Source organism: Plectropomus leopardus, chromosome 2 (assembly GCF_008729295.1).
Source record: "Plectropomus leopardus isolate mb chromosome 2, YSFRI_Pleo_2.0, whole genome shotgun sequence".
NCBI classification, from domain to species: Eukaryota; Metazoa; Chordata; class Actinopteri; order Perciformes; family Serranidae; genus Plectropomus; species Plectropomus leopardus.
The window spans coordinates 34,924,347-35,212,704 of NC_056464.1; the positions used below are offsets into that span (position 1 = coordinate 34,924,347).

The 288,358-nt window shown below is 39.2% G+C and overlaps 12 protein-coding genes across 16 annotated transcripts; 4 read left to right on the top strand and 8 right to left on the bottom strand.

The window, feature by feature from the left end:
- Nucleotides 1-38,161: 38,161 nt before the first annotated feature.
- On the bottom strand, nt 38,162-46,849 carry gpr37l1a (G protein-coupled receptor 37 like 1a). Its single transcript, XM_042509685.1, has 2 exons — nt 46,054-46,849; nt 38,162-40,681 (listed from the first exon to the last, which is right to left on the bottom strand). Exons 1-2 carry the CDS (start codon nt 46,723-46,725, stop codon nt 39,656-39,658), a joined length of 1,698 nt encoding a protein of 565 aa, XP_042365619.1. The 5' UTR covers nt 46,726-46,849; the 3' UTR covers nt 38,162-39,655.
- Nucleotides 46,850-48,916: 2,067 nt separating this feature from the next.
- Nucleotides 48,917-61,780, bottom strand: nol8 (nucleolar protein 8). Of its 2 annotated transcripts, none has more exons than XM_042509666.1 (18): nt 61,723-61,780; nt 60,565-60,712; nt 60,082-60,144; nt 59,711-59,789; nt 59,321-59,477; nt 58,384-58,676; nt 57,359-57,627; nt 55,121-56,538; nt 54,154-54,348; nt 53,945-54,070; nt 53,739-53,829; nt 52,912-53,050; nt 52,708-52,791; nt 51,060-51,370; nt 50,839-50,980; nt 49,916-49,977; nt 49,543-49,625; nt 48,917-49,369 (listed from the first exon to the last, which is right to left on the bottom strand). In XM_042509666.1, the coding sequence occupies exons 2-18, from the start codon at nt 60,683-60,685 to the stop codon at nt 49,310-49,312; spliced, it is 3,693 nt and encodes a 1,230-aa protein (XP_042365600.1). In that variant the 5' UTR covers nt 60,686-60,712; nt 61,723-61,780; the 3' UTR covers nt 48,917-49,309. The 2 variants fall into 2 exon arrangements, with proteins under 2 accessions (XP_042365600.1, XP_042365608.1); XM_042509674.1 differs by lacking the exon at nt 61,723-61,780 and adding an exon at nt 61,478-61,515.
- A 249-nt stretch (nt 61,781-62,029) lies between these two features.
- LOC121960118 (centromere protein P) lies at nt 62,030-167,816 on the top strand. 2 transcript variants are annotated; one of them, XM_042509730.1, is made up of 9 exons: nt 62,030-62,278; nt 63,448-63,619; nt 63,810-63,964; nt 64,164-64,252; nt 67,333-67,421; nt 75,462-75,558; nt 165,553-165,632; nt 165,716-165,807; nt 167,344-167,816. In XM_042509730.1, exons 2-9 carry the CDS (start codon nt 63,462-63,464, stop codon nt 167,472-167,474), a joined length of 891 nt encoding a protein of 296 aa, XP_042365664.1. In that variant the 5' UTR covers nt 62,030-62,278; nt 63,448-63,461; the 3' UTR covers nt 167,475-167,816. The 2 variants fall into 2 exon arrangements, with proteins under 2 accessions (XP_042365664.1, XP_042365657.1); XM_042509723.1 differs by lacking the exon at nt 62,030-62,278 and adding an exon at nt 62,362-62,497.
- ogna (osteoglycin, paralog a) lies at nt 77,170-86,841 on the bottom strand. The gene is made up of 6 exons (XM_042509740.1): nt 86,603-86,841; nt 83,797-83,860; nt 82,638-82,802; nt 80,813-81,015; nt 79,893-79,985; nt 77,170-79,708 (listed from the first exon to the last, which is right to left on the bottom strand). The coding sequence occupies exons 1-6, from the start codon at nt 86,756-86,758 to the stop codon at nt 79,538-79,540; spliced, it is 852 nt and encodes a 283-aa protein (XP_042365674.1). The 5' UTR covers nt 86,759-86,841; the 3' UTR covers nt 77,170-79,537.
- Nucleotides 115,172-128,144, bottom strand: aspn (asporin (LRR class 1)). Its single transcript, XM_042509713.1, has 8 exons — nt 127,934-128,144; nt 123,062-123,309; nt 122,308-122,420; nt 119,472-119,685; nt 119,119-119,229; nt 118,777-118,870; nt 118,215-118,353; nt 115,172-116,526 (listed from the first exon to the last, which is right to left on the bottom strand). The coding sequence occupies exons 2-8, from the start codon at nt 123,276-123,278 to the stop codon at nt 116,326-116,328; spliced, it is 1,089 nt and encodes a 362-aa protein (XP_042365647.1). The 5' UTR covers nt 123,279-123,309; nt 127,934-128,144; the 3' UTR covers nt 115,172-116,325.
- On the bottom strand, nt 136,715-162,125 carry ecm2 (extracellular matrix protein 2, female organ and adipocyte specific). 2 transcript variants are annotated; one of them, XM_042509695.1, is made up of 12 exons: nt 161,711-162,122; nt 155,251-155,385; nt 154,385-154,546; nt 150,212-150,400; nt 146,461-147,267; nt 145,645-145,760; nt 144,142-144,277; nt 143,888-144,045; nt 142,371-142,510; nt 142,132-142,244; nt 141,552-141,765; nt 136,715-139,127 (listed from the first exon to the last, which is right to left on the bottom strand). In XM_042509695.1, exons 2-12 carry the CDS (start codon nt 155,381-155,383, stop codon nt 138,959-138,961), a joined length of 2,337 nt encoding a protein of 778 aa, XP_042365629.1. In that variant the 5' UTR covers nt 155,384-155,385; nt 161,711-162,122; the 3' UTR covers nt 136,715-138,958. The 2 variants fall into 2 exon arrangements, with proteins under 2 accessions (XP_042365629.1, XP_042365636.1); XM_042509702.1 differs by lacking the exon at nt 150,212-150,400 and having other exon boundaries at nt 161,711-162,125.
- Nucleotides 167,817-168,592: 776 nt separating the features above from the next.
- On the bottom strand, nt 168,593-188,084 carry ippk (inositol 1,3,4,5,6-pentakisphosphate 2-kinase). The gene is made up of 14 exons (XM_042509752.1): nt 187,850-188,084; nt 185,837-185,896; nt 181,391-181,486; nt 180,410-180,476; nt 180,118-180,236; nt 179,356-179,445; nt 178,240-178,298; nt 177,935-178,007; nt 177,022-177,174; nt 176,426-176,546; nt 175,382-175,517; nt 175,172-175,274; nt 174,703-174,794; nt 168,593-174,040 (listed from the first exon to the last, which is right to left on the bottom strand). The coding sequence occupies exons 1-14, from the start codon at nt 187,928-187,930 to the stop codon at nt 173,788-173,790; spliced, it is 1,503 nt and encodes a 500-aa protein (XP_042365686.1). The 5' UTR covers nt 187,931-188,084; the 3' UTR covers nt 168,593-173,787.
- A 2,223-nt stretch (nt 188,085-190,307) lies between these two features.
- Nucleotides 190,308-200,899, bottom strand: rbbp5 (retinoblastoma binding protein 5). Of its 2 annotated transcripts, none has more exons than XM_042509763.1 (14): nt 200,701-200,899; nt 199,547-199,572; nt 199,175-199,347; nt 198,818-198,958; nt 198,487-198,649; nt 197,586-197,695; nt 197,012-197,131; nt 196,656-196,809; nt 196,432-196,503; nt 196,096-196,213; nt 195,209-195,278; nt 194,808-195,043; nt 193,857-194,081; nt 190,308-190,793 (listed from the first exon to the last, which is right to left on the bottom strand). In XM_042509763.1, exons 1-14 carry the CDS (start codon nt 200,717-200,719, stop codon nt 190,741-190,743), a joined length of 1,680 nt encoding a protein of 559 aa, XP_042365697.1. In that variant the 5' UTR covers nt 200,720-200,899; the 3' UTR covers nt 190,308-190,740. The 2 variants fall into 2 exon arrangements, with proteins under 2 accessions (XP_042365697.1, XP_042365705.1); XM_042509771.1 differs by having other exon boundaries at nt 190,310-190,793; nt 194,004-194,081; nt 200,701-200,897.
- A 3,237-nt stretch (nt 200,900-204,136) lies between these two features.
- On the top strand, nt 204,137-211,481 carry zgc:153675 (uncharacterized protein LOC768179 homolog). The gene is made up of 3 exons (XM_042495781.1): nt 204,137-204,416; nt 207,613-207,700; nt 210,126-211,481. The coding sequence occupies exons 1-3, from the start codon at nt 204,408-204,410 to the stop codon at nt 210,410-210,412; spliced, it is 384 nt and encodes a 127-aa protein (XP_042351715.1). The 5' UTR covers nt 204,137-204,407; the 3' UTR covers nt 210,413-211,481.
- Nucleotides 211,482-213,462: 1,981 nt separating this feature from the next.
- On the top strand, nt 213,463-221,418 carry hgh1 (HGH1 homolog (S. cerevisiae)). The gene is given in 11 exon segments (XM_042497125.1): nt 213,463-213,580; nt 214,661-214,784; nt 215,827-215,965; nt 216,139-216,276; nt 216,489-216,640; nt 216,902-217,002; nt 217,532-217,630; nt 218,112-218,203; nt 219,202-219,324; nt 221,026-221,202; nt 221,204-221,418. Coding segments are annotated over 10 exon segments (1,170 nt in total). The 5' UTR covers nt 213,463-213,580; nt 214,661-214,674; the 3' UTR covers nt 221,243-221,418.
- Nucleotides 221,419-240,658: 19,240 nt separating this feature from the next.
- Nucleotides 240,659-243,064, bottom strand: wu:fb55g09. The gene has a single exon (XM_042495821.1). The coding sequence runs from the start codon at nt 242,624-242,626 to the stop codon at nt 241,949-241,951; it is 678 nt and encodes a 225-aa protein (XP_042351755.1). The 5' UTR covers nt 242,627-243,064; the 3' UTR covers nt 240,659-241,948.
- A 4,754-nt stretch (nt 243,065-247,818) lies between these two features.
- Nucleotides 247,819-278,868, top strand: nisch (nischarin). The gene is given in 29 exon segments (XM_042509783.1): nt 247,819-248,032; nt 248,512-248,595; nt 249,771-249,953; nt 252,279-252,327; nt 252,959-253,122; nt 253,225-253,320; nt 253,578-253,673; nt 253,777-253,929; nt 254,798-254,866; nt 255,083-255,268; nt 255,689-255,817; nt 256,344-256,457; nt 258,273-258,441; nt 261,195-261,313; nt 261,584-261,610; nt 261,612-261,679; nt 262,866-263,141; nt 263,797-264,110; nt 265,433-265,644; nt 266,395-266,846; nt 268,296-268,480; nt 268,860-268,923; nt 270,834-270,972; nt 271,392-271,542; nt 271,710-271,829; nt 271,940-272,101; nt 272,819-272,991; nt 274,295-274,485; nt 276,865-278,868. Coding segments are annotated over 29 exon segments (4,554 nt in total). The 5' UTR covers nt 247,819-247,951; the 3' UTR covers nt 277,193-278,868.
- The last annotated feature ends 9,490 nt before the right edge of the window (nt 278,869-288,358 follow it).

Here is a 288,358-nt window from a genome sequence, read left to right on the forward strand (position 1 = left end):
TCTCTTTCTCTGATGTTTGGCTTCACAGCTGACATATCTAAATATCAAACTATTCATTTACTGTATTATTTTTTATTTCTGACTCACATTTACCACCCAAAATATGTAAAAACAAAATTAACAAAATAAGCAAAATAACAACAATAATAATAAAAATTATTTTTGTTATTATTATTATTAATAATATTAATATCATCATTGTCATCATTTAATTTAATCATTTATTTATTTTCTCCCTTAAACAAACACAATCATACAAATGACGACTGTGTCAATTTAACAAATTTCCCTAAATTTAATTGGTACTGCAACTTGTTATTATTATGAATATTATTATGAATATTATTTGGTCCTTTTACCTGTTGTTTGTCATGTTCTATAAATGTACAGTATTAACTTCACTTATTTTTCTTTGTCTGTCCTTGGCTATTTTCCGAATTTCGAACTGTTCTTACTCCCAACTTCTCAAAAACCAACGCTTGGTTGGCGGCCTGCAGACACCAACACACCGAGGCATCCTTTGGCAGCGGATTGAGACACACTCTGTGGTAACATTTCAGTAAAGAGAGTATGAAAGTCCACATGGGGGGGCTGGGTGGTCAAGTGGATGGGTCAAACAAACAACGGATTTTAACCCGGGAGCCCGCTGTTCGTGTTCTTGTGCTTGAAAAGGGAAAGCTAAAGTCGAGTCATTTTAAAATCAACGTAAAATGCTAGTATGTGTGGCACAGTATGTTAGTGACGGATGTCACATTACGTTACATTACATTAGCAATAAATGAACTCATTTTTAAGCCATTTAAGTCATTTTTTCAAACCCAACTATGTGCTTTTGCTGCCTAAATCTAAGGATGTAAACCTCCCAAAATACTGAATGTGTATTTTTGTTGTATTTCCTGTGAAATAGAAGTTTATTTTGAAAAGACACAATGCATGTAATGAGTGTAAATTGACACGTCGTCCCCGTGCGTCCAAGACTGACACTGGAGGTGTACCTATCACGTCACAGTTTGACATTTAGGCTCACTGATCAAGCGTCGGTATTTGGCGAGTTGAGAGTGAGAATGTGTTACCTATTCCTGTTATTGTACTTGTAAAGTCCGCAACAGTTTTAAACTTTTTGTTTCGTTTTTTGTACTGATGAAAGACGATCTAGAGAGGGGCTCACTCCAGCCGCAACAAAGAAATCAACAAACTTAGAGCAAATGTGATGGTTGCAATGCTATCGCGTTGACAAAAATCTTTCCGCAGACAGACCAACAAAACACACGAATCGGTTTCTATAGTAACTTCTACTACAAAAGTGTCATTTGGACAACATTTTGCCACGATGGCACACACACACACACACACACACACACACACAGAATCACAAGGTGAAAGTAATACCAGCTATAGTATGAAAAACCTAGCAAAAGGAATGAGTGAGAGTGATTATGAAGGATTTTTGACACATCGTACATTTAAAAATAAAATATTTCTGTAATAACGGAGAGACCTCTCAGATTGGGTGGATCGAAGAGACAGTTTCAACGTAAAAACAGGTTATTATGGGAAATATGTGTGAATGAGAGTTTCTAAAGTTTTTGCATTAAAACTGTGCAGTCTAACAAGTTGTGAAGATTATTGTATCACTCACAATTTTCGGAGAATGCACTTGAAATGCCCTCTCATATAAAATGAGTTAGACGGAGTGCAAAATATTTTCAAACCTTTCCACACTGAAATATTCAGTTCTCCACCCGACCAGTAGAAAGAACAAAACATCAGTATCAAAGCTGTGAAAATTAATGCAGTTCTTCATGTTGGATTATAAAGATTGTCCAGGGTTTTTGTTTAAATTCGTCGACCTGCACGCCCGCTGTGCAGAGAGTGAACCGGGACGGTGCAGAGGCAGAGCGAGCTGATGGAGGATGAAGTGGGAATGTAAATGTCAAATGTTGATGAGATTAGAAAGGGAGAGGAAGAGTTGAAAAGAGGAGGTGAAGCAGCAGAACGTGGGGGTACATCTTCCCTCTGATGTATCCCAACTATCATATCTGAGCTTTAATGATTCTCTCTGGATGAAGGAAGGAGAGACTAAAGGGAGATCAAGGGAGCTGAGGGGGTGAGGAGGAGGGAGGAGTGCAGAAGAAGCAGTGAAACAGCATAAGAAAAGACACGAGAGCCCTTCCAGACATACTTATTCTGTATGCTGTCATTTCTCTTAAGGCTGCAAACGTATTAAAGTTTAAATTTTATGTAAAACTCTTCACATGGCCCTGAATCATGAAGTTTGCATCAGGGAAAAGCATCTCATGGCCACTAATGAAGCTCAGTTAAAACCTGGTTGGGTGGTTGGTTAATAAATAGAGATATTAGATGAAATTAAACTCTAAATCACACTTTTAAGCAATCAAACTGTTTAAATTCTTGTAAAATACGGCAAAATTATTAATTTAACTCAAGTGCGCAGAGTAGCACGCTTTTATTTCTAGTGGTGGAATGTAACTAATTACATTTACTCAAGTACTTATATTTTAGGCACATTAGTTTTTTTCCATTTTGTGCTACGCTCTACATCCATACCACATTTTGGAAGCTTTTTCTCCTCTACATCTAGTGGCATTAGCTACCAGCTACTTTTTACAATTAATTATCATTGAAGTTTTTAATACATAATATAAATCAACTATTAAATTATGATTTATTATGTTCTGTAAGAAATATTCAGATCATTAGTATAGATAGATAGATAGATAGATAGATAGATAGACAGATCTAGACTGGCCTCCAAACTAAACACACTTGGACTAAACCAAAGCCAAGAGGCAAGGAATCTGGGGGTCATATTTGTTTCTGATTTTAATTTTAAACCACGTATACGCTATATCACAAAAACAGCATTTTATTGTTAAAAGAATATTTTAAGACTAATGCACGCTTTTGTAACTAGCAGGCTGGACTACTGTAACACACTCCTTTCTGGTCAACCAAAGAAAACAATTCATCAGCTGCAACTAATTCTCCAATTCTCTTAATTGATAGAGAGCACACTTTACGCCTGTTTTAAAAACTTTACACTGGCTGCCTGTTGGTTTCATTTAGATTTTTAGGCAAGGCAAGGCAGCTTTGTTTGTATAGTACACTTCATACAACAGGGCTATTCAGAGTGCTTTACAGAGTAATGAAATATAAAAACATAATAAAAGATACAGATTTACAAGAAAAGACATACAAGGTAAAATCAATTACTAAATGATTTTTTTAAAATCACCTTTAAAAATATCAAAAGTGCAGACAAGAGGTGCAAAGATAAAAAGATAATTTAAAATTATTTAAAATCAATTTAAATCATGTTACATTTTACTACTTACACTTACAAGGGACAAGGCTGATTTATTGGTCATTTTTAAACAAAGTTTTAAAAAATGAAATTCAAATTTGTCCTTGATCCTGCTGCATGTTTGGAGTTGAAGGATGAGTTGATTAAAATTAGCAGCTATGAAAATTCGTCACGGCTGCTTGGACACGTCGCTGCTGATGGCACACTTAAAGCTACTTTTATAAAACTTTTATAAAAAAAATAACCTTTTGTCATGTTTGCTAAAACTGCCACTACATCCACACAGTCGTAGATGAGATTGTCTGTGAAAAAAATCATGTTCCTGTCCCCCCCTTTATGCTTAAAATGGCTTTTGCTAAAATCAGACCATGGCTGAACAAAAACAACCAGTCACAGTCAAGCTGTGTCAGTCACTTGGTGAACTTCAGTCAAACAGGCAGAGCTGATCAATTATGAATCATGATTCTATCACTGCATTGCCTATTTCTCACCTACAAGGTTTTCCGAAACATATTTTAGAGTACTGTTTAGCTGTAAAATCAGAATATTTGTGTACATTTGTGCAGCCATGTTGGAAACAGTCCCAGCACCATGCACCTGCCGGGGCAGCTTTCTTGCAAACGCCATCAGAAGTACTATGAGGAGGAGGATTTTTTTCTCATAACACTGTCAGGATACAGTGATTCAGCAAATATGACAAAAAGTTATTTACATTAAAGTTACCAACTGTAGCTTTAAGTAAAAGAGCTGAGTATTTTCTCCACTGCTGTTTATTTCAAATTTCCAGGTCGTTATATTTTCTCACCAGTCTAACTTTTGTCTGAGATGGTGACATTATGACAGCATAACTTTCAGAAGTTTCACATCTTTCTACTGTCAAAATAGTGACAGCAATTCCCAGAATGTGATGCTGAAAATGCAGATTTGAATCTCTGAAAGGTGCTTTTGCAATTCCCAATTCGACCAAATCATCTCATATTTAAAGCAGAAAGTACCTTGAACTCGTCACCCTAACACACTCTAAAACATCTTAACTTCTCTTTATCATATATTATAAACTACTCAAAATAAAGATATAAACAGACTGTCTTTAATTCGCTCTGTCTGGATGGGCGGGCACACAGTTTGTCCAACAGGAAAACGAAGTTAGCCAGTGGGAATATGCTGTGTGAGAGGGGATTCATTAGCACTCTCAAAGGGACGCAGTCATTTATAATTAAATCATGAGGCTGCTCCATAATAGATGACCAGCAAGAATGTTTTCCCGTGACAGAGCTCAAGACAAAATACAGAGAGGAAGAGAGAAGCTGAGGAAAGAGGATACATGAAGCGAACAACCCTCAAGATGTCTTAAACTAATCGCGCATGAAAAATGTTATTTTTACCATTTTAAGAATCAAGTCAGCAGCTGTTATTTCAGACTGTAACCTCAGAACCACAACTTCAGCTATTTATCTTCAGATAAAAAAAAATGTGCGCACTGTTTTTTAGCCTGCAATCTTAAAATATCTCATTTACAGGAACATCCCCTCTCTTGCTGCCCCCTGAACTGAAACATCACAACCTCATGCATAAAAGCTTCATTACGCTTTATCTGAAGATCTGGATGATGGTTAAACATCATCTGACCCCTTTTTTTGTTGTTGTTTTCATGTGTGTCATGATTAATTTGCTGAGTCTGTTGCCATTGAACTTTGATGCACCAACTTTTCTTCCGTAAAAACTTTTATATAATATTAAGACCTTTTTTTTCAACTTTCTGGCATTTCCACTCAGTTTTTTTTTTTTTTTAAATAAACAAACTAATGATGCAACATGCAAAAAAAAAAAAAAAAAAAAGCGAGAGGAGGAGAAAGATGAAGAGAAGACAGAGACAAAGACGGGTTATTTCAGCCAAATGCACAAGAAAAACAAGTGTGACGGCGACAGTAAGGTGGAGGAGGCTGCTTGTAGTTCAGCCCAGGTTGAACAACAGTAAATCCCTCTTTCTCCAACCCTCCACCCTCCATCCCCTCTTCCATACACCTCCAGCCCGTTCTTGTTACGAAGTTGTCAAATACCCCAGCTTTGACGGTGCTTACCGCGTACAATCCCGATGCCAAAAGCCACCTTTCGCGTCTGCATTATACATCCCTGGACGGCATCAGCTGAGAACAGAATTGGTTTCTGATTTACTGAATGCGACCAGATGCCTGCACCTGATCACGTGCCTCCTTCCTATAATCCATCCACACCCCTGTTGCCTAATCCTTACCATCTGTGGCAGCATGTGCGTTTGTTTACATCCCGGTGTTGGTTGCCATGTGCTTCTGTTGCAGCATACCACCATGTATTTGTGTTTACATCACGGCATCCAAGAATGTAAACAGCAGATGCAGACGGATACCTCGAGCATTATGTGGACGCGGGGGTCCACTGCAAAGTGGCGATATGTGACAACTTGGGATGAGATTGTGTTGCTACCTCAGCTCCTCCTATCCACCCTCCCCCTTCTACCTCCTCACCCTTTCTCCCTCAGCCTCACTCATACCACCCTGTATCTTTCTCAACATCAAGGGCAGCACAGTGGCTCAGTGATTAGCACTGCAGCCTCACAGAGACACCTTCACCTGTCCTGCCGTGCGGAGTTTGTATATTCTCCCTGTGTCTGCGTGGGTTTTCTCCTGGTGCTCAGGTTTTCTCCCACAATCCCAAAAATATGCCCTTCAGGTCTTTTGGAAACTCTGAATTATCCACATACAATCATATTTATGGGAGGGTTTTTTCCTGGTGCTCAGGTTCGCACGATATAAACTAATAATAAAAAAAATTAGATAAAAAAACAAAATCAAATATATGCTCAATGTTTCTGCCTCTCTGAGTTAAAATACACAGTATGAATACATTTCTATGACATAGTGGTGGCTAAAAAAGTAGAAGTGCTGGTATTAAGTTATGGTTTAAAAAACACTAAAGCTGATCAATAAAACGATCAGTGTTATGTGATAAAAGATGCTCAAAATGGTATTTTTGGTGTTGGTAAAGTAAAGGTGATTTACCGTGTTGGATTGACTCAGCTAAGAGTTTATATAAAAAAATCAGACACTCACAGGTGACGCCGACATTATAGAGAAGCGTCGTGTCTGAGGACATTAACTGAAAGAAGAAGTCATTATCTTCATGTCTAATTTGACCACAGTGAGACGAATGAGCTCCGGATCTTCTTTACAGCCACCAGGGGAGGAGTATTATGGAGCAGATGCAAGGTCATCGGCTAAATTGGTAACGCTCCGGTAGCCGTGATGATATTGGTGCTGTCAGAAACCATAGGGGAGCAATAATGCAAACAAAGCTTAATTCTGCAGAAACATTTCCAAACTGTCTGATGAAACTGTTGCGTAAAAGATGAGGAGGCTGACCTCCAAACACAGTCTGAGGGAGGAAGTTCATTCCCTTATTTTTCATTTCTTGGAAATGTATGTGTATGTACAGTATGTGTGTGTTAAAATGTTTTTTTCTCTCTGAGCTTATTGACTACAGCCTGCGATGAAATGCTGACTGGCAGCCATAACTCTTCCAGCAGCAGGGCACATTTCATCCGTCCCTCCCCCTCATGTCACCTCTCTCTGGTTCCATTTCTCTCTCTTTCCATCACCCCCTCTCCTCTCACTTCCCTCCCGCCCTCCTCTCTCTCTCATGACAAATTCATATCGACATCGGTGGAAACATCAGAGGTTTAAATGTGTCGAGGATTTTGTTGCTCCTTTCTTGTTGGTGCCTAAGTGATGGTAGATTGTGGACCACACAGGACAAAATCAAGCTGCTCGGGGCGGTTGGCCACGTTAGTCTGCGATCATTTGATTACACAAAGATTTATTAAAAAGCCACTTCAAGGGAAACTCAGATATTTTTTTCAATCTTGACCCTATTTTCTCATGTATTTGTGTCTAACAGCAATTTTAGAAATCGGCCCTGTATTTAGAGAGAGTGATGCAGCTGGCAGCCACTCAATTTACGTCCATTAAAGGCGCTTGTTTACGCTACTAACAGGCTCTGATAGAAAAACTAAAAAACTAAACTACTAAAAGTACACTTCTACTGAATTTTTACCAAAGATGGTGTCTGTCACTGAAGGCAGTTCTCATCACCCTGATGTTTGTTCCAGTGTTTGTTTTCTTGATAAATTCGGTTTTAATAACTTATTCAATTATTCAAAAATGGCATGTGTGACAGCCAATCCGTGTCCTCGCATTGAATGGAGCTGTGGAAACTCCCCGACCATGGATATCCCTACTGCGCAGACTCCAGCTCTGAATGACTTCAAATCAGTGCAAGATGTCAGCACCTGTATCCTGGATATTTTAGCCTCACTTACGCACAGCGGGTGTAATCTTTATATACAGTCTATGATTACAACATTAAGGAGGACCTACGAAGCAGCCTGTTTTCATTCTAAACTCATCAGTTGCAGAACTTGATATCAGTGTCAGACACTGACGCAAAAAGGCACCTTGACGGCAGTATAATCCGGTAACAGCCTCATATAATGAGCTGTAAAGTCCCTATAGGGTGGGTGGCAGGACTGATGGACGGGTCAAACAAACTCTAAACTTTTACTGTTCGCTTCAGTGCTACAGTTTAAAAACAATCTGTTACAAGTAAAAGTCTTGCACTCAAAATCTGAATTAATTATTGATGAAAAACATACTTTTAATACCAGAAAGTGCTCATTATGCACAATGGCCCATTTCAGAGCAATTTATAATTGATTCTGCATTAATGTCTTCATCACTTTAGCACTGCAGGTGGCAAAGCTTGGAGCTTATTCTAGTTACTTCAATAGTGTAATCTATGATAAAATCAAATGAAATCACAATTCATTGATCATTTAAATTTGCAAAGTAACTAGTCACTGGTTGAATGTCAAATAAATGTAGTGAAGTAGGACAGCAACAAGAGCTGAAATGATTAGTCACTTCATCGGTGAGTCAACCAGTGGAAAATTAATTGTTTCAGTCTATCAACAATTTAGCACTGTCAATCCCAATCTATTAATACTTAAAATCTGCAAAGTACCTTGTAGCTGCTGTTAAATGTCTAATGAATGTTTTGGAGTATAAGTATAAAATAGCATAAAAAAGGAAATGCTGATATAGAAGTATCTTAAATTTGTGTTGAAGCACAGAAATGGACTCTTTTTAATATTTTTTTTGTGACATTTTAAGTTTTTTTTCTGAGAAATGTCATCAGTGAGTTGCACACGGAGTAAAAAACAAACCTGACTGACTGACAGCACTTAGGGTTTCAGTGTGCGACTTGCTGACAGCTGTGCAAATTGGCTTTGAATGGAAAATGCATCATGTTGTTGCACAGTGTGCAGAGTCTGTTCATGTTCCTGTGTGGCTGATAAACATTACTTTTTAAAACGCGTATTGACATGACTTTCTTGAGAGCTGTTGTACAGTATTTTATAGCAGAGGCCGGAGGCAGCTGTCTTGCCTGACATAGACCAACCTCCAGCTGAAATACTACAACATCATACATCATAACCAGTGGAGCACTCAGATCTTTCACTCAAGTAGATGTAGCAATATCACAGTGAAGAAATACTCTGTTACAAGTTAAATTCATGCAAATCTTAATAAACATATTGGAACGAAAACATGCCTAACCCTTTGAAACCTGGATCAAATGGTCGAATCAGATGGTGCAATTTCTTTCAAAAACATGGAAAAATGCAAATTGCAAGAAATTCTGTGGATTTTGATTTTGATTTTTTAAAAAGCTACAGAAAAAATGTCTCCCGGTGGGGGTACAATTTCTTTCAAAAACAAGGGATTAAAGGCACTGATCCACAAACTGCAGAGAGAAATTTGTAGATTTGGATTTTGAATTTACAAAAAATAGGGAAAAAAATTGAAAATGAACTTGTTTTTTTTTTGCTGTTTGTTTTGATTTTTTTGTTTTGACAAATTTTGAGGTAATTTTCTTGCACTTTTTTACTAAAATCTTGCAAATTTTGGGGTATTTTCTTCCAATGTTTTTGATTTTACATTAAGCCAATTTGCAGGTTTCAAATGGTAAAATAAAGGTAGTGGTTTCAGCTTTACAATATCCTTTAATTAAAAGTACTTGTTATACAGACTGGCTCATTTCAGTATGTATCATATGATGTGTTCATGTCACAAATGCTGCAGCTGGTAAAGGTGGAGCGAGTTCAACCTTCTTCATACACTGTTGGGCGGAGCTGGAGGCGGAGGGAGCTTTTGGGGGGTTCAGGCCTGAGAGTCCTAAATAGCTTCGATTTTTAAAATACCTTCAACTTTGTGCCATTCAGAAAATAACATATGACCATGCTATTATTCCTACTATGATATTTCCTAAAGAAAATAAATAGAATTGAGTAAATGTTCTTCTGTTGGCCTAGTATTTACTTCAGAGTATTGAAGACCACATTTTCTTGGTATTGTTGGGTATTCTTGATTTGCAATAAGAACAGCCAGATTATTATGGTATGGATTAAAATGTAGCAGATTTGTCAACAAATAAACTCTGTGAGAAGAACAAAAATAGGTATCAAGATTAGTAAAGCTGTTAACTCTAAATTCCCAAACTACCTATGTTATGTAACTTTATAAATAGTGACATCAGACAATTTTGGCTTCTTTTTAGGTTGCCGGAGTAAAAATGAGTCATCCTCAACATTTGTTGTGTTACTGTTTTACGGTTGAATGATTAAGACAATTGGCAACAATTAGATCCAAAGTAAGATGTCAGCTCACAGCAGTGACTTTTTTTTCCCTTTCCCACTATGATGTTTTTTCTAAATGATGTGCAGATTTTTAAGCTTAAGCTTTATCATCTCAAATGACTTGAAAAATAATACAGATCTCAAAACATGGTCTTAGCCCGAGTTGTTGCTTTGTAGTGGACTTCCACGTCTACATATTACACTCTAGGTATCCTTCTGAGTCTGCTGTTGACGCAAGCACATAGATTACGCTGGCAACACAAAAACATGGAAACCAATGCCAGGAGGTCAACTAATGCAATAGCAAGTTATAGACAAAAAAACATCATATTCAGATGGGAAGCTCCTGCATGAAAGTCTGGGATTTGTTGGGTCACCTGCCTGCCCTATATGGACCTTTGTGCTCTTTCTATTACATTGTTGCCGCCAGCGTTTCAAGCTGATACCATCCAGTGGCGTCTCATGCTCCTGTGGCATGTGGTGTCCAGCTATCCACTGGCATATAATAACACCACAAACAGCTCTGTCTGGACGCGTTCTTAGCTGACAAAGTCCAGCAGAATATCATGCAAGCACAAAAGGTGGGTTACGGCATTAGGATCTTAAACCAAATTCACTGCAAAAGCAGAGAAATTTGACGAGTTCAGACTGAGAACGGGCTGACAGTACTTAAGTCAGTCTCATTCAATTACTATGTTCAGCTCTGTGCATCAGGCATGAGGCCAGTATTAAATCCTTACTGGGGCCAATGGTAGATAAGTGGTTAGAGTTCACACACTTCACTGCATCCTTCCTTCCTTCATCCAGATGATGCTTCAGTTCTCCGTTGTTGACTCTCAGCTGTTTCCAGGTCAGAGAGTCAAAGAGAAGAACTGCTGACTTTGCTTTTAAATGGATCAGGGCAGGGCTTTCCCAGGGTTTTCACTAAGAGTGTGTGTGTGTGTGTGTGTGTGTGTGTGTGTGTCTGCACACACTCAGTTAGTATATACATGTTCCTTTTTTTACGCACAACTGCTGCAAAGATTATGTGTGAGATTGTTTCCTTCAGTAATCCTTCACACCTGCTGCGAACAGCCAGATCCAATCTGAAGGTTCCTGAGAAAACGTGTGGTGAAAGTGGGTGAATTGGGTAAACATGGTGCATCATTTATATGCTGAAATTGTTTGTATTCCCCCAGTGATAAGAAAAGCATCTTGTAAATTGCTATACGTGCTGGCAACAACAAAATGCATTGAAAAATGGGTGGTTTTTTAATGGAATCTGGTGAGTGGGTCTGTGTGTGTTGACTCGGCTCCACGGGACAAACACATCACTCTGTTGGTGCATTTTCTTCTCCTCCACCTCCTCCTCCTTCTCGCCTCGTCTTCATCACCTGAACTGCTTTCTGTTCTGTCATGAATTTGATTTAAAGTCCCACTCCAGCCAGGGTTGCTTCCTGTTTTTCACTTAATGTTTGCTCTCAAATAGAAAATAGGAGTGTGATCAATAGTCGGACATAATCCGTCATCATGGCAACCAGATTGCATTTCCAGCGTGCGTGTCAAAAGTACAGCACGTATGTTAGCATGGATGGCGGTAGCGGTCATTGTCACATAAGTTGTGAGGCGGAGTATGTTTCTCCTCCTCCCTCACCCAAAGGAAATACGAATAAATACAAATCTGACATCAGCTGAAATTCAGTTATTTCCGAATGACGACTGCTGCACTAACTATTTAACCAACAGTTATTATGATGGTATTGTTCGTTTCTGCAAACCACTGATTTGTTGGATTTGCATGCTATTACATGTCAGTCCCTTTTAAAGCTATTACAAATGCTCTGGTTAACGTGTTGTTAGGTTAAGGCACAAAAACCACATGGTAATGATTCAGAGAGATCATATTTTGGCTTAAACACCTATTTTGGGGGGCACAAGCAGCGATACCTCAGCAAAAAGAAACACCTGCTTTTCATGCCACTATCCCAACTGGAAAATCACAGATGTGTCCTTACAAAACACCCACGTTTGAAGCCTAAAAAGCCGCTGGGAACACTGACAGTTTCTTATAATAAACCCACGTTTGGTGCTGAAAAAGCTGCTGGAAACATACTGACGATTCAAAACAAAACACTCACATTTAGAGCCTGAACAGTCACTGAAAAATCACAGATGGGTCGCTTCAAAGCACCCATGTTAGAGCCTAAAAAGCTACTGCAGAAACACAGGTCACAACAAAACACTTATGCTTGGAGCTTGAAAAGCCACTGGTAAAACAAAGACAAGATGTTAAAAAATAGCCATGTTTGGAGCCTAAAAAGACGCTGGAAACACACCAACAGGTCTATACAAAACACCCACATTTGGAGCCTAAAAAGCAACTAGAAAAACACAGACGTGTCACTACAAAACACCCACATTTGGTCCCTAGAAGCTGCTGGGAACACTGCAACGACTCTGAAAGACAAGTGTTGTCGTTTGCTGCCTCGAACACTGGTCTGCCGCTTTGATGACAAAGTAAGCTCATATGTCATTTTAGACGTTGGTGTTGTATATATGAAAGATAAAATAATGTAACATATTTATTGTTCGCAGAAACGTACAACGACAACATTTTCTTCTGACAACTGAGCTGTAGTCATAGTGTCATCGGCTACTTTGTATCAGCAGTTCTTCCACTCTGGGGTCTTAATCATCCTAATAGCATTTATTTTCCAGCACCAGCAAATTCGAACTTCTAGCTCAAACATGGAGAAAAAAATTAAATGTTAAATCTCTTGATTAATCTTTGAATTTAAAATTCACGGTGTAAGTGCCAGGCTTTACTCAAGTGGGGAATTAGTGAGAATAAGACAGAAACCTGATACACATCACCTTGTGCAGACTTTTGCAGTCAACTGGGCATGGGTGTATGTTTGGTTTCAGAAGTATAGTTATGTAAAAAACTGCACAGTGTATATTTTATGTTCATGGTAGTATAAGAAAAAACAGAACTGCTGCCTCTGAACCTCTGCATTGTTAATGCCTACTGACAGATAACATTGTCTTTGCATCTTAACTACAAGTGCACTGAGCCTCTGACTAATGTTCAATTCTAGCATATTTTAGGGGAAAATATAATAATCATGTTATGCGAAAAAAAATGTCACTCCCAGCCCTGAGTACTTTCTGCAGGTCCCCTTCTCAGGCTGCATACAGGCCCAAAAGCCTTCACCAATGAGGTAGAGCAGCCTGCCAGGAAACTCAGGGCAGAGAAAAAACACAAAAACAAAAGCAAAGCAGTCACTGCAGCACTCGCTCCTGCTTGATAAGCTTATTGCTCTGAGCAAACAGTAATAACTGAAGGCTGAATAACTCAGATGAAAATATTTTTATCAGATCTTCTCTCATTAGGATTTTGGTGGCAGAGTGAAAACACAACAATGTTCAGAGAGACTTAAGTAAAAAAATCAACCTGAAACAATAAAAGTGAAGGAGACAAAAATAAGAAATAATGCCATTGCAACTGAGTCGGTGCTCTAATTCTGTTATTATAACAGTATGTTAGTTGTATATAATTTAATTTTGAGATTCTGAGAGGAGAATATTTGGAGTAGAAGCAGCTTTTATATTGTTTTTCATTGAGAGATTCAAGTTAGAAGTCTGTCATCTGTTTTGATTTCTGTATTCTGTCAGGAAAGTGTAGAGTTTTACATTATAAAAGTTTTCTTTTTAACTTTTCACCTTTGTCCTATCTGTAACCTTTGCGATTGTTGTTTTCTTTGTAGCAAGTCGATCTGAATATATAACCACAACACCAAGCCATGCAACACGTTCTCTTCCCAAGTCTTCACACATTGTCTCTTTGTCAGTAGACTTGTGTGTCTGCATATTACACTCTAGGTATCCTTCTGCGTCTGCTGTTGATGTTCTGAGATGCCGCTACCAATGCCGGGACAACAAACGGACATGCTGGCATGGACGGTTAGGATTAGACAAAATAGGCACATGGTGAGGCATACAAAAAAGCAAAACAAAACAAAACTCCCGCATGAAAGTCCGGGGTTTGTTGAATCAATCCACCCTAATGAGACGTTACTGTTACCGGCAACATTTCAACCCGTCACCATTCAGTGGTGTCATAAGGACATGTCAGGTTCTGCCCAGACGAGTTTTTAACTGACGACGCCTGTATGCGTATCATGCTGCCACAGCAGGTGCCACCCAGCTGTTCAGTAGCATATGATACAATCGTAAACAGTTCTGTCCGGCAGCGTTCTCAGCTGACAGTCCAACGGCAAATCATGTGCACTGAAAAGGTGCCCTTTGGTGTCACAAACTTACCCCTGAAGCATTGTCAAAGCGGCACTATTTTACACAAATTAACGCAATAACGTCAAGTAAGCCTCCTCAGGCTGCACAAAAAAACCACAAACACTAACATTTGGCTTTTGTTTGTAATGGGAAAAGGTTACAATCAGCATTCACACCTGTGTCAAATGACTCTGCAGTAATCATGGGTATTTAACTCAGGGGTATTTAACTCACTGGTATTTAACTCAGGGGTATTTATTGGCTCCCAACAGCAATGAAGGAAATACAACAAAGAGCTAATTTTAGCTTCTTTACCGGTAAGATGCAGTGACGAACAGACTCAAAACACCATCTGTCTCCAATGGATCAGCACTCAAACAACTTTTCCAAATTAGTCTACACCAAGTTTTAAGGAGAGACTGAATAGGTAAGACGTTTTAACTTGCCTCCATGCTGCTTTCAACTGTTTATTAACCGGTTTTTTGGCCTATGTTGAATGTGACACACCAGTAAAAAAACAAAAAAAAACCAGACTTATCAGCTGCAGAGTTGCACAGAGCTCTGGTCTACTGGCAATGGGAAAGGAGTCTGTTGCCTTTTTTATTGTGGATTTTCTCATGTTTAAAAAAACCTGTGTACATACATACATTATGGTGGAAAATGGGTTTAGTTTTAACAAACTTTAGGATAAGGACACACAGGCATTCAAAGTTAATCAAATGTCAGGTTTTTTTTTTTAAATGAAGCCGCCATCAAGGGCACGTTCGCCATTGTTCTAGCTGTTAACGCACTGAGAGATTGTTTATCAAGCAACATTCAACCTTTACATCGCCACCAAAACATCAACATGTAAAACTGAAACTGAAGCTCACGGCTTAATTCAAATGTGCTACAGAGTGTGGACGTGTTGCACAGGGGGATTCCTGCCTCTGTGTGTGTCTGTGTGCGCGTGTGTGTGAATGGTGCAGTACTTATTTATGTGTCCATTGCGGTATCTAGCTTCGGTTAAGTGCTGCAGTCACTTTTTACCACCACCCTCCCCCCAAACACACACACACAATCACACTCACGCACACAGTCCCTTGTTAGAGCACACGGTCATGCGATCAGTGCAGCATGCGGCTGCATGTGTCAGGGCTCAGCTCCTATAATCCACATTGATTCATGGTGCAGAGAGGAAAAAGCTCCCTGGAGAGAAACACTCAGGGCTGCTGTGTCCATCAGCTGCTGTTTGTGTGTGTGTGTGTGTGTGTGTGTGTGTGTGTGTGTGAGAGAGAGAGAGAGTTCAGACTTAGTGTCTTTCTGACTGATAATTTGTTTTCTAAAAGTGTGTGATCAGTCTGAAATCATCAGCAGAGAGATGCAAGAGGTTTGGAGGTTTTGGGGCGCTGTAACCAAATAAGGGAGTGTCTCTTTAAGAGCATCAGGGTTTGTGTTGGGGGAGTTTAGTTCAGCTGAACCTCCGTGGTGATAGAGTTTATAATCGATGCGTAGTTAAGTGAATGGACGACGTATTGATGGATACATTAATGAATAGCTGGATGAACAAATGAATAAATGGATGAATGGAGGCCAAATGAACACAAAAATGGGTGGCCGGGTAGTTGGTTGGATTGGCATATAAATAGATACTTGATAGGCAAAGGGTTAACTAAGTGAATGGAGGGACAGGCAGGGGACAAAGCTAAGGGAGGCAGAAATATAGAAAAGGAAAAAAAATCCTAAAATACCTCTCCCTCAGTTTTACCATCTCTGTCCTAAGTCTCGCCTACCTGACAACCACAGACACGTGCACACTTCATACCGTGACCCAGTGTTTCTGATACACTGATGTATTTAATCTTCTTACGTTGTAGAGTTTCCTGCCGTGAATTTAGCTCCTCCTTGTTTATCAGACAACAAATGACAAGACATTGCTAGCTAGCCACCCATAGTCCCTTTGTCCCACTCCCCAGCACTATGAACTGCTTCCTTGTGAGGAGAGCACTCAGCAACTCAAGAGACAGACTTTCGGTCAGCGTCTACAGCAGCTTGAAACAGGGATGTCACAGCGGGCTGGTGGTCAGCAGCAGTGCCGGGTCTGACCTATGTAATGGCATCAAAAGAAAATTTGCGGACCTGGTGAGGAGTTGGGGGTGTCCACTCACCTGGAGCTGGAGTCTGCACTGGCTGGATTCAAGTTTCTGCGGCCTCTGACTGGGGGTCCATTTACGAAGCTGCTGCTGCTCTCTTTCAGGCCAGGTGGTTGCTAACGGTAGAGGGTGAGACAGAGGACACACTGTGAGTCAAGGCTGTAGCAGATCTGGTGTTTTTTTCCAGCGCCTGTATTTACAAGTTAGAGCAGCCACTCTGCCTGCATGAGCAGCGCTGGTCAGGCTCGTCTTAGCTGCCTGTCAGCCGTGGCACATCTAGCAATGGCTCTGATTTTTTCCACGTGCCTCACGCGGTTGTCAGCAGAAATAGACAGTAAAAATGGTGTTGTGGTAATTATATTGACTCTATACCTCTTCAGTTGAAAAGTCTCTCTGTCACAGAGATGAGGAAATACAATGATGTCTACTTTACTCACACTCACAAAATAAAAGTCCTCTGAAAACAGAAATATTGTTGAAATGGTTGTTGACACAAGGCATTGTATTGTGAAAAATTTGCAGGACCATGTTGTTGACAAAGCAGGAGTGTGCACGACTTCACAAAATGAGCAGAATTTGTGCTTATGAATGTGGAAATAAAGAGCTCAGAGCCGCAGGCAGCCCTGCAGAAGCGTCGCAGCAACAGCGCTGCCAGTGTGAACACCGCGAGCGTGAAACACACTTCAGTTGTGCAAGGTTGTTGTCACGCTCTGCTTACGCAGCCAGTGTGTTTGTGGCGTTACGACAAAAGCTGCAAAAGCGGCAGTATTGGACAGCTTCAGAATGTGAACAGGCAGGGTACTGAGTTACTTTGGATGATACCTAGGTATTGAGTATTGATATACTTCATGTTCCTAAAATGTATCACCCATCTATATTGCGTACATATATGTATATATGCAAATGTATGGATGTGTGGATTCATGTTTATATGAATAAAGATGCTGGATGGATGTATAGATTAATAAATGGGTGAATAATGGGACAGATATATGAGTTGAGAGGATGGATGGGTCTGTATACTGTATATATATAGATGGATGGATGGGCAGATAGATGGGTGGATTGCTGGTTGGATGAATAAATGGATGGATGGATTGATTGGTGAATAAACAGGTGGGTGTGTTTGACAGCAGCCCCGTCGAGAAAAGATAAAAAAGGATTAAAAATATATATTTTCTCCATTTTCTGACACCTTGTTCAGTTGGTTTGTTGAGACTCTAAAGGCTGCCGTAAATATTCACCCAGCTCCCGACGCCTATTCACACAGTGACAGCGAGAGGGGAGGAAGGAGGAGGAGGAGGCTGTAAATCCAGAGTTTATGGTCTGTCCAGTAAGACCAGTAAAGCACACAGTGCTGCAATATCAGTCAGCAGGTCAGCGAGAGAGAGAGAGAGGGGGAGAGAGAAACGGGTCACCAGGGAGAGAGTGAGGACGAGAGAGAGAGATGGAGATGAAAGAAGAGAAAGGAGGTCAAACTGATGGAAAAGAGGGGGAGGAGGAGCTTTGTGGTAATATCCCTGTCTTCTTAGAGCTCTTCCTGTGTGTTTGAGTGCTCCTGTATTTCTGTCTTTGTAAAGACCAATCTCAGTTTTATTACACCTCAGGAGAGAGGACATTTTTCCAAAGTGCACAAAATAATGAAATATCTTTCTGGACTTTCTCAAATTCTCAAATTTAAAGTTCATTCTCGCCCTCGGAAATAGTTCACAAAACAGTCTCACTTCAGCGTCCGCTGAGTCTGCCCAGTTTGACATTTGGAATTTTGGATGTTCAAATTTCTACTTTTCTACTTAACTTTATTTTTTTGGTTTCAGACCTTTAAAACTGAGCTCTCAACCCAGCTGTCTGATAATGAAACAACAGCTCCTCGGTTGACAAACCATTGATCCAATCAGCGCCACATGTGGGAATATACCCAGTGTCAAGCTGTTGTCAAGCTGTGCGGCCCGACCAATCAAGCGGCAACCTCGGGGTCTGAAACCAGCTTTACAGCAGAAATAAACCAGGTACAATTTCAACATTCATGACAATTGTACAGGAGCAGATTTTTTTTTATATAACTCACCTGTTTACATGTTTTAAAGGCTGCTTTTCATGACAGTCTGCCGGTAGTATCCTGGATTTCTCAGTCAGATCAAACCTTCGCTCCTCTACGGCTTCACCCTTTCTTCCAGATATGGTCACTTCAGGCTCCAAAAAAACAAGACAGCAATGGACGATATGCTGAACTTGAGGCTTCAAAACAAGAGCACAAACCAATGGGTTATGTCAAGGTTGCTACATGCTTTACTTTTAGTCTGTTTCGTAGGTAATTACACGCTGGCAGCTCTCAGTATAACCCCAGAGCGTGGATTTGATAGCATGCACATATATTACCCCCAAGACTCAAAATAATGATTTTATCAGGGTCGATATTAGGCATTTTCCCAATTATCTGTATCAGCGTTTTATTTTAATGATCCCTGATAAAACCAATTCATTAAAAAGTGCAAATAGTGTCAGTATAGTAGGAGCTTTTACTCCATGAAACCTCAGGGACACTTCTCTCATAACCTAAAACATGTTATTTCTTATGTTAGAGCCTGAAAATATGGAACAGAAATAAATTCTTCGAGCTGCTTGTTCAACACAGTTATTGAAGCTAAACATTTAGCTTAGCCTAGCTGTTAGCATCGTCACAAACACAAACAGATAAACACCATACCAGAGCTCTGTAGGGACATTTTGGAACATAATAATATTAACATAAGTTAATTATGTGTATTAAAAAAAACTAAGCTGTACTTGCTTACTTCAAGGCGCCTTACTTTATTAAAGAACTGCCATTGTTGGTTACCCACCAGGATTAGCATCCATAGAAAGTGGATGCAGTGAACTAGCTCACTGTAACTTCCACTATTCAACAGGAAGTTGAATCCATAATAATTTCTACAGTAACACCCTCGGGAATAAAATATATGATATATGTCTATGATATGAATCATTGGCAACAATTTAAGTAACAGAATGAAATGAACTGATGACATGTATGTTAATTATAAACCAAACGGGACGCTCGTGGTGCCATTAAAAGGACACATTTTTACTGCTTTTTTATTTGCACCGGCTTTCCATACAAACACTATACCAAACAATGACTAACAACGTATGTTACATAACGTCTCGACTTACTTCTGTCTGGATGCAGACAGCAGATGAACTCAAAAAACACACAATTTTAAAGTTATCCAGCTGAGTCATGCTGCTCTACTTCTCCCCTTTAAAACTGACGGTAAACTGTTCAGCTGAGTCTGCAGCAGCGCCCCCTGGAGGCTCACCCCCAAATTCCTCCTGCTGGATAATCCCCAGAACATAATTTAACTGATAGTGAGTAATAATAAAAACAACAATAATAATAACAGTGATCGTATTGAGAATGTGAGGGTGCACTATGTCTTGTGGGACAGGCTCACTATCTTATGAGTATTATGCTTCATTATCTTTATTACCAAAGTGTATGCACTCAGTCAAAAATCAGTACCAGGTGGATGGTACTACTTGATACTGTCATTATATGTGAACATACAACAAAAATAGTTGATAGATAAAAATAGTTTCTTTTAGTTTAATAGTTTAGTTTCTGCTGCAGCCGTCGGCTGGCAGTCTTAACTTCTGGAAAAAAAAAGAGAAAATTGGAGTGTTATTAAAAAGTTTTTGTTCTGCTGCTGTTCAACCTCACAGTAAAGACGAGTCACAGTATGTGAAGGAAGAAGGTCGGACATCTTTAGACTCCTCTTGGCTTCTGTGAGGAACTGATGTCACCGTGTGAATAATGCATAAGTCCTATAAGGTTTTGCTCTTATAGCTATGCATATTTGACCGAATCTGCCGTTTCTGCGGCAAAGAGCGCACGCAGCACTCAACATACAGTATGTACCATATGTTTACATGCAAGCACGCACGCACACACGCGCACACAGACACACACACACACACACACTGTCATGTATGCACTTTTAACCATCACAACTACAACCTCAACCCCCACACTGACCCTAATGCTTACTGTGAAGTCTGGTTATGTTCTATAGTTTGTTATTGTCAACAAATCCTGTTAAAAAAACAAACCCAACAATGAATCCTTGAGGTTTCACAAACACACTGAATGCATTTTCCTCACCTAACATTTGCAAAGCTGATATTTTACCAAAAAAAGGGGGGAAAGAAAGAGCCAAAGCCGCTGAGGGAGCTGAGTCAAAGAACTAACTGTGCAAAGCTCTGCTGCAGACTCATCACCAGTTAACCCAACAGCACAAAGCACATCTGAGCACAAGAACAAGCAAGTTGCTGTGCAGTGACAGATTCTCGTTAGCAGCTAACACTGACACAAAGCACACACCCACAGCAGTGGGCTGTAAGTGTGCTTTATGTAAATTTTTATAAAGTAAGGGAGGGATTATGGATTATGGACGTAATGGATGAATTCAGTTCTTCGTAGTCTTTATACATCCTGCTGAAAAAAAGAACAGCTAAAAAGTTTATGCTGGTAGCTGTTTTTAGTTGGTTTTAGCTGGTTGAAGATGGTCTTAGATGGTCCTGACTCAGTTCTTGCTGGTCTTTGAGGATTTAGCTGAGTGGGCCACCACTCTGTCAAACTGCAGCATTTATCTTTAGACATATCCCATGACTGCAGACTGAACTGATATATGCCCTTTGCTTTTTATACTTCCTCCTCATGACACCATTATAACATACGTAACCATCTTAACCATTGTAAACTGGTCAAACGGGGGGGGGGGGGCTGAACATGTTTTATGCAAGGTCTTCAAACATCTATAATACGTTGAGAGAGATATCTCTGATTTTACTTTACCCGGCTTTGAAGGTGATGGCGAGAATGGATTTGATCTGTGGAGCCAGAGGCAGCGAGGCTGGATCCATAATGGGACTGCAGTGGTGTGCAGCGGCCATGGCGTGCTACTGCACTCCACTCCCAAAGGACTGATCCCAGTATGGGCGACAGACTGCTGCACCAACTCAGTGGCATATTATGCATTCCCATCCTGAAGATAAGAACATAAGGAGGACATGAGAAAGAGAGATAAGACGGCAACTAATTTTAGATGATATGATGCTGTGGTTACTCTTTGGCAGTATCACAGTCTAATGGTATACCAGGGTATTTAAAAATCCAAAAGGTATGTTTTTAAATACCGTCACAAATACAGGTGCTCCTCTCTCTATTACACTCAATGCATGTAGTGCACAGCACGCACTAGCAGAGCTCAGCTTCCTGTCTCTACAAGTGGAACAGGCAGCTGAGCTGAAAGACAACAGGACAGCGAGTGATGGAGAGATAAGTTACAGAACTGTAAACAGCCGGCGGCCAGAGAGCGACAGAAAGAGACCGTGGGAAATGACGGCTGGTGAATACAGGACTTTTTTTGGTAAATATTATTTGGGGGCTTTTTGCCTTTACTTGATAGGACAGTCAAAGCATGAAAGGGGGAGAGAAAGAATGAGATGCAGCAAAGCAGCCACAGGTTGGAATCGAACCCACAGCCACTGCAGCCTAAACACAGCCTTCGTATACGGAAACCCCACTGTACCAGATGAGCTACTGGGCATCCTACGGTTTGTATGAGTCTTATATCGTTTCTGTCGAGTTTGAATGAAGTGTGTTTTATGATGACTCAATTAAGGCAATTAAGCCTCATCAGTCTCTCATGACCGAGAGAAGTTGTATTCAAAATACGTACAGTTGTATTTCTCTATTTAATAAGGAAAATAATACATTTTCATTTCTGAAAAATAAAGTAGAAAAAAATAATTCTGAAAAAAGTAGGAAAATAATAATAATGATAATAATAAAGAAAATATGTGTGGCAATATTACTCAAAAAAATGTATGGGTTTATATTGTGTATTTACTCATCTGAAAGGCTTAAAGTAAATAACACACTCACGCTTTGGGGACGGGGGTTAGCGCTGCACACTCATACCATCATATACATATACCCCAGTGAAATTTAAGGAAGGTATGACAAATTACATACCAGCCAAGCCCACATGCGGGTTGGGTTTTGTCCTGTCCTCTCCATTTTTTAAGTCACCAGCCTCCACTGGAGAACACGTAACCATGGAAGTGGACTTGTAATCTTGAGGAACCTCCTGACTGTGTTTAAAATGACCTCACTGTCACTGTGCGGTCTGTGGATTATCCCGACCTACAGGACATTCATTCAATTTCCTAAACGCAATATTTCAGTGCTGTGCTCTCAGATTCAATAGAGACAGGCAGCAGAGTATGGATGTAAGTTGCATACAGAGGAGGGATCCCCCCTGTTAAGATGCTGCCTGTAATTATTGGATTATTGAAGAGTGGAAAAGCTGGTGGCCAACCTGAGCCTTCACACTCATGATCACAATCTCAAACATCAATACCCTCCTCCCTCTGCTGCCATCCATTCTGCAGCCCCCCTCCTCTCCTAAGACTGCTGAGTGGAGGAGGCAGAGCTGCTGGGAATCCCACAGTCATACATTATATAACCAGCTCTGTGCTGCAGTCATGGTGCTCAAGCTGTGACACTGATTAACTGGTGGCTGTTCTTCTAAATCTAGCAGATCAACCTCCACATGGAAAAATTAATCATTTTTCCATCTACTTAAAGGTACACTCTCTGAATTTCTTAGAGCACCCAATTAAGTTGAAATGTCCCCGGAGCTAAGTGTTGAGACATCAGTCAATATTTGTAACTCTCTGAAACATTAAATCAGGCCAATTTACACAGTGAATGACCAGGTGTGGGGAGGTGTGAAAATAGGAAAGTTGGGCACTTCTCTGTCAGTTTCACACCATGAATGTGAAAACCTTTATCCCCATTTGTACGATTCACTGCATCTTCTCTTTCTGCACAAAGGCCTGTTACGGTGGACATCCTGAAACAGGTGGAAACACTTTGACCTGAAGCATACTACTACATCCCCTACATGGACTCAGGCGGAGGTTTCTGAATGTGGTGAGGGGGAGGGAGAGTAGAAATAGGAAGGAGAACCAACAACGCCAATTACACCCCAGGAAACACTTTCTTAATATCCTGAAATTATGTTGAAAATTAGTATCAAGGGCACACAGGCTCGTAACTGAAACAAGGACAGAGACGTGATAGCAAAATAAATCAATGCAATTAATGAAAACAAAGAAATGTGCAGGGACTGCAGCTGCTGAGGAGGGAAGAAAAAAGTTAAAAGACAAATTAACCCTAATGAGGGTGATTAAAAATATTTATTACAATTTATCTAAAAAGGCCTGAATATGAAATATAAACACACAAATTTAATACAATGCAGTCCAACTAACTCCAATATCGCTCCTTTCCTTCCATCCAGTGATCCATGATGAAGCTGCAACCCAACATTGCTACTGTTAATGCACTTTTGTCCTCTGTATGAACTGTTTTTTTCTCTTTTCTTTTTCCTTCTTTACTTGTTTATATTATCTGTTACCTGCCAACGGACTACGGATGTAAATAAGCAGTCCCGCTAATACCGGCATATATACATTTGTATTTTATACTCATTTTTATTAATATATGAGATGTACCTTTTAAATAAACATTAAACAAATAATAAAAAAAACATTAAGTAAAGTGAGCAGAGACCATGTGCAGAGAGGCAGGGGTGTTACCACCTACTCGCCTCACGTGTGATACAGCAATTCTTACAGCGAAAATGGTGCAATCTACACTCGTGTCCCGCTGCTTTTACTTTCACGTATACAGTGAAGGGACCTCACCATGAGTGCCCAGCCTCCCAGTAAGATGATACTCCGCTTCACTGAAAGAAAAAGGACAAATACAAAAGAATTGGTTTAATACTAACAAAAAGTACAATCCAAACAAAACTATAAGCTTATTCAACATTAAAAGCTGAACAAAGGGCAAAAAAGTGTCAAAGTAAAATTGTAAATGGACAAAAAAAACCAAAAAAAACCAGCAGCTGGTTAAGATAAAAAAGAAGAAAACCAATATTTAAAGGGTTAACCATGCCGTTTGTTAAAATGTGCTTTGTCCATATGAAGGTTAATCACTTACACATACCTGTTGCAGCACATCCACCAGCCAGAGCCAGGGGCCAAAAGACAGATCTGCTAACAGGGGGGTTACATAATCAAAACTTGATTAGGGGAGTGGTTGGGGAGGAGTGAGGATGCGTTCAACAGCACTACATGAATACATAAACAAACTGGTAAAGAGGAGCACCTCACCACACAAACATTTACCGATACGCTCCCCCTTGAAAGCTGAAAGGATATCATTCCTCCCTCACTTCTGAAATGTATTTAACCCGATTCCTGCATCTTTACATGCCAGGTCTATTTGTGCCGGAGCAGCTCATGTCGCTGAAGCATGAAATTAACTTGTGAATGTATATAGCCTAAGTGCCCATATTTAGTGACACTTGACTCAAGATTAATTTTTTATGATGCATTTCTTTTCATAGCTGTGGCTAGGGAGGGAGGGAGAGAGAGAGTGTGTGTGAAGAAGGAGAAAAGCGAGGGAGGAAGACAGCCCACTATCAACACTGTTTAATTGCACCTTAATTTCCACAAGATAGTTGTTCTCATTTACATATTTTACAGTTTCAGTTGTCAGACAACTGACTCAGACTAAAAAATGTGGAGGATGTAGCTGGAGAAACAATTCAGTCAATCCAACTTAAAAATCTGAGATCACAGTCTTTTCCAGTTACAAACGGTGCTCCTCAGGGTTCTGTTTTAGGCCCCCTTCTATTTACTATTTACCTTCTTCCATAACATTCAATTTTCTCTGTTACATGGATGACACCCAGCTTTATGTATCCACCCAGTCATCAAAACACAATATCACATCATGTACACTGATATTTATACCAAGCATAGACCCACAAAAAAGACTCCAGTCAGAATAAAATTTCAGGGTCTTTATCGAGCACAGGTCGGTACACAGGCAATCGGTCCAATAAGCAAAGGCATCCAAATCAACAGGCAAAGGGTTGGTAATGAAGAGGAACAAAGGTCTAAACACACACAAGGAACACGGAGACAAAATGCTGGAACTCTCATACAAAGTCAAAGAGGGTCTGGCACACAACAAAGGGAAGACACAAGCCCTTTGATGATGGCGTAACAAAACGGGTTGTTTGCATTGGGTTACCAGGTACCACCACACATATTCCACAGTCTGGACATATCAGAGAAACTGTTAAACACCCATTTGAGTCATATCACTGTTAAATTGGGAGATTAGCGAGAGAAATTTCCAATCAGAAGCAGGACAGGGTAAAGGGTTTAAAAAAAAAATACTCCTGCGTAATTGGGAGTGGTAGCAAGTATGCCAAATCAGGACATCAGCCTCGTCACAGTTTCAGGTTTTACATCATCAGGAGCCAGTCAAGGTGTCGGGAAACAACCGCAGATCAATAGCAAGGAGTTCCAGCTGATCACTCGATTGGATCAGTTAAGCTGATTATGTCAGAGGCCCTGACTTTATGTGAGACTGATTACCTACAAATATCAACACCCACTGCAGGTTTGTTTAAAAGCCATTGTGAACGCCAAACAAACCAGAAATAAAAAGCAATAATTGATTATTTTTTATTTGTCAGAACAAAATGAATCAAAAATGACATCCAATATTGACTACTGCAGTTCTATCTACGTCGTGACTCCGGCTCCGCACTTAAAACACAAACATCGTCATCTCTCTCTCAGAAATAAAGTGAAAACCCAAAGAGTTGATCTATTCGTTTATGGTCAGGTATGTGGGAGAGAGAGGTCAGACCTGACGTACTCCTCATAATTTCCACTGATATCCAGAAAGCATCACAACACTTTATCACCACGTTCAGTCACGGAGGTGGTGGTGTTTATATTTTCTGAAGCACTGGCTGAGTGCCGAGGCTCAGCGAGAAGCTAGCAGCAGAAGTGACAGAGAGAGGAGGGAAAGGGTTAATGTATAGGAGGCTGAGCTCTGTGGGTGTGAGGTCACAGCTATAATCAATACGAAACAGTTGGAGAAAGTTAGAAAGTAGAGGCAGACACGGAGGGGGCAGGTGGAGAGGGGGTGGGAGACAGTAAAGCTCAACTGATTTGAATTCTATTCATAATTCTCTGCTGGGAGGCTGGTTAGCTGAAGGCGGCGGATGATGAGAGATGGAATGAAAGAGGGGGAGAAGGTGTAGGAGGAAGAGAGAGAAACAAAGGGAAGGACAGGATGGGATGGAGTGTTGAGTCTCTGAGGGGGAGGGAAACTGGGAATTAAATACAGCTCGGCTTCAAACAGAAAGGTGGAGGGACAGACAGAATGAATGAAAGACAGACAGACACAGAGAGAGAGAGAGAGAAAGAGAGAAAGAGAGGGAGCTGGTGACTCTGCTGTGTGGAGGTTTGGACACTGATTTACAGCAGCTGCTCAGTTTGATTCCCGCAAATCAAAAACATGAACCATTATCCTCCACATTTACACACACAAAGACGCATCTATCTTTAGCATCAATTACAGAATTGTGATGACTGTTGTCAGCAAATTTAAAATGCAAATATAAAATACGTCTAATGGAAACAAGCCAGTTTTGTAAAAACTCCCATTTATCACCAAAAAGTTTTTAGGCTTGCATGAGGTGGCATTTCAAAAAAGCCATATTTGCCATGCCACAATTGTCCAGTACCACACCTGCATTACTGCTGACATCCACCTGTTGACATCACGAGACATTTTACTGTCACAAACTGGCTCAGGCTGTGTGACAAGGAGGGAGATATCATCCAAACAGACACAATTCATTAAAACTAAATTTATCTTAAATAAACAATGCGGATCAACAATTAAAGGAGAGTATTGATGCTTGCTGTGCAGGTGATGCAGGGTGGATGTGTCATCGGAAAAGAAGCACTTTGTTGATTTAGTTAACATCATGGAAACAGGCCGCGTCACCTGACATCGCAGCCACACGAAACCGGTCTCGTGCACCTAAAAAGCTGACAGACAGCGTCAGGTAATAAACGCTGCCAGTAACTGCGTAAAATAAGGAGAGTGACTGAGCTCATTGGGTGGGCGGTTGGGTCCCACGAACTTTTGTGCGGGACATCAGAGTTTGCCTCCCGTATCGATATGTTTGTGTGGATGGCGTGGGGGTTTCCACACCTAACCATCTGCCTCTTTGGCCTAAACCTTACCATATGTGAGTTTGGTGCCTAATCCAAACCATAGTGACAGTCCAAGCTGTTGTGTAAACATAGTGACCGTGTTGTTGCATCTCACCACACATGCACTTGCTGACATCACGGTAACGGGCTGCGCCATCCCACCATGATGTCATTCCACTACGTACAAGGATACCTGAAACGTCATAGGTTGGCACAGAAGGTCTTGACAAAGTGGCACCATGTGACGAATTCGGAGTGAGAATACGTTGGGACTTTCCTCACCCTGTCTACTCTTGGGATCCTGTAAATGAAGATCACAAACAGAATCAGAGAAAAGGGACAACCCTGGTGGAGCAAATGAAAAAGTGTTGGACTTCTTGCAGAGGATTGGGACGCTGCTCTCACTCCTGTCGTGTAAGGAACAAATGTACCCAGTGTACCATTGCCCTCCAAGTCTATAAAATACATGTAAACTGGAAGGGCACACTTCCCGTGACCACTCCAGTAACCTGTAAAGGTGAATAGCTGAGCCATTGTTCCAAGATTGTGTTCACTTTAGGAAATGTCCCCACTTCGAAAAACTCCAACTGGTCCTCACAAAGATGGAAGTGAAAGACCATAACTCTAAGAACCTTGTGAAAACTTGTATAGTCCCCACAATGGGATTGTGTCAAAGCACACACACACACACACACACACACACACACACAGATCCCATATGCGGGTATAAAATGCTGGGTTGTGTCTCGCTGTCATAAACATGCCGAGCTGTTGGACCTGGTAATAGTCTAAATATGGAGGTTGTGAGCTGGTCTGTTAGGAAGCTGCAGGCCTCCAGGATAAACATCCAGCCTTCAGGCCCAACACACACACAGACAGACACACACACACAGACACACACACACACACACAACACACTGAGGAACACATTTACTGCTGATGGAAAATCCTCTGCAGAAATATCCGGCTATAAAAATGTATTGTAGCCTCCTAACAGTTATCAGACAGCAAACTGCACATGTCTTAGGCTCAGGTTAATTTATTTTTATCCGCTGGTAGATGTGGTTTGCAGCTGATGATGCATTCATCTTGACACACATTTTCCAAACAACGCAGACAATAAAAAGACATGATAGAAATTACTCTTGCCCCCAGAACATTTACATTTTGTCGCCCTGACAGAGTAATGTCATAATAAAACATCTTTCTTCAATTTTGGAGAAGAGCTGTTTGAGGTGCTGCTGAACTGAATTGCATTTTGCAGAGAGGTATTTCTATTATTTAGCTTTTCATTAAACAGAAGACAAAAACTGAACAAAGTTTATGAAGAGAGGATTTGGTGCAGGACTGCTGTATTAGACTGCGTCACTTTTTGCACTTTTAACAACTAAGTTTGTAGATATGATATTAGATATTGTTATAATTCATGAATATTTCAATAAAACTTTTTCCATTTTTCCAAGTCTTATATTACATTTTCTTTAACCGTATGAAAAACAAAAAGAATTAAAACCTCTTGCAAGATTATTTCCAGCTGTTTCAGATGTTATTTTTAAGGACATAAACTAAAACAGCAATGTCAAACAAAACAGAATAAAGTAAATCACTGCACCATTTCAAGACAAAAATTCTTGAGACATCCTGACTTTTATTTAAAATATTGTCAAACTAGCAGCTCACATCAACATTTGATCAACAGTGATCCCAGCGTGTGTGACCGGCGTCCACACTCTCTGAGCGCCATCACGCCCTCTGATGTGGAGCTACGCCGCCTCCATGTGGCCAAATAAAAACACACAGCACTTTAAATCCCCACACATACTGATGTTGACCATGAACTTTTCATCATCCCATTAAAACATTTCAAGATTTATCGTTATTGCGCTGATATTTTATGTCCTTTCATCTTTACAAATCTTATTTATCCAACCTTTTGTCCATTTGGGATCATAGCAAACATTAACAGCAATAAAGTGGTTGTCAGTGTCAGTACGCCTCTTTAAGGGCCATACCATGTTATCATCTGTAATACTTACATTATGTATAAATATCTGTAAACCCATGTAAGTTGAAATCTTATTGGTGGGGAGAGTAATACCTAAAACATTAATACTGGAATATAGGTCTATATAAGTCTAAAATGCTGCTTACAAAAATTCATCATAATGTTTTCCAGTATTATAGAAGTTGTAGAACAATTTAAGTTGGGTCTTTTTGCATGAGGAATAATTTCTCTTTTGATACTTTAAGTACATATTACTGCTGACTCTGTATTTACTTGAGAAAGGACTTTTAATGGAATTAAATCTCTCTCTCTCTCAATTTTATACTGCAATATGACTACTTTTACTTGAGTAAAATATCTCAGAACCTCTTCTACTTCTTAAGCAATTAATAGTAAAGAGCAAAACTTGTGTTTGGGAAAGAGCAGGGAAATGGCAAACCGAATATTACATGAGAAAAACCAACGATCCAACCAATATTGAACTGAAAAGCGCACAATTTTCTCCCTCTCTTTTCTTTTTCAGGTAGTTTAACTTGACACCTTTTACTAATTTCTAGCAATTTCCAATACATTTCTTGCCAAGTAGCTCCTTACTTCTTCTATGGTTTTGAAATAAAGCAGAAAAAAATTTGTGCATTTCAAAGGTTTAAATGCTTGTAAAAGGCGTCTCAACACAACACAAGAAAACTGATGTCGATCCAGGTTTCAAGGGGTTAACAAGTGACTAAATCAAATTGTTATTTCGGTTTCAAAAACTATAATTCAACCAATAAAGCTTCTTACTTACACTGTAGGCGAAAACAAAAGACACACGGTAAACATCACCTCTCCATCTGTATGTGACATCAGGCCTCTGCAGATTGTAACAAAATGAGACAACAATGACAGACGAATTAATATCAGCAACTTAAACGAGTCCATTACAGATACTCAGTCCAGTCTTCCCAAAAACATTTTATTTGGGTTGTTTTCCTGTTTGAGCGTTGCCAAGTTAATGAAAGCTGTGTTTGCTCAGGGTTGACGGGGCCCCCAGAGTTCACTGCGGTTTCTCATGTCCTCTTAAAGAGCTCAGTGGAAGTGGTTCAGCAGCCCACCCGTCTCCAGCCTGCTGGTGGGGCTTCAGTCGGCTTTCACCGCCTGCCGTCTCACACTGACATGACCACAGGACAAACTGGACCTCCTCTGTGTTCTGGTGACGGCGGACATGGAGGCATCCGGAGCCTCTGGTCTTGATGGGACACTTAGAGCCCAAAAATCTCTGCAGGACTTCAGCATCAAGCAGGGATGTACTGAGCCTTTTGTGTGCAGCCATAGAGGAAGTACACGAGAAAAACTAATAAAAATACTCTCTGGATTTAAAGGCTCATAAGCGTTTTCCACAAGATGCACTTTAACTATCACATGTAGACGTGCAGAGAAGCCTCTTTCAGAGTTATTTATCATTTCACTGGATTGTTATGGGTGCAGTCAAACAGCAGTTTCAAGTTGTTTATCTATTAAGATAAATCTTGAAAATGTAAAGTGAAATTTACTACTCAAAATAATTTCCACCCCAAAATTGCTGGCCTTTGCACACCAGCTCCACCAGGTGAACTAAAGGGCAACTACTAGCCTGGCTTTCTGAAAAACACACCACCAACACTTTTAAGGCTGACAAATTTAAGTATTGCATCTGTAACAAAGAGCATCAAATGTTTGATATGACAGTTGTTAGTTTTAGAAACACAATATATACCAACTTGGAACCAGGTCCAAAATGTAACCAGCTACTGGAACATAACTCTCACGCCCACATATCCCAAAACGTCTTACGATTTACAACGATAAATATTGGGGGCACTTAAAGGCATGATAATAAAATCAATTTCTAGCTTTAATACTTAAAATATTAAGAAAAAAATTAACAGAAGGCCCCTGTTGTCCTCTGGGTCCTAAGCAACCAGTCAGTGTGCCGATGCCTCGTGCTGGCTCTGCATCGAGCCCACAGAGAGCTCCACATGTGGACAGGACACTGTTAGCATTGCTGATAAGCACTGAGCTGTCGTCCTGGTAATGGTCACTGCGAACACACATGGTGCTGTGTATTTCCTGATCCTGCTGAGGCTAAAGGCCGAACACGAAAAGTATTAAAAAAAACTGTCAGAGCGCACAGAGGAGAGTCCGGACGTCAATACAAAGAGGCACACATACATGAAGGTCAGGACTGTGAATATTACAAGTATTTTAAATAGTTGTCTGATATATAGTTTTCTTACACCACAATACAATCAAGAAGGCCTCCATACCACCTGTGGAGCTTTGACAACTCCTACTGGGAGTCGAGACCCCCAGGTTGAGTACCAGTTGGCAAAACCACACAAAAACAGTAGCATGGTCTTTTACTTAATGTTTTTTTTTAATGTATGATTGGGTTTTTGTGGTTTTATCCATCATGTCTATTAGCAATAACGTACCCCATCACACACACACGCACCCCTTTACTGCCACATACAAGACACATCATTTGCACTACTGCGTCAACACCAACACGAAAACTGATCTTAAACAACAGCAGCACCACTAGCAGCAATTGCAGCACCACCATCAGATCAACCTACATGTGTCTAAGCAACCAGATTGCACAAAAACACAACATGGATGAAAAAAGGCTCCATACAATAAATATTACCATAATATTATCACTGCATGGCCTTCAGTTCATTGAGAAAAATCAAATGCGTAAGTTACACCCCAAAATACACACACATCACATACAACCTTAACAATGCACAATGTTGTATTAACCACAACAATACAATAACTGAGAAAAAGTAGCACTCACCCATCCTTCAGTCCTTTCTGATGAAACGCTCTATGACCTCCTCATGAGGTTGTGCCTCCTGCTTTAGATGAATAAGGAGCTCCTTCTCTATGGAGATAGAAGCCAGTGCCGACAGTTAGTCCAGTTGTATTTCTTGCTTTGATGCATTTGAGAGCTGTGGACACTGATTGTTGCGAGCAAGCACGTGAGGGCATAAAGTTGTGACATACTGTCTGCAAGCCCCGTGCTCCTCAGAAATGTCAGTAGATCACTTGGGCTCTTCCCCTGAAAGTTTCTCGTGTTATACATCACTTTGAGTTCAGCTCTGAGTCTGGGAAGGTCAAACTGTGCTCTCATTCAGGCTCCTGACCTCTGACCCGAGAAATGTCTGCTTTAATTGTGGGAGCAGTTGTGAAACAAGCAATGCAACAAACAGCAGCCTCTTGAGATCTTCAAAACGATTCTTAATATGTGCAAGGATGCTGTCAATCACAGCTGTGTGCAGCTCTCTGCAGTGTGTGCAAGGGTCAAAGATGCCTTCAAATCACTGTACCCCAGAGACTCATGGCAGCCTTCTCTGCAAAATGTATCCAGTAATTTGATGCGTTTGGGTGAACGTGTAAAAAATGCAAACAATCCTCCCAGATTTACAAAAAAAATCTTGCAGTCTTTAATATTTGATGCTCCCTGGGGCATCACAAGATTTAATGTATGTGCATAACAATGCACAACAAGAGAGGAGGGATCGATTCTTTCACACCAGCCTGCACTCCATTCAGTCCCAATGCCAAACTTTGTTTTGCAACCATAGCTATCCAACACTTCAAGCACTAAAGCAGCCAAATCATGTGCTCGTTTTTTAACGTAACATCCTCGAACTTAAAAAAATCTCTTTTACACCTGTTTCAGACTTACCTGAGGACATATGACAGCTGGGCACCATTGCTGAAGTTGGCGGTCTCATAACTACCACAAACTTGATGTGGCTGATCTCTTTCTTGCATCATTGAGCACCTCAGCAGCAGCATTTAGGAGGTCATTTTGGGGTTTTTTTGATGTCCCAGTAAACACTGTGGTGGTGTGGCAAGTCAGCATCATAGTCTGACTCTCTCCTTGTGCAGGCTGGTCTCATGTCTCCGCTGCTCATTTGGCTGTAAAGAGGCCTGATGTTTGATAGTCGCCTTGGTGAAGCTGTTCAGGCAGCTAAAACCAGAGCTACAGTAAAGTAAACAGCAAACATGGCCAACAAAATAGCTTATTCCGCTCAGTGCTAGCTGTTAGCCAATAATGGCCATCATAGTGAAATGCGGCACAAAACATTTGTTTGCCTTTGTAAGTCCATCCAGTTTAGGTATGGGTAAAGGGAAGTTGAAGTAGGTCGGCAACAAGGTCGGTAGCATCTGTAAATGCAGCGGCCATTGTGTTTCCCCATCCATAGGTACGAAGCTCGTTTACAAACGTCAAAACCCGCCAAGTGAAGATCAAAGCTTATGACGACACCAAAGGCTCGCGGGGCGGTCTGTCATTACACTCCAAAATCTGATTGGTTAATAATACTGTCACTCAAAGTTGTAATCGATATGCAGGTCTGGGCTCCAGGCTAACACTCCCTCAAGAGCTGGTCTGAGGAGCTGTGATGCATTTAAGTGACATAGGAAATCCTAGCACAGGCCCATAAGTGAAAAAAAAAACGTTTTGGGGGTAAGTAGCACACTGCACAAGTAATTACATACAGACACATTTCTATTTAATTATGAAAAACAAATTATGATTTTGATAGGGCGAGCAAAGAAGGCCCTGATGGCCCATCACTGTCTCTTAGCAATAATACATTTTGCACTCATCAAATTCATATCTGAGATCTGGGATCAGGGTGACGTCACTAAAATAGAGTCTGATGGGTCAAGACACATCAGCAGCAGACGAAAAACAACCCTGTCTGACTCTTAATCTGTACAAGCTGACTTAAAAACTGATAAAAGTTATCACATCACTGTTGCTGTCAGAGGCAGACCTCCTTAAACCCAACAACATGTCTTTGTGGTGAGGAAACTGGTGGAGCACCTCAGGGAGCCCACATGATCACAGCAGGAAGTCCACACACAGGCCGCAGTCGGGTTAAAACCCAGGACTTTGTTGGTTTTAGACCATATTGCTAACTTGAGGCCACCATGCCGCTGTATCTTGGCTGGTTGTCAAGGCAACTAAGAAGAGAGAAGTTTTGGCTTATCTAGGCGGACCGCAGCGGTTCCTCCTCCCCTGCATCTCTGCCCTCTTTCTTCTCTTTCTCTTCAGTGACTGGGGCAGCTGGTGGGAGGCGGTGGGTGTTGTGTAGCTTAGCAACTCCCTTGGTGGATGGCGATTGATATGCAGCTTTGTTCAAGTGTCTCTCTCTGAGCCAGAGAGGGGGACGCCTGAACAAAGCTGGCCTTATTGAAGCTTCCCCTCCTCCCTCTCTTTGCCCAGGCACAGCGACGTGGGAGGACAAATTTTTCTGCTCAAAGGAAGCGAGACTCAAAAACTTTCAACAGCAGGTCCTGAGAGTGTAACTCAGGGGCCCGCTGACATCTGTGGAGGGGCCTCCAGGTGTCCCCTGGAAAATGAATATATTATACCCTAATAGTATCCCAAAAAGGAGTCATCTGTGTACTTCCCTCTTTAATTCACTCCAAACAATCAAACCAGTGAAAACAGGAAAAGTCTTTTTGTGATTAAATGTGTCTTCTGGTCAAATTAGTAAGTAATAAGTAACTTGGGTTTGCAGTTAATAGAACCTACAGACCCACGCCACTGTTCCTGAATGTTGGTGTATCTGATGACACCTGTTTTCTTCAGTTGTTGAAACCAGCGGTTGAGACAGAGCTTGAACCATTTGTGTATAAACCATAAAATTTAATACAATCAGTATCAAGCTCAAATCTACCCACAAGATGAATTTCCTGTCTTACATAAGCCCTCTTTTAAAAGAAAGATTATGAGAGATTTTTTTGCCCGTTTTCAGATGAGATGGATTTTAGTGTAAGAGGTTACTTCCACAAAGTTCTGTTCAGCTGGAGTTTGGTAATTCACATACACTCGCAAAAAAACATTAAAAATAAAGTAAAAGAGTGAAAAGTATAACGGGGTGTGGTAGGACTGAATTGCAGCACAACAGAGCAGGTGAGTACAAGTTGGTAATGACCTTTATTTAATCTTTTGGCAGGTTGAATAGACCAAAGGTGGGTGCAATCAGGTTGCAGATAAGTAGGGACAGTTATCACTTCATGCAAAGAGAATGAATTCGTAGAGAGGCTGGGGTGAGCTCAGGTTCACAGGTGATAGTTCAGAATTTGAGTGGGAAAATTGTGAACGTGGAGCAGAATGGCAGGTGAATGTACAATTCTACAATTCTGCAATTTCATTTAGCAGACGCTTTTATCCAAAGCGACGTACAAATGTATCAGGTAAGTTGCAGAAACACTTACAGCAGGGAGCTTGGGAGCGGGGACTCCAGAGAGGGTCAGGCAGGGCTCGTGGTCAAGGAGGAAACAGATGGCGTCAGGCAGACAGGCAGCAGAGCAGATGATTCCAGTAGGAGCAGGCAGCGGGATCAACAAGGACAGGTGGGGAAATGGGAGGGGGGGAGGGGGGTCCGGGGGCGCTTAATTAATGGCTTGACTGGAGATAAAGAGTGGCTGAGTGATGGGGCTGATGAGGAGCAGTGGCCGGGTGGGGAGAGAGGTGAGGGTGGAGTAAGTGGAAATAATTCCACAGCACCAGGAGAGAGACTGTGACAGATAAGCACCTTAGGTTAAGTTTAAGGTTTCCTTAAGGCTGAGTGTCCTTGGGTGGGTAGTAGCAGTAGCAGTAGTGGTGGTAGTAGTAGTAGTAGCAGCAGCAGTAGCAGTAGTAATTCTAGTAGTAGTAGTAGTAATAGCAGTAGTAGTCAGGAGCTCCATAGATCACAATTTGTAAAAAATACTTTGTTATTTTTACTTTTATGTGACTGTGTGTATTAGGTTTTTCAGTACTAAATGAACAAGGTGGCTTTCTGGATTCATATTACAAGTAATTATTCAAAGCTGTAGAAACTATTTGCTGGTAGAAATGAATAACATTTTTTTCATCAACTTATTAAAAAAAAAGAAAAGACAAAGCTGAGAAATAATCGGGTGAGCAAGGAATTCTTGTCTGCTCTCCCCAGCAACTGGTCACAGAGTGACTGTGTTTATTATGTCTGCAGAAACTCAAAGGCCAACTGTTATTGTGAAGCTGTGACCTTCAGTAATTGAATAATGACAAAAAGGAGCGTCACAGTCAGGCATGAACCGCTTTCTTCAGTGGGTGTTGAGAGCTCTGCTGCGTAGCATTCCTTCCATTGGAGATCAGAGTCAACATCCGCCACCTCGCTTTTTCCAAATAAAAAGAATCCACATAAGGATTTCCAAGTGTTCAGATGTTCAGTAAAACATTGCATTTGTTTAGGAACAAACTTTTCTTTGCCCCATCTGTCTCCTGTCTCTGTTTTTTTTTTTCTTTTTTGGAAAAACATAATTCTCCTCAGCCCTCCCCATTGTTTAGTTTCTTGCCTTTCCTCTTTTTTTTGTTTTCTCTCTGACTTTAAGTGCTCATGCTCGGCAGCTTAAGATTTTACTAAACTCTTAACTAGACCTGTATGTCTGCAGCTTTTAAATCGAATACTTAAAAAGAAAGGTTAATCTTTTACAGATAATTATAAATACATTTTAGACTTTTTTTTTTTAAAAAAAAACATACATAAAGCTTTAGTTTATCTGTTGGCACACTTTGAGGAAATTTCTGCTTTTTCCCCAGAACAGAAAATTCCCAGAAACACTGTAATTTTTACAAAAAATTACTTATTGTCCCCAGGTGCAGACCAAAACCAAAACTGTGTTACTTCTTATCTGAATTCTTTCTGACCTCTTTGGTCTGCCTATGGCACTCAGCTCAAAGATGTTGGTTGTTATTGAAGACATCAGTCTTTATTAAAGCCTCACATTCATTTTTTCTAAATAGGCTCAGTCACTGTAGCAAACATTACTCAAACAGGTGTAAAAAGTTCATTAAAGTCTTTTAAGATGTTATTCTCCAGCTACAAAAATGAAAAACTAAACTGGACAAAAAAAGGAAAACCAACCATAAAAAATATTTAAATGTAAAATATGAAAAATTTGAATTTAAGAGAGCACTTTTAGAGTTTAATCTGCTGACAGTTCTCCATTACATCCATTTCTATTTCAATTATTAGTAGAATAAAAGTCTTTGCAAACAAAGACAGAGATTTTATCAGCAACTCTGTTTTTATCAGTTTAAGTTCATACCAGACATAAAAAAAACAGTAAAAAAGAATCACTCACAGATCATGCAAAACCGTTTTTCTTGAAGAAAGTCCAAACTTTACTAAACCAGATGTAATAAAACAAGTCAAACTTCACACCGATTTGTTTCTCGTAGCTTCAAAATTTTGATTGATTGATCTCATTGCATTTTAACAGCAAAATCATGTAAAAAACAAACTTCAAAAGTTCACAGCAGTCTGTCAGTCTGCTGACCAAAGTCTCAGTGTGCCTATTTTTAGTCAAAATACCCCTAAACTCAAATTATCCAGTGTTTATATCTCATACAGTACTTAGAGCAAATAATACAAATATCCTGAATGAGCATTAGAGATTATTTATAACTAAAACATGAAAAAAACGAAAACGATGAGTCCTATGAAAAAACAGGATTAAATCCATCACATGTAAACAACACTAAACTCCTTAAAAAACAACAAAAAAACATACTCTATATTGTACATGATTATCTAACTCTAACTTTGCTCCTACAGTGGCTCTACACCCTCAGTTCATACACACTTAGATTTAAGGATTATTCAAATTTGTTACAATTTGGGTTTTATTTTGGTAGTTTTGTCCATTGTTTCTGTCAGTAATGATGTGTTAATAGTCTGAGAAAACAGTAATTTCACTAAAACAAAGTTTGACAGGTTAAGAAAGCTCGAGCACTCAAACATTCAGAAAAATCTGTAGTTTAAAAAAACTTCAGCTGGAATGGGAAACAAAGTCGACAATTTCAACATCACAGACTGTATAAAAGAAGCGGACACTGTGGCATCACACATTGGTTTAAGGACTCCTGCTTTGAAGCCTCAAGTGTGGCATTTCAGCCTTCACCATCTTGTGTTTTTGCAGCCAGAAGTGACCATATTTGGGTGAGAGGTTGGTGCTGTGAAGGAGCGAGGGGTGAATGCTACACTGCCATGTTGCTACAATGACTTGTCAATCACAAGGTAGCCACGCCCCAAAGCATACCCTGCTTTATCATCTTTTTTACCCTAAAAGGCACCAGAATGTACTAAATTAACACTATGCTGTATTGAAGAGAAACTAGTAATTGAACTCATTAGGAAAATGTTTACTTGGTTAATAAATCAAGTGAGACGTAGGGTCATTTTGTCAGACTTGACTTGAATTAAACTTCTTTTTGCAACCAATGGCCATTAGAAATAATGCAGGTTTAAGGCACTTCCACATTAGCTTCAATTTGGTCAACATCCATCAAAGTTTACTTATCTTTGACGTTGCTGTACTTGCTGTTTTACCTTGAATAAGGCTAGTTTTATCGCCAAATAAAGTGGTTGAGATACACTGCATGAGTAAAAGTGCATGAATAACCCAACAAATTGATATACAGTTACTTGAGCATTTGATTCCAAAATCACGAGGGCATTAATCGGCGGCTATAACAGCCTCCACTCTCCTGGTTTCAGTCCCTTCATCAGCAAACCTGCTGCAAAGATTTGCTCCCGTTCAACCACAAGAGCATCACTGAGGTCCAACACTTTGGTGAGAGTGTTCGATGAGGCTGAGGTCTTCCAAGTTTAGCGCAGTTACACTCTCCGACATTGATCTTACTAAACTTGGGTATGACATCAAGTTTGATGTATGCAGAGTGTTCAATGACATCACCTACAAAATCACAGGCTGTGACATCTGTCCATTGACGTCAATACGCGAGACCAAAATGTCCTCTGCATGCGTCATTAGAGCTATGACCAAATATATTGCCACGTTTCTTTGACGACTTTAGAGAAATTATCAGACCTCTGCGACTAACTTGGTAAACATGGACGAAATTAACAAAACTACCAAAATAAGACCCAAGTTGTAATAAACCTACATGATCCTTTTAAGTTTCATGTAGTTCAATGCAGTTCTGGACCTCAGCAGGGCGTCCCGATGGCTGCTAAGGACTCTTTCGCCCTGTCGTAGCAGACTGCTGGTTCTGTCGCTAACAGACTCTTCATCGTCTCATCTTTGCTGGAAGGAGACAGGGAGGTCGGAGAGGGAGATGTGGGTGAGGAGAGGTTGGAGGTGGCGGTGGTTGAGGCAGATGAGGAGGAAGAGGAGTTGCCGTCGGGGAGGCACTCTTCACAGCAGCAGCAGCAGCAGTCCATGAAGGCCTGGCCCAGCGAGCGACACAGGCACAGCAGCAACACTGGCGTCGCCGAGCAACGCACAAACAGCAGGAACTGTCCGATCAGGCTCAGCGCTGGCAGAGCCAGAGCCGGGAGTGCAGCGGACACGTGTACGGAGACATACGCCAGGGTGATGTTGCAAATGCTCTCTGGCAGGTTGCATATGACGTACAAGACTGTGAGTGCCATCACAGTGGAGCGCAGCCTCTGCTCTCTCGTGTGCTGCTTTTTCTTTGTCGAGGAGGAAGATGAGGAGGAGGAGGAGCATCTGCTGGTCAACTTGTCACTGGCAGGTTTCTGTGGGAGACGCTGGCCTAACACCTGCCTCGTCACCAAATCGCAGGCCAGAGTGAAGAGCAGTGGCAAACAGAGGTAGCACCCAAAGACCCACCACATGCGGGCCTCGTGGTAGGTCAGCACCAGAGAGTAGATGCTCTCTGGGAGCTCCACAGACGGCTCACGGACGCAGATGTCCACCTTAAACGCGTCTGTTCGGGCCCTGAAGGCAGCCATCAGTGAGGCCCCAGGCTGACTCTGCTGCTGGTCAGTGGGGAGCATCGGCAGGCTGACGGTCTCCTGAAGGAGCTGCCACAGCAGCAGCTCAGGGGCGGCCAGCACCATCGAGCCCACCCAGATGACGGACAGCTTGGACAGGATGGACTGACAGGGCTCGACCTTTGGGGTCTGAAGGGGCCCGGGGCCAGTGGCTGCATGGAAGCGATCAATACTCAAAGCACAGAGGCTGAATGTTGCCACACCAAGAGAGGTCACCTGACAGAGAAAAGACAGAAAGACGTGGAGATTAAGGTTAATGGCACATGGTCCTGGGGGAAGAAACTTGTATCTAGATCAGGTATGAGCCATTCATGCCATGTTCAGAAAAAATCCTCAGGTGATGATCCCTCTGGAGCATCCCAGCTAGCAATATTTGGTTGTAAAAACATTCTGAAAATGGCACAATACAACCAATGCAGTGTTTTAGTAATGTTTGCAGCGGCAAGTTTTCTTTTAGTTCCCAGAAAGTTCCTCTTAAAGTTAAGGTAACATTCTCCATAAACACTAAAAAGAATGTTAAAACAGGCTCTCAATACAAATTTAGAATCAAACTCCTTCACTGCTCCTTTTTGGTTTCCCTTCGACCGAAAAATTTGCCCATCACTGCACAGCGTGTCTTTGCTTTACTGCCCTGCTGGCCAGGCGTATTATCCTTTTCCTTGGAAACACATTTCTCCCCCGATTTTCAACAGGTGCATGCAGGAAATTTTACATTGCCTGCAGTTAGAGAAATTGCAGGCAATCAGTTTTAAATTGCTGTTTTGCTCTTAGTTTCTCCTCAACATATGAGCACTTATATAATAATGATTTAAGGATCGGATTTCAGTGCCATCAGATTTAATTATTTCATGTTTGTTTCAGAGAAAAAATGTCTTATTTACTGGGCCCCCAACAAACCTGCTCTGATTGATGTTTTGTGTTTCACACACAGCTGAACCTTGATTTTAAGAGGGGGGTTGTTAGCCACTGTCTCTGTCTTTGTTAATTTTGTCATCAGGCAGCTTGCTGACATGGGAGGCTCATTAGCTTAATGACGCTCACCTGGGCCTTCCCAGGCTGTAAAAGCTGGATGAGGTGCTGCCTCGTTCTCTCCCTTCCTCCAGCAGATATCCACCCTGCACTGTTGGTTTTGGTTTGGTTCGTTCATTTTTTTATTTTCTAGTTTGACAAATTATAAAAGTTTTTACTAAATATCTTATGTGGACTCCCTCCTTGTCAGATGTGACTCTCTGACTCCCTGTAGCAAGCTTTTTGGTGTCCGTATCTATATAAGAAGTGGTGTTTCTCCCAGTGATAGAGTTGAATTTCTTATTTTACATTTTTATGACCACAGGCTTGTGTCTTCGTTTTCTTATCAAAATGATTTTTTTCAAACACAGTTGTGTGAAAAAAAACCCCAACAAAAAACAACTTTGGTCTCTGGGCTTTCGAGCCCTTTTCCAGAGTGAAACTGGTCCAATTGCAAATTTGTCCTCAATGTTGTTCTTATTTATGCCAAATAACTGAAAACATTACCAAAGATAAGAGCATTAGTAACAACTTATAAACTAGGCATCGACTGATGTCAGTTTTTGAGGGCCGATACTGATTATTAGTAGTTAATGAGACCGATAACCAATATTTGGAACCCATTTGCATTTACAATAAAAAATCTTTCTGGTAACATTTTCAATTTGAAATATAACAAACTTTAACACAAAACTTTGTTTAAATGTCTTTAGTAAATGTTTAATAAAAACCAAGACTTTCAACATTATATACGGCAAGTTCTCAGCAACTTTGTTTTTTAAGTCAAGTGAAATTTAAACATAAAAAAATAATAATTAAGGAATAAAAAATAGCTCCCTGGGGTTTTACAAAGTAAAAGTTCCTCCCGTGCTCATTAAAATAAAATGTCAATACAGATAATCAGCAAAATGCCAAATATCGGCTCCTATTATAAACTCTTTATAAAATCTGCCTTCTTAAAAAGTGGTACTACAAAGAGGTAAAAATGCTTGGTATTGGTATTAAAACTCTGGTACTGTGTTGACATTTAAAAAAATCCATTGATAGCCAGCCCGACTTTAAACAGTACAACTACAATATAATTCAAACCACCTCATCTATAGTCCAATATTACTTTTTTTGTATTGCAGAGCTACTTCCAGGTTTGAACTGTATTCATTTACGCTGCTGCTCTGATTCCAGTCAGACGTGACTTGTGAGCACGACTGAGAACAAAACAAGACTGCACGCTTTAAACTGAGCACAGGAAGGAGTTTTGCTGCTTAAGGGACAAATTAAAGGCTTTCCTCTGCTTTGTTGTGCAGAATACAGAAACAGGGAAATAAAAGGAGTCACAGGGGGAATTGAGAGCCATTATGTTGCTCAGACTGGGGACAGCTATTGGTGCCTCGTGCGCATTAAAGTTGCCGGATTTGGCCAAAAATACAGACTATCATTACAGAGACTTGTCCTCCCTCTGTGAGTGCTTAATGGCCTCAAACAGTTAAGACAAAACTCAAGATAATTAACACAGAGCTCTAATTAGCATGAAAATAGTTTTAACCAACAGAGCACAGGGGCAGCTGGCAGCCTGACCCGCTTTAAACACTGCTCAATACAGCAAGTACAAACCGCTAAAGACCACTTTAAAAACGTTAATTAATTAGCAAGAGATGCATTCATTAGCATACAAATAGGTGAAGCAGAGAAGAATGGAGGCCAGCAGTCTGACCTTGTTAAACACTGCTTCGTACAAGCTGTTATTACAAATTAGTAAAACTCCACTTCAGTGATTTAAAGCTCTGCAGGCGTCTGGAGCAGGTCTAGAGACAAAAACAAGGCCTCCGCAGGCCGCCAGAGTCCATGTTGAAACAGATGAAGCCACTGAAAACCCAACAATGGAAAACCGAGAGGCCGCGAGAGCTCTGCATTAATACTCTGCGAGGCGCTCGCCAAACTGAGCTGCTGATTGGCTCGCCCTCTCACTCAATTATGTAGCTTTAAAAAACATCATCAGGACTTGCCGGCGTCCAGACCTTTGAATCCGCCCCCTCCACTAAAGTTGAGTTGACTGATTGAAGATGAAGACGGAAACTGAGTGAAACAAGTTACCAATTGTGTGTGATATCAGTTAACCTCTGGACTGTCAGGACAGGCTATAAGTCAATGTTTTATTTAGAGCTGGTTCAATTGGACAATTAATCGATTTGTAAATCACCAGAAAAATAACTAGCAATTATTTTGATCGCTACAAAAAATGAGGATAACCTGCCTTTTTATGTTTTATATTATTGTCAACTGAAAATTTGTTGGTTTTGACTTCTGGTCTGAAAAATTTAAAGACGTGACCTTTAACTTAGACAAACTAGGATAGATATTTTTTCGATATTTTCTCAAATTCTGTACATCAAATTAGACTATATTTTACCTTATTGTCATGGCTCAGAGTGCAGGTGCCAGTATTGTCAAAAATATCAATTTATTGATACTTATCGATTCTGAATATTTGAAACACTTTTCAGTACTCATTTGCCATGGTATTGATACACCTGTACCAGCTGCACTTTTTCACTCTTATTGTTAATATTTACTACAGTCATTCTGTTGCTCTCTACAAATAACCAAGAAACAAAAAGTAACTGTGGTCATGTTGTAGTCTGATTGTTTTTATCTTTTAATAAACATTTAAATTTCACGATCTTAATGTCAATCTCCCTGTGATATCAAAAATAGTTTCTGATATTGATATTTCCAAGGTATTGCATCTTAGTTAGAAACTCCATATTCCTGACCACATTATCAGGTACTGAGAAAATGAAATGCAGTTTAGTATCTAACCAGAAGTGAATAATGTAGGCATATGTATGTAGATAAACAGCAACACGTAGGCTAAATATGATTGGATATATATGGTATGAACAAGTGCAGCAGTTACAGTAAGCAGTTTAGGTGTAAGTATAAAATTTATATTTATTAGGGATGGACAGATTAGGAACTTTTACTTTGTAAAACCTCAGGGAGCTATTTTTCTTCTTTTTTTAATTTTCAGTTGATTTTATGAAAAAGTTGCTGGAAACTTTCTGTGTATGATGTTGAAAGTTTCAGTTTTTGATTAAACATTTGCTAAAGGCATTTAAACAAAGTTTTATGTCAGAGTTTATTATATTCCAAATTTTAAATATTGTCAGAAAGATTTCTTATTTTTTATTGTAAATGCATATCGGTTATCAGTCTAATGATAATCAGATTCAGCCCTGAAAAACCAATATCAGTTGACCCCTAATATTAATAGTCTAAACGACAAAATCAGTTAATCTTTAAAATAATAAACCAACAATATTTTTAATAAATTTTCAGCAGATATGACTACAGCTGAAAAAATAATGTGTTATTCATAACACAGTTAAAATGCCAAACATTCCCTTGCTCCAGCTTTTCAATAATGGACAATAATTATTTGAATTATGATATTGTAGATAAAATATTTTTGGTTTGGAGTAAATAAACACCCCAGTCCCTGATAACCAGCCTCAGTGTTTCTTTGTTCGGCTCTGTGAACCGGAGACGAAGAGCTGCTTCATGCAGAGCCCAGCCGGCCTTCACTCACGGTTCATAACAGACAACTGAAGAGGCCAACAGCCCATAACGGCGCGTTTGTTTAAAGCAAAGACTGCTCTGAGTCTGAAACTCATGAGCAACAAGAAACAAACAGGCCATTCATCACAGACCTGCGCGTCTCTTTATTAAACTGGAAAACATTTACAATGAGTTTAACTTTGGGGCTTAAAGACAGCACTGACAGTGTGGAGGCAGACTTAGTGAGTGATTGATTATCATCACATTAAGTTTTTTTGAATATCGAACTTGTTTGACATCTGTTTTCTTTACTTTGGCTGGATGATATCTGGGTTTTGGTTAATTTCAAGAACATTTGAAAACTTTTTAAGTCTCACCCTCAATTGCTTACGTTATTTTCCAGTTAAAAACATCAATGATTTTTTTGGTTAAGGTTCTCCAGTGTGAGGCTTTGTTGCTTTTCTCTCTCTGTTATACAGGATAGTTAATTATCTTTAAGTTTAGGATCATTTGTTGAACAAACAAGGCATTTGAAAGTTTGGATTTTTAGGAAATTGTGATGGATATATATTCTTCACTATTTACATCACGTTTTATCCTACAGACAGCACAATTAATCAAAAATAAATAATCAATAAACTCATCAATAGGACTAATTGGGATAAGATGGTTGCAGACCTTTGAAAGGTGTAAATTGTATACAACTATGTAAAACTTAAGGTTTAATGGTGCTGACCTAAGGAAAAACAAATAAATAAAAGTATATATATATCAATTCTTATATTTTTTGTAATAAATGTATTTTTCGGTCTTTTTTTTCATCCTATTTAAACGGACATGGGCAATTGTTTGTTGTATTTTCTTAATTACGGTATTAAATATATAATACATATAAAACATAATAATATAAAAGAATTGTGAATATAAAAACGTAGTAATTGTACACTGATAACTTTTCGTCATAGTAGTATTTCGGGAAATAAAGTTAACTAAATAAACTAGACCTAAAAAGTTCAACTCCTCACCTCCAGATAGGGCACGAGCCGACAGGACAGGTCTCCTAGCAACCTCTTCAAGGTGAGCTCGTGGAAGACCACCACGGGAAGGCAGAAGAACAGCACGAGGAAATCCCAGAACGCCAGCCCCGCCAGGATGCAGTTCCACGCGCTCTTCAGGTAAAAGCTGTGCCACACGATGCACATGAGCGCGAGGTTCCCTACGATGCCCGCCGCGAACAGCACGAGCGCGAGCAGCATAACTGCGTACGCCCAGTAGGAGCCGTCGGTGACCGGGAACAGCGGGTTGAGGAGCCCCAACCCGGACTCTTTCGAGGAGTTACCCGGCCGGGCGGACTCGGGTAACCGCGGTGTGGTGAAGTAACCGCTCGGGTCGTCGTACCGTCGCGGGGGGCCGTAACTGCTCGGTGAGTGCGGGTCTTTTTTCCTAAAATTCCCATCTTTGGCTCCTCGCGCGCTTCGCTTCAGGTCGGGAACCCGCGAACTTTCAACCCGGTGTAGAGTAGTCCAGCCCGGGGAGGGAGACTCCTGTGTTCCCGCAGCCGGCGGTCCAGCATCCTCCTCCCGCTGAGTCTCCAACCGGGACCCGGACTGAACCTCCAGGGCGGTGTGGGCTCTGTGGACGTGACGGAGCTCCGCGGTCCGCAGACAGACAAGCAAAACGAACAAAACCGGACTCATTTTAACCGCTGAAGTGAATGTAAAAGGTCCGTGTTACCGCTCTCTGTCATAGACATGTGATGCTACAAATATCAGACTCCTGGAGTAAAAAAAGTCCATAAATCTGATGGTGTCACAGTCCGACCTCCGTCCCGGTCCTGATGAAGTTTCCAGTCTGCTGCTCACTCCTGCACTTGTTGTTATTCATCAACATCAAGACGGACCGAGTACAACACGGCGCTTCCGGTTGTGCATTTCAAAGTAAGTAAAAAGTAAACATGAAAGAAAATTATACCTGTCCTTTTGTTTCTAGAGATGACACAGAAGTTCAGTTTAAATATACATATTTATTAAAAAAATATTTGGTGAAAGTGCTTTGTTTGCATCAAAACTTCACAGTATAAAACATGATATAAGTATATAATCATTGTCTTCATTTTGTAAACGGAAGTAGGTCGTGTATGTACATGTATGGCCATTAACCATTTCCTTCAACTTTATAAAAAACCTCTTCAACCTGTTCGGTCAATTTCTTATTCGCAAATCTAAATTTGCAAAATCATCCTCCCTCTTTAAAGGTTTTTATGATTTATATTTTAAGTTTAATGAGGTCTCTTGAACATGTAAACAACGAGAAAAGTATACATTATACCCTACATTATTTCAACTTAATATTTAGTAATTTATGTACATAATTTTAAAGTGTTTTTTCCCCTTTATTGTTCAATTTCAGTTTGTCACTTCTTTTTTGATAATTTGTGCTTTTTATGATGTCCCACTTTGTATTGCTCTGTCTTTTCAATTAAGTTGAATAAAAAAAAAAAAAAACAAGCAAATGATATTTCAGATACAGAGAAACCAGTAATATTAATGTTTTGTTTTAAGAATGAGACAAACAAGGCAGCTGCTTCAGACTGCATGGCAATTAGTTTGTGCCAGCTGAGGACACTGAGGCCATGATTCAGCTTTCTTTTAAAACAGTTTCAGTGACACAAAAAAAGCCCTTTACATTTTACACATTAAAGTTATAAATTGTGGCTTTTCATAATGATATGTCAAAGGTTTCAACTCCATGTCCTAGATTTGATAACAAAGAGAAAAAAACAATACAGTGAAATTTAATAGGTCAGTAACTTCTGGGATCGGGGTGACATTATTGCTTTGAAGATGCAGGATTTTCCTCAAAAGCAACAGAGATTCATACAGAGGTAATGTTTTTTAATCATCACTTTTAGCCCACTAGAAGCGTGTAACGCAAAAATTTTCTGAGACTGTAATCTGTGCCTGTATTTTCTGTGTTTGGGATGGTTCACTGCATGACAATTAGTTTGTGGCGACGATCAACAAGGACACTGAGGCCATTTTTTAAACACACGGAAGGCACTTTACATTTTACAAATTTAAGTTACAAATGATGGCCCTTTATAAGGCTGATACGTCATTCGTTTTTCACTCAATGTCCTAAAAAGAAATACAGTGAAATTTTAATAAGTCAGTGATTTCTGGGATTTGGGTATCTCTTGGGTATCTGGGTATTTATTGCTTTTAAATTACCAATACCACCAACAACAATTACATCAGAACATTAAAATAATAAAGTGAAATCAACGTAGATAAACTACAGCCTAAAAAAATGAACAATAAGTTGATTCAAATCCTCTTCAAAAAATGAACATTATAACGTTCTTGAAGGTAGGTTTTGTTGTATTTCGACTGCATTAGTTCTAGTCAGCTGGACAAAAGATATGTGGTCAAACCGTCCAACTCGGCAAATAATTTGAGTGATCAGATCAAAACACGTCTTCGGTTACTTCGTTTACTCTTGTATTTAACGCTGTACTCTTGTGATCACATCACCCAAAATACATCTTAATATCAGGTGAAAACGCCGCCTGAGTGTATTTCTATTACCACAAACTGAAAGCTTTTTCACATTCAAATGTCATCAATGTCATCTCATTTCACTTTATTTCACAGCACATAGTGACACTTGAACTTCTTATCAAATCAACTGGCATGAGGCAAAAACCAAACTCCACAATGAGACAAAAAGTTGTCAGATTAAACCAAAAACTTAATTAGTAGTTTGAGAAAGCAGATCTCAGCCAGCTGACACCAGAAGTGCCCCAAAAGTGATGTAGACACAGGTGATGTGGTGATGTGATGATGATGTATGGGAGACCAAAACTGAAAATGAATGACAAATGACTATATATTATATATATATATATATATATATATATATATATATATATATATATACAGGTTTTGTTCTCTTGAATCTGCGATCGGCTGCTGTTGCTAATTGGCAGCATTGTTTCCTTTGCAACTAACGAAGAAACCAAACCTCATGAACCAAAAGATCACAAAATATCTGAGTATTTACCAATATAAACATATAAATCTGATACTTTGATAATCTTTAACTTTCACTTGATGTCTTTGTCTTCAGCTGCCATTTGGTCTCCCTCCCGCTGACTTTTAAATCAGTCTGAGGCACAAAACGGCACCAAGACGGGAAAGATAATCTGTCAGCTCCTGCAGCTTCTGAAGTCCAGACCAGTGAGTATAAACTGAAACACAGAGACTTCACTTCCCATAATTCTCAACTCTTCAGGGAGGACCTCAGCTTCCTCCGGGCGTCCTTGTGTTTTTTGCGGTACTCCTAGGAAAGCAGAGGTGTGATTACATTCTCTGTGATCAAATTTTTATAAAGTTTTGTGCAGTGTGCAATAATGAACACAGTCACATATCATCCATATTGTTTTACAAATTATGCAGGTTTTGATACTCCAGAAGGAGAGTTAACTAACTAAGTTAGTGTAAAGTGACGTGCACCTGTTTGAGCTCGCTCCTCCTCTCCTCCCACTGCTCCCTCTGCTCCTCCAGGTGGGAGGAGCGACAGAACAACCTGGGGCCTTCTGATGGAGGAAAGACACACAGAAAAAGCTCATTAAATCTTAATGTAACAATACAAAATGTAAATGATTCATCTTGGTCTCTGTGACCTGTGTCTTTATAGATTGTGCGTATATATATATATATTGTAGGATTGACATTTTTAATCACGGCTGTATTTAATGTTTGCTACTACGGACTAATTCTTGCAGTGTTTTCACTATAGATTTACACTTCAGGTGTATTTTAAGTTTAACCTGATTGTTAACATATAAAATAGTGGTAAGACTTTTTATTATAAACTTCATCCTACCTTTCAGTCTGATGTCTTCAGAGAAGAAGAAGAACAGCTCTCTCTTTGAAGGAGTCTCCTCTCTGTGAACAGCAACACAATCACACACACAGATGACATTTGGTGTTAACTGAAATTGATTTTTAGAAACAGTCTGGTTTCATAATAATGAAGTCATATAGGTCTATGTGTAAGTATTAAGGCCTCAGTTTACTTCAAATATACCAACGTGTTTTGTAACTTTCTGAAACTGAAATCTGGAGTCAGAAAAGTCCGAATTTTTGAATTCTTTGTCATAGACGATATTTGAATCTATGTATTTCGCTTTTGGGCTTATTTTCAGATTTTTAAAAAAAGGACTTTGAAGCCATTTGTAACATTTTATGGACAAATTAATAATCGATTATCAAGAAAATACTTAGAGTAATCGATAATGAAGCATTAGTTGCAGCTCTCTTGGAAACTTTGACTGTGGATGTAGTTAAGACAACATGTCCTACGTGTGTTCCCACACATTTTCATCGACATATTTTCAAAGCTTTTTCATGAGTTTTTAATTATCATAATAATTTTTTAAACATATCATATTCAAATTTCAGTCAGAGGGTATACTTAAAGGGGAGGCAGAACGTGAGGGGAAAAAAATGAAGAATTGTACGTGATAGTAAACAAAACATCAGCTACAGAAAGTTAATTTGCCGTTATGTCACATTACATATTGTTCACCGAAGATAACTGTATTAGATTATTTCATTACACAAAACTAAATTCTATAACTTTTTTTCCAAAACTTTCAATGATTTTTACAGATTCAGAGTTTTTCAGTACTAGAAAATGTGAATTTCATGACTTTTCAAGGGTTTTCCATAACAGTGGGAACCCTCAATCTGCTTCATTTGAAGCAAACTGAAACTTTAAAACACACATAGAACAGTTTTCCTCACTCTGTGGTTGTAACGGCGATGTTACTTTGCTCCTCCTCTTCCTCCTGCTCTTCCTCATCCTCATCTGAGCTGCTGTCATGGAAACGTAGGTTTTGTTGCCATGATACCTTTGGCACCTGGATGCTCTCTACTTTGTACTCCTCTGACAGAAAGATGTGAGAATTAGAGAAACAAATCTTCCTCTGACAGTCTGAGATAAATATCTGAGACATTTTACCTACCTGTCTCTCCACCTCCTGTTTCCGCGTCGTCTCCAAAGAAGGAGAATTTAAATCCAGACGACTCCACTTTCTCTGCGCTTGGATCGGCTGAGAGCAGAGATGACAGCGGGGTTGATTGCTCGTCCTTCCCTCCTTCAGCCTCCTCTTCTTCCTCTTGGTCCCAGTTCCTCTTCTCGTCTTCTCCAGCGACGTCATCCTCCTTCGTCTGACCAAACACGGCCTTCAGGTCGCCAGACACGTCAAAGTAAATCTCCTTAGAAACCTCCGGGAGCTTCTGAGCCTCCTCCCTCTTCTTCCTCCGGGCCGCCTTGCTGTGATGACAACAGGTCACATAACAGTTTTACTGGAGAAAAGGTACAACTTATAATGTAGACATGATGCAGTATACTTTAGTGGTTATTCTATTTGAAGACTTTAAATTGAACTTATTCCGTTACAAGGTTAAAATACCCTTTAACTACATACAGTATCAGTGTTAAATGCATCACTTTAGTCTCATCTTTGCTGCATTTTACACCGTTGGTCACAGGATTTATGTTAATGTTTCAGGACTCCACAGAAAACTTCCGTCACAGTTGATAAGCATGTTTAGTCATCATGAACTTTTACATGCGGAGTGCCACAAGGCTCAGTCCTGGGTCCCATCCTGTTCTCTATATACAGCACTTGCAAAGCATTCAGACCCCTTCACTTCTTTTTTAAACACTTTATTGTGATATTGATTGCTCTGGAAAACTATTTTTCATCCATGGTCATGGTTTAGGTACTTTCTGAGGCCTCAGAGTCCTTTACTGTCTGCAGGCAGGCATGTTAAGAGGCTCCAGGGTGCCTGAAGGTTAAATTTTTGAATCCTGAGAAAATTGGTTTGATTTCTTTCAAAAAGATGGAAAAAGACATAAGGAGCAACTTGGCAAGAAATGTCCTGCTAATATCCTGCAAAAAATGAGTAATGGATTGTAAAATTAAATGGGGCAGATTTGGGGATATTATCCCCAAAAAAGGGAAAATTGTCCAGATAACTATGTTTTTAATTCTATTAGTGATATATATAAAATCAAGCTACAGAAAAAAATGTATTTGATTTTGTTTAACACCTTCTTGGGGTGTTTTTTGTGTTTTACTTTTGTCTCTCTGTTTTTGTTGCTGCTTATTTTGAGGTAATTATCTTATAACTTTGTATTTATTTGTTGCTGATTCTTGGGCCATTAAGCATTGCACTCTGAAATACTAAAACAAAAGAAGTATGAGAATTTCTGCAGGAGCTTCTGACTCCTACATTTGTCGGGTATCAAATGTGGATTAATCCAACGCTGAAAACAGTCTCCAACATATGAACTATTTCCTTCTGTTTAAGTAATGTTTGCAGTACAAACTGTGGTATCCATTGTTTTAGGAAATTGCTGAGCATTTCTTAAAAATCAAACTATATTCGCTGTTTTTAAAGATTCTGAATGATGAGTCTGAATGTCAGTAGGAACCTTTGAGTTTGGGGCTGAGCGCCACAGACAGGCTTCTTTTCATGGGATTTGTTAACAACAAAAACACAGAATCGTGGACTGGTCACGTCTGGCAGATATCTCATCTGGTTAATAAGATCAGCGTCAGTGCTGATACAGATTCGGTGCATTCATAGTTTCCATGTTCATACCTCTCCTTCTTGGTTTCATCAGTTTTGGTCTCAAACGCAGCGTGTTCCTCTCTGCTGGGGTCGTAATGCAGCGCTGTGACGTCTCTGCAAACACACACATTTTATTTTTAAATTCCTTTTTTGATGTATTCATTGAATATCAAATCTACTAGTTCAGAGGCCTCTGTGCTTTAGACTCTGAGTGTGTGAGTGTGTGTTGCTGACCTGAAGGTCTTGCCCTTGGTGGTCGTCTTGCTGCTGCAGGTTTGCTGATTGCTGCCGAGGACGCTCTGCAGGATGGACAGGTTCTTCTTCCTCTCCTCCTCCAGAGCCTCCTCTTCCTCTGTCACACTCTTCTTTTTCTCTAAATCATAACAATAAAGATTACTAAATTAAGATGAGAAATCTTGCAGCAGCGGCAAAACATTATTTAACTTAAAAGTTTTCTATCATGATAAATGAGTAAACATAATTTAACTTAAAAGTTTTCTATTATGATAAATGAGCATTTTCAGATCTGCTGGAAATGTTTGGGTTTTTTTTGCATGGTCAGAGAGGCATTTCCACTTCTATGGGAGAAGTTCCTAGACTTTAATATCCTCATTATCTTTCTTAGCGCCATCAAAACAATTTTTTATTGTGAGCTCTGCTACTGCAGAATTAATTTTCTATACAAAAACCATGTATCAAAAAGCATTCCCTTGTGAACTTTTTTGTGGCAAAAACAAGATAAAAAATGAAATAAAAATCACTTTAGTAAACTAAAACTGTGAAAAAATTAATAAAAATTGGTCTAGAATAGAACAAATCAATGTGAAAGACAGGTGAACGGACAAATAACCTGCTGACTGTTTTAAAATAAAGTCAACCTACATACATCCACCACCGAAAAAAAGGTTAGTTAACATTACTATGCTTGGAAAGGACAAATGTATGGGCTTAATTTACAGCCATTTTACACAATCAACATATCAGACCTCTGCTTCATTTTCAGAAAAAAACATCTTCTCTTTGTTTCTGTGTTGATCAGAGTGAATCACCACCATCCTCACCTGACTCCTCTCCGTCCTCGTCCTCCTCCAGGAAGCGAGAGTCCATTCGGAAACGCTCGTCTGTCCCGAAGCGAGATTGCAGCTCCATCAGCTGGTAAACATACAAACAAACAATTATAGATTTGCATTTGAAGGCTATTTATATGTGTACTTCAATATAAATATGTGAGTGTACGAAGCAGCACTGTGCGAACTCGGTTTCCCACCTTCTGTCCTGCTCGACCTTCAAACTGTGGCCTGATGTCAAACCTGCTGCTGTCCTCCTCTTCATCTGCACCTTCCTCATCCTCACTGCCGGCAAACAGCTGAGGACCTGATGGCTTCAGACGCACCTGACCACACACACACAAAATGAATAAATTCAGGCATTTCACAGGTAAACTAAACTAAAAACCACCTGTAACTCTTCACCAACCTTTTCTTTACTGGTGTCGTCCTCACTGACGGCTGCCTCATCATCTGTGGCCTCGTCCTCTGATTGGCTGTCCTGGAACAGCGTCTTCTTTGGCGTGGTGACCTCTGAGGTCGTCTGCTGCTCATCTTCATCATCCTCATCATCATCATCAGAACCAAAGACGATATGTTTTCCTGCTCCTGCTGTTGGAGCGTCCTATTGAAGGTAAATAATGTGTGTTAAACTTCAAATCAGTGCTAATGTTAGAATCAGCTGGATGTGAAAATACGCTACTGATTACTAACAAGTAGAAAATATTTGTCTTTAGAGGTGACACTTACATTTATGCTTTTTAAGAACTTTAAGATAATTTTCAAACACATTTAGGATTGATTTTTGGACAATTCATGTTTTTCTTATTCAAGCATTGCAGGTAAGTGTAGTGGTAAGTAATACATATGTAGTCCACTGAATAATTAGACCTTCTGCAGAAATCTGGTTATGAGAGTCAGTTAAGTTAATATACATTTTACCAACAGGTAAGTGCAAGTATACAGTAAAAAGACAGTATTAAGTTCAGTGTTTGGTTTAGAGATTTGTAACATCCGAATTGAGGACTTTCACGCAGAAGAGTTTTACTAGTTTTGACAAGAAATTCAAGTGTTTGTGCCAATAAAACCTCACAAAAATGTAAATTTAACACTATTACTATATGACCTAATAAAGGCCTAATGTTTCTATAATTGAGTTTAAGACTTTTTAAGGACTTACAGACAACCTGAACACAAACTGAATGAATCTGTTTTGTTTCTTAAACGTAACTATTCTGTTTCTGAGGTCAGGAGTTAATTAATTTGTTTATAATATGTTTCAACATTCATCTTTCAAACATTTCATCCAAGAGAGGACTGAACAAAATATCCTCTCTTTCAAAAAAATTGATTTTTTAAAAAATACGTTTTTAAATAGGTTTAATGAACACAATCACCAGGTTGGACAGAGCTCCCTGGATGAGCTTCTTGTGTTCTTCAGCCTCTTTCTGCCTCTGCTGGACGGCAGCCAGCCTCCTCAGGTTGGCCTTCCTCTGCCGCTCCTCTTCCTCCTTTGCTCCTAAAGGCACCCGAGGAGGAGCCTGCTTTTCTTCCTCCTCCTCCTCTTCCTCCTCGCTGGAAGAGGAATCACTGTGAGGAGCAGATGGAGGTGCTGCCTTCACAGCATCTCCAGATGTGATTGTCTCTTGCTCATCCTCTTCTTCCTCAGCGGAGGAGTTTGAGGATGAAGATGAAGAGGCTGCTGCAGCTTTAGCTGTAAGAACAGTCTGATTGGCCTTATTCATCTCCTCCTCATCATCATCACTGCTAGAGGAGGAACATGTCCCAGCTTTCTCAGCCTTGTTCTTCACCTCTGCTTTTTTCTCCTGTTCCCCCACTTCTTCCTCCTCCTCCTCTTCCTCTTCCTCCTCCTCCTCTTCCTCTTCTGCCTCCTCCTCCTCTTCCTCCTCACTGCTCTCTGAAGTCTCCTTCTCTGTTTCTGTGTGTTTCTGCCCGCTGGTTTTGCTGTCTGTTGCTCTGTGGTTCAGCTGAGGAGCTTTAGAGTCCAGCTTCTGTTTTTTAGCCTCACCTCCTCTTCCCTCCTCCTCCTCCTCCTCCTCCTCCTCCTTCTTCTGACTCCTCTGACACTCGTCTGTTTCCGATCCCTCGCTCAGCGCTCTCGTCCCCTGGAAGGCAGGCAGCGCCGGTGACACGACAGCTTTTCTTTTCTTCTTTTTCTTCACCTGCTCGTCCTCGCTGCTGTCCTCCTCCATGATGGCGGCGAGGATCTCCTCCGGCGTGGTGCCTTTTTTGGGAGCGGGACGTTCTGCAGTTTCTTGTACCGAGGAGGTTCCGGGGATGCTGGGAGCTGTAGTCTCAGAGGTCAGCTGGGATTCTTCAGCGAGCTTCTGTAGATCAGCCAGAGAGATCTCCAGACGGGTGACGTTAGAAAACATGGCTTCATAATCAGAGTCTGAACTGTTATCAGCTGATTCTAACTCCTCCTCATCTTCATCCTCCTCCTCCTCATCATCGTCTTCATCATCCCCATCACTATCTGATTCTGAGGAAGGTGGTTTTACTACAGGAAGGACTGTCGTCTTCTTACTTTGCTTCTGAGGACTTTGTTTATCCGCCTGCCCTCTCCGCTGCGTGGAGGTGATGTGTTCCTCTGCCGAATCATCCTCTTCCTCTCCAGCTTTACTTCTCTTCTTCTTCGTCTTCTTCTTCCTGTCTGTGTTGGTTCCTGAGAGGTGTTCTTCAGTGGGCAGCATCAGTCTCTCCAGCGGTGGAGGAGGAGGAGGTTTCCTGGAGGCGAAGAGTTCATCTGTGTCTGCAGAGTCGTAGCCATTCTCTTCTTCATCATCTTGACCTCCTTGAAACCCCAAAGAAAAAAAAGTTGTTCTTTCACATTTTGCCACATTTTTACAGCATGTTAAAAAGAGTTTTTGCTTTGTTATTGGACACATCCTGATCTTCACTTTCTAAATTTACAAACCCTCTGAGAGCTACTATTATCTAGTTATTTATCTATTATACTGAGTAGTTTTCTTATTCCATTTTCTTATTGTATACATTATATTATCTAATCTTCATTCTTTAAACATTATTCATATTGGTTATTACAGCTAAACCTAGATCTGCAACAATTAACCGATTAGTTGTCATCTATTAAAATAATTGCCAACTAATTTGATCATTTCAGATTTTCTTTTAGAAAAAAAAATGTCTAAATTCTCTGATTCCAGCTTCTGTATTTTACATAATTCTGGTTTCTTTACTCTTCTGTGAGAGTAAACTGAATTTCATGGGATTGTGGAGAAAATGAGACATTTTGGGACATCATCTCATCATCTGACATTTTATAGATCAAACAACTAATCGCTTAATCAAAAAAGTAATCAACGGAGTAATTAACATTGAAACTTATCTATTGTCGCAACCCCAGCTAGACCTATAAATTAATACTGTGTAATACATCATAGGAAAGGTGGACAAATTAGCAGTCCCACCAGGGAAAAAATTACAAATCTGTTTTGTAATTTGGGTGAAATGACCCTTAAACTAAGTGCTACCAAATGTTCAGCCTCACAGGCATCAGTAGATTCTCTTAAAAATTGTAACATACGATATCTCTTTAAAAGAAACACTGATGAGACAAATTCTAATTCTTAAAAAAATGTCTGGACTGTTACCTTTCTGCTGCTCACGAAGGCGCCCAGACTTCACCAAGTAGTCGAGTCCGACCACTTCCAGGTTGTCCTCCTCCTCTTCCTGCCGCAGTGCAGCATGGGAGGTGTTCTGAGCCGCCACCATTCTGCGTATTTCCTCGTCTGAATCGACATCACTGTCAGTGAAACGTGGCGGCCTCCGCTGAGCCGGTCTGTGGTCTGCCGTTGGTTCATATCCGTTGGTGAACTGATGAGCCTTGCTGTGATTGACAGGCTCAACAATCTGCTTTAATCTGAGGGGACAATAACAGGGAGGAGACGGGCTGATGAGTCCTTAACTTTAATTATGAGAACTAAAATATTCATTCTTGTTCTTCAACAAATTATAAAAACCAACAGAGTCACTGTGAATTAAGCTGACCTTAAATAATGAATATAAAAGTTTCCAAAGTCTAGAGACAAGTCCACACCTCTGGTAACTGTGCTGTATTTTTACAGTCGTGCACTAAATGTATCTAATATAGTTTCTGTGACATTGGAAATAAAATACATTAGTCAAAAACCAGAGAAAGATTTTGAATAAAAGAAAGTAATCAGTTTCTATGTTAAACGTAACCCTTTTTTCTAATAATGAGAACCATAAAAAAACCTATCATACCTAAGTGGGAATCAGGTGAGAATTACGGAAAACATGAGGAAGATTTAAGAATCCTGAAAAACAGCTTGGAAATGTGTAAAACCCAAAACCAGCAGGGATGATAGAGAAGCCAGCAGAAATCTGGGAAACATCTGGGAACATTTGGGGATTGAAGGAGCTAGGAGACTCTCAACAAGATTTTGGAAAATATTGAATGTCAGACACTATCAGAAATCAGCTGAAAATTTTGGGAACTGCTGGAGAACGTTTCAGAATCCCAAGAACTAACACAAATCTGGATATGACTGGAAAAATGTGAAAATCTCTGAGACCAGCAGGAAGGTTTAGGAGTTACAGAAACCAGCAGGAACCTCACTCCAGACTGTAAACAGCTTAAACATCAGACTGTTACCTGTTTCTGCCCACAGCATGCTGGGAGTCATCTGTACGACTCTTCTTGCGTCTCGGTGGCTCATACGGAGGAAACTCTCCCCGCCTCTTCTTGCTGATGTCATCATCGCCTCCCTGCACCTCCCAGGTGAGCTGGGTGACGGGTGTGGGCTGGTTTTCGGTGGACCGGTCCAGCTTGCGGATGTTGTGGCTGTATTTGGACGGGTCGTACTTCAGGGTTCGAGCTCTGCTGCCTTTCTGACACCTGAGCTGCAGGACGGGGAGGACTCGCCCGAATTTACTGACCACCCAGTCCTGAAAACAGAGGACAGTCAGCACCTCCACCCTCATGGAAAAACTCTGTTGTACTGGTGGAATTAGTGATGTACAGATGTACATTATACTGAATTTATCATGTAAATCAGTGTTGCTTACAACTTTTATTTCCTCCTCCTCAATGTTTTTTAATTTATTTTTTATAAATCCAGTCTGGATTAACAAGCAGCCTTGTTTTGTATTGTTTAGTTTATTTATACACAATTAAAAACGGCATAAAATCCAGTTGAATAAAAAACAAAAAAAAAAAATGTCAGGCAAAGTCAAAAAGTCAGAAGCTTATATAAACCCACCCCGCAAAAAACAAAAAACAAACAAACCCCCCTAAATTAGCTGTTTTAAAGACTGCCGTTATTTGACTACCTGCTTTTGTATGAGGAGTTTTGGAAAACAAAAACGTGGGGGCCTCAATATTTCTGAAACATCAGCACTGATACATTTCAAAACAGTGTCTCCTTTACATAGTTACTTTATTTACAATGTCAAAGTTGAAAAAAATTTAACAGTTCTATTTTTTATTAGATTGCTACTGATGTCGTTATCAACCTAAAAAGAAATCAAGTCCTGTTTGGGCTCTCCTGGATCTGATGTTGACACAAAAAGGAAGCAGCGGATAAATCTACCTTGTGTCCTGGTATTTCGGTCCCCGGCACCGCAGCCTTCATGGTGAAGTTGTCCACGCCGGCTTTGCTCATGGAGTCCAGCAGCTTCTGTCTGTTGTCCTCAGCTGCAGGCTGCTGGAGACGCTGCTCTGCTGCCGCCTGCCGCTCCTCAGCCAGTCTGAAGACACAAATACCACAAACTCAGCAGACACCGGGATCAGGAAGAATCAGTCATCCAAGACTATCAGTGTGTGGTTCAAAGCAGTGGATTTTTAAACACTTTATATTCTCTCTGCTGCTGTACGGAGCCACTTTTAACTTAAGAATCACCTGTAATCTGAATATTGAGAGTTTCCAGATTACTTTTTGTGTTATTTCTAGACTGTCTGACGTCTTTCATGGTGACTGTACCTGTGCAGGAAACTCTCTTTGGCTGTTTCAATCTGCAGAGTTCCTCCTTTCCATTTGGATTTGTTCAGTACCGTCAAACCTGCAGAGGAAACACACTGATCTCATACTGATGATACAACACAAGCTCTGATGTCAGCTATTGTTAATACAAGGTAAAGCAAACAAAAAAAACATTTTTTAACAATTCTCCAGAATCAGGATTGAGCAGCGATTTATCTGAGTCTGTTTTGTTTCAATACACAGAAAAGTGATCTACAAAGTTTATCACCTCCCCACATTCACAGTATTTTCTCCTGTTTTAGGTAAAATACAACTTGAAGGCTGAATGACACAAAATGACATGAGTCAGATGAATGGGTAAGTTCTCTTACATTTCTTCAGGTCGGTGTCTGAAATGTTGATGTTAATGTAGCCGAAGGTTTTATAAGGAACACCTGCGGGAGAGAAAAAGAGTCAGAATACACGCAAGTTTCTGAGACTGAAAACAAATACTAATAATGATTTATGTCTGATGGAAACACAACAGCAACAACAACTGAAGGGAACCCTAGAAGGTTTCTAGTCTCTAAAATGTTGATTATCCATTAACTACATAAACCACATACTTAAAAAACGTACATATCAGCTATGAGAGCTTACTTAAATGTAACAAGGGGATTTAATTCAACAATGTCACAAAATAATAACCATGCTGATTTTGGTGGTTTATGTACATATTTATCTCAAGCATGTTTAAGATATTAGAAAGTGTAAAAACATTAAATACAGCATAACAATTAATGGATTATATGGACGACATCATCATGGCTGAAGTATGACTCAGTGTGTATAATATGTACTGTAGAGCTCCTCACCCTCATCGTCCCTCCTGGTCCGGACCTCCACGTCCTCCACATCTCCAAACTTTCCAAATCGATCCTTCAGATCTTTCTGGGTGACTGAGTGGCTCAACCCGCCGATGTATAGCCGCCTCATCGCTCCGTTTCCACGACAACACCGTCACTGCACAGACAACAAACACCAGGATCAGCAAACAAACTGCCTATAGGTTCATCTTCTCATGCTGACTTTGACTTTACTCAAAAAGTTCAGTGAAAATTGTGCAACTGAGCAGTGCCAAAAGTCTGATTACTTAATGATTTCTTGATTGACCACCACATATTTACTTAGTGACAATTTTACAGCTTATTTGTTTCATAAAAGTGAACATTTTACATTCCTTAATCTATATCTTGTATCCTCTTCATTTTGAACACTATACAGCTTATTACATTTTAAAATAGATTTATTTACACATAATCATATAGCTTTCTATTGCATTTTTATGATTATTGACTTTTGCAGCACTTGTTTATCCCCTTTCCTCTCTCACACTATTGTTATTGAGACATCCATTCAACAAAACACCAAAGCAAATTCCTTGCATGTGAAAACTTACTTGTCAAACTAATAGTGTCTGATTCTCATTATACATTTTATGGACTGGTGGTTGAGCTAAGAGAGTCCAACAAAAGTCTATGAGTGGATTATTCATATATATTTTTGTATGATAGTGCTCTGAGATTTGTGACAGCTTTAGGAATCATCACTCAGACCTGTAAAGGAAAGTAGTTTGTCTCTCTTTGTCATCTAAAGGGGATCTGCACTACTAATATTTATTAAGCCCTTCTACGCGTTGATTAAACAACAAACTACAGCCTCCTAAATGAACATAAAGTTAAATAAACACCTCTCTAAAACAGTTCTGAAAAATCTGAAAATTATAACCTTCATGAAGATAGGCTTTATTGCAGAGCTGTAGTATTTGACTGCATCAGTTGTAGTTTCTAGTGGACTTTAACGTGTCCATCCAGCTCTACCTGAAGATCTTCACTGAATATTTAAAGGAACTAAAGCACACAGCTTGAAACTATTACTGTCTGTAATTAAATTAAGGTATAACTGGCCTGACAGAGTTATTACGATCGCACGATTTAATATATATCGACAGGAAAAAGTCAACGAATGTTTACCTCACATGTATCCAGCTGGTGTTACAGTTAATTCTGTCCGGGATTGCACTCCTGCCGACTTTCGCTTCCGTGCTTGTTTCCGCAGAACCGAAACGTTCCGCTGTGTGAGCTCCAACAACAGCTTTAAAAAAATCACTGAATAAAAATAAAATACAAAAAAAGGTGCCGTTTTTTAAAAAAATTAATTTGTTATATTATCATGGTCTTTCAATGCAGGAATAATTACTTTTCTCTTGGCTCAAACCATTTTAATCAACCTGGGTCACCAACAGCTGTGACAGATACGCACTCCAAGTTGAGGGGGACTCTCACAATTTACAGCTCGGCCATGTTTTTACTTAGTCCGTATTAGCAATAATAAATCATTAATGTAACCTAAAATAGATATCCGTAAACATTTGCGGTGTTTGTATCTACAGAGACGCGCACTAGTTTGACCCTCGGTCACAGAAATAGTTTCATCCAACCCTCCAATACGTGGAAAGTGGTAGAGTCCAGAGGGCGCGAGGCTCCGAACTGCTTTGGTTGTCAAGGAGAAGAAACGAGAATCGACCAGGTGAAAAATATTACGTTATTACTACATTATTTATGAAATTACAGCACTTTAAAGTTACTTTTGTTTAACAAATTCGACGTTATAACAGAGACGAAAGCAGTAGGTCGACTTTAGACGTGACAGTTTGTCTAACTTCACATAGAGTATTATTTTTTTGCGTTTAACGTCAAGCTAGCTAACGTTTGACTTTACTAATGTTAACGCTACTGCTGTGAAAAGGTAACTTCTACCCAAGTAACCCAGTTTGACTGCGTATTTCTTTTACAATTTAGTCTGTCAGTGACACATTGAAGGGATGAAATATGCATTCATAGCTCTACTAAACGTTACATACAGTGGAAAAAAATGCGTTTCACTTATAAGTTTAACCCTGTTTACCTGTGGCGAAATGTAACTTTGACTAACATTAAGATAAGTAACATAATGTCACTCAAGAAACGTTAATACCTTTATACGTAAGTACAGTGTGAGGTACCTGTAACGTTACTCGAGTATTCCCATTTTATGCTGCAATATTTCTGCTTCACTTTTTTAGGCAAATGTTATCTTGTATTCAGCTGTGTTTATGCTACATTTTTAACGACTTAACTTACTTTGCCTGTTTATAATATTAACACACACTATACATTTTTTGGGCATGCCAATGCTTGTAAATGGAATTTATTTATTTTTTGTTACATGCTTTTCACTTCATTCTGCTTATTTATTGGAACTAATTTAACTTTTTGTTTATTATTTTGTTTTCACACGTGTGAGCTAAATTTTCATTCATATATTGCATAAAATTAAGATACCCAATCTTAAGTCATAAAAATCAGTTGATATTCCCTCTGCCTTTACCAGCTGCAACATCTGTGATGCTTACATATGAATGCATTACTTAATATAAACCAGTAATATAACTTTTTACATTTTTCAAAGAAACTATTTTGCATAATGAGTAAGCTGCCTTTGCTTTTGATACTCTTAAGTATTGATGCTCATGCTTAGGTAATAATAAAAAAATCTGATACTTCTTCCACCCATGCACCAGACTAATATCGCAATCTTTTTAATACTTTATTAGCCTTTTTTTTAGGTTGTTTATATTGCATTTACTGTTTTCGCAGTCTTTGTATTCTGCCCTCTTCACCCACTGAAACTTGCTTTTGTTGAATTTTTAAATTTAGCCATTCAAGTCTGGATGATGGAGAAGATGAGTGAGGAGAACACTGAGGAGGTAAACGTGTTGGAGGCTCAGATCGAGCGCCTCCAGGCTGAAGTTGCAGCCTTGCAGCGCCAACAGCAGGACAACCAGAAGGACATAACTTTCCACTTCCGAGGACAAATGCAGGATGCCATGTGAGTTTCATTTTAACTATAAATATTTAAATCTATCTCACAATCTCTCTCACTTTTCAACCTGTAACATGTTTCCACTTAAAATAACATAAGTAACTTAAAATATGATTTTTCTGCGAAACTTACTTTTAAGTACAGGTTGAAAATGGTAACAGAACTGTAAACAAGCAGTCTTTATCTGTCTTCAAAGGTCATATATGTGTGGACAGAGACAAGAAGGAGACAATGTGATAATGTTGTCCAGGCTGAGGGACGAGGTGGAAGAGCTGGAGGAGGATCTGCAGCAGCAGACACAGATAAATGGCATCAACCTAAAGAGCTGCACTACAAAAACTCTGCAAAGCAGTAAGAGTGCAGAGCTGTCTGAATCCACAGCCTTCATTATTTTCTGACATTTTACAGACTAAATGATTTTTTCAATCAAAACCTAACTTTTGTTGATTTGCAAGAAAACTCCACAGATCACCTTTTAAATTGGGTTCTTCGTGATATAATAATGTACTTTACACTGGTGTTTGTTTGTGTGCATGTGCATGTGTGTTAGGTGGCAGAAAGATGGTCCAGCAGCTCTGTGTATCAGGTCGCTGCTCTGAATTGGCCTTCCAGGTGGAGTTCCAGCTCTCCGAGGTCAAGGTGAGTAATTTCATTGTTTAAACAATGTATTAAAGAGACGGAGGGTCTCTGGTCCACCTTTGCCACCCTTCCTCCCCTCACTGAGGCACCGGGTGAGTGGAGTTGATTGATTGGAGATTAGTCTTTCTGAATCACCATGTTTCAGCTAAAGTCACATTAGTCAAGTGTCTTTATAAAATGAAGTCTTTTTTAGTTTGCATATTTCATTAATCCTGTACCAAGCCGCATATCAGTGTTTGTGAACTTCATCCATGTTTCTCCTGTCTTGTTTTTGGACTGTTATCTGCTTTTTATTGTTTTCCAGACTGATAATTAGTTCATCCAGATTCTTCTTTAATTTCTGTGTGTCATTTTCAATCAACTGTATTTATGTGTCCACCATAGATCCAATACAATCTAAGCAAAGCATTCAATGCTATTAATATGCTCTGTCTGCAGGGCCAGTATATTAATGGTTAGAGCCCAGTAATATTGGATTATCATAGATATCAGTGCCAGATATCAGTGCCAGACCAATTTGGTATTGGTCTTGCTCTTCTCACGATAAACCCTAATCAAATGTACCTGATGTAAATGTTCAGATCCAGTTTGGTCATCGAACAGCACTCCAACCAAAACATCAGTCTCAAAAAATGAATATTTTTCACAGAATTAATTAAAAACTGTAGACTGATTGTCTGATGTCTTTATTTTGAACATATAATTAACAAAAAGACCCTAAATGCTATCTACAATTGCCCCAAATTACATGTCCGAAAAAGGGTAGGAAGAAGTATAACCTTATTTAATCCTACCCCATTAACATATGATTGCCGAATATGTTTTTGCATTTAGACCTGTGTGAATGAAAGAGATTGAGGTATTCACACACATTTGTCCACATTTGTACACAATTCTAAGCCTTTGAGCCAGCACATTCTGTGTTAGAGTGGTAAGACTATAAATCTGTAGATTTAAACAATACTAGATTGTCAAAAAAACAAATGCTGTGTTAAAAGTGGTTCAGAAAACACACTGAAACTTTGTTGACTGTTGACTAGCAGAGTGGATGATAGTGGTGTGTATGGCCAGCAGAGGGCGACAGAGGGCCACGCTCAGATGTTAACTGAAGAAGCATCAAGTGCACACTTCAGGCTGTAGTAGCTCCTCAGACCTCCGCAAGCAGCTGTCTGACATGAAAAACACTTGTGAACAAAGAGAAAAATCATTGTCAGATCTTAAGTGTCATCCAATCAGACATCAGACCAAAATGTGGAATAAGCAGTGTCAGGTGATATGAGGTAAAGTCATGATGCTGGCAACAATAACATTTCAAGTTTAGATGTCATCTCTTAATATTAAAGCATTCCTTTCAAAGTATTTTATATGTAATGGTTACTCCAACCAAGGGGAAAGTTCAGATTAGAGAACTGTTCAAGTTAAACATATAACTTGCCCCCTCTTATTCTTTGTGTGCAAGAAATATGTCAAAACTTTTCTTCCAGGTAGAGCTGAGTGTCCTCTGAAATATGATGACCAAGTTTCAGTAATGATACTAAAACAATCACTCATATGAAAATATCATACATGTCGTATTCATACCTCACTTTGAGGAAATATAAACACATTCATCCAAACATCCAAAAAAAAAAAAAACAAAGAAAAGAAGGAAAAAACTGTTTTGTTAAATGCTGTCTAAACAAAAAAAGCTGCACATGATCTCTAAAACCTGCAGTCAAAAACAAATGACAAAATCAGGATTTAAACCAGGGACTGTCGGATCAATCTGAATCTGTCCAAACATTTGATGGCACCTCTCAGTACTTGCCAGTTTTTGATAGTCTGACACATTTTGTTCTTTACATCAAAAAGCATCAAGGTTCAGTCCTCCCTCCAAGTCTGTTTGAACATTTTGGATTGTCAAAGTTGGTGACCTTCAACATCAGCCCTTAATATGTATGAAAAGTAGAAAGAAATTCTATTGTAGGGAAATTCAGTATTATCATGATCACAAACCTGCCTCATGTAGGTCCAACAGTCTTCTGGTTTTCATTTGAACTGGATTGACCAACAGAACAGCTGGTTTCACTGGATCACTCCTCCTGCCTGGCTCATGAAGTGTCATTAAAATTATAGTTTCTCTTCTTAAGTTTTGACTTGCTTTCATAAAGACATTAATTATTAAGCTGTGTAATTTGATAATGGATTCATTTTGTAAATACACACTCTCTTCCTACCCTTTGTGATAGTTTGTTTAATACATGTATTTTACATTGCGACATAATGTGAACAACTTCCAGTATCTTTAGAAGTGTTTTGTTAATGTTACACAGATGTACTGCAGATATGATTTATTGCTTTTTCCTTAACGGTGGAAATGAATTTGTGAAGGAATAGTTCAGCGTTTTGGGGAAACATGGTTATTGCCTTTCTTTCTGAAAATGAGACTACATGTTTAGATGGATATCGCTCCGAACTTACGAAAGATGAGAATCTTTCGTAAGTTCGGAGCTGGACGAGGTTAGCCTAGCTCGACATTAAGACTGAAAGCAGGGGAAAACAGCTGGCCCGGCTCTGTCCAGACACCTAAAAAATACACCTACCAACACCACAGATCACTAATTACCCTGTGTTTTGTTTCTTTAATCTGTACAGAAACAATGTAAAAACAACATTTGTGGTTTTAGATGCATACATATGTTGGAATTACACTAAGTTTAGGTGCACCAAGCTAAAACTAATGCAGTCTAATAAAACAGTCCTCCAGTAAATCTGCTTTCATGAAGGTTATATTGTTTAGGTTTGATTGAACTTCATAATCATTTTGGTGGATGTAGTTTTTCTTCCTGCTGAACTATTTTGTTTTAGTTTTACTTGGTTTATCCACATGCACTGATCAGTAACTTTGTATTTGGTGTGTCCTCTGCTCACTTTCCTCATTCTCAAATCATGCAAATGAACTCTGAAACTCTGAAAGCAAGATGTTCTCCAGAAAACAAAAGGCTTCATTTGATAACACGTTATAATTTATCACTGCATTGACGGAGTGACTCAGTATTTGTGTTTTTAACAAAGTAATTGATGGTGTGTTTGTCCTGCAGAAGGATCAGGGTTCTGAGAGGACGATCAGTGATCTGAATGTGGTGATGGATGCCAGCAACCTGCAGAACTTCAGCAGTTTCCTCTCTGGGTAAGGACCAAAAATGCAGATTTATGTCAAACTGGTCTAAAAGATATCTTACCCACTCTTCCTCGCTGTGAAGTTCTGCCACATCATCTCCAATGATCCCTCTGTCTGTGAGTTTTCATGTGTTCCTGGATTGACCTTTTCTTCAACAGAAAACCATTTTAGAATGATTAACCTCACACGATGGTCAGCAGGATTTTCGGATTTATCAGGAAAAAAAACTAAACATAATGGGGATTTTTTTACTCATTATAATCAATATTAATCAAATGAATGAACCAGTTTAATAACTGCATCTCAGCCTCCACCACACACAAAAGGTATGCTCACAATTGGTCTCACTTTGTCATTTTCATCTCACCAGGGGAGCAAAAAACAGTAAAGTGCAGAATGATGCACATAGTAATTGTTGAATAAACAGTAAGGGGTATGAATACACTAGATATACAGTACAGTATTAGCAGTGAGAATGAATGTGCTAAGATGTATGCAGCATGAACATAGTAGGCAGTGCAGGTATCATAAAACATGGGATCTACTCTCTGTGGCCAAAAGTATTTGGACAGTCCTGTTTACATATTATGGAGTGATGCTTGGTCTGTGTCTGTTTTTCCTGAGTTTTATGTTATATGTGTATATTATGTTTCCCCAACATAAAGAACTTCTGGATCCTAACTTGCATATGTTGGACAATTTGCATAATTTGCACATTATACGCATAATCACATATATAGACTACTTTAGACTACTTTACTCAGGATGCTGAATCCATTACTGGTATTTTAAAAAAAATCAAAATTGATTGATTTTTTTTTTTGCTGGCTAGTACACTACAAAGCCAGGTCCATAGAGAAATGTTTTATTCGGTTTGGTGTAGAAGAACTTGACTGATCTGCACAGAGCTCTAACCTCAACCCCATCAAACATCTTTTGGATGAACTGCTGTAGATTGCCCACCAGCGTTAGAAATTAAGTTTTTGGTCCACCTGCCAGTGAGGCTGGTGGATTCCAAAATCTACCAGCAACTCAATAGATTACTATTGCTTTTTGGGATGGTGAGTTCAGCAAGTATAGCAGCCACTTGCATATTTTACCAGCATTTGGCTGGTAAAAGGTGCTAATTCACAACCATGTCGCCCACTGTGAGTCAGGCCATACCACCCAAAATCAGTGAAGGACCTCATTAATTTCATTTGACTGAATGGGATCAGATCTGCAGCCATGTTCCAAATTCTGGTGAAAAGCCTGAAACTAGACGGCTGTTATGGCAGCAGATTACTGTCCATGGGTTTGGAATCACATGTTCAACTGCCACATAAGGCTGATATGTTCAGGTGTCTACATACTTTTGGCCATGTGGTGGGCCATTTTCACAGAGAAACTAAAGTTAATTACATGTGAGGTATCAGATTGGAGTTGACTAGAAAGACTAATTGGTGTGTTTGGACTGAACCCAGTGGCCAGTGAGTTTGTCATTTATTTACACTGTCTGCTCTGCTCAGTCCAACTCTACACATTTAATACTGGATCTTATTCCTGTCAGGATGAGGCTGTCTGTTTACTTTAACTCAAGTGTTTATTAAAGTAGAAGAAGATGTCAAACTGTGCAAACGGCTGTAGTCCAGCTGAACTGTCTCACTTACACATCCACTTGTTCTCGTTGTGTCTGCTCTTTATGCACAAACAAAAAGCCTTTCTCATGGCAAACATTTTGACTTGTCAAACACAGGTGTAACTCATTACATTCAGAGTGGCTGCATTCCATTTAGGTGTGCTGGTCTACTGGCACACCTACCTGTAAATGGCGCACAGCCATCATTAATATTACTTACACCTGTCCTGTTCCTGCTGTGACTGTAAAATATATGTGGGCTCAATCTGGTCTGTTGAGGTTTACTCAGTAAAATCTGGAGCTTTAGTCACTATTTCTTTTCTACCATGTGCTTCATACACTGCAGGGGAAAACATTTATTGTAATCAAAACCAGTGGATTACAAATGACATTTTAAACAGGCATGGAGTAATGTTTCACTCTCTCACCCTCTCACCCATCGGCAGCCCATCTTGACTGTGGTCTGGTGAGGCCACAGATTTTATTATTAGGTGTTTTTGTGTTTGTTTGTTTGTTTTTACCATAAACCACTAACTTAAATTTTCCAATTAGAATAATGCTGACTTGCCAGATTTTCTGAGGGAGTTTCTCCCTGTTTGGCATATAAATCTTATTTTCTCCAAATGTATAACATTTGCTAATTCCTTCAGCCAAATATCAAATATCAGGAGCTTCTTAGATTTCCAAAATTGTAGCAGTAATTTTCTCGCTAATAGTGTGGACAGAGAGATGATCTGAGCTTCATACTTATTCACTCTGCTTGACTCAACCACCCAAATAGTGCGGTAAGATGGGCAGGGGGAAACTCTTTCTTCAAAGCCTTCGAAAAAAAAGTCTAATAGACGATCCCCCAAAAAACTGCAACTTGTGGCACTGAAAGAATTGATGAGACAGAGTAGAGCGATATTTTGAACATTTCACACAGAGGGGTGGAGTATGTTCAAATATTTTTTGTACTCTAGTGAGGGAGAAATGCAATCTGTGTTCAACTTTCAATTGTTGCATGCTTAGCATTGTTTGAACTGCTGTGAACATTTTCAATACAAGTTTTCCATACTTCATCTGTAATTTCAATAACTAAAATTTCCTGAAATGATGTAGATGATGGGCTCTTAAATTTTTGAAGAATGTTAAAGTGAGACACACCACCTAGCATTAGTTATATTATATTACATTATATATGTGGGTTCTTCTTTAATGTTAGGTAATACCAACCCAAGGGACGGATTTAAAGTTTGCATTGTATGTTTCTACAGACCACAGATGTAACCTTTGCACATTTCATATGTTGCTGGTATGTTGAAAATTTACATTTCTTTATGTTTCAATTTTCAATTTTATGTTGTGACAATGCTGTGGTTAACATGTAGTTACATTTTGGTACAAAAACCACTTTGTCAGGGAAAACCTGTTTGGCTGAAAAAATACCCAATTTGGTCTCTACAAACACGGCTGGAAATGTCCCAACCTGATCTTAAAAATACCCCCTTTGTTGGTCTTTAACAGCGGTCTCCTGCTGTCTGCTTCTTGGCAACTGTCTCACCTAGTTGTCATACCATCCACCCTCCCCTCCTCCCTGTAATGAGAAACTCAGCTCATATACGGTACTTATGTTATACATTTGAAACGTACAAATGAAAGATACCTGTGGTTTGCAGAAATGTTTTATGCCAACATTTTGTTCAGGTGACCATGCTGGAGTACTAATCGTGAAGCTCTGAAACCATTTTCAGGGGCTTTTAAACTAAACCATCTCCAACAGAATTACACTTAATGTTATTTGTTCTATCTGTCTTGCAGAATTACATCTGCTCTTTGTGCTATCTCAAGAACCATTTAAAAAATGTTGTAATGGAAAATGGAGAATAATTACGCACTGAAGAATCTGTAAATTTTCTCATCATGCTGTCGCCTCCAGGATCCTGTGCTTGTGCCAGCTGCTCTGGTTATTGTAACATATCCACAGCAGCTTGCAGTAGACACTTATGTACATTTTAAGTGTTTTGGCATGCACCAAAGTAGTTTGCCTTGAATCTGCGGTCGTCAGTCTCACTCCTGCTGGCAGTATTCACCTGAGCTCCAGGTCACCTGCTTTGGTTGTGACTCCAGTTAGATCGAAGTTTTGCTCTCTCTTGGGGTTTATGTGCTTAGGTGCATTTTCTGTCATGATGACCACAGTCCCTCAGAAATCATCTGTTCTGTTTGTGGATCAGCACATTAGAGCATAAGTCTGAATTGCTCTATATCTAAGACCAAACCACATCTGGATTGTATGGTCCAGTCTGCAGAATCTGGCAAACAACAGATGGAAAAATACTGGAGATAATGATTCTGACACACTGCTGCCTTCTCCAAGTCCGAGAGAGAGAGAGTCATAGTATTACAGTCCAAATCACACTGATAATCTTTGTTAAATCAAGCTGCTCTGAAAGATAAACAGTGACACTCAGATTTTTATTGGTTGGTTTCATTCAGCAGACACATGTTTCCACATCTGTCCTCTTGCCTCTCTAAAGTGGTTTCTTAACTTTGTTAACACTGTGGTTGCGCAGGCTGTGCAGCAAAAGCAGCAGTTCAAGATTCAAAATGTATTTTATTGTCATTTCACTGAGTATTTGCACACACTGAGTAAAGCAAAATGCCATTTTTCACCAGCTTCTTACAGTTCATCTGAGCGACAGTTCTGTTCAATTAAAAAGGCAGAAATAAATATACTAAAAATAACTATCAATGACATTTCAGGCACACAATTGAGTAGCTGAGCCAACAAACATATAAAACATACAGCAACGCAAAAGTAAGTTCAGCAAGTTCAAAGCTGAGAAAAGTGCATTAGTGTGCTGTTTCAGTCCCATGTAAGGTTCACCTTGACAGGTGACTAGCCATCTAGCTGATTCTGTAATGATGGGTGGGGGTTGGATATGAGGATGTGTGTGTGAGTGGGGAGGGGACACAGACTGTTAACAATCCTTACAGCCTGTGGGAAAAACCTGTTCAGCATCCTGCTGGATCTGCAGCAGATGCTACTGAACCTCTTCCCAGACAGCGAGAGGGAGAACATGGCGTGAGAAGGGTGGTGAGGGTCCTTAATGCAGCGCTGCTGGTAGATCTCCATCAGGAAGGAGAGAGGGGCACCAGTGATCCTACTGGCTGTCTTCACTATCCTGTTTAGCTGCTGTTGCTCGTAGGCCTATCACACATAGCTGTTAACTCAATAACTCATTAAAACCGAACTTATCATAAAAACAAACACCTGAACAAACGTCAGGGTGATGACCACTACATCCAGTGTCAGAAACCATCTTTGGGGAAAATGTATTTTACTGTTAGTGTTCTTTTAGTCCTTAGGTTGGCCTATGTCCCAATCACGAACATGGAGGGGCGGGCTTTATGACCTGTATTGCAGCCAGACACCAGGAGGTGATTGAGATTGAAAAGCTACACTTGCTCGAGCCACACCACCACTGCGTGGGCTCCTGCATTTTGGCTGTCCTCAGAGTCCCATCTGGAATCACTGTATTTACAAGTGTAAGACTGAAGGAAATACACCTGTAGCCTAAATGTTGAGGTTGATTTTGTCAGACGACTTTGTCATTAGGGATGCATGATATTACTGGCATGTCATCAGTATTGTCAAATATTGGGTGTAGAATGAATGAAGGAATCGGCCAACATGCTGCTTTCAGGCCGATATGACAAACTAATATTCTGAAGTGAGGATATACAAAAATCAACCCTGAATTGAAGAATTTTTCTTATTTTGCATAATGAATGTAAATTACAAATACTGAAAAACGCTATTTTATGTCTCCATCTGCTGGTGGGCCTTCACAATAAGAGTATGCATAATATGATGTAAATTCCACTACAGAAGAAACTTGAAGATCACTAAAATAAGGTGGGGAAAAAAGTGGATATAGTGATATAGGTATCAGTTGTTAGACAAATGAGTTGTGATATAGCAGCAAAAAATCAAATATCTTGCTTGCTTCCCTAGTTGTGATAATAAAATAAGGACCACATAAGCACTGCAGTGCAGCAGCTGGGGAATGACTGCCTGGTTAACGGGTTTATGAGCTGCAGTTTAATCACTATTTCATGTTCTTCAATTGTCTGACATCTGAAACAGAAAAACGTGTGAATGAGAAGAACTAAATTGAGAATTTTGCTGTATGAACACACAGCAAAGGTGACCACAGAGAGTAGGCGGGGACTGGAAACACTGGTGTGGGCGTTTGTTTTCACATTAAAATGCCCTTTTAAAAATTTAATACCTTAGTGCAGATGTAGTCTCACTTTTATCCAACTTTTTATAAGCTGTACAGTTGAAAACGTGGTTAGCCCAAAATTCAGCAACTGACTGCACTGTGGAAACATTGTTGATGCAATGCATTGTGGGATAAACTTAAGAGGACTGGATTATCTCAAAGTTCCTTATGAACCTCTGCCACTAAAACACAATGCTGCTCTTGTCATGAGGGGATCTGAGCTGTCTGAGCCGTGAGCCGCCTTGCCCCCCAGACTGCAGTTGAAGAAACACTGATCCAGGTTGTTTGTGTTTCCTGGTCTGAGCCAGCCTGATAGTGTGAAGCCAAACAGGGCTGAGGTCAGGACAGCAGCAGGAGATATCATTCAGCTCTCAAGCTAAAAGGGAGGTTTATGTTCAAGACAGTTGTTACATGGCAACACTTACAGTACAGGCATGTATTTTGGACAGTGTAATTAAGCTAGTTTTGCTCTGTAGTCAAAAGAATGGATTTAAAGATGACAAATGTGACACTGAATATGTGATTTCTTTTTTGCAGCGGCACCTATTTATTATTCTAATCATTATATCATCTGGGGATCACGAATGTGATCAGTTAACTTGATGACAAACTACCTGTTGGATTCTGGTATTTAATATTCACGTTAAAGTGAACAGCTTCACCTGAAAGTGATACAGATCCAGGTTTACAGCTCACATCTGCTGTATATGTTGCATTTGAATGTATCCAACCAAACTATGCATTAGCTTTCATTCATTTGAAAACTATTATTATTACTTTTAAAAAGTATCGACTTCACTTTTTTTTTTTTTTATACCAACCAAAATATGTCTGTTGTACAGAGCATCCAAAACAGGTTCTAGTCCAGTTTGTTTAATTTGATCTTTTTTCCAGTCTTTGCTGAAAACAAACTTTACTGCTTCTTTGGGATGGTGAACTGAAGCCACTAAAACTTTCCAAGTCCACAGAACTCATTAGACTCACTACATGATAACTTTTCTGGAACCAGTATGGTTTAATTGGCTCTACACTAAAGATAAAATCAAATTGCATCTTTCGGAACCAGTAGGATCATATCAGTTCAGTGTAACAATATCAAACCAGGGATCAGTCAGTCTCTCCCTCTCTCTCTCTCTGTCTTTTTGGTGGTACTCCATTATATGGGAGCGTGCTGCCATGTTTCCATCAGCTCGGTGTGGAATAACAGTCGTCTGGAAACTTCACCCGGTTGCCGTCTAGCCCTGGGCCCCCATGGAAAACTCTGTAACAGAATGTCCCAGGCTCTCTCAGACAGAGCGAACTAGACCAAAACAAAGATTTTATTTGCTATTGGCTTGTGATATACATCATACTGTATAGAAGTGAGCCTCTTCTTGAAAATGACTTTTTAAAGTTTATGGATGAATACTTTAGGATATACTTGTTTGTATAAACGGCAGAGGCCTTGGAGATACAACAAAGTGATGTTTTTTAGCCATTTAGTATTGATTATAGGCCTAATGCATCATTAACGAAACTTTTATTTTGTTATTAATTTAAGTCACCACTTACAGAAGTCAAATTATTTAGACATATTTCTTAAACCTGTTTGTCTGTAGTGTTTGAATATTAAGAAAAATGTTAAATTGGACCTTCTTCAGTGAAGACTTGCTGCCTCTGTTAATTTTCGTTTACATTGACGTCTGGTATACTTCAGGTTGTTCAACAAGCATCCAAAGTAACAAAGTAGTTGTGTGAAATAATATGGTTTATGACTAAATTTCTGCAAAACTAATGGCATTTCAGCCAACTTCAACCATACTTTGTTTATATTGCAAATGAGCAAATGTTGGAAGATATATTTCTAATTTAATTAATCCAGTTGTATACACAGGCGGCATAACTGGTCTTGTGTTATTTGCACTATGTATGTTTTATATACAAGTATAAACTGGGCTCTACTAAAACGCTGCCAAAACTTGGAACACCTACACTCAATAACTGTACCTAAACCTGTCCGGTAGACACAGATGGAAAACTGAAGCTGCTGCTCCTCTGCTTACATGCTGCACGACTGTGCAAAATTTTTCGGCTGTCGTTGAGACCTTTGACGGCATATTGATGCATATAACTAATAAATTGCCTCATAAAATATTTTAATGTTGTGTGCTATGTCCTTTTAAGGGTGGAGGAGAGCAGGGATCTTCTGCTGTTCTTCAGGACTCTCAGGACTTACTCTGACAGATGTGACGACCGGCGCAGAACCTTCCAGCACTTCCAGGTAAGTCAAGACACGCCTACACCAAAATCGACTTTAAACTGGCAACTTCAACCTCCAGCACCTGTTTTCCATTAATTGTGTGTTGCGTTCACAAACTGTTTGCTCCTCACGATGAATATCAGGGATTGGTCCTTTTTTTCCATATAGTATGTTGAACACAACTGATCATAGTTTTCAAAACATGGCAGTATTTTGGCCCAATAAGAGTTTCACCTTTCCTTAGTTGTTTCTACTTGAGTCTGAAGACATTGGCTTGTTGGTCAGTGACATCTATTTGTAGGGGCACATAATGAATCCATCCTGAATTCTTTCAGTGAGGAGATGAGATAGTCCATCAGTCAGTATGAGGGCGGTCAGATCTTTAGATTCAAGCTTTAACCTCTGCTCGACCTCTGGTGGGTTTCCCCACATCCATCAGTGGAGGACTGTTGTCTTGTCCAGCGTAGAGGTCAGTGGGACACTTCAGACGGACAGGGTTTCTGTTTGTGGTCCAGAAGAGACTGGATTTAGATTTTATATTTCAAAACAGTTGTTAGCTTTTTGCCAACCATGAAGATACAACAACAACAACTTCAAAAGGGTCAGTGTTGTTTGTAAAGTGCTAAGATTCAGACTGACGAGAGAGAAGGAAACTGAAGTTAATGCAGTGGGTGTGAATTAGCGTGAGCATGGTAAGTATCAGGGTGGGACTTTATAGAAGAGGTAGCCGTAAAATGTCAAATAGTAAATCAAGCTGCAGAAGCAATATGGAACCTATTCTCCTGTTTACTTGGAGAATGTAAATTTCTGCCAAGTTGGAGGAGGATTAACCCACATTTTCCATACTGGCCTGTGTGCTCTAAACTCTTATTTTGCTTTCGTTGCATTTTCTTCGGTGTTATTATGGAAAGATGTAATTCCCATTGTAACTATTCTGCTGTAATGTGGGCAGTGCCTCATACGCTGATTTCCATGATTTAATGACACACAGACATCAACATGTATTAAGAGGAATAAACAAATAAAGATATAAAACACAAAGAATTCACTCACAATCCAGGAATCTTAACCAACATTAACCAGCCAGTCACTGAAGGTCTACAGGACTGCAGATTTCAGTTGGCTTCGAACCGGTTACAAACCACAGACATTTACAAGCATGTGGCCAATCACTGAATGGCATGTGGGCATATTATTGTTAACTGTCTGCGCACAAACACACAAACTCGTGCAGCCATGTGTTGTTAAGCACTTAGTGTTTTTGCTGTACTGGCGGTGTGGCTTAAAGATGGGAATATGAGTTTCTCATTTCAGACACAACTTATGAACAGACCCATTTGGATTCTGCAGATTTATGTATGTATTTATTTATTTAATTTATCTACTTTTTTTAATTACACTTCTAAGCAGTGATCCAGAATAAAAATCGACAGAAATGAACTGAATTTGGTTTTACTTGTTATGTGCTAGATAATATTAATTTAAGATAACTTTTCTTTTTAAATTTTCACACATTCATTCTGCTACCTTCACCTTCACCCATCACACCAAATTCCCTTATGTTCTCTTTTTTTGTAATCCACATGGACCACTGTTCACAGACTCCAATAATAATTCCAAAACAAACACATCTTAATTTAAAAAGTTTAACTTTATTAAAATATCTTAAAAACATCGCCATGTCACATACCCATCTTCGTGTACACCACTGTCTTATTCACATCAGTAATAATTTGTCTTTATTACTGGAAGGGAAGAGTTAGGGACATAAGCAAGACATTTTAAACGCAGACAAAATAAAATGGAGTAACTTTCACATTACTATAGTTCATAGATACATTGTTCCCCAGCTCACTCCAACTGAATTCTATAAATTAAGAGACAAAGTGAAGCTAAGTCACAAAATGCTTACAGAAGCTTGCAGTTGGACAAGTTTACATGGCTGTTGTCCTTTATAGAGAGGAAGTGTTAATGAAATAATTAAAAGTGAAATTAATTCACACAATGGCAGAGCAAAACCTAGAGAGCTGTGTTCATTTCTAGTCATTTTCTGAGAGAAAACTGTATGAGAAAAGTTAACAGACTATTACTGCTGGCGTGCCAAGACAATCTAATATGTATCAGCTGTCTGAGTCAGCTGGGATCAATAGTCTGACAAAAAAATCTCAAAGCAACATACAAATGACAAATGCTCATAGGCTGTTTTCCATTAGTGCCATTTCAGAAACGTTTCACTGTCATGTGACAATGTTCATTTGGAGAAAATAACACTTTAAATCAACATGAAAATATCAAGTATACGTTTAGTATGACTGAAATGACTAAAGTGTTGTTTTGAAGATACGGTAGTATCTTCTCTCCTGCTGTCATCAGGACTCTATAAAATATTAACTGCAGAAATACTGAGATTAAAATGCGGTTTGACAAAGAACACTTAAAACTGTGTATTTTGTAAACTACAGTAACATTTTCCATTGGTGGTGACAGTATGTCAGACAAAACTTCTATTTTCAAAATGCTGGACTATTTTGTAACATGATTGTGTTAGCCTCAAAGCCAGTCTGGAATTTTTAAAATGAAGCATGCAACATCATTAATACACATAATCATAAACTGCTCTTCAGTCATGTATTCTTGCAATGACTTCTAACCAAATGATATTCCTGATGACCCACAAGGAGTCTGCAAGACTATAAAAACATGTGGATCTGTTAAAAGCACCTGTTGGACATTTTACTTATTGTAGTTATTCTAAAACATTTTATTGTTTAGTTTAATGTAAAACCTTGGAATGAGAGGTTTTACTCAAATATAAGATAGTTATTTAGGTCAACAAAAGCTGAAAATGTATCTAAAAGTAATGTAATATCTCCAATTTGTTTTTCCTTTAGTACTTATAGTTTCATAAAATAACACATTTCTTTTATTTTGGAATTCATTTTACAAAGACTAAAATATTGGCCTGTTGTGTTTCAAAATAATAAGCTCAGGTAGTTGTAGACAAGCCTGTTGGATTGTGGCTGCAAATGTGTTCAAAGACACAAGCAGTTTGTGTCATTTCATTCATGTAGGTAGTACAGCGTCAGGTCAAAATGAAACAATAAATTGGACTGTTGTTGGAGAGGTGTTGACATTCTTCACTCATTAAAGGGATTATATCAGTTCTACTGGCATTAAGTCACCTGCAGAGAGGATACTCAGAGGGCACTTTTCCAGTGGCCTAAATGTGTTTACCTGGCTATCTGTCACTAACAGTCCCATTGTCAAGGCTTCAGTGTGCTTCAACCAAAATGCTTGTCCAGCATCTGAAGCCCCTTTTTGGTTTTCAGAATCAAAGGCTGTGGACAATTTTTGGCATCTGAAGCAGACTATCTGACAAACATATCCACTTTATGCAGTGATTGGCCAGGTGTGTGGAGGTGTGACAGTAGGCCAAGATTGATATTCTTCCTCTGGCTCTTTTATAACTTTTTGTGTAACATCATAAAAGCCTTTGAGGAGTGAGTGTCTGAGAGCGTGAGCTGTTATTCCTATTTGTACAATTCAGCATGTCAAAACTACATGATTCAAAAAACAGAGCTGTTGGAGCGACATCAGGACAGCAATGTGATGCAGCCACTTTTCTCCCTGCCTTTCAGTGAGGATATTAATAACTACAAAAAAACACTGATTTACGATGTAGTTCAACAAACTTGTTCATTTTAACTGTGTTTGGCATTGTGTTTAAGTGTCGGGTACTCCCCACAGCTCAGTAGAACTGAAAAAAGCCAGAGTAGAGAAACTCCTTGAATTCTACACCTTCAGTCCAATATGGTTTCATTTCGACCTGACAATGTCACACACTGTTTGTAGGTTTGCTGAAGTAAAAACATTGACACCTTTATCCCCACCATGGGACCAGCACCCCAAAATCCAGAACGTCACGGTATCCCCCCAGCACTCTGTTGTGGGAAAACTGCTCCATCAGCCATAAAGGGGCTACAGTAAGTTTTCTGCCTCCTCAGCGGTACTGTCCGATTGGCAGCACCTTCATACAGATAAAGCTGTCGGGGTTCTTGGACAGCAACACGGGGTTGCTGTCCATGTTGACCTCACTAAGGCTCGGCCGTAGGTAGTAGGTGTCATTGGACCTGCAGAAGGTGTTTATGTTGACTTCAGTGATGTTGTTGTTCTGGAGGAAATGGAGTGAAAAAAATGTTAGCTGGTGTATTAAAAATACTCAGGGTCAGATAAAAAGTTTTGTCCTATAATATTGATTCATATTTCACCAGATTCAAGCAAAAATGGTTTCAGTTCAGTGTCTAGTTTCTGGAGTCAATTTATTTGTGTATATTTTAGCAGTAAAAGATACAAACCTGTAGATGTAAGATCCGAACACTGTCTGGGATGAATGGAACAGCTTCCAACTGGTTGTTAGCCAGATAGAGGTTGACCAGTCTGGTCATTTTCTGTTGGAGAAACAAATTCACTCAATGGAGACTCAGATGATTCAGATGAATTATTTGTTACGCTACCACTGTGTGTAAGTGAAGGTGTACTTTCAAAAATGTGCACCATTTGGGCTATAGGAATATACATTGGCAGAAATGTAAAACAACAGTGTCTGGTTTTAAGGGGAGTTAGGAGCTGCATCTATCTGTTGTTGAACAACAGTCAAGTTTAGTGAGTATGTGTAAAGCTTTCCTAAGTCTTGTTGCCATACTGAGGTCACCACGTTTGGTTTTGGTGTCACAGTATAATTCCAGACGCTACACAAAAGGAGGACGCGGGCATATACTGTATATTCTTTCATTGAAGAGTTTCACAATGTAACTCAAAACATCAAACTTCTTATCTCACTCTTGGGAAAGAAAAAATGCAAATACCCCCAAATGATGAATTGTTGAAAAAAAAAAATGTTGGCAAAAATTACAATAAGAAAATTTAGACTTCATCCAAGTTGTCTTGTTTAGACCATTAGCTGACATTGCATTGCTAGGCAACATTTTAAGTCCATGTTTACTTGCTGTCACCTGATGTCAAAATATTCAAATAGTCCTATAGGAAATACAAAGGGACCCATTTACAGTGTTTATGTTGTCAAGTTTGAAATGGTCAATTGGTTTTCTGTAGTATTTTGTACAGCAAACCTTGCGTGTTGTTGCAAAGTATCCTGTAGTCTTATGAATCCTTTCTCTGCACAAATGTCATACAAAGTACAGGATTTAGACAGCCTGCCTTCATCTTCAGCATTACATTGCTGAGCAGCGCTTTTTGGAGAGGTAAGGGTGTGTACCTTGAAAGCATTAGCCCTGACACCCTTGGTTTTCAGGAGGTTGTGGTTGGCATTGAAGGAAATGAGTTTGGAAGGGAGCATAGGAAGTTTGACCAGTTGGTTCTCAGCTAGAGACAGCTCCTCCAGCAGGGTCAGCTTAGCAAAGGCCCCGTCTTCAATCTCCGTGATCATGTTCCCTGACAGGTCAATTCTCTTCAGAGTCACTGTTGATAGATCAGGAAAAAGAAAATGCTATTGTTGATGTTGAAGATGTAGCCATTTTGGCCATCTCACTTTCTTTTGTTGTCATACCATCATAGTAATGTCAGTTTTGCACTAACAAAACCGTTTGGTTACCAGTTAGAGTACTTGCAGGTTTCAGCATTTTGGGTCATCTGGTTCAATAAAGCTGTTACAGGCATCTGTCAAGTTGTCCCTTCAGTATTATTGTAGAACTCTGCAGACTATTACAATCCAGCAAAATGTAGTACTTAAATACAGAGACAAGTTGTTTGACCAAGATCCTGTTGAAAGTGGCATCCATAAAAGTCCTTTGTAGATGTATGTTTGTGTCTTTACTGGAAAGATTATTTTGGTTTATTAGTCCAGCTGACAAAATGCAGCCACATGAACCAGTTGCTTTATAAGACACCATGTGTCTGAACAGCAAACATTAAACGTGAACACTGGCATTTTTTTAAAAATCTGTTTTGGGAAATTAACAAGTCAGGGTTTCTTCTACGATATTTGTTAGCATTTATGGAGAGCTGATTAAGCTCCTTCTCCATAGTTTTTTTTCCCTTGAATGTTTTTTGTTTTTCCTGAAATTGTGACCAGCTGCTTTAATTACTGGTCAGTGACGTAATTGAAAATGAGGGGGGACTCTGTAGTCCAGGCAAGGTGGTGTACCTCTCTTGTAATATGCTGTAGGAAACCTTGACAACATCAAACAGTGAGGCGGCAATCTTTATGCCACCTCATTTGAGTTTTATGAATCAACAAACAGAGTCACTTACTGTAGTATAATCAATATAACAGTCTGAATCACATAATAATTTAGACTTTAGTCGACAGGACATCGAGGGAAAGACAGAATGTGTCCTGGATGTCACTGATCTTAAAGTCACAGTTCAGATTTTGATGCCATAAGTTGATATGGGTAGTAATGTGCATGCATTTCTGTTTTTGACGGTCTCTCAGCCAGTTGGTGTCTTGTTACTTAAAAAAGAACAGTAGCAAAGAGAGCTAAGCATATTATGAACCAGAACCCAAAATGAAAAAACTTATCAACAAAAGCCGATATTTGTGATGCATTTATTTCATTCTGCTGTCTTTATCCTGTTAACAACATCCCATACCAATTGCAAGTCTAAAACTATACCTAAAACGGTACTCAAGTGATTTACTTATGTACTTCCATTAAGTTTTGAGACTTGCGAGAGATGGACTGAAAAAATAATGGTTAACATCTGTGCGTCGGAAGCCAAGATATCCTAACTTTAAGTTCCATAAGTTCCAAGTTTAGTACATTTTCCATATAGTCTTTGAAAGTGTCTTTTGATTAGACCCTGCAGATGGTAAACACCTGCATCTTTCAAACACCTCCAGTTTGTAATAGAGGCTTTCTGTTATACATTGGTAGTTTCCCAGATCAAGCTGAGATAACCCTGGTGACAAATCCTACAAGGGCTTTCTGTAAATAATAAAATGCACTATGAAATTTTGGGAAATATCTAAAAACAATACAATAAATCTGACGCAGCATTTGCTGCCACCTTACAGTCTTTTACACAGCTGGACAAACTGAACAATCAACAGTTTGGGATGAGACGGTTTCCAGACTTACCAATGTCAGCAAAGTCTTTGGTGCTGATCTTTTTGATCTTGTTGAAGCGGGCGTACAGGTAGGCCGTCTCTTTTGGCAGGGTGGGAACGGAGGTCATGTCTGGGCTGACCTCCTCACAGTACACTGAACCAGTAAGGCACACACACAGCAGGCAGGTAGGCAGGTCTATAACACAGAGGCATTACAGAAACATCAAGCCACATCAGTGCACTTTTAACAACCAACCATTATTTCAGCTGGATGCAATTTAGACCATGAATACAACTAACAAGTACATTCTGGATAAATTGCTTAGTCTGTGAAATGTCAGAAAATACAATTTCGTGAAACCCACAGTAATGTAATCAAATGTTTTGTCTGAAGAACATACAAAATCTCCAATATACTCAGTTTATTACATTAGGACAAAGAAAGCAGAAAATCCTAAATTAAGTAGGGTGTAGTCAGTTTTGTGTTTTTGTTTGACATAGTTTAATCAGTCGAATATCAACACATTTGTCAATTAATTTTCTGTTTGTTTGATTTGTCTCCTTACCCATAATCATACCTGTTTTTATTTGAAACAGTGGAGTACCAAACATATCAGTAAAAGTCTTAGTTTTCTCTCCTTGTAGTTTGAGATAATTTCATGGTAAGAAGGCATCATGCATGCTTTTACTTCCTCTCATCTTCACTACTGTGACTTTCTTTATGTGGGAGTTAGTCATCCCTGTAGTTGCTCATCTGCAGCCAGTTCAAACATGAGACTCTGGTACAAGGAAGAGGGACTATTTCTCTCCTGTACTGGTCTCTCTTAACTGGTTGCAAATGAAATATAGAATTGCTTTTCAGATTGTTTATATTTGTTTCTAAAGGTCTGCATGGACTGGCAGCCATTTAAATCTCTAATCTCCTCAGTCCTTTAGGTTGTTGTGATTGATATTATGAACCAGACTTTAGGGGAAACCAACTCTGCTGTCATAATTTCTGTTTGCGAACTTGTGCTTCTGGATTCCAACCCAGCACAACTCTGATTAACTTGCTCTGAGACATCTGTAGTTTGTCTTTGAGTGTCTTTCCTCCACCATCAGACATTGAATAGATTGACTCAGTTGGCCAGCAGTTTAAACTACATGTTCTGGCGTGTACTGTACAAAAGGGAAACAGGTGTTTCTCTTACCAGAGGTGTCCCCTTCCTCTTTGACTGGGGTGTCATCAGGTTCATCAGCAGGAGGCAGTGCCCTCTGCAGGAGAAAACAAGGCCTGTTCAGATAACTCATTTGCTAAAAACGTGAACACTGCCAGGGTTAGGAGATAAGTTTGGAAGGATGCTAACATATTGCACCATGTCAAAATTTAGGTACAAACTTACTGAAGATGAAAATATCTGAACTGCATTGTGCCTGTTTACACACCAATGGTGATTGTGCTGATATGAAGTCTTTTTACAAACGAACTGTGAACTGTGAGGGCGATTATTAAACATGTGGTCTTTTTCACTGAAAAACAAGAACTTTAGTTTGTTGGAGACCCTGTGGGGTCTAATGAAGCAAGGCTAAGAGCATTCAGATTGTTAACCCCACTGTGTTGAAACAGACAATGGTGTGTTAGTGTTACTTCAAGTACAGCTGAGAAGATGAAATTGGATCCGGGAAGTCCAGTTTCAGTCACAGATCCATCACAGAATTTAAGGATTTATTAACACCAGAACACAGTATGGCTGATATTGCACTATGTGCCAGAATTCTTCAGCTGTGGTGATTGTTACAGCAGTAATCACTTTATCCTCCGTTTCCACAATTTCCAGATGATCTGTGGAATTACACAGTTCATGTTACAAATTCATCTACCAGGAATATGTGCTTGGATGCATTGGATTGGCTAGTGCACTGTGCTGTTGAATAATGTTTCTGCAAACAGAATTTAGTCAGGTTTGACCTTTTTGCTGCTTGGTTTTGGTTGGAGATGTTTTATCTGTCCCCATGCCGTGCTAACACAGTGGTCTGATCAACATGAATGTGTGATTTGTGCCACAGCTCTGCCATGGGTCTGAACACAGACTCCGTTCAGTGCCCTCATTACCAACTATCTCACGTTGGTATCCAGACTATATTGGCTTTTGGAGATTTCTGTAGCAGTCCACATTATAGTCTACAGCCACAGCTGCTGCAGTGTGTATGATTGTAGTTTTAGCGAGCAGCAATGTTGAAGGAACTGTGACTTTTTGATTTACATTGACACTCCCTGGTGTTCAGCTGTTGTAGATAAGTAAACATAGCTGATAAATACATCTTTTCAGGATTGTCTATATACTTGCAGTGACCCATAACCAGGTTGAGTAATATTTTAGTGCTGTCATGTAGGAGCCAATGAGAATCAGGTTGGTTTCAAGGTTTTGTGCATTCCTAGCCCCTGACCCCCAGGAGACTTGAGACATTTTGGAAATTGTGATCAATTTTAGCTTGAGGAATTTTGGGCTTGTGAACTACTCCAAGTCTTTTAATTGTGTCAGCTTAGCAGGGTAACTTATCACCAATAAACCATTCGCCACTTGAGCTCTTAAATCTGAGGACTTATCTGCAGGGTTATTACCAAAGAGTATCTTTGCAAACAATAAACCAGAGAAAGGGGAAGTAATCTGTAAACTAACTGCTAATGAAAGTTTAAATCCTGCATCATCACCGGCCTAATGGTTGGTTAGTTGATCCTCCATCATCAAAGTCTGGTTTCATTCCCCCTCTGTGTCTGTAACCAATCAAAGTATCCCCAAGCAAAATACCATCCCAGACCCTGCAGCTGGGTCTCTGAACAAACTGACTTGCCCCCAAACCAATCAAAGGGAGAACTTTTCCACGTTGTGGATTAAAAAGTTAGCCTGAATGAATCTTGTGGTTAACTGTAGCGGCAGGAGGGGGTATGAGATCTGTCTGTGAAGGTTCTGGCTCAGCCAGAGTCTTCTATGAAGAACAGCTGGTCCCAAATGAAGTTTTACTCATTAAAACTGAATTAAAGTTTAATAGCTTCATTCGGTCACACTTTATCTTTCCCTGTCGTTCTCTGGATGGTTTGTGGGTTTTTCACTTCCTGGAAGTGTTTCCCGAAGGATAAACCAGACCAGACTCTGGTTTTGGTTTGTCCAAATATTCCTTGAAGAGGTTAGTGTGGTTAGTCGATGGTTAGTGTGGTTGCTTCAGGCTGAGGTATGCCTGGTGGTAGAAGTTAGGCACGGGCACCAGGTGTGTGTGTGTGTGTGTGTGTGTGTGTGTGTGTGTGTGTGTGTGTGTGTGTGTGTGTGTGTGTGTGTGTGTGTGTGTTGAACTGTGAGCTGAATGAATTATTACCTCTTAGGAGGATGGTGCTGACAGTTTCTGGCATTAGCGAGTAGGAGAAGACAAATTAACTGACCAAACCATGAAGTGGATTATTAACTTTTGGAACGATGTGCCAGGCTGATTTATTTTTAATATTTCCAAATATTAAGCATGGCCTAATCATCCCTGGGGATTAGTGAAGTCTTATTTTATCTTTTTCCCCATCTTTTTATCATCTGTTTTAATTTTTATATAATAATCTTTTTTTTACTCAGATAACAGAAATCTCTCTAATAAGAGAAAACTTGCCTGGTCCAATCAAAATGTTAACAATGTGTCTGTCTGCTTGTTTTTACTGTTACAAGAGCAGAATGTTTTAATTGAATTACAAATACAAGAATGCATTTTTGTCTTTATCACCTCAGTAAATCACCTTCAGTTGTTATGTAACAAGGACAACCACAAGTATAAGGACTGTTCTCTAAAGTCATACAAGTGAATAGCAAAAACAAAAACAGCTTATTTACAGACATTTGACTACTTGAGAAAAAATGTGTTTTAGCAAATTAAAATACATTTTTTTCTGAAAGCATATTTTGAATAAATACTTCAGAGCTATTGAAGAAGAGAACATTTAATGCCAGAGAAGCTTAATGTAAAAAATACATTTCTTACCCTAGCCCTCCTTGATTTCAAATGATTACTGAAGTATCCGCTCAGCTCCCTGCCAGATAGAGATCCAGGTATCAGCTGTGAGTCCTGGTCAGACGTCCTGGCCGAGGCTGCCACCAGCCACGGCACCAGCAAACAGGTGAATAAGAGAGCCTTCATGCTGTCCAAAGCAGTGTGACGCTGACACACTAGCTCGCCTTAAAGCCTGAGTTTGGGTCAGCAGCTGCTCGATGCTACAAGCCCCTGTTGGGATGTGTCAAATGACTGTATTTAAAGGCTGAACCAGTAGCTTCCAGCAGACTCTTAAAGCAGAGTTTATGGAGCAGAGCACTTAACCCTTCCCTGACCACCCACCATCCATCTGTTGTGAGAAAGAGGGAGGCAGACACACAGCCACGATGTACAGAAAGAGGCAGACACCAAAAACAGTCACATATGGAAAAAGACAAAGATTCAAAGAGAGAATAAAGTGTCCATTTTTTAAGTGTCCCTTAAATGTGTACAGGAAAAAATGCAAAAACTGCAGAGACAGCAGAAAAATTGAAAGTTTACAACCACAGTGTGAGTGTGTTTTGTCGGGAGGAATGTCTGTGGTCTCTGCCCGGCCACTCAGTAATGACTCGTAATAACCAACCTATCTTTCATTAGTCTGTATGAGTGTTTTTTTCTTCCTCACTGGCTCTGTTTTTCTCTCAGCCGCTGGTCAGACAAACACATTTAGCAGCCGTTGGACAGACACTGATTATAGGCTAGATTTTATGTGATTACTTTGGACTGACCATCAGTTGAATCTGATTCATTTTCTGGACGACTCGCTCAGAGTGACTGGGGTTTCAGGTCAGGTTTGATGTTTTTCAGTTTGGCTGGGTATCAATACCCAAAACCTTTAAGGTGTTATTCATTGAAATAATTAGATACTAAGTAGTAATGAAATTTAACCAGTTGGATGATACATGCATCCAGATCTGTAAATATATATATATATTTGTGTGTGCATATATATATATATATATATATATATATATATAATTTTATTTTTAAATTATTTTTTTTTACAGCCAGTCACTGCAAGCATTCTTCAGTTTAATGTGGCATGTGATTGGTGCACTACTGTAGCAGCTACAACCCTCACCTCAATTAAATAGAAAAAAAGATGGTCCTCAGTTGGTATTGGTATTGGTATCTCTTTAGGCTACTGGTATTGGTACCGATATCGTGATTTTTTAAAAATGATATCCAGCCCCATTACTCAGTGCCGTCACTTCCTTTTTAATTATCAACCTATAAAGGTTGTTCCATAAAGCAGTGTTTTGTCAGCTAAAAAGAGGGCAGAACAATGAATGTAATGTTCATTCATACTTATTGAGTTACAAGGTTAAAGTTAAACAAAACTAAAGTGCAGAGTATGTACATGGCACAAGGTAGATTTATTAGTCATTTTTTAAACATAATTTAGAAAATCAAAAAGTGTCCTTGATCCTGCAACATCTTTGGAGTTGAAGGATGAGTTGATCCAAATAACCAGCTACTATGAAAGTTCCATCCGGCTGCTCGGGCATGTTGCTGCTGATGGCATCATTCAATTCCTGCAGTGCATTTTTTAGATTTGCATCAAAGTCTTGTGTCCTTTTGGCTCTGAACAAGGTCCACCTATCCAGTGCAACAGCCCAATCCAGGTTATTAGGGGTTAACCATGCCTCTTTGAAGATGTGCGCAGAGCAGTTTCTGATTTTCCGTTGCCAAGTGAGCATCAATCGCATCTCATCCACTTTATTTTGCTGCGACCGGACATTAGTCAGAAGAAGGCTTGGTAGAGGAATAGCTCTCAGTCTAAGTTTTCGTCAACATCACCCTGATCACGGCTCACCTCCCTCTCTTTGTCCGCCACTTTCAGTTTCATTTCTCCCCTCTGGTCTGACTAACCACCTAACATATGCTGTTGGTGGGGATCCTCTCGTGGTCTACTGCATTCAGTCCAAAACCCCACACAACTTTTCCCGATGTTGATAAGTGCTTCTCTATTGTAGAAAAGTCGTGCGTCAGCAGGAGGGGCCATGGAGTGAAAAAAAAAGAAAAGTAAACTATAGCAAAAAAGCAGCAAGGATTTAAGGAGCTACTGGCTGCTGGATCTACATGCTCTGCTGTCGTCTGTTTACATCGCTGTGTTGTATTGGGCAAGTTTTATCCAAATGAACAAATACACATGGTTCCCGTGGATTAGCGTAAATTCTTATAAATGTTTTCCAATTCAAGGTCTTAAAAGAGTTTTCAGAGCGTAGGCACTCAGTTTGAGCTCCAGCAGATCAGTTGAGCAGATTTCAATTTTGTTTTTGTTTTTTTTTTAATTTCTGCATTATGCATATAATAATGCATAATTATTATATTTTATATCTCTCAACAAATAGGTGTAGTCTAGGGGTCCTGTAAGAGGTTCTAGTTGAGATCAAGAAGATTAAGGTTTGGACATACTTTCTGCATTGAAAGTATGTGCGCATCTGCGGTCATTCGGTTGCACACGCGGTTCTATTCATAGTGAGATTGAGGGTCCGCGTCATCCCTCGGCAGTAAATGGGAGGGCTGGGAGGTGAGCTTAACGTCCTCCTACTGCAGACAACAGGCAAAACTGAAACAAACAAGATGCTGCTGGGTCTTGAGTGAATGTCTGTTGAATATCCAACTTTAAACTAAGGTTGCTCTGATGAGTGGGCTGAGAGAATGGATCGGAGCATAGGTAGATGATGATATTTATAAAATGCAGACCAAAGCAAACACTTTTGGCGGTTCAGATGGCCACTGAGGCAGGTCCAGTGTGCATCTAGGAGATTTGGGGGTTTCATTGGTGGTTGTACTCCTACGGGAGATTTTTGAGCTATGTTTAAAACACCATTTTCCCACCCCATCATCAAAACAACAAATGAAAATCTTTTGGAAAAATGATTTTTATCCCTCCACTTGATACCTTTTTATAAGGTTTTAATGGTTCTATTGTTCTAGTGGCCCTTGAGGATCTTGTGGTACCGTAGGAGATTCAAGCAGGCCTTTAGGAAACTGTAGTGGTCCTTTAGATGAACAGGTTTAGGTTCAACAGGTTTTGAAACTGAAGCTGGTGTGAGGCTCATAGTGGATCATTACCTTAATAACACACCTTGTGGTGGGTTTTACTTTCACGTGTCATCCATCCATCTGTGAAATTACAGCAGTAATATCCAGGAGAAAGTTTTTCATTGTGTTGATGAAGTAATGTGAACAGGTTCTATGTACAGATTAAGTGTGTCTTCATCCATTTGCAGTTTTATGTGTTTTCCATTGACATGTTTAGCTGTATAAGCTTTCAGGATTGTAGACATAAACACATATGTTTCACTGTACACGAAGCTTAGTTTTAAATGGGCCGTAATCTGTGTTTCTGAAAGAAGGTGCTCTATCTAAACCAACTGAAGACTGTTCGTGAGACTGAAGCCAGAACAGACCAGCAGTAGCATTTGGTCACTTTATTATTTCCTTCCTGATGTTGAGGTGTCTTGAATGAAAATGTTGTTCAAAAATTTGGATGTTTTCTGTTCTACTCTCTGATATGTAACATTTATTTAACCGTCTTATATAACTTCACAGGTAGAGCAAGAGTGTATTGGTTTGTCCAGTCCCTGTGTTGTTTTGATTAGTGGAATGGGTAATGAGCTGTAAAATAGTGACGCACTGACAGGTGGAATTTACCACTGTCATCATTTCCTCTTTTATATGAGTTTCATCTTCTCAGGCTCATCCAGGCTTAATGAGTCTTATTAAAATGTGATTTTTCTTCTTCGGTTATCTTTAATGTATGGGAATTGATTGGATCATGTACACTGAAGTTACCACAAAGTCTTTTACCATGCCAGATGTAGAAAGACATCATCTGGGTTCAGACTCCTCATCTGCATTGTTTTTAGCCACATTTAGTCTTCGGTCTTTATAGTTTTTGGCAAACATATGTGTGCAATAAGGCGTGCATCATCGTTATCAATGCCTTAAAGCAAAACAGATTAAAATTTTCCATGACATAACAGGAGACTGGATATTGACTGAATTAAAAGTTTAAGTTCTCATTCATCTAAATAGCTCAATACTTTCTAGTATGACACCAGTTTGCTGTATTTTCGTTCAAGTGATTCATATGAACCGCACAAATGACTTAAATCTCACACAAGTGGAACAGCAGATAGGCTTCTATGTTTTTTGGTGTATTTGGGGTTTTGCTGTATTTTTTTACGATTTCACCTGTTTTGAACAGCTAACAGTCATCTTGAGGTCCTATAAATTAGATATTTCTTTAAAATACTAGTTTGGCAACCAATAAAACATCAGGTGCAAAGTTCACTTAACTTGATGGGTTGATGAACAGAATGAAAATGCTCCTTAAGATGATAGAAAAGGTGAACAGGTTCTTAGTGGTCTGATTGAACCCTCAGTCATATCTCAGCCGTTCATCGCTTTAATCAACGCATCTGTATGGAATAATATGTATCAGTCCTCTGAAGCCTCACGCTTTGAAAGAGTTATGCTGTAGAGGCAATAACACATCAATAAATAACAGCTAATGTGATGAACATAAAAATTGCCAAAAATGAATTAGAAACAGAATTACTGGGAAATGGCAAAGTATACTGACAAAGTATGTTTCCAGAGTAGAAAGGCCAAACGATTCTCAGTAAGAAAATGAAGAGACTTTGTTCGCGCCGTCTATTCAACAGCTGTTGAGGTCCAGCTGTTCTTGGGTTGATTTCAACCTTGGTTGTCAAATCAGGGAGATGTTGGGCTTCCCTAGAGCGTTCTAAAGAATTTGCTGTTCTTTTTTTTTGGTGTCGTCCGCGGACATGGTGAAATGACAAGAGACAGTACTCCTCTATAAACAAGCAGAGCGAAAGAGCAAAGGCTGAAGTTTAACAGCAAAACAGTTTAAATAGAAAACATGTGACTATTCCAGCCTTCAAGAGGAGAGGAAAAAGAAGGGGGCCCAGATATAAACATCCAAGGAACATGAGCCCGGACTGTTACAGGTGTGTTAGCAATTATGAACACCTTTAAACTTTTACGACTCTGGGAAGAGGGCCAGCAACTGGAGAATGTTTTTACTAGGACTAATTTTCTATAGAGTTTGGACTGTCAGGGCGGTTTGACTGGTATTCTACTGCACAATAAAGCAAGTCGATGGGGGGAAACCCACCCACAACAACAAACAGAACACAGATTATTCCTGTTGTGACTCACTCAGTATGTTTGTGAACATGAGAAAGTGGGTTTTTTTTTCGAAGCTTGGAATTTTGCACCAAAAATAGAAATTGATATATGTTGAAAATAGCTTGCTCATTTATGCTGCAATATGTGCAGAGAAGACAAAGAAATGGATGAAAAGTGCATATTTGAATAGGAATATTTTGAAAAAGAATACAGATGGATACATGGGCAACAACCAGGACTGCAAGCTCTGTAAAATGAATATTCTTCAAAAATTTGATCTTTTGAATAGTTCCTGTTTCCAAATCCAAATCCTATTGTTTACAGGTTTGTTAACTAGCTTGCAGTCTTCTTAATCACTGCATTTTTAATGAATTACTAAATTTCTTTGTGGGTTATTGCCATTGTTTGTATTTAAAGATGGATGACTTAATAGCTCACAAAAGTAAAGCCAACACATCTTGATCACCCCTTGATGGCTGGCCGCAGTATGAGGTCATAAACCCCGCCATCTCTATGTCAGTGACTGGGACATAGGCCAAACTAAAAAGTCAATATACCACATACCAAATAATTTCCTAAAGATGGTTTTTGTCATTTTAGGTATTTCTTGTCACACTGATGTTTGTTCAAGTGTTCATTTTTTAATAAGTTTGGTCTTAATTAGTTATTTTGATGATATAAAAACGGGATTTGACTTAATGATGTGTGCTGATCGGCGTGCTCAAAATTGATAGTACTGCTCGTGATTGGTCGGACAGGTGTACAGTCAGAAACTCCACAACGCAGAGATTGCTTCTGTGCGGACACTGGCGCCAAATTTCATCATCCATGTTCATACAGTCTGATACTGTTGATCAGCCAAATCGCGCTGACATGTGTGTCTTTGTACATGTGCACAATACAAACAAAAAGGGGACCAAGTCATAAAAACTTGCTCCATAGTACTCCTAGTCGTCAAAAACTCCACAGGTTACCTTAAAAGTCCCAGTATGCACAGGTATGAAAGTAGTCGAGGTCTGAACTTCTCTCTCAAGTCCCCGTTTTTTAAATTTGTCACAAAGCTAATGTTACCTCTATTAATCTGAACAAAAAAGTGCAACACAAAGAATGCTGTCAAGGAGAGAGTTTTTGAAAGTGTGTGCTGTCATCCCCATCTCTGCAGCTATCACATCATGTCCCTCTCTAGTCAACAGCCATACATAACGACTGAAGCCTTTGGACGTGGCCTGATGACACTGTGTTAAAACTAGTTCATTTTGACACCTTTACAGCTGTAATCCTTAAGACTTCTGTCCGTGTTTTGTCAACATTCTTTGAGCAGCTGCTCAGAAGTACATCAGAAGAGCAACTGTTGCATCTCTGTACAGTACAGCTAAACAAACTCATGTTTTAATAAAGAATAATAGCAGCTGTGGTCTGTTCTCATGCTGCGCGTGGCTTAAGTGGTTATCCACACAATAGCAGGACACAGTAACAAGAGCTGGTTACCTTGCTGAGGCTTTGCAGATATTCAGCATGTTGCCTGTAACTCTTCATCCAACAGCTCATTGTGGCTGCTCCGTCTTGTCCCTTTACTCCATGCAATATTTAAAACTGATCTGCTGTCAAATATTACCAAGGCTTGTTTTGTAGACACGTTTGATGAATGATCACGGTCAGTGTTGAACATTGTGATGACTACATGTAGTTTTACATGACTGCTTCACAATAAAAGCCACACCATGTTTTGCCAGATGAATGCTTTTAATGTGAAGCAGGAGAAGTAGGAAATGTTCTGCCCACTTGCCCTAAATACTTCATGCTGTCGGAGAAGGTTTAAGTTGTAAAATGATAATTTTCAGCAAACCACTAACAGTTAACTTGTCCCGGAGTGTTGTAACACTTAATGTTACCTGCACTTCAAACCTGCAACTTTTCTCTCAGGTAAACACAAAAAGACTAAACATTTTTTCTGAGTTTTTTCTTTTGTCCGCTGCAATCGGCTGACGGTAAGCTGGCTTTTACGGTGACAAGTGTAAGCATGCGGTACATAACGGCACACTGAAGCCAGTCCAGACAAAACAACATAACGTCAGGGAATTTACTCCACACACAGACGCCCAATTGACTGCAGAGGAGCTTTCGACACGCTGGACCACCTGGCATTAAACAGCCTTGGTCTGCATGGGTCTGGCTGACAACTGACATGATGTATTGACCCACCACTGAGAGCTGTGTGTTTTGGTCGTGACATAGCCGCCCGCTAGCTCTGGGCTGACAATGGGGTTTTTTGTTGTTGCTCAGAGACTTGTTATGTAATCAGTGCTACATGTTTTTCAAATTAAATGGTTGAAACAAAACTACTACCTTCAATGCCCTTATTAGCCTCCATGTGAAACTAAACAGAGACGAGTCAAAGTGGCGTGCAGACAAGGATTACCGGGCCTGCACCTGTACAGAGGTGGTTACAGCTTATAGAGGCCTCTTACAGCTTATGGTTTACAGCTTATAGTCCTTCACAGTTTATTAGGCTCTTCCAGTTTATAGTTTTGGTTTTGCACATTTACAGTATGGTAGCGCTGCGCTCATATGAACCCTTTTTTACAACAGCATCAGCGGGCAGCTGGTTTTTTCAAAAAGGCTCTGATAAAGCCACTGTATGCTACCTGCCATCACCAAAATGACCAAGAGACAAAGGAAGAGACTAGCTGGTAAACAAAGTGGGAGAGCCAGATGTTTTACCCATAAGTTGACCAGGCAGGAGCTAGGAGAGTGAATATTGGACTTCAACGTAAAAGTTATAAAAATTGCATTTATTTAATACAAATTTGCAACAGCAAACCCATTTTCAAGGAAACTCAGTGGTTTTTTTTTTGTCAAGATAATGAGGAAACAGTTGCTCTGACAAGCCTTGTTACTTAAGGCGCTTGCAGTAATTGCAGTGTCTCAAGTTTTGAGTCATGCCAGGCCATTCCCCCTCTCTCTCTTCTCTCATTTTCTATCAACTTGAATTACTCTCTAATAAGGACATAAAATAAACAATACAAAGATTTTTTAAATTAACATTTATGCAAAGTCGTAGAATGTTCCCTGATTACATTTTTAATGGATTTTCCTACAATACCGGGTGTCAGCAGGTTCTTAAAATGTCTTAAAATGACTTTCATTGTATCCTTTGAGCCTTAAAAGTAATAATGAATAATCTTAAATTTGAATTTGTTAGGTTTTAATTGTTGCCTGATGTAATGTAATTTATTTTTCTTTTAATTTCTTCTTATCATAATGAGTTGAAATCATCTGAGTAAATGTGCACATCTTTGATGTAGCAAATCTTGAAACCTACCACTGAATATAATACGGCCTTTTTACTTAATACTTTCACTTGCTGGCAAAATGTAGATTAAACTAATTTAGTCTAATCATCATATTCCTACATAAAATCTACCTCTGCACGGACCATTTATACACTACTTGCCTTTATATGTACCTGCAATGCTTGAATAAGAAAGATGAATAAATCAGTTGGCCCCAAAATCTGTCATTTTCATGGTCCTGCTCAAGTAAATTAAAGCAGTTTAGGAAAAATTATTTTGGATTATTTGTTAAAAAGACACACACACACACACACACACACACACACACACACACACACACACACACACACACACCAGACTTGTTTACTTTTTTGATTTTTGACACCACAAACTTTCCCTGACCTAAGCCAAAATGTTTTTGTAGCCTAAAGCTAACCACATGTGAAGGTTGTGAACCCTCGTCTCAGGTGTCAAAGCTTTCAACACCCAAAAACCACCCTGACCACCTACCTTACCACTTCTGGACACACAAACATTTTGCCAGTAAGCAAAAACCAAACAGGCAAAAGGCAAAACCATTTGCTTACTAATAAATGTAAATTTTAGGAGAAAATAGGGTTGCATTTATCAGGTGGACGCAAGCGCGACTCCTATGGGGTGATAATGTTGCCGTTTGTCTACTTAATATGGAGGTATGCAGCTTATTTGCAAATATATTGGCCTGGAAAAAAAAACATTATAATGACGTACTTTCACCCCAGTGGCCTAAAATCAATTTGCTTTAATGGAAAGTTAAAGGGAGAGGGATGTCCATAATGAAAGAGATGCATCAGTGCACCAAAATATGACATTGACAGGGAAAGTAAATTTTATTTTTTATTTTATTAGCATTGGTTTATATTAAGTAGTCCTGGCTGGACGTCCAGATATGGAGCCTGTCCCGGACGTATTTATGACATGAAATAGACATTATCTGATCCATTTTAAATCACTAGCTTAGTGTTTGTATGACTCATCTCTTTTCTTTAGTTTTTATAGTTACATCACACTTTCTAAATATCAGTCATTCCCTCTAACGCTTCACAAGAGAAGTTGCACAATTTGTTCAGTGGAGCTGCCCGATTCATGTTAAATTGAATCTTCGGTCTGTATTACTGTAGGTATATTCTTTTTCCACCCGCTTCCTTTTGGAAGTAAATCTTTATGCAGGAGAAGTATTCTGTCCTCCTATTTACTGTAGAAGTGAGTCTTTTTCCTTATGCTGAGCTTTGGTTCAAATACTGGCATTCAGCCGTGGAATTCAGTCCCACAGGATCTGAGGAAGACCTGATGGTTAAAACAGAACCACTGCAGCCTCCACAAGGAGACCACCACTTTGGTTTTTAGAAGCAACAGGTTAGTTTTTAATTTCTACAACTTTTTCCTCCAGAGCTCAGGGATTAAAGACCAAGATTGTTTTGTGCTTTTGCACGTTTGAATGAACCAAAACTCCTGTTGGTAGGTGTAAGTTCAAGTTATAGTTGGTACCTTTTTATAAACACAACTTTTTTCAGAATTTCTGAATCTGTACTATTTCCATATAGCAGTATATGAGACAGAGAATCTGTGTGAAAAAAAATCTCTGCTTTCTCTATTGTCTCACAGCACCTCTAATGACTTTTTCAACTATTAACAGAAACAAACAATCAGAGCCGAGTAGTCTCTAATGCAGCTGTCAATCAGTGCTCTTGAATTACTGTCAAACTGTCAAACAGCGCTGATCAAATGTAAATCAAGATTCTGGCACTGCATTGCCTATGTCTTGCCTCAAATGTTTTAAGAAACATTTTCAGTGTACTTGTGTGAGATAGTTTGTGACCCAGCCACCATGTTGGAAACAGTCATGACACAAACTTTGTAGATTCGGTAGAACTCAGTAGATTCTAGCAAATGCCATTAGAAGCAGAGTTTCCTGAAGCTGTTTTTGTTTTTTTGATTTTTTTTTTTCATGTTTCTGTGATGTAGTGACAGTTTCAACAAATGCAACATTTTTTTTTTTATAAACGTTACCAATTGTAGCTTCAAGGCCCATTTCTACCTTAATTATAAACATAGCCATACTATATATGATATAAATGCAGTTTTTCATAGCTTGTTGCTTTGAAGGCCTGTTTTCTTATTGTGTACTGTATTACTGTGAAGCTGTATTGAATACTGCTGCAGAGCTGCTGCTTGAAAACTGCAGTATGCTTGCTGTATGGTTCCTGTTGTCTCAGACAGATGCAGAGCAGATGTTTGGGATGCATGGGGCGGAAGACCGGGACTTGAAGTTTGCTGTTGCACATACGACTCTGTCATGCTACACAAGTTGTTCTAAGTGAGACAGCTGATGAATTACTGAAACTAATGTAGATGCAAGATTGACTGATGTCAGGCCTGAACTGGAGCATGCTTTCAATTAGCTCCCAACGAGTTTGATATGACAGTGATCCCATGCCAGAATGCTGTCCTGGTTAGAGTTTTGAAGAAAATCCACACGCCAAGCTGAAAGTGCACTGTTTTGTTTTTTATTACATGCTCAGTTCTAGATACTGATTTGCCTTTGGGAGTTTTCGGCTTCTTAGTTTTCTTTTTGATTTTGTCCAGGCCAAAGGTAAGCCTGGCAGTCTCAGGGTAGAGATCAGGTTCTGTTCTCCTCTGGTTTATTCATGGTTTATTCTCCTCAGACTTAATCAAGAGCCATTGAATTCAGCTGTGGTGAATTTCAGGGGATCTTTGGTTCATGTCATGTTGTGGACATCTCAGGGTCTGCTGTGGTGTCTAGCTGCCGACTGTTTACTGTAAAAAGCACTTCATGCTTCACTTAGCCTGGAAGCTCTTATCCCAGCATGAGATTTTCTGTCAGCTTCGCTAGTCCAACAGAACACCTCAGAACCCAGAGAGGTCTGTTAGGTTCCACCGAGAGTGAGTAAGATGGGTGGCCAGGTCGCCTTTGTTATTGTTGTTGTTTAAAGTAGGGGCATTTGTTTCATAGACATAAAGACTTTGCATGTTTAGAAATTACAATCATAATTCCAAAGATTTAATGACATTTGGAAAGGGAAATTTGAAAGACTCAGTATTCCCTTGTGAAAGGAACACTGAATCAGAAGGTACCTGCAGGGTTAGAATAAGCTCTTATTGGCCATCAGCATCTTTAAAACTTCATGAATGGTTTTTTGAAATATTAATGTCATTTATCCACCTCTCACAACCTCAGGAAGTGTTTAAGCAGATCACCTGGGGTGATTATGTAGCATTTCACTTGGTAAAGAGGCTCTCTTGTAAAATGTAAGATCACTAAGTAATTGTCCTCCTCCAGGGTGTTGGTGTGTTCAACAGTCATTAACCACTTTCCCTCTGCACCAAAAAAACATTATCACCCGCTTACAAGTGGCTTTTGTATGTAATGGAAAAGGTAACAATCAGCATTCACACCTGGGTCAAGTGACTCTGCAGTAGTCACAGGTAATTATCAACTCCGTTACCGGTCAGGAGTGACAATAATACAAAAGCTGGGTGAACGTGCTAATTTTAGCACCGTTACTGGCCAAATGCAATGATGTGCCACCACAAAACACTGTCCTATTCCGCCCAAGCAGTACTACAATATCGTTCAAAATTAGTTTGCTCCAAATTTAAAAGAGAGCCTAAATAAGAGAAAACAAAAATAAGAAACCAAAACAAGCTTTTCACTGCCCCCCATAGCCTGTCCGTGATGACGAAAGTTACCCACCAGTAAAAGAAACAGAGAAGCATGCTTATCCTCTGCAGAACCATGTTCACATCTCTGGTATACTGTCAACGGGAAAGGACTCTATAGCCGATTTTGAGCGGGTTTTCCTGTGTGTGAAAAAAACACATACATCTGCTTATTATGGCGAAAAAGGGGTTATTTACTCCCACCACCTACTTGTGCTGTGCAGAGGTAACAACAATCTAACTTTCCCTCACCCTGAATTGGTCTCAATTGGTCTGTCTCAGGCAGCACCAAAGCTATTGTTATTTATATTTCAGAAAAGATCCTAACTCAAAACTGCTGTCACGAAAAAAAATGATAGGAAAGCTCGTATTACTACAACTCGTGTTGTCCAAAGGTTAGGTATTAAATCAGAAATTTTCAATATTTACATTCTGTTGAACCACAGTTTGAGCAGATCTACAAAAAACATCCAAAACACAGTCTAAAAGCTGTCGACTGGCCCACTGGCTTCGTCCTCCTGGCTCCTCAGACCTTAGATCATCACAATCAAAAACTAAGTAAGTGGACACTGGTGTGCTCCATCCACCACTGAGCAAAGATGACGGGGAGGGCGGCACCTGGAGAGACAAGAGAGAGCAGACACAGACAAAACCCCACAGCATGTAACAATACTACTTTTAGGAAAACATTTGATCAAGTTTCTTAACGAATTATATAAAATGACTGATAAAAAGGAAAACTCCAGGTGTATTCTGATAAGTTGATGGCTGAGATTAATGCAGCACTGCCCACAGGGCGCTGTAACATCGCTGTTTATTTTGCAATGCTTCACAATAAGACAGTGCAGGGCTCTTATAGTATAGTACTAAAATTAAAACATATTTTTTAGCTACACTTAAGAGTCTTCCCGCCATTTACTTAAAAAATCTTCTACAGATGTGTTATTGATAAATATCGTTAGATTCATGTTTTGTATTCATCATGGCACATTTGCACATATGCTGATGATATATTTGTATACGAGGTTAAAGTCTATATCATTCCTGCCTTTAGAATAATAAATGGACTGCATTTATATAGTGCTTTTCTAACAACAATGTTGCACAAAAATAGACCAAAACTAACACGCACAACTTGAAGCAAAGGGTTTTAATATAGTGACACACTCCTTTACATCGAGCAAAATAAAAAAAATTTGGCCCTGAAGTTGACTCTATAGCAATAATAAAAGACAAGGAGACAGAAAGTTGTAGGTCATTTTAACATATAACACCACTGAACTTAAGTTTCTTCACATTAACAACACAGACTTTAGTGTAACAACCATTGAGTGGTTGAGCTGTTTTTAACACAGGCGCAATTCACCCACACATACAATCCACCTGCTCATCAGAGAAAGATTCACACACACAATTTTCAGTTTGAGGTTTAGTTTCTTGCCCAACTTCCACATGTACCTTGATTTATCTCCCAGCCCTGGCTCAGGTATACCCATCTCCTAATTGGAGCTGTTAAGTAGCAGATTGATAACAAAGTCCCTCAGGAATAGAGATAGCATCTCCATCTGCTGAAACCTATTCATACATAAAAAAAAGTCAGATACAGTAGCACCCACCCTGAGATGCCTGTTCTTATTGGAGAACCAATGCTCATTTTTAGGTTAAAGAATGTATTTGATTAGACTGATCAACCGTCTGAGAGGCACTTAAGGAGGACATGGACATAATGGAATTTCAACTTTGGTAACTGGCACTGATTTGTTTAACAGAAAAGACAAGCAGAAGTTAAAGAATTGAAACGACAGATTTTTACAGCCTCAATGTTGAGATTCTGGCGTATAAAACAAACGCTTTTGTTCCTTCTAATCAAATCTTTTATTTTTTTTAATCTTGGCACTGTGTTGGGTCTGCAGTGTTGGTGTCTTGATGATGGTCTCTGTCTGTTGGTACTGGACAAGAGACCGGCTCTGATTAGACTGTCAACTGAGACATGACGATTTGGACTAAACCAGTAGAGACATATGGAGGGTATTACTGGCTGACTGGGTTCCAGTGTGCGGTGGTATTGGATAGTTGTTCTCTGTTCTCTGATGACTACTGGATTTGTTATCCCAGCATTCCTGACGTTTTCCTTCTCCCAGAACTGAGGGACAGTTAAGCGTTGAATCAAAAGTGATTCATGCTGACTTTGAATCTGTTTAAATACTAAATATCAGTAAATCTTGTTATTCTAGTGACCCCCTGGTGTCAGACGGTGATTAATTTGTCTTCATGTCATCTGTCCTAGCTGAACATTTACTGTCTGTATCAGTCAGATGATGAAGGCTAAGTTACAGCTTGACGGCACTTTGTTTGTTGCTGCTGAACAACATAAAAACAGAGCGACTCCAAGACAACATGTGTTTCCAGGTTACAATACCTCATTGTTGGACCTTAGACTGCTGAAAATTAAACTGGAGTGATTCAGAGTAAAACTATTTCTGTTGATAAGATCTCAGAAAAGCTGAATGATTTTACATTTTTGTTTTATGGACATCTTAACTTAATATGATGACAAGGTTGTTTTTGAAAAATAATTGGGTGTGATATCGAACAGCATAACTTTTTACATTTTTCAACATAATTTAAAGAAATATCAATTAATGACTGATTTGATATTGAATCTTTACACCAAAGTTTATTGTTCGTACCCCAATTTACATAGAAAATATATAGCCTGTGTCATTTGTCTCCAAGCTGTTAATGATTTCCGCCACCTGAACTACTGCAGAATGAAGGTTGTCTCATCTGTTCAGCTTGTTAACATTGTCAGTGCTTCTCATTAAAACTAATGAGTCCCGCTGTTGGCTGGCAAACAGTCATCAGTGACAAGTGCAGCATGATGTGACTAATTGAAGACTTGTGATCTGCACAAGTATGTTGAGTAAAACATAATGGGGCATATGGAGACTGTTATTTGTTGAGTGGGTTCCAGTGCTGTGTTGTTTTGGTTTGTTGTTCTCTAATGACAATTTGTAATCCAGACATTCCTTCAGTTTGATATCACCCAGAAATACGTGGAACTTCTGTAGCTGAAAAACTGGGTCATACTGGTTCTATGCCCTGGTAATTCGCCATTGGCTGCTTTTAGCTCACTGGCAAATGGGTTGATTCAAGTAGGGCTGCACAAATCTGAATGAGAAAAATGAGAATCAGATTTTTTTTTCATTAACATTTTTTTTGTCATTAAGAACTGAAATCAAGTTTGTTGAAATACAAACATACATATGTATATCAGTCCATACATCCATCTGGCCTATTCTTGTGAATGCGATATCTCAAGAAGGCCTCAAGTCAAATTTGACACAAACATTTACTTGAACTCAAAGATGAGCTGATTAGAATTTGGTTGTCAAAAGTCAAGGTCACACTGACCTTAATTTTGTCTCGTTCTTGTTAACGCAATGTCTGAAGATGACCTCAAGGGAGTTTCTTCAGTTTGGCCTAAACATCAACTTTGACTCAAGAATGAACTGATTAGTATCTGGTGGTCAAAGGTCAAGGTCACGGTGACCTCATTAAACTTGTTTTTGGCTATAACTTAAGAACCTTGCTTGCTCACCCTGAAACTGTGTTGGTTGTGTAGATCTTCTGTGCTGCTGGGGGAAAGATGTGTGTGAAGCGTTCATGTTTCACTGACATGGATGTAAACTGTAAGTGCAACTTGACTGGTGCGATGAGGCATACAACGATGTGGGGGTATATCTAGTTGGAGGTTGTTTTGTTTTTATAAAAAATCTGCTTTTTGCCATCAATATTTCCTTCATGTAAACAGTACAAGGAATATGATCACTCACGACTGGTGAAGGCCACAAACAGTTCATCTCATGCAACTGCATGAAATGCTGAATTTAAGAATACATCACAAAAGGTTTTTTGCACCAAGTCCGTATTTTTAAATGCATTTCTTTTAATCTGTCACGCGATAAAAATTGTAATACGCAGAAACCTTGTACACTAAGCCTGATATAATTGTTCCATTCATTGCAAAAATTCGCAGCGACCTGAGTTATGAAATTATTCTGTGAGCCTATTAAATTGTACTCTTCTGCTGTGAGCATTGTCATGGCTGTGGTGCATTTCTGGATGGGCTAATGTTACCTTCTTTTTGTTGTGTAAGATCTCAAAAAGGACATCGCTTTCATATGCCTCCACTTTTTGATGGCCCACTGTCAACTTCTGCCCTGTTCCTCTCTCTATATTTGCGGATGTATATGTCCAACAGGTAACGCCACATTTTTTTCCACAGCTTATCGGTCAAACAGCTCTCTGAAGGCTTTTGATGGATGCAAAAAAACACAGAAAATCAAGCCAGTTTAGAAACCTTTAATGACGGATGGAAATTTCAGAGTCTGTGTGTAAATTTGAATTGACAAAAAGTGAGGCTGCATTTTTTTTTTTTCAAATTTGGAAATTTTGGACAAAAAAAAGTACAGACTTTGTATACTAAAGGCCTTAAGTCTGTTGGCTTCTCTTGAGAACAAAAATGTTGTCTGTTGTGTTTTTAAAAAAAAAAGATAAAAATCACAACTAATACACAGCTCACCTGTACCCAAATATAGCGGCCTTGTTCAATTATGAGGTAGACAACACCATGTTAGATCTGTTGTTAGTAAACAACTTTTTCTACCTATAAACTCCAGCAGGTCAGCGCATGTTTTAGTCCTTAAGGATCCTAACGGTCTCTGAACTCAGTCTGTTCATGATAAAGTAATTATTGATAAAAAAACCCCCAAAACTGTCAGGCTCATGTCTGATTCCATATGTTATTGTTTTCAGTGTTGACCAGAGCCATATATTCGGCTCACTTAGGCAATAAGTCATCGCGTCTGTAGTCTTTTGAATGCTTTGCTGGATGTTTGAGAGATTTTCCACTGAAGTTTTCCTGGCCTTTTTTTTTTTTTTTTGACGTTTCAGGTGGCTGTACATTTGCAGTGTTGCTTTCACTTTTAATGCTCTTAACTGTAATCTTTGTCTTTGAATCTGGGAGATCATGATTGTACTTTGATTAATCCTGCAGCTATTTTGCGATTGTTCTCCTACACACTTGGCACATGAGAGAAGTTTCGGTTCTGCAACCTCACTGCTAGATGCCATTAAATCCTACACACTACATCGTAGACACTAGATAGGGGATATCAGATACCGTTTTCTGAAGATTTGGAGAGTTTTTTCGGATGGTGAATGGTACAACGCTGCTCCACTGGAGATCGAGATCAATATTCAAGATCTGAAAATGGGTATAATATGTCCCATTTAAATGTCTTCTTCTGTCTGACCAACAATCCAAAACCTAAAGATGTACAAATACTACCACAAAAAAAGGAAGGAAGCAAATCCTCACAATTGGGAAGCTGGAACTACAAAATGTTTGGCATGTTAGCTTGACAAATGAGGATTAAGGATTAATCAATTAACAAAATAGTTCCCTTTGTTTTTCCATCAAATGACTAGTAGATTAATCAAAATAAAATCTCTCCCGTGGTTGGAAACACCAGTTTATTTAATCTTTTTTAATTTTGCCTCAGCTCCTCAGGTTTTGAGGCAGACCGATGTGCAGTAAAAATGGTATGTAGTTGGTTTTTTTTTCCAGTTGATGAATCAGATTCGGAACAGTAGCATACTCTGTCTTCTCCCTACTGCAGTTACAGTTCATCTATATTATTGTTTGCGGTCAAGTCAATGCATTTTTCATGTGTTTGTGGAGGCAGGGGAATTCTGGGAAGTTCCCATGTTAATGTAATTATGTCTCTTTAATAGGACATTGTGGTCTTGAATGTTTCCCTGTGTGCTAATTGTGATGAGGAGAGCACGGCTGTCTCCTCAGCAGTCGTCTCCATCTGGATAAAATCTCTTTTTATTGGACTGCTCTTCAAAAGCTCTTGCTTTAAGATCGCTACTGGCTGAAATAACAGCGTCTGTGATTCTGGCTATGACCGTCTGTCTGTCTCTCTGATCCCTGCTCTCTTGTCTGTCTTTGTGCCTTTTATTAATACTACAGTATACCCTTGACACAAATTTCAATGCAGGTTTGTCCATTAATTTAATACCGGAAAGTTCAATTTTATGCAGTGCAGTTACTAGTACTTGGAGAAGATGAAAACACAAGTTAGATTTTATGCTTAGTTTACTTGAGATAGTAATTGTTTGGCACCACTTGGTTGCTTGTAACAGAAGCTTGTAACTGTTCAAGTGTTTATTTCTGCAGAATCTTTTAGACCTAGATGGTTTTCCCGATACTGTTATTGGTATTATAATATATGACCATGTTTATGTGTGATACGGTAAGCTTCAACCTGTAAATCATTTCTGCTTTATGCAATAATGAGGTCATTTCAGAAGGACACGTGTGTGTTATATCTCATTGGCTAGTTCACACATTACATTTACATTCTGTTGTATTAAGGTGTGTCTTTTATATACATATATATTATATATATATATGAGATAAGGGCAGGAGAGGGGAAAAAAACAAAATATAAAAATAAAATGGATTTTGCTCTTGAAAATGATGATATCTTCATATCTCACTAAGGTGTCAAAGGGAACCTTTAAGCTTGACAGAAATAGTCATTTCATGTATATCGTGATATATATCGATATCAACTGATATGAAAAAAATTGTGATAAGACTTTTTTCCATATCACCCAGCCCTAGTTTACAGATTTAGTTTACTACTTCTGCTTTTATTTGAAGCTCATTTTGATGCTCCCAGTTAGACCAGCATTCTCTCTCTCACACTCTCACACTCTCACACACTCAGACACATACACACACACACACACACATTCACACACATTCATCATAGGCCAGGTTTTTCCACTCCAGAGCCAGACAGCAATTGGCTCGTCGTCATCGTTGCTCATTTTTCATGTCAGTCATTTCCCTGCAGAAAGCATCACTGCTGGGATTCTCTCACATGAACAAACAGGCCTTTCAGACTTCACCTCTAAACATTTTAATTTCACTGGCCTCATTTAGCCTTGGCTCTGCTCTGGATGAGCTGGTGGTATATGTTTCAGTTTAGTGTGTGTGTGTGTGTGTGTGTGTGTGTGTGTGTTTGGACGGTAAAGGTGTGTTGTTGAGTGAGCGCTGACAGACTAAATGTCCAATTTTCTTCAACTTTTGAGAGTTTTTTTCTTTTCTTTTTTTGCCCTGAAGTGTGTGATTTTTTTCTAAGAGTGTCTGAAGTAGTGTGGGGAGACTTTGTAGTTCATTAGTTGTTCAGGATTTGTTTGCAGTAACTGTTTAGGATTTGTGGTGCATTCAAAAACATGATGATGTGTTGGTTCAAAGAGGCTTTTATTGAATGAGCCTCTGCAGTAAACTAATCACGATTTGTGATAATTGTGCTTTGATGCTTGGACTATGCAAGGCTTAACCATAGAAAGCACTTACTGTCTTGATGGTAACCCAAAATAACCCTGCTTTTCCCTTCATGTGCATTCATTAAAGTAATGCTACAGTGGATTCTGAAAGCAGAATGCATTACTATTCCACACTAAAAACACAACTACAACTACAGTAAAACACATGAATAACAGGACATCTAAATGTCTTTTTCTTCATCCTTGTGAAGATCCGTCTGATTCTGGTCAAAATTAGATGTTTTTTCCTATCTATTCGCAGAATTGAGATCATTTTTCTCAAAGGGACACCACTATTTTGTTTTTGTTTGGTTGGGTTTTTTTGTTGTTGTTGCAGCTCCAAAAATCATTTTCTCTAAAGAACACATACTTTTTTACTGTTTATTATGAATGTATGGGAAATATTTTTTATTTGAAAAACTTTCCTTGAGTTAAGAAAAACAATTTAAAAATCCATGACATCATCACAATGTAAAGTCTATACACTGAACTCGTGGGCGGGGCCAGCTGGAGAAACACAACTGGCCATATTTAGTGAGCTGCGGACTGTGGAAGTGTAATTTTTTTTGGGGGGGGGGGGGTATGCACCAGGTGAGCAAGTCCATTGGACTGAATAGGCACCATTTTGGCATACAGTATCTAGCTATTATTATACATCTATGCAGTCTACAGACCCATTTCTGCTTCAACTTTGACCTACTGTACTTATCGTAGTTGTGTACGCACATTTTTCCTGTGCATTGAGGAATTATGACCGCTTACATGACCCTTGTCTCGTACATCGTAGCGGCCTTTAGAAATTCTTCTAAAACAATGCTGATGTATGGGCTCTGCAGAGAAAAAACTCCTCTGTTGCATTTTAATGGGAAGCTTGCAATAAAAAGATTAGGTGGAATCAGGTGACCTTACTACTTGTTGGGTGGATTCGTACGTTAAGTATTTTAAAAGGTGGAACATCGGCTTTGAAAGCAAAATGCTGAAATATTTCTCACTATAAAGTTAATGAGAATTAGAAGGTAGATTGATTTTTCAGTAGCCTTGGATTCATTAGTGAGTTGTGAAGTGATTGATGAGGTTTTCGGATCTCCAATCAGCATAGTGGCCGAGAGCAGCGGCCCTGTCCTGCTTAATGACTCTACCAACTGCCCACTTTGTCCTCAGTTTATACTCTGGAAACCAGAGCTCCCTCCGTGCCTCCTCTGCCTCCTCTGTTGGCCTCTCACCAGCTTCTTCCAGGCTCACAGCATAACCAGGCTCATCCACTGAAGACAAACATGTCAAAGATAATGTTAAAAATGGCAAACCATGAAATCCCAATGTTTCTCCCAACGTCTCTTTGATGGAAAATATTTCTGACACTCTGGGCATCAAATACCTAATTATCATCAAACTCAAGTTCAGCTACACTGAGTCTAATTTTTGTCGAAGCCAAGTTTGAAAATTAAGCCCCCTCATCTGTCAGTGTGAAGTTGATTCATTATGACACGTCACATTGGATTATGAACTTTACGAATGTCAGGTCTGACACTAATCTAGGTTTAAAGAGCACTAAACTATGTAGATTTTTTTTAGTGCTAGATTTTTTTTGGAAGCTTTAGATGTAACACCTTGTTTTTAGACTGCCATAAAGTTTGTGATGCAATGAAAATATAAAGGCTATACATTACTCGTAATGGCAATTGGCCTGCTGTATGATTTTTACATGAAAAGGTCCCAGATGATAAAAGGTTTGACAAGTGTTTGATAGGTAAGGGAGGCTTATGAGGAGAAAAGGATAGAAACTTGGCAAAAGTAACATGAATTGGCTGTTTTGGATATGAAATATTTGAACTGTAGAGAGAAAAGGCTGATTTATCTTCCCGGCGCTTAAACAGCCTTTTAAGTGGACACGTTCCTGAGAGGGATAACAATAAATCCAGCACGCATCACAGATTTAGTTTTTACCAAAAAAAATAAAATAAAATAACAGTATCCAACAGTTTTGCAACTGAAAGAACTTATTGAGTCCTTATGAGGAGGAGTTGCCTTAAACAGGAAGAGGAGGTAAAAAGATGAAACTGACTGACACTTTGTGGGAATATTACATCATCATGACAACAACAACAAAAAAAAACAAAGAGCACATGGCAGAGGAATGAAGGACTTTGGACATTTTCAGTATCCAAGAAGTGATATAATATGCTGTGGGGTTTTTTTTTTCCCTAAATGTTAGGGACATCATGTTTTAGTGCCTAAAGATGAATTCAACAATTAGTTCACTCACAGACAGTTAATTGATCATAATCCAATTATTGCACCATCTTTCAGCCTTTGATGATACAAATTTCACTGGTCAGTGTGAACTTTAAACTAACTCGATGCAGACACTAAAACAGCTGGTGATAATCACACTAACTTGAGCCTGGTGTCTGACCTGCAGTGCAGCGCTGAGTTTTTCTTCACACATTTCCACCTGATTTAGCCGAGTAAAAACTTTTTCCTGACTTTGTAATCTGCTGTTCTGAATAATTACTGCAAATAACAATAATGTGATCTATCAGTCGATCACCTGCTGAGCTGAATTTGAAAGATCGTGATACATCTCATTTCATTCAAAATGGTCTCACTAGATGATGCTGGTTTAAACAAAAATGCCTGCGGTGTGAATTGGCACCGCTGCTTTTTTCCTGGTAGCTTAAAAGGCCTATTATTTGTTTTTGCTTTTTCTTTTTTTTTATGCATGATTTAATCTGACATTAGCAAAGTCACTTTTTATTTCAGGTGAGGCAAAACAGGAGAAACTGTGTAACTTGGTCATGCGACAAGTTTTTGAGTATATTAACAGGCGCGAACTTAATAGTGACTGGCACTCTATTGATTGTTTGTTGTCTATGGATCTGATTTTTGCAATTAGGATGCACAAACTGTGTCAAATTCAGGCAAAGACGGCCATTTTGTTGTGAGTTGCCAAGTTCTGGAGATATCGGTCATAGAGATGTCTAACTTCTTCTTTTTTGAAGTTTTTGTTTTTGCATTTTAGCCTTTATTATTAGGTAGGATAGAGTGGTAGCGTGAAAGGGGAGCAGCAAAGGGCCATAAGCCAGAATTGAACCCACGGCCGCTGCGGCGAGGACTTCATATATTGGGCGCCTGCTCTATCAACTCAGCCACCAGATGCCCCGAGATGTCTGACTTCTCTCCAGTATGATGAAACTAGATGGCACTTGGCTTGAAGTGCATAAGGAGTCAAAAAAATAAATTTGAAAAACTCAACAGCAATGCCTTTTTCCAGAAACGCTATTCAAGATAATCTACAGACCTTTTTGTGAGCAGTTTCATGTAGGAACCTTTTTTTTCTTCCCAACTACATCTACCAACAGTATCACTGTAGAAAATAAAGTGTACATCTACTCATGAATAGACTCATGCTCGTGACAGCTCAGGATGTAAACATTAATGGTGCCCTCCTTGACTGAGCTGTAACGTTAGCTAGCTTAGTGGTGTTAGGTGAGCTAGCTGTAGATGCACACTTCCTTCTGTGCAGTGATACGGGTAATTGATGTAGCTCGAGAAAGAAAATAGTTCCTACATGAAACTCCTCTCAATAAAGTCTATGGATCATTTTGAGGAATCTGGTCATGAATTCTGGAAAAAGACACTGATGTTGAGTTTATCAAATGTATTTTTTGATCACCACAAGCTGGTACCTCCAACGCTCTGCAACTCACACCAAAACAATTTAGATTTACTTCTTTTGTTCACGCTTTGTGGGAGATGGCAACAGAATTAGGACATAATTAACATGTATTCTGCTCCAACACGTAAAGCATTCTCATATCGTTGATGAGCTTAGTTTGGACTAACTTCATTAGCTGAATCCCGCTGTGCAGGAAGCTGGTAGAGAGAAATTTGTGGATGGAGGACAAAGTGAAAGACTTGTGAGGGCATGACAATACTAAAGTAGAAGATAAAGAAAACAAAGAGGAGTAAAAGCTCTGAAGTTAGGACCATTTTCTGTGTGTATGTGTGTGTATGTGTGTGTGGCTGTGAGACGTGGCAGAACGAGGCCTGGCCAACCAGCAGATCTGTTCCATATGTTTCCTGGAGAAAGAGAGCGAGGCAGCTCCCCTCCACCCCACCCACAGCACAACGAGTCTTCATTTAAAAAGACAAAACAGTCGAGAAGCAAACCATCCGCAGCACTGTGTCGTCGTACTGTACCACATCTCAGCGTAGCTCTCTGTGGACTGTAGGTATCAGTTTCAGGTAAAGATGTATCTGAGAAAGGCAGCTGGCAGGTGTTGGGTTTCTGGGAGTCAGCAGGGAGCTGGCTGCTGTTTGACAGGGGCCTCCCAGAAAGACTGAGAGAGCAAAAAAAAAACACACACACACACAGCCCATCACGTTTTCACATTGGTTTCATCACATTCATCATCCCTGTGTGTGTTTAACTGTCTGAATTGCTTTTGTCAGCGAGGCAAGAATGAATAGTTTCTCGTGTCCTGATATTATTGAGTGCCTGAATTTACTGGAAGATTTTTTTTTTTCACAAAACTGACAGTTGATTGTTCAACCCAAGATGTAGCATTCACATATGACACCAACAACCAGTTTCAACATGAATATCACATTAAAAGGGACCTATAATGCTCATTTTAAAGTTCATACTTGTATTTCGGATTTCTACTAGAACACGTTTAAAAGCTTTAATGGTCAAAAAACACTTAATTTTCCTCATACTGTCTGCATTAATTTACCTGTATTCACCCTGTCTGAGAAAGCCCCTGTCTCTTTAAGCCCACTTCCTGAAAAAGCCCGGTCTGCTCTGATTGGTCAGCACTTCTGCATCTCGGCCTCTGTGCACCTGGGTACCAGATGCCAAGATGGCGCCTGTTCATTTCAGTGGAGTTGCTCATCATGCGACCCAGTGAATATGCACTGTAGCGTTTCTTCTACTGGACCCACCCACGAGTTCCTGTCCTGCTCATAGACTTTACTTTGTGATGACATCACAGATTTATTAATTGTATTTTATGGCTCGAGGAAAGTTTTACAAATATAGAACCTCCATGAATCAAAATTCATGAGAAAAAGAGTCCTAATTGATCTTTTTGCAGTTCGAGGTGTCCTGTCAACTGTTTGACAAACGTCTCTTTTACAAAATGCTTTTTAGGCCGATGGGGACTTTTTTGCTGCAGTACCACAAGTGGCCACTGGAAAAAAATGGAAGCAAAGCTGAGCAGCTTTCCTGGGGGCTTGTTACAGCTGGCGAGAAACTTAATGTTTCCTAATATAGGAATAGGCTTGACCTGCTCTACTTTCGCTCTGAATGACTCGTACCGTTTGCCTTCATTTTTTGGGTTGGTCAGGTGTGGGCAAGGGGAGTGGGATTGGATGGAGTTAGGGTAAGAGTGACAGGGTAAGCCAATCAGTGTTGGGGGGTCATGCCTTTGCAATCTAATACCACTTTCCCACCCAAATTAGCACATGCATGCAGGTTTTTCCAACACGGGTAAACCCGCTAAATACTGCATTCACACTGCCAGTGAACACTGCATGAGTCTGCCTTTTTGTCAGCTTTTGTGTGTGTGTGTGTGTGTGTGTGTGTGTGTGTGTGTGCGTGCGTGCGTGTGTGTGTGTGTGTGTGTGTGTGTGTGTGTGTGTGTGTGTTGTTTTGTTGGTGTGTTTCTGCGACATCACAGACAGGCAGGAAAACAGGTAAACTGACAGCAGTAGGAACAGAGCTCTTTGAAAACTTTTCACTGGTTTCTTCTCTTTTGATATCTTTTACTTATTCAGCCTCTCTTTCAAACTCTGTGCAGATGTATTTGGATTGTTGTGTTTTGGTGCTTCTCAGGGGGAGACGGAGGTTAATTAGCGATGGCGCATCATTGCATCTTGCTGGATAAGGAGCTGATATTGCTGCATTCACCCGGGTGTTGTATTCCCATCAATGCAGATCGAAGCCGGAGGTGATAAAAACCTGTGTCTACTGCAGTCATTTGACCCGGGTGTGAATGCAGATGGAACACAATCTAATTGCATTAAAAAGCCAGATGTTAGCGGGAGTTAGGGTTTTTTTTGCGTAGGTGGGAATGAGGCTCTCGGAGATGCACAGTAATGGAATGACTGTAACAAAGTAAAGCGACTCTTTCTAGTGTGTAAAAACAAAGCTTCTAAATCAAAATCGTTACAACCGAACATGTTTTAGCAGGAATATTACCCAGATTTTGGGATGAGTTAATAATATCAGTAACCTCACGTTAGCATGAGCTTCGTGTAGCAGTGTAGGCAACATCATAAAAATACTTGCAGTAGCATACTTGGAGCCGATAACCATTAAAGAAAACTGATACGATCTGATGTCATCTTGTCTAAAAAGCAGAAATAAAATGTTGGAAACAGAGTATTCAGAATAGCCTGAAGCCTGAGACTTTTGCTAAGAGGGAATACTTTTGCATATATTTACCTTATTATTTGAAACTTTTTTCACATTTAATATGAACATTACACTTTGTAACATAATATATATGACAGAAAATAAGGAAAAGCATAACAGCCCCCCTGTAAGGAGGCAGTGATACCTCATACAGCTGCAGAGAATTATCAACAACTCTGTTTTTCCCGTCAGCTCTACAGAATGTTTTCAGCGTCTCTGCGTAGAGTTTTGGATCCACAACTTTGCAGTTTTGATTCACTCTCAGAGCTATTATGATAATACGTCAAAAAAAATAAAATTTGAATGTAAAGGCTACTCCGGGAGCACAACCCAAGCAACATATCAGCTGGGATCAGCTTCTGCTGCCCTGCTTTTCTCTTAAGGATAAGCAGGTTTCGATAAATGTTGGAAATAGTATTGTCCATTATAAATATGCTGCTTTGCCATCGCCTGTCACTCACTGAGCCTTAAAGATTACACTTAGAATCTATAAAGCCAAACCCATTCTGTATCAGTAAAATTACAGCAGCTGACAAATATGCATCATCAAATGGGAAAATAAAAAGTTCGTATTGACGTGCTGAATCTGCTCACAGGACTGAAGTTGGTGCGTTTTTTTTTTGGTTGTGATTTGCTTGTGGTGAGTCCTGCGTATCATCTCTTCATTAAAGGAACATTTTAAAGAGAATGGAGATGGTTAATTGAGGAGCTGTGAGTGCTTTCTGCAGTTTGGGTAAATTTATTTTCCAACGCATTATTGAGAAAAGGACTGTAATACAAGTTACAGCAATCCTGGATCTGGCCTAAACCTCAACCCTGCCAGACACTACAGGGTTAATATCTGCACCTGTTATTGTATATTTTTAAGTGGAAATCACAAAATTACAAAGATACCAAAACTGTCAGGCACATTTGTCTTGTAAATTTTCGATTTACAAGACCTCTCAGGCTTTTCTTCAAGTCTGACGACCAGAAAGTTCAGAAGTACAGTAGTGGTGGAATGGACAGACTTGGCAGCAGCAGAAAATCATAAAAAAACAAAATATAGTTACAATGGTCCCCTGTATAAGTTTGTCAGCAATACAGACCTAAAACCTGAAGCAGTTCTTGGGTGCTTTCATTCTTCTGAATCAATCTCCAGACCTCCACTGACACCAGGAGAACTACCTGCAACTTTTTAGTGTGCAGTGACATCTGCTGGTGGGTAAAGAAATAGCCCCACTGTTTTCTTTGTCAGCCTCTTAAACATGGGAACCAACACTGGTCCCAGTAACAGCATTTAGCTCGAATACTCATGCTTTTTTTCTGGGTCTAAACTGATCAGTTATTAGTTTTTCCAAAAAAGGAAAGACACTGGCACCACCCATAACGTTTTATAATTAACCAACACAATAATTCACAGGAAAAAACTCTGTATTTTTCACAGGAGGTTATTACTTGAGGTTTAGAGTGATTATCAACAAGAAACATTAGTGAGAATTAGTGCTGAAATGTCAGTAAGTTGATCGCCAGTAACTTAGATAATCTATTAATTATTGGACAGATCGCACAAGTATTTGATGATTTAACGTCGGGCTCAAAAAATGTTGAATTAACATTTAAAAAATTAACATTTTCTGACATTTAGTAGACTAAACAACTACTGATGTTATTTATAAAAAAAAATCATCCATCTAATCATTAGTTGCTGCTACTCTAAGAATGCAATACACACGACTCTCTCCATTTGGTTTGAGATGTTAAGTTATTTAAACACAGTTTTGCCCTTTTTTATAAATTCATAACATTTCTGGAAACCATGTTGAGTTAAAGGCACACTAGGCAGGGATTTTCAGTGACTGTTTGTAAACTAAAAATTCAAACACCTACCTCTCCAACAGAAAACAGGCCAACTCAGCGTACCCGCCAGTGAGTGTCACAGCCAAGAAAATATTGGCTCGTTTTGAGATGAGCTTTGTCTGCTTGTTGTGTCGTCACTTTACATTTGTGTTTTAGTTCCACACTATGTCCACAATTTTCATAGATTACTTTTGAATCCATGCTTGTACCTGGTCCCGACCTCACCTGCAGGGGTCTGTACACCACGTCCCAAAGGTGGCAGTCCAAAAAATGTCCCAACCACAGTAAAATTAGAAGAAAATGCTTGCAGACGGCAGCATCTCTGCAGGTAAACACACCACCACACTGTTCTAGTGAATATTATGATTGAGAGGGATTACTGTATGAGTCAATACATTATTTTTTAGAACAAATCCTGTATAGTATACCTTTTATGATTTCTGATCTTTGCCAATCAAGTTTTTAGTTTTTTTTCCTGCTAATATCTTCACACCAGAGCTTTATTTATTGGTTTTTGCAGATGCTTTGTATATTTAAAGCTTTGTCAAGTCAGATTTATTCATATAGCCTGAATCCACCTTTGTCCTGGAGAACAAGAGGATATGACAATAATAGTGTTAATAATGTTAACTTCCAACTCAAACCCACTTTAATTCCAACAAAAAGTGACAACATAAATGGGGAGGTGTTCCAGGTTTATTTAAAGACATACTAAATAAATATAGCACCATTTTCAGAGGAGAGAACACTGGGGGAAACATGTTTGTAAGGAAGATGCTCTCAGACGTTTCTGGTAGGGTTTTACATTACCTACTTATAATTGCAGTATTAATTTTATTTCACTTGGTTGCTAAAGTTAATTAAAACAAAATGACATTTGGGTTTACATCAAGGACAATGTATAATCCAGTCTGACATGTAGCTTTCAGCCGCTAAATACAGACAATTCAGACATGCAGTGAGATAATATAAAACATCCACATAAAGACAGACATGGGACTTCAAAGTGACTTATTGCACTAAATAATGCCAGCGTCATTCATTGACTGTACAGACTTCTGCTGGAAGGAACATTTGTTGAAGTACAAGTGGTTTTTAGGCTCCTATTTTACAGCTCTGGCCATACAGTGACTCTGCTATGATGATTACCATGTCTCAACTTTTTTTTAAAAAAAGAGGCATAAATAAAATAGATATAGAAATAGCAAAAAAGGAAAAGGTATTTTGTTCATGGTGTTTTAGAACTTGGAAATGTTTCAGTTCAGTATTTTATTAAAAGTTGTCTTATTTTTAAACTGGAAAGAAAAAAATTTAAAAGGATCACCTAAAAAGGCATCAGATGGTACTACAACTTCAGTTGCATCATTGGGTGATTTTGCTCTTAACTTGACCAGAGGGAGGCGCTTTATTCCTGGGAAATTTTAACAGCTAAAGTTCAGAAGCAAAGAATCACCTCACAAAGGCAGGCGGGACACTTGACTTGAGTTTCATTATAATGTGCAGCTGTTCATGTTATTGCGTCCACCCCCTGTATACTGTCTGTAGCGGCTGGAATTATTTTCTTAGTGTTGTAGCTTATGATTCAACATTAATGCCACTGCACCAACATCTAGACATCTACAGTTTTTTGGTTGTTTTTTTCCCCTACTGTACTACACTTTCTAATATATATCAATAGAATATGAAATTGTTGCTCTTTCCTGAATAGCTATGACTTTAGAAATCCAGTTCCATCTTGTTTCATCAATCAGAATTATATCCTACTCCTTCCTTATACTGTAAGGAGGATAGTGACAGTATCTCAGCTGTCTGGAGCTCATCGTTTTCACTCTCTACTTCCTTCTGAAGTTTCCGAGCTGAACGCCCCTTCGTCCGCTCACACAGCGAAAGGTGGCTGGCTGGATGTCCCAGTATTTAACAGGATTGGCAAACAGACTGATGCCTGTGTACAGGTTCTTCTTGGCACCGGGTGTGATGGGACAGAAGTCATTGACTCCCACACTGCTGATTTTGTTGCCATGGAGGTAAATCACCTAAACAGACAGAAGAGATTTGTTTTTTTATTATTTTTCTGCTTTGTTAGTAAACCAACCATGATTAGGAGTTCTGTTCTAATGCTGCTTTGCTTTGACTTTGGAAACTCAAAATCGCAACCTTTAGACCTGGAAAGAAAGACTGGAACAGTCTGAGTTACTAGCTGGAAAGTCAGGCATCATTTTATAGCTCCAGGTTGCTGAGCTTGAAACTGAAATTTATTTCGGACATGTAAAAACAGGAAAGGAAAGAATGAACATGTGAAGAGCTGAAGGAGTCGGATGTATTTGAGATACCTGAAACTACACAGTGAGATTTGGGGGCAAAAGTGAAAGAGTTTCTGTATCTTGTTGTGAGGGTGAGATGGAGCCAGAGGTCCACATGTGAACTGGTGCAGCATCAGCAGTGATGCTGTTGCTGTACCTGACTTTTGGGCCTCATGATAAACATTTGGGGAGATCATGGATACCAGCAGCTGCAATGAGTTTTCTTTGCAGAGTTCAGGTGAGGAACTCAGACATCTGGAAGAAGTCTGGAGTAAAGCAGCTGCTCCTTCAGCGTGAGATTTAAAAGGAGTCACTTGAGGTGATCTGGACGCTTCACTGTGGAGGTTTTTTGGACATGTACATGGGAACCTCAGGACGCTGCAGGCTGAGCTGGAGAACATGGCCTGAGAGAAGTACGTCAGGGCTGCGTCCCTTATTTAGCCTTTTGCTGCAACTTTTGAAATTCTAGGTATATCTGTGAATCCAGTACAGAGGTCCAGACGCATTAAAGTTGCATTATGTAAGATCTGGGCATAATTTTAGTTTAAAGAAGAAGTAACACCTTTGACGTTATGTCCAAGATTCCTGTGTATTGTATTACAGAGATATTCACTGCTAAGCATCCAGGGACGGGCCATCCCTTCTGCAATAATGCATCCTGACCTGAGAGGCGATAGTGAGTCACTGTAGCCTCTAGTGTGCCGCAGTAGAAGATGAAGAAGCTGAGCCGTCCGGTGTTTTGTCAAAGTGTGTTTCCCTGTTGTATAGTGTCTCTCATGTTAATGCATAGCACCCCCTTGGTGGTCATGGTTGGGGCTAAGGGTTGTGGTCAGGTTTAGGCGGAGAGGAAACACATATCAACGGGGAAACAGTACTCGACTTAACACTAGAGTCAATGGATACAGCTTAGAAGTTATAGTCTCAGTGAATTAGTTAGTGTGTAAGAAACACAACAATGGTGAAAGCTCCAGGAAAACGACTTATATCCCATCACAAGCAGCTCCTAGAAAGAAGCAAAATTCTGTGACAAAGTAAAGAAGCAAAACTAGAGTAAATATTGGTGTGGCTTTCCAACGCTCGAGACAGCTCTTGGAGAGTAAAAAGATGTGGTTTGATGCTGAATTGGTAGTGTTTCTTTGAGACAAACATTGGCTATATACTGAAACATATCTTTGGTCCAGCTAATGACAACACAAACTGTAGGCTTACATTCATTTTAAGGGTGAACTACTGCCCCCCATTTGGTTGGACTGGATGAATGGATCTTACAAAATGCATGCTGCATGCATTAACTGCATGCAGCACCTCAGGAACCCCGCTTCTAACTTTAAGGCCTCTACTGGCAGCTAAACGCAGCTAACTTTGCCAGTTTTGTGACATGCACTTTAATCTTTAATCTGCCCACAGTCTCTGTGTCTCACCTGGAGGTAGCGCAGGGAATTGAGGCTTGGTGGGACCTTTCTCAGACGGTTGTTGTCCAGGTGGATCTCACGGACATTTGGGGTGCTGGCAAAGCTGCCATTTTCTACAGACTTGATCTGGTTAAAACCAAGTCCTAGCCTGCAAAAATGGCAAAAGATAGTTGGCAGCTATGGTATCTCCTTTTGAGAATAAGTCATTAACTCTGCAGAAATAAATGACAATGAGAGACAATAATTTACACATAAAATCAACAAGCATAACATATATTTAACCTTCATATTCTGACCTGCACAAAAACAGCCACAGCATGATAACAGAGATAAAATGTGAGCTTCTGAATTGTAGACTTTTGTGTAAATGTACCTGGCAGCTCAAAGGACACAATTAAATTTACATGAATTCATTGATAAAAGCATAGGCAAACACAACATTCAGATTTAGATTTTAAAGAAGAGTTGGGTTAATTTGAACAACATTCTCAATATAAAATGATGCCTGACTACAAAGTTTTGGCTTAATGGAAAATGCCAGTTTCTGGGGCAAACTGTTTCTGGTTTTTACCTCTGCAGGTTTTTATATCTTATGAAGTCTTCTATTTCCACCTTAGAGATCTTGTTGTAGTCCAGGCTCAGCTCTGTGATGGAGGACGGGAGGTCTGGGAGACACAAAACATAGCATAACCAAAGTAACAGATTAATTGACTTAACCTCAAGACTTGCTTTTCATAATGACCTGAAAAAAATGTTTGAATAAAAGCATCATATGAGCAAACATAAGTAGTATTTATGCCTTGTTTAGTTTTACATTCTAAGTCCAGTGTGGAAATCTGTAGGTGGGTGACTGGAGGAGAAAGAGGAGTGTGCCATTAGTTTGTTTAAATGAACCGAACATGTGATATTCCACCTTTTGGTATAGCGGTTAGCTTGGCCTCTGCTAAACCAACATAAAGGGTTGACACGCCGTTAAAAGCTCCCAGTGCAATCCCGCTATTGGCCAGAGGGTTGGCGCCCAGCTCTGTTGGGACAAGCACAAAACATCTGGTTACATTATTAATGATCCATTATATCTTCTGATTACAGAACATATATCAGTATGAGGACTTGTTGGCCCTGGTTAAGTCTGCAGTTTACAAATCAAAACAAATACTACAACGTCGCAGTTTATTTATTACTCTTCTCTGGTTAAAGCAGCGGAATTAACTGCAGCAGTGTTTGGGTCCAATAGAAACCTGCAGACTTCTCCTTGGCAACACTCACCCAGCACGTGGAGTTTCCTCAGGCCTTTAAATGCATCCTTCTGGATTCTGTTGATCTTGTTTTCGTGGAAGCGGAGCTCGACGACATTGGGAGGCAGGTTTGCAGGGATCTCAGTCAGCAGGTTGTATGAGAGGTACAGCAGTCTGAGATGGTCCATGTTTCTGAAGGCCTTGGGGTGAATCTTAGAGATCTTGTTGTTGATCAGAAACAGGCCCTGATGGAGGAGAGATGAATCAGCATAAAACTTGGTAGACTGAAATGGAGTCTTTATTTTTTTTAATTTATTTTTTTTTATACAACAACCTTGTTGACCTTGTTTACATGGTCAGGAGGCCATTTCCTGCTAGAAGATATGAACCATTTTAACAACTTTGTTTATGACAGCTGAAACTTGCTTAACATAAGGTTCATTGCTCATTTCTTTTATTTTCAATGTTTTTTTTGGCTTTTTGCCTTTATTAGAGATAAGAAAGCTTAAGCATGAAAAGGGGAGAGAGAGATTGGATGACGTGCAGCAAAGGGCCGCAGGTTGGAGTCAAACAAGCAGCCTCTGTACACAGGGCGCCCACTCTACCAGGTGAGCTACTGGGCGCCACATATTTAAATATTTTTAAAATATTATACCTTCTCACTGCTGTAATGTTCTAGTCTTGTTAAAACGTTGTATATAGTTGTTTGTGTAATCCTTTAAATTGTGTCCGTGTTATTTCAGTTTTGCTCTGTGAAGCACTTCGGGCTACATGTTTGTGTTAAAGGTGACAGATAAATTAAGCTGAGTTGAGACTCAAAACTAAAATTTGATTGAAACTATAATAGATGAACAGAATCACAATTTAAACAAACTGTAAACAAAACCCAACTCTTAAGGGTAAGGTCAGTTGCATCATTCAACACTCTACTGTATTAGTACAGAGCTGCAGATTGTTCTTACTGTTTGTTTTGATACAACAGTATAATGCAAACTTTAAGACCTTCATGTGGTTTATTCTCAGCTGGAAAAACATCAGCTGGATCAAAGAGAGACCCGCTGTTAGCGCCCCTGCTCCTTTACGGGAGTTTCATACAGAGGAACTGTAATCTCATCAGGCTGCAGGCTACATTTCAGGCTGAAATTAGGGAGCTTTTTTCTTATCAAGTTACTTTAATAGCTACAAGATGGTTTTGTCATTCACAAATCTTGAATCTAAATGTTGCTCATTTAAAGTTCTGAACTTAATGTTGACATTTTGTAGACGGAGGCAGTCGGAAGTCTTTGGCTGAACAATGGATCTGTTGTCTTGTTGTGAAAGTATTTACATTCGTGCAGTAGAACAAATGGTGGATATGAGCATGCTGTTTTTTGTTTCTGATGTGTGGTGCTGATTTTGTCTTTGATTTGGCTCTTTTGTGCTGGTATTGTGAACAGCAAAATTGAACTTTTAGCCATCTCGTTTAAGCTTTAGTAAGCTGGTCTCTCGGGTCCAATCTTCAACTAGCCACTTCTCGTTATGTGGCATGTCAATGCAGTCAGAGGAATAAATGTTGGCATTGTACGTTTCTGCAAACCATGGATACATAACATTTATAATTATTATGTGGCGGATATCTTGAAATGTCACGCTTCTTCATGGTTCAACCACACTGAATGCTTTTGTGTGTGTGTTTGTGTGTCCCTTTGTGTCAGTCTGTGTTCCCTTCTCTAAAGTCTAAGGTTTTTGCGCATCTGTGAACGCAGCACAGGCAAAAGTCTTTAGTTCTTTTTCTGTCCTCAGCAGAAATTTAGAGTAGAGTTTGGGTTGTTGTGTGGATAAATGGTCTGTCGATCCAATTAGAGCTGATCCGATCAGATCACTGGATGAGAAGAGCATCTGCTGCAGAGGCGAGTGAATGCCAACTTGTAGACCCAGCTCAATGAACGGTTAAATTTCACTTCTGCTGTGTGTTTTGGCTGTGCTGCTCCATCTGTACCCAGAGTGCGCTCTGTGCTCTGAGAATGTGAATGAATAACTGAACAGTTTTTAAATACTAACAGTGATCCTTATGAACAATCCAGCTCCCGAAGTAAAAACATGATTACGTGGCAGCAGATGTTATTGTGGCAGGCCACCACAAATGAATGTGTGGGAAACTCTGGTTGTGGTTAATGTGTGGCTATGTTTAGGCACAAAATCACATTATTATGGTTAGGAAAAGATCTGATTTGGGTTTAAAATGCTTGGCTTTGATGCCCCAATCACTGCTGGAAATACTGCCAATGTCTTGTAAAAAAAACCAACTGATTTTTATTGTTTGTTGGTCTCAAATGTCAGTCTTTAGTGGCCTGCAGCTTTGCTCCTCGTCTCCTCTAGGTGTCACGCCATCCACAATCTCCTCCACCGCTCATTAACAAAGTCAGCTTATATATGTATTATTAGAACTTTGTCTCTTTTGAAATGTACAATGCCATCCTTTTCTTCTGGTGATTTGGCTCTATGTGTGGTCGAGATTTCCTTGGTTTTGCATTGGTCAGATTTGGACCCCAGGTACAGCAAAATGGAATTGGACTGTGCTGATATTTGGACAGACACTGTTTGTTTGTCCCAGCAGATAGTTTTAATAGGTAGCAGAAAGTTTGGCGCTTCTAATTATCCAGGAGATTAGATCATAATAGATGTACAGACTGATGCAGTACACAGTAATTTCACGTTTCCTGCAGCACATGTCTGGCTCAGGTGTGTGCAGGAGATGTGAGTGGAATAGAATCAGATGGATTGATGTCACACTTCTTTCAGTCATGCCTAATGTTTATGTCTGTTTAGTGTTAAAAGGGAAGGGGCTGTGGTGTTCATTAGTGTTCAGGGTTAAACAGTTCTCTTACATAAAGCTTGTGGAGCCCTTTAAAGTCGTTCTCCTTGATCTCAGTGATATCATTGTTTTGGAGGTCAAGCATCACAGTGTCTTCAGGAATCTTCTCAGGAACAGAGATCTGACCTGTTGGCAGAAACACAAATGTGTGATTGAAGACCAGGGGCTGTGTTCACAACCTCTCTGAGAATACTCTGAGAGAGCTCCTAACTGATTCTTAAAAGCCCAAGCTTAGGAGTGATTTTGGAAAAAAAAAGCAACTCTGAGCAAAGGGGCGACAGAAACTTCGAAGAAACATTCACCTTAGTTAGGAGGTGTGGTTGACCCATTTGTGTGACACATTCTTTCTTTTTTTAATAATGCTTTTTGGGCTTTTGACATTATTTGATGGGACAGCTTAAGTGTGAAAGGGGGAAAGAGAGGGGGTGACATGCAGCAAAGGGCAAAAGCCTGAATTGAACCCACAGCAACTGCAGGGACGTAACCTCTGCACATGTATGACAAATTATTTTACAAGATGTGATTGGTTGCCCTTGGTTGGTTAATTGGATTGGTTGGTTTATGAGCCTGAAAGGTGTGGACACACTCAGTGGAAGAATGAACTGCATCACAGTATGAGACTGTGAAAGAGTAATCATTGTTTGTCATCACCCTGCTGATGGAAGTCTTTACTGCTGTACTTTCATTTTTCCAGTTGCCAAATAATTTAGGGTTGTGATGACGTTGTTTCTGGCGTTTTATTGTGTTCATACTGTGTGTGTTCTCACCCTGGTCGGAGCATTGGACCACTCTGGGAGAGCAGTGGCAACCAGCCGGACAGCTCTCATCTTCATCATCATAATCATCATCGTCATTGTCATCATCGTCATCGCCCACATCAGCCATCATGATGTCATAGTTTTTCATGAAGTCCATGACATTGATTGGCTCGTAGGGTTTGGCGTTGCCCAGTGCCAGCAGGCAGAGCAGGAGGAAGATCCTCATGGTTTAATAGGAAGACGGGTCAGTGGGAGACCTGTGGGAAGAGACAGGTCACGCTGGCTTAAACTAACAGACAGCACTAGACTGTGAAGCCATGGCACTGAGGAAATGACCTGTCCATGCAGTGGAATATATTTTTTTATTTGTTTGTTTTCCCTGCAGTTTTAGGCCAACATCAACAGAACAGAGGTGCAGAACCCTGTAGTTTACCTCTGCTGACACTGTCCAGATGAGTGAACCACTGAAATGGTATTTACAAGTGAAGATTTTGTGATGGTTCCAGTTTTAATAGCTCGGACTTTCAATGGTACTTTTTAGAAATGGGGAAGCCTGTGGAAGTTGGTCACCTTCGATGTGTAATCTTGCGAACAGCATATTGTTTTAAGAGTCTTTGCACAAAATAGTGCAGCAATACAATAGGATTCAACCTTAGTTTCTGGGAGCCAAGTGGACCTGTGAATCCCTCTTTATGGTGTGCTCATGTCCCATGTTGTTGTACAACTTAATTCATTCATTAGTATAAACCCCTTAAGAAGAACCATCTTGTTTTCGAGGGGGTCCCAAGCGAGTCTGCCCAAAGCAATGACTCACTGTGCCATTACTGTATGTTTTAGAGCAGAGGTGCCATCAAGATGGGACTGCTACACACAAATGTCTTCTTTTTCTGAGTTTTCAGGGTTTTTCTCTAAATGCTGTTGCTTTAAACACTGGACAGATTTACCTCCATTGGCCCCTGAATATTACTTGTTTGTAACAATCTAATAAACTTTCTACTGTAAAATGTGCTTAGACAGCAAGTTAAAGTTGCACCAGTAAATCATAAATCCATCACTGAGTTTGTGTGGAAAGTCCTTCCTTAGTTCCTAGTTACTGCTAACCAATTTCAAACTAGTGATTTACTTTCACCAATAAAACTTGAGAAAAGTCTTAAAAGTAATCAACTGCTTAACAGGAAGTCAGCGTATCACAAGCTGTGACATTCCTGCCAGTATCAGTTTTACAATGCCAGACGATAAATATTATACTTAGCTGTTAATCCTTTGTGAAAGTGCTGCCTCATGCTGTGTCTCACAGAAGGCTTTAAGGCACCACACCACCGATGTTAATGATAATAATAATAATGACACAGACACACCCACACTAACAACCTAACTCCCCCTAGTACACTTGAGGTTATTTAAGTATTTCCACTAAAACTTATTTCAACACCTTTCATTGCATTCACTGTTTTTCACCTTTTTTCCCATTTCAATTATTCCACCTCTTCTAACTCCTTTAGATGCTTCTTTATATGGAAACCAGCAAAACTGTTCAGCTGCCAGATCTTCATTAAGCAGAACAGCTCAGCTTTTAAGCAGCCAGCAATCAAAATCTAACACCGCACTCTCTGCAGAAACTACACTCAGGAGTGATTGTTGATGCATGTAATCAGTCCTTTAAAGTTAAGCACTAGCACGAAGAATCCCAATATGTTATTTCTATAGCCAAGGAAAGTCCAATCAATGTTTGTGAACATGAGCTACTCTCTCTCAAAGCCAGAAACCAGAGAAGTTTCCACCTTGTGATGTCATAGAGTAAAGTCTGGAGCTGCCCTACAGACAGTGAATGGGAGACTGATTTAATGGACCCACAGAGTGTGTGTTTTCCTTTTTTATCAAAATGAGCTTTATTCTATCATTTGGTTCTGAAACAGAAAATGTACCGTATATGTGCAGATCATTCTTCTGGGTGCTCTCAGTGTCATCTAAAACATCTTCCACCATTCATTGTCTACGGAGCAACTTCCAACTTAATACCTATGACATCACAAGTTTGAGTTTTAGCACTCTTGTTTTTGAATTGAGTAGAGTTGTTTACCAGTATTTTTGGTGGGGCTGCCCCTTGAAAGTTGGAGATTAGAATTTTAAGTTTTTTTGTGGGAAGTGAGTGCTTCTGACTTCACTTTACTCTTTGGTACAGAAAGCTGCGGACATGCAGGCAGCGGCACAGAGAAGGAGAGACCCTCTGCTTAGAAGTGGTGAATTTACCTTGAACAGCACCTTAATAGGATACAGTCTCTGGCCTTTGTTTGATATCTAGTGTCAGCAAAAAAACGTTGCGCATTTATGGCCCGATGTTGGCGCAGTTAGCTTGTTCATTATATTCGCTATATTACATGAATGCCGTTGTCACATTAAACATCGTTTGATGCCTGTTCAAACTTCATATGAAAAACAAAACAAATCTTTGAATATTCATATTGGACAGCCATACCTGATTTAACTGGCATAATTCTGAGTCATGTACATCCCCAATTTTTGGACTGTCTATGAATTTCGAAAATGTGCGTAATTGTGCGTAATCCTAATTCCCCTTTAAAGCTGTAGTGAGCAGTGGTGGAGCTTTAAAGCTGTAGTGAGCAGTGGTGGAGCTGATCGTAGCTGCTTTATATACTGTTTGGTAGTTTAATTTTTAGTAATGCATTATATTAAAGAAACTGAGCACCTCTTTTGTAAAATCTTAATCTGAAAAGAAACTGGTAACTATAGCTGCCACATAAATGCAGTGCAGTAAAAAGTACAATATTTTCCTCTGAATTGTGGAGGACCTAAAAATTGTACTTAAATATAGTACTTAGATGCAGTTGCATTCAATCACGTTTGGTGACCATGGTAACATGTTCCAAGCATTTATGCAAAGTAGCAGATTTTCCTAGAGAGCTTAAGTAGACTTGGTAGCCTCCACTTCAGTGTGAGTGCTGGAGCCAATCTATATAAAACTATAATAACCGTTTTCCTGCACAGTGCTACTGTCACCTGAGATCCACCCAAACTGTTTTTAGTTCTCCAGCTGAGTGTCAGTTTCACAGCCTCAGGTTAGCCTGATTTGGGAACATATTGCTAAAACAGTCCGTGGTGAAAGGGCACGCAAAGTTCCTGTGATCAGTTTCAGTAAGTGCTGCTGTTTTTTCTATCAGTTTTTCCATGAAGCTCTGAAAACCTCCACTGGAAACGAGTTCTTGCAGCCAACATAAATGTTTCTCCAGCTCTCACCTATTCAGCATCTGTGGTGATTCACAAAATGATTTATATATCTTCCTCTATTACACATTCACACAGCCAGCAGAGAGAGGCCGAGGTCGACTGGTTGCGTGCCTCTGGTAATCTTGATGGATTCTGAGCCCTTGAGTTGAGGAATCAGTCCTCCCACAAATATGTGGTGGTGGTCGAGCATCCTGCTGCGACAGCAAATACTGCTCAGCGTAGACCCTTTCTCTGCATCCAGTCGTTTGTTCCACATGTGCACATTTAGCACAAAAGAGGCTGTTTTATTGAGTTTTGTTTTGCATCTCGGTGGGTTTTTGCTTTAACAACTGTGTAGTAAGTTGAAGATATTTATTTTATTTATTGTTTTTTTCTGCTGGTAATCAAACAAGCCTTAAATACAAATCCAATAAATCTGACTTCACTACTGTTAGACTAGTGAATGTACAGTAAAGAGCTTTTGTTTACAGTCAGTTCTCTAAAGAGTTGCATTTCATTAAACATTCAAACCAGAGTTGCCACCAGCCTGTATCCCCGTCTGATCTCATCAGGACTCACATAGACAACTGGTGATTATTTTCATGATCTTATAATCTGTCAATTTTTTTTATGATTATTGGGTAATGGTCTAGTCCAGGGGTCCCCCTACTACATACGTTGTATAAAACTGCATATCTGTATTTGCCTCCTCTGCAGTAACTACGAGGACCTCTCATCTGTTGAAAATCCACAGTAAAGTCTATAAAATGTCAGAAAAATGTGAAAAAAAAATTGCAACCCAGTTTAGCAGAGCGTCCAAACGTCAGTCCTTAATCAAAAGATACTAAGTACATGTTTACGATGACATAAAGCAAAGAGAAACAATATTGGAGAAGCTGGTACCAGAGGATATTTTGCATGTCAAAAAAGGTTGCTTTTTTAAAACAGCAGATGTTGGAACTGACAATCAATCATCAAAGTTATTGCTAGCTGATTTTCTGTTGATTGACAACTTAATAACTCAGCACTTACAACAGTATAAGATCCTGCAGTTGAAGTAATTCGGAAATGTGTGGTAATTCAGATGGGTTTTCCTCATATGTTTGCATTTACAATTTATGATGACTGTACTCCATGGAAAATTACTTTACATTTTTGTCAAATGAGATCTACTTGAACCAAAACCTGAGGCAAGAAACACATGAAAGACCACAGCATTCAATATAAAACCCAACCATTAATAATCAAACCTTCAGATTTTGGTATAAATCACAGAAAACATGATCCGCAGACATATAAACATTCCTGTAAATTGATCTTGTTGTGCTCTAAACTTTGCATGCAAATCAAACTCATTCAGACATAACTACATTGGTAATATTTTCTCTTAAAATAGATCAGTTTTTCCTACAATAAATACCCAGATCAGCTTGTGAAATGAATATTTTCAGAGAAATGTTTTGCAGCCTGGCCCTGTTGCTCCACTGAAACACCTCCACCACCTTTCAGGCATTTAGCAAAAGACTTGTAAACTTAAAGACTTAAACACATCATAGATGCTGCATTTTCTGAGACTAAAACATGTCAGATCCACTAGTTAAAAACTTAAAAAGATTAGGTGTTTTGTTTTGTAAATAAATACAGGGTGTGTCCTACCTCAGTCTTCAGGTGTGTTTGTGTCCTGGTTTAAACCCCACGCAGTGAGCAGAGCAGCAGCAGGGTCCAGCTGGAAGGCTGAGAGTTGGATCCTCAGTCAATACATTCCCAGTGAACAGAGAACAGCACCCTCTCTCACCAGAAGTTAAAAAAAACAAACTGCCCCCAGAACACCCCCACCGACGGAAAACCACTGCTGCTAGGGTGAGAGGTTGAGTTTCAGTGAGGAGCTCTCGACTCTCTGAGTGATCACACCGTGCGTCTCTGGGACTACATTTGAAAAGGCATTGTTAGGACTTTAGTCATGTGCTTTTCATCAGGAGCTTTGAAGTGATGCCAGAATGCTGAAATCTTTATATAGAACATACCGGTAGGTCTATCACCTCCCCTCCCTTCACGGCCGGCTGCCACATTAAATATTTTACATCAACATGAATGGTTCCTACACTCAGGCCTGTTGGCACCACGTTAAACAAGGAACGTGGGACTGTACAGCTGCTGCAGCTGTTTGGGTTCTCTCAGTGAAACATCAACACTAAGGATGGAAGTGAGCCGACCCTGTCAGGGATATTTCAGTATGATGCCATCTGAATTCTGGCATCTGGCTGCTTCTTAGTAAACGACTTCCCCAAACAAGGAGTCGAGGCTGCGGATGAACACCTGTGATGTGATGATCAGCAAGACGATGTGTGAGATGTTGTGATGCTCGTCATCAGGTTGCAATGCATCTTCATTTACAGGACAGGATAATGAACAAGCCCCTTTTTACAATTTTCCCTAACAATGATATAACAGGTGAAAGGTCAAGATATGAAGAAACTGCAACACTTTCTTAAAACTATCTGCCCAGAGGGAGAGAGATTAGAAATGTAGACTTTTCAAGACTTTATCTGCAGTCCAGTGTCTCATTTCATTTCAGCCAGGAGCGTGTTGAAAAAAAAACATCCATAACACTGAGTGACTTAAGACAAACACGTCTTCTGCATTGTGTTCCACTGATGTAAGGCAGTACAAGTTACCATCACAGTCTGTGAGCAGCCTTCTCTCGTGTTATTTTAGATTTCCTTCTTAATTGGAAAGCAGAGACAGAAGGGAAACTGGGGCGATGCTTTGCTACATCCAGCCAACATGATTTGTTCTGTGTTGTGTTCTGCATGATGTGTATTTTAACAAGGCACAACAGTAAAGCCCGAAGCTTTGTTTAAGGCAGAAATGAGACATACCTCCCAAGAATGGAAAAGCTAACAGGAGCTTGCTCCCTCAGGGGTTCACGTGTTATACTATTCCTTTTTCCATTCTGTACTGGTATTTTCTGCTGAGCTGAGCTGGAACTGCATTCTGAGGCACAACTTACGGCAGAGCCAGACCATCCAAATATGCCCTGGTTTGGCAGTCTGACAAACCAAAATGGGAGCGGGTCTGTGTTCTGGTTTCAATGCATCTTCTTGGTGGGGAAACCATATTTTCCAATCCATCAGAAATCTGGTGAAATGATTATCTCATCAAAAAGGAGCCAGTTGGACATGTGAGAGTCCACTACTCTTTAAAAGAAATTCATAAACATAATCAGTTTTAAGAAATGTAAAAACAAATCCTACTAGTAATTTTTACCTCTCCCCAAAAAACTGAATAGCACATCACAAACAACAAAGCACACATTCTTTATCACTGTTTAATCTTTCTGTAGATTTAATGGATTTCATCATTTTCGGTGGGCGGCCTACTGGTCTGCCAGCTTAAGGTCCTGTCCACGTCATCAAAAGGTTTCTGGTTTGAATCCGGCCAAGACCTTTGTTGCAACTAGAGAGGCAGTGGTGTCTGATGTTGTTGCTGTTGTTGTTTTGGGATAAACTGTGCGTTATTGATGTTACGAGATTGGTCCTATTTATTTAGGTTGCTGGGTTGTTTCTAATATGCACTTTAGATTGTTTTCTGATGTGGCATCTTTCTATTACTGGCTATTTTTTTCATAAATTTATGTATCATATTTTGAATTCTGATGTTGTGATCAAGCCGCAGCCCTCAAGGCTGAAAAGTGAAGCCAATGCTGACATGCCAAAAGCCACAATTCGACTAGCCACTTGAGGCTGGCTCAGAAACAAAATCAGTCTCCACAAAATCAATCCCCACAATGTCCCACTTTACAGCAGAAATAAAGATGTTTACAGCCTGTTACAAAGAAACACAGTTTTGGTCTCTATAGCTAATTTTAACATTCGTGACAACTGTACGGGGGATGAATTTTAATATAAGTCACCTGTTTACATTTTATTACAGCCCAAAGTTACGCATATTTAAGTGTGGGCTGCTTGAGTGACCAGTTTTCTGCGAGGTCTCAACACAGTCTTGAGTCAGATCCACCCCTCGCTCCTCCACAGCTCCACCCTCTCGTCCAAATATGGTCACTTCCGACCCGGCCGAAATGCCAAACAAGAGGCTCCAAAATGGCAGTCCATAAACCAAAGGGTGGCGTTACAGTAGCTACGTCCATTATATATATAGTCTGTGGTTGAATCGAAAGGTTACTGGTTTGAGTCTGGCCAAGGCCGTTGTTGCAACTAGATAGGAAGTGGGGTCTATGTTGTTTTGCTGTTGTTGTTGATGATGTTGTTTTGGGGTAAACTGATGATACTAGACTGCTCTTATTTATTTAGGTTGTGAGGTTGTTTCTAAGGTGGCATTTTAGGTTGTTTTTTGATTTGATATTCTTCCATTATTGGCTAGTTTATTCAGATGTTTAGCAGTGATATTTTTGATTTTGATCTCGTGACCTATTCTGTGTTATGTTGTTAGTATGTATCTTACCATTTTTGCTGCTTAATGTGGCCTGGACACCCTTGAAAATGATTTCATCTAAATGAGCATTTCCAGGTCAAATAAGGCTATATTTTAAAAAGCAAAAATAAGTAAATAATAAATGTTTTGCCGTTAGAATGTTAAAGCAGCGACAATTATTCAGCAGCAGTTGTGGTGAAGATAATCCCCTTTATGATTTAGAACGCTTCGAAAGTTGTTTTCCAATGCAAAATAAAATACACAGTGGTTAAAAGACTGAAAGCCGTCAACAATACTTTATGAAGACATCAAAACTTTTTTGATGTTGTCAGTAGTGAGCGAGCTGCTCAGTCACCCTGAGAGTGTTGTTTCTAGATGTTTTGAGTCAGACTCGCAAGTTAAGTTGTTCACCTCAAGAGGCTTATTTAACACTTCACTACTGGAGAATTTCAACACTGAGAAGAGGAGTTAAAGTTTGAGATTAGTCCATCTGCCTCACATTTAAAAAGTCCACTGTAAGCCTACTATTATCTGAAGTTCACTTTTCATTATTCTCTTGTTAAAACCTCTGCCTGTGTTTCCAGTCGCTCATTATCACAGTTTCAGAGCTCTGCTGAAACAACACCCTGTTATGAGCCAGAATTTAAGATTAAAGGAACTATTTTCCCAAATGTTGCTGAGATCTAATTAGAACCTGATGTTAAACCTGCCTGAGAGTTTTTTCCTCTCTGTTTATCATAAGAGGACACAGGCTTTGTTCTCCACTGTAAGGACCACTTGGCCAACAGTCCATCCTATTGTCTTCTGGTATAAAAGCAACATGTTAAATATTTTGTTTTGAGCAAGACGTTTGTCATGCTGTCAACCTTTGTTCTGCAGGATCGTGTGCATGAAAACCTCATACTTCTCCTCATCTCACTGGTGTGCCACAGAAAGATTTAATTCAGTAGCTTCAAAAGTCCAAGGAGGAATATTGGTTTGTGGTAGAGAAAGAATGTATGGCGTAATTATTGGAATTACAGTATTCAAACTGCAAATTAAATGTTAGAGATTATTTCCTGATGGGAGATGGTCTGCGTTCCTGATGGGAGGCGGTCAGGATGTCATTTCTCTCTCACAATCTCATACTTTCCGACCCGTCAGACGTCTGTGACGGCTCTGAACTGGCTGGAGCTTGTTGTGTTCTCATGTTGAGAAGAATTTCCTCCATCTGAGTCCTCAAATGCCGTGAATCACCGGGGCGAGTTTCAGGGCGACGGTGCCAAGGAGTTGCCTCAGTGCTGCTCTCACTTTAGTGCCACAGGAACATCTTGTTGCCAGGAAATATTTTGTTAGAGCTGTAACAGGTTCACAACTCAGCATGTTACCTGCTGCTGGGTGTTACCCAGCCAGGCTGCACAACAGACCACTGTTTACCATCCTTCATCCCCCCCACTTCACCCTGATGTCACCTCACCATGATGGTTATTATAAATATTGGGACATAAACTCCAACTCCATTAGTGCTTGGGAGCTCGGGCACCCACAGCAGAATCACAGAGTGGGCCCGTCATATTGGTAGAATAGTAAAGTCATAAAAGTATAGATAAAAGATTGTGTTATAGTGGTGAGTTTTGACTATGAGCCAAACCTGTTTCCATTCCTATATTTCACCTTCTGTGTGAAGTTCGACAATCCCCCTATGTTTTTATCAGTCAGCGGTTTCTTGCAGAGGAAAATGCATCATTTTGCATTTTTTTGTACTGACAGTCTGACCTCATTTGCTCTGAGAATGAACCTTCAACAAGCAAACAGAAACTTTTACATTAAAGTTGTTCGGTGTTCCCTCACTTAAGATTTTGATAAATGTAAAAGGACCCATTTGACAATTCAATTGCAAGAATAAATGTTGGCATTGTATGTTTCTACAGACCACGGATATGTAACATTTATATGTTATTATGTAGGTTATGTGTTGACACTTTACATTTTAACATTGCTGTGGTGAACATGTGGTTAGATATTGGCCCAAAACCCACTTGGTTAGGAAAAGATCATGTTTTGGCTTAAAACTCACACTTTTGAGGCACACCCCCCCCTGAAATTGCCACTGATGTCTTGCTAAAACACAACTGCTTTTGTTGTTGGTTGGTTTTAAAACAATAATCTGCAGCTTGGCAGCCATCTCACCTTGGTCTCACACCAATCACCATCCCCAGCACTTCCCCATGAAGAACTCAGCTCATACACATGTAGTCAGAACAACGTCATGAAATGTACAAATGTAATGTGTCTGTGTTTTTTTCAGAAATGTACAACGCCAACATTTTCTTCTGGTAACTGGACTGCAATGAAAGCTAAAAAAAAAAAAAAAAAAACAACTTGCTATTAATAATCTCAACACCAGCAGTGTCAGTCAGTGTGAGTAACCTGAACCACTGATAACAGCTATATTATAGATTTATAGATTTATGTAATTTGGTGTTAAATACACAGAAAATCTGGATGGTGTTTAATTGGTCACTCTGGATGACTGACATTACAAAGTATTCCTTTACAACCCAGAAAATCTTTTAGTCAGCAAAAAAAGCTGAACATGCAAACATTTTGAATGTATCAACATGTAATGAAACAACAATCAAAAAATATTATGTAATGGAGTACCCAAAAGTGTTTCCAAAAATATGCTTCAGCACACTAGCATCTAGACACTAATGAGCAGAAGTTTAAATTAAATCAAAAAGCTAAGATAGCACTACATTTTTAACAAAAAATATCCTGCTCTAGCTTTTTTTTTTTAAATAAAGGGGTTTAGATCAGTGGTTCCCAACCTTTGTTCCTTTTAAATGATGTAAAGCCTACAGGTGACCAATTGTTAGTCTATGTTTATGTCAATGTATTATGACCATGACAACTAAAGACTTAATTATTCTCCCCCACAGTTTTATATGAATAACTTTTAGTAGGATAGGTAAGGTAGAAATATTCAGTAACTCACAAAAATAAAGATAAAAAAAGTACAGATCAAATGAACAGCTGACAAAACAAATTTACCTTTGTTTAGTTTTTGTTGTGCTTTCGTATAATTTTAATCAGTCAAGACTACAAAAGTATAATGTACCACATTTATCCTGAAATAATTGATCCTGTCATTGCGTTGAATGGAGGTCCGGTTATTATTTGTACCTGGAGAAATGTCTGCTGAGTACATAAAACCTGATTGTAAGCCATATGCCGACATCCTTAGGAGCATTGAAGAGGTTATGTGACTAATGACTATTAGATTGTTCCTTCATGTGTTTGATTTGTGAGACTGATGAACACAGCAGCTGTTCATGTTGGCAGACAAGAAAAATTTCTTTCTTTCTTTCTTTCTTTCTTTTCAACAGGAAAACTTTTGATCTTTGAGCTTTGGCTTGTTGAAAAAAACAGTTTTCCAGCTGAAGTACGATGAGATGACGACTGGCAGCATCTAGAAAGTGACCAGACATTACTGATTGTTGTTTTTATTGCTTTTCTACTTTAAGATTTATTTTTGTCTGCATATAATTGTTTGATATTTCCAGTTTGTCTTACCAAAGAGGGGGCTGAGGTTTTTGTCCTCTTCACATTGTAGCTTTTCCGTTCCAATCGTCCTTTAGATCTGCCTGCTACTGAGGTAAATGATCCGAAACCTCAGGCTTTCAGGGGAAAATATTATGATAAAGTTGGCTTTCAGCTCTCATAATTACAGCTTTCTCTGAATGTGTATTGCATGAGGACGGAGGACATGTGATGCAAAGATACCACATTTTATTATGACTCATTCTTTAATAGTCATCATGGCTCCACCTTGTCCCTGAGGCCTAAGGTGTTAATTTGATAACATGAGAGTAAGTTAATGTACTGGATGTGCTGACAGTTGACTCAGGGAATTCAGCCAAAGAGAATCTAGCTTCTTTGAAAATGTGACTCATATGCTCACAGGTTGAGTATTTGCATTCAGTGTCAACATCGTCAAGTCCTTCAAAAAATAAAAAAAAACCTCAAGGTGTTCTACAGTGGTCCAGATGGAAACATGAAGCTCATGTTGCCTTGTTCCAGACGTCTGAATCACCACTCAGATCTTTTTCATCCATTCAAGGAGGTCTGGAGTTGTGCTCATAGACGGCAGTTCCCAGATAATCAGAGTATGGTTTATACGAGTTAGCTGCACTCACAGAGAAGTTTTAAACACAAATGTTCCCACAGTCAGATACCCCTTCCCAACCAAAATTAGCGTGTGCACACGGGATTGTCAAACTTGGGTAAACCTGCTAAAAATAGGCTATAGACTGCTTTCCCATTGCCAGTGGAGCTGAACTGTGTGCACAGCTCTGAAGCAGACGAGTCTACCTTTTCTGTGTGTGTGGGTTGTTTTGTTTTGTCTGTTTAACATCACAGACAGACTGGAGAACAGGTAAACTGGAGAAAGCAGCATGGACAGAGGTCTGTGAAAACTTTACGGTGGTTACTTCTCTTTATATATCTCTTACTTATTCAGTCTCTCATTCAAACTTGATGCAGATTAATATGGATCGATGTTTTAGTGCTTCTTAGAAGGAGACAGACAGTAACTAGTGGCAGAGCATCATGGCATCTCACTGGTTAAGGGTAATATAAGGAAAGAACTTCATTAAAAAAAAACAATGTTAGTGGTTGCTAGAGGGTTTTTTGTGCTTTGGGAATGAGGCTTTATAGCAGTAGGGACAGCAATGTTTGAATCTGCTTTGTTCCATGAACTAGATAATAAACATTATGACTGCTGAGGTAGCAGGCCTGATATATCCTAATATGGATGCAGGCAGCAGTGGATGCGGTTCTGTACAGGCCCCCATAAAATGTGCCAAGCTTTGAAGCCAGTTTTGGTAGTGGCAAAACGTAAAATTACAATGTCCTGGCTCATCAGGTGATGCCATGGGGCCCAAAAAGACTTTTCCAGTTACATTAGGAAAGAGGCATTCTTAAATCAGTGGATAAAATTTTATGAGATTTACAATACCCGTAAAATTACTTGTTTCACTATCGGCACTTGATCCATACAGTCCAGTAACACTTCTAAAAGTCTAAAAGAGGCACATGATCACATACTTTTAACCCATTCAAATTAGCAGAGCGCTAAACCAGAAGAAGCCTGCTCTGCCAGCGGAAGTCTCTGCTGTGCTTGTACTATAGGCCCACATAAAGTCGTACATCAAGAAAAAATGCGGAAGAACTGTACTTTCAAAACTTCAACAATAAGTGTGCTCAGTATCCAAACGCTAAGTGAGTGCTTTTGCAAGAAGAAAGTGATGTAACACAGTGATAAACTTGCCCCTGTCCCAACTGTTTTTCAAAGCGTTAGAGGCATCAAATTCAGAATGAGTATATAAATTATTTACAAAAAACAACAAAGTTTATCAGTTTAAACATTTAATACCTTGTCTTTGGACTGTATTCGATTACATGTAAAGGTCAACAAAGATTTGCAAATCATTGCATTCTGTTTTTATTTACTTTTTTTGACAGTGTCCCACCTCTTGGGGAGTTGGAGTTGTAATATTGTAGTGACGAAAAAGTGGACCAGAAAATGTTGTTTTCTAATTCTGAGGTGTTTTTATTCATATGAGTTAATGTGACTTTAGGAGGACTTCATCAATCAGGCACTGATGAAAACATGAAGTTTATTTAAATTCTGCATTGTGACATTTTGTTAAACTATAGTGGTATAGTATAACACTTCGAATAGACTTTTTTTTTTTTCATAAAATGTATGCATGTTGGCCAGCCAAGAGCAAAGTGAAGGGCACACACATTTCAGTTTGAATGTTTAAGTTGGTTTTTTTTTCTTACCTTTTTAAAAAACATCTCTGATATTTTATTAAACATTATTTAACTATTACTGAAATTTTTAAATTGTTGGGTACTCTGTACCCCCAGCATGTTATCTAATGGTAAGGTACCATCTGTAAGTACAAGAGCACTTAATCCACCTTTCCTCCACTCATACAAAAAGGAATTACTCTCTGAGCCTGCAGAAGCTTACTTTTATTCACTGTCAGTGCTGATGTTGAGTTATTAAAACATTATAGTTACACAGGTTGATAGCTGAAGCATAAACATTGACTCAATAACATTAAGTGACTTAGTAACATTTTGTGTTGGGAAACACTGACTACATCATTAAAAGAAAACTTTGAAATGGGGATTTACTGTGGGAGGAAGTACTTCTAAAGCCAGTGATCCTCCCACATCTCAAAAGCATTTATTCGAGGGTTCTCCCACTAATTGTGTTGCCTCATGTTACACAGTCCACATAGTTATACTCATCTTCATGACAGTCTGTAGCAAACCTGCTGCTCACTGTGATACACATCTAACAATGAATGAAACCACATAAAAAGCTGCACTACAAGATCACCTGTTCAGTAATGAGACAGGATGAAATAAAAGTTATGTGGATGTAACTCAACCTGAACACTATTTTCAAATAATTTGTGTCTAATTAACTGGTTAAAACAACTGTTTTTAAACTGATCCAGTATTGAGAAGGATAGTGCTATAGCGGCGAAATACACAACAAGGTAACAACTCAGGGCAAGTGCGCCCCATCATTTTACATTCATGAAAAGTGTTTGGTTCTGCAGCCAGCAGGCTCTGATTGTTTTTTTAAGTATTTTACAACAATACAATAAAGAACCCTACAGAGAAATAAAACGTCTTTTTGCCTGTTCTGGTCTTTTTGTGTCCCAGTCTTGCTAACAACAAGTCTTGTTCTGATTTCTCACAAGAGATGACTTGATGCAGAAAAAAAGTGTTTAAAGTGAAAGTTGGAGAGAGGAGTGATTGTAATAGTTTGTTGTGTTGGAGTACAGAAGGCACATCTTACTCCTATCTAAAAGGTATTAAATGCCATCCCTGAATACATAGCTGATTTCAAGAATGTGACAACTTTAGTGAGACTTGGATTTAAAACAGAGCAGAATAGGCAAAAGGTATGTAAAAACATCTAATTTCTTTATAGGGTCTTTTCTGTAATATTGGCAGACACTCGTAATCACATATTTAGCCCTTTAGTTGCAAAAGCAAGCACTTGAAATTGACTTAAATTGCCCCAAGTGGTTACATTACAGCTTGTTTCACTGCGGCTGGCTGCAGCACTCTCTCTCAATACTAGACCAATTATCAAAGTTATTGTTCCCACGAGTCATTTAGACACAAAAACATGGGAAAATAGGGTTCAAATTGAAAATAAAGTGAAACTGCAGTGAATATAACTAAAGCACAAAGCATCCTGATTATGTAAAATATATGTGTTGATTGTTATGCAGCTATCAACAGGTAAACTCTGACCCTGAACAAGAAAACCTACATCAAACCTCAAGACTCGCTTTGCGTCAAGAATAAATCCGGATTAACTGCACCAGAGGAAGTCAGTGTTCTGCTTCTGTACACATTAGTGCTGAGAATGTAGTTTGAGGAAATGGGCACACATGTCATTACAGTACATGTTTTCAATCACCAAAGGGATTGAATACCAAACAGTACTCACTTTAACTTAATCCTTTAGTGCAGCACTTAAGCTTTAACACAAGAGCTCGAAGAATGTGTCACACATGAGATCACACTACTCCTTTCCATGTCAGAGATTTTATGAAAGAAGGCATTGGAAGAAACAGAGCTGAGAAATGGAACATGAAGGTGGTGAGGCTGTTAAAAATAATGCGTTGGGTTTGTGGTCTCATTTCATCAAATTCTTTCCATTATTTTATTAGCGTTTTCATTTTAGTGTGTACGGTGCAGGAGTTCTTTCCATTTTAGAGAGTGCGACATTTTACTAAAGGAGACAGATGTGTCTGATTTTGAAGTCTGAAGGTGCTCTGTCATCTTCCTACCAGGTTAACGTGGGCCAGGCGACAGTGCAAAACAACTTACCAGACTTAAAATTAGGGCCAGGGAAAGAGAAAATCTTATTTTAATGCAGCTCATAAGGAAGCGATTGAAGCAGTGCATTCCCATATGGCAAATTACATCAGCAGTAACTGTGTGTTGACAGTTAAAGTCTTTTTTCCATGTTCAACCTGTGTGTCAGACATTAATGTGAAAGTAATCTCTTATTATTTGGGGTGTCATTTTAAAAACATACAGCATCAGAGGAAGCTAGTGAGGGGAAATGTATCTCACATTTTTTGCTTCTCTTGGCACTTAAAAAAATATTTCCCTTGTGTTTGTGGGGGTTTAGAAATGAGTCTTTTAGTGTCTGCTTTTGTGTGGTCACTTGGTTTTCTGGGGTTTTAAGACCACACTGGAGGAGGAGCGTACACAGGAGAAGGCTGTCGGTGAGACTTTCTGGGGGTCGATGTAGTTATTTTCCAGCCTCAGGGACACCAGAGTGGAGTCTCCGCTGTAGTTTGGGTCACAGATGCCTTCATCAGGAACACTCCTGAAGACACAGCGTAGGATGCAGTTAGATATATGTTTTGTTCAATCTCGGACCAAAGCTTCAACTAATGTTGATTCCCATCATTGTTGAAATATGTGGTCTATTAAACGTTAGAAATGTGTAAAAAATAAATAAATAATAATCATCGCAATTAACCTAAAGCCCCTGTGATGTCTTTTGATGTCGTGTCCAAAATCTAAGTGTATTTTCACATAAGACAGAAAAACAGTTAGTCTTATCAACAGAAAAGCCGGAGTGAGGTATTGTTTTTATTGTCAGTCTAGCTGATTTTATGTCAGGGGCATTTAATATAGATTATGGAGTTTCTCAAAAAAAAGCATCCCAGGCCCCAATCTGTTTCCTTTATACATTTCCTTTGGACAACATTATCAGTCATAATAGCCTCAAACAGATCTGGTTGTGATTTTAAATTATACATTTTATAATTTTATCAAAGTTATGAAAACATGTTTGACTTTTCAGTAAGAAAGGCATTGAAATGCTGATATCATGCCTATGTTATCAATTGCCTAGATTATAGCAATTCTCTTCTTAACAAGCTATTTAAAACATCGATAGAAAACTGCATTTACTCCAGACAACTGCATCCAACATTGAGCTGGGTGGTATAGAGAAATGCAATTCGCCAGTTTTTTTAACAAATACCTAAATATCAGTATTGTAGGGTTGACTACTGATACTCTCACAAAATATTTAGACAATTAGATTTTAAATGGCTAATCAATATTGTGCATATAATGACTGAGCGGGTAAAGGGAAATAATTGAACAGCTCGAACAGTCTATTTAACTTAGAAAATTACATCACTTTACTGTAATGCAGCCTTAAAAACCAGGAAAAGAAAAGACAATATTAGGATATCCAAAATCTAGGACACCGTCTAGTCTCATATCACAATATTACTATATTATCAATATACTAGCCCTAATCCAACATTTAGAGTAAAACTAAAAAAAACGTTTGTAGTGTCGGTTATTATTGTGGTGTACTCACTTACTCACAGGTCCATTCACAGAAGTGAGTCTCGGTTGATAGTTTGATTAAAGCATTTTTAACACCATAATAACAAATTAAACTTCAACCCATTATCCATCTTCCCTGCCAAGGTGGCTGACACTCCAGGTGGGAAATTGTAACTAGCTTCCAAACAAATATTGCAGATTATTTCAACATGTGTGTACTGTGCCACACACACAATTTCCCACCTGGAGTGTCAGCCGTCTTGGCAGTGAAGATGGAGAATGGCTTGAAGTTTAAATTGTTTTTATGGTGTTAAAAATGCTTTAATCTAACCAGGACCAACTGTGTGTATGGACCTGTGAGTAATGAGGTGATTCAGGGTGACTCTCAGGTGGAAATATGAATCGACTTGTTTTGTTTCTTGTCGTCAAGACGACGCTCTGTTCAGTGAGCTCTCTGCTTTAATATTGTCTGGCGGGCTGAGATGAGTGAGTCAGTGGTCTGGTCAAGCTCTCAACTTTTGTGTGACTGTTTGTTGTTGGTCTTATAGGATTTTATTGAACTTACATTTTTGTGTGTTCTGTCTCCAGTCACCTGGTTTTCTTGTTTTCTGTAAGCAGCCTCTGCTACTTAAATTAACAGTAAAGTTGGATTGCATTTCTTTAGTTTGATCCTTTATTTCTATCAGTCGTGACCGTATTGGTCTCTTAAAGTTTATAGCTAACATTCAAGACAGTATGTTACCAGATCTCAACACTTATTCAAGTCAAGCTATCACTTGTATAGCCCAAAATGTACTCAAAGTTCTTTCAAATCTGCACACTATATGATACCATCTGTCCTTAGACACTGGTTGTTATAACCAGTATTATAACTGTGAGATATGATGGAATACTTAATGAAAATAAGCTTCTAGGTTGGGATACATTTGGACAGATGCCTGAGTTTTGTGCAGTGTGTGATGGGCAGGTGACCTTCACAGAGATTTCAGTGTCTGTATGCTTGGATTGACTCCAACCCTCATGACCCTGAACAGGATATGCGGGATGGAAAAGGAAGGATGAAGAGTGCTTGGAACTGAGATCCTGGTATTTAGAATGAAAATACATGCAGGAACCCAGAATATTTAACAGTGTTTGGCTGTGTGTTTTCGTTAGGAAAATATTCTGTATATTAAAACAGACTCCTTCTCCGAACTTCATTAACACTACAACCTAACCGGTGTAGGTATACACCATATATAAATAGTTCTGCCATGAAATGCTGTAAAGACTGTGTCAGCTGTTACTGCTTCCACCAGTTACTTGTCATTCTAAAATCACAGCTTAATTTTGGGTAGCAAAATATCGTTTAGACTAAGTGTGAACGACGTGGAAGTTAAAATCTGTCAATGAAACACATGCAGGGAGACTCTTAATCAGATCTGTTGCTATTGCTTCATACCTGATCTTGTTATTGTTGAGCCTGAGGAAGTGTAAGTTGGTCATTTCGTTAATGCCAGATGGGACAGAGATCAGCTGGTTGTGATCCAGGCACAGTTCCACCATGGAGTGGTACGAGCCAAAGAACGATTCAGGCTCAATTGCCTCCCCATCCAGTTTGTTGTAAGAGAGGTAGAGGTACTCTAAACCAGGCTCCATGTGGGCGAAGACGAAACCTGTGGAGGTGTTGGAAGGAAATTGTCATTATATACCATCTACCAGGGCTACAAATAGTTATTAAATACATTATTGATTCAATATTATGTCTAAAAAATGTGAAAAATATTGTTTTAATGGTCCCTAGTGGGACAGACAATGATGGTGGAGCTGCTGTTGTTATTGATTTTATTTCACATTTACACGAATATGAGACACAAAAGCTAACACAAAGAACTGAAGTATGTATGTATGTACTCAATGTATGTGTTACATAATAACGTACAAATGTAACAAATCAGTGGTTTGCGGAAACATACAACACCAACTTTGTTTTCTGGCAGCTGGTTGAATGTTTGCCAGCCAGGTGTTAAATCAACACCTACCAGGTATCCTCTCAATTTTGTTTCCCACCAGCACCAGGTGGACCAGAGACCTGGGCAGGTATGATGGAACCAGGTAAAGGTCATTATGTGAAAGGTCGATGGACTCCAGATTTCTGTAGAGAATGAGAAAGATGAGGGGAGAAGGATGAAATGTAATATGAAAACTATCTGTATTGGTGACAAAATGATGATTGATATGCATAGCTAAAGACCTAGAAACGGGTCTCTTTTTTTCTGACCTGTGGTTGATCCAGGCCAGTGGGGCGATCCTGGTCTCATCCAGCCTGTTGTGTCTCAGAGATATTACGTTGAGACTGTGGGTCTGATTGAAAACTGTCTCTGAGATTTCCTCTATCAGGTTGTTCTCCAAGTACAGCTCCTGAACGACAGAAAAAATGAATATGACATCATCGTGGTTGGAAAGGAAAATGTTTTGATTAGTGGAAACTCGAGGACAATCACTGGAATTTAGTGTGAGAGTCACGGTACAATTTAGTATAGTAGTTTTTTTTTTTTTAAATGAGTTATGTGTTTGTCATTAAAATGCTGTGTTAACTGAGTGCTTTTGGGTCAGTGATTTTGGCAGAAAAGTCTGTGGTTTGTTGGGACTGTTTCGGCTTATAAATGCATAATCCACCCAAAAACGAAATTCACATTTGTTCTACGTGCAATCTTTGTTTAAACTGGCCACTTGATCAGATGAACAGGCAGGCTGAGGAATGGACATCAGATACATAGTGACACATTTTAGGTGATTGCTTTCATCATCTTTAAAGCATGATCATAATCACACTTGGCTATACAAAGATGAAAGTGTGTCATAAATCCTGAAGTCCAAGAGCTAAAGAACAAATCGCGATCCTCGGGACTGATATCTAAGAAAAGGTTTGAGGTTTTAGAATCCTGAAGAGTGTGTAGAAACTGTCCAAGGTTGGTTTTAAGGTGGATTTACAGCAGCAGCTAGTCGTGGTGTTCTGCAGTGTTTGTGGTTAACCAGAGGCTGTAATTACAAGTAGTGTGGACTGGTTTCCCACAGGTAGAGGCAGAGTTTACACAGTGGAAGAGTCCTAAACACTGGAGCCAAAAAGAGAATACTGATGCATCAGCATACCTGAAGTCCTGACTGACTGAGTGCAGCCAGCTGCTCAGAGGGCCACTGATAATGTAACTGAATGCTTCAAAGATTGAATGCAGAACGATATGATGCTGGTGAAGTTAATGGATACAATTTTAAGCTTTTCCTCGTGTTCCTATTTCTGCCAACTCTTGTCCAAAAATGTCAGTACAAGGTCTGTGAATAGTTTTTAGTGTTTTTGGGGCCCCTTGAACTTATTGAACCATTTAGGACTGAGTGATGATTAGAGATGGATTACGAACTTGTTCCAGTTGAGAACCAGTTCCAAATTGTCCGATTCATAGGAATCGTACGCCTCCGAGCTTATCAGTTCCTTGCAGCAACAAGGAGTCATGGTGAGCAGGGTTGAAATACTGACATTATCAAATGACTTTGATAATGGCATTGATATCAATAAAATTGTATCTATTCTCATCCCTGATAATGATGACTAGTTCACTGAGGCCAGTTTACTGGCGGCACCAACAGAGCAGCAGTTTCCATTTGAATTTGAACCCAGTAGAGAGCAATATATCCTGGACTTATATGAAGAATGTCAGAGGTCTGGCTCTGTGAGGTATCCCAGTGTGGGTAATGAAGAGGTAATATTCAGTAGCTATGTAAACAGATATTACTTCATACCAGCAATGATGTGGGAAGGCCCTGTGGTATGGTGCGGAAATGGTTTCTTCCCAGTCGGAGGTAGGAGAGCTGGTTGAGAGGAGCGAAGGCCAGAGGATTTACGTTCCCCTCACTCAGCAGATTTCCCTCCAACTCCAGAATCACCAGACTGCTCATATCTTGGAGATAAAACACGGATAGATGTCACTGAGTATTTTGTTAGATTAAAGCTGAGGGCAGTATGGAGGTGCATTGTGGGATACTGCGGCAGTTACCTTGGAAGCGGTTTTTATCGATTTCTCTCAGTCTGTTCTCATTGATCTTCAGCTCCTGCAGGGTGGGGGGAAGGTCAGCGGGCACGGTTTCTAGAAGGTTCCCGTCCAAGTACAGACGCCTCAGCATCTTTAGACCCTGACACACACAATCACAAAGGTGCTGGTGTTACTGGGAAGTTGACTGCCCCCGTTTATACCACAAAAATTAATTCAGGAAATACCTGTCCATCTTTCTCTTCTGCCTTTTTATAGTTTACCATCATTCACTCAATGCCCATTTTAAAACAAGCTGATTTTTACTAATTTAAGTTCTTTATGAAATTCACTGTTAAGCTTGAAAGTGTTTAAAAACACGTGTTATTCCATGAAGCTGACTGGAAGTGATTCCATGAAGACTCCTGCTCACTTTCTAACTTGCAATATCACTTTATTTACAACGTTTTGGTACTAGACTTTCATCAGGCAAACATTTGTGTCACATGAGAAAGCCATCTTAAGTAGGACAGTGGTTGTGAGTAAACAACCAATCCCATTCCCCACATGCAAAATATATCTAATAGATGAGTGAAGTGTTATTTTGTTCGAGGTTAGAAGAAGGTAGAAGGAAGATTTATTAGTTTCAAATATTACATTATTCCATGGAGGTAAATTCAGATTACACAAAAGTCATCAGATTGTTGTTAGGACTCAGCAATGGTGACGGGATGGTCACACTACAAAATTTATCACCAGGGGGAATCCTCAATGAGTATCTGATCAAACTACAACCTGGGGTTTGGCGCTGGGTGCTTACCAGAAAATATCAAAGTCAAAAAGTTACAAAGCAGCGCTCCAAGTTATTTTTACAATGACTAACTTAGGATAATAAATTTTGCGTGAAAAAGTTCACACACTGTTCACCTATTTCTGTCACTTTCTCTCTCTCCCTCCCAAACACACACACACACACACACACACATACACACACACATACATATACACATCTTGGAAAGCGGCGCTTGTCTCTCTGTCCTCAACCAGTGTCTTACACTCTTATTGGCTATAGCTCACTGACCAAATCTATTAAATGATATTTTGCCTGCAAGATATCTGGGGAGCATCTGCAAAGCATCACTGAGCCTCTGGGCTCTCGTCTTTGGACAGCTCACACTGGTGCTTAAGCGACAATTTGCAAGTGCTGAGCCAACACCCATTTACTTCTGATCCCAGGTTTTTGTCTGGGAGCTCCAAAATATGTCAGCGAGTGGAAAATCAGGGCTAAAGTCAATACATGTCTTGGTCTAGGTGACACCTACAGGTTGTTTTTATTATTGTTGCTATATTATGGCCATATTTCCCACAGTCTTTTTCTTTCTGGTTAATTGCATTACTTTAGATGTTAAATAAGTTTGTTTTAAATGCCTTCCTTCACACTTTGGTCACTTTGAGAGACACAGTAGTAGTGCAGATGATTGGTAAAAGTCTGGTTTTATTCTGAAGGGCTACAGGGGTTAAGTTTCTTACTTTGAAGGCTTTAGCATCAATACCAGCAGAGGAAAGTTTGTTCTTCTTCAGGTTGATCCACTCCAGGTTAGGAATGCCATTAAAAGCTTCTGCAGGGATGCTGCTGATGTTGTTGCCTGCAGGTCAGAAGAGTTTCAGTCAGTTCTGGCAGCTTTTCTGTGATTGCAGTTTGTTTCTGGCTTTTTATCTATATGCATCATTTGTTACATAAATAAATGTATAGGGTTGGATTCCAATTATGTTTTTGAACAGAGTTTGAGTATGATATGTTTTAAAAACACCGGGCAAGAAAAAAAAATGTAATATGGGTCCTTGAAAAGTCCTTGAAAATTTGAAAATTTGACCATCAGGGAACCCTGATTTAAAAAAAAAAAAAGAAAAAAAAAAAGGAACTGAGCTGAAAAGCATTCTTAAAAATTATTGTAATTCTTTTAAAAAAATAAATAAATATATAATTGTGATAATTTTAAATCAAGTTCTGTGGACATGTTCCCCAAGCTTTTTTAAAAATAATTTTCTAAATCTACTAATTTCTTGCAATTTGAAGGACATTTCTTGCTAATTTGCTCATTGCCTTTTCCCTATGTCTCTAAAAGAAATCAAACCAATTTCCAAGTTTACATACTTGTGAAAGGAAAAGAAAAATGATGTCAAACCGTGTTTCAAAGGGTTAACCCAAATGCATTCAGATTAAATAAATGGCGCTTAAATAAAACGCTCACACTCGTGACGTTTGTGTTGCGGTGGTGTAGATTCTTCGTGTAGCAGTGGGTGGAGCTCTCTGGCACTACTTCTTTTATTGTGGTGCAGACTTACCCTCCAGACTGAGAGACTTGAGCTCAGGTATGGCCAGAGGAGGGAAGTAGGTGAGTCTGGCGTTGTCACATGTCACAGTGACATCAGAGATGTCGCAACCTGGAGGGAGGCCTCTTCTGTTCTCAATCACCACCACCTCCCTCTCCTCCTCTTCCTCTTCTTCTGCCTCCTCCACCTCCTCCTCCAACTCCTCCAGCTCGTCCTCTGTGGCAGCAGGAGGTCTTGGGATCGGAACAGGGAGGAGGTCTGGTTCCTCGGGTTCGTCAGGTTCTTTGGAGGGCATCTGAAACACATCACCTCTCAGCCACACCTGTTCCTCCTCCGGCTGCTCCTCTTCCTCCTCCTCCTCCACCAGAGCCAGTAATTCTTCCCTCAACTTCTCCTCCTGCCTCCATCTTTCCTCCTCTAGCTTCCTTTCCCTCTCCCTCGCTTCTCTCTCTGCTGCCTCCTTCCGCCTCCTGTTTTCCTCATCCTGTCTCCTCTTCTCCTCTAACCTCCTCATCTCCTCCTCTACATGCCTCCTCCACTCCTCTTCCTCTCTCTCCACCTGCAGCCTCAGCGCCTCCTCCTCTGCCCTCCTCCTCTCCTCCACTATCTTCCTTTGTTTCTCCGCTTTCTCCTTCCTTTGCTTCCTCCTCTGCTTCCTCGCTTCATCCTTCTTCCTCAGGCGCTCCTCCTCCTCGCGGTGCTCCTCTTCCTCCCGCCAAAGGATTCGCTGCATCTCCTCCTGGGTCAAAGGTGTTACGGGCTCACGGGGGTCATTGGGAACTGGGGAGTCACCAGAAAGGTCAAGGCTGAGGTCGGAGTCTGGGGTTGGTGTTGTGTGGTGCGGGGCAGCCAATCAGAGGCCAGGAGGCGGTCGATAGGAAAGAAAAAGATGACGTATAGATGGAAGGAAGAAAATGATGGAAATGGGAGAGTAGAGAAGACAAAAAAGGAAGAAGGGGAGTAAAAAGTAGGAGAAAAAAGGAAACTAAAAGAGAATGATACAGGGTGGAGGTGAAAGTTGGTGAAGACAGACAGACAGACATACAGGAGGTGGACAGACAGGAGACGGCTGTGTGTTAGTGTTGTAGACAGACGCACAGACAGGTACAAGGCCAGCTTGTTGTGGCTACAGAGCAGACGGCTGCTGTAGACCTGTCTGGACCACATCCCATTAAACTACTCTTAATGACAAAAATCAGCTAAAGTTGGTCTTTTCGTGTTCGCTGACTTGGCGACAGCTTGTACGAAATCTAAATTTAATTATTTATGTTTTGCAAAAGCAAGTACTGCAGTGCATTCAAACAAGAGTGAATATTTTAGACCATCTTTAGCTCAATTGTCTAACAATCATGCTGTTTTATAGTCATAAAACTGTGTGCCATTAGGGACATTTATCAGATATTTAATGAAAAAGGCAAAAAATACATGTGTTGTAGCTGTAAGATTTTATAGGATCGAATGATGTTGCTCGGTATCCCTTCTCTGTCTCTGATGAATTAAAATTTGAAAGGATGCAGTAAACTCACAATGGATGCATTTGTGAACAAATCCCTGTTGAAATCATAGAAACAGTGGCATCCTTTTACTTCACTTATTGTGAACATATTTATCATATCAGGTGAATGCTACATTGTGATAAGTTGATTGCGCCATTGATCAAACCACGTTTTCGCGGGCCAGATTTGACCTGTAAGCTGTACTTTCAGTATCACTAATGTAGGGTCATAAATGGCAAAGTTTCCATACCTATGCTATACCCCACTAATACTTGTAAATGTGCATTTTTGAGATGAAACAATGTGCATGGTATACATTGAGAATAGTCATGGAAGTTTTATTTTTGGTCCTTGGAAAGTCATGAAAAAGTTTTTAAATTTTGGCACAAAGTGTGTGGTAACCCTGTTATTTAAATTACAAAACAAAGCGGAGGTGTGAGCAGTGATTCAGACTCAGAGGTCTGGAAACAGGCTGATGATGATGCTGGTTATAATACAGATGACACTGGGAAAGTGAAAGATGTCTCCGGACATTTGAGATTACCTCAGTGTCACATGATGGACCAACTCTTTTCTCCTGAGTATAAAACAGCTTTTCGTGTTTTTCCTTCACATTTAACTACATACATATATAAACAGTGTACTTCTGCAGATTCATTCATGTTTCTGTGGTTATCGCTATCAGGTTACTGCTCTATTTTACATACATCTACATACAGTGGTAAGTCAGACAAAACGACTTTAAAAGATTCTGCTTCACATTCATACATGCACACAGTGACTGTGCAGTGTATGACCTTGAGCAATAAATTAGTTACTGTCAGTTCAACTACTGCAGTTTTTCCTACTTCTTTAACTTCACAGAGGTTGTATAGACAGGTCTTTGTATTAGAATAAAGGATGCACACACAGCAGGGAGGCAGAAAACTCAACAACAATGTCATGAACGTTTACATATATGAACACACTTCTAAAACTGTTTTACCTCACTAGCTAACATTAGGCATGGAACTGGGAGAAGTAAAGACAGCTGGTGGCAGTGGTAACAATAACAAAGAGGCTGCTGCTCAAAAGTAGCTTCAGCAAGAAAATTTCTAAACTTTCTGCTGTTTGCCATCAGATTATGCCGTGAGATTACATGACTGTTGTGTCTGCATGCAAAACTTCGCTCATAAGAAACTGCCAATACGTTAATTTAATAAGTATTATTTATCAGCCACACAGGTTTATTAGAAGAGGAAGCCTGCACATCTGTTTGTGATGTTTTTTCCATCCAAAGCTATCAGTCTGCCACCTCTATCAGCCATTACTAAGTCCTACACTGACACATTAAATGCATATGAAGCTGATCACCAAAGTATTGATCATGGAGCCTGACAAACATTCGCACTACTTAGTTTCACAGCTTTAAATACACAGTAACAGTGTGAGCTGTCTGACCGTAAAACAAACATTTCTTCCTCACCACTTTATGTACAAAACAGTCTACCGCCTTATTAAAACCCAGGGCTGTGGCAGGTCACTAGATGTTATTATCCACTCTGAGCTAACGTGAGGTTTCCTTTTTTCACTATAAACCAATCTCCACACATTACTTATGTCATTTTATGGCACAAAACAACTTCTATTTATTGCCTCGGATATATTCTCTCTAACTCTGATTTGTTTCCGTCGTCCAGCTCGTGCACACATCTCACAACAATGTTGATGCCTGCTTAACTACACAGCTTTGTATTTGCTGTACAACCAGACTATATTAGGATGATATTGACTTGACAGTAAGGTAAAACAAAATCTAGACATGTTGAAAACAACATGTGGTTTCTCCCACAATACAGACATGTTAAAACTTCCACAACATGTGTGTTGAACTGACCAAAAATGTGCTCTACACATTTTTTAAAGCCATGATGGAAACAGAAAGCAACATTCTGAGGCCTCAGAGATGGAAATTGTTTCATTTCATGTTTTCTAGATGACGAGTAACGAAAACTGACTTGGAGGAGTGACTGACTTGATGAGGAGTTTTATTTAAAAATTGTTGATAAATTAACTTGTTGGTCTCACGTGTACCACACCTTAATATTTTCAAAATATGATTATGTTTTATATAAACTTTCCAGTAAAACTGGAAAGTAAAAGTAAAAAAGTAAAACTGGAAAGTTGAATGAATGCCTTCAAATCTTGGTCCTAATTGTCAGAAACATTGCTCATCTCTGCTGCCTCCTGATGTTGCACCATGGCGTTGCCACATGTTGTGTTTCTACCTGACTCCATGCAGACGGGGCAGCACTCCCCGGCGGGCGTAAAGGGGAAATGGCAGTGCGTTATGGGACAGGTGATCTCATCACAAACCACCCGCCCTCCAGTACAAAGACAAGTCACACAGGGCTTTGGTGACCAGACAGCCTGGTCAAACATGGTCAGACCCTGGTACACACACTGGCCCTGCTTACCTGAAACAACAGACACAGTACAGTCAGTTCATTTAAATCTATATCTTTAAAGGTTTTTACAGTGGATGGAATTCAAAGGGAGTAAAAGAAATTTGGTTATTTTTAAATTATGGCAGCTGTCAGTTTGCAGGATCAGTCTTCTAGCTTGAATTGCAAAAGAATTGAACATCAGTAATATGATGGTAGTTGAGGCCAGCGTGATTGTGTTTTTTTATCTTTTAATAATAGATCATCAGTTTTGGTTTGCAGATGTGTTGCCACATGTAGTCTACATGGACCCTCGGCACTGTGAATGGATGACAAAATTCAGATTTTTCTGCATCATGACTGTAATGAAGCCTGCATCCAGTCACATACTGTCGACAGTGTATTGTATGGCAGTGAATGAGATGAGAGATACAGCAGTGATTACATGAGTTGTTGTCAACTATTAAATTTATCATTAAATAATTTGACAATAATTTAACTGGGTTGAATTGTTTTTAAAGAAAAAAAATGTTAAAAATTTCAGATTCCAGCTGCTTATCCTGGTTTCTTTACTCCTGTGCGACAGTAAACTGAATGTCTTTCTGACAAACCCAACAGGTCATCTTAGATTTTGGGAAACATTGATCAACATTTTCCACCATTTATAACATTTTATAGACCAAGCATCTGATTGATTGATGGAGAAAATAATCAAGTGATTAATTAACAATGAAAAGTATTGTTAGTTGCAGTCGTAATTAGAAATCTGAGGCTTTTTTTTCAGCTTCTTTTGGCCTGTGAGCCTTGTGTTTGTGTTTAGTCTGACTGCTTCAGTTTACGTGTATAAATATAGCCAACCACTGATTAGTCATGTTTCTGTACAATTAGATGGCTGTGGACAGCTAAACTGGACAAATAAAAGACTTATTATTTCTGGCTTACTTTTTTTCCCCAAACACAAAATGAGGAGAGAAGGAGGGGTCAACATGCAACAAAGGTATAGTGTAGTGTAGTGTAGTTTAGTTTAGTTTAGTGTAATTCAGTTTATTGGCTCAAAGCGATTAAATCCAAAGTCAATAACAACAAACAAAAGACTGTGGAGGAGAAGTAAGTATCTCCAAAGGGCTTAAAGTGGAAAAATCGCCTCTAGGATTTACAATTTACCCAAATGCTACAGATATTTGTGACCTTATTGTCCTAATCAGAATCCTAATGTCCTAATGTCCTAATGGTGATGTTGTGGTCATGCTCCTTTAACATTTAGCTACGAGGACGCCCCCTGGCTGCCATTTCTGTTTGGGTTAAGAAACACATCTGGCTCCTAAAGTTAAATGTAAAACAATTTTTCTACCAACTTGGAAGCTTCGACCAAAGCAGGGGCAGTTACCAAACATCTGTTGTGTTGATCTAAAAAATGCTGATTTACAATAACCTGTACAGCTGCTAACATCACATCCTCACTAATTGTTGTTTTTGTGGCCATTATGACGGAAGAGGACGCCCATATCCTTATTATATTCCAGCTGTTACAGGAAACAGCTAGAAATAAACACAAGGGACTTAATTGAATCAGTGAACAAATAGGAAATGTGGGCAATGATTCAGTGGTTTAGTTCAAAGTCAATTTAAACCTTTGGGGGGCAGCTTTAACCCAAGATGCTGACCTTCATCATCCTCCTCAGCAGCAGCACCAGTGGGCCCCGCTGCAGTAATTGCTGCGTGCGTCTAGTCATATCTTAAACCTGTAGTTTAGCATCAGAACCAGACAAAGCAGTGATTTGTAGCATTTCTACTCCTCCCTCTGCATTAACATCAGACCTGGGACAGGACGAGGCTGTGACTGGCAGTGAGTCAGTAGAAAAGACTGTAAACCACTATGATACTGAAGGAAGAGGCTCTTTGGGTCTATTTTAAGTCTGTGCTGTCTGTCATCTATCCTTTCTAATGGTATGCTCTTTGTTACGTCCATAGAAGCACAGGTAGTTAAGCGGCTCAGGCTGTTCCTCTTAAATACTGTCTCTCCTATTTTTGTCCTTTTTACTGAGAGCAGTGCGACTGTCACCCTGTCATCTCTGCTCGGGGACACATACTTTAGAGCTTTTCTTTTCTCTTTAAAATATTGTCTTGCTGTCGTTGAATATCTTTATTGTCTTGTGAATTGTAGGGCTATCTTTAAATAATACAGCAAGCATGAGACTCTGTTGTGTCACCATATTTCTGTGGTGTTCAGTGTATATTTTGTGGTAAGCAATGAAACAATTAGTTTATTTATTACATTTGAAGATGTCCTCCTAGGCACTGTGAAACTAAGGAGCCTCAAAATGTTTTTTTAGAGCTTTAAACTTATCTGATGGCCAAAACTTTGAATTAATTGATCTGAAAGTAAAGACTTAGTTGGTATGAAAATGTCTGATGTTGGATATTAAAATCTCAAAATAATTCCAACAGCATTCAATTAACTGTCACTGTGCCCTGGACGACATGGGGAAGTGTAAATTCATCAAAAATTGGCTATTTAACCAAGATTTCACGGTATGGCTGAAAATGGCACGAGGCAGTACATAAGGGGCTTGTTGTATTTTATGCAAAAAGTTTTTAAAACAAACAGTGTGCCTGATTATTATTTCTATCTTACTTTGATCTGGGTTATTATAAAGTTGGTCTTAAATTTCTTTCCAAAGTGGCATTTAAAAAGGTCTTAAAAAATCTTAAAAACCTGATGTGCCATAAGCTGTAGAAACCCTGGATATGAGATCAGTAAATATTCTCATTTTCTTTTTCTTGGCTGCTTTTTATTGCCTGCCTGGCACTGGGTCAAATGCACTGTTTTCAGACAGAAATGGTGACAGACATGGCATGATAATTTCAAATATAATGGTGTATCTTTATGTATTGGTGATTTTGGATTGTTGATCATTGAATCCATTTATCGATCCAGATTGATGTATTGTGTCACCCCTGATTGTAACTTGGCAAAACTTAACTTTTTCTGCTGGTGAATGAGGTTGTGATAATCCCCCCACATACAATCTTAGTATGCTGACTTTAAGAACAGATTATTTAGTTGAACCACTATTCCCAAGATAAAGAATGAACACACTGAAATACCCTGTAACAATTGATATCTGTAACTTACTGTTTCTGTAAATCACGTTCTGATCTGTTTGGTAGCTGTTACATCACAGTGACTTTTGTCAGCTTGTCTGAAAACAGATGCATGTTCTCACATCCCAAACAGCGTAAACAGAACAAAAAATCCCCCTGCAGCTCCCAGCAACAGACCCGCACCACCTCCTCTCTAATTACATAATGTTGACTATATTGTTGTAAACTGGAGGGCCTCAGCGTGGCTTTGAGGTCCCCCTTTAAAGACTCTGTCCTCATCTCTGTGTGGGACTCATTTTCTGTCGAGCTCTTTTCCCACAGATGGTTTTCCCTTCTGTTCATGGTGGAATGTGATGATTTGTCATTAAATTACTGAGCTGTAATAATAACAGGCAAATTCATTATGAGAACAGGACGACGCCTCTGAACTGAGCTGTTCTCATACAGCCTGTGTTTTTTTTTATCAGTTAAAGGTTTTATTTTGGTGTTTTTAGATTTTTATTGACTACAAAACTGTTGTGTCATATACCACTTAAAAGTTTGATGCAAAGATATACTCAGTCTGTTTCTGTGTTTGGTTTACAAATAAACATACAAACACTGAGACAAATCAGGTAGTTAAACTGTTTTTTTAAAAAGTTTTATAAACTTGAAGATGAGCTTTAAAAAAAGACTGATAATGCAAAGAAAAGAAAAAGAAAATTGCTACAGATCTTTTTTGGAGGTGCAACATGCAACACCATTCTCTATGAAGACCTGTAAAAACATTAACATGCATCTTTGCAGAAGTATAATAACATTATATTCATCACCCCTAAAAACCCTGATCAGAGCATCTGTAGCAGCTACTAGTCTCAATAATTGTAGTTACTGATCTTACTGACCCCTGACAGTATGAATGGTCTCACTGACCTGGAATAACGTTGTAGCTGGAGTGCTGTTCTTGTATGTTCTTGTAGGAATCCAGGATCAGAGTGTTTCCTTGGTTTGGTAAATGCTCCACTGGGATGTCTGGACCAGGAACCAGTAAGATCTTCATTGGCCTCGAGCGCCCTGCTCTTGCCCGCCCATGACCTGCAACACATGGTCTTATCAAATTTCATTCCAGATTGAAATATAAATTATTCAGTTTTAGCCATACGAAGAGACAACTTGTAGTCTACGGCCAGTTCTTGACCTCACTGGATTCAAATGAATGTTTTTTCCATTCTTACACAACATCAAAATAACTGAATTAGTGGCATATAAAAACACATTTTCAGCACAAACAGATTCAGTTATTTACATTTAATGCAACAGTAGGGGGCCAAAGATGCCCCCCTGTGGGACTCTACACATCATAGATTGATCTGGTTTGTTTGTTGTGGTGTTTTTACATCAGAAAACAAGACCACTTTTAATTGTGATGGACAGAGACACATAAGATGATGTTAGGACAGAGCCGAAACCTGGTGACCCCACTGTGAGTTCTTTTAAGATTATTAATGGCTGTTGGTCAGCAAATTGCTCCAACGTTAACTGCTGGTACAACTGCAGTTGCCTCTATACATTTCTAAGTCTACCCCTGTTCAATGAACAAGATTCATCATGTAAATCAGACAGCTGTGAAGTTGAGTGAAGGTGATTTCTTTTTACTTGAGTGCTAGGTTACGATTTTGTCCCCCTTACAGTCTTTGTGCCAAGCTAGGCTGGCAGATCCGGGATCACTCTGTACTGGACAAACAGATTAAACTGATGAAAAAACATAGCCATTGTGCAATTAAATAATAGAGTCTTACCATGCCCATCCCTCTTCCTCTTCCCCCGGTGGACCTCACTGCCCTGGTTTCGAGGTCTGTTCCTGGCTGGGGTTTCTGAGACGGTCAGGGCCACCAGCAGCCATAAAGTGGCCGCCAACAGCCACCACCTCATCCCTGCAGAGCAACACAGATCATGTTCAGGTCTAGCGTGCCTCACAGGAACCTGTAGCTCTATTGAGGGCTTCACCATGGCTGGGTATTAAAAGAAAGTTTTTGATACTGATGTCTATACAAGACCTGTCTTGGTACTGATATCAAAGTAATGCTTAAAAAAAACTGATAAAATAACGAAGTTCTTAAATATTTAATGATAGTCTAAACACAAGCAACAATACAGTTTTCGATACTTGATGCAACGAATGCAACAAACACATTTCAGTCTGTTGGCTGGATATCAAAGAAATGGATTCAGTGTCCAGACATCACTGGTTCTTCTGCAGGTTAATGAGATACACAAAAGACAAAATGTCATTTGGACAAAGTCAAAGACAACACCTTCAGTAATCCCGATAGTCAGGGTTGCAAATCGAGAGTTAAGAAACTAACTGTTTTGAGTTTGAGTCCAACCAGAGACTTTACCATCCTGTTGTTCCTCATCTCTCTCACTTCATTTTCAGTAAAGGCAGAAACAATTGTTTTTCACATTTTTGAATGTAAGAATTTAAAAATGTAAAAAAAACTCTCATTATTGCAGAAACCAGCACCCAAAATACCTAAAACCAAAGAGACTGATTTGCGTTGTTTCTCCACCTTCAGAAAAATATACAGAAAAAAGGTTTTTACCTGCAGCAGCTTCTCAGACAGAAAGAGCTGTCAGTGCTGCCGCTGGTCCTCATATAGCTGTCTGCTGGGGTCCTAATGGCCGGTTCTGTGTGTGTGTGTGTGTGTGTGTGTGTGTGTGTGTGTGTGTGTGTGTGTGTGTGTGTGTGTGTGTGTGCGTGTGTGTGTGTGTGTGTGTGTAATGACTAGTCTACACACCGCAGTCCTGTCATTATTAAAGCAGAGATCTGACGCTAACCCACCTTGTGTGCAGATTGCAGATTAAACTCATTCTCTGCTTCAGCCTCAATAACAATAATAAATGTGCTGTAGCTGTGCCCCAGTGCACGATGGGAGCTGTTGGTGCTGGTAAATCATCTGAGTTTCAGATATTTTTTTGATATGGTGCCCAAATAAGCCTTAATGTCCTGATAAGACATTTGGTTTCTGGTCGTCTGAAGGACTGAAAGTTTGTGTAGCCTGTTGGGGCTTTTAGTGGTCAACATGGTAGAGCAACTCAAGAGACAGGTCATTCTCTTAGGAGTTGGTGGAGACCAAACCAGAGGAAAAAGGAAGGTGACTTTTTGGAATTAGAGTCATCAAGTGGACCTTAGTGTGTGTATTTGCTTTGCTAGCATGTAAGCCACAACTACTTTTCAGAGTGATAATAGTTCTGTTTCCCTTCCCCAAGGTGGCAAAGACATTTTTAGTAATTTGTCATTTCAGTCACTTGAATATATTTCTTTTAGCGTTGCTATTTCCATAACTTTTTTCACAAAAACAGCTGCAACATCTCATTTAGAGTTGTTGCTTTTATTGTGGCATTTTTTGTTTTGTGCATTAAAGTGTTTGTTTTTTAATTGTTCAGATTTCTCATTTGAGAAAACCCCGACAGGTTCCTCCTCTTGTAGATTAAACAGTTCTATTATAATGTTGAAAATTAAGACAAAAACATACTTTTTTTTTCCTGTTACATCTCTAAATTTAACATATCATGTGCAGCACATCTTCACATGTGGCTCCTCTGCTATGGTCAGATAAAAGCAGCACTCCAGAAATATTGAAACAGAAAGAGAGTTTCACTCCCAGACCACTTTTCTGCCTGATCCTGGATCCTGTGTCAGGTCCTGATTATGAGCTCAGACCTTTAATGTCCTATAAGCACAAGAAATAATCCACATCAGGCTGTAATAACTGGTCTCAGATCAGTTTATGGTACTGATATCAGCCTTTGATTACAACTCACTGTAATCCAACTACAGTTTCAGTCCTATATTAACACTGACCCAAACATATACAGTATTATCATCCGCAATGGTGGATAATTGATAGCTATCTAACTAAACTGTTTTTGTTGTGACTAAACTGCCAGACTACAAATGTTTATCTTCTTCGAGGTTTTTTTTAGTTCAGTTTCCAAACAGCTTCAGGTGCATTACCACCACCCTGTGGACTGGAGTAGTGTTGACACTGATTTGCAGCAAATCATCAATCCAATATGGACTGCAAACTCATTTGGGAACTGGCCAACTGAGAGTCTATTTTCACTTGGTATTAACACTGTTCTTGGGTGATCCAATTACCAGTGGCTGGCTTTATGTCTGTCTGTTCACACCTGGCATTAGACTGCGTCTCCACATGTGTCTCCAGTGAACACTTGTCGCTGTTGTTTATTGCTGGCGAGAGATTTGTCGAGCTATTTGAACACTTACAGCATTTGCTCGTTAAAATTAGTAAATTCTTGCCTCTCTGTCTCTCTGTCTGTCTCCGTCTCTGTGTTTATCATGAGACCACTGCTACAGGAGCGTGAGCTGTGAACAATTGTTGAAAGTCCGCCCAGCCACACACACACAGTGACACGGCTAACATTAATTAAAGTCCATGTAAAGTGCATTCAGAGTGCATTTCTTTCAAAACACATTATAAATGTGGAAACTGATTGTTGAGAACATGTTACAAAGACTCTTTACTGTATAGTACTGAATTGTGGAGTTAGACAGTTGACTGTTTTCTCACCATTTTTCTGTTTTAAGATTTTTTGAGCGGGCCTAAAACCATATCTTGATGACACACTGAAGCTATACTCAGCATAACCCCGCCCCTGACAATGTAGCAGTTTAAAATTGAGAAGCATCATTAGCATAGTCCCGCGATTGGGCGTGGCCTCCGCTCCTCCAGTGTACTGTCTGAGCGTTTCAGATCAGAGAATATTGTGCATTTTGAGACCTTCTTTTACATACTTGGTGATTTTTTTGGTCATTCAAATTTGGTCAGGTGTTTAATAACACATCTTTCTGTGATGTGACGAACTCCGAACACATTTTATTTATCACTTTACACGGACTTTAAAGGTTGTTAGCAGGTTTAACGATAGAGCTGAGATATGTCACTGTCAGTGTGAGTTTGTTGGGACAGTTCAGCAGCTGCTGCTGCTGAGTTAGGTTGTGCTAACTGGGCAGAGGTAACTGACCGTTTTGCTGGAGTTTTTCAGGGAACTACATAATGCATAAATCTACCCTCTGAGTTCAAACATTCAAGCAAAATGGGATGATGAATGTAAATATTGAGCACTACATAGTAAGTAGGGAGACAAAAGTGTTTGACACGAAGACAACTGTAAAAGCTGTTTAAGATTAATGAGTCTTAACACGATCTGAACACATCATGATTTTGACCATACTAAGCAACTATCCATTTGTCAGCATCCAAAAACTACAGCTCCCATGAAGAGCTATGGCGCACAGATCATACGTCACGATACATGTGTCTCCCTCATCCATGAGCTCACTCTCTCTTTTAATCATTCGCATTAATCATTAACATGTTATTTCCTATGGAAACAAAACTGAAGTGTGCAGCTGCACAGACTGGAGGTCTGAGCACACCATCAGCGAGCTCTGAGACCCTCCCACCTCAACTTCAAGAGGCCAATAAGAAACCAGAACTGAGTGCTGACCGGGAGACAAAGAGAGAGAGATCTGTGTGTGAGACAGAGGAAAGAAAACAGGAGGGAGGGAAGAGAAATGGAAAATATTAAGCAGTTCAGTTTCTGGATGAGCAGGCTCAGACGGAGAGACTTCCTGCAGGAATAGATGAGGATAAAAATAACCTGCAGGCTGTTTGTGTGAGAAACCAGACAGTGTTCAATATGAAGTTTGGTTCTGTTTGCTCCCCTCAGTATCTCCCTTATTAACTTGGCTTTGGGAAAACAGTAAAAATAAGACTTCTGAATACCACTGACTTCCTTTAAACATGTGTTTCTTTTTACTTTTCAGTAACAAAAGCTGCAAAACTCCACTCTCGGCCAATAAGAGATCATTTCCTTCACACTGAAGAAATGACTGACGTTTGGCTCCACAGATTTGTGGCTGTCGTTTCTGTTTAAATTTCTGACATTTGTTCTCCTTCTACAGCTCCACCAGTCTCGCCTTTACTGTTAGCTGGTTCATAACAAAAAATAGTTTAGTAAAAATTACTTTCATTATCATTTAATTTGTCTATTTTATGGCTTGGCCTGTAAAATGTCAGAAAACTGTGAAAAATACTCATTAGTCTTTGGAGTCTATCTCCGATAAAATCTCTGCCCCACATTTTGTTTTTTTCAGCAAATACTAATGACGGCCTGGGCATGTTGGTATGTTTATGTAAAAGCGCTTTTTTTTTTTTTTTTTTTTTAAAGATTGTTTGGGCCGCCCAGTGGCTCCATTGGTTGAGTGGGCGCCCCATGTACAGAGGCTACGTCCTCGCCGCAGCAGCCACAGGTTCAATTCCAGCTTCATTCCTTAGCAGCATGTCATCCCCTTCCCTCTCCCCCTTTCAAACTTCAGCTGTCCTCTCAAATAAAGGCAAAAAAACCCAAAATAATCTTTTTAAAAAGTGCTTGTCCTGCTCTGTGCAAATGCAGTAGTGAAACTGTTGTGTTGTTGAAGTCATTCATATTGGGATGTGCAGTCACATCTGCTTGACCAATCACAATCCACAATAGTGCCGCCAACCCATGAAAAATACCTGGAACTTGTATCTAGTATTATCTACCGAGCAGAGTCCAAATTCAGTTCCAGGAACTCGTACACAGATCAAGCCAAGAAGAGTGGAAACAAAAGATTCACAGACAGTGGACGCACGTTATGTTACGTTCCTGCAGCGGATAAAGGCTAACAGGGTCCTGACAGACTGAGCTGACATGTGCCTCTGAGGGAGTTCTGCTACTCAACAATGAACATTTTGTTACAGAAAGCTTTGAGTCTTGTGTCAGATTTATGTCTCAGATTTGGCAGTCGACTTCAGTCAGAACTCAGCAGCACTCTGAGTCTGATTCAACAATTTCATATTCATGAAGTACAAATTAATAAAAGAAAACTCAACAAACTCAGTTCTGCTTTGGTAAATGTGCACTACCAAAGCCTTGTGGAAGTCGTACTGTTGAACGAGCTCAAGTTGTATTTATTTACTCAGAAATTACTTTATAGCAGTGAAACCAAGACAGAACAAATCACAAGTAAGATGAAAACCAGGTTCTTTTTGCAACTGTAACAACAGGACAAGATGATGTCCCCTTGAGTCATTGTTGATGTTTTCAAGCATCATTAGTGAGCTAAGCCGCCGCGCCCCCTCCGGAAAAAAAACAAACATTTTTTTCCTCCTCTTACATAGATGGCACTTGGCTTGTGGTGTTCAAAGCTAAAAGGAATTACATTTGAAAAGGTCAACAAACAGCAGTGTCTTTTTCCAGACATAATGACGCTGTTACTAAATATAATCCACAGACCTTGTTGTTAGCAATTTTATGTAGGAACTATTTTCTTTTAACCGAACTGCACCCACCAACCGTATCACTGCGCAGAAGGAAACGTGCATCTGCTGATGAACAAGAGGGTCCTGCTCTTGACAGCGAGGGATGAAAACATTAATGCCGTTCTCCTCGGCTGAGCTAGATGCATGCTTCCTTCTGCGTGGTGACACAGTTGATGGCAGGTGTAGATCGTTAGAAAGGAAATATTTCCTACATGAAATTGCTCTCAAGAAGCTAGGTAACGTTACAGCACAGCCGAGGAGGAGGCCATTAATGTTTACATCTCTCATCGCCTCTCGTCCGTGAGAAGATGCACACTTCCTTCTGCGCTGTTATATGGTTGGAGGGTGTAGTTTGGTAGGTAGGAAATAGTTCCTGCATGAAACTGCTCATAAAAAGGTCTATGGATTATCTTGAGTAATGGGGTCATGATTTCTGTCAAGACACATTGCTGTTGAGTTTCTGAAATTGGCGCTTTGAGCTCCAAAAACTGAGTACCATCTAGTTCCATTACACTGGAGAGAAGGCAGACATTTCTGTGGCGAAAATCTCTAACTCTAAATCTGCAACTCGCATCAAAACAATCGAGATAAAAAGCACTACAGGTAAGAAGAGAAATATTTAGTTTTGATTTCTGGTAAACTGTCCCTTTAAGTATCTGGTTCCTGCAGTAACGTTCTGGTTTTCAATCGAGATAAGAGTCCTTATGAGGTTCTGTTAAAATCCTGTAAGACACGGGTACAAGCTTTTTGCTTTTCTTTTGGACCCTTGAAGATCATCTACAGCAACTGAAACAACTGTTTACAAACCGTCGCAAGACAGACAGAGAGACAGACGGAGAGGGGAGGAGCTGAGGAGACGGACAGACAGACATTAACTCTACTTTACCAGCACTTTGAAGGCAGCTGCAGGACTTGAGGCCAAATTCTCCCACCCTCTTTTCTCCTCTTCTGGTTCTGCAGGCGCTCCAGGAGAGGTGTGTGTGCGTGTCACTGTGTGATGGTACTGTGTGTGTGTGTATGTGTGTGTTTTGTTTCGGTGTGTCTCAGATCGTGGAGCAGTTGTGTGGAGCAGAGCAGGCTAATAGAGCTGTGAGGGGAAGCCAGGATTTGTACTGCAGCTGGAACAAAAAGAGAGAGAGTGAGAGAGAGAGTAATAAACAGAGAGAGAGAGAGAGACAGGTCTGACTTCTGTCTTCCTGTCTGAGGGAGGACACTGCCAATATGCAGCAGGAGATCGGAGAATGACAGTAAAGCGGATCAACAGAAGTTAAATATTCTCACGTTGCCCCGTGAAAAAGACAAAAACAGGAGGAGGTTTAAATTATGAAACTCAAAGTGAAGTTAAGTCCTGTGGTGGGAATAACAGGAGCGTTTCGGAGGGAGGAGAAGAAGAAGTAGGACAGAGGTCAGAGGTCACACAAGACCAAACATCCCACTTCAGTGACAACTAGAAAAATGTTTCTCTGCTCAACAGAAATTAATGACCGTAAAACTCCAGTAAAAAGAGCTAGCATGAAATAAATAAAGCATAAACTCAACACAACATTATTATCCAAAGACAAAGCCGATACATAACTTTACTCTGACGTTTTAAAGGAAATAAAACAAAACCACAACATTGCAATGGCTGTCACAACAAATGAGCAAATACAAATACTTCAGTAATCATTTTACCACTATTTCTAATTGCAAACGTCTGGTAATGTGAAACTGTACTGACTTACATGTGGTCTTGTATATGTTTGATAATTATAAATGATTTGATAATTATAAATCATTTCCAGGTCCAGTGTGACAGTAAGCAGCTGGTTTTCATTTCACCTCAGTAAGGACACAATATTTTAGAAGGATGAATGAACGTTTGCTAGACTTATTCTGAAAAGTCGATTTTGTGGGATTTAGGAGCATCTACTGACAGAAATTGAATATAATATTCCAGCATATGAGTATCTTTTAGTTTACAGTCGTTTACATCTACATGCGGAGCTGGTCCTCGTCCACAGAGTTTACCATGTTGTAAGTTTAATGCTGAGCTGAGGAAGTCCATTTGAGAAAGATACAAGTTGATTCATCTCTGACATCAACATAAATCCACACTGACATTTAAAAGGAGCGACCACAGAGAGCATTAGAGGCGACAGGAAGTTTTCCACTTTACTGCCACCCAGCCACAACCAGGATTACATCATCACTTTTTTAAGAGGAAGTGGGATGAATGTAGTATCACATGTGCTGCTCAGTGATTTTGAATCAAGACATTCAAAATAAGGATTTAGTTAACCTTTTTATTAGCCCTTTTACACGTACTTTCAGTCAACCTGTTCAATTAAGGACAAAGAAACGTTATGACAGCAAGATGCTGCAAGTTCATCACAGACTGATTCATGCTGCCGTGGCTTGTCTGCGTCTGGAGAGCTGCATGTAATAAACAGGCATTCAGTCATTTGCAAGTGTGAATAATTAAACTGAAGTCTATTAATAGAAATATTCATAACATTAAATTACATACTGATTCCATCTGTGTTCACTTCATTTAATCTGTCAATGGCTAACATGAGTATAAAACACTCTGGAGTCCATGTATTTATAATTTATTAGAATTAACATAACTTCATTTATATATCATGTAGAGACAAGCCAGAAATGCTAGTAATGTGCAGCTCTTAGATTGTATCTTTCCGTCTTTAGATAAAACATTTTTAAACTTTGAATTACCAAAATTATTATTGATTTAAAGGCATACATCAATTTTCAATGAAAATGACAAATAAGTTGTTAAAATAAGAAATAGGCTATATTATGGATTTATTTTGTACATTTTTCTGATACATTTTGTGTAGAAATAGTGAAACATTTTTTACAGTTTGTACCAAAAAAGGAGACCATTCATGGGTGATGAAGGCATTTTAAGAAGTGCTAAATAAAGAAAATGAATGCCCAGAAAATGTGCAAAAATCAACAAAAATGGACCTGAACTCCAAAAATACATGCTGATGAACAGAAGAAACAAACACTAAAACATAAGAGGAACACACTGCTCAGTAAAAACACATTAAAGGTCAATAAAGAGCTGGTTCTGGTTTAGAAGGTAGAAACTTCTGATTACAGACAGCACACACACAGCTGCAAATTCCTCTGGATTGAGTCACCTGGACACACCCCTCACCTGTTGGAGAAGGAGAGAGAGAGAGAGAGAGTGTGTGTGTGTGTGTGTGTGTGTGTGTGTGTGTGTGTGTGTGTGTGTGTGTGTGTGTGTGTGTGTGTGTGTGTGTGTGTGTGTGTGTGTGTGTGTGTGTGTGTGTGTGTTGAGGCCGCAGAATAAATCAGAATAACAGGTCATTATCAGAACAGATTTCACTGCAGAATATCATTTGTGAAGTCAATAAACTCTGATGAATCATTCGCTGCAAAACATTTTCGTGAAGTTCACAAATGTTCACTGCTGTTTCTTTATGAAAAACAAAATATAAGAAGTTTTCAGTGGAACAGAAGCAGCTTTGATTTATCCACATTTCATCTGTAAAGTCAATGAAGCAGCACGTCAGCGTCACTCAAATTATTCACTTCTGTTTCCTTTTGACTCATTACAGTTTAATGTTGTGTCTCCTTGTACAAACTATGTGAATGAGAGTCCGTGTGCAGGTTAATAAACAGATGCTGTAGCGCCCCCCACAGGCCGACTAAAAAATGCTGGAAAACAGCAGTAATGGACATCATTTCACAAAGTTTTTCTACAGGCTCAGAAATAACTACTTCTTCCCTGGTAATTTGCCCAGACGTAAAGTACAACTACAGAGTATTTGCTTTTAAATAAAAGTCAGAAGTTGTTTTTAAAAAATGACTAAAAAAAAATCACTCAATCACCCATAACGACTGAAAGAAGCTCAATGTGTTATTTTAAAAGCTAAGTAACTTCTGAGTCATGTATTCTCAATTAACCAGTAATCACACAATTAATCTTAAATACAAAATTTTGTCTTTATTTTTTAAAGAATATTATTGTTTAATATTATTTGTTAATCTCATTATTACTGCGATCTTTAGCGTAAATTATCTGCATAATAACTATCATAGGAAGTTTGACTAACATCAGCTGGAAGTAATAAGAAGTATTTCAAGACAACACTTAAATTTGTCAGAAAAACAAAACTAAATGCTTGTAGCTGTATTGTTGCTTTCCTGCAGATACTGGACATTATTTGAAACTCCTGAATGCGTCACTTTATATGTGCATGCTGTAAAGAAAGTGATGTCTTTTAAATAAAAAAAACTAAAAAACTTTAATTCTGATTAAAAATAAAACTCAGTTACTGAATTTACTGAATTACTGAATTTGAATCAGATATTTGAAAACAAAAACATAATAATTTGTTTTATGTGAATTTTTTTTAGGTTCTGTCAAACTCAGTATTATTTATGTAATGTCTTTGATGGGAACAGAGTCTGTAGAAGATCAGGACCCCAAAACACTTAAAGTGAAAGTTGGGACTTTCATTTTAAAAAAGTTCAAAACAATTAAGTCTGTCTTAAGACAGCACTGAAGTATCCTCATGAACATTTTGTTGGTCTGTAGTCGCTGTAACTGTTCCTCCAGGTTGTTCATCCACAATGCATCTTTAATAAATTTCAGTGGAAGTGATGGGCGACAAAATCAACTCTTGAGTAAAAAAGCTTTTTCGTTTATCCGAAGTTAATGCGTCTCTCCCCTCTCTGTTTATCTCTCTGCAGGAGAAGTATCCGACTGTCGTCTCTCTTCCTGCAGGCTTCAGGTCAGAGGTCATGACCCTGAATCACCCTGAGCTTCCTGGGTAAATACGCTCACACTGATGGAGTGCAGAAACACTCAGCGCTGAGCCGTCACCTCTGCTCACCTCTCTGTTTTTTTGTCCAGCTGCGTCTTTTTCATTCACTGGACAGTCGAGGTCTCCAGAGAGGGCCGAGTCATGCCAAAGATCGAGCTGCTGACGAAGATCCCTGAGAGAGGTACGATGTCCGTCTGTGTGGTTAACCCTTTGAAACCTGAACAAATTAGCTTGTTTTCTTTCAAAAACAAGGTGGAAAAAGGCTATGGGCAGTTTAACAAGAAAGGGCCCAATATTTAGCAAGAAATTACAAAAAAGTTATAATAACATTACCTAAAATAAGCCCCAAAAAAGAAAAGACAAATAAACAAAAAAAAAACAAGAAAAATTAAAAAATATTATTTTCTGTAACATAATTTTAATATATATATGTAGAGTTATAAATATCGTTTGCTATTTGTGCCCTAGTTTTTTTACTATATCTAATGTCTGTGGGACATATTAAGTTATATTTTTTCACATTTTCTCAGGTGTCAAAGGTTTAAATGCTTATGAAGGGCGTCTAAATGTATGTGTTGGCCCCAGGCCACAGGCGCCACAGGTTGTTGAACTTTGACAACAATAATTGTATTACAAAAATTAGAAACTCATCTGAATTTATGTTTTATTTATGTACTGGTGCTTCTTTAAGCTGTGATTGTCTCCCCCCTCTGGCAGTGAGAGTTATTACACAAATACAGTCAGCACGTGTTTATGACACATAAACCCTCAGGTGAGCTCACTGCGTCTTTTTTTTTTACTTAATCCTTTGTCTGTTTGCAGAGTTTTTTTAATCTGCAGCATCCACTCAAGAAACGTTTCTTGGATGCTTGTCAGGATTTCCACCACATCACAACTCTAGTTTACTGAGAAATATAAAAGGTTTTCCTTTTATTCAAAAGCAGCTTTGACTGAGTCAGTCGTATCTCAGACTGTAACAGATAAATAATTGATCAAGACAAAGAAACCAGCAAGTTAAACGTCTTTAGTGTCAAGTTGAAATGGCTACAACAAATTCAAATCAGACTATTTAACACCATATTTTTTTGGCAGGCTGATGTAATTTTCTAATAGCTTAGAAAACTTAGAAAAGAGGTCTCCTTGAAAAAAACTCAATATAAATCCAAGTAAATATTTATTTATTCATGGGAAACTTTTTCCTCCAGGTTTTTTTGCATGTTCAATTTCTCAATGGTTTTTGAACTGTCACTTCCCTAAAGCCCCAGTCCATGTATTTAGATGTTTGTTTAATGCGATCAACAGTACAAATCCCAAAGATTTTCATTTCAGTCATACAATCACCACTAATCACACTCATGCATTGGAGAATCTGCGACCTGCAAACATTTGGTATTTTGCTTGAAAAATTACTCAAACAATTAATCGATTAACAACATAGTTGTAGATTAGTTCCATTGACTAACCATCTCAGGTCTTCAGCTGATATCTGCAATTAGTTTAAAGTGTACAGATAGACCAGTCTCTATTTTCACTCACATTACGGACAAATTACTTGAATTATTTGTTTTTACTTATTGTACTTCTCACGTTATTTGAAAATTGCAGAACCATAAAGTGTCACCAAAAAAAAAAGTTTTCTGACATCATCAGGGATCAAACTGTCACCCCTCCAGCAGCACTCAGGCGAGATGACTGTTGTCCTTCTCTGTGTCTGCAGCGCTGCAGTTGTTTCCCTCTCAGGATGTAGGCGGTGCTGCCGAGGCCTTTCAGGGCCTGCTGAGGATTCTGGGACCTGAAGCCGCCTTGGAGGCTGTTATCATGGCGGTCAGCCTTTCACGGGACACATGACTCACATCTTCACCTCGGTTACAGCTACATGAACATTTTATATTCTTACATGTCAAATAAAGTAAAACACGCAGCGGCGGTTTAGTCTCTTAGAAATCTTTATTCAATAGAAAGAGCAGCGCTGTGACGTCTGTAACAGCAGAGCTCATTGGTCAAAATCTACAAAAATAAATAATTTAAATACAAAATGCCAGACAGCAGTGTCGCCTTTGTATTTTCAAATAGTTTTCATCTCTCAGCTATTTACACACACGCAGTTATTATAAGTCTGTAGGTATCACAGTGCTGTGATGTTTCTGCAGGCCGACGCTCAGGCAGCAGGCGGAGGACGCAGAGGCAACCAACCAATCAGACAGCAGCTCGCCAGTCGGAGCTTCGTCTCACAGTGAGGACAGTTTGTTTCCTCATCATTATATAACAGTCACGGAAGGATTTGTAGCAGTTTAGTGGCTTTATTTTTTTATTGAATCCCTGTTGTGTCTGTCTTAAATCTTCATATCATAGTTAAATTAAATCAGGGCCCAACAACACATTTTAACACTTCCAGAAGCTTTGAAGGTTCTTTGTTTATCTGGATAAAAAAAAGATAAAAGTTAAGATAAAAGATTTTAAGCCTTTTCGCAATCTGAACTACTCAGATATGGTGGTTGAACGTCACATCTGACTTAATGTAATTTATATGAAACAAAATGACAAAACAGTCTCAACTCAGGGTCCATTTAATCTCTTCTTCTGTAGCTTTTCATCACATCAGTCCTGAGTTTACTCAAATGTCTGCGCACCTCTAGGACTTCTCATCAGTGTTGACTTCAAAGTTTAACAACTAGTAAACTTTATGAAGAATGCAGAATGCTGTTGAAATCTTCAAAACAAGCCAGTAAGTGGACACTGAATTGATACTGATCGCCAGCTGGTAAAACATGCAAGTTCCTGAAAGATTCGCTTTACTCATCTGCCAAAAAATCAACAGTTATCTCTTTAGTGGCTGGTATATTTTGGAACAAACCAGCTACAATGGCAGGTGGACAAAAAATGTCATTTCCAAACCTGAAATTGGGAAACAACAACAATACTACTACTAATAATAATAATAGCAAATATTTATATCATGCTAGAAACGTAATCTTTTTTATCCAGATCGACAGAGAAGTCTTTGATTGTTCTTGAAAACGTCTGTTGTGTTGTTAAATGACCTTCTGAGATTTACCTGATAGATAGTCAGATAAAGTTATGATAAAAAGTCTTTTTATCCTACACAGAAATGACAGTGTTTCAGTCTAAGGAAACATGCTTGGTGGAAAACTTTGTCATTGCCATGTAGAGTCAAAGTCAAATCGGGAACAAGATATTGGTGTGCAGGTATGTCTTTGTCTTTTTGTGCAGAATCTGCAGTTTATGGATGTGAATGTACCTCCTGATGGGTTATCATAATGACAGATTTTTCTCAAACATCCGATATATCCAAATAAATAATGTGGAGGTGCCTGAAAAAGCAAATCAAGATTGATGTCTCATGTAAGCCAAATTCGTTAGTTCAATACAACAAAACACCTAATAATGGTTATATACACTGCATCTGTTAAACCAAAGCTGCAGTCTTAAAAACGCCTTGAGCGGTCTGATAACATGAACCGTCCAAAACCCTAAAATGTGATGAGACACAAATTGCAGCTACTTTTTCTCAGGATCACGCTGACAACATTCTGCAGTATTTGTGATCAGATTAATTGGCATGAAGTTTGTATATTTGTATGTTTTAAAATTAATCAAGTCAAAGTGACATCAAATCTTCGACTGTCTCACTCAGAGACGGCGCAGACAGAGATCCCACCTTCCTCTCTCTTAACTCCCATGAGCCTCTGCTTTCCTGCCATGCTGCCTGTTGCGTCTTCAGTTCAACAGTTAGAACGATCAGTGGTTGGTTCAGTTCGCTGCTGTCCAAACTCCAGCCCTTTAACTCCCCCGTCTCCCACACAACCAGGCAGCGAAGGCATCAGTCAAAAAAGGTGGTGACGTGATGGGTTAAAGGTCAAACTGTCCAGAGTAACAAATGTTGGAGGGAGTTCTGATTGACGGATTGAGATTTGTTGTCTTTTAAACTATGTTAGTGTTTGGATTTAACAGAACTGTTGACCATGTGACCCTGCTGATGACTGGGCGGACATGTGATCGTCTCACGTCACAGCGACGTCCACCTGATGCTGATGAACGAGGCAGCGGTCGTTCATCACCTGCTGCCTGATGTTGGGAGATCAGAGCTGACTGTGAAGGATTAACTCGTCTTAAGTTTCAGTCTTGTAGTGTGATTTCGTCTTCAGTCGTTTGACTGGCTGTTGGAGGCGGTGAAGGTTGGAGAGTGGACACTGTAAACAGGAACTGAAGTCAAGTGTTACCAGTTTATCTGAAGCTTCTGTGAGCGCTGCTGGTTTAAGAGGACGATGACGCCACCAGGAGAGGAAATCACAGGTTTGTACCTGACAACACAAAGACCCGCGACAATCCGAACACAAGCAACATCTGGACCCAAGTCCTGACACTGAAGTCAACACTCATCTGCTGATGGTAACAAAGAGCTGCAAACTGGGTACAAGTCTCAACTCCAGGTGACACCATCGCCCAAACCTCCCAGCGCTCCAGAACGCATTGTTTTGCAAACATCAGACGACCCTGTTGAGATTCAGTTTGGGTCGTCAGGAGTTCGAGGTACTGAGAGTTCACGGCTGCGTCCACAGCAGCTCCGAAACTGATCTGATGTCGACAAAGCAGATTAGTGTCAGATCTCAGCTGTGAACGCAGCCTGTAACAAAGTTTTCTCAACACACACACACACACCACCCTCCACCCTCCAGTCCTAACAGAACATTTAGGCACATGGACAAACACACAACAAGCCACTTATGGCACAAAAACCAGCGGAGCAGCAGCATGATGCTCAGCCTGTCTGATGAGGACTGCCCTCTGTTACCCAGCATCCTTTGCTCTGGTGGGTCAGATTGATCCACAGCAGAGCGGACACTGTGGAGACAGAAAGTTTCACGTTAAAGTCCTCTGGCTCTGCGTCCTGCTCTGCCAGTGTACAGTCACATTAGTCTTCTGTTCAGTGCAGTGTGACGACACACTGCATCAGTGTTTCTGTCCGCAGAAGGTGTGAAATCACAGGTCAAAGGTGAACTCTGACCTGCGAGTCCACACCAAAACAGCAATTCGTTGCGGAATTTATGGTTTTTGCTTCCACTCTGAAAAGGAGACGGAGCAAATATTCGCCACACCAAAGTGTAATGTAACCGTACCTTTACAAAGCTACCAATCTGGAGTGTTTTGGCCAATCCCCACTGAAAGCGTTTCTGACGTCCTTAATTTGGGCCCCTCAAAGAACAGATACACTCCCACTTTATTCATCAATCCACACTTAAGCCGTGTGTTACTTACTCTGTCAGCCCGTTTTTGCAGCGTTTAGTAAAGCACAATCTGCTCGGACAGCTGTTGAAATTACACAAATATCGTGCTGTATATGTGCTTTGATCACGTCTATGTCCGTCTGTGAGCTTTTCTTTACTACAGCCAGGTTCCCCTCACTGAAGACAGGTTGGCACTGTCCACTCAGCTCCCTGGAAGCTGCTGAGACGTTTACAGAAGACGGAGTCAGTGTGGATTCGATGGCCGAACGCTTACGTCTCACGTCCAGTGGAGATTCCCAGTTAGACAACTACTAAAATGCCAACAAAAGAAAACCAGCTGAACCTTGCTCTCAAAACAAAAAGATTTAAAATAATGTGCTTTTTCTTTTTCAACACAACAGGAGGTTTTCAGTAAGAACAGAAAAGGTAGCTGGACACAAACGTCTTCACTTGAAGAATCCTACAAGAGCTGCTGGTCAGAGGTCCCAGCTGGACCTTTAAGGGTCAGTTCACCCCAATTTCTTACTACTTCTTCTTATATACACACCCAGTACATAAAGGACTACAACTGTATGAACTGATACAATTCAACACAACAGCTCTGTCAGTAATGCTACCCTTACCCATCTTACAATGTTCAAGTGTTAATTCAACTATAAGCTAATTATTGAGGTATTACTTGGTGGTGTATTGGACTGTATTATATTGAGTTGTGCCGGCCTAACATATGTGAATGGGCCAAACAAAAATTAGAAACACCTCTTTAATATAATCTCTCTGACAGTATCAAAAGAAAAGTAACAACAAAAGTTACATAAAGATTGAATTTATAACAGAGCTGTTGTATTGGATGACATTGCACTGAAGAGGTTTACCCAATAACGTGGCCACTGAGTGTTTTTGTCTTCCATGTAATGAAACCTACCATGCAGATTGATTTTGTGATTGTCTTTAATTTGTCTAGGCATTTTAGACAGCTGCGTCTGAGATTTCTGCCTCCAACATAATGAAGGGGAGTGGAATTTACATTTTTGGCACTGAAAAATACAATTTAAGAATTTCTTTTTCTTTTCTTTTTTTATTTTGGGGGGGGGGCACAACTATTTTCTCCAAAATGGTTCAGAAGTCAAATATGAAATATAATTTCCTATGTTATGAGAATCACAAACATTATTATTTTTGCAGCAAAGACTGAAATCAAAACAAAAATTGGATTGATTTCATTATGGGAAATAGGGAAAACTTTTAGTATTTGGGTGAACTGACCCTTTAATGACACTCAACTCTCCTCCCTAATAAAAAAAAAAAAAATCATAAGTATTTGACCTTTAATAGATTCTGGGCACAAAATGCCTGATGTGAGAACGCGTTAACACGCTGCCAATAAATGAACGGGAGTCAAACAAAAACAAACAGGGAGGTGAAGCATCGCTTGCTGTCGTCTCGCAGCTCTCATGAGGGTTTTCAGTCGATCATTGTGACGAGTTGGACTGAAAACCTCCGTGGAGTCCAGTAGAGAACTGAGACACGCACAGACCTCCTCTGTGGCTGCAGCTATGGTAACCAGTGCTTCTGTTACCATAGTGATGCTTCAGAGAACACCAGTCCAACCTGGACAAACATATTTTGGCTTCGCCTCAGTCCACCAGAGGCCCCGCCTACATTCAGGAAATGACATCATACGTACGTCAACGCCCAACGACCTGCATATCTCTCCATCACTTTCACTCTCCTCTCTTCTGTCTTTTTCTCCCAGCTTTACTGTCAGCATTGACACAGAGGACGAGAATGGTCATGTTGTTGCCATGACAACCTTAAAGGCCCAGACACACCAAACTGACATCAGAGAGCTATCATCAGTGAAAGCCCCCTGCTGCGTCCCCTCATGTCGCCATGTCTCAGCTAAAGAGTTGCACATGAACACACCAAACCAACTGCCAACCAGCCTGCGTGAGAGGAGATACCCCTCCATACCAGCAGGCCGTGGTTGTCTGTAATAGTCATTCACAAATAAAAACAGGACAACTGTCTTGGCGCTGGTTAGCCGGTTAGCACATCAACAACACAACACAGTGTTGAAAGAACAGAGCATAATTTCTGTGCACCAGTGAACAATAACACAAACCATCAGGAACATTTCTGCTAACGAGCTCAATGGTTAAAGGTAAATAATCTTACCTTATACAACAAGATTATTTCAACCTCACTCCCTCTAAACTTCAGGTTTTTGTTTACTTTCCTCACTTCTGTTTTCATTCTTGCACGCTGAGCTGGATTGCCAATCAGTGTGGTTTCAGTCAATGACTCTCCGCCACGTCGTATTTTCAGCGTATTGAATTGGTGGAAAAGAAGCAGACGATGGTGGGCAGACGGTGCGGGACCCACCACAGCCACTAGAGACGGATGCTCACTGACGGTTCAACATTAACCAACAGCCGACCGTTGGCGTGGTGTGTCAGGGCCTTTAAAAAAGAGGCCTGTCAGGAGGTTAGTCCGAACGCTGTCACTAAAGAGGAAAGAGCAAAGCTCCCTGTGTGTTTTCTAATAAATATGAATCATGACAGAACAGAGCGGTGATGTTGGGTTTCACCTCCTGACAGAAGTGAGACATCAGTGGCCACGACGCAACAAAAACTCAAAGATCAGTAACAGAAATATCTGGAAGTCACTCAAACGTCTGGTGATTGAGTGGTGACTTCCTGGAGATTTGAATTTTGCTGAGCAGCAGCAGCAGATGGAGCTGATACCTGTCGACATGAGCTGAGTGAAGAGAAAGTGCTGCAGTAAAGTCTCGGATCAACACGTCTGGTCTGAAGTGGTTCCTGACCTCTGTATCAACATGGTTACTCTATTTGAGGCATCAGCGTGGCGTCAGTTTTCGTCTTCAGGGTCATCCAGTTTTTTTTTGGGGGGGGTCACACTGGGTGAAAGAGCAGCGTGCAATCCTCTCTCTCCGCAGCTGAGATGATGCCGGGGAGCGACGGCAGGGAGCCCCTTGGCAAGGCACCGCCAGTCCTCAGGTAGCAGGAGACGATCTTCTGGTCCAGGCGCAGCTGGCAGGGGATGCTGTCGAACGGCTTCGGGTCGAGATCCAAGATGGAGACAAAGTAAGAGATAGCAGGAGGTCGGGAGGAGAGGAAGTCCCTGAGCCGCCTCTGACTGGAGAGACTGGGGGAGGAGGAGGAGCGTTGAACAGGAGAAGTGAGTAAAAACTGTTTCAGTTTAAATATGCTGAGCTGATGTCTGGCGCCACCTGTTGGACTTCATCAGGTACTACACACATTTAACAATAAATGAACCCGTCGTCCTCAGGCAGGAGAAAATGAATGGTGTATTCAGCTGCCTCTTTATAGATGTGTTATCTATAGGTTATCATCAGGAAGTTGCCCTTGACTGGACCAATTAAGGCCTATATTAACAATTACTTATTATATCAATTAATTTTAAAGAAAAACAAATGTGCGTGCTAAGTTGAAGCTTATTCCAGCCTGGCTCGAGTTAACGCGGATGACACAAGGCTGAATTGTGTAAGTGGAACGACTCGAACTCTAAGTGAAAGTTGACGTCAAGTTAAACAGGGATTTTTTTAAGTAAGCCCTGATTTCCTCAGCAACCCTCTGGTAATGTTATATTTACCTAATTATAATCCAGTAATACAAATTACATTATTCTGAAATTGGCCGTTCTGCATCATGAGTGCTTTTAGTTTGTATGTAAGTAAGTAATGGTTTCAAAGTCTTGAATTCAGGACTCAAAACTGTCAGATCTTCACATTTAAATAAAAGATGCTGGGGTGTTGGTGTTGAAGAAAAGGACAAGTAAACTCTTACCCTTCATCATCCTCTTCTTCCTCACAGCTGGGCACCAGGGCGACCATGATGGAGCAGTCCTTGGCTGTCATGGCAACGCGGTATTGATGGACCTAAATTCAAAAGACAGCAGTTAGATATGTGACCATCTTAAGGTTTTTATGTGAGTTTTCAGCGGGGGGAAAACCAGCCCTGAGTAGTAACTGATTTAGGAGGAAATACAACAATGAATCCGCCGCTGTATTATTGCTTAAACTCACTGCATGACTGGAATTGTTCCTGATAAATTCATGTTTTTCCTGCATTGCATCTTCTGACCTGGATATTTTTTTTACAGCAAAGCTCTCTGGGATTATTTTTTTCAGCTCAACTGACGGTTTACTCAATTTAATGTTCCTACAGACTCACTGTCACAGGGAGAAAAGTTACAGCAGCAAACCTGCACCATCACACAGAGAACCAGACGCATGGTTCCCGCTCTCTGTCTCACCTTGGCGACAGCGTACTCCACAGAGCCGTCATCCTCAGTCGGACATTTCTGCAGCTTCTCCAGGAAGGCCTCGTTGTACGGCCCGTCCATCTGAAGACGACTTCTGACGGACAGGAAGTGATGCACGAGACGAGTCAGTGCCCCTTCATAAGTGATAAAATTAACACTGTCGATACATTTGTCCTCTAATGCTGGTTTACTGTGTATTACCTCTCCTTGGGGAAGTCCTGCAGGTGCTGCTCCACTCTGCGGTACAGAGGATAAAGTCCTTCAATGTCCAGCGTGTCCAGCATCTGAGTCTGAAGAATCCTGAACAAAACGCTGTCGCTGGGTAAACCCTGAGAGCCTGCACAAAGAGAGAGAGAGAGGTCATCTTTGCTGTTTTCAACAACCCGTTTCAGGTCTGAATTCTTCAAAAAATATTTACTTGAAATGTTTAATAAGGAAAAGTATTCATTTCTGAGAGTCAAAAACATGCACAAAAAGATCAAAGTCGGGTTCTTAGTTTCACATATTTACATAATCAGATTCAGATGTCCGAAGCAAAATTTTTGTGTAAAGTCACAAGTGCGTCTTTCAAACCACAAACATTTCTGAGGGAGGCTGCTGCACAAGAAAAACCTTTGAAAGAGGGAAGACAGACAGACGGGCTGCAGAATAATCTGTTTTACTGATTTACAGAGTTACAGTCACAATCCACACCAGCAAAAAACTGCAGCTTCATGCAGTGTAGTGCAGCAACTCTGTGACTTCTGTTACTGATTCTTTTTATTATCAAATCATGACTAAATCGTGAAAGTCGTGATTTGTTAGTTGAAAAGATTAAATCAAAGCAAGGTGTTTCGTTTATTTAAAGGTGTGCTGATTTATGTAAGCGTGTTTCCATCTCTCAGTCTGTGTGAATGTGTCTGGAGGTGATGATAAAATAAAAGGAAAAGTAAGTAAAAATACAAAAAATAGAGAATATAATATGTCAAACGTGGAACAGATGCTGGATGGTAACTGCTGTTATTTAGCATCCGGTTTAAGAACTAGGGCTGCAATCAACTATTACTTTAATGGGATATTGTTATAGATGCCATCTGTTGTGTTTTTCTCCTGCATGAAAACTAGCTCTTTACTGTGTCTCTGAACAATGCATCAGATTTCACATGGTCCCTGTCAAATGAATTTGTAAATAAAAATAAATGAAAGACCACTTTATTGGCAATTGCAAAGAAAAAAAACATTGCAAACAGACAGGCAGGTTCTTACTGTGGCGAATCCTTTCCTTGTTGAACAGACTCCCTTCACAGAAGCTCCGCCCCTCTCCTCGTCTGTCCGTCACCACCCCTCCATCTCCTCCTCCACCACCCAGCAGAGCGTTCACCAGGACCTACAGACAGACAGATGTTTTAGACCAACAGAGGTGAGCCTCGTTTCAGTTTAAAGACTCAGAATCTCCCCTTTAAACTGTCATATTATATCATATATCAATCAATCAATAACTGCAGAGTAACTCAAATTGTAAAAAAACGAAATTTTTCACATGAGAAAGTTTTTTAAAAGTCAAACACAAACATCGCTCCAACTTGTAAATATCTAACTTCCACCCGGTGTCTTTAAAAACAAATCTGCTAATAAAAAAGCAAAAAAACAGCTGTGAGTTTCTCTTCTCACATCTCCATCTGACTGAGCTGTTTCACATCTGAAAAACACTCCAGGTTTGTCTGTTTCGCTCTGACTCAGAGACGTGAGCAGTATTTGGTCCGTTGGGGACTCTTGATGTCGGGATAAGTAGATTTTTGTTTACAGCTCAGCTGTACAACACCTATGTATTTTTTCCAGTGTGTGTTTCTGTGTTGTTTTACCTGGATGAAGTCGTTCAGGACGGCTTTGCTGGTCATGTGACTGTTGAGTCGGTTGTTTCCATACATGAAGTACGGTCTGAGGTGATGAAGAAGAGAGTTCAGGTCCAACGAATCGTCACTGCCCTCCTTACTGCTGTAGATACACTGACCGCCCTGAAAACACACACGCACGCGCACACACACACATTTGGGATGAATTTCTCAAAATATTTTTCACCGCTTTGATCCAAATGAGTTACTCGGTTATATTTTCGGCAACTTGAGTAATCTTAAGATGAGATAAAGTGTCACGTTTATTCTTATTATTCTCTCCGTCTGTTGCTTTGCTTTTTAAGCTCAGTCAGTCACATAAATACTCTTTTCTTGTGTTATAGATTACATCATCACCACCATGTGAGCAGAGAGGACCGCTTTCAGTTTACACTTCCTGTCAAAATCATTTTGTTAACCCCTTCACTCCGATATGCTATGTTTTCTTTCTTTATAGATATATATATATATATAATTTTCTTTTTATTTGTGACACTTATGGACAGACGCACACGAGCCCGACCGCCCAAGTGCACACAGAGACCCGAGAAAGCAAGGTGTTTTCTATTCTCTAAACCAGTTAACCGTTGCTGACGGGGTTTGAAGTTGTGATTGATCAGTTCCGCATTATCACTCAATGCAGGAGAGGACACAGACGGAGGGTGTGGCTGTCCATAAGTGCTATTTGTGACACTTATGGACAGACACACACGAGCCCGACCGCCCAAGTGCACACACGGACCCGAGAAAGCAAGGTGTTTTCTATTCTCTAAACCAGTTAACCGTTGCTGACGGGGTTTGAAGTTGTGATTGATCAGTTCCGCATTATCACTCAATGCAGGAGAGGACACAGACGGAGGGTGTGGCTGTGTTTGTGTCTCACCTTGAAGATTTTAAAGTTGTTCTGAGGTTCTTCTATCAGATGTCTGATGGCAAAGTACATTCTCTGTCTGTTCCTGAACAACACAAGAGAAACCAGAGAACATCAAGTTCTGCTGCAGAACAGTGAAGCAGCTTTATTATCAGTAGCTGAATCTGCAATGTGGTGCAGAACTGAGCTTAATAAGCACACATACACACACAGAATTGTTTTTGTATACATTACTGCAGTATAACTGTTTATGTGAGTTCCACACATAATAAATGCAGTAGTGCTGAAGGTAACAGCAGTATCTGCAGTAATCTCACCCTGAGAACAGGTCTAGAGGACAGTACAGACTGCGTCTCTTCCACTTCCCGTTGGCCACCTGCAGAGACACAGAGAGAATACAAAGTGATGAAGACAAATGTCAAGAAATCATTAAAAAAAACAGCTTTTGTTCAGTAGTTTTACAATTTTTGGCCCTGATCCTGATCCATGTCCTCTGATTTTAGGAGTCCAATCTGTTTACCTATATAAGGATTACATATGTATCTGACAAGGTTACAAAATCCTGAAGTCAAAACTATTGTGTTTCTAAGCTTCGGTTGAAGAACTGATTGGAAAGTTTAACTGGAGAATGTGAATAAAGTAGGGCCAGTACTTAATTCCTTTAAACAGTCAACCAAAATAACCCAGTACCAAGTAGTATTGAAATTTGTCCTGTGAAATTATACTTACATGACATCCTTTTATAAAAAACTTAAAAAGTCAGTCAATCCACTTAAAATGTAAAGCATACATTTTTTTAAAATTAGACTTTCTTCTTCTATCCTGATGTTAATGGGAAAGGCATTCAGTAAATTATTTTAAAAATGGATAGAACCAATTATTCTGAGATTTTACAATGCAACATCAGAAACAAAATACTCATAACATCCTACTTCCCATGTCTTAGCATTTTTAAGACTTTTGAAAAAGACATTTAAGATATTTTAATGGCAATTAAAGCCTTGTTTTTAGATGAATGAATTTAATGCCTTTTGAGACTTTTTAACCCCGCTTCCATTCCATGACGGGTCTTGAACAAAGTAGACGAATGAAGGTATCAGATTAAATAATCTATTGGTATCAGTGTCACTTTAAAAGGTACTGATATTGATCTTGTAATATTTTAAATAATACCCAATTCACCCTAGACTGCAGAGAAGACTAATCAGTCTGATCGAGACAATCTGATATTAATCGATTTCAGACATCAGCTGCAGACAGCACACAGACACGATAACAGTCAAGTTTAGTTTTGGTCTGCATCAAGTTACTGACAGAATAAAGATTAGCGACCGCTGATCTGCCACTGTGTGAGTGACCGTCGGCAAAAACTAAAAATGAGAAGCTGCTGTACTATAGTTTGTGTATTTGTACTTTACAGTGGTCGTAGTTACCTTGTAGTGTTGGTGCATGCAGAAGCGGCACACTTTGGTCTTGATGTCTTTGCTGACATGTTTGGAGGACGGCAAGAAGCCACATTTAGGCTAAAAACAAAGCACAACAACATCAGCTGAGTAACACTCATACACCCTCAGTCAGTCATGTGATGGTGGGAGTGATTCAGGGGATTTCTGAAACTGTGGACACTTCTCAGGCGAGAGGACGCCATCTTTGACACAATCACAAGTTTTATTAATTCAGAGTTTGTTTGTTTTTTTTGTGATTTTTTTTTCTTTTCATGACATTCATTGTACAGCATATATCAATGAATGAACAGGTCAGTCTAAGAAGAGCAATAACAATACATACAATCAATGTCCAAAAGACAAAACTGGGGAAATATCACTTTTTTTTTTAAATAAATAAATCTAAAATAATTATAATAATAAAACAGCTGTACTTTAGAGTTTTATTGTTTCGATAAAACTGAAATTAAAACCAGCTCAAAACTTAATACAATGTTTTGAAAACGACTCAAATTACATAAATTTATTGTTATTTATGTGTACACTTCTTTGTTAGGAACAAATGTTTTCTCCTTTCAACGTAAGTGCCACTATTTAATTTAACAATGGGGCACAACATCTGATGTCTTAAAAAAAAAATCAGTGACTGTGAGTGTGTGTGTGTGTGTGTGTGTGTGTGTGTGTGTGGTGTGTGTGTGTGTGTGTGTGTGTTGTGTGTGTGTGTGTGTGTGTGTGTGTGTGTGTGTGTACCTTGATCTCGATGCAGAGTGGAGGAGTGTGTGTTGGCTGGTGGAGGGCTGGAGTTGTCAGGTTGGGCAGGCAGAGAGCACAGCCACTGTAGATGTCCATCACCTTATCACAGCGCCAGGCTGACACACAAAACACACATGCATGAGCGCACGCGCGCACACACACACACACACACACACACACACACACACACACAAACAAAAGATTTTTAGCAACCATCTAGCTCTGAAAGAAAACAAAGAAGCATATTATTATCGGAGCACTCCCACAGAAATGATAAAAACAGTTGTACCTGGTCTTTGATGTTGAACCTTTATTGACAGCTGTCGCACAAACTCCAGCGGCAATTTGACCACTTCCTGTAGAGAAAATGAAGACAGTCACATTAGTCCAGTTTGCAGACACAACTTGTCCATATTATCTCTGCTGCAGGGTCTTGGTTTCTGTTTTTTACTGTTTGTGATCTGCTGGCAGTGTGCTCGGTTTATTGAGGGGATCATAGTGTACAGAGCCAACTTTGATTGTGACTTTTATTAGTGCCCTAAATTTGACAGTCAAATAAAATGAGCTTTTGAATCTAACTTCCAGCTGATAATTAAATCTAAAACTAGACATCATCTGACCCAGGGAGTGTTGTTCATGTGCTAAAAACCCTCCAGACTTCAAAACTGTAACTCATTGTTTTTGTGAATTTCAGCTTTTAAACCTTCACAACTCTGATGAAAGCGATATTCCAGTAGGGATTCACATTGTGCTAAAAAAAACAATAACATATTCACTGTTACTATTAAAGTAACATTAAAGTAAAGTAACTATTAAAAAGTTCAAATTATAACAAATATTCTCAGTTTTTTGACAGTGAGGATAAATTAGTCAGCCAGATGGGTAAAATTGTCCCAAGCGTTTCAGTTACTAATCGTAGTTTTAGTCGTATTGAATTGTTTTTGTCTGCAGTTCTCATTTTTTAGTCAGGCAGCAGTGTGCATTTGTTTATTACTTGTCTTGTTTTTTTTGGCATTAAGAAAAATTCCAAGACGCTACTTGCATAACACATTTGAATTTCTGGCTGAACTGTTTGTGGTCAAATTGCTTGTGGGTAATGTAGGTGCCAGGTTTCAATTTCGACCCTTTCTGTCCATCATAAGTCTGACGGTGTTGTAGGAGTGTAATGTGTAATGTTGTATTAATATAACATGGTTTAATGCTTTGTAAGAAACTGAGATAAAAAGATAAAAGATGTGCTGAATAAAACTGTGACACAACAGTGTCTTACCCCGCTGTGGATGAACTTCTCTCCCAACAGGCTGCTCATCACGTTGGAGCTGAAGTCAACAATGTTCTGGATCTGCCGAAAGGCCTGCTCCACCGTCTGCAGGACAAACACACAGACAGACAAGACAGACAGGCAGTGAGACAAACAGGTAAGATAAGACCTGTTCTGAGACTTGACATGCAATGTTGACAGAGTGGTTATTTTAAATATTCGTCCTCTCTGGGACACAAAAAGGAGGCGCTGTCCCCTGTACCTTGTACCATGTGACACATAAATCATTGATTGAAAGTAATGTCTGTTATTATCTGTTTTCACGAAACCAAACACCAACATTTTGGATAAAGACCGTCAGAGCTGATCACTAATGGATTCAGACATGAGATCTCTCCCACAATTTATGATTCTGTCACTGAGACAAATTCTTCTGCTGTTTACTCACTGAGTACTGTTTGTTTTCCGGGTTGGACAAACAATCAACCGCTTTGTAGACACAATCAACAATACAGACGTCATCTTCCTACATACCTAGAGAGCTACCAGATGTAACCACATTTATATTTTTCTATGGATGTCCCGATCCAATCTAAAAGATCAGTATCAGGGCCAATCAAGGCGTTTATAAGTTGATCAGGATCAGCTATTTTGAGCTCACAGCCTGATCTGATCCTGATCTGATCCTTCGTCATGCACAGTAACACAGAGTGCAGTTGTTGTCACCTCTCAAATTCTTCACTCTCTGCCACTGCTAGGTTCCCATGTGTGTGTATGTCTGTGTGGAGGTGAGCACCACACACCATAAACAACAGCAAAGTGCAGCATGAGACTCTTTATTTCTGTCCCTTTTGACAAATTTTGAGTACTCGTTTAAGCTCAGTGTGAGATTCTCTTGCATTATTATTGCCATCTATAGCACATGGTGTTTCATCATGGGCAGAGGAGAGACAGACAGCTGTGCAGAGCTTACAACAACAAAACTTACAACACCACTGCAAGTGCAACAAAAGCCAGTAAAGTAATATATTAATGTAACCAAATCTGCACAAAATATGTACAGAGGAAGAAAAAAAACAGCACATGCAGGTAGGCTGACAAAGACTGCACCAAAACAACAAACACTGGTGAGTAAGTACTCTATTAAAGGGAGAGAAAAAGTCTCTCAAGAAAATGTCGAGACCAAAAAGATGAAAGGGTTTGGTACTTTATTTTATTTTATAAATAAATAGCTAAAAAACATTAAGGAACAGCTTGGAAGCTTTGGATGTTTTTTAATAACAGTAAAGTACTAAATTGCACTGTGCAGCTGTATTATCTAAGAAACAGAGGTATTGGATCAGTACTCTGCATCAGCAGTTAATCAGTATTAAAAGACTCAGATCTGGATCGGGAGAAATAACTTGATCCGGACATGCCTTATTTTTTTTCCATACTGGTATCCAGTAGGAATGATGACTCATTTTTCCCTCACAGCTGACCGGTATATGTTCTGATCTGCAAGTCTGAACAGAAACTGCTCTTGTGTATTTGGCATATGCCAGCAGTTACCATGGAAACTATCTGTGTGTGTGTGTGTGTGTGTGTGTGCGTGCGTGCGTGCGTGCGTGCGTGTGCATGTGCATGTGCGTGCGTGCACATGGGTGCGTGCAGTGAGGGTTGTAAGTCGGGTAGTTAACCCATTAACACTTTTTTTTAAACTGCCCCAGGAACTCTCTTTAAGTATAGAAACTCTTAAAACACCAAACCTTTCTTTTTTTAATGTTTTGTTATCTTTATAATTAATTCACATATATAAGAAAGGCTTGCGTTACAGATTAATTTAAAACATGCTCCTGTTTTCCTGCTTCAGATACAAACAAAACAAACCCTTAACAGCATCATAAAATGTTAATAACTTTTGTTTACTGTCATAAATCTACTTTTAAGTGATGGCTGCTGATGAACCGCTCCAAGTTAATTTGAATTTCTGGGCTTGGCTGGGCAACACTGTAGTCTACATTTGGAGCAGGTACTGTGCCTTCAAGCCTTTAATCTGACCAGGATGTAAGGTCCGCTGCTGCTTCACTGACACTAAACAAAGCTGTGACCAAACTGAGAGCTGTGCTGCTGCACTTTACCATTACACTAAAAGCTCCTATTGTAGCACTGCGTACAGACAGAGCCACACTTCATCTACTCAATCATCTGTTCTCTGCTCTCTGTCACAGACAATATAGGTATCATTGCAATCATTACTGACATTTGTCTTCACTCAGTCATCAGTTTGAACTCTTACATCACACACTGTGTTGTTTACTATAAAACTGGTTTAACACCTGCGTGCGTCTTCAGGTGCAGCATGGGATTGGCCAGTGCTGCCATGAGGCTGTTGTTTTAAGCCAAGTGTTTCATTTGATTTATTAATATATCTATGAATGTTTTTAGAGGCTCATAACAAAAGAATGTTTGTGTGGCTGTGGTTTGCTCTGTTCATTTGACAAAGGTATAGTTATCACTTATTATTAGTTTAAGTAGCCTAGACTCTGCAGCTTCCGAAACAGTTCAATAAAAAAGAGGAGCGTCTGTGTTTTTGCAATAGAGAAAATCATGCCTTCAGGATTTCTAAATCCCATGATATACTGTAATACCAGGATACTGCCCAAGCTAACTGGAATTAGATAACCAGATCCTTCATTTGTATCTTCAACCCAGGCCATGGTCTCGTCAGACAGTATATTACAGTCAGAACCATCTATACATTAAAACATTTACATTTTGTTGCCTTGAATTTTTGGAGGAAAATTCTTGCATGCTTCCTGTGAGCAAAGAATCTAAAAACTGAAAACAGTGTTTATTAATTGAAGAGGGGGCATGTTAACAACAAAACTACATCAAAACATCCATTTACAAACTCTCAAAATACTCTTGCAATAGTTTGCTTTGCCTTCTGCCCTTTCTGACCAGAACTAATAGTGAAAGTTTCACTTTTAGTCCTGGTCAGAATAGACTGAAGGCATGCAACGTGTCTGGAGAGCACTGAGCATATGACTGGATACATGAGACTTGGATTATACTGCAACTGTTGTGTAAGAGTGTAAAAGAATGTTTTGATATTGTTTTGCTGTTGTCAATTGTGGTCCCCATTTACGTCAATTAATCAACAATGTTTGCAATTTTGGATTTTGAGTTCACTAGAAGCATGCAAGAAAAACACAATTTTCTACATGAATTCAATATAAATTATCATTTTGTGGGTGAAGTATTACTTAATACACTGTCATTAAACAGCCTGTTCATGTTTGGGTTTTTTTCTATTGATGTTTTTAAATGAAGTGTTTACTCAGATGTAACAGTATGTCTCTGGTCAACCCGCGTAAACATGCAGAAGCCCAAAGCTGCACGGACACTGTATGATTTTAATCATCTTGTACATTTTGTTACCTTACAATGCATATTTTCAATTAATCAACCAGTTGTGACACAGGCACTTACACAGAATAGTGCGCAATTCTGTCCATTGACAATTCCAGTAATGTTTTATTCAAACACGAGGGAAGCATCCTCAAAAATGTTGATTATTAAAACAAGAAAGGCAGCTTTACCCTGTACAATTCTTTGAACAAAAAGTTAAGAAGAATGGAGCTGCAGATGCAGATGAGACAGTTTGTCCAAACTTTTTTAAATGGGGGCCAGATTGGATGTTATGAAAATACTTGCATAAGGGTTACTAAAAAAAATCACATACAAATGAGACAAATGTACCAGTGTCATTGAAATTGCTCAATTTTCCACTGCTTATGAAAGCAGCAGCTCTCACTGTCAACTTTACACTTCTTTGTTCAGGCCATGGTGACTACCTTGCTGGAAATATCTTTTATAAAGTAACCATGAGTTTGCTTGTTAACCGTCTGTTTATGAAAACACCTTAGTTTCGCCTGTGTATTTCGTACTTATATGTCTACAAGCTGTATGATAGTCCTGCCATCATGAGGTGGATGACAATGAAAAGTGATCTTTTTCATTAAACAATATTGTGCCAGTCATGTAGTATATTTCAAAAAAACAGCTGAGGGCTGTTTAAAATTTGTCTGAGGGCCACAATTGGCCCCCGAGCTGACTTTGGACATGACAGCTGTAGACAATCAGCCACAATTTCTAGAATACCAATCCATTCATATTTTAACAAGTTTGTTACAGTTTCTAATAAATGTCAGATTACCGCCAATCTGGTAGAAATTGTGCCCGTTGAGATCATTTGTGGGGGCGACCACTTTGGGGTTAAAATGGGGCTTACTCTGTGTAAGTGTCTGTACGAAAGAATAGAAGTTAAAATTGCAAAAAAAATAAATGTAATGAAGCACAAATCACTCAGAGATCCCCATAACTCTCCATGTGATCTGCAATCAACATGTTAAAACTGAGCATTAATTTAGCTTTAGAAAACGTCCGACACATACACAGACTCATATTTACCTGTGGTGGATTTTCAGAGTCCTCGGCCGGATACTTGAGCAGGCGTAAAACTCTGGAAAGCTGCAAGAACAGAGGAGGAGCTCAGTTAGGATCAGTGAACCTGGACTCACAACATCCAGAAGCATCTCCAAGAGGATACCCGAGGTAGGTGAAAATACAAATACCACTGATACAGTTTTCCCACAGTGCAGCAGGAACATTACGTACACTGCAAGTTGGGACAAGTGTCTCTGACTGTAATAACTTTCAAACACAATGTGCCATATTAACAGTTACAGCAACCAGCAGTGACTACCTCTGTCAGTATTTGGGTGTGATTGCAAAAATGAACATCCATACATCTGAGAATAACATGTTACAACATTTATTAGGATATTTTAGCAGTGAGTGTCTACGTGCCCCCAAAAAACTCATGACTGAGAGAAATCAGGCTGTGCACGAAACCAGGCAGCGTGTTTAAGTGCACTGCAGTAACCTGGCTACTGTAAAATCCAGATTAACATGATTTACATGCAGTACGTCAGTAATCAAATTTCTCTGCTGCTCTGACCCTAGTTTTGAACCACACCTCAATTATTTCAAGTGTACTGAACACAAGTTATACGGCGAATACTGCAGTCAGAGCTTTTCCTTTCAGTTCGAAATTGACATCATGTGTGATGAACGCAGTCAAAAAAAAAAAAGAAAATCTAAGCTTAATATAGTTATATTTCATCAAAACCACCATATGCTACATCTCATCTACAGTTTGACTAAAAATAAACAATTTCCCTCAACTAACCAGCATGCAACTAGAGTGAAAAACCAGGGCTTTATATCAACTCCAGAAATTTGTCTTAAACTTTTAACTTTCAAACATCAATGGGTGTGTTTTAAAATCATTAGGTAATTTATAGTCATGGGAGGGTCATGCATGATTTGCCAGTGACTCAGGGAGACTTCAGGACAAATCTTTATGGCTTTGGGGAGGGTTACATTTTATTTTTTAAAAAGTCACACCCCAGCTACTCCCCATCCACTGATAAAGAACAGTCCCTTAAAATGTAAGAGGCAGCTAAGTTTACCTGAATGTATCTTTACATGTAAGTATCTATCCTTATATATTCCCCGTCTCAGATGTTTGTCCTGCAACTGCTTACATTTAGAAAATGTATATTAAAAAGTTGATTTAATGTACAGCATACAAGGAAATCACTATTAACAAATTGAGGAATTGTCATAAAGCAAAATCAAAGAAAGTTAACAATGCATATTACTTAGTGATCACTGAAAATCCAAAGAAATCTTGACAGTTTCTGAGCTGGTTACAACACTGCTGCTGTGATGTCATACCCTTATAACATCCCACGGATTGCTCAATAACAACATGACCGCTACGGTTCCCTAAACGAGGCTTTCCCACAACCGATCAGGGGCATGTGATGGATTCACCGCCCTGTCCAGGTCAGTCCAGCGCCTGTCAGCACCGGATTAACCTACATGAAGTGAACTCAACACTCAGCAGACCGCCTGTCTGCTACCTCAGTCTGCTAACAGCAGGTCCCGTTAGCTAAATTAGCTTCTCAGCAGCCCGTTAGGATCTCACCTTTTATGACTCAACACCGCCCAGTCAGTCCGCCACGCTGACTGGACTAAAGTCTATATGTGATTTGTCACAAGTTATGTTGTTTTAAGTGCTGTTTCCGCTGTGTGGCGATCTTTTAAAATGGTTGGACTCATTTGAACTCCCAGTTGTTGGCTAACAAGCCGGCTAAGCTAGCACACACAGGCTAATGGTATCGATGATAGCTAAATAAAATCCTGATTCTGACACTTGACATTTCACCCTTCAGATGTAAACATACTTTACAGATAATAACTATAGAGTTTCAATCAGCAGCAGCAGCCAGCTGAAGTATGTTAACGGTTAGAAAAGTGTGAAGCGGCGGCGGCGGTGGTGTCCTCTCACAGCTAAATTCACACTCCTGCTTTAGCCGAACTTAGGTTAGCTTGGTGTTAGCCTCGTCTGCTCACCTGTACGTGTGAGACCACCAGGCTCTTGTTCCCCTCTCCGTGATACTTCCAGTCGTTCTCGTCCATTTTGTCCAGTTCCATCACACCGACGACAACAGACTGAGCTCCGTTAACGGCCAGAAAGTAACGCACGACGGTACGGGAACATACAAGTACTCCGACTGCTACTATTGGCTGCTAGCTGTAACTCCAGAGTACCACAGGACCGACTGACTTCTGCTGCCGCTGCCGCTGCTGCTGCCCGGCCCCGCTGACCAGGAAACTCCCACCAACACTCCACTTCCGATTCTTCAAAATAAAAGTCCCAAAACAAGACCCCAACTGTTCAAAACGAAAGAAAAATATGAGATGTTTGAGAATTAAGTTAAAATATTGTGAGAAAAACAGCCAAAATGTTACGTGTATGACGTCTTAATTGAACAGAGAAAAATAACAACAATAAAAATATAAAGATAACTGTATACTCATAATAATTATTAATAATAATAATAATAATGCATTTTTATTTCAGTTAAAATGTGATATGAGAATACAGTTATCTTTTTATTTTATTTTATTTTTTTAAGTCTTTATGGGAAGAAACTAGGGATGCACAATATTGGATTTTTTGCTGACATCCGACATGCTGATATATAACAACTCCTTTGGCCAATAACCCATACCAATTAGGGGTAGACAGATTATTGGCCTGGCCTATTCTTCAGGCAGATATTTGGCGTTTTGCCAATTATCATTTTAATGATCCCTGATAAAATAATTTATTGAAAAGTGCAGTGTCAGCATGGAAAGAATTTTTGCTTTGTATACCCTTAGGGAGCTATTATATACAAAAGAAAATTTGTAGTTTTTCCAGCAGAAAGTTGTAGACTATGAAATGCCTTATACACATATAATATTTTGAGATTAAATCAGAAAATTGTCATAAGACGAAGAAAGCCATAATTTTATAATAAAAATGACAAGAACAAAGTTGTAATTTTGTGAGGAAAACATCATGTTATAAGAATGATGAGGAAAAGTTTTATTACAAGAACAAAGTTACAATAATTGCAAAAGAGGTTAAGGTCAAAGATATTGTGAGGCACACCAAAGATAAAAGTGCAAAATAAAACCAATTTAAATGGCAGAAGCTCAGATCGATCCCAAATTTGGTGTGACAGTGGACAGGGCGTCCCTCTACATGAGAGTAAAAATCAGAATGTGAATGTCTCTATACACTGAGGAGATATACAGCAGTACAAATACATAAATCATACAATAAGCTGAAATGGAATATTCTGCAAAATGAGTACTTTTGATACTTTCAAGTATACTTTAATTTTACTGTCAGATTGACCGCTGTGTGCATGCAACATGCAGAAGAAGCCCAGTGTCACACCAAATGTTGGACCAAAGCTCATATCATGAAACTACCTGAGTACATGAGTATCATTTCCCATTGGCCCTGGCTTTATTTTGTACTTGTGTCACAATATCTGTCAGTTTAACCACTTTTGAAGTAAAATATTTTCATACAAGAATTAATTTCATATGTGGGAGACCTAAAAGAGAATGAAAAACATAGTTCTCAAGATTTGTGGTGCCTTTGCACTAGCCTAAATATAAACAGTAAAATTGTATTTACACATTAATGCATCAGTAATAGTGATCCAGTATTAAAATGTATGATATTCAAACACTCACATGGGGCATTTTTTTTCTGAATTAGGACAACCTTTACTTTGAGTATATTTAAGTATATTTTGGATTGTTGATTTAGTCACAGACTTGTTTTACTTATTGACACAAAGCAAATACACTTTGTTAAATTACATACAGTCTGAAATATCAGCCTCATACCTCACTGCCTGATAGATTTAATTCAAATACAATACTTTTTCATTTTTGACAAAGACTTAATATATTAAAAAACAGTAAAACCAACTAGTTTTACCAACTACTCTAAGTAGATTTTATCTGACATCAAACATCATCTAAATGTTGATAGTTTGATTTTTACTTTTTCTGTTTTCCAATGCAGTAATTCTACATACAGGCAGAAATTTAATCACTTATTATACGCAGTTGGTGATTATTTAATGTTCACTTAATGAACTGTTAAACAAATTAACATCTTAGTTTGCGTTTGAGGAATAATTGTGACAGAAGCTGTAATCTGTTTTTTTTTCAGAGTCACAGCTGTGGAGACTTATGTTATTGGATCGTTTTAATTTGTTTGAACGTTGGGTGGCTGCATTTTAACACCCCGCCATCGGACTATGTTTAATTAGTTCATCATAACTGTGTTTTGTCCAAAATGCTGTCAAAAAGAGGGACACAGTTGACTGACTTGGTCCTCTTGATCACCTCCAGCTTCCCCGACTAACGAGCTACTTTGGCACTTGAAAGCTTCGAGACTTGAACCAAACTCTGACAGTTATGATAAACTTTAAGCCTTAAGATGTTTTTTGAGTGCGGCCGCAGATTCTTTTTACAGCTTTAAAAAAAATCTACATCTGTCAGATCTACAGATGAGTTCAGAGTTGCACACAGAACCACACAGTTATTTAATTATTTATAAATCAAAAATGTTTTAATACGTATAAAAACAAGAAAGACGACATACACACACACACACTATCTGGACACAAGTGTTCTATACATGATGACTCCTACAGAGACAGAGGACATGTGATCTCTACTGTGATCGACTGTGTCACGCTCTCTTTGTCGCCTCCTGTCATGTGATCCGGGCTGAGGAGTTTTCCTGTGATGTTGTGCTCCGGTTGGGAGAGGAAACAGTCCGCACATCAAACAGGCTGCTCGCTCACAGTCTGTACATTTGACATCAAGCTTTGTGTCTCTTTGTTTGAGCCTGTCGGTGGCTCCGTCACCGCTGTACAGAGCAGTGATCAGTCCATCCCTCCGATGTCGTGTTGTTTGTACGACTGCGATACCAGATTCCCTGCAGAGGAACACAGAAACCGTCAAACACATTGTGGACAATAAGACACTCTTTACACAATGTTCTCCTAAGATCAGCTGTGGTACATTCTCAAATAAAAACAAATGGCCAAGATAAACATATGAAAACTGATTAAAAAATGGGTAAAAACCACTATAATATACTAATTCCATCTGCAGAACGACAAAGGCATATTCAACACTCTGCTAAAAACACTAATATGGTTTTCATTCAGTCTGCAACACAGGAACTTTTACTTTGTAAAACTTTAGGAAGCTATTTTTATTCATTCAGTTTTTATTTAAATTTTCATTGAACTTTATAGAAGAAGCTGCTGGGGACTTGCTGTAAATGATGCTGAAAGTTTCAGTTTGATCAAACATTTACTAAAGGCATTTAAGCAACATTTTGTGTTGGACTTTTATATCCTAAATTCTAAATTTCGACAGAAATCTATTCATTTCGGGGCGGCTGGTGGCTCAGTGGATAGAGCAGACACCCTATGTAAAGAGATTGTGTCCTCGCTGCAGCGGCTGCGAGTTCGATTCCGGTCTCGACCCTTTGCTGATGTCACCCCCACTCTCTCTCCCCCTTTCACACTTGTGCTGTCCTGTCAATAAAAGGCAAAAACACCCCAAAAAATCATCTTAAAAATAAAAAAATCAATACATTCATTTTTATTGCAAATGCAAATTGGTTCCAAATTTCAGTTTTTGGTCTCATCAAGTACTGATGAGCAGTATTGTATCAGCCCTGAAAAACCAATATCAGTCCACCTCTTCTTGAAACAGATCAATATTCAATACTATTTTACCATAATCAAGGGAGAAAATCCACACTGAGGGCATACACTTAAAAATCTTTATATATATAAATAAGTACGTTTTAGCAAACTTTTCTTGGTTAGTACAGATAACAGCAGAATGACTGTTGTAAAATACAAGAGAGCGATGCTGCAGAAAATGAATAAAATGTGTCTGCAGCTGGATTCCCTCTTCATGACGACTGTTCGGGGGTGAATATCTGTATGACTCACCCATTTATATTCAATCAAGGCTTAAAGTTATAAATTATTAAGGGCGTGGCGCTTTGAGTGACAGGCTGTATGCAAGGCATCACCACAGATTGAAAATCACATCGAGATGTCATCCATAATTTTATAGTCTTTGGATACAATTCTATAATTGATTTACGTTTATTTGTTAATATGATACTGAGAAAGACGAGCGTGCTCTCAGATTTCGAATAATGCAGTCCTGTACATACTGACCTTTTAATCCTTTAAACATGACATATATACACTGCACACCTGCATGGCTGATGTAGCTGTTGGGTAACAGAGTTTCTGACGGCATTTCAACGTAACATGAGTTCAGACATCAACATCACTTACATAAACATCCAGTGTTGCCCCACATCTCTCTGACACACAGAAACAGAAAGACAGGACCTGAGCAGCGCTGCTACAGACACACGTTCATGTCGCATGACAAGCCCAAGGAGCGAGGTGGGAGTGGGAGCAGGAGGGTCAAAGGCCAAGCAGGAAGTAGATGTAGACTAGCCAGCTAGCCCGCAGGGGAAACAAGCTGCACCATCCCACCGTTAGCCACGTCAACACCCACCTGCCAACTACAATCCAACTTCAAATGACGGCAAATTAGTCAGAGTGAGGCTGAGGTTAGCAGAGGTTATTCAGTCATGGAGCCACAGTCTGGGAGGGATACAACTGTGAAGGTACAAGTCTCCGTAAAGTCAGCTACTGTGGATACCTTAGACTGTAAGAAAGGAACAAACAGCCTGTTCCTAATCAGGACGGCTGTCCCGAAAAAACAATTTTGTGGCATCAAAGCTTTAGTAAGAAATAACCACAATTCATTGAAGTTTTGTCTTTCCTTAAAACATCAGTTTTCAGTCAGTGCATCTAAAATAATGTTTGCTACTTTGTTAGCGTGTAGTTTGCAATAACATTAGATACTAATAATCTAGAAAAAAAAATTGCAAGATGTGTTTCTTTTGGCGTACCTGGCGCTCGACTTTTTGGCGGTTATCTTTGTAAACTTTTAATCGAGACAACGAACAAGCTTCGAAGCTTTCAAGTGAGCACAACTAATCAGACAGCTCTTGTGGTCTTCTGTGGATAACTAATACAGTCCTGTATATCAGAGTTCCTATTTACAGATTTTGTACTGAGTTTTGTACACTTATTATAAAAGAATACTTAGCCAAAAAGCTGAACCACAAACTACAATTTCAGCATGAAAAGTATCTGGAAGAAACATCTGAAGCTGGAGGTTGGCCCAGTTATATCACTGTAATTACATAACGTCAAGGTTGGAATTTAGTCCAGGCCAATTATCTGTGTGTGTGAGGAGGTGCCTTTGTTTCAGCACATACGAAAGCATTCGGTATGCAAACGCACAGGCCCACACATGCTCAAATGAGGGGTTCACAAAAGGTATTTTCACATAAATTTGGAGATTTAAGAGAGAATTCCAAGTATTAAACTCTAAGTTGTGACGTCTCAGAACTGCAGCGGGACGCCCAAAACCGTTATTTTGTGGATTGTAGTATAAAGAATGATTCATTTTACCTTTAACATGATGACAACACTCAAAACCAATACTCAATAAGCAACAAAAACAAACTGAAGTGGAATCAGACTCAATAAAACCTGAACTCTAGCTGTTTAAGAACATTAATGTAAACTGCAGCAAACTGTGTGAACCATAAATAACAATGGGCCAGTTACTGACGATAACTGGACCAGATCTGCTTTAATGAAACACTGGTCTGATACACGACGCAGATTCAGTGTTCGGACCTCCAGACTGTGGCTTTACGACATGAGGGTCTCTGTCAGTGAGCTGTGTGGTTGGTTGGTCTGGTGGGTGGGGGGGATGGGGGGGTGGGGGTTCGTGTTGGGTGAAAGCAGTACAAGGAGACAAGGGGGTTGCCTTGGAGACAGGCCGGGCTGGTGAGGTGTCAGTCAGACTAGCAGGGCTGCAGGACTAGCAGAGCTCCCAGACTGAGCAGCAGCAGGGGCGGTGGCGGTGGCGTGCTTACCTGTGGCCAGGCCCCCCTCTGCCCTGCCCTTCATCCCTCCTCCTACTACTCCTCCTCCTGGGACAGAGCTGCCCAGGGCCTCCATGGGGAAGGAGGGCCGTTCGCCCCTGTAGGGCTTGGGCCTGAAGGGGAAGTCTTTGTCTTTACCTTTGGAGCCTTTGGGCCGGCCTGCAGTCTTCTTCTTGGACTTGCCATCCCCCTTCACACCCAGCAGGGGGTGCACCTCTGAGGAGAGAGAGAGGGGCTCAGCTTTTCACAATAAAACGATAAACGACACCTGTGTTTCAAATCACATGCTTTTTTTCTCTTTCCTCTCAGTACAAAGTGCAGCGGCCATCGCCAAATACGTGGCGTTTTATCTTATACTATCATCGCTTATTGTTTCTTTTCTTTTTATATTATTCAAATTGATTTTCTAAACCTCGGTGCAATCTTCAGTGCAGTTAGTCGCCAACTTGGATTATCTGTTTCATTGGTGGTATTTCTCTTTATTGTTGGGATTCCTGTTTCCTGTGTTTCTATTTCTTGAAATCGCCTGATTTTATTTGCCTAAATCCCACATTATTTTAAGTCCAGGATCAACCACATGAAGCACTTTGTTTTCTCGATCACATGCAAATATTTACTCATCAACACTTAACACAAAGCTGAGGCTGATGGGAATGACATTAGTTTCTGCTAATCTGTCTCGAACATGTTGAAATATTTTACTGGATGAGCGAAAACCTGCAGTGACACATTAGGATTCATCCTCTGGGGATGCTGAATGTCTTATCAAATTTAATTCATCCAGTACTTGTTGACATATTTTAATCTGTTTCTAATTTCCTGCATTTTAGCAAAAATAAAGACAGTGTTACCAATAAATAAAAATGACACCAACATTTGCCATCTTGTGAGTATTTTTTTTTTTTTCTCATTTTTTCTTCTTTTTTTTTTCCAGTTTCTCACCGTCACTGGGCACCCCCTGCAGCTCGATGGTGGTGGTGCGAGCCTTCTTCTTGGCCGGGCCTCCTTCAGATGAAGGTTGCCGCTGCTTCTTGTCGCCGCCAGCCGACGCGTCCTCTGGAGCAGCGGTCTGGACCGAGGCGTCTGGCGGAGGGCCGAAGGGGTTTTCCTCTGGATCTTCGACCTCGGGGGCTATTGGCAGGTAAAGCAGGGCCTTATAGTCCTCCAGCTCCTCGTCACTACACACAAACACGGACAAGACTGTGAGTGGTTGAAAAATTCACACAGATCTAAAAGTATGAACAGTTACGATTATGATAAGACTCAAAGGTTTTGGTGTTTTAGGGATCAGATCAGAGGGGGAACATAGTTTTAACACTTGCAGCTGTATTGTTGTTTCTCACCTGCTGCAAAAAGCAACTATGGGGTCCACAGTGGTGACATCCACCTCTTCATCCTCTGCAGCGTCTGCACCTGTAACACAAGTACAAGTTAATGTAGAGGCTCAGCACCTTGCCACAACGCTAGCATTTGTAATAAATTTGTGATACTCCCATGAACCAAATATACAAGAAACTATGTACTTCACTGTTTTGGATTGTGTGGATTTGGATCACAAATAGCTTAACAAGTACAAAAAAAAATCCTAAATATTTTTTGATTGTTTGTTTTGCTGAGATGTTTCTGCAACCGATTCATCCACAAGTTGATTTATTGTTTTAAAGCTGTGAGTAGCTCCCCAAATTCCTTTGTGCATTGAGGAGTGACGATGTCCATCGAAAAGCACACTGAAAATGACATTTCCTCAGCGTTTTTGGTGTCTTAGTTTTCTGTCCAAGTCCACTCCACAAACTGCACCCAGCATCTAGTTTTTTTAGTATTAAGTGTGAAACAGCAACACATCTGAAGTATCGCTCTGCAGGACTACATGCAGACAGACTACACTGTCCTACACAACGGTGACTAAACAGCTGTCCAACATAAAAAATAAATACTCTTCATACTTAAACATTTGAAGAGGGGCTTGAGAGCCATGCTTTATGAGAAAGACTTTGCTTAATATTATTGTTTCAGTATTTGGATTTACTTCTTTCTACCAGTATTGTGGTATCCTATAAATTGTGAATTCTGCAGATGATCAGCTTGTTGTAAAAACAGTGTTTTTCTGAGGTATTTCTATAGTCTAACTCCCAAACTTCAACCTGTGTGTGTGTGTGTGTGTGTGTGTGTGTGTGTGTGTGTGTGTGTCTGTGTCTGTGTCTGTGTGTGTGTGTGTGTGTGTGTTATCTACCTGTCTGCTCAGGTTCACTCTTATCTTCATCCTCAATGTCAAATTCGGACTCTCGCTCCTCGTACTCCACGTTCTCATCCAGCTCTTTAAAGTCTGGAGCAAAAGCGCTCCAGTTTTCCTGCAGACAAACCAGTCAGTCACACATCGATTAGACCACAGCATCATTTTAAAATCGACTCAGCTGGTAGAGGTGCTTCATTCAAGGCCAAATGCCCAAACTTTTGACAATAATATGAAACATGTAGCCAGAACAGAAACATGAGAGATTAACATTAAAATAATCTGTGACTACATTCATTCATGTACCCTCAGCCCTTACTGTCACTGTCTACATACCACTTGGTTCTGAGCCCAGATGGACACCACTCCACTGGAGATGGAGGCGATAATCGGACGGACAGGATGCCACTGTACAGAGGTCAAAGGTGAGATGAGTAAATAATCTGAGTGTACACAACACAGGGTCTCACAATAACTGAAAATACATAAAATGTTCTCTTGATGTTTAAATCTCTACACAGTGTTCTGCAGAGACACAATTTTAGTTTTGACATCCTTACAGCGACATCCAGCAGCAGCTCCCCTCTGGTTCCATGAAGGATCTTCACCAAGTTGCCGATGCTTTTCTCCCAGATGTAGAGGGCGTGCTGCCTGGCCGAACCAGCTACGATGTATTCGCCGTCCCCGGAGAAACAGCAGCGCTTCCACGGAGTCCTGAACACAGAAAACACAAGTGGAGGACATGAGCACACTGATATCAGAGGTAAAGAGACTTTCCCAGCAAGCGTTAGCCTCAAAAAATGTTGATTACAAATTCACACTATCTGCAATATTTGCAAGAGCATGTTTTTTCTTTCAGCACTTTTGAACACAAACACTTTTACATAAATTAACTAATATTAATATGTCGACGTACCTGTTGACCAGGTCCTGTAGTTTCTGCATGGGTTCAGGCTCACCGTCTCTGCCACAGGTCAATATCTCCCTGCCGTCATACACCCTGATAATTCGGTCCGCCGTGTTTATGAGGAAGCAACTGCGCAGAAAACAGGACAGGCGGAAAAAAAGGAGGTACACTTTGAGACGGGGAAAGAAACAGTTCAGCTTTTACTGTTGGGGCCACGAAAAACAGTTTATTTGCTTTCTGCTGTGGATCTTTTCCACAGACTGTAATATGGATATGTTCTCCCATAAACTAAAGACGATTTCCTCGGTATGTTTCACTCAGAAGAGGCTGAGTCCAGTGCAGTACACTCGTCACACTAGTCCAGTCCAGTGTTTGGCTTAACATCAATCTGGTTTGAAAATCTTTACATGATCCCAAATTTACACTACAAATAACATGGAATTAAACTGTGTGACGGAACAATGAGAGCCCAAAACAATGAGAACCCAAAACTGAGCCTAATGTTAAAGGTGTACACTGTGTAGTCCAGACAGTGTTTGCCCATCCAGCTCTTGATCCAAAAAGACCCTTTGTTGCATCTCACCTGCCCTTGCGTGCAAATTCGATTGATTTGATGGCAGTGGTGTTGCTGGTGCCGGTTGTCACTCTGAAGGAAGCCACCAGCTCCTGAGTGTTTGTGTTCAACACGAGAATCTGCAACAAAAGAGGAGGCAGACACGATGGTGAAGGAGGAGCAGCAAAAACACTGGATGCCATTTGTTAAACACAAGAACAGTTTTTAGAGTAAAATGTCCAATTATCAAATTATCCACAGAGGCCTCCTCCTCTCCAAAAACACATCCTGCGATTTAAACCGTAAAACACGAAATAACGCAGCTTCACATCACAAATTAATGATTCTGCGTCAGCGTTTGACATGTTGGACACTGGCCGCTAGCCTTGTACCTAATAATCCGTGCTCACCTTTCTTAAAAACTTAAGGTGCAAGCATTCAGGAGGTTTTAAACGGGAGCTGAATTATACGCAGCAGTCTCCTTCTCTCTCAGGTGATTTAAAGCGGTAAAAACCCAGAAGACAGCAGTTTGAGGCTAAGAAAATAAATTTTTCTCAGATGCTCTCCTTGTGAAAGGGCTGCTAACTCCAGTGGCTGATGTGAAATCACGAATGTCCCTATCTAGAGCCAGTGTTTGGTTTGTCCATTCTGGGCTACTGTAGAAAAAAGGCATTGTGATCTCCATAGACGAGGACCTCCTTATATAGATATAAACAGCTCATTCTCAGGTAACAAAAACACAACAATTCCTTTATTGTGATGATCATACACTGAAGAATAAATACTTATAATATTATAATCCATTACTGCCAATATATACAAATAAATCCTACACACGGGACCTTCGAGTGTTTAAATTCATATTTACTTGTGCTGCCTTTGAGTGCAGTGATGTGACTGAAAGGTGCGCTCTGAATTAAGTTCGTCTGACCTTTCCTTTAGCATTCCCAGTGTAGATGTACTCCCCTCGCCTGTCGAAGGCCGCCACCACATTTAGGTCTGAGTCGTCGTCAACAGGCAGGACAACATGTTTAGAGTCTGACAGAGTCAACAGGACCGGGGCTGACTTCATGGGACACACCAGCACCTTATCCCTAAAACACAGAGAACAATGTTGGCGTAAAATAGCAAAGTATATTCACTTACAACTGATCAAAGACGTTGGCAAAATAATGTGATGTCAGCGCTGTTCATAATGCATCCGACAACCTCAGAAAACATGAGCGGTGACACTGACGCACAGATGCTGTCAGGTGACTCACATGTCTCTGGGGTGGCACTGCAGTTTCAGGATGGGTGAGGGGAAGCGGAACCTCTGGTCACAGTCTCCTGTCAGGACGTCCCACTGCGAGACAATGTTGTCTGTGGACGCACTCACCAGCTTGTGGCCGTCTCGACTCCAGCTGCACACACAAATAAATATCATTCTTTAATTTGTCGCCCTTAGGGACTGTTTGCATTTTCGGGCTTTTCATTTGTCATTTTTTGGCACATTTTGGCTGCGTTCATGCATATGGCATACATTTTGGCAAGATTGTGCATTTTTGTTTGATCTTGGGATTTCCAGCTTAGCTCCTTTAATAAGTCTTAAATACACTGTCTGTGTGTCTGTGTCTCACCATAAAGAGCAGACCGGGTGGATGTGTGCACTGATGATTTTGGCGATGCCCCTTGTGAGGAAGTCCCAGATGACGATGCGGCCATCGTTGCAGCCAACAGCCAGCAGGGTGCCCCAGCGGTTGAAGGTGCAGGTGAGGGCCATACTGATACAGTCCAGAGTGCCATCTGCCTCCTAACAGCACACACACACACACACAGTGAGACACAGTGAAACACAGCTGGAGGGCTTGCATCAGTCCAGGAGTAGCTTCACATAGGACTGTTGCCTAAATCTAAAGATGAGCCTTCGTGTGTATTAGTGTTTGATGATTTTCAGTGTACAAATATAACTGGCACTTTGCTCATGTGTTCAATAAGAGCTGGTTGCTTACCTCTGGATAATTCTGCCCGAACGATTCTAGGAGAGGAATAACAAAGAGACAAAGAAAACAGTTTAACGACAGAGTAACAATGAAACAGGATGTAGCCCACAGTATGTACTTAAGTGCCAGCTGGTTCAGAAACACAACATAACCTGCCACTAATTTCATTGTAATTAACATGGTACAAATGTTTTGTGGTATGATACAATGTTCTGACCTTGGAATAGCAGTATTAATTAATTATCTATTAATTTTGAGTTTTTTAAGAGCTAAACTATAGTGATGGTGTAAAACCAAATTTAGATATTATTCTCTTTTTGAAAAAATACAAACATATTAAGACCAATCAAGACTGGGCTAGATAAGATAACATAGCATAACATAATCCTTTACATGTCCCACAACGGGGAAATATACATTTGTACAGCAGCAAAGGCATATCAAAGCAGGCATGGATAAAGTAGAGCAAATATGACAATAAAAATAGTTTTAAAAAAAAGAGCAAAACTGACCATTTAAAAACAAACATTAGCATAGATGGCTGTTTAAAAAAACGTCATTCTGATGGTGAAAACAGAAATCTTAGTATTGTAGTTTTTTTTTTCCTCCATTTGGCGTCATTGTTTCATCATATTTTGTTTGTTTTTTGAGTAACATTATCATGTTTCAGGTTACTCCCTGTCAGATGCATCAGCAGTGTAACGTTGTTTTTATTTCCCCATCATGCTAATAACGTTCAGAGCTCCGCAGCTTTGGTAAAATGTGCTTATGCTGACATTAACAACACGTGACGTTATACCAACGTATAGTAACTGTCTGTACTTTCTCATAAATAAATATTTCATTCAAATAATGTCACAATAAGAGACAATGTATCGAGGCTAACGTTAGCTAGCAGCTAACGTTACTATGTCTGCGTCTATTATTTTAATCAGCATTTACAAACAGACTCAGATGATACTTTGGTGATACATTTAAGCTCAAACGTTTAAGAGAAGTTAACAAAGTGATTCTAATACTTGTGTATTTTTTAATATTTGACTTGCAGTTGTTAAGATGCTAGGCTAACGTACAATGCTAACCATAACAAGTAACGTTCATAACGTTAGCGATGTACTGAAAGTCAGCTTTATTAAGCACAAAAAGAGGAAAATGTTAATTACCGAGCAGCTCTAGATTCATTGTGGGAAAACTGGGGGTCCAAGTTTCCTTAACGACTTGATTTCACAGATTATTCCCCTAAATTTCCCTCGTATTTACTTCTGCTGCGACTACCGGGAAGAAAGGCGCCGAGCCTCCAGTGAGGACCCCAAACAGTGCGTCAAAAAATGTGCCTGAACCAAAATGAAACCGACCTTCTTCCTCTTCTGCTGCTGGCGACCAGCAACAAGCTCATGAACGCCTCAGTGTTAAAACCAGTGTCAGAATCAGAAATACTTTATTGATCCCAAAATATAAATACACCAAGAGTAAACAATTAGCAACGGATGTAAATATTTAAAATAAAGTGTGATGATATGCTGAGTGTTTAAGTGTGTAAAAATATAAATGTAAAGAAATAGAGTTATAGACAATTAGCACTAATATGTGAATATTTAAACTATAATATGGATAATGTGCTGGGTGTGTAAAGTTTGTAAAATATAAAACAGTGTCTTATGCTACAGTGCAATGTATAAAACTAGTATGTAAGTTAAAAATATAATAAATAAATAATGTGTGCAAGCTACAACAATGGACCACAAGATATACGGTACATAAGCAAAATTAGCAATAAGAATATATACATTTATATATATAATATGTAACTAGTGTTAAATATAGCTTTCATTCAAGAGTTTGAAGAATATTGCACATTTGAGTAATTGCACAAAGGATCCCTGTAGTTGAAACTTTGCACTAAATATGTGTAACATGTGTGTGCCTTCCTTTAACCCTTTGAAACCTGGTTTGACATGAGTTTTTTGTGCTGCATTCAAACACCTTCCACAAGCTATTCAAAATTTCAAACTTGTTTCTATCAAAAAAAAAAGGACTAGTTAATCAGCAATTTGGCATTAATGTTTCACAGATTGAAAGAAAGAAAAAACATAGAAAAGGTGACAAGAAAATGAGCTTAAAGAAGAGAAAGAAAATTATCAAAAAACTGGGGAAACTTACAAAACATACAATTACTAGAAAATTATAATTATTTTAATCTTATGTGTAAAATCATGTTCCAGTGGGAATATTTATAGTATTTTCTCATACTATTTGTTTTATTGTAATTTTTAGCTTTTTTTCACAGGTCATTTCCTTGTTTGTTTTTTTACTTTGTTCCTGAAAATGTTTTTTGAAAGTTTTCAGGTAATTTTCTTGTAACTCTTTAAAATTGTCTTGTTAATTTTGGGATCATTTCCATTTCAAACCAATTCGCTCAGGTTTCAAAGGGTTAAAAAAAGCATAAGTGATCAGGCTCTCTTATTTTTTAATGGGGTTCAAATTAAACTATGAGGCATCACAGAATAACACAAAAACTAAACTAAACTTAACAAGAAATCACTGAGATGGTCCCCGTTTAAAAGTTTTCATAGTTCTTATCTAAAATGTGAGATATTCGGACAGAAGCTCAGACAGAGGTGCTGCAGCAAAGAGCAGTATGAGACATTTGATGTGTTTTTTGAACATTAAAGCATATAAATATATTCTAATAGACCCCCAAAAACACAAACATGATGCCGAAAATGAGCCTAATGGAGCCTGTTTCATGAAAATTTCTGCCAACATCACAGCGTGGCACTTGACCCTTGAGTCTTATCTGTACACTGTCTTTATGGTTTAAATCTGTGTGTGTATGTGTGTGTGTGTGTGTATAGTTTACCTGCTGTTAAAAACTTTATTCAGATGTTTTTGTGCACATAAATGTAGCCTGCTTTTGCTCTCCCTCTGAAGTTGCATCCTAACTGACAAACTTTCACACAGTAAATCCACACTGTCACACTGAGGCGGTACACACAGTTCCTTCACACTGAATCAACCAGTTGTAGCTGCTGGTGAAGCAGGATCCGGAGCTGGAGCTGCAGCAACAGCCCACAAGCGACTTCCTCTTTTCACAATAAAGGCCCGAAATAAATAAGCTTGGAACTTGCTACAGAAATAATGAAAACATTGTGAGGATGTTGACCTGGTTTGTGCAGTAAATGTTTTTTTTTCTTTTAAAAAGAAATCCTCTCCAACAAAATACTCAAGTAAAATAAAAATATGTCAAATTAGTAGTTGAGTAAATGTACTTAGTTATATTTTAACACATCATTTATTACTATGTCCAGGTATTTATTTAGTCATTCAAACCTTTTTTTTAAGACTCAGGAAATCAGTTGAGTGAAACCCTCATTTTCAGCGATGCCAAGGATGAATAAAGACATTAACAAAAACAATCATTAAGCAAACTTAAAATAAGTTAAAATAAACAGATTACAAATACACAAAGCAATTAAACTAGAAATAAAACAAAACAATAAAATATGTTATCAATGTATAAAAGCTAAAAGTAAAAACACAGAATAAACATGTTATGGTGTAGATTTAGCCTTTAGTTAAAAGCATTTACAATCAATTAAAACAACATTTATGTGGCTTTAATGGTGGCCGAGTGCCCAAGTTTAAGGTCTAGTTTTACCTCTGATCAAGGCAACACACAACAACTACCTCTGAGTACTAAGATAATGTGAGTTCAGAGTATCTCTCTATCTATAGATATGTTTTCTATGGATAGAAAGATAGATAGAATGAATACATATATGGAAGCCCTAAGTGGTCATACCTTCATACTTTTTTTCTCTCTGTTTTCCTAAAATAACAGGATAATTTTCAAGCTAATTAATTTATTATTATTTATTAATTTTACAGCTGAAAACGTGACATACAAAACATACACGAGCGCTGTCTGACTCTGCTCCTCCAGACTTTAGACGGAGGTTTTCAATCCACGTTTGCCGCCATTTCTGTGTGAGTTTTTTTTAAACATCTCACCTTTATGTTTTTCTACATTCAGGACTAGAAAGAAGCTTTTGTTTATTTATTTACTTTTTTCTTTTATTTAACCTGTTGTGACATCATGTGCAAACTGCGATATTGTTTTGTTATCTCGTGATCTCACATTAATTTTGTGATATTTATGGAAAACACAGTTGCGTTTTCTCGAGATCTTGCAAAAAGTATCCTGTATTCTCAAATTGATGGATGGAAAAAATGTATGGTTGCTGCAGGCGTCCATATATATATATATATATATATATATATATATATATATATATATATATATATATATATATATATATGCAATTATGTGTAAAATGATTTATTTATTTGTTTTATTTTGTGATATGCTTTGATAACAATATTTTTGTTAATGCTAATAAATCTATTTCCATTTTTTTAAGATAGACAGATAGTTTCTTTAATTTTATTCAGTCTTGATTGTCCAGCACATTTACCTCCACTTTGATTCTCCTTCAGCCCAACACCCTGAAGTAATCCACCTCATCGCTGTTAAAAGGCTTTTAATTCGAAGGTGCTAAACGGAAGTCCAGTGCGTTGCCGTGTGTCGTTTGACTGTGTGTCTGTGTGTATGCGTGTGTATGTTGAGGGCGCCACGTCGGCAGAACCAGCAGGGTGAAAAAGAGGGCTGCGTAGCTCCGGCTGTAAGTGTGAGTGAGCAGAAGTTAGAAAGCTGCAGATTAACGCGCTAAAAGAGCAGCAGAGGCCGCAGACAGCAGAGCCGCAGCTCATTTATCAGCGCAGGGTCTGATCCGAGCCCCAAACCCCGCACAAGCTGCTCCTGTCTCAAGTTTCTCTGCCAGGTGTGTGTGCGGGAGAAGCACTGGGAACAATGGTGAAGGTAAGAAAAAAAAAAAACAACAGCATCCTTATTATTCATGTGAAAATTTGTGAAAATATGGCTCGCAAACTGCGCGTGAGCGCTGGGTTTTTAACAGCATGTAAAGCTGTGTAAGCGCAGCTTTTCAGCAGCGCGATACACCAGCGATGATGTGGAATTTGAATATGATCTTTTTTTTTATTGGTTGTATCTTCATCAGGAAATGTGGCCGCTTCCTCCATGTAAAGTGTTTTTTAAAAAAGTGTTCAGCAGCGTTAAAGTGAGGCTTCACAGCTTCCTGCAAATGTTACCAAACTCTGACCTAGAAATGCAAAGTCCTCTTTTAAAAAACGCACATTTTACATTGATTTTATATTAGATTTGGCGCATAAACTCAGCAGTGGCAACATTAATCAGATAATTTGTAGCGCTGGTTGTTAATCTGAAGGATCTGGGCCTCTTTTTGTGGATCAAAAAAAAAAAAAAAAAATAGGGGGTGGGGTGGTGGTTTTGCAAGATGATTCATATCATAGGAAACAGCTTTTCTGTTTTTAAGTATGTGAAATATGCATTGATTTGAAGCCTCTGTGTCGTTTTAAAGTAAAAGGGTCATGGATACTCACCTGTAACAAGTGGGCGGTTTAATCTGAAGGATGACAAGTCAAAAGTGGCGACCTCTGACCTTCAGTGACACTCTCCTGCTCCGAGCCTCCTGTTTAACTGCTTATTTTACTTTATCAGATTATTTTTTACCACACAAACATGAGCAGAAGATATCACACTAACAAAAATTGATGTATTACACATTTGTGATAATCTCAATATCTTGGCTGATTAAAAGTACATAAATAAGCTTAACTGATTATTATTTACATACATACATAAATTCATTTGGGTGAATGACTACCCTCCTCATATATTTGTATTTAAAGATACTGATTTTAAAACTTGACCACTGTTGGAAACTTAAAACTAAAGAATTATAAATTGACAAAAATGTTTCAATTTTTTAGACATTAAGTTTTGCTTTTTTATTTGTTTAGCGTTTAACCCTGAAAGTTTATTTTTTCATTATGTTTCTTTCTTTTCCCACATTTTAGTTATTTTTTCTACTTTATCAAATAAAATATCAAACATGAGCCAAAAGGCTACAGAGGAACCTTTCAAAATAAAAGATATATATAAGATATTACACTAACAAGGATGGATGATTTTTTCATTTTTAACCATCCCAATTTTTTTTGATGTGGTTTTTTTTTTTTTTTTTTTTTTTTTTTTTTTTTTTTTTTTTTTTTTTTTTTTTTGGTTTTGGTTTTTGATTTTTCTTTTTTTTTTTTTTTTTTTTTTTTTTTTTTTTTTGTTTTTTTATTTTTTATTTTGATTTTCTTTTTTTATTTTTTTTTTTTTTTTTTTTTTTTTTTTTTTTTTTTTTTTTTTTTTTTTTTTTTTTTTTTTTTTTTTTTGTTTTTTTTATTTTTTTGGTTTGGTTTTTTTTTGGGTTTTTTGTTAAAAAAAAAAAAAAAAAAAAAAAAAAAAAATAAAAAATTAAAAATTTTTTTTTTTTCATTTTTTAAATTTATTTATTTATATTTTCTTTTTTGTTTTATTTGTTTGTTGTGCAGTTTTATTTTATTTTTACATTATTTATATGTTATGAAATATATTTTCTACAACTTTTATAATAAAAAAAAGTCTGGAACATACATGTTCCATGTAAGGAATGTATGAATTTTTTTAAAAAGAAAGAAAATATTGTTCAATTAAATAAAGAATGGATGTAATACACACATACACACAGAGTAATGATAATGAAAGATTATGGTTGAAATGAAAAAAAGGCCCTGAGTTTCAGCATCGTCTTTAGAGTGTGATAAACATGTCAGATAATTACATGTTTCAGAACAACTGTGACTCCAGCCGGCTAGACAGAGATTTTATATCTGTAATTCAGCTGAAATAAATAGATTTTCCTGCACTGAATGAAAGGGTTTGAAATTGTTTTCCCTTTTTTATCACATATAAAATCAGAAACTGACATGCAGAGCAACAGGAAGAGAAGATTCAACGGAGCGTCCGTTTAATCTCACTGAATCCCTGTGAGACTTCAGTGTGTGAGGTCACCGCTCTGTTTATTTGTACTGTATGTTTTTTATATACATTCACTAAACTGTTTTCCAATAACTGTTATCGTCATGCAAATAGAGATGGGTTTACAAATTTTAATAAGAGTGTAGTGGTGATTCTGCTAGAATTATGCTTTTTTAAAAACTACCTTTCTTTTAGAAATATGAATGTTTCTTTCTTGAACAATAGAAACCTCAGTCGTCACATGTTAAAAACAAACTATGGCGATTCAGTGTTGCACTTTTATAGTTTGGGGATTCACAAGAGACAGATTATTTCATAAAAACAGATCCTGCGTGGTAAACAGTCACGTCTTTCAAAGTTCACATTTGTTTTTAAATTTGTTTTCCTCTAAGCTTAAAATGAGGAAACCTCGATGACATCACTGTGACATCATCAGTTATTTTAAAGACTTGGCAAAGCTCCTCCGGACGGCATGACACAACTGTTTTCACACACCGAGTAATACTATGTGATGTGTAAAATTGGTGGAGTGTCCCTTTAGATATTTTAAAATAAATTAAAAACAGACAGATTTGCAAAATGGTAACTGAAGTCAGGAGATCTCTGATCAAAGAAGAAGTCGACAAGATCATGAATCTGATATTTGATGCCAAGTTTCAGTTTGTGTATGACTGCAGCTCACAGTTATCTTTATTGTCAATTAATCTGTTGATTAGTCTCATGATTAATAATTAGTTGTTTGGTATAAAATGTTAAAAAAAAAATAGTGAAAAATTACAATCGGTGTTTCCTAAAGCCCAAATGTTTTGTTTTGTCCACAACCAAAAGATATGCAGTTTACTGTCAACGAGGAGGAAAGAAACCAAAATATTCATATTTAAGGAGCTGGAATCAGTTAAATTTGGCTCAAACTGATCAGTTGATTATCAAATTACTTGCTGAATAATTTAATTGTTGACAAATAATCTATTCATCGTTTAATCGTTGCATCTCCAAGTGTGTGGCAGTTTATGTACACATACTTAAGTACTCAAGATGGATACTGTAAGTATTAAATGTAATGAAGTATTGTTAAGTATGTCGGTGTATTCAGAGTAAACAAAGCTCATTGTTTTTCTGTGTTTTCCAGAATGTGAACAGCGTTAACGTGGAGCCGCAGCCGGGGACCAGCGTGGCCCCGGACGAAGCTGAACTCGCCGACAGCCAGCCTACAGAGGGTAAGCGGTGAAGTCCCGAGGCTGCGGCTAAACGCTCGAACACCAGCAGGGAATATGGTGCAATCTGCGCTCACATGTTGCCCGCGTGCTATTTCAGAAACTGTCAGTTTGTCAGGGGAGTACGTCTGTTTGTGTAAGAGCCGCTGCAGCTCCAAACTGCTATTTGTGTCCCAACGCTGAGACACTTTGCACCAGTTTAGTCCCCCGCTGCTGCGCTCTGTAAACACCAGTGGTGTTAGTGGATGAATCATGATCCTGTTTTCAGGATCACTTCTGATGACAGTTTACCCTCCAGGTGAACTGTGGAGACCAGGAGGTTGTTAGGAAATCACAGACACACTCCTGGTTATGTCATAGCATCTATATATTTATATAGATGAACAGATAGATATACGTATATCTCACATTGAGACTTGAAATATTTTTCAAGAGCGACCTGGCCAAGGCAGCTTAAAACATTATTACAAACAAATACAACTATCACACATCACAGAGTGCACAAAGTCCAGTTAAAGTGCAACACAAAGCAGTCACATTCATTAATATGTAAAATTTACAATTTCAGTGAGAATTAGAGTTGCAGTCACATTCATCAAGAGCGCTATTTTCTCTAACTTGTAAGAGTGACTTTAATTCTCTGTAGCGATCAGCTGAGCAAAGTTCACAGCTCAGTCTCACAACATTAAAAGTGAGCTGGAGGAAACTGTGTTGTCAGTAGGTGAAGGGTGGGATGCTTTTTCTAAAATCTTTAGTTCCCAGCAGATGAGGGTGGGAAATTAGCACCAGTCAGATTCTGGTAGAACACAAAAAGGTCTGATAGATTTCAGATACAAAGCATTGATTTGTTATAAAGTGGCATGTGAATTTAAGCATTTATTTGTCTTTTATTTAAAAAGGCAATTCCCCACCAAAAACCAAATGTGAGACGACAACAACACACAACAACACACACTGCTTTATCTTTCACACTAACCAATCGAGGCAACAGTAGACCAGCAGTAACCTCAGTGTTCTGTGAAGTAAAATTACTTTTTGTCAGTGGAGTCTGGTGGCTTTGGGATATACAGTATATAATATAATGGTTTCCCTAAATTGTCAGAAAGGGCTGCAAGAGCAGAAGCAGTGAACTCTAAAATTAGCGTATTCTTACACTGATATTAAAGGGGCCCTATTATGCTTTTGGGGTTTTTTCCTTTTTCTTTATTGTTCTGTGGAGCATTTTTCTGCTGATAAAAGGTCTTCTTAGTAATAAAGCCCAAAGTCCAAGCCAAAGGGAGCTCTCTCACCCTCTGAAGACGCTGCTCCTGAGCTGCCTGAAACAGCTCGTTTGACTTTCAGCGTTTACTTCTGTAACTTAGTGACATCACAGTGTAACAAATGAATTATGCGTAGAATGCTCACATATCTAACCGTGACATTTCAGACACACATTCCAAACAGTGCACCAATCACAACAGAGTGTGAGAGACAGTTGACCAATCAGAGCAGACTGGGATTCTCTGGAGGCGGGACATAAGCTCAGACAGAGGTGCTGCAGTAAAGTGCAGTATGAGACACAGTCTGTGTTTTTATAACATTAAAGCATGTAAACCTCATCGAGTACACCCCCAAAATACAAATATGATCCTGAAAATGAGCATAATGGGGTGGGCCTTTTTTTAAGTGGCTAAAGCCTAAAAAACGGAGGCAGTGTCTGCTCAGCGCCGTTTGAGTTTATAACCTGAAGTTATTGTAAACAAACATTAGGGGAAAATGTTTTGAGCAAAAGAAAATTGTAGTGTCAGTGAACCTTGTGAGATCCAGTCGAGCCGAATGGCAGCGAAACCTCACTGCACGATTACTGCAGGCCAGGGACAACGATGACTCTGTCTTTAGTGTGGCTGTCAGCGGTAATCACGATGCAGTTAAGGTTAAGATTCGTACATAACGTGTAAAAATATTTTTATTGCGTTTTTAAACGTTATGCTAGCATCTTAGGATGGAGGTTAACATAACGCTCCAAAGTTCAGATATCTGAATGAAAATAAGTTCTGTTGGTATTCGTAATTTTCCCGTTCACAGACGTGTCCTCCAGTTGATTCCTAATCAAGACAATCTGGTAAAATTGCTTCACCTCATCAATTGCAATTAACTATTAAAATTCTGCGATTAATCGCAGTTTAAAAGACATGAATGGTTTGACAGCCCTCGTCTTCAGACACTGTCCAGCAGAGCGGGCGCACACGTTTGGTGGTAGAAACCTCGATGTAGACCTTTTCTAACTTGACAACGTAAACATTTTAAATGGGTCTCTTTGTATTTCCTGTTGCGATGTGCGTTGATGCAGTAGCTGACAGGAAATAAACAGGGGCTGGAGCTGTTGCCATAGCAACAGCAACCATGAAAAGGTCTATTGATCCTTCATGTATGTTTGCTCTGTTTTCAGACTCTGGTAAGGACCACGCGGTGGCTCCCCCCAGCATGATGTGGAGGGTGACCGGCGGCCTCTTCAGCGTCACCAAGGGAGTCGTGGGCGCTGCGGTGGGCGGGGTTTCCTGGGTGGGCAGCAAGAGCCTTGAGATCACCAAGTCGGCCGTGACCACGGTGCCCTCGGTGGGGGTCGGGCTGGTAAAGGGAGGGGTGTCTGCCGTGGCTGGCGGCGTCTCCACGGTGGGCTCGACGGTGGCCAACAAAGTCCCGTTTACAGCCAAGAGGAAAGACAAGGCCGAGTGAAGAGGAGAATGATGAAGATGATGATGATGATTGATGATGGACTTGCCCCGCCCTGAGCCAACAGAGAGAGCTGATCTCTGTCCGCCAACCAAACTCCACAGTGCCTTCTGATCTCGGTCTTGAATGTGAGAGTCTCGTCACCGTGCAGAGATCTCGACTTTGACGCAAACACACCGAAACATTCAGTAGAACTACGATACCATGGCAACCCAGAATCACCAGAAAATAAACGCTGAGTCACTGAAAGTTCCCCGTCTGACTTGGAGCGGGATTTGTATGAACATCTGGCTCCAGGCGGATCATCCGGAGTCCACTTCAGCACGCGGTGGACGACTTCATGATTATTTTAATGTGTTTACAATCCAGACTGAGGCTGTCCGCTCTCTCTCTCTCCTCTCTTCACAACTGCTTTCACATATTTAGTGAAATATTTCTGAATTCAAGTGCTGAATTTTAGCCTTTTTTTTCTTTTTTTTTCAAAGTTATTGAAGTACTATTGAAATGTGTGACAGGAATTGTGTCAAACATTTTGAAGCGAAGGGATGAGCAGCATTCTTCAGTCTGCAGGCTTCACTGTGTCTGACCTCCTTCACTGAGCCCGGGGCGGTGTTTCAGCCAGCAGCCTCGGATCTGCATGTAGGAACACTTCTCTCTGACATGCTAATCTGGAGACTGCAACACAATCACACCGACACCGACACTGGGCTCGGGTCTTTTTTTCCACAGCTACGTTATCGTTGAAATGTTTTGTTTTCTGTGTGAAATGTTAAAATGCTGCATCGGACCTTTAACACTTAAGAAACAAAAACTTTCAGCAGCATTTGTCGGTTGTTTGTGCCCGATGTTGTCTGAACTGCTCAGTCAGTAAAAGTTGAACTGTACCTTTAATCTGAAGGCGAACGCTGTTCTCCAGTGCAGGCGACATCCGTGAACATTTATATGCAATACCAGCATTTCAATGCAACACTTGGAGTGAATGGGAGCTGTTGCTGACGGGACTAAACTATGTGAATGTCTTGTATGTGTTTGTTTTCCCAAATTTATCAATAAAGTAGTTTGGAAGTTTAAAGCTGCTCTGTGAAGTTTTTTTTTTCTCTAAACAAATAAAAAGTCATGTGTGTCCTCGAGGTCTAACGAAGGGATCGAGTGTATTTTCTTTTTCATAAAACAAATCCAGAATTGTTTATATCCTTGTTTACTAGCTTGGCTGCTTTCGTCTTCTGCCTGCCTTACCTGCACACTGCACTGTGTGTGTGTGTGTGTGTGTGTGTGTGTGTGTGTGTGTGTGTGTGTACGTGTCATATGTGAAGGGAAACTCCTTTTGTAAATATCAAGTTAAAGGTGCTCTCCAAAGATTTCTGGTAAACATTTTTATCAGCGCTTCATGCAGTGTGTCGTGTTGCTCTGCAGTAGCTCAGAGCAGAAAAACCAAACACTGGCTCGTGATCGGGTCTGTGTGTTTCTGGATCAGGTTCTGGAGTTTTGCTTCACGCCTGACACATTTTACTGTAAAACAATGTATAATATATTGCACAGCATGGTTGTGCAGTATAAATACAAAGGATATGTACTAGGGGTATAATGATTAGTTTTAACAACAATACCATACGTGTTACGATATGGACTCATTTAGAGCGATCAGGGTTCCTGTAGGTCCTTAAAAAGTCTTTAAAGGCATTAAATTAATTAATATAAGAAAAAAGGTCTTAACTGGTATTTAAATGTCTGAAATCTGTATTTTAACATTTTTAAAAATGCTCAGTCATGTCAAGTGTTGTTTTATTTGTCATTTTTTATGTTGCATCGTAAAAAATCTCAAAATAAATTACAACATCTAATAAATAGATAAATAAATAAATAAAAATCACAACAAAATGTCACCAACAAAAGCCAGATATCTCCCAGTTTTTCACTGGACTGGAATGCTTTATGTAACACTGAATATTTGGGCAAAATTGTTGTTTTGTTTTGTTTTATTTTGTTTTTTAGATTTTGGTTACTGTGAAATTGGTCTTAAACTTCACTTCAAGTCTTAATTCTAACTTGCCTTATGTTGTAGAAAACCTTAGAGTGATACGATATGATACGATTCAGCGACTAGAAATCAATACAGTAACTTTTTGCCAAAAACAGAAAAAAGTCTATTTCTATGCAGTGGTAGTGGAGGTAAAACAGTGTAAAAGCACAATACGCTGAACTACACAAACACTCAGTGGTCTCTACTCAATGTGTGTGAGATAAATATCTGGATAGTGGAGGTCAGGACTCAGCTTTTCTTTTTTTAAAAGAGATAAATCAACATAATAAGCTATAAAAACACTCAAATGGAAAATTGCCATTTTTTAAAATCTTTTATCTGCATAGTGTTCATAAATACGTATACAGGTTGATATGAGTATATTTATGACAGTTTAATAAAAACTATCAGACCTGAAAAACCAAATATTGGTCGACCCCTAAGAAAAACATCTAATAACACAACATGAGCATGATCTACAGCGGCCTCCTTCAGTTAGTCTGATTGTGTTTTTGTGTGACTTTAGTGTCTAATTAAAACTTATATTGATTTTATTGATGGTGGTGGGGCTCTTTTTAGGGCCCCATCGATGCTACGCTTTCATGTCGGGCTCCTGCCTGCTTCTCCAGACTGGGGGTTTGCTGACTGACTGTAAAACACTGACTGTGGATGAGTGTCCCACACAACCCAAACTTTAAAAACCAAAACTAACACCTAAAGTTGAAGATCTTCCATCACTTGTAAACACGTAAACCTGTTAGTAAAACTATATAAAAGGTAAAGAAAACAATAAATTTGGTGTAAATCTTCTCTCATTTAACATTAAAGAGTTTCATTATGTTTTTTTCCATCTCATTCAGAGAGAACAAAATGTCCTTAAAGTAAATTTTGGGATGTTTTTCAGCTTACACGAGCTCCAGCTGGGGGTGCCACGTGGTGAACAGTGGAGGGCAGCAGCGTCCTCTCAGGGCTGTTTGAGCTGCTGGAAAAAAAGACAGAGAAGAAGAAAACCCGGAAGAAAGGCGGAGTCCTCCCTGTAGTGTCCACATGTACCTGCAGTGTGAGTGTACACATGTTGTTATATGTTAAAAGAGGAATATTAAAGAGGTAAAACTGCGATATGAAAACCGAAGTCCTATAGCTCGTTAAAGGTACGTTACTTTTATAGGAGGGGATTTTTTTTTAAAAAAAGAAGCGAAAATGCGATTTAGTGTTCAAGAGTTCAACTCAGGATTTTGTCAGAAAACTTTAGGCTCGTGTGTGGCAGGAAGGTTAAAGTTTTTAACTTTAGCTGCTCTGGTTAATATTGTAAATAAAACACGACAGCAAACTGCCTCTGAAGTAAACACCAGCCTGGACGCAGCTTTAATAAACATTAATTATTATTTACAATCAAGGATCGGCAGATTATCGGCCTGACCGGTTACCGGGGCGATATTTAGCATTTTGTCATAATCGGTAGGAGCGTTTTATTATAATGATCACTGATAAAATGTATTAATTAAAAAGTGCAAAGTGGGAGTAATTTTTAATTTGTAAAACCTCACGAGGCTATTTTTATTTTTTTTTTTTATATTTTAAATGTTTACTTGACTTTATAGAAAAGTTGCTTTGAACTTGCTGTGTATGATGTTGAAAGTTTCAGTTTTGATTAAACATTTGCTAAAGGTATTTAAACAGTTTTGTGTTGGAGTTTGTTTTTTTTCCAAATTCTAAATTTCGACAGAATATTTTCATTTTTATTGTAAATAAATATCAGCTCCAAATATCGATTATCGATCTCATTAATTACTTATTAGGTGTCAAGAGATTATCGGCCTGGCCAATTATCGGGGCCGATATTTGGCAATTTGGCGATTATCTGTTTTGGCATTTTATAAGATTATTTAATGATCTCAGGTAAAATCAATTAATTAAAAAGAGCAAAGAAAGTGTCAGTATGTGAGGAGCTTTTACTTTGTAAAACCTCAGACAGATATTTTTATTTACTCATTTTTCATTAAAACTTTCACTTGGCTTTCTAAAAAAAATAAATGAAAAGTTGCTGGGAACTTGCCTTATATGATGTTGACAGTTTCAGTTTGGATTAAACATTTGCTAAAGACATTTAAAAGAAAAATTGTGTTGGAGTTTGTTATATTTCAAATTATAAATATTGAGAGAAAGTACTGTTGTTGTCTAATCTGTCTGGTCTGTTGTTTGTTGTTGTTGTTGTTGTTGTTGTTTATCAGACACTGATGTGAAGATGTTGAGTGATTCTGAGGCTGAAGAGCTGCTCTCCTTCCTGACTCCCGCTACACGTCCTGATGTCAAAGGTCACTCCACCGGCTACATCCTGGGGCTGTCCGGAAACAGGTAGGATGAAGATGATGAAGATGATGATGATGATGATGTCATTACCTTTGTTTCTGCTCAGCGCTCTGATGCTCTCAGCTCTGTAACAAATGCTAAACAGCTCCTGAACCAGAACAGATAGTGAAGCCGCCTCGTCGACGGTTGAACTTTTGTTTTGAGGAGAGTTTATTGCTGAACTGTGAGCAGGATTCATACTGCAGACGCATGTTTTACGTCACAGGTGTAAAAGTACGTTTTAGTCAGGTAACGTTTGAGACTTGACATGTAGAAGCTGCTCTGCAGGTGTGCTGAACTGTGGTTAAATAAGATTGAACTTTACAGTTTTTTGTTTGTTTTTATTTTGTGATAATGATAATAGTGATAATGATAACTGATCTGTCAGCAGAAGCAGATGCAGAAAGTGGAGTGAATGCAAACTTTTAAACCGTTTTTAATGAACAGTTGACTTTTACTTGACGTTCTGCTGCTCCATCTGTGTCCAGAGTACGCCGTGTGATCCGAGGTTGTGTTGCAATCGTTGCAATGAATAACCAAACTTTATATAAATTACAATACTGCAATTAATGTACTTTCCAGCCTCGAAAGTATAAAATAAATTCATGGTGGCAGATGTTTGGATCGTGGCAGACGGCCACAAATAAATAAAAGTTTGGAGAACTGTGAAGAACGCAAATATAAGGTCTAAAATAACAATAAGGTGCAAATCCTAAATATATACAATATATATGCACACTATACAATGACATACAATAACTGTAGCATGACTGGACTCTGTATTTCTCATAATCGTTGGTATAATATTAAAAGACAAATATCAGAGAAGCAATGTTACCATCGTACCTCCAGACTTCAGAGCGGCTTCTTTCCTCAGACTGAAAATCCTCCTTTGAATCAAAAAGATGCATCAGGATTTAAGGACAATTTTTGATTTCACTAATAACTGATAATTCTACCTTGTACCTTGTAGAAGATAAAATACGGAAACTGTTTCATGTTTTTGATTTCCGTCCAGCAGATTTCCAGTAACTCCGTTTGTTTTCAGGGACGGCTGCCGCTTCCTGCGCTCTAAACCTGACATACTTAATGCCCTGTTTGCTCTGACGTCCGACCCGTCCATCGCCGTCGTGAAGGACTGTTACCACATCTTCATCAACCTGTCCGCTGACGAGACTCTGCACCAGGTGATCAGTCCTGATCCATCAGCAGATTATTGATGAATCATTGATAAATGACTCGGACTGAGGCTGCTTTGATTAACAGACAAACAGAAGAAACTGTTGAGCCCTCAGAGATTTTGTGGTTTTCTTTTTGAAGACAAACGTGTCACAGGTGTTCTTGGTTTTGTCTCCTTCAGATTTTGGTTTCAGATGTAAAAGTTCTTCCAGTGTTGTTAAAGAAGCTTCTGGATCCAGAGTACATTTTCTCAGATCAGATCTGCAAAATCCTGTCAAACCTGACCCGCCATGGCAAGACCTGCAAGACTGTGTTCAAGGTGGGTCCCAGTTTTACTCCAGCACTTTATTTCACTGAGCTGCTGATCCAGTGCAGGTCCACCAAGCCTCTCAGGACATCAGAAGACACGTGTCAAGTGTCCTCTGTGTGTGTATATATATATATAATATGCCAACATTTCCAAATAAAGAAAATTTTAAAAAATAAGAAAATTGAGTATAAAAGGAGATGAAATGTGTCTTTGTGTCTCAGGTCCTGCAGGAGGACGTTGGTCTCGCTCAGCTGGTGGAAATCTTCTGCACTCAAGGTTTCAACAAGAAGGCGAACCTCCACTACCTGAGTCCAATGCTGTCCAACCTGACGCAGCTGCCCGAGGCCAGAGACTACATGATGGACAAAGACAGGTGACTGATTTACAGTGCAGGACAAGAGCTGATGATCAGACAGAGGACAGGTCTGTGTCTCACAGTCTCCCTGATAGGGGAGTCAACACATTTTATGATGAATCTTGAGCTGATGTAGCTCTGGTTGTTTATTTTAATACCTCTGGACATGAGGCGTCCACTCCACCAGGTGAGCTAATGGGTGCTCCAGCTGCAGCAAGGGTTAATTATCTGTGTGTGTGTGTGTGTGTGTGTGTGTGTGTGTGTGTGTGTGTGTTGCAGATGTGTAATCCAGAGGTTGCTTCCCTTCACTCAGTACCAGGAGTCAGTGGTGAGGAGGGGTGGAGTCGTGGGGACGCTGCGCAACTGCTGCTTTGACCACGGTGAGACACACAGAGACGTCATCACTTTTGTCTGACATGAAAACAGCTCACACTGACAGTTCACCCTAAAATATAATGAATGTACAATAGATGGCGCTCATCTTGTGGTGCTCAAAGCGCCAAAAAAAAATACATTTTACAGCAATGTCTCTCCAGAAATCATGACCTGGTTACTCAAGATAATCCACTGACGTTGTTGTGATCAGTCTCATGTAGGGACTATTTTCTTTCTACCAAAGTACACCTGCTAATCGTATCACTGTGCAGAAGGAAGCGTGCGTCTAATGCGAGCTCGCATTACGTTGCAGCTCAGCCGAGGAGGCCGCCATTAATGTTTACATCTCGCAGCCTCTCCTGCACGAGTAGATGAATATTAATTAGACGGCAGGAAACAATCAAAGAAACGTGAGAGATGCCACACCAAATATTCAGCAACATCTTTAAAAGATGATCTGTCATCTCTTCACTGAACTGTAGTCCAACTGTACTTTCACTCATCTGATCTAAAATCGCTCCTCAATCTCTCCAGTGCATCATGAGTGGTTGCTAAGCGACGCTGTGGACATCCTGCCCTTCCTCCTGCTGCCGCTGGCCGGTCCAGAGGAGCTGACGGAGGAGGAAAATGACGGTTAGTTTCTTATTAGTGAACGGTTTGAGGTAATGCAGTATTTCAGAGGATAAGTCCAGAGATGTTTTTTTATTTGCTTTTGTTTAAAATCCCACGAAAAGAGCAAAACAATAAATGTATCAGTTAACACGTTTTTCCTGCGTATGAAATCCTGATATATCCTCTTCCTCTGCGTCATTCAGCTCGATTCTTGTCCAAAAACGATTAAAAACACATCAGTGAGTCACGCTGTTGTTCCTTCATCACATGAACACACACACTAGTGTACGTTATGACTCAGTCACACAAACGCCGTCCTGCTGCCAAAAATACTCATCAGAGCGGCAAATGTGGATTATTCCGCCGCTGAAAATAGTTCCCAACAAATCAACAGTTTCCGCCTGTTTGAGTAACATTTGCGTAAAACTACAGCGGGCAGCGAAGTCACAAAGTGTTGAGACGCGGTGACTCTGACTCTAACAGAAGCTGATGTGATGTTCAGGTCTGCCTGTGGACCTGCAGTACCTGCCCGAGGACAAGAAGAGAGAAGAAGACCCCGACATCAGAAAGATGCTCCTGGAAACACTTTTACTGGTAGGAACAAGATTCCCGATCCTTAAAAAGTCTAAAAAGGCATTAAATTAATCCATCTGTCTTAATATGTTTTAAAAATGCTAAGACACACAAAGTAGGATATTATGGGTTTTTTTTCATCTTAAATAAAAAAAAAGATATATTTTTTTGAAATCATTTACTGAATGCCTCTCTCATTAACATCACACAGATCAGGATATACAAGCAAAGGTTATTTTTTCCCCCAACATTTGAAGTAGATCATAAAAATACATTAAAAAAATCTAAGAAATAATTACTTTTATTTATAAAGACAGATTTTTTTAAATATCTTAGTTATGTCTTAGTTAGATGTTTTCATTTTAATTATTTTAAAAATTTTATCTATGTCTTATTTATGTTATTTTGTGGTTTTATTGCCTTTACTGTTTTTTGGTTTTTATTTGTATTTATTTTAAAACAGCAAAACCTGCAACATCCAATAAGGAATAAATAAATATATATATATATATTTGTACACATTTGTTTTTTTCAGTTTTTATTTATTTAAACAAATATATATCATATATATAATTTCTTCATTTTTTTCATTATTTCTTCTTTATAGATTTGCTTTTAGGTGATGTAGTCCTTTTCAATTTTATTTATGTTTTATGTTATTTTGTTTTATTTCTTTTATGTTTTTTTTTTTGTCTTTTTATTTGTATTTGTTTAAAAACAGCAAAATCAACAATGTCCAAAAAGGAATACATTATATGCTTTATGTTAAACATTTTGGTAAAATTAACCCAAACCATGAATAATTTATGTTAGCCCATGTTATTTTTTTATTTTTATTTTTATTTATTTTTTTAATAAAAAGGTCTTAAAAAGACTTAAATCTAACTTTCCTAAAGCTGTATGAACCCTGGGTACGACACAACACACACACACACACACAACACACACACACACACACACACACAGTTACAGTAGATTTGTGTTTCATGTTCAGCTTTTTACTGTCGTCTTTTGTGCAGCTGACGGCGACTAAAGCCGGCCGTGACGTAATGAAAGCAAAGAACGTTTATCCGATCACGAGAGAGTTCCACCGCTGGGAGAAGGACGTCCACGTTTCGGCAGCCTGCGAGAAACTGGTCCAGGTAGGAAAGATTGAATCTCCGAACAAACCTTCAAACTGTCAAAGACATCATCTAAAATAAATACATCAGTAGAACAAAAACAACATAATAATGAAAAATACGTAAAAAATGTGACTCTTTATGCTTTCATTGTGATTACTGACCACAGAAAAGGACGTTTTATTTCCAGATTACAGTGTTTACCTTCACCTTCAGAAGTCCGATGATCAAAATTATATTTTGGAGTTGTAACTATAATAAAAAAAAGCAAAAAAATAACCGATATCAAATAATCAATCAGTCGTAACTTGGAGCGCGTACGATTGTTCGATGAAAATAAAAAACATCGTTGGTGGATTTTTGATTTTAGTTTTTAGTTTTGAAAAACGATATTTTCCTCTGTTTTTTCTCATCGTTAACTGGATCGTTTTGTGTTTTGAAACTATTTTTCTGACATTTTCTAGACAGAAAGGGATTCATAAATAATTTGGAGGTGAAGTGGAAGACATTTTGATCTGTTACAGCAGGAATTAAGTTTAATGTGTCTTAATTTCATGTGACTTCCTCAGTTTCGGGTCCTGATATTGTGCATGTCGGCTCACCGTCTTGACTTACTGAAACTCTTAACATGAACAAAGCTATTGTTAACCCTTTGAGACCTGAGCAAATTACCTGGATTTCTTAAAAAAAAAAACATGGGAAAAGGCAATAAGCAACTTAAGAAGAAATTAACAAAAATTAGCCACAAAAAATATCTAAATAAATTTAGGGAAAACAAAGAAAAAAAGATAAAAATAAACAAACAAAAACCATCCAAAAAAAGAAAATAATAACCTGAAAAAAAAAAAAAGTGCTTAAAAATAATATTGCTTCTGTAAAACGATTTAAAAAAAAAAAAAAAATTACAACCGGACCTTACCGGCCTGCAGTGCTCAGAGCACCCAAACACAGCAAAATACAAGAAAATAAGGAAAATACAGGCAAATATTAAAAAAAAGGCCTTTTATCAACTACTCAGTCCCATATGATTGAATAATGTCCTGCACGAGCTCCCTTTTCTCACCACACTCGCGTTATAATAGGCCTTTTTTTTTCCTTTTATTGTATCATTGTACGTAATTTTATTAGTTACATTTTTCTGTGAATCGTTACAATTATTTTATGTTCTGTTGATTTATTTTGAGTTATTCGTAATGTAAATTAATGTTTTTGTACCGTCAGTTTGAGACTGTTGTTTTTATTTTTTGAAAAAGCCAAAATAAAATCTATTTTTAAAAAAAAGAAAAAGGAAATACGGCAGAAAGCAGATAAATGCGCCGCCACAGACTTCTGATGGGTCCTAAGAGATGATTGAAAGAGATCACTTGTATGTGTGAGTCTGTACACAGGGTTTTTTTAAAAAAAAATTATAATAATAAACCTTTTTTAACAGTTAAAACTAAAAACTAAAAATCTCACGAGGGTAGGATTTGATATATAAGCCTTTATTTAATGAGGTAAGTCCCATTGAGATCGAGATCTCATTTTCAAGAGACCCGAGTACATCCTAAAGACATAAAACAAAGAATTTAAAAATGTACAAATATCAGTTGTTGTAAATAAAATAATATATAAAAAACATTTATAGTAAAGCTGTATAATACAACAACGATTTATTAACGCAGTAATGAAGCTCGGTGTAAACTGGCGGCTGTGATTTAACCTCCTTTCATCTCCCTCCAGGTGCTGATCGGAGACGAGCCGGAGCGGGGGATGGAGAACCTGATGGAGGTGGAGATTCCTGAGGACGTGGAGGCGAAACTGAAGGAGGCCGACGCCAAAGAACAGGAGGAGCTGGAGAAGGAGCAGGAGAAGATGAGACAGGAGGAGGAGGAGGAGAAGAGGAAGAGAGATGCAGAGGGGGACAGAGGAAGGAGAGGCGAGCGGACTGATGCGATAAAGACGTGGCTTCATCTTCTGTTTCTGTTTAAGTGACAGTTTAATTACGTTCGTTAGAGCTTTATTGAGACATGACAGAGAGCCGCGGCTCTGTGATGCTGGTCAGCTGATCCACAGAGGGAGCGATGTCACTGCTGGAGAACAGCGAGGAGTTCAAAAGTGAGTAGAAAAATGAAAGAAGAGAGGAGTATTTTCTGTTCAGTGATGGATTTTTAAAACAGATTTTGTTGTTAAAGTCTTAAATTAATCTTGTGAGGGACGCTCACCCTGATTCTCACAGTGAATTCACTGATGGATTTTTCTGTCAGTTTCATCATCTATTACTCAGTTTAATTGCTCTTAGAGGGTTTTTTTTCCTCCTCTGTCCCCACACTAAAGGGGGAAAATCATTTTATATTGGGTTGAAAAACTGGAAAACTTCATAACAGAAAAGTTTTTAAAATTCGACAAACTGTTTTCCAGGCCTGGAAACTCAAATCAACAGAATGTTTTGGAAAAAGCTTTGAATAGACATTGTTGTGGCTATTTTCATGCTCACAAAATCCTAAAACATACAAAATATGCTCCTGTAATCTAAAATCTAGTGCTGCGTGACCGTTGAAACATCACAAGTGTCATCTCATACACGCAGAGCAGACCAGAGTCATCGGTCATCTTCATGGACGAGGGAAGCCTGACGCGACGTGACGGAGATCAAACTTCATTTATTAAAGTATCACAGACGCTCCAGGCTCAGGCAAGATCACAAAACAACAGTTTGACATTTCCCCATGAAACAGATATTTGTTTAAGAAGAAATAAATGCAAAAAAAACCTGAAATTATAATGCAAACATGCATCAGATTGCATTGAGAGCTGCGGGATCTTTGGTTTATTCTTCTCCAAAAAGAGGCGGGGCCATGACGTTTTGCAAAACACCACATGTGCTGGCAGTGACCGTGTGCAGCTAGTTGGTGATGGTGATGATGATGAAGTTTGCATGTGCTTATCTGCAAATGCCTGGAGAGTGCATGTTTAATAATGTGTGGCTGAATCACTTATAGACCCACCTAATTTATACTACTTAAATAAAGTCATGGAAACGGGGTAAAATGTTATGGAAATTTTTTGGAAATGAATCATAAAAGTGTGGGAACCCTGTTTATAGACTGATCTGACATCAAGTCTCAACAACTTGATATTGACTTAAAATTCACACATTCATGTTTTGTGTTTATTAAACTGATTCTATTATTTTTTTCTATTCAGAATTACAAATGACAAACGTATTACCGCGGTCCAAACGGTGTACAAAACCACAGCCGACATGACTTCAACATAAAGTGACATATTCAGATATGAGACGACAAACAAACCAGGTGCCAACACCACATAACGGTGTGAAGGATCTTCTTTGTGAGGAGATCTCAACTTCTGTTAACTCTTTAAAACCCAGTTTTCCTGAAGTTCCTTTGTTAGGAGGTTTAAGGGGAAAAGTCCTCTTATTTCTTTGTCTGACAGCATCATTTTCTGTGTGTTATGTATCAGGTTGTTCACTGAAGCCGTATGAAGTTTTACGTCATTTCAAAACATTTCTACGGAAACTTTGAGATTTCGACTAGAATTAAAGTCAGTTTGAGCAGCGTCTGGCTGCACAGCCTGAGATTGTGATGACTGCCTTGTGACCCTTTCTGATCCACCTTAAAACCAAAACTTTTAAAAAGAATTACATCTGTGTTTGTTGATATTTCACAATATATTCTGGTGTAGTTCAGATATAATCCTCCGTGCTTTGAAATTAGCTACAGGAGTAACATCTGAAGCCAGCCTTGTATGTCTTTGTTCTCCTGTGCACGAAGTCTGGAGTTTTTTTTTCTCACTTTTGCACAAACGGGTTTTTTGAAATCCCATCACTGATCTGCAGCTTCTCGGGAATATGAAGCTGGTTTGTGTATGATTGAAGTCCTTGAGCTGCGGGATTGCAGTCTCACGCTGAGACGGTTCTTGTTCAGTGTCGTCTTGGCGACGTGAACGTCACTCGGTGTGACGTCTCTGATGACAGCAGGAGGAAGCCTGTTCCATGTGGTTACAGCAGAGTGAAGAAAGTTCATATTAAAGCATTTGGTATTAACCGTGGGGGGTGACAAAACACGGCTTGGTGATAACCGCGGGGAGGTTTGAGGTTAGAAGTGCTTCAGGTCTGCTGGTCAGTTTGAAAAGAAATGTTGCAGCAACTATTCTGTGATTGTTCAGCTTGATAATGAAACAGGTAAGTTCGGGGGAAATCGATACAGCATAGAAATATTTTCATTCATTCATTAGCTGAAAACACTTATCCTCTCAAGGGTCGCGGGGGGGGTTGAATCCTGTCCCAGCTGTCTTTGGGCAAAAGGCGGCGCGCACCCTGGACCGGACGCCAGACCATCACAGAGACACACAGAGACAGACAACCTTCACACTCACACCTGCAGGCAGCTTAGAGGCACCAGTTAACCTGCATGTCGTCGAACTTTGGGATAGAAGAGTCAATTTTTTATAAAATAAATGATTAACATTGAAAATACAGATTAAACATTTGATAGCCTTTTAGAACAATAAAATCAATTACTTGCTGAAATAAAAAGGATTGAAGTGAGATGAACAAACTGAAAACTTTGTTTTTTAGATAGTTTCAAGTTTATTTAGATAAAACAGATGTTAAAGTTTTCCTTTGAGGACGTAATTTACTGTTGAAAAAAGGTCATGAATCTCAGTATACAGCAATATATATATATTATTGCAATATTCGGCATACGGTGGAAACAGTTATACTTGCAATAGATAGGTAGATAGATATTGGTCCTTTTGGAAATTCATTGGGTCCCTCACAGTAAATGTCAGATAAATGGACAACTATTATAACATCGAAAACTAAACCGAACAAGAGAGACTCTCATCCACTTAATAAACTTTTTCACCACATCCAAGAGGGATCCCTCCTCAGTCGCTCTTCCTGAGGTTTCTACCATTTTTTTCCCCCGTTATAAGTTTTTTGGGCAGTTTTTCCTTAGACGATGTGAGGGTCTAAGGGCAGAGGGATGTCGTATGCTGTAAAGCCCTCTGAGGCAAACTGTGTTTCGTGATAATGGGCTTTACAAATAAAATTGAATTAATTTTTTTTTTTTTTTTCACAGTTTATTTGTAACTTAAGTACCTTGATAATATTTTATTGTAGGCCTCTTGTGATTCGCTCCTGTACTTTTAGGATATAGTCCTCATTGGCACCATTTATCTTTGGTGTCTTTTTCCTGATGACATCTTGCTGCCTGTGAGTGGTTTGTGAGGCATCAGCCGGGTGAGGCAGGAGCACTCTGACCTGACTTTTGTAGACGGTGGCTCTACCTTCAGGATTGAATTGTTGGCAGTGCTCTGAGCCGTTGTTTGCAGGTGTTAGACGGCTGGTCAGCTGGAGTTTTCTGTCAATGCACAATCCAAGAACTTCCATCTTCTCACTGACTTTGATTTTAGTGCTCCCAGAGAAGAGATTGTGGTAAAAATGGATTTCACTCTCTAGATACGATCACAGCCTGCCACTTGCTGGGCTCGACAACACATTCCCAACTTGTCAAATATCCCTGTTTGGTCAGTGAACTTTCACGTCTACGGATGACACGATAGGTATCCTTCTGCGTCTGTTGTTGACGTTCAGGGATGTAGTGACAATTCAAGCTTGTTAAATGCGTTGTGTCTTTTCAAAATACACGAAGGAAATGTATAGTTTCTGATTTTCTTTTTCAAAATACACTTATAATGTCTGTTAAACATTTTTTTAATGTATATTTCCTTGTGCAACATAAGTGCTTGCTTAGGTTCAAAAAAAGTCGTGATTTGATTCAACATTCATGGAGGAAGCGAACAGCAGGCTCCAGGTCCACCTCCTCTTCCCACCACCCAACAGAAACTCCCAGCTCCTTATATTACTTTGTTACTGGCGGCGTTATAAACTGACGCAGCCCGGCGTTGTATCATACTGTCACAAAAAAATGCCTTATTTGCATCAGTATTTGACGAGCTGGGAATGAGAACATGCTGGGCTCTAAGATGACCTTCAGGGCTTCAGCACACTCTGACCCATTTGATTATGTTACAGATGCAAAAATGGTGGCCTAATTCGCTGAGAGAAACATATCATTCCCATTTTTCCAGAACATCGTCAGTGAGGATGGAGAATAATAATAGGCCGAGAATGGATCCCTGAGGTACTGATGCGTCGATGGGGAAGAGGACTGACCAGAAAGAGCAACTCTGATGGATCTCTCTTGGAGGTAATTCTGTTGCTATATGTGTAATTTTATACTTATGTCTTTTGATTTGAGCTCTGCACAAACACTCCTGTGCCAGACCAGGTTAAAATCATCCTGTATCCAGCGCAACAATGCAAACGCGTCCTTTGCCAAGGATATTCAGCAGAATGTGCCACTGGACGTATTTTTCACGGTTATATTCTCAGACTTGATAAAGATTCTCCAGACCCACAAAAAAAAAAAAATTGGCGGAGTGCCCCTTTAATAAATTTCTGAACTTAAAAACACTATCTTAAATTGCTATTTGTATTTCCTTTCAAATGAAATTGTAGTAAACATCTTTGAACTTTTAATTAATAATTATTTTTTTCTTATTTTGTTGCCAAATGAATGAATTAGTGAAATTCCAAAAAAAAGGAAAACCAAATTATTAGAATTTAATTATCTTTACAAAAGCATTTAATTTTATTAATCTTGGGTGTTTCAACTAACTTATGTGTCTCAGAATACCTTTGTTTCGCACTTGCAGTTTGCATTTTAGTATTTGTAATTCCATTTAGCTTACCACATCTCTCATTTATTAGTTTTCTACTTTAAATGTACAGTTGGCATTCATGAACACTGACAGCTCAGTGTTTGGTGACCTTAAAAGCCTCCTACATCTTGCAGATAATCCAATAAAAACCTCTAATTGTATTATAATCTATTTATATATCCATTAGCTGACTCCAAATTTAAAGTACAGCTGAAGGAGAACCTGCAATTTTATACTTTCTGCCCTTTGAAAACCATATTCTACCTTTTTTAACCCATCACAACCTCTTAATATTTCATAATTTAAGATTTTTTTCATTAATTTACCTTTGATTTGTGGTAAACCCTCTCAAAAGAATTCCTTGACTGTGTTTTATAAGCACTTGAAAATATTTAAGATCTCTGGAGATTTTAACAGTCTGGTGTGATGCAGTTTCATCCAAAATAACAACGTGTGAATCTGCAGCTTCAGCTATGTTGAATTCCTCCTTTACTTCAAACTGACGCGTTTCCTTCTGTTATGTTGATTTCCTTTAAAGACGATCTCTTCATTCCTCAAAAAAGCATCTGTTTATCTTCTGATACTTAATGTATCTCACTGATCTCTGGTCAGATTTGCACCAGACGTCAGGACTCGAGCTGAGTTGTTGCTCCTCTGACTCGGAGGCAGTTTTTAAGTGACGCAGACCGACCAGAGGGGGGCGTCAGAGTCATTCCTCCACACTGACGTTGGTCCAAAGCCAGTTAACAGTTAACCACCACTGCTCCTCGCTCTGCGGAAGTTCATCTTTAACTTGAAAATAAACAGACGGAAATTTAAGAATGATTAAGGAATCACACAGTGTGACTCGATAGTAATTCAGAAAACTTGATGTTCAATCATTTTGACCAAAGAGGAGCAAATTATGTCCCAATTTTATAAAATGTGTTTACGTGTCAAAATTTCTAATAAATTTCGATAATCTCTTATGGGCTGAAATAGCTTTGTGTCAAGACCGAGCAAGTCGAAAAACACAGTAAACTTTAACCTTTCCATGAGAGACTCAAGTTCAAACCAGGAACTAAAACTGTGTGTGTGTGTGTGTGTGTGTGTGTGTGTGTGTGTGTGTGTATGTTGTTTTTTCTGTCCTTGTGAGGACCGGTTTAGGTGTAAATCCCTCAGACTGAAGACATTACAAAGTACAGACCTTCTTTGGAAAGAGAAGAGACTGAAAAATGAAAACATTTTTGAGAAACGAGGGCATTTTGCCAAATGAGGACTTTTTTTTTTAAAGAGCTGAGACCTATTTTTGACAGGACAGTTGCAGAATTCAAGGACGTTTTTGAAAGTGAGGACATTTTGTCCGGTCCACACTTGTTTGATGAATCAGAGTCGCTTTTAGGGATAGTAAAAAATAGAGTCTTGGTATGGATGTTTAAGTGTGTGTGTGTGTGTGTGTGTGTTGTTTGTCCATGTGAGGACTTTTGATTGAAGACAGTTCAGAGTGAAGAGACTTCTGTAAAGTGTGAACATGTTTTTAACATGAAGACACTTCTTAAAGGAAAGGGCTTTTTTGGACAGTGGACAGACATGTCTCAGCTGCTACTCTTCTCTCTGTGGGGATGAAAGATAAAGAATAATGCTGGTTCAAATAGGGACCTCACAGGTATAGAAGTTGAACTACGTGTGTGTGTGTTGTTCTTCTGTCCTTGTGAGGACTTCAGACTGACGTCTAAGTGAAGAGGAGTAAAGAGCTTCTTTTGGAAAGTGAAGAGATGTTGAGAAAGTGAGAGCAGATTTTTAAAAATGAAAGCACTTGAAAAGTGAGGACTTTTTGAAAAAGTTGAGACCCTTTATGGAAATCAAGGACATTTTGTCGGTCCAAACTTGTTTGGTACTTCAGAGTTTGTTTTTAGGGTTAAGGTTAGAAACAGGTTTGGGTTCAGATTTGGGGGAAAAAGTTACTGTCTGAATTTGAGGGTCTGTAAAAGTACAGAAGTACAAACCATTTTGTGCACGTCAGCAGATTTGCATTAGTGTAACAAACAGGAACATTTTGTAGTTGCTAATCTGCTTTCTGTGTGTTGAAAGCTATGAAATACTGTTTTTCATATAGAGATCTTGCAGGTTTTGAAGTTAAACTTTGTGTGTGTGTGTGTGTGTGTGTGCGTTTGTGTTTGTGTGTGCTGACCAGGTGTTTCTTTATCAGCGTCTCTGTGAGTTTTTCCACCTCGACATACAAGGTCAGATGCAGACAGTTCAGGAAATCCTCTCATTTCACACTAAAACACTAAGTTTTTATTCGCCATTGGCTCTGTACTTGGAGGTATTTTGAATTTATTGGATTTCTTTTTTTTATTACCTCAGTAGGAAGTTATCCTTCCTTCTGTCTCACCATCTGTCCAGTGAAAAGGAGAACAGAAACACAAGTCATGCACACCCAAACAGAACTACGCTGGAGGAGTGTTTTTATGGATCTGTTTGGTATAACTTTTAGTGTTTTGTTATGTTAAGTCTTGTCTTTACAGTGTAATGTACTCTCTATCCAGGGAGCCTCCGAATTATCTGCCTTGTGTTACTTCATGTTCAGTAACTCCTCCAACAAAATTCTCTCCAAACAAAACAAATATTTGTAGTTTTAGTTAGACATTTGCAGTTGAGTTTCAACCAGGAGAATCCGCGTACATGTTGAGACCAAACACACGGCTGCATTTTTGTTCAGTGGAGGGTGAAGACGGGAAGGAAAAGAAAGAGGACTTGTGTTGAACAGACGGTTCAGCGTCACTGTGCTGTTGAGTAACTAGGCAGGTCTGTGTGTCCCGGCCAGCCAATCAGACACTGAGGTTTCCTGTTTCACTTCCTTGTTTGTATCCTCAGCACACACACACAGACACACACACTTACACACACATGCAGGACGTGTCAAACACACTAACGGTTGTGTAGTTTTTGTTGTACATCTGACCTACTTTAGTTGAATTAATTTATTGAGTACTTTTACTGTAGTACTTTTCCTGCACGTGTAAGCTAGTTGGTGAGATATGACATGCAAAACATTAAGCTGGTTTGATATGATGCCAAATTTTACTTCACTTTATTATCGATCATTGACTGCTCCTTCACTACTGACGGCTCAACTGACCTGACTTGTTCACACAAGTTTGTTTTGCTTCTGCACGTGAAGTGACTTCCTTTAACTCTGCTCTCTGCAGACGCTTAATGTTTCGAGTGACATTTTGACTTTATTTACTGAATTGAACAATATGCTTTTTTTAAAAATGTATTTTTTTGTGCCTTTTGCAGTATATAGTATCAAGTACCTGACTTAGACTTAAGGAGTGGTGAAACTCCTATTTTCATTGTATGCAGTACAAAACAATAAATGCTTTCTGTTATATTATCTATTCTAAGAAGTACTCAGAGCTTTCACTTTAGTATAAGTAGTACCACACTGCAGAAACACTTTGTAATGAGGTATAACCTTTATTTAAAACATTACTTCAGTAAAAATACAGAAGTATCAGCATCCAAATATAATTAAAGGTCCAGTATGTAGGGTTTTGGGGTATATATTGGCAAAAATGGATTATAATAAGTGTGTTTTCTGTAGTGTATAATCACCTGAAATTAGAATTGTTGTGTTTTCATTACTTTAGAATGAGCTGTTTATATTTGTATATCATCTACAAAAATCGCCATATTGTGTCATCATGTCTCTACAGTAGCCGTGAACAAATAAACCAAACACCGATTCTGGATAAGGCCATTCACATTTTAACGTTGGTCACCGTATTCAGCAGTCACTTCACTACAAGCATCGTCAGAAAAACAGATTATGTAACGTATACTGCTTTATTTAGTGTTTTTACTGGTTTAAATCACAGGGGTCCATTTGTTTTGGATAGGAAGAGACCTCTGTGGATAATTTGGCTCCCAATTAAAAAACTCCTGAATGTTGTCGAAACAACATGGTGAGCTCTGTGGAGGAGGTAACAACAGTTTAGCAATTCTCATGCTGCTTTCACTTCAGAGTCGGAGGTTAGAGTTTCCCCGTTGAAATTTCCAACTTCCAAGAAAAGAAAAGACATGACAGACAGTGACGAACTGGTGTTTCTGTCACTCGTCCATGGACAATTGCACCCTCACCCCTTATGTTTTAATAATATATTAATATTCAGTACTCATATTATGAATAAAGACTAATATTATAATATTAAATGCTAATATGTTGACATCAGTTTACATGCAGAGCAGATTTTAATATATATTAGCAGATGTATTATTTTAATGAAATACATGCAAATACACTTTACGTTGCCTTTTAGTTTATTTTTTACCGTTTAAACGTGCACCTCCATGGATGCTGCCATTGTTGTGACATCAGACTTCACAAGTAGAAATAACAAGCGTTTCTTTGTACTTTTTCTAGTAGGAGGTTGAAATATCTCAACTTCCAACTCTGAATGAAACACATCATTAGTTTCAGGTGATAAATAATACACCTAAACATAATTCCTAATATTATATTCAATTTCTTCCAAATTATCCCCCTACACTCCTACACAGTGGACCTTTAAGTAAATGTTTTTAGTTTCCTTCCACCACTGGACTCGAGTCAGATTTAAATCATGAATGAATATGATGGTTTTAGACTCAACAAAATCAAAACAGTACTTGAAACTCAACTTTTACTTTAACAACTCTGACAAGTGATGTCACTTAGACTTTAGCCTTTTGAGCTGGAACAACTGAATGATTTAACCGCAGATCTCCTCTCTATATCCACCTAACAAGGACGCTCTTCTACTGAGTCCACAGCTAGTGCAATGTGTGTGTGTGTGTGTGTGTGTGTGTGTGTGTGTGTGTGTGTGTGTGTGTGTGTGTGTGTGTACGTGTGTGTACCTTGGGGGATTGTCAGTCCAGTGAAACATTCACCACACTGCTGAAAGGATATTAACCAGACACCCCCCCCCCCCCCTCCTTGAATTGAGCTCCTCTGTGTGTGTGTGTGTGTGTGTGTGTGTGTGTGTGTGTGTGTGTGTGTGTGTGTGTGTGTGTTCAAGCCGTCAGGTCAGTGGAGCAGTGGCAAACAGATCACACACTTACACTGATCAGCCTCACAGACAGTACGTGCTGAAACTTAGAGACTGTTTTATCAAAATGTGCTTGTTCTTATGTAAGAAGGATATTTTTTTTCAAACATCATAAACCTAAACGTGTCCAGCCTGCATTACCTTCACAGATGTTACTGTATTACATTCAACAAACACACTGAATTAGTAGAAATACTCTAATTTTTCACTTCAGTAAAAGTAGTAATACCACAGTGTATTGTAATATTCTGTTACAAGTAAAACTCCTACATTTAAAATCTGACTGAAAGGAGCAGTGTGTAAGACTTAGAGGGATTTAGTGGCTTCTAGCAGTGAGGATTACAGATTGCAACCAGCTCTCAAACTTCTCCCAGTAAAAATTCCTTCAGTGGTCATTGTTCAGGAGCTTTTAACTACGACCTGAAATATCTGCAGAATAAATAACAAGCATACCTTGTGATTAAAATCATTAAAAACACTGAATAACGCAGTTTCGCGCCAAAAAAAAAAAATGTCCGATGAAAGTAGTGGAGTAAAACGCACAACATTTCTCACTGAAATATTGTGGAGAAGAACTATAAAGTAAAACAGTAATACTCAACTAAAGTACAAATACTTCAGAGTGGTCAGCACTTGAGTAAATGTGCATAGTTACTGCAGCTCCATGTAAATACTTCAACATGTGGAGAACCCCAAAGCTTGTCATAGTTAGGCACGGTTGCTAAGCTACAATTGGATAATTTGGGGGGAGGGGGCTCAGTGAACGGTCAATAATGCTTCAGTTGTTTTTGTTCCTTTAATTACAAGTTTTGAATTAATATAATTCATTCCTTTAAAAAACATCGTGGCAAAAACAATGTAAATATCATAAACATTTTTTTTTTTAAAAATTAATTGCATTTTTGGTAATGTTGCATCAGCATCTTCACAGTTCTGTTTTCTGTATACATAAACCTTTTTCATATTATATACTGTTTCACTTCAGAGTTGAATCTCTGAAACTGAAGCTTCTCACTGAAAGTCTAAACTAAACTTTATATGAAGCCAGAGTTCAGAAATGGAGACTCGCTGCTGGTTTGTCACAGCTGAGCACTGCTGTCAATCATTGTGTTTTTCCGTGCTCTGATTGGCCGGCTTGTGTACTCAACAGCGATGTCTCCGCCTCCGGAGCAGACGGCTGTACTTTTCCACTCCAAACTGAGTTTTTGCATCAAACTCCCTCAACTCCGCCTCCCTCCTTCACTCCATCTATTCATAACACACACTCCCCCTCCCCAGTCACACACACACATGCACACACGCGCACACACACACACAGACACACACACACACACTGAAGCAGCAGAGGTTTTTTCCAGGGTTTTGGTTTTGTATAAACCAAAACAACAACTGTGGTTATGCTTTGATTGGTTAAGAGCTCTGGTAGAAACACACAACTCAGTGCGCTTCGTGTCACCGTGGTTTCACTGCAGATGCGGTCAAACGTGATGATAATTTTACTTTTGGTATCAGGATTATTTTTGTTTTCTGGACGTCTTTCGTGTCATGTGACCTGTGAGAAACACCACGGCTCATTTTTCCAGGCTAGCAGTTACTACGACAACTTACTAGTCATTGAGACCTGACCCAGAACCAGAACCAGTCTAAAGTCCGAGTCTGTTTCCACACATATTAGTGTTTCTTCATGTGTTTTCCGTGGCTCGTCCCTCCTTTGTGGGTAGGGTTCAGTCCCAGGCATCCCAAAAATGTTTGGGGTTAAAGAAGTGTTTATATTGAAATAAGAGGAGACACAAATTGATCAACACAACATGAGGTCCAAATAATACTCAGTCTGTAGGTCAGGTTCAGTCCTGAGACCCGTGTGCAATCTCACACTATTATGCCGCCTCGCCAATCTGTATAAAAGCTACAATCACAGGATCAGAAGACAGAGCTGTCTCGCTTTTAAGCTGCCAGCAGAGATAGTAACACCGCCGAACGGTGTCTCTGTAAAAGGTACAGCCGGCATCGATAGAACAGGTGTGACGTTTTTACAGACTGGTACTGTGCAACCCACTGCCGGGCGATGTAAAGACCAGCCGGTAACAGTTAGCAGCTAACTCAAAGAAGAAAAGCGTCTGTAAATGTCCACAAATTGGGAGAACATTGAGATTCAGGAGCTCCATACTCTTCAAGGATAGGACAACATCTGCTGCCATGTAACAGAGATGGGAAATGATTGTTAGAAGGTGGGTTTCCATTACAGATTTGCACAAACAATATTTTTTTGCGAGATGACTGCTTTTCCACTGAGTGATGTTATGCAACGACTCCTCTGGCAATGAAATTCCAAAAAGCATGGCAATGGGTTTTCAAAGCATGAGCAGGTTTATTTCTAATGCAGCAACCACACCAGCCGCCGTTATTTCCAATCGAAGGCGATGTAGGCGTGTTATGTGAGAGATAATGGAAAGGTAAGTCCCTCATACGTGAGAGCTGCCCAGTATGAGGGATTTCTGGGAGGTGATAGTCTACTGTTTCACAGTTGAGTTGTGGATTCAAAACTTCCAGATGATCCGTTCAACTTTTGAAGAGTTATGCGATGCAATAACACCTTGTAGCTCCTGCTGCATCATGAAGGAGCCAGTTCCTACCGAAAAACGCAGAGCCAAGGCATCATGTGACCTATAAAAGCGAAAAAAAATGTTTCCATTGCAATTTTGTGAAATATGGCTATTTCAAATTGCTTAAAATACCACCTTATGTGATAGGGTTTTTTTTTTTTTAAATTGCAATAAATGGGACTTTATTAGAAATTGATATGTTTCCATTAGGTATATTTTATATTCACAATTTCAATTGCTGAGCCAAAATTCAAAGCTCTGGATTTACCGGTCGATTTTTGTTCCTACCCTCACCTAGTCACCTGGTCACGATCTTTGGGTAGTGACTGAAAGAACAAGATCGCGGGTACAAGCGGCCGAAGTGAGCTTCCTCTGAGGGTGGCTGGGCTCTCCCTTAGAGATAGGATGAGGAGCTCGGTCATCCGGAAGGAGCTCAGAGTAGAGCCGCTGCTCCTCCGTGTTGAGAAGAGCCAGATGAGGCTATTTAGGATGCCTCCCGGACGCCTCCCTGGTGAGGTGTTCAGGGCACGTCCCACTGATAGGAGGCCCCGGGGTAAACCCAGGACACGCTGAAGAGACTATGTCTCTCAGCTGGCCTGGGAACGCCTCGAGATCCCCCGGAAAGAGCTGGACGAAGTGGCCGGGGAGAGGGAAGTCTGGGCTTCCCTGCTTAGGCTGCTGCCCCGCGACCCAACTCCGAATAAGCGGAAGAAAATGGATGGATGGAGGAATTTCAATTTGCGCACTTTGCGGGTTATTGGAAACCCACCTATGGTTATGATGTCTGCACCATTTGGTCATTTCCGTCTCGTTGTTAATACAGACATGTCGAAACCTAACATTGCCTCTTTTGACGAACCAATTTTTAAAAAAATATATATTTCTAATATTTAGGAATTTACCTTGGAAAATGTTTTTTGGGGTGCTCCTGTGGAAACCCAACATTTGTTCCATCCATCTCTACCTCCTTTTACTCAGTATTTAATAAATAAGGGAAACACCTTAATAATTATAACAATTTCAAAATTGGCTCTAACATTTTTCTGTGGAAAGCCTGGAGGCTGTTTGTAGCAGATCTGTTCACACTTTAATCTCTCACATGCTGGTGGGATATTCTGCTGTCCACTTAATTTTGGCCATGTAGTGTATGTGGAAATATATTTCTAGTGTATAAAATGCTTTTTTATTTTGTCTGTTTATTTAATTAATCATCAGTCAGCTGCACAGTAGCAAGTTTCTTAATTCACACACGTGATTGGGGATCATCAGAGACACCTAAAATATTAAACTTTGCAAACACAACACGGACGCTCACAGATTTCAGTAAAGGGCATCAGTGTGTGGGTGTGTCACTGAGCTTTTAACCGTCATTCATTGTGTAACTTTGTCTGTACTTGTTGTTGGACGGCTGCCCCGTCACCAACAATACACACCTCTCAATGTGTGTGTGCTATTCTGTGTTTTCGTGAGGACTTTTTTTTAACAAATTGAAGTCATTTTTGAAGTAAGGAAAGTGAGCGTGTTTTCTAAATTGATGTTGAAAATGAAAGTTTGTCCATTCCTAATTTTAGTCAAGAGCTGTTTGGGTGTTTGTTTGTTTTTTTCTGTTAAGGTTTGTATTTAGTAATTTAGTTATTTTGTTATTTATTCACTAAGTTTATATGTATGTTTGATTTAGGAAATGTCTTGAGGATCCTCACAAGTATACACATTAAAACGTGTGTCAGCAGATTAGCATTAGCGTAGCTAGCTGAGAGACGTGTTGGCAGGCGACTGATCTACTTTCTGTAATCTGACACACACCACCTTACTGCCACGGTCCGTGTGTGTGTGTGTGTATGTGTGTGTGTGTGTGTGTGCGCGCGTGTGTGTGTGTGTGCGTCAGCTCTCTCTCTCTTCCTATTTGGCTGTGTCAGCTGACCAATCGAAGGCAGGATTGCGCAACAACAGCTCAGAAGTTTAAGTCGCAGCCGTTGCTGACAGCCGATGACAGCAGCTGAAAACGTAGAGCTACAGTAGATACAATAGAGTCTGTAGAGATAAAGCAGCTGTGACCTGCCACGGTAACCCCTGAGCAAGGCACTGAACACTTGATAAGAAAAGACACAGGGCAAACACACTGTAGGTTAGTGTGACTGTGTGTTGGTGGTTAACACAACCTCAGTATGAATTTCACATTGTGCTGATTTAGCTGATTTACAGGTCAAAGGTCAGTCTGCGGAGGTTTGTCTCGCTGACAAACTTCTTATGATGTTATGTTTACTCTCAGAGTTCAGTATAACACATGGGATTTTTTCGATAACAAATTATGAGTTATAGTAGTGATGTGAATGGATTAAATCATCCAAGGCTGGATTAACCAACAAAACACAGAGTGTAACTGCACCCTCCAGACTTACTTTGGTTTTGGGGAAATGTGTTTGGGAAAATGCACAGTTTAAGATAATGCAGCAAATCTTAAATATTGTTAAAAGATTTAAGAGTAAGGCTCATAAAATGTAACATTTACATTGCTGCTCATGGACACCAAGCAAATATACAGGTTATATAAACTTGAAACCCTTTCACACAGCCTGTTCGAGGAATATTGTTATGCCGCCTCTGTGTTGGTTTTTTAAGGTACGATTGGGGAATGGGGGGACAGAGTGGTCTCGCCTCTAAGCTGCCACACGTGGTGGTAACAGCGCCGAAAGGTGTCTGTAAAAACAGGACAGCCGGCAGGACGGGACCAGGGGCAGGACGGGTGTGATATTTTTCAACGTGTTATGTGTGCGACCCATCATTGAGAGATTTGACCTTTAGGGCCCGCTTTAATATTACACTGATTCGTATCGCTCTGCGTACAAAATGCACTTTTAAAAGTCAAGCTTTTAGCTTTATTTAGGGCCAATACTGATTATTAGTAGTTAACGATGAAAATATTTTTGCCAATATTTAGAATTTGGAAAATACCAAACTCAAAACTTTGTTCAAATGCCTTTAGCAAATGTTTTGTCAAAACTGAAATTTTCCGCATCGAATACAGCAAGTTCCCAGCAACAATTTTTAAAGAAATAGTTGTGAAATTTTAAAGAAAAAAAATAATAAATAAAAATAGCTTCCTTAGGTTTTACAAAGTAAAAGTTCCTCCCAGGCTGATACTTTCTTTGCACTTTTTAATTAATTCATTTCATCAGCGATCATTAAAATAAAACGCCAGTACAGATAATCAGCAAAATGCCAAATATTGGCCCCAATAAGGCCAATAATCTGTCAACCCCTATAATTTTTAACCAAAATCAGTCCTAATCATGAATATCAAATATTCATTAACCTTTTAACTGCCATGTTTTCGTCATGATGAAACTATGTTTTAGATGGAAAAAAAATGAAAAAAACAAAAATGATTTATTTTCAATATACAAGATGCAAAGTAGATTTTTTTTTCTTTTGGATTATCACAGTCTGGTACATGCTGCAACTTTGATTGTAAAAGTGCACCTAGTGGAAGTAGCATGTATGTTCTCAATAGGCCAATATGGTAAAAACAAACAAAAAAAGACATTATCAGGTGGAAAATAGTAGAAATGACAAATTCTAAGGCAAAAGCCTAGAATGACACCAGAAATAATACAGTGCATGTTTTTATGCTTTGGTGGTTGAGGGATCAAGAGTTGCCATTTGAATGGGTTTCAATGGCACATTTTCTGCACTTAACAGTATGAATGTACCAATTTTGTTTAGACAGTGTATTTTAGACTTTTTGAAGGAGCTGAGCTGGGATTTCCAAGATTAAACAAAATGCACTATCTGCCATAATTTTTGTCATATGCATGAACACAGTGTGAAAAGTGGGGAAAATGTGCTTAGGGTTAAAAAGCAGCTAGTAGTAGTTAAATGCTAACTCAAAAAAATAACAGAGCTTCTTAGCCTCGGAGCAGAGGATGAGAGACTGTAAATTACTGTTATTGCCATGTTATGCCATTGTTATTTCAAACGCTGCTGTGTTACACGTCATGTCTCTCTTGTAACCGCGATGCTGTGATGCAGTCTATAATCACACACTGGAGCAGAATGATAACACTTTCATTTGATTCTGTGCAAAAATGCAAAGGAGGCATAAAGATTAACTTTGTAGCAACTCTATAATGTGACCTCTGTGTAAAAAGGGCTTTTGTATCAGCCCTGTAATAATCTAGCCTCCCTGCGACACTCAATAGGTTAAGCACTTTTGGAGAATGAATGGATAAATGTGCAAAACGTTTCTTGTAGTATAAGGTATATTTATTTGTCCCCTCTTGTTTGAGTTAAAATGTTAATTTGGGAATGTTTCAAGGTTTCTTTCTAGTTTTTATAGTTTTGATAAATGTTAAAGTCCTATCTTGTAGTGCCTTAAGTAAACTATCATTCCAGTTTATGTTGTTTATAGGGTGTGAATTCCCTGCTGATACAAACAACATTGCACAGATATTTGGAAAAACATGGGTGTTGGGGCCCCGCGGCTCTATCTTGCCCCAGGGCCTTCAGGCTGGTTATTCCAGACCTGATCTCATCTCTATGTAGCTTTTGAACGTAAAAAGTTTTTTTTACACTTTCAGCATTAGCTATTGTTATAGCCTATACTGTAAATCATCTTAAAACAGTGTAAAGCTGGTTTGGGGAATGAGCTAAAACCTGTTCAATTGTCCAAATATAGCAGTACAATAAAATGTAGCTCTGCCCCACAAAGCCAAACACCGTAATGTTTGCTGAAGGTTGATAAGACTTTTGACATTTGTTTTACAGTATAAAAATTATTTTGTTAAACAGTAAAATGCCCCAGGAATGAGTACTAAAAACCCGGAAATGAGCATTTTCACACTCCTGGTTCCCTCGTTTTAAAGTCAATATTTTTTTTGGATGGGTTTTTGGTTATAAGTCTGAAAAAAGGTCTGTGGCTTACACAAGCTCAAGATACAGTGGGGTATTTACTTTAGTAAATACATATAAAACTGTGAACTTCGAATCTTTTATGTGTCTTAAAATAGACAGTTGTGGTGTGGACCTTGAAGTAATGCAACTATAGTGTAGTTCGTTTATAACCTAATAATGGCTTTTTACTTTGCATTTATGCTTTAACAATACTAAAAGTCGTGTTAATTTGTGATTATTTTACTGAACAAAATACGTATCAATGCATCATAAACATTTGTTTACCACAGAGCTTATTTTCTGCAATGATCCAAAATCCAATGGAAAAAAAATCTAATAGACTTTTGGACAATGGAGCCAGGGTGAAACATGTCAGCCTACAGAAAAATGTCAGCCCTGCAGCACTACTAAGAGTTAGAGTTAAAGCTAACTGGGGAGACTGACAAAGCTAGCTAGCTAAAGATAAATATACAATCCCCCCCTGAACTGTGTGTAATTTAAAAAATATCGTCATATGTGGACATCTTGTTATTTCAGTCTGTTATCTCGCATTATTAAACGAGGCAGTAGCTAAATTCAGTCAAGCTAGAGAAAAAAATAGCTAAAGTAGTGCTGCTAGAGGCTAACCAGCCTAGCGTAGCATAGCAGTAACTGCCATCTCATCCTCCTGTGGATTTGATGAGGCTCAGCTTAGTTTGAATCACATATTTTAATGTATTAAACCCTTAATTAGTTCATCTTATAAATGAATTAATCAAAACAATATTTATCGTCTCATGCTAGTTCAAAAAAGAAAATAAAACATCCATAAAAATAAAGGTTTATCTGCATTACGTAGTCTATCCAAGTCTATCCCACTAACTTTTTGTGTGGTAAAATAATTAGACTAAAAAGGAAAATGAAAGCATTAGCTACAACATTTCTCTTTTTTAACACCTTGAAATTCATTTTAAGTAATATGAAAAAAATTGTTGGAACAACTTTATTTTACTTTGTAATTACTTTAGTAATTAACTTAAAACGTGTGCTCATAAATATGGTAATTGACTACATAGCACTTTCAAATGTCTTTTAGGTAATGTGGAAAAGTTAGTTGGAACAAATTAAGTTGTATGGGTTATCAACTTAAAAACTCATGGTCATGATTATGAACTCACATTTTTTAGTTAATTAATCATAAAAATTAAGTTTTTCAGATTATTTAAAAGGAATTTTAAGGTGTTATGTAATGTTACCATAATTATGAACACACATTTTTTAAAGTTGATTACTAGTAATCAATTATTTAATATTAATAAAAATATTTTTAGGAGTTATAACCTTAATTACTATAATTATGAACAGGATTGATTCCTCACAAAATTATGCTTTTGCGACTAATTTTTTCACATTATTTTAAAGGAATTTTAAAGTGTTAAGCACTGAGGAGGGAGTAACGTTTTGGGGTTGGGGGTGGGCCATTTTATTTTGGTTGATTTTACTTTATATTCATATTAAATACCCTCAGAACCCTAAAACTCATAAATTGATTTTAAACCCATGTTTTTTTTTAAACTCTCAAAAATCACAAAATTTATCATGGGCAGAAACTATTTGTAGCTCAGGAGAGGGTCATGATATAAAAATAAATACATAAATAAAATAAGTCACACCCCAGCCACGCTCTACTCTGATAAATAAAGTTCAGTCCCCCATACTTGCCAGTCTTAACAATTTAAACACTTTTTTTTTATAATTCTGTATTCATTGCTCTCTGATTTAGAAAGCATAATAATAGATCCTATAAATCAGAGTCAGAAACATCTATAACCTGCCTGTTCATCACACTTTGACCTGTTACCATTATTAGTTTATGACACATTAACACAAAGAGGCTTATAGGCTGCCCTCCCTGCACATCCAAGTGGGTGTGACCCGCCCACCTCACTTTATGTAACCCACTTCATCTGCTCCCTATGCGGGAACAAAATGTTTCTCCCTATGTCCCGCTTTAGTGGTAGTCTGAAATTCCTGAATAGGACGATAAAACATTTCTTAATGATAGTAACAAGAAAATGCTGTATGAGGCTTTTAATGTAAGACAGTAAAACTTTTTATTAAAGGATATGGAGGGAGTAGAAATTTGTGAATGAATGAATGTCATGTGTTATTTGTTTGATGGGTAAAATCATTAAACTTAAATGTAACTGTCAGCAGTATTTACGAAAATGATAATTTTGGGTGGCCAGGACCACAGTGGAAATAAGTTTCATTAACTTTTTAATTTTTTTTTTTTTATCTTGTGATATGCTTCAGTTTCATTTGTGTCTTTGTCTACTTTATTTGTTTTATGTGTGCATTGTTTCAACATTATCTAATAATTTACCCATTATGTAACCAAAAAAGTGTTTAATTGCTTAAGTCTGCATGTGTATAATTAATGTTAGCTTTCTTAAATGTTTTTTTTTTTTACTGCTCATCTCTGTTCCTGCTGCTCCTCACACATATTGTCATATCATCTGCTGTTTCAATCAATATGAGCAACACTGAGGTTGGTTTTTTTTGTCATTTCTCAACTATGCATTACTCACTCTGAGCTACCCTGATGACACACTGACCCTGGTAACTTTTACTAAATATTTCTAAAACATAAAATTCATTTTACCTCATTTGTATCCACAAAGACAATCAACCACCCCATATTACATCAGTTATTTATTTATTGTTTGTTTCTTTTGTCTTTTTATTCTTTACAGTAAAGGGCTTTTTTTGTTAATGACAGGCTCCACCAGCCAATCATCTGCAGCCTAATCCAGCCAGCTCGATGCTGATTGGCTGTTTGGGCTCACTCCCACCACTCAGCCCTTCTCCCTTTGTGTGCAACAACAACAACAGAAAGGCAACACTTTACAGCACCTGGACACAGCTTTGTACATGAACCAAATATGATTCAAACATGAAGGGTAAAAAAACATCCATCTTAATAATGTCATTTAATCTTGCATTCAGTTCAAGTTGTTTTCTTAAACCAAAAGAAATATCAACAGGGTGGGATCATTTCACTTCTTTCAGCATCTTAAAAAAAAGATTAACTAAGGCAGATAACTGCATTAGGATTATGACAATTACGCTTGATTTAAAAAATGTTTTTAAAAAGTTGTTTTCTGCAGGAAACTGGTGAAATCATCTCACCCTGAGAGTAAATTCTTAACATTTTAAGGCTAAATGACTTGATAAGATGGAGATTTAAAACAAACAAACAGAAAAACTGTAGGATGTCATGAAGCAGAACAAACCTGACCTCGTTCAGTCTGAGGTTTGAGTCTCACACTGCTGAGGACAAAATGGCTCCCTGAAAGTTTCCCCTCAGGGTGTCAGGATGTCACAGAACTCAACAAAGTCCCTCTGCATGAAATTCTGGCTCTGAATCAGGTCGTCTTCAGAGGGGAAATACTGCATGCTGTCCTCCTGCAGACGCAGATTGTCCGGGTGCAGGCGCAGACTGTCCTCGTGCAGGCGCAGACTGTCGTCGTGCAGTACCACGATCTGCGCTGGTGGCGTTGTTGAGCCGTGTGGGTTGGGACTGTCCAAAAGGGCTCCTCTTGCGTTCTCCAGGACGCCCAGGTACGAGTCCATGTCCGTGAGCTCCACGTCACTGTCGGAGCTGCTGCCGCTGTCGCTCCCCACTGAGTCGGAGCGCATATGCAGCATCTGGTACTTCTCGTGCATCAGAAACTGGTTAGTGTTTTTGGGGGCCCGCATCCCCCTCGCTCTGTTTCCTTTGACGTTAACGGGCCGAAGAGACATCACCGGCCTCTGGAAATGTCGGGGATGATGGTGATGACGCTGAGGGTGCTGGTGGTGGTGATTGCGCCCTCTCGGCCACCCTCCCCCTCCTGTCCTCCGCCCCTGCAGGCGCCCCCTGCAGCTCTTGGACCAGCCGTGCTTCCTGCGGCTGGAAGGGTCCCTCTGCGGAGCCCCTTTCCCATCCTGCTGCTGCTGCTGCTGCTGGCAGCTCCTCCTGCACATCATCTCTGAGAGCATTTTCTTGTCTTTCTTGCAGTCGCCTCCCTTCCTCCCTGCTGCCCTCCTTCACATCCCTGCTCGGTGGCCCACACAACAACAACAAAGAGAGGCTGGTGTCAGTTTTTCTGGCTCAGATCACAAATGACCCTCCTCTGTCAGAGTCTACCTTTTCACTATTCTTTCGCTTTTTTTCTTGACCTCTGGCTTTGGCTGATGCATAGCCTGCTCTTCCTCCCCTTGTAGCAGCAGCTTGCCTGCTCGGCTGGCTCCCTGTCACGCCCTCCTGTCTCTCTAATCTGTCTTCAGTACCTCTCTGAGAGTCAAATCGGCTTCTTGCAGCTCTGATTTGTGAACTCGAGTGAGCTGCTGGAGGGGTTTTAAGCGTCGTCTAATTGATTTAAAGCAGTTTTTTTTTTCTCAGTTTCAGACCAGTTGGTGGCATGCACCCAGCTCTGACCAGCACTGACTGTGACTCTTCCTTCCCCTCAGAGCCTGGATAAAGAGATGGGAGGAACCATTTGCAGCTTTCACAGAAGGAGGGGTGCAGGCTTAGCATGTTTGTCCACTCCTGATTAATAGCATGATAATATAACAGATTTCTACACAACATTACTTCTGCAAACATATATTAGATATTGCAACATATTTGTTAGTCTGCATGTACTTCGGTGTTAGCTGTGGTTGTAATATGCATTTAATCCTCCCTGCAGCAGAATGGTTCACTCCGCTTTAGTTTTAGCAGCTGAAATCTGACCCACAGCCGCTGCTGTTACTGCCCGCCCCTCGACAACAGAAACACTGTACAGCAACAACAACCAGCAGCACTGGGGCAGGAGGACAGTGGTGGTTACTGTAATATCAGGAGCAGGAGTCAATTATTGTGCACATACATGTACGTAACCCACGTGGAATTATTTATTATAAGACACTGAAATATTGTTGCAGTTCACATTGCAATGAAGATGTCCTCTGTCTCCAAACAAGATGTGCCAAAAAAAAAACCCTTCCCAAAACACAACTCCAGTTTTTAGGCTCAAAGGAATGGCAACATCAGTCAGTCTGTCTACTACTTTGGTCCAGATTAAAATATCTAAACAAATATTGGGTGCAGTAAGATTAAATCTATACTCTTCTATTGATTGTCTCCAGACAATGCGTCCTACAAACTGTGTTTATTCCCTGACCATGATTTATTTTCCCCCGAACTTAACCCTTTGAAACCTGAAAAAAAAAATCTTTCTAAAATGCAGGAAGAAGGCAATGAGGAACAAAAGAATAAATGAAAATGAAAAAGTATAAGAAAATTAACTGAAAATTTGTGAAAAAAAATACAAAATAAAGTAAATTATCTGGGAAAAGGGGGTTTTAAAATTATTATAATTGTGTAACATATTTTGAATATGTGATTATGATATTTATAAATATAATTTTCTCCTAACTTTTTTGAAATAATTTTTCAAATCTGTTTATTTCTAGAACATTTATCACCAACCTTTTAATGCTGGTTGCCTTTACCATGTTTTTGAAAGAAATCACACCAACTTGCTCAGGGTTCAAAGGGTTAACCAAGAAATCCTTTTATAGCAGGAATCCCTCATGGAAACCTTTTTCGAAAAGCATCCCTAATTTTTTTATCTAGTGTCACCATGAGGTTCTCATGTATGAGTGGAGTGAAAAATCTCAAAAACCATTGGATGGATTGCCATTAATTTGCTTCAGACATTCACGTCCGCCCTCATGATCCTTTGACTGTTCATCTAGCACCATCATCAGGCCAAACTTTTACTTGGTACTTTGGTTAATGAGCAAATTCCTGCAAAATTAATGACATTCCTATCAACCTCTACTGTAAGGACGTCATTTACCTTCTCTGTTATATGGTAGCTGATCTCTTCCTCTGCTCAGAGGGTAGCAAGCTCCTGAATCTCATTGTTTTCCCAGTTTGTGGACATGTACAGCCGCAGTTCTTCATCTTTGAATTAGCCCCTTTGCTAATCAGAAGGTTGCATGCATAAAGTCTTTCCAACTTTACGTTTGCACAGACCTCATTTAGCAGCTGTTACTACCTCCGCTCTGATGAACAGGATGTGTAAATGTGGCTTCCAAACACTGCTAGAGCTGAGTGATGCTTTTTATGCTGCCAGAGCACCATCGTACACTGTCAAGTCTTTCCCCAAAAAATGTAAATCGGAGACAGATAAAATATATAAATATATAAAGATAAAATAAAGGAAAAGAAAGCAAACTGATTGTAAAAAAAATGTCAAAAGGTGCATGAGAGAGACATGGATCAAGAGGGGACGACCAGGGGGCTGCAGAGACTGCTTCAGCGTAGGGCCCAGAATTTCGTGCTGCAGCCCTGCTCAGCTGTACTTTGTGTTTAACAAAAATCAAATGTAACACACTCACTCTCAATATAAATTATAGAAAAGGGTGTTGAATCCTCAAGAATGAATATCAAAAACAATCAAAATAGGACCGCACTTCAGTTTTAATTTGAATTGAATTTGGAGTGCTGTCCTATTATGATTGCAGTTGATAGCGTGCAAATACACTAATGCGATGAACGCAGTTAACATTACACCTGCTAAACATCAGCATGCCAACAGTCTTTATGCACATGTTGCATGCTCACGTTAGCATTTAGCTCTCAGAGCAGCTCCACTATAGACTGTTAGTTTTGTCTATAATCATCTTACCAGAAGAAGTGATCAGAGACGACATTTTACTAAATGAATAAACCTCCCTAAGCAATGTTAAATGTCTCATAAAACATGTGTCGCCTAAATCACATGAAGCAATTCCACTTCAGGACGACCATTAAACTGCTTCCTGCAGCTATAAGCATGACCGTCTATACTATTACAAACCGTTCTGTTCAAAGATGCAGTATGTAGGTCAATTCAATTCAACAAAGCACAGACTATAATATGATATAACGTGTCGATATAGAGTATTTGCAGCTGCACTGGTGACCCCAAGTGGCTGTGATATATATTACACAGAAGAGTTTGTAGCAGGAGGAGAGGGGGTCTGTGTTTTTAATCCACCAACACTCTTAGCTGGATTTTCAGTTGTAAGGTGTTGATTTGTTTTTTTGTTTTTTTAATGTATGTTTTATCTTACCCTCTGATTCTTATAATCTGTAAACTTAATTGGTGTTTTTTAATTCCCTTCATGTATCTCTTTTTATCTCCCTGTGAAGCACTTTGAGCTTCATTCCACGTATGAAAGGTGCTATATAAATACAATTGTATTATTTATTAATACAGCTATTAAATTATTTAATTTCATATTCACCCCTCTTGTTGCCTCATGTGAAATGGAATTGAATTGTTAAATTGTTTTTGTATATTGATGTTGTTTTTATGGCCTCGTTCTATCTTATCACTCATGGTGCACTTTGACTCATAGTATGAAAGGTGATAAAAAACAAAGTTTGATTTGTTGACTGATTAACTGAATCAACATCTTCAGAACAAAGACATGGAGATGATCACATCAGGCGACAATAACCTATTGTTAACATTATTGATGACATACAGCAAACTATGTGCTGACTATTTAGACTATTTCCATATAAGAAGTCGTCGCTATGCATCCTCATAATCCAACTAATGTTTGTAAAGTGGAGTTTTGAATCTTACAGTAGCAACTGAATAAAAATATTCGTTAAAAAGGCAAAATAATGCAAACTGAAATACAAAGGAAGGCACTTAACATAGAATAAAATAGAATAGAATAACAATAATAATAATATGTATAGGTATGTAAAGGTATGTACAGTATCTACAGAGAACAAACAAACAAACAAAAAAGATTAAAAAGCAATGAAAAAGTGCAAATAAGTGTGCGAAAAGTGAAGATGGATGTGCAAACATAGTAATGGGCAGAATTGAGAGCAGATGTGCAACAGAGACAGTGATAAGTGCAGACGGTGAGTTTACCTGCCTCACAGAGGGGAGGTGAACTCACCATCTGCACTAATCATTGTCTGTCAATACTCATGATGGAAGTTAAACACAGCCAGGGTTAAACAAAATTAAAACACATTTATAAAATATAAATCTCAGGGTATTGCTATTGCTGACTTATTTGATATATATTCACTGACTTGTTGTTTTTGATGCCAGCATCTCAGTGTCATATGATGAGTTATATAGTTCCATAAACATAAATAAAAACTTGGTTTTGCTATTTCAAACACATTTCTGTAGAAAGTATTCACTCTGAAATAAATAGGATTGTATGACTTGCAATTCTGAATCTACTGTGACATTTGTGAAAGTCGAAAGTATCCTATAATCTTCCAATCTGAATAGTAAATTATACAAATACCTATGGTGGAAAATAACTAAGTTTCATCTTCACAACCTGATGTTTTTATATTCATGCATTAATGCATGCATAAAATATAATTTAGTGTTTTTTTTTCTAAAATGAGCCATTCTGCATAATGAATAGGCCTACTTTGACTTTTGCTATCTATAAAACTTTTTTTCTGGTGCTAATACTTTTGTACTGTCACTCCAGTGAGATTTTGAATGCAGGATCTTTAAAATACGTTCACATTGTGATGTTGCTGTTTTTACTTTCGTAAAAAATTTGAGAACTTCCTCCACAACTGTACACACCTGTCTGTCTTCAGCGGATTCTGAAATCAGTAATACATGTTCTTTAAATCTTGATTTTTTTCTTTTAAAAGGCGCTTTGTTTCAAAGAGACATGTCGTGTCTTGTCCCTTCTCACTGGGCTGGATTTGTTGTCTTCTTGGGCTGGTCTTTGTCTCAGAAATATTTTGAAGCCAAGTCACAGCACCACTCCTCATACATGGACGTGTCAAGTCTGTTACCTCATGCTGTGCCTAAGGCTACCACTGTCACCACTGTTACTGAGCTGCTATTAATAAACACAATCATAACGCTTGCGATAAATATTTAAACGACGAGTCATGTTTCTATTATCGGACAAAGAGGACACATTTCGGTCGTTTTACTCTTTAAATAGTTTAAGTCAACCTTTATTGTTTGAGTAGTGTAATTATCTAATCTGACTGCTAATACAATGTTCGTGTGTTTTATAAACGTTGTTGCATTAAACAGATTTTCCTGAAATAAAAACATGAAGAAAAAACAACAAACTGTCACACAAAGGCAGACTAATAAAGTTTTAGCGTTTTGAAAGCGGTCAGCTGCTCCGTCCGGCACCACAACAAACATGGCGGCGGGAGGCGGCTAACGGCTAACCGAAGAGAAGAACAGGGAGTCCTCTGCAGCCGTTTTAATTTAGAGGCGGGTTTTTAAAAAAACATTACAGTAATATTTGCTTTCTCTTTATCTAAAGATGGAGTCTGACTCGTTTCCAGAGGAGGTTTCTGAGAGGAAAGTGTGTGTTGTCGGGTCGGAGTTGGTGGAAAACTACACTGTAAGTGACGTCTGGGTTCCTTTAGCCTAGCGCTAGTTAGCTTAGCTTGTAGCTTCCCTTAGCTTCAGGTTTTTCAAAGTGACAGTAAGATTAAGTTGGAGAAATTACTGTTTTAGTGAATGCATAAGCTGGTCAGTTATTATACTTGTTGTCCGAAAAGTCGTTATGTCTTTACCGTCCGAGGCTGGGCTATAAAAGACGACAGTACGGACAAGCTAAGTGCTAACTGCCGAGCTAATTTAGCTGTCAGAAAATGTTACAGCCGTTTCTCTGCTGACAATGACAGTTCACTTTAACTGTCTATTTCTCTGCCCGGGAACAAATTTTGTGTCTTTTTGATTTAACGATCTGTACTGATGTGTTATACAGTCAGCCGCCGATGTAAAAACTCAGGATTGTTCATCAGAGCTCTTCTATTTTCCAGTTTATTTTTTAAGCAGGTTTGAATCACTGATTGTCACAATGCTGATGTGTTTCAGGTCTACATCATCGAGGTGTCGGATGGAGAGCACAGATGGTCTGTGAAGCACCGCTACAGCGACTTCCACGACCTCCACGAGAAGGTACGAGAAAGCAGTGATCTGTTTAGTATGATGGGCATGATTGCTTTCACTTAACATATATGTTTTAGTCTGTCCAGGGCGGGTAAACTAACAGCAGAACAAATGTTTTTGAATGAAGTTTGTTGCTGTGATGCAGTAATCAGTATTTCTTACACTAAACTTATTGCAATCAATGTTTGTTCTATAACAAACCATATTAAATGAAAGATTATTGGAGATGCACAATATGGACATATGGGGCCAATAACTTTAATTTTCTGTCTTGCAATTACAAAATGTGAAGAGGACAATAAAGGCTGCATTTTCAATGTGTTTTGGCACTGTCAATCCAAACAATTTGAAATTACCATAAGAACTACTGACATTCCCCTTTATGTTGCATTTAATAAAAAGCATCAGTGCAACTGATGAAAATTAATTTACTCACCAGTAATTGTATACATATTATTAATATTAATGTTATTATTATTATTACTATTTTTATTACTATAATATCTTTTTAAACTGTTCTTAAGGTGTTCATGGAAAATCACAAAGGAACCACACCCCACAGCTGTTGTTAGAAAAGGTTTGACGTTATCACATGGAAGTATTCCCTGAAGCTCCATTATCGGAACAATGATTAATAATTCACATTTCTCAATTATTGGAGGATAATGTGCCGCACACAGATATATTGTGCTTCCCCACTCACAAATAACCATAATGCATTATTTCTAAGATGCACCACATCCGGAGTGCATTATTGCACAACTTTGATTAAATAATGCCGACCAAACATTGACTGTGATTGATTAGCAATCTGACTTATGAAAGTTTGAATAAAATGTTATGTGCTAAGACATTAAAATTGACCTTGTAAAAACTTGAGGAGACTCTAAAGTCAAAGCTGCAATACAACAGAAAGCAGGAATCTCAGACTGTAAAAAACATATCACTATTTAAATTCATAAAATGTTCAAAAATGTATAATGTACAATATCTTAGAGTGAAGGTGAAGTTTTGAAATGTTTTCCTATGTCTGACCAACATTCCAAATTTCAAACATACTCAGTTTACAGTGATACGAATTGGAGAAATGCAGCATATCCTCACTTTTGAGAACCTGCACTAAGAGAATGTTTGGCATTTTTGCGTAATAACTTAATGTTTTTTCTTTGTGTATTTCCCTTCAGCTGACAGCAGAGAAGAAGGTGGACCGACGACTGCTTCCTCCAAAGAAGATTTTGGGGAAGAACTCAAAGAGTCTGGTGGAGCGGCGGCAGAAAGAGCTGGAGCTTTACTTGCAGACGCTGCTGCAACAGTTTCCACAGGCCACGCCCACTCCGCTCGCCTGCTTCCTGCACTTTCACCTCTATGTGAGTACACCTGACACACTTATGGTTGGGAGCAAGGTCCTGCTCACTGTCAGCATTCCGGTTCATCCTAAAGTGTTTGTTTTTTTGTAGAGTTGGCTTTATGCATGGGTGCATGAAAAACATAGTAGTCATGCACATCCAGAAACTGTTTAAGGCAGGTGCTGGATGAGATGGAGAGCAGTAAACAACATGAAAAAGGCCCACACACTGTAACTGCCATAAGAGCAATTTATTTGCACATCGACAAGTGATAACCACCCTTAGTTTTTTTTTGCATGGGTGGCACTGTCATGTTGACACAGAGAGAAGACCTTCTCCAAACAATTAAAACGACAGTCTGTATTTATTTACAATAAAAAATTGCTGTCGAATCTCCAGCGATTTATAATTGTTTTTCTATAAAGCTGGAGGACTTTATGAAGCAACAGTGCCAACCATTAACTGGTTTCTGCTTCTCCAGTGTGAGAATTTGGTGCTTGTCTCTGTTTTATATATTTGTGAACTAAATATTTTGGCTTTTGGACTGTTGGTCTGAGAAAAGGAGCAACTTGACTTTGTCAACTCTGGAAAAGTGTGATTGTTTTTCACTGTTTTCAGACATTTTATTGATGAGACAATTATGTTTTGTAATTGAAACATTAATTCGCAGATTAACTCAACATTTGTGTGAAGTTTAACGTCTTGTCTGGTAAATAACTGGCTTTGTTTGTTGAATGCTGTGACTCAACCTTTACTACACCAAACTAGATCAAGAAGGATTTTCATCCACTTGCCTCGTTGTGTCTCAACTCGTGTTCTGGTTCTCAACGCTGCTATCATGTCAGAAGGTGCTGACTGTCAAAAAGTTGTTTTGGTGTGTCACAGGATAAAATGTAATGACAGAACAATGACACGCGTGTAAATGGTGATTATTTCCCAGTTTGAGACGCTCTGCTGCAGGGTGGTGTTAGCAGTAGTTTAAGTCTTTGTGATGGCAGCGACTGTGATCATGTGATGATGTCAGTACAACAACAGAGCAGTGTTGTTTGAGGCCTCAGGACTCTGCTGAGTAAACAGCCGATAGAAAACCTCTCATGTGTTGGGAGATGATCAACACGTGAATGTCACAGACAAGTTAGAAGCCAGTTTTGTTTTTGTTTATTATTCAGCTTCAGTAATGTTGCATAATGATAAAAAAGTGATAAAACTATAAAACATGATTTCCACTGCGTTAGGTGAGGTTCAGCTTTCTGCAGGCAAGTCTTTGTACTTCAGATGTAGTTTAACTATTCGTGGCTAATATGTTATTTTGCTAAAATTAGCCTGTTAACTCTCAGATCACTTTCATCATTGTTTTTCAAACACAGATAGAGGATTATTTGTTTATCTTGGATCAAGCCACATTGACAAAACAGAAGGGGTGAGGGAAAAATGATACAGCATTATATCTCAATATTTTGTGTGGCATAATTGTATCAATACATGGATGCCAAGTATCAATTTCATTGTCTTTTTGCCAAACGTTTACATGCAGAGCAGAATGAAAGAGGATTTCTCAGATCAGAGGTACAAAATATGAAGATAAACATCTAAATTAAACATTAGAAACATTCTCACTGTCTATAAAAACAGCCCTTAAACAAACACAGCCCCTAAAAGCAATACAAAAATTAAATGGTTAAAACTGCCTAGTACAGATATGAATTATTAATTCATATAAATTGTAAATGTTGCAAATACAAATAAAACTTTTGGTAGTCTACTAGAATAATAACGCCAATTGCTTTCTTAGTCCACTAGATACATGTAGCAGCAATAAAAGTAACTGAAGTGAGATGAACAGACTTGTTACTATTGTTGTTGGGTTTTTTTTTTGTTGTTTTATGCTGCTGTTTTGGCCATGTCTCCCTTGAAAAGAGAACATTGATCTTAACTCTTAACTCTTGATCAGAACTTAAATATGGGTTAAATAAAAGAATGAAATAGAATAATTTTAAAAAGTCTTATCAAGTAAGAAGAGATTTTGACAAAAGTTTGTCCTTCAATTACAGTTAATTAATGTGAATAAATCACTATATAATAAGAAATATGTTATTGCAATACTAAGCATATTGCAAAACTTATATATTGTATTGTGACCCATGTATTTTTGTCAAGGGGCATCTGGTGAATCCCACTCCTATAAAACAGTGTGTTGAAAAACACTTTTAAAGAAAGGCGACATCGAGCATCAGTAAAGACTTGAAACGATATCCAGCTGTCTGCTGAGCAGCGACATTATTTAACTAAGTCCAGTTAAGTGTTTATTTTGAAAACAGTTTTTAACAAACTCTTTGTCTGTTTCAGGAGATCAACGGCATCACAGCAGCTCTGGCTGAGGAGTTGTTTCATAAAGGTTAGCTTCCTCTCTGACGGTTGACATCTTTCCTCTCGAGTGTGATGAAACTCTACAACCTAATGAAACTCTATTAGAGTGGTGTGACTCCACTCTGTGTAGCTGCAGAAGCTTTTTCCCTGTGTTTAGCACTAATAACTGTCACAACCGTTGTTCGGTTTAAGAGATAAAATACAGTAAACAGTCTGAATCTACTGTAGTCTATGAATCAGAGACAAAAGGCATGATTCAATATAATACAGATGTAAATGTGGCTTATTTTAGTCAAATGTCTGGTTTTAATTCACAGTCACAAAGGCTGAGTTTACTCTTTGGTTGTGCAATGACATGATGTGAAACTGCAGTCTGTTAAGTCCAGTATGTCTCTTTATCCTAGACTCTGCACTTTTTCTTGATTTATTTTGGTTGTGTAAAACCCCAAAATATCTAAATAGCACTATTAATAGCATCTGATCTGTTGCAGCTGAATCGTGTGACTCTCAGCTGCTGCATCAACCCATTTTTTTAAAGAGACTAATCACAGTTTGATCTCTTCTTGCTCAACTCCAGTCCATGCTAATGTTTTTAATAAAATCCTTGACAGTGTCTCATATTAGACTGCTTTGTTTGTTTGTGTGTTTGTTTGTTGTAGGTGAGCAACTGCTGCAGGCCGGCGAAGTGTTTTGTCTCCGTCCTCTGCAGCTTTACTCCGTCTCCCAGCAGCTACGTCTAGCCAAACCAACCTGCTGCAATGGAGACGCCAAAACCGACCTGGGACACATCCTCGACTTCACCTGCAGGCTGCGATACCTCAAGGTCTCACACCTCTTTATTGCATTTATAATCCTCATCGTACAGTTTAGTGCTGTTGTGGTGGACATGTTGAAAGTTCTCACTGGGTTTGTCTCTGTTGGACAGATGTGTGGCACCAGAGGTCCAGTTGGAACCAGTAACATCGAGGAGAGCAGCCTCCCCTTCGACCTGTCTGTTTTTAAATCACTGCTGCAGATAGAGGTAACTGTCCCTAAAAACTTCTCTGTTTGAAGTTACAAATTGACATTCAGTCTTCAGTAGGTCGATCTGTGGGGTGATGGGAAAGAAAAGAAACAGTGCTGGATGTCCCTTCCATCTCTAACCTCGTGTAATCATGTCATCTTCTCTTAAGTATATTCCTCTAACAGTACTGATGGAGATTTTCTTTTGACTATTCAGAAATTCACATCAAACCCAACAATTATATGGATAATAACTTATGTCTCTCCGTCCTGCAGATCAGTGAGTGCAGCTCTCAGCAGATTCAAGGTCTTTCGTCTCTGAGGTCGAGTCTGGCAACTCTGAGTATCCACCACTCCACGGAAACTATGATGGTACAGTTTAGGTTAAATAATACTCTATCCTAGTACACTGTACATGTTTATGCAGTGTGTTGTATGTTATGTACTCATGTGTGGATTATCTGGCATCCTCCAGTCGATCCTGGTCCCGGAGGCGAGTGAGTTCTCTCAGTGGGAGGCTGAGGGGGCGGAGTCTGGTTGTCCCGTCACCGCTGTCATCCCCGTATGGAAGAACTTGACCACGCTGGACATGAGCCACAACAGCATCAGCGCCATTGACAGCTCAGTGGTGAGAAACGCTCCGCCAACATAAACTCAGTGTGAAATTCAGTAAAGTTGTTTAATGGTCAGTGCCAGTTTTTTTTTATTTTTACCACAGTTAAAACAACTGACTGAGCCTGGTCTATTTCACACAATATCATCAGTGATAGTACCTTAATGATTTCTTGGAATGATTTGTGTCACTTCTTCTAGTCAAAGCAGTCCTGGAAAAGTTGCATTAAAAAATGTTTTCCAAGCTTGAAAAAGCCTTTTAAGACATACATATAGACATACTGATTCAATTATGCACTAAATTGATTATATTTGTACACTTTTTTATTGGAATAATATAGAAAATTTGACATACCACATCCACTTAAATAAAAAACAGTGTTACAGTTATTGTTAAATATCTTGAGATCAGATGGCGGTATTTGTTTGTTTGTGATGGATACAAGTTATGTAACATAACCCAAAATTTAATTTTTGTACCTCTTTTGTAGCTCTAATATGTGACAGTTTGATCACTTCAGATCAACGCAAATTTTTCCATTTTCCGCATTCTGTCTCTCTCTTCATGTATGCCAGCTACCTGAAATAAGGTTTAAATAGATTTTGAATCTGGTAGGTTTGAAAAATGCTAGGCAAGTGGGAGAGGAAAAAATTATAATCAAGGGTCCTTAAAAAGTCATGGAAAAGTTGTGAAATTTTGTTCATGAAAATGTGTGGGAACCCTGATTAAAAAAAATCTTGGTAAAAAATGTTCTGGCTTAGTCAGGCTCTTGATGACTCTGTGTCTAAACAGGGATAAAAACATTTTTTAAAAGCTGGCTGTGTGAGGAAATGAAAGTTTAGATATTATGTATCAGTTTCTGTGTGCTTTTTCTCTGTTGTAGAAACTGATTCCTAAAGTGGAGTTTCTGGATCTGAGCCACAACCAGCTGACAACAGTGGAAAACCTTCAGGTACATGACAGCATCATGACGGACATGAACACACATCAAACCTTTGAGATTAATGTGAAACTCACCAGTTGCAATGGAGCAGTTAGTGTTGACTTGGCACTCAAACTTAGGATCAAACTTTTGCTCAGCTGCTGCAAAAGGCAACAGTTAGACGCCTCTGCAGATGTGTAGTTTATCTTTTACAGTATTACTGAAGTAACTGTCTTGTGGTTGCAGCACTTGTACAATTTGGTCCACGTGGATCTGTCCTATAACAGCCTGCGGGTCCTGGAAGCTGCTCACACTCGTCTGGGTAACATCAAAACCTTAAGCCTGGCTGGAAACCAGCTGGACCAACTGACTGGCCTCACCAAGCTTTATTCACTGGTCAACCTGGACCTCAGCCACAACCAGCTGGCTCAGGTAATCACACCGCTGACGTCCTGATGGTCAAAGTGACACGGACACATAGAGGAAATCTTTCTTATACTTTAGGAGATAAGTTTAGTGCGTAGTTTTTGCATGAAAATAAATTGAAATGATAGGGTATTAAGGGTATTAAATATTCTAGTACCAGAAAAAAAGGAAATTGATCAATATTTCAATTATTTAAATGACCAAAAAGTAGATGAAACTGATCATCCATACTAATTACAAAAAAGGTCCTTGGCCATCCCTCATCTTTCCCTCTTTCTCCCTTTTGTCAGCTCTGTATTGTCGAAACTCTGCTACACACTGTGTGGAAAAACATACAAATATAGCTCATGTTAAAAATCAACAACTTAAAAAGGGAGTCACTGAAATCTGATTTTGGTTGTTCGTGAATTTTGTGTTTGTTTGCAGTTGGAGGAGATCAGGAACATCGGCTCTCTGCCCTGTCTGGAGAAACTCAACCTGTCCAGTAACCCCATGTGCATCATCCCAGACTACAGAACCAAAGTCCTGGCCCAGTTTGGAGACCGTGCATCAGAGGTACACAACCAAAACCACCACACTGTTAAAGGGGCAGTTTGGATTATTTAAAGGGAGGTTTGAGGTACTTATCCATACTCGGTGTATTACAAACAGTAAATGTCAGTTGGCATGCCCCAAGTTTGAAGCACGGCGGAGCACCGACACCAAACCTAAGCAGTGCACTGCTGTGGACGATGGATGGGGAACTAAAGCTGTTGACGGCTTTCCTGTTAAAACGTTAGGACAAGATTTGTACCACTTTACTATCACTCTGATGATAGTAGCTGGAAAGATTTGTGCAGAGGATGAGTGAGATCTTTTATTATGTGAATAGCTTTCCTTTCAGCTGCTTGGGTATGAAGCACTGACAGTGGAGTTTGGGTTTTACCAGTTATTGTACTCACTAGGTTAATGATCTGGGAAAATTTTGATTTATTCTTAACAGATATGAAGTTGAACCAGATATATACATTTATACTCTTGATTCAAGTCTTTGTAAAAACTGTTTTGACACATTTTTTCCCTTCTGTCTCTGCGTCTTCAGGTTTGTTTGGACGGTAATGTGACGACAGAGAAGGAGCTGGACACAGTGGAAGTGTTGAAAGCCATTCAGAAAGCCAAAGAAGTCAAAGACAGGATGAGCAGCAGCGACAAGAAGGTACGACCTGCCGCTCTGAATCACACAGCAGGAGGTTATATTAGATCAGTTTGTATGGTTGAATTTATGTATGTGTATCAGTGATATTGACATGCAGTTTGCACTTCAAAGTTTAAATAATTTGTTCAGAAGTGTTGAGAGTTTAAATAATCATTTTTTCATTAATATATCTGGTGTAAATAAGTAATTTTTGAATCTCTTTTAGGACTGTCAGGCAGCAGAGTTTTAACAAAGACTGTTTACTTTTCCTGACAGCACTGAAGATTATATTTCTATCAGAGGAAATTAACTCTTGTTGTGAACTGATTTGACCTTTTAATTCTTGAGTCCATCTTGAACTCACAAATACTGCTGGATGTTACTTTCGTTGTCGTACTCTGTAATCATAGCTTCATAATTAATTAACCCCTTTGTAGAGGTCTTATAATTATAACCTGATTGTAGACCAAACAGAGATCCCTAAGATTAGATCGTGTGTCTATTAATGTGCACATCAGCAGCAGAGTTACAATGTCATACAAATACAGCCAGTAAATCAAAAAAAGTATAAAAACAGGCAAAACTATGTGTGTGTGAGGTTGTAATCTTAGTGGAAACTTGATAAAAGACCGCACCAATATAATAACTCATATGTGAAGTTCTTGAGCTAAATTTGTGTGTTCAAACATGACCTGCACAGTTGTGTTGAGTGTGTAGTTGTGCAGTTTTCTGTAAATATGTAGAATATTTTTTGTGGACCTTTTCTTTTCCTTTTTAAAGAATCTTCATTCATTTTCTTTCTTCAATTATTCGTCAACTAGGAAAGCTACCATGGCTTTTGCTCTGTAGGCCAACATTGTTCTTTGTTTTGTCAGCCGACAATTTGGTGGTTACTGCTGCTGGGTGGCAGATTACTCTCCATTTAAACAGTACTCCCTGCTCTCACTGTTACATGTTAAACAGTGCACTGGCACACTGAAATGGAGCGGACCAAATAAGCACAACATCAGGAGAATTTGAATCACTTAACATGATGACTGTAAACTGAGACGTGGGTGGTCACACAGAGCTCTGGAGCCAGGCTACAAAGACACATCAAACAGAGATCAAAGAGAGACGTATTAATCCCGAAAGACATCCGTACACCAGTGATGTTTCGTTTTCTTAGATAAACCTAGCCTTATTTGACGTCTGACAGTATTCGTGCTTTTGTAACAAAAATAGGCTGAACAAAGGATCATTTCTGAGTGTGTTTGATCTGTTCAAGTTGTTGTATATGTAGTTTGGCTGTCATGCACAGACAATAACCTGAATCTAAATGTTAACCTGCATGTTCGTTTATCTTTTAAGCAGAATGTGAAAACTAGAAGCGCCTTCATGCTGAGGGCTGGACGCCCACACAGGAAGCGATTGTTGTCATTCTGAGCTGTGCAGTAATATCTCACAAACCACATAATACATCACAAGGTCTTTCTAAAGGGAAACTGACCACAGATATTATTAAAGGATTCAAAAAAGCGAATATTGATTGCGCTGTGTTTACAGGCTTCCACGTATAAAGAAAACTACAAAACCAAAGTTAAAAGGTCATGATTAAACTTTCTGAATACAGAGTTAGCCCTTGAACTTCACAGTTTGATGCTAGACTTTTGTTTGATTTGGTTTTCTTTTTTTAATACAAAAATACTGAAAATCATTTTTTTCTTTGAACACCCTGATGGGCTGTTTCTCTGCTGCTGATGGAGCTGCTGGTTTCAGGTTTTAGGATGTGATCTGGTTGGTGATGTAGGTAACTGCTCCTCTCTGAAGGCTTCCTCCTCTCTGTCCTCTTGTCAGATCAGTGAGGAGACCAGGTTGTCTGCTGCTGCACCTCCTCACCTCTCCTCCTCCTCTCCCCCCTCTTCTTCTTCCTGCTGCTCTTCTACTGTTGCTCCTCCTGCTGTTACCTCCTCTTCCTCTTCCTCCTCTTCCTGTCCGGCCCAGCAGGCTGCCTGCCCCAGCCAAGGTAATCATGTATGTATCAGGCTGTGCAGGGCTGAGGGGAGGGGGGGCGTTGGTTGTTATTTCCAGACAGACGAGTTCTCTTGCTCTTTGTCTGGAAAGTGGCAAATCCCAAAAACAGCAGCTGAATGCACTTGCTGGGGCTGCAACTAGTGAATATTTTTATTATTAATCAATCTTCTTGTTGTTTAGTCAGTAAGATGTCTCTTTAGCTGATAAAACTAACCTGCTGCTGTCACTTCTGATGGAGAGCAACCTGTTTTAAATCAGATAATCTCTGCTTTTTGTTTCCTCCTACTTCCTGCTCAGATTTAGAGAACATTTTCTCTATTTTTAACTTTTAAAATGTGATCATTTGTCTGTTGCTTTAGATGTTCAAATTTCAGGGCATACTTCCTCATGTGCCAAAATCAGAGACAATGCGACATCACACTCGTTTAAGATGATCGAGGCCTGCACAGAGTTCCTCACTGCCAGTCACTGCACAGTGCATGCTGGTTAGACTGGTGTCCAACTTGTATCTGACTTGCTCTGATATCATTCATGCACACTGGGTCAACAATAGTTTTATCAAGACCAAGGTGGACGCAATTTTACTAAGCCAGGCACTGTAGTTGCTCTCCACCGACTGCACAACCCAGAACATGACTTGAACGCCTGGCTGTCGCCTGATCAACGAGCTCACTGGCTCTCAGTTTGAATCACAAACACTCCTAATCCTAATTTTTAGTGTAACTGTAATATTTAACATTAGATCATGGCTCTTAGTCTCATGTGTTTCAATTAAGGTTTAACCTGTGAATAAACATATCTTTTAGCAGTTGATAATAACAACAAGAACAACAACAACAATGATAATAATAATAATCATAAAATAGGATGTAAATATTTCTCCGACTTCTTTTTAAAGGCTGCTAGAAATGATAATAATATTAGCAGTATGTAAACATGTCTGTGACTTCTCAGTTTTTGATGGCTGCTAGAAATAGTGTCTTTGCTGGAAACCATCTGACTCGCCTGCAGCTTTTTGTCACCATCTGCTGCTGCTGCTGCCTAATGTCGTCTAATTTTCAGACGAGGCAGAGTTCTTCCCGAACAAGCCAAATAAAATGGTCACAGAAAATGTCTTCAAGTGTGACTTAAATGTTAACAGTTGTAAACAACATGATACATCAGTCTTCTGCTGACTGGTAAAGTCTGAATAACCCAGCTTTGAAATAGAAAAAAGCTGATATGATCTCCTGGAGAGTGAAGAGAAATGAAATGGACATTTAGTCTGATTATCAGACTTCAACCGAGCCAACTGCTGCTTCACTGACTGAGGACTGACAGGCAAATGATCTAAAGCCCCAACAATGCTCCTGCAAATACAATATTATTAACAGGCTGTCTGCAGGTTTTTAAAAAGTCCTCAGATGTCTTAAATTCGGTTCTAGAAATATTAGGCCTTTAAGTCTTTAAATAGTCTTAATTTTGCATTGGTAGGACCTGATTTGCCACAAACATTAACTCATTTCATTTATCCATCAAGATCTTCTGTGTGAAATTCTACATTTCTGATGTTACAGATCTTAAAACTTGAATCTAATACTGTCTTTTTACGTTGTAATTGCTCTTACCTGTTGGCAAAATGCGTATAAACCGAACTCACTCCTATTACCATATTCCTCCATGAAACCTACGTCCTCAGAGGACTACATACTGTATCCTACTTACCTGCAGTGCTTGAATGAGAAAAATATATTTTCCCAAACAGCAGAGATAATGTGGTTTAAAGTTATTTTGAAATGGTCTTAAAAAGTATTCAATTTAAGGATGTGTAGAAATCCTGATTAGAGTGTGTATTGAGTATGTTGGTTAATAATTAATAACCAGTATCAGTACAGAAATTTCAAAGATCAAGTCCTTACACAATTTACAAACAGCTGGTGGAGCTCGACAGGAGAATAACTAACCAGAAAATAATACTCGCTGATGTTTGGCTGCAGGTTGTTTGACACCCAGCTGATCCTCACTAACTTCTGTCTGTGACACTAATATTTGTTCTGGCTCAGCTCAGGATGCAAAACTGAGTTACAGTCTGAATCTAAACTGTATGAGCCCAGTGTGTGTCTTTATTTCTTGTTGCCCGTCTATGTATGTTTGTTTTCATGATATTTGAAATTTGTATCTGATTCAAACTCTGAATGCTGAAAGGCAAGAAAAAAGGCTTGCACATTTAGTTTTCACTTATTTAATGCACCCAGGTAGTTGTGACGTTTTGACAGGGCTCCGTAAGACGTCTTAAAGTGCATTGAATTCATTAATCCAAAAAAACAACACCTTAATTTGATCATTTATGAGCAATCACAACAGGACAGCACTCCGATAATAGTATTTTATTATTGCCACATTGAGGCCGTCACGTAAACTTGCGACTTAAGACTCATCTCTCAAATATTGATACATTACAGATTAAAATTCAATAGAGGCCAAATTTTTGACATAAAATGTTTTGAATTGCCCGACCATCAGAAACTTTAAAATATTTATTAACAAAGGAGAGTATAAATATTTATACTTAAGAAGCTGCGGCCATCAAATCATTGCAGTCTGTTTTGAAAAAATTATTTTGCTGAGTTTTACTCATGAATATTATTCTGCACAGAAATGGTCATATTTAAAGATGTTGAGGCCCAAAATAATTATTAATTATTAAATAATTATAGTTATTATAGCAGAATCAATCCAGATTCACTGGTCCGTTTGATTTTTCAGATGTGACGAGCAGAGAAGAAGCCGCAGTCCCCCCCAGTGTCCTCCCTCCTGTGGATGCTGCACTTCCCCCCGCAAGCTTTAACACTGATACACACCTCCCGTCTGCTCCCCCCGCCCAGGTGAGCACACACCTGCAGCACCAGGGAGGGGAGGCAACTGTTACCATGACAACCAATAGACTATCAGTTACAACGACAGAGAGGCAGTTTGACTGTTCATAGATCTGTAAAAGACTGCATGCAATGGATGAATTATGTGATACTTAGGTTAACACAGTTTATCAGTTGACCAAAATGTGTGGATAAAAAATGTGAAAATATGAATTTTTGTTTAGATTTCTGTGTTTGTCTCAGTTGTGCTCTAATGTCACTTTATTTGTTTTTCTGCAGGAACAACAACCTGCTGTCAGTCTGTCCTGAACACGTACACCCTGGATCTCCGATAAACAGTACTAGAACTGCCACAACGACTACAAATACTGTCTGGTCAGTATCAAATAACATAATTTACCACAATTTAAATTAACGACTCTAAATACATTTCTCTGTGCTTCTGCTTTAAAGGATTTTTTTATTGCTGTGAATCAGTGAAACCCAACTTTTTGGCTTCACTGTACACAACCAGTTCAAGACTACAGAGAATGTGTAATAGTACAGGTCATTATCATATATTTAGCTAAAACATAAAAGAGCAGCTTCTTATTGCATATAATAAAAGTGTTGCAGGTGTTTAGAAGGTTAATAAAAAGATAAAAACTTGACTGAATATTTATTAATATGGAAAAAAATCTCTCCACCAGAAACAAAGAAAAAAATATTTTTGTCTAATCAATTCAAATCCATAAACTCTGAAAAACAACTCGACCTAATGTTTTATTTGTTTATTTGTGGATGTGAGAATGAAGGAGTGATGTGGATTAAATGTCTTCACAGCTCTTGTTATCAGAATCGTCCCTTCTCTGCTGGTCTCTCTGCTCCATTAAATATATCCACATTTGGCAGGTGGGCGAGTGTTAATGTCAACCCTGCCCATAATATTACACAATATCAATTAAATATCATTCACAGCTCACTGGCTTTGAACAGAGAGAAACTGTACCTGTTTAATACACAGGTTTCAATGGCAATTAGTGCTGGTCTTTGTGAAATTAGATGGTATTTGTAACAAGGTTTATATGCATAGGAAGAGGGCAATTTTGTGCTGAATTTTTGAATAATCCTGAATATACATACATGCAAAATGGCACAGGTGTACCCAAGACTCTGCTTTGCAGTGAAGTTTGCATGCATTTCACCCTTTGCACTTGCTTTGTGGATTGCATCTTTTTCTCTCATTTGCACAGGTTTAGCGGCTGCAAAAACAGCACAATCCTTTCGTGGATATGGATCTTGGAGGTGTAGCAGCTCCTGCACCCAAATCTCTTTTTTTCTGTATCTTTTAAATTGAGCTTTATTGACCTACAAAAATAAAACAAAAGAATTAGTAACCACATTTTTTTAAAGGTTGAATGTACAAGCAGGTGAATAACAGCAGTTGAGTTTATGATGGTAAAGGACAACTGAAACGAATGAATGTCATGTGATGAAGCTATAATCAAACAGCTGTTTCTTCTGTGTTCACAACAACATGAGAAATTTAAAAATTCTCCATCCCTGTCTCTGTCTCCTCCAGTTGTGTCTGCTCCTCTTCCTCCTCCAGACCTGTTGAAACTACCTGCGTCTCCTGCAGCACAGCCTGGTGTCCTCTGCTTCCTTCTCACCTGCTCTCCCTCTCCGAATCCAACAAAGACTTCATTTCCCAGCTCTCCCAGCATCTCAGCTCCATCCTGAAGGCACAGAAAGGGAAGAAAGAGGAGGAAGAGAAGGAGGAGGAGAGGGAGGAAGAGAGGAGGTCCGAGTCCAAAGAGGTTCAGTCCCAAGTGGAGAGCACCGATGTTGGAAGTCCCAGGTAACTCAACCAGCAGCCGTCTCTCACTGGTCTCTGATATTCCAGAAAAATCCCTTTGGTTTTAGTGCATATCAAACGTTTCTAGGTTTCTCAGTCGTTCTTCAGATATCTTAAAGTTCTCACTGGTTTCTGGGATTTCCTGAGGTTTTTGAGTTTGAAGGTAAATATGTTGGAAAATGCGAGAGCTTGTCGGATTAATGGGAAGTCTTGTATGTAAATGCTTTGTAAAACTTGTCTTGTGGCTTTGTGAGAGAGAGCAGAGGTTTAATGACAGATTGGTCTCTGAGATCCCTTAAAAGCCTGTTTCTTCCTTGGGGCGCCCACTGGCTCACCTGGTAGAGCGGGCGTCCCAAGTACAGAGGCTGTATCATCGCTGCAGCAGCCGCAGATTTGACTCCAACCTGCTGCCCTTTGCTGCATGTCGTCCCCGCTCTCTCCCCTTTTCACGCTTAGTCTGTCCTATCTAATTAAGGCAAAAAGCCCCCCAAAAAAGCAGGTTTCCACAAGTGCCCACTGGTTTGTGAGATCTCCCTGCTGTTTTGTTTAGATCCCCTAGAATTCACTTATTTATTATTGTATTTTCGTAAAATATCAATATGTGTAAAAACTAAAATGCTGATTCTTCTTGGTTCCTGTTTTTTGCTCATTGTTCTAGTCCAGGCTCCAGGGACGGATACTTCGAGATGGGTCTTGACGACTCCGTTGAAGAGTCTGTCTGCTCGTCCTCCTCCACGTCACTCGCTGTTCCTCCTGCAGAGGAGCCTGGCGGCCACCAGGAGGAGCTGTGTGCAGAGGAGGAGGAGGAGGAAGAGGAGGAGAAGGAGGTGCAGATCAGAAGGGTTCTGTGGTGCTACTGTCTTCAGGTGAAGGAGGAGGCGGAGCAGAGGAGGGCGTGTCTGGTGCTGACGGACCGTGTGTTGGGCCTGCTGTACCTGTCAGATGATTGCACATGGACCAATCAGGATGCAGGTAAACAAAGAGTCAGCCTCAGGTGTTTTTATACTGTAATCAATCAAACAAATACAGAAGCTGTGACTTCTGCTTTAGTTTTTCATATTTGTTTTCATGTTGTTGTTTTTTTTACTACCTATCCTGGTTTAATTAATGAGTTCTGTTTAAGGATTATTATGTTAGCTAATAACTTTGCTGCTCTTCATCCAATTATTAGCCAATCCTGCTTCATGAAAGAGTTTTTTTTCATTGATGGACAGCTAAAAGAAATTGCTGCAGCAACTGTTTTTGTCATCTTGTCCAAAATGATAAGACTTCTCAAAGTTCTGTGTTTTTCAAAACAGAGGTAGATACATAAACCCTGTTTAGTAACAGGAAGTGAAACGAAGCTTGACTGGTGTTCAGACGTTTCAGGAAATGTAGTGACCTTTCCTTAAAAGTGGGGTATAAACAACAATTGAGACACTGAACTGTTGAATATAGCATAGCTGGCCAACATGTTTTTTCTGTGTTGAAATTATACTTCCAAAATCGTTTATTTTTTTCTCTTTTTCTTTCTTTCAAAATCACAAAATTTGACAGTAGACAATAAACTTTGCCGCACTGTTAAAGTTAAACCACTATAACAAAAGTAGAAGTGAAGGTGGCAGCGAGGAGAGGGGCAGGAAACTAAAAGACATCTATTCAGACTACAAGTTTTTGATTTCTATTCTGTAGAATTTAAAAGAAAAGTTTGTGTTTACCTATGCCCGATGTATTAACGTTGGAAAAATAAAATGTTCATCACTGCTAATTATCAGTCAAATCATAAATGATTACAAATCATGAACACCAACAGCAGGACAAACATGTAACTTGTGGGCCAGTAAATGTAAATTTTATGACTATGACTTACTGAGGTCAAAGCTAAAAAACAAAGATAATTTAAAAAACAGGAAAAAAATCTTAAACTTAGATAAACAGAAAAATAAACTGCAGCTATTTTATTTTACTTCAGTAAGTGATTAATCGTAATTTTTTTTGTGGTCAATATCCCAAATTTGCTGAGCTCCAGCTTGTCATGTGACAACGTGATGCTTTTCTTTCATATATTAATAAACTGAGAAAAATATGTTAGAGTGTTATATGTTGTTTGGGCAAAAATGGACATGGAAATGTTAAGATGGTGCTGTGGACATTTTTTGCACCAACAAATAATAACAAATTAATAATAATACTGAATTAATAAATGTTGCAGTCTTTATATGCAGTAAATTGCATAATGTGTGGTAGAGCTGTTGTGCAGAAATGGTTTTGCTTTGTGCTTTTATATTAAGACCGATCTGTTCTCCTGTTCTCAGACCAGGAGCAGAGTCCGCCTGTGGAGGAGGTGCTGTCCAGGCTGCAGGTGGAGCTCCTGCTGTCGTACTCCGAGCTCCTGCTCTCCTCCTCGGCTGAGCTCCCTGACTCCTGCCTCGCCTTTGGCCTCCAAGCCAGTCCGACCTGCTGGTACATCTTCTCTGAGGCTGAGGAGCTCCGACAGACCAGGAGCGAGCTTACGGTGCTGATCCAGGTCAGAGAGCAACACATGAGCCATATAAGGCGTTTTCGGAACGAAGAGATTAGGGGACTAACTGCCCACTGAAGAACTACAAACCTTTAAGTGCTTTTTTTCTGTTTGCATTCACACCGCCAATAAGAACATGCAGTTTTGACCCGTCAAATCAACATAGTCGAAGGCTGGCTGCTTATGCCACTCAAGTTTTATTTCCATCGTTGCGTATATGCTCAGTTAAGCCTGGAGTTCACTGTCGGTACTCTTGTATGTGATTTCTTTAAGTTTTCTTTTTTCTTTAATACAAGGTGTTTTTTGTGTCGTCTGTTTACATGACTAAGATGTTTTTAAAATTGGCAGTAGCTGGTGCTGCATCGATTTATGTGTTCAACCAATCACTGTACGCGTCCATCACTAAAGGTTACTCTTGTGTTGGGGGTGAAGCTTAAGTCCCCCAAACTGGCGTTGTAAGGACTAAGATTGCTCGCACTTCCTGTGGTGCAGACACAATAAAGAGGAAGTGCTCTTAGAACTATGAAAAAGTTTGTCTGCTTGAAGTGCCTAGTTATCTTAAGTGGTAAACTCTGTTTTAATAATTACAACTTAAATAGAAAGCAGTTTAGAATTGTTTTTTATCGCCCCCAAAATCTAATTTAAATAATGTAGAGACATGTTAGGAGTACACAGATGACATGCATGATGCTTGAAACAGGCTGAATTTTCTTCATTATGTCTGAAAAACAAAAACCCTCTCACCTGTTTTTTCAGGCGGTGAAGTCTCAGAGCAACCCGGAGCCCCCCAGCGATCCTCAGCTCTTCCCCCGCACGCTTATCAACTCCTGGGAGCTGGAGGAGAGTCAGGGAGCACAGGGAGGCTATCTTGCTCTCCTTCTTACCCCCTCCTCCTCCTCTGCCCCGGACACACACCCCCTCCTGTCAGACATCCTCTCCAAGACAGAGGACCCCAGCCTCCCGTCCCTCCTCTTCCTCACCCACCGACACCTCTGGGTGCTGAAGATGGACTTCAGAGAGCTGGCAGAAAGAGAGAGGAGGAGGAGTGCTGACCTGCATCACTCCTCCTCCTCTTCTTCTTCCTCCTCCTGGAGCAGGCTGGTCCGTGTGCCCCTCGGCTCCGTAGAGCTTCATCCCAGAGAGAGAGCTTCTCAGGTCGGAGACAAAACCAGCAACACCTCCTGCCCCGACCCAAAACACCACCACAGGTACGGAGGCTGCGGTCAAATGAATCAATGTCTTTTTGTTTCAGTGTTTTCTTGCCAAACAGGTAATTACAGACGAAAGTTTAAACCTGACATAACTCTGAGTCTATCAGTGCATTATAAACATCCATCTGACTGTTGTTTGCATTGATTAGGTTCACTTGTTGATGAGATGAAACACAGTAAAAATCTCTTAATTATGGAGGCACACAAAGATGAATAAAAGGGTCAACCGATATTGGTTTCTCAGGGCAGATACAGATCCTGATTATAATTAGTTAATAAGACAGATAACTAATATTTGGAACTGATATGCATTTAGAATAAAAATGAAAATCTTTCTGTCAGTATTTATAATTTGGAATATAACAAACTCCAACACAAAACTTTGTTTAAATGCCTCTAGCAAATATTAAAAAAAGTGAAAATCTCAACATCATAAACGGCAAGTTCCCAGCAACTTTTTTATAAAGTCAACAGAAAATTTAAATGAATAAATAAATATAGTTTCCTGAGGTTTTACAAAGTAATCAGCCTCAATAATCAAAATAATAGCCCAAACAGAATAAAAGTGCATCATGTAAACACCTCAGTCAGATCTAATCTTTCCCGATCAGAAGGAATTGTATTCATTGCTTTCAGTGTAAACCTGTGATAATCCATTCAGAAGAAAAAATATTAATACCTCATAACAATGTTTATGCATAATCTGATTATTTCTCTGTTGTACAAATACAAACTTTCTGCACGTGTTTGCCACACGTGGTGGTAAGATAAGGAGTCGTACTGCGCCACACACGACTTACTTCAACAGCTGTTTCTGCCTGCGTCCCTCTGCTGATTTTGACAGACGAGCGTTCATAAAATTAAAAATATTTAGTCGTCTACTAGTTCTACACTCTTATGTGAGTGCTGTCTGATTTTGAAAAAGTCGCCTGATGTAATGCTGCTTTTCCAGGCTGCAATGTGAAGTCCCTGGACATAACAATCGTCTGTGGCTACCAGTTACAGAAACCTGCATATGAAACATTTAGGGAACATTGGTAAATCATAACATCTACTATAAGTCTGCATGTGAGCTGTTTAGGGGACAGCTGCAATTTGTAACTACAGAAAATAACCTGAAAATACTTACAACTTAATTGTATTAACACGTGGGACCACCACAGATCCTTCTGTACTTTCTATATTGAATTGATTGAATTTTCTCAAAAAGGTTCTTTTGCTATATTTGCAGCAGATTAGGTGCTTCACAGCCGCTTTGCACAAGCCAATAAAAGTCATGTTCTGATTAAATGCTGTGGGGCATCTAAGCACACATCTTATCAGATCACTTAATTTAGTTTTCATATCAGCTGTTAAATTGGATGTTCTTATCAGAATGATTTTAATCAGATTTAAGAGATATTGTCCACAGCTATTAATGTATTTTAACCATCATGTTGTGTCCAGGAGGAGTCACACTGTGGAGCTGCTGCTGGGTGGTCAGAGGCTGCTGCTGCTCTTCCCTCTGGCCCAGAACAGGAGCTCCTTCCTGGGGGAGCTGAGCCAGCGGAGAGCCTCTCTGGAGGGGCTGAAGATGGTGGCTCTGCCTCTGCCGTGCAGGCCGTGTCCACAGCAGGGGCAACACACACAAGGTGAGCCAACTACCTGCTCATACTCTCAAGAAATCATCTTTCTCAGGCCGTACTTAAGGAGTATAGTTTTGTTTAGTGTGACATTTAAGATTATAAAAACTTGTCTATCATGTAGTGACAGAAAAAGCTTTCGATTAGGGTTCAAACAACATGACAAAAAAAGCATTTACACCCCTGAGACACACATGCAAACAGTTCCACAGATCAGTAAAAACACATGCACAAAGCTACGTTAAAAAAGCAGTGACTATTTTGTCTTTTTAAAAAGTATATTGTGGTGTTTATAAAAGCGTTCTTGTAAGTTCTCCTTTTGGCCAGAGGTTAACCCTTTGGTTTCTTCTGCCAGTTTGTTTGACACCTCCTTGTTGTTGTCTCTCAGGCCGTCACAGATCCAGAGACCAGTGCTGTTGTACCAGTACGAGGAAATCACACAGCAACAGCAGGTTAGATTCCTGAAGCACTTCTCTGTGGTCCAACATAGAGACCATTCTCTCCATGTAATTCTTCTTATTCATGTATTTACCTCCACATGCTAATATCATGCTTAGATTTTAAATGGAGTCATACTGTGTGTCCCAGTTTCTCAATACTGTGATAATATGATGATTTCATAATACAGTAATCACAGTGGACTAATCTTATCTAGACACTATCAGTGAGTGTTTAAGACATTTATTTATCTTAAACAAAACATGACGTACGGTGAGTCCCGATGGACGTCAGTGAAGCTGTAATTTAATCAAAAGAGTCCGGCTGAGACATTGGCTTTGTCGATATCATTAGGGGATTAGATCTTGTCACAGATATTAAAGTATCAGCTATGTGTGGGCTGATAAGTATTTAAACTTCAAAGATAGTGTGTTTGAGGTCATTAAAGAAACAGTGTCTCCATTTACTTAGTTTTTCTGCTGGAAGGCAGTGACAAACTTTTTTTTAAATGTAAAATGTCCCGCTCAGTCCACAGTCTGATCACAGTTCTTCAAGAACTGAAGCACCATTTATCAGAAAGTTTTGTGAAAGTCATATGTTCATATAAAAAAACCCCCCATAAATAGTGCTGGAATTTTTGCTGTTATATTTTTATTTTTTAAAGATTATTTTTTGACTTTTTTTTTTTTTTTAAAGACATTTTTTGGGCTTTTCTGGGGGCCTTTAATGGATAGGACAGATTATGTGTAAAATGGGGACAGTGAGGGGATGACATGCAGCAAAGGGCCGAGGCTGGAGTCAAACCCGCGACCGCTGCAGCGAGGACCCAGCCTCTGTACGTGGGGCGTCCGCCCTACGAGCTGAGCTACTGGGCATTTTCAGTTTTATATTCAGGACACATGTAAATGCCCCAAGACAAAAAAAACCCAATCAAAATACAGAATAAAGACATAAAAATAACTAAATAAATTAATAAATTAAATTTTTTAATCTTAGATTTTGGAAAAATGGTCTTGAGAGACCACTGTGTTAAATACTTGCTCCTCTGTTTAAATATGAATTTTTGTATGTAATGTATATGTTGTGTTAAAATATACTGCAGGTAAAATAAATAAATAAACTAAAGAAATAAGCAAAAAAGAGAAACACTGTCACTCATGTACAGTTTTACTTATCTCCAGAGTTTTAAAACTCTCAAATAAGATAAATAAATAATGGTGTTGGACAGTATCAGGCTCTTAATATCACTTATTTGAAAAAAATATTTTTCTTGCTAATAAATTCTAAACTTGATTTGGGGTTTTACTTATTTGTTTGTTTTTTGCAGCTTTTGTAGCTCCTCAGTCTCCATTACTGTGGTGTCAATCAACACCACACTTAAATAAAAGTCAAATAATCCTCCTAGCTGGCACACTGTGTGACTGATTAGTTTGTTTCCTTGATTGTACAACCTGACAGCACAGAGGAGGCAAAACTTTCTGTCTCAGGCTTAATTGATTCTGTAGATGCAGTTACTTTCTGTACAGTACACACAGTTTACCGTCAGAGGTCTTCAGCAGTTTTATCACACTGAAAGGCTCATCCAGACTTCTGATACTTGCCTTCTTCTGTCTTGGTTTCGTGTCTCACCTGACATCTCAGCATATTTCAGCGTTCAACTGCAGGAATAATTAATTCTGCAGGATTATACAGGCTTTTCCAACAGGGGCTGTGCCTCTGATCAGATTATGGCAAAATAAAGGGACATGATTTAATTTGTTTTCTCATAATTGTGCCTTAGGGAGACACTGCATACCTTTATTTTTTTGTTTATCCTTCAACAAACATCAGGGAGCGCAGTGTGTCATCTTTTTTTTCCCCCACAGCGGCTCTGTAACGATCATGACTTGTTACTTGTTAATATTTTTCTCCTCCTCGTCCTTAGCTGGGACTCCTCCCGCCTCCAGGTAGAGGAGAACCAGCCGTCCCCCCACCTCAACCCAGGTCTCTCCTCAGGTCTGAAGCTCTTGGCTGGGCTCGGAGAACAGCAGCTGCTGGCCTACTTTCACAAATATATAGCAGTGGTAAGACACACACACACACACACACACACACACACACACACACACACACAGAGATACTCCCAAAACCTGTCTCTCAGTATAGAATAATGTGATGCAGCTGTTAAGATGATTAAAAGAGAGACCCATCAGATTTCTGCTATAGAGCAAAATCACCCTCCTGACAAATGTTTTCCAAAGTGAACTGTTGCTGTTTAAGATCGAAATTTTTGAAGAGCTACAACTGACAAATATTTTCATTATCAATTTATATAATAAATATTAGAAGTTTCAACCTCAAAATTCCTGAGGTCAAAGTGACGATGTAAAAAGTGAGTCTATAAAACTCAAAGTTTCTGTTCAGTAGGGGTCAGAAAAAATCCCAACAGGAAATAAAAAGTTGGATTTTTTTTGCTTTCAAAATTGTTTCTTTTTTGTGTCAGTCTGAGGCGGAGGAGGTGAGACAGGTGTTGTGGCTGTCTGTGGTTCTCTACAAGTCTCCAGAGTCTGAGCTCACCTGCTGTCTGCTGCTCTCCACTGATACAATCTACTTCCTGTTGGAAGACTCCGCCTTTACGCTCGGTCATCACTCAGGTAGGATGAATAAATAAACAAACAAACAAACATTTACGAGCGAGCGGTTTCCTTTTATCCTTTCAACAATTTGTTAGCTGGTGTGTAATGAACACTACAGCCTCCTTTCATAAATATCTTTTCTCTCTGTATTTCCTTCTGTCTTTCCATATCTGTCTGTCCGTCAGTGTTGGAAATAACGGAGTCTGGAGATCCGGACATCTGTCTGTGCTGCTGTCTGTCCATCAGGCTGTCTGATCTGCTGTCTGTCAACGTGGGACTGTTCGACCAGTACTTCAGAGTCGTAGGTCAGTGGATGCACACACACCTTGTTTCCAGTGTAATATCATCCAACTTGTGATATTACTCTGTGTTATCCTTTTGCCATCTTTCACAGATCCTCTCTCTGTGTTTGCAGGTCGCTCGGCCGATCAGATCGTGTGCTGTCTTAGCAGGGACAGTTATGGGACGGGTGTCTTCCTTCAGGAGCTGATGTCTGCTCTGAGTCTGCAGCAGCAGCTTCCTCCTCCAGAGCCGTCAGATCAGGACTTCTACTCCCAGTTCACCAACACAAACACTGGTAACCATGCAGGGAAAAAATCACATTTCACTTTTGACATCAAATCCAACCTGATTATGTTGCGATCATCCATTCGGTGCACTTTGCCATAAAATGTCTGTTGCTGGACCACATGAAAATCTGCAAAAAGAAGGACATACAGTGAAAAAGATTACAGAAGAAATGTGTTCACTGTTTTGAGCCCTATACAAAATAACCCCCAATTTTTCCAGTTTTGTCTGAGAAAAAACAAGATTTTTGGGAGATAAACATTTTGCATAAAGCATGGCACTAAGGACCATGTTTAATATTTATCTCATTATGTTAATAGTTCACCTGAAAATTAATCTAAATTGTAAATCTTGCTCACCTGCCAAGGCTGATGGTCCCAGAAAAGGTTTTCTATTGAATCGGGTTAAGGAGAGCACAAACAGAGTCTGAACAAAAGATAAAGCAATAAAGGTATACCACATGAATTGATCAGTCCGTAAATGTAATAGATTTAGACGGTATTTTAACATCACGTTCAGTCCCTCTGGTATAAATAAGAAAACATGAAGAAACATCTTATTTTGATACCAGTCTGTTTCAATATATACTTTTATATAGATTTGTTGAATTAAAAATCCTCTCCTAATTACATTGTACAAAATTAGACCAAATTCTTCGGACGACCACTGTTGCCGACCGGGTGTTTATCTGCTGAGGTGACAGACGTGGTTTTGTCTCCCCCTGCAGGTAAGATGCAGAACTACGAGCTGGTGCACAGCAGCAGGGTGAAGTTCATTTATCCCAGTGAGGAGGAGATGGGAGACCTGACCTTCATCGTGGCAGAGAGGAAGACTCCAGCCAGTGCAGCGTCGTCATCCTCGCGCTCATTTAACGTCCTGCTGTACCTGTTGGTCTTCCAGGTAAGAACTTCTCTCTTTGTAAATGTGCTAGGAGTACACAAGCAACAGCGTATATCCATCCGCCCAGTGCTTCTCTGCATTGTCCGATAAGCCTGATAAGACTGATGACTAATTTTCTCTGCACAGAAACAATGGTGCCAATCCTGCCAACCTCAGTGGCACGACAAGACTTCACACAGTCACTGCCACTTGTTGTTTTAAAGAAAATAGCACAGACTCGCCCTGGAAACACAAACTGTGTTTTTTTTCTTTTCATTTCTTATTGTGTACACAAACAAACACGATAACAGTGAGCTTACAGAAGCAGTGGCAGGTTTATTTTTAATGACCTGAACAGCACATTTCTCTAAATTCTGAACTATTTAAAGCATATTTATAATTTAAATGATTTATATAAACTATTAAAATTGTCTATAATTGATATTTTATTATTGGCAATGAATTACAGCTTCTATGACATTACAATAACGTTGCCCTCAGACTTGTGTAGTGTTTTTCAGCTTAATGTTTTCATTTTCCAGCCTGCAGTTTAATTGTTTTGATTTTGATGTTTCTCTCACTGATCTCACACCGTCATTTTCAGCTGCAGCTGGTGAAGAAAGTGAAACATTTAGCATCCAAGAGCCGAATGTGTGGTTTTTTAAAGGAGAACAAACCAGAGCCAAAGGGAGAGTGAATATCAGACTTGAATATTTTAGGTGGAAACAAACTCTGAATGAACGCCTGTGTTTCTCCCCATCTGCTGAACACATAAATGGGCAACTGTTTTCTTACAAGTGGTGTAATAATAATACCAGTTTATGTTCACAGCCTTTTTCCATTACCCCAAGTGTAAAAAAGAAATTTGTTATTGCTAGTTTATGAAATCCCTGTAGTTGTTTTGGTATGCAAACTCTAAGAAACCGGTAGGTCTGCTGCAACACTCGGCTCTTTTTAATGAGGGCTTAAAACTTTTCTGTTTGCTGCCTTTTACTAAATCAAATGTTAAGTCATGTTTTCACTTTAAACTGTAACTTTCATTATTGTATTTTTTGTCTTATAATATTTTTTTCTTTTAAATTTTTATTGAAATGTCCTTTAATGATGTAGTTTTTTTGCACTTTTTTTTGTTGTTGACATTTTTGATGTTTCATGTATAGCACCTTAAATTTGCCTTGCTACTGAAATGTGCTATATAAAAATTTTGCTCCTCCTTAATGATGTTTTCACTGTTTTTTCCTTGATTTTGTATTTCGAGTCTTTGTATTTTTATCTGTGTTATTATTTCAAACACTCTTTAAAAAAGTGTTATTCTGTTCTCCAGGTCCAGATCCCGAGCGCTCAGCCCAGCCAAGGCTCAGCTCTCTCAGGCCACTCCTCTTCAGTTTCTGGCTCCGGCCCGTCTCCGGTTCTCCAGCCCAGGACTCTGATCCTGACCAGCACCGACGTGTTCCTGTTGGACGAGGACTACGTCAGCTATCCTCTGCCCGACTTCGCCAAAGAACCTCCCTCCAGGTGAGCACACAGGAAGCCTTCCTGTACCACAACATTTCAAAACCCTCCATTTTATCCATTTTTATCCAGGGGAGTCACTTTTGAGCAGAATTATGACGGACCTCAGGTTCGGTAGGTCGAGTCGACAAACATTAAGCTATAAAATTAGTGGAACATGTCGTCTCCCCTGAACGCTGCAGAGTTGTAATTTGGCAGCAAGCTAAAAAAAAAAAAAACGGTTTGTACTGTTTGTACTCGTCTGCTGCAGGAAAGAGGAAGAAGAGGAGACACTGACTGACTGACTGACTGACATATTGTGTGTGACGTGTAGACACAGGGAACATGGGGCACTCAGGAAAAAGAACAAGCTGAAATCAATATTCATTGAAAATTAAGAAGCAGAGCATCGAATCAGTCGCTGTGAGCAGGAGACTCTGTGACTCAGCAAGAATTTAGAAATGTAAATCTTGAATTATAAATGAAATTTCTAACATGAAGAAAATACACAAAAGATTAATTATATTACCAACACATGACAAACCATCAACATGCCTCAAAACGGATTAAAAAAAAAAGAAACAAACAAAACAAAATCAAATTAAAGACAAAACAAAACAAAAAAATGACAAAGACACTATTGCTAAAGAGCAAAACAAACAAAAACATTCATCATGATCATTAGGATGCCTTTTAACATCAGGCAAGGGACTACCAATGAAAATTAGCTCCCCAGCTAACTCGGGTGCATTTACATTTGTTTATATGTGGATTAATTTACACCGTCCCTTTTTAAATGAATGAATTACAAATTAGGCTTTTAAAAATGACCTTAATGTATTCCATTTGCTTTCATATTTGCTTAAAGTGTATCTCTAACAATAATAAAAAAAAAAACCAAACAATAAAAATGTATAACTTTGTAACACGACTTCCAATAATCTGTGGAGCTTCGTCCATATCATCCTTATTTTTGTGACCATTTTCTGGTTCCAGCACCGACAGACGATGTCTCCCAGCTCTGATTTGCTCGGTCCTTTTTCCAAACAGGAAAACAGCCATTACGAAATGTATGTTAATCACTGATCAGATGTAAGTGGCTGCGTAGTATTTGTCACTATGGATCTGTAACAGTAGGTGAATATGAAACGGATTCAAAACAGACCGCTTTTTATTACCAAAACAAAAGAGATCCACCTCAGAGAAATGTTGCAGCAGTGACAGCTTTATTACCCTTCAGGCGGAGCAGATCTGCTGCATCACTCTCTCTCAGTGTAGAGATCATTAGCTCAAACTGCTGGCTGGTGTTTGTTTGTGTTGTTGTGCAGTTTACTGACTCGCTGTGTCATTCATGAGGAGACTGTTTCAGAGTTTCAACTGAGTTACAGTCCAAAAATTGACTAAGCTTCAAACAGCTGATATAGAACAGCCAGCATCCCTGATAATAGACACTTTGGCACCAGGCTTTTGGGTCGAGATTAAAATGATTTGAGATGATTAATCTTTAAAGCGAGTATAGTCTATATTTGTACAATAACAATATATCAAATGATAATGTCACAATGTAAAAGCAGTTGGTCATTTTGCTGCTAAAGAGGGATGTGTTTCTTTAGGAGCTGGTGAAGATCAGGATCAGTGCTAAAAGGGAGCAAATAATAAACTTACTTGGTGTGTTTTGTTGCACCTGTAATCACCTAACTGTGATGTCATGGGGTCCGTTAGTGCACGTGTACATCACAGCAGCAAGGTGAGAAGTTAAACCAACGAAAGTTTAAAAAAAAAAACACAAAAAAAATGTTCCAAAGAGGAGCTGCTTTTGTTGTGTTGCCGAAAACCTACTTTTATCTTGTTTAATTTTTTTTTCCACCTTGCCTCTCGTGGCTTCCGTACAGAGCTTAGTTTTTGGATTCCAGTCAATGAAATCCCACCTGTTGTGAATAGTTTTAATTGAGAAATAGAAGTTGTGGACATAACGGCTTTGGCTCAGAGGAAGAGCAGGACGTCCTCTAATCGGGAGGTCAGCTGCCCCATCAGTGAAAGTGTGTGTGAATGGTTACTGAGTAGCATGTGGCATCATGAATAGTGATACCAGTGTGTAATACCAGTGTGTGAATGTGTGTGTGAATGGGTGAATGTGAAATGTAGTGTGAAAGTACTTTGAGTGGTCAAAATGACTAAAAAAGCGTTATACAAGTGCAGTCTGTTTACTATTTTTACCATAACATGTCTTGGATAACATCAAAAAGTCCCTGTTGACACGTTAAATATGATTAATAAGCCCTTCTCTCAAAGAAAAGATTGTTGTGTTTGAGGGAAGTTTTCAGTTTTTGTGATAGTTATGTACAGTGTGGTCTTACTCATCCTCCCCCTCGTCATCATCTTCCTCATTGTGTCCTCCTGCAGGGAGCGGTATCAGCTGCGTGAGGCTCGGAGGATCCGGGACCTGGACCGGGTCCTGCTGGGGTACCAGACTTACCCTCAGGCTCTGACCCTGGTGTTCGATGACCTGCCCGGCCCCGACCTGCTCTGCCACCTCACCATGGACCACTTTGCCGCCACAGGAGAGGAACCCCCGTCCAGAGGGGGTGGAGCCAGCAGTGGCGCAGAGGGTGAGGTCCAGTGGTGCGTCTTTGTCCCGGGAGCTGACAGCAGGGAGAGGCTGATCTCTCTCCTCGCTCGCCAGTGGGAGGCGCTGTGCAGCCGGGAACTTCCTGTGGAGCTCACTGGCTGATTGGTTGATGACAGATCGATGGACGACTGATCCGCACCGAGTTCGCTGTTGGGAGCTGATTGATGGGCGGAGTCATCAAATGATCGGGAAAATTTCCATCCAGATTTAGAGCTTGGTTGGCTGTTTAAAGGCCTCAATATGCTTCAAAGGAAGAAGTTTGTACAAAGTGTTGTCGAACACGTTTAAGGACAAAGCTTTTTCAGCTGCTCTAAACGGCCTCGCTAAAAGACACTCTGTCGTCATAGAAACGGGCGAGATGCCATGAATCCATCAGATGGGGATAAAGACGCATACATTCAGTCTCTCCTTGATAACATTCAGCGTGTTGCCATTGGTTGTTTTCATGAAAAGTTACAGAGATAGTTGCTTGAGAGAGAAGTTTAGCTTCACACTCCAAACCAATCTCATCATCTCTCCGTAAACACACCAGAGAAAACAAATAGGGACGTTTTACCGTGACGTCACATTATGTTGCAGCAAAAGGCGAACCAGGTCAAACGTTACATTGGTCTCACTTTGGCATCCTTATTTAAATTAGGCTTCAAGAAATCAATGAAGATGCCTCAGTATCATGGATATATAAAGAGAACTGGATACAGTGTCAGAGGCAGGGCGCTGTTTATTCCTATGAAAGTTTCTCAGTGGCGCATGAAGCCAAAAAGGTTCAATTTCGATGTGAAAATTTCGATGTGCTCATGGTTTGATCCATAGAGCAGGTGCACTAGAGACTCTCATCAGCCAAGTTGACTACTTGCGGGTTAGCGCTCTGCTAACTTAAGTTTGGATAAAATAATTGAATCTTGCGGCTCTTCTAGACTTTTGAAATGTTATCGCACTGAATGGATCAAATTTTGATAGTGAACATGTCATTGTGTGGGGTTGTGGTGTTCAAAGATATGTACCTCGTGATCTACAGACGTCTGTTTCCCAATATAAGTCTAGGGGAAAAAGTCTTTTGTGTCCAATGGCCTCACGGCAGACTCAGAAGTTGTAGTTTCACGGTTTGGCCACGATGTGAAATCGGCTGTTTCTGGGCGTTTGCTCAGCATGCCTCAAAGGAACTAGTTAGTTTGCGTTTATCCTCATTCTGTATGTCCACACTTAAAAGTGGGGTGAAAAGCTCGCTGTCATACTTGGATCGCGATGACATCCCACTTCCTCCTCACTCTCTCTCCAACAACTGTGTCTTTTGCGTGTCCTTGTTATCTTGACGTCACAAATTTATCAAATGGGGACAGTACACTGAGATCGCTCTATAGAGCCGCTACCAAGTCCCTTCTTTATGCCGCCTTTGCATTTTTACACAGAATTTAACAACTGCAGCTGCTCCCGCTGTGATTTTAGACAGAAGCAACAGAGGTTTGAGGGGCGTGACGTGTATCAGAGCAGCATCTGCCTCTAGAGTGACAAATAACATATTTGTCCAGCTGTTTCTAAACAGCTCATCCCTGTTATATGGCGGCTGATCTCGTCCCCCGCCGGAGGATAAGGAGCTCCCGAATCTCGCTCTTTTCCCAATTTATGGATGCTATTCTTCCTCGAGTTCGCTGTGAACTGCTGTCAAAACATCACGCCCATAATTCCGTCTGGCCGGCCGTCCCATTTATATAGACTTTGATTGGGCCCTGTTACTACCTCCGCTGCCGGCTCAAAGGCGAGACAACTCTGTCCACTCATTCAGCATCCATGTTCGTACAGAACGGAGGAGGCCACTCTAGAAAAGTGACACAAGTGATTTTGTTAGCAGTGAAAAAATAAGAAGCTTGAGAGATAATTTTAAACTCTGCTCACTTTCACAGCTTCACACACCTGAAGCGGACGTGACTGTTGGAGTCGGAGGAGGTTTCAGACGCTGTTAGATGATCAGACAAGCACTTAGTTTGAAGCATATTGGGGCCTTTAGTCATTCTTCAGCTGAAAGGGACGTGGCTGTGTCCACGCACCGCTTGGTGTCCGCTTCAGAAAAAGAAACTGAGGTTTATTCGGACTCAGCAGACACCAGACCGCCATGACAGACCCGTGACCTCACAAGAAGCCGAAATATTGGGAGTTTCTGGCACAACTTCTTCTAACAAAGTATCTCACTCCGATTTACAGACTCTTTGGAAAACTTGATTGACAGACAGACGGACAGACTGGTGTTGCACAGCAGGGGGCGCTGCAGACAGTCCACAGGAGTTTCTACAAGATTTTATTCAACAGTACTTAAAGAAACAGTTTCTAATTTCTGGTAAATCCTCTTGTTCTCTGTCCTCTCCAGAGTCAGACAGAAAGATGTACGTCAGTTTCATCCCTGTGTGTCCAGTACAAAGATAAGCCTTCGATGTTTTTAGCGCAGCTTAGCACAGAGGCTGGAAACGGAGGGAAACTGCCAACCCAGTTTCATCAAGAGGAAAAAATCCACCTTCCAACAACTCCAAAGCTGTCCAATTTACATGTTGTTATTTATGTAAAGTTACTTTTAAAACCAAAAACCATTTTTTAAAATTGCGTCATCTGACTCTGGTTTGAGTCACAAGAGGGTATCCCAGAAATGTTGTACTGTCCTTTTAAGTCACACACACACACACACACACAGAGCTGCTCGGCACAATCTGCTCTCTGAACATTTTATTCCTTGCACATTGTAATTAATGAAGCAGTATTATTGAACTGTATATTGAAGCTTTTTATTAATATTATATTAATATAATTATGTTTTGGGAAAGACGGATGTTTTCCATCCTGAAGCAGATTTTGTACTTAATACAGAGGTCTCGATGAAATTTTCAAAAAGAGCTCTAAAATATTATCTTTATTCTTTATCATTTAGTATTATTTTTTATATTTTCGTTGTGTTTTATTTTTTTGTGTGTTATGTTTTTCATACATTATTATCGACAAATGGGAAGCCAGACAGTGTTGGACCCTGCCACCTTTTATCACTTTTGTTTACACCTTGTTGTCTTATTTAAGGGGAATGCCACTGAATTAAAGTGAAAATGAAATGCGTAACAATATTTACTGCTTGCTGTAGTGAGAGAAGTTTGATTCTTAGAAAATCAGCAGGATTTAACCACAGTCTGCACACGTTTCAGCTGATGAAGCGATTTATTTACCAAACCACCAGGATGTTTGTCGCTTCTTATTTCTGTGGGAAATCCAACTGAAACTATTCACACAGTTCCAGCCAAGGTCTATTTAATGTGTAAATTTGGAGATACTAAGTGTTTTACAAGTGTAAAATACACCAATGGTGTGAGATTATTCCCCATTTCAAATTAAGTTTTAAATTTTCTTTATAGTAGTGCAGTGATCAGCAGTTATACGTGTCACCTGCCTTGCGTTGCGTAACCTTCTACTGTTTACCTGGGGATTATTGTCATGGAAAATGAAATGTCATGTTAACTTTTCACAGTTGTAAAATTACGTCTAATGTGTTATAAACGCCTTAGCAGAGTTTTGGCATCTGTCAAAGTCCAGATGAAACAGCATTTTGAGAGTATCCAGCTTCAGTATTGTGAGCAAGTATTATTTGACTTAAGGATCCAGGCTCTGTTTTGGTTGACATTCCCACTGATGTTCACGTGAGCCTCTTGACTCACAGTTCCTCAAATCTGGCGAGGAAAATGTAAAAGTAGGAGAGGTCAGTGACAGCGATCCAGGGCGCAAGACTTTGGTGTCAGGACAGCACAGCAAATAATATTATAACCCTTTAATCTTTGTTATTTCAACAATGGATGAAAAAAACGTCTATAAAATTAAAAAACACTCCCTATGTGACGTTAAATGATGTTATCTTGAAATGTGCGTTGTTTCTTGACCTGTCAAACGTCTTTTTAGTGATGTCACCGTGATCCCAAATTCCAGCGGTTTTATTGGTGAGTAAAGTATTATCACTAATATAAATGATGGACAAAACCAAGTTTAAATAAACCAGAATGATCCTTTAAGACCAAATCCCTCAGAATAACACAGTGCGATGAATCTGCAGTGAATGACGGCACGGACCCAAAGTCCTCAGGGTCCAACGTTCATCAACAGACCAGGTTTGTACACAGCTTGAACTCTTTTGAAGAAAGAACAATTTCATTGTCTTTTTCACTGATTTCAGGTTTATGCTCAGTGTGGTCAGATGACTTAGAGGACTGACGTGGGACCAGATGCTGTCAGAAGATTTGACAACTGACTCTCCAGACTTTGGGTAACCTCACTGTTGCATGTTGTTTCTGAGCCACCAGTGCACTTAAGATATGAGTTGGTGCAAATCACTTGACACATTGACAGTTAAGATATTACGATATTATATACTGATAGCATTTCCTAGACGGACCTGAGAAAAGCTTTTGTGTCCTGCAGGTTCACAGATACCATGGGGGGCACTGAGGTTAATGTCTTTGAAATGTTTCTCAAGATTTTGGGGTTTTTACCAAACTTGTAGGATTTTACATTCAGATAAAACCTTTTTAGCCCAATTCCAGCATATTCAGACTTAATACTTTTATTATGCCTCCATGCCAGCAATAGCCTTGGCTGGAGGCACTACGTTTTCGGGTTGTCTGTCCCTCCATCACAATCTTGTGAATGCAATATCTCTAACAGGAGAGAATTTCATAAAATTTGGCAAAAATGTTTATTTGGACTCAATGATTAACTGATTAGATATTGGTGGTAAAAGGTCAAAGTCACTTTGACCTTGTCTTTCTCATTCTTGTAAATGCAATATCTTAAGAACACCTTGAGGGTATTTCCCCAAATTTGGCACAAACTTTCACTTGGACTCTGATCTTGCATCTGTCAGTCTCATGAAAGCAATATCTCAAGAACACTTTGAGAGTATTTCTTCAAATTTAGCACAAATTTTCACTCTGACTTGAGTCAAGGTCACTGTGTCCCTGTATCCGTCTCATTCTCGTGAACGCGATATCTCAAGATGACCTTGAGGGAGCTTTTTAAAATCAAACATCAACTTAAACTCAAAATTGAATTCTGTGGTCAAAGGTGGAGGTCAGTTGACCTCACAAAACATGGCCATAATTTAAGAATTCATATGCTAAGTATTACAAAATCTCACACAAATGTCTAATAGGATATAGTGAAGAAGTGACTATATCCAAAAGATCAAAGGCTTAATTCTAGTTAAACTAAATTTAGGCATTTAAGTAAAGAATTGAGAATTTCTCCACCAGAAAAAATCTGGCAAGTTGGAGAGGGCTTTAAAACTGCATTTAAAACTGGGATGTAAAACACTTTAAAAATGCTTTTTAAACCTTATATTATTATTATTATTATTAATATTAAAACTTAGTTTCGCTGGAAAGACCTGTGTATTTTGGTTTTAGTTGGTTAGAAATTATGACTCATAAGTTCAGTATTTTTAAACTCCCAGCTGTTGAGAACCATTTCTTTCCCAGGGAACAAAAAAAACATGAAAAGAGTGAATTGACCAAAAGTTCCCGTCAGCAATTCATTGCTCTCGACGCTCAGTGAGGTTTTGATGACTTGACAGTTCAGAGGCACGGAAAGCACTGCCACCTTTCAACTCGTTTAACTTCCTCTATTTCCTGTCTGTCCGAGCTGGTCCTCATGAATGTTGGCAGATTTCCTTTTTAGGGACACTAAAACAGACTGAGGGCAGAGATACTGTACGAGGAAGTGTGATCAGCAAATCTGGCTAACTGACCTCTGATTGGCATTTTCTGAGTGCCAGTAGGTCAAATGACCAATGGGAAAGAATTTCACTTCCAGGCTTTTTTTCATGAGAAAAAATTGTAACAAGCAGCTAATTCAGTTGTTGTCACATGGAGAGATTTGATCCAAACAGGATTTCTGTGTGGAACAAAGTTACAGTGTGCCAAAGCGACATGACAATGCATTTTGAGGAGCAAACAGGGTTAACAGTCTGGCTGTGAAAATACTCTGGAGATTAGTGTCCAGATCTCACATCCAAGGTGTATTTTGTCCCGTTAGCTTGTTAGCAGCATCGAACACACTTTGATTTAATCTGGTAGAAAAATCAGCTATTGGCCATTGGACAATTTAATGTTGAATCACAAATTTGTGTGAGGATTTCTTCACATAACAATTTGGGACATTTTTACTATTTTCTCATGATGTTACACACATTAAAATTACAAATGTACGGGAATTCACTGGTTTGGTGGTATTGTGATGTTTACTCTCGTATAAAAAGGCCTTACCTCAGTGCAAAACTAATGTCTCTTTATAAAGCCATTAGTTCAGAAATTAAAGGTCTTCAGGTATCAAAAAAAAAACAACCTGAAAATCACCTGTGTGGCTCAACTAACGGCCTAGTTGAACAATTTTAACTTTTGTATTAGTTCGGTTTGTTCTGAGTTAACGGTCCAGGATAATGGCTACAATAGTTTGGCGCAGGTTAGCCAACAGTCCAGTTTAAGGGCTATAACATGTCGTCACAGGTTAGCTTAAAGTCCAGTTGAGCAGCAGATTTTTAAATTCAGGTTTTGTGATAAATCAGTTTAGCCGGTAAAACATTTTGATCGAGATAAGCTAGCTCCTTTTTTACACAGACAGTATACAAAGATGGACGACGCGCCCCCAGTTAACCCCGCTATGCTTAAATGAAGCTAAAATATCCCGGATCTGGCCGCTGCCATTTTGCGCTGGTGACATCATTTGGAGCCGCAGTCTGTGCAGTAGCGATGTCCGTGGTGGGGAGTTTCCGCCAAAACACCAGTCCGACCAATCGCGAGCAGCGCCATTGAATGTGAGTGCATGGATTGGCTGTCACAGCTGTCAATCATAGCAGAAAATCCCCGTCTTTTAGAATTGAAAAACTCATGAAAACTTATAAAAATTATCGCTTTAACAAACATCATGATGATGAGAACTCCCTGTAGTGACAGAAACCATCTTTGGAAACATTTATTTGGCGTGTACTTGGAGTTTTTAGTTTGGCCTGTGTCCCATTCACTAACATGGAGGGGCGGACTTTATGACCGATACTGCAGACAGACACCAGGGGGCGATCAAGAATGAAAAGCCACACTCTGGGGGAACTGTCATGTTGTCCATCTTTATATACAGTCTTTGCCTTTTTAGCAGTGTAAGAATTAGTTAATGTTTTGTTTGACTGTAGTAGCTATAGCACTTTCATACAGGTTATCTAGCAATCCAGTTCAAGGACTAAGTTTAACGTTAAAGTGTATGTTTTGTACTGTGAGGCGTCCTGGATATTCTTTTGTAATCCAGTATGATAAACAGTTGGAGCAGAGAGCCACCAGGGAACACCAAAAGGATCTGACACTGATAGTAAATCCTTTCTCACTTCCTCTTATCTTTCATGTTTTTTCTTGTCTGTTCTGCTGTTTCCCGGCTCAGAGTGCTGATCGGAGGCATTTGTTGAAGTTGAGACGGTCACCAGGACACGGGTCCAGAGACGTCCACGACCTTTGGCTCGGGCCCCCCTTTCTCTGTGTGCTCCTTGATTCATGTTTTTCCTCACTTTTTCAGGAGTCAGCAGTGAGTTTAAATGTGTGTGTGTTTGTGTGTGTTTTGGTGCCTTTATGCAACACTCAAATATAGCCTCACAGTCATCATGGCGTTCTCCACAGAATGTTGTTATTCAGTCTCAAGGTATCACAGATGTGAGATCACATCACTGAGGTCAAAACAAAATGTATTCAGATTAAAACACAATATCAGCCAATTAGCGTCTTGCAAGGACACATTATCTGAAACTGTTGACAAAACATAAACACACACATGTGATATGACTGTGAGGAACAAACTGCAATCTATCTAAGGCATTGAATGTAGGCCAACCGTAAGCCCCTTTTTAAAGGTCAGTACTCTCATTGTAAATGTGTAAAATGCAGACTTCATGTAAAGCTGTGAACATTTTATCATCATTATTCAGTAATAATTTAAATGATTCCTCAACTTTTTGTAGCTACATTAATAGGACAAAACTTAATGTTACTGAAAAACCAATGACATTCACAGCAGCATCTGTTGTACTTTGTGTTTACTTCTAAATGGCAAATGTCAGAATACTAAACTAAGATGGTTGGCTGCATTAAGGCGAAGATGCGAGGCGTTTAGATATGTTTGCATGGCTGTTACTGCATGCAAAGTCTCATAACACCTTACTCTGTAGGTTTGCAGAGATCTGTATGCATTTATTCAGTAAAGCAATATTTAAGTTTTTTTCTTTTTAGGGTTTTTCTGAAATTAGAATTTCCATTAAATTTCTCATAATATAGGCAAGAAAAATCAGGTTTATTCATAAAGCACCTTATCATAAACAAATGTTTTTCAAAGTGCTTTACAGGCAGAAGAAAAGAGAAATTAAAAGATTACCAAGAAAATAAGAAATAGACTTAAAGGCAAATTTAATAAAAGTACAGACCAATGCATTTAAATGTTTAGATTTAAAAATTTTCGCTCTCATTTAAATTACAAAAAAATAAAGTTCCAATTTAAGATTATCTTAAAGGCCACATGGAGTTAGTATTATCATATATAAATTATAATAAATGACAAAATGTTTTTAAAGGCCATAACTTTAACACCTATCAGATTATTTATTTAGATTTTTATATTGGTATAAAATTTGCAAATGGACCATGTTAGTCCAACTATTTAATTCAAACCGATTTAAACAGCAGTTTGCTTGTTTTTTCCCCAAAAAGTGTATTCAGACTTAACTGTAAGCAAATTTTATACATTATGGCGAAGATGTGACCATGTGAGCTGAGAGAAACTGGCCACAAACTGCAGAGTTGGGTTTTTTCTTGCGGTCTGAGATCGGTCAGATTGTGAGCTGAAGCGCTTAAACTCACAGTTTTAAGCTGTGGGGCGAGTAAACTGTCTGCAGAAACACCAGCGCTCAGATTTGCTTAAACAAGAGGCAAAATTGCAGCTTTTTTCCTCTACCAGCTTGAGATGCACTGTTAATGATTATACTGATATCATTATTTAACAGTAGATACATTTTGAAATCGAAATTTTGGCAAAAAGTTGCTGGTTAATCTCCCTGCCAGTGAGCAAGGCAGTAAACCTCAAAATACAGCCGCGATTTATTGTCTGTCTGCTTCCTGCTATTGTTCTGTCTGCTTGCAGATTGACCTTTGACCCCCTCTCTCTTGTCAGACTCACCTCGCTGCGTCTGTCATTTGTTCGTAGAGTCGAACCAAATTAAAACAGGAAAAGAAACTCGGCTTTCACATTTGTTCCTTTTCACTCTGAGAAGCAGACGAGGAGTTGTGTCAGCTGATGAGGAAATCCGTCCAAATTGCAGCGCTCCACTGGGACGACGAGGAGGGGAAATCCGCCTAAAACTTCCTGTCAGGAAGAAAGAGGATTTCTCACAATCTCTGTTCCCAGACCAACCTTGTAGTTAGAAGACATAAAATTAGGTACAATTGAGTAGTTTTTCCATCAATATATCAACTTTATTTGAATCGTTTAATATCAGCAGTGTCTCAAAGGGTTAACAACAGCAGCAGATTACGTCCTCAGAGAAGCTGGTGTGCAGTTAGACATCAGAGGGAAGAAGCAAATTTAAAAAGATGAAAAGAAAATGTGTAAAACGGAGTAAAAATGCAATAAAAAGCTAACCGCAGTCCAGCGTTATTAAAAATATAATAAATCACCTCTGAAATAAGAAGCCCAAGAAACGTGTTCAGAGAAAAGTTTTTATCTCCCAAAAATATACCAATCTTTATTTATGTTGTACTTATCAAAACAGTTCAGAGTGATAAACCAGAGTTATTAAATCCAAAGATCAGAGTGTTTTTTATGACTGTTTCTCTGGCAGGCACCGGCTCATTATTCTAACAGAAGTTTCTACAACATCAATTTGTGTCAATTTGTTTTGTAATATTCTTTATTTTGCAGCACTGTTAGGTGAACACTACAAAAGTACTATTCCTGCAAAGGTGGGATTTACCTGAGTATTTTTTATTTGCATATAAGGTTTAAATACAATTTTGAGAGAATGGAAACTTTAAAAAATGTACCCAAACTGTAGAGGAACGTGATCCCTCAACTTATCCAAAAAACAAAAAAATCACTATTTAAAATAGGTGACAGTGACAATGTGACACTTTTTTAGTGTTTTAAATTGTATTCAGAGCGGAGTACAAAGATACTGGCACAGATTTAAAAGCCCTTATGATTTAAAACTGAAGCCATGATTTAAATGATCATTTACATATTCCTGTCATTTTATCCTAAAAAAAATAGAAATTTCGATTTTTAGAATTACACGGTGTAGTATTGTTACTTTTAAATTATGTAGTACTCCCACCAGTGAGTGACTTCCATGACATTGTTGAGTTAAATATTGTACTTTTCACTCCACTACCATTATTTGACCGTTAAAGTTACAAGTTACTTATGATAAACATTATGATATGATGCAGTATCATACTACTTATTGATGGACTTTAATAATCTTACTGTTCTTCTTTCATTTATTACTATTAATGTTTCCTCTCATTGAATTGTTGCATACATATATACGTGTCTGCGTGTACATGTGTATGTGTGTACGTTTATGCATATGTTTCATAATCACTGTTTTTGTGTTTTTCTTTTGGACAACACTTTGTGCTTTTGCTTGAAAAGTGCTCTACAAATAAAATTTATTATTATTATCATTATTACTAATAATCCCCATAGTATCCAAGTATCCAAAATTGGCTCCACGTTGAAAAAAAATCAACAATATATGCCGCTTACGTGTATTCTTTAGCGATTACAGCAGAATAATATAATAATAATTCTATTAAAATATAACACTGTGAAAGGAGCCATTCTACGTTATGAGTAATTTTACGTTTTCTATTTTTTTTTCTGGTAACACTTCTATACTTAAGGAAAACTGTAATTCAGGTATTTTACTTGTAATTGAGTATTTTTAAACTATAATATTTATACTTTTTCTTTATCAGAGTATCTGAGTGCTTCTTCCCCCTGTGGTAATGTGTAGCTACTATAGTCTGTGTACAATAGTCCCCATAGAGCTCTGGAGGCTAAACAGGGACAGAGGGAAGGGGTGTTTATATATTTCTGCAACTACAGGATGCTGTTACACAAGATACTGTGCCCAAAACAAGTGCTAAAACTGCTGCTAATACTATTACTGTAAGTACCAGTACTACTGCTGGCACTGCTGGGAGAGTGGTAGAAGGAGGTGAC

What these genes read in the sequence shown, in the direction of transcription:
- gpr37l1a (XM_042509685.1), bottom strand. Translation starts at nt 46,725, where the DNA reads ATGAGTCCGGTTTTGTTCGTTTTGCTTGTCTGTCTGCGGACCGCGGAG. An exon ending in GGCTCGTGCCCTATCTGGAG is followed by an intron (nt 40,682 to 46,053) that starts GTGAGGAGTTGA and finishes TTTCTCTGTCAG; the next exon opens with GTGACCTCTCTTGGTGTGGC.
- nol8 (XM_042509666.1), bottom strand. Translation starts at nt 60,685, where the DNA reads ATGAGGCGGCTATACATCGGCGGGTTGAGCCACTCAGTCACCCAGAAA. An exon ending in AGACACCGACCTGAAGAAAT is followed by an intron (nt 59,790 to 60,081) that starts GTAAGAGAACTT and finishes TTTCCTCTGCAG; the next exon opens with GTTTGACGGTACTGAACAAA. An exon ending in TGAAGACATCAGACTGAAAG is followed by an intron (nt 49,626 to 49,915) that starts GTAGGATGAAGT and finishes TTCCTCCATCAG; the next exon opens with AAGGCCCCAGGTTGTTCTGT.
- LOC121960118 (XM_042509730.1), top strand. Translation starts at nt 63,462, where the DNA reads ATGATGGAGAAGATGAGTGAGGAGAACACTGAGGAGGTAAACGTGTTG. An exon ending in TTCAGCAGTTTCCTCTCTGG is followed by an intron (nt 67,422 to 75,461) that starts GTAAGGACCAAA and finishes TGTCCTTTTAAG; the next exon opens with GGTGGAGGAGAGCAGGGATC. An exon ending in GACGAAGATCCCTGAGAGAG is followed by an intron (nt 165,808 to 167,343) that starts GTACGATGTCCG and finishes CTGTGTCTGCAG; the next exon opens with CGCTGCAGTTGTTTCCCTCT.
- ogna (XM_042509740.1), bottom strand. Translation starts at nt 86,758, where the DNA reads ATGAAGGCTCTCTTATTCACCTGTTTGCTGGTGCCGTGGCTGGTGGCA. An exon ending in TGAAATCAAGGAGGGCTAGG is followed by an intron (nt 83,861 to 86,602) that starts GTAAGAAATGTA and finishes TTTCTCCTGCAG; the next exon opens with AGGGCACTGCCTCCTGCTGA. An exon ending in AGAGGAAGGGGACACCTCTG is followed by an intron (nt 82,803 to 83,796) that starts GTAAGAGAAACA and finishes TCTGTGTTATAG; the next exon opens with ACCTGCCTACCTGCCTGCTG.
- aspn (XM_042509713.1), bottom strand. Translation starts at nt 123,278, where the DNA reads ATGAGGATCTTCCTCCTGCTCTGCCTGCTGGCACTGGGCAACGCCAAA. An exon ending in GGTCCAATGCTCCGACCAGG is followed by an intron (nt 122,421 to 123,061) that starts GTGAGAACACAC and finishes TTCTGCCAACAG; the next exon opens with GTCAGATCTCTGTTCCTGAG. An exon ending in GAGGAAACTCCACGTGCTGG is followed by an intron (nt 119,230 to 119,471) that starts GTGAGTGTTGCC and finishes TTGTCCCAACAG; the next exon opens with AGCTGGGCGCCAACCCTCTG.
- ecm2 (XM_042509695.1), bottom strand. Translation starts at nt 155,383, where the DNA reads ATGAGGTGGTGGCTGTTGGCGGCCACTTTATGGCTGCTGGTGGCCCTG. An exon ending in CAGCTACAACGTTATTCCAG is followed by an intron (nt 150,401 to 154,384) that starts GTCAGTGAGACC and finishes CTGTTGTTTCAG; the next exon opens with GTAAGCAGGGCCAGTGTGTG. An exon ending in CTGGCCTGGATCAACCACAG is followed by an intron (nt 142,245 to 142,370) that starts GTCAGAAAAAAA and finishes CATTCTCTACAG; the next exon opens with AAATCTGGAGTCCATCGACC.
- ippk (XM_042509752.1), bottom strand. Translation starts at nt 187,930, where the DNA reads ATGGAACTGGACAAAATGGACGAGAACGACTGGAAGTATCACGGAGAG. An exon ending in GGTTCAACATCAAAGACCAG is followed by an intron (nt 180,237 to 180,409) that starts GTACAACTGTTT and finishes TTTGTGTGTCAG; the next exon opens with CCTGGCGCTGTGATAAGGTG. An exon ending in CAGGACTTCCCCAAGGAGAG is followed by an intron (nt 175,275 to 175,381) that starts GTAATACACAGT and finishes CCTGTCCGTCAG; the next exon opens with AAGTCGTCTTCAGATGGACG.
- rbbp5 (XM_042509763.1), bottom strand. An exon ending in GAATTTGCACGCAAGGGCAG is followed by an intron (nt 197,132 to 197,585) that starts GTGAGATGCAAC and finishes TTTTCTGCGCAG; the next exon opens with TTGCTTCCTCATAAACACGG. An exon ending in TCTGGGCTCAGAACCAAGTG is followed by an intron (nt 196,214 to 196,431) that starts GTATGTAGACAG and finishes GTTTGTCTGCAG; the next exon opens with GAAAACTGGAGCGCTTTTGC.
- zgc:153675 (XM_042495781.1), top strand. An exon ending in CGACAGCCAGCCTACAGAGG is followed by an intron (nt 207,701 to 210,125) that starts GTAAGCGGTGAA and finishes CTCTGTTTTCAG; the next exon opens with ACTCTGGTAAGGACCACGCG.
- wu:fb55g09 (XM_042495821.1), bottom strand. Translation starts at nt 242,626, where the DNA reads ATGCTCTCAGAGATGATGTGCAGGAGGAGCTGCCAGCAGCAGCAGCAG.